This window comes from Solanum pennellii, chromosome 1 (genome assembly GCF_001406875.1).
Source record: "Solanum pennellii chromosome 1, SPENNV200".
In the NCBI taxonomy this organism is placed as follows: domain Eukaryota; kingdom Viridiplantae; phylum Streptophyta; class Magnoliopsida; order Solanales; family Solanaceae; genus Solanum; species Solanum pennellii.
Window position 1 is genome coordinate 108123991 of NC_028637.1, and position 230906 is coordinate 108354896.

General features: G+C 33.8%; 35 protein-coding genes, 3 long non-coding RNA genes, 1 other non-coding gene and 2 pseudogenes across 68 annotated transcripts in view; 22 read left to right on the plus strand and 19 right to left on the minus strand.

The window, feature by feature from the left end:
* Positions 1–48259, minus strand: part of LOC107026400 — a 51802-nt gene extending 3543 nt beyond the window's left edge. Inside the window, exons 1-30 of one of the 11 annotated variants that reach the window (XR_003580329.1) lie at positions 47664–48259; positions 47536–47590; positions 47129–47454; positions 46900–46982; positions 46096–46147; positions 45940–45987; positions 45406–45649; positions 45188–45316; positions 44994–45088; positions 42614–42808; positions 42221–42524; positions 41893–41964; positions 41587–41809; positions 41431–41493; positions 38868–38951; positions 38481–38621; positions 38191–38397; positions 37972–38089; positions 37776–37870; positions 37440–37510; positions 37153–37350; positions 25997–26045; positions 25770–25850; positions 24969–25020; positions 24812–24859; positions 24280–24525; positions 24063–24191; positions 23869–23924; positions 23096–23307; positions 21940–22502 (exon numbers count right to left, since the gene is read on the minus strand). Coding sequence is in view for 1 of the 11 variants with exons in the window: in XM_027919599.1 (XP_027775400.1) it covers positions 9183–9236; positions 9330–9488; positions 9640–9711; positions 9969–10033; positions 10184–10264; positions 10354–10360 (438 nt within the window). In the remaining 10 variants the exon portion in view is untranslated. Of the gene's footprint in view, positions 1–6447; positions 6691–7532; positions 7988–9173; positions 9237–9329; positions 9489–9639; positions 9712–9968; positions 10034–10183; positions 10265–10353; positions 10549–21476; positions 21548–21939; positions 23308–23868; positions 23925–24062; positions 24192–24279; positions 24526–24811; positions 24860–24968; positions 25021–25769; positions 25851–25996; positions 26046–32509; positions 36006–36389; positions 37351–37439; positions 37511–37775; positions 37871–37971; positions 38090–38190; positions 38398–38480; positions 38622–38867; positions 38952–41430; positions 41494–41586; positions 41810–41892; positions 41965–42220; positions 42525–42613; positions 42809–44993; positions 45089–45187; positions 45317–45405; positions 45650–45939; positions 45988–46095; positions 46148–46899; positions 46983–47128; positions 47455–47535; positions 47591–47663 lie in introns of those variants that run through there. The other 10 variants (XR_003580328.1, XR_003580327.1, XR_003580334.1 and 7 more) reach the window with 10 other exon arrangements.
* Positions 19228–19799, minus strand: LOC107026789 (auxin-induced protein 15A-like). Its single transcript, XM_015227876.2, has one exon. It carries the CDS (start codon positions 19704–19706, stop codon positions 19455–19457), a length of 252 nt encoding a protein of 83 aa, XP_015083362.1. The 5' UTR covers positions 19707–19799; the 3' UTR covers positions 19228–19454.
* Positions 48260–53037: 4778 nt separating the features above from the next.
* Positions 53038–53601, minus strand: LOC107026815 (auxin-responsive protein SAUR20-like). Its single transcript, XM_015227907.2, has one exon. The coding sequence runs from the start codon at positions 53499–53501 to the stop codon at positions 53250–53252; it is 252 nt and encodes an 83-aa protein (XP_015083393.1). The 5' UTR covers positions 53502–53601; the 3' UTR covers positions 53038–53249.
* Positions 53602–57110: 3509 nt separating this feature from the next.
* LOC107026769 (auxin-induced protein 15A-like) lies at positions 57111–57985 on the minus strand. Its single transcript, XM_015227854.2, has one exon. The coding sequence runs from the start codon at positions 57745–57747 to the stop codon at positions 57487–57489; it is 261 nt and encodes an 86-aa protein (XP_015083340.1). The 5' UTR covers positions 57748–57985; the 3' UTR covers positions 57111–57486.
* Positions 57986–58981: 996 nt separating this feature from the next.
* Positions 58982–59575, minus strand: LOC107026760 (auxin-induced protein 15A-like). Its single transcript, XM_015227843.2, has one exon. It carries the CDS (start codon positions 59413–59415, stop codon positions 59155–59157), a length of 261 nt encoding a protein of 86 aa, XP_015083329.1. The 5' UTR covers positions 59416–59575; the 3' UTR covers positions 58982–59154.
* Positions 59576–60701: 1126 nt separating this feature from the next.
* On the minus strand, positions 60702–66677 carry LOC107026671 (U11/U12 small nuclear ribonucleoprotein 65 kDa protein). 10 transcript variants are annotated; one of them, XM_027919584.1, is made up of 12 exons: positions 66395–66677; positions 66045–66212; positions 65694–65906; positions 65195–65276; positions 64866–65048; positions 64432–64596; positions 64180–64347; positions 62647–62734; positions 62386–62444; positions 61980–62045; positions 61477–61616; positions 60702–61255 (listed from the first exon to the last, which is right to left on the minus strand). In XM_027919584.1, the coding sequence occupies exons 1-11, from the start codon at positions 66559–66561 to the stop codon at positions 61533–61535; spliced, it is 1443 nt and encodes a 480-aa protein (XP_027775385.1). In that variant the 5' UTR covers positions 66562–66677; the 3' UTR covers positions 60702–61255; positions 61477–61532. The 10 variants fall into 10 exon arrangements, with proteins under 10 accessions (XP_027775385.1, XP_027775380.1, XP_027775376.1 ...); XM_027919579.1 differs by having other exon boundaries at positions 60702–61321; XM_027919575.1 differs by having other exon boundaries at positions 60702–61326.
* A 9078-nt stretch (positions 66678–75755) lies between these two features.
* LOC107026739 (auxin-responsive protein SAUR21-like) lies at positions 75756–76260 on the minus strand. Its single transcript, XM_015227821.2, has one exon. The coding sequence runs from the start codon at positions 76208–76210 to the stop codon at positions 75911–75913; it is 300 nt and encodes a 99-aa protein (XP_015083307.1). The 5' UTR covers positions 76211–76260; the 3' UTR covers positions 75756–75910.
* Positions 76261–76891: 631 nt separating this feature from the next.
* Positions 76892–76963, plus strand: TRNAC-GCA. The gene has a single exon. It is a non-coding gene; the product is annotated as a tRNA-Cys (tRNA).
* Positions 76964–79446: 2483 nt separating this feature from the next.
* LOC107026710 (auxin-responsive protein SAUR21-like) lies at positions 79447–80388 on the minus strand. The gene has a single exon (XM_015227787.2). The coding sequence runs from the start codon at positions 79890–79892 to the stop codon at positions 79587–79589; it is 306 nt and encodes a 101-aa protein (XP_015083273.1). The 5' UTR covers positions 79893–80388; the 3' UTR covers positions 79447–79586.
* A 1200-nt stretch (positions 80389–81588) lies between these two features.
* Positions 81589–82492, minus strand: LOC107026701 (auxin-responsive protein SAUR15-like). The gene has a single exon (XM_015227775.2). It carries the CDS (start codon positions 82360–82362, stop codon positions 82051–82053), a length of 312 nt encoding a protein of 103 aa, XP_015083261.1. The 5' UTR covers positions 82363–82492; the 3' UTR covers positions 81589–82050.
* A 3167-nt stretch (positions 82493–85659) lies between these two features.
* Positions 85660–86344, plus strand: LOC114078664. Its single transcript, XR_003580357.1, has 2 exons — positions 85660–85782; positions 85884–86344. It is a non-coding gene; the product is annotated as an uncharacterized LOC114078664 (long non-coding RNA).
* A 4033-nt stretch (positions 86345–90377) lies between these two features.
* On the plus strand, positions 90378–92065 carry LOC114078665. Its single transcript, XR_003580358.1, has 2 exons — positions 90378–90463; positions 90667–92065. It is a non-coding gene; the product is annotated as an uncharacterized LOC114078665 (long non-coding RNA).
* Positions 92066–100737: 8672 nt separating this feature from the next.
* LOC107026720 (auxin-induced protein 15A-like) lies at positions 100738–102702 on the minus strand. The gene has a single exon (XM_015227798.2). The coding sequence runs from the start codon at positions 101324–101326 to the stop codon at positions 101024–101026; it is 303 nt and encodes a 100-aa protein (XP_015083284.1). The 5' UTR covers positions 101327–102702; the 3' UTR covers positions 100738–101023.
* A 1379-nt stretch (positions 102703–104081) lies between these two features.
* On the plus strand, positions 104082–105752 carry LOC114078654 (auxin-induced protein 15A-like). The gene has a single exon (XM_027919649.1). The coding sequence runs from the start codon at positions 105301–105303 to the stop codon at positions 105556–105558; it is 258 nt and encodes an 85-aa protein (XP_027775450.1). The 5' UTR covers positions 104082–105300; the 3' UTR covers positions 105559–105752.
* Positions 105753–105868: 116 nt separating this feature from the next.
* LOC107026778 (auxin-responsive protein SAUR21-like) lies at positions 105869–107531 on the plus strand. The gene has a single exon (XM_015227865.2). The coding sequence runs from the start codon at positions 107253–107255 to the stop codon at positions 107508–107510; it is 258 nt and encodes an 85-aa protein (XP_015083351.1). The 5' UTR covers positions 105869–107252; the 3' UTR covers positions 107511–107531.
* Positions 107532–109085: 1554 nt separating this feature from the next.
* LOC107026894 lies at positions 109086–110341 on the minus strand. The gene is made up of 2 exons (XR_001457687.2): positions 110085–110341; positions 109086–109534 (listed from the first exon to the last, which is right to left on the minus strand). It is a non-coding gene; the product is annotated as an uncharacterized LOC107026894 (long non-coding RNA).
* A 2924-nt stretch (positions 110342–113265) lies between these two features.
* LOC107004967 (auxin-induced protein 15A-like) lies at positions 113266–113940 on the plus strand. Its single transcript, XM_015203445.2, has one exon. It carries the CDS (start codon positions 113460–113462, stop codon positions 113718–113720), a length of 261 nt encoding a protein of 86 aa, XP_015058931.1. The 5' UTR covers positions 113266–113459; the 3' UTR covers positions 113721–113940.
* Positions 113941–114403: 463 nt separating this feature from the next.
* LOC107026416 (auxin-responsive protein SAUR21-like) lies at positions 114404–116483 on the plus strand. The gene is made up of 4 exons (XM_015227382.1): positions 114404–114407; positions 114501–114579; positions 114650–114737; positions 116229–116483. Exons 1-4 carry the CDS (start codon positions 114404–114406, stop codon positions 116481–116483), a joined length of 426 nt encoding a protein of 141 aa, XP_015082868.1.
* Positions 116484–118535: 2052 nt separating this feature from the next.
* LOC107026427 (E3 ubiquitin ligase PQT3-like) lies at positions 118536–119663 on the minus strand. The gene has a single exon (XM_015227393.1). The coding sequence runs from the start codon at positions 119661–119663 to the stop codon at positions 118536–118538; it is 1128 nt and encodes a 375-aa protein (XP_015082879.1).
* A 2052-nt stretch (positions 119664–121715) lies between these two features.
* Positions 121716–124423, plus strand: LOC107005554 (cingulin-like protein 1). The gene has a single exon (XM_015204182.2). It carries the CDS (start codon positions 121840–121842, stop codon positions 123808–123810), a length of 1971 nt encoding a protein of 656 aa, XP_015059668.1. The 5' UTR covers positions 121716–121839; the 3' UTR covers positions 123811–124423.
* A 3094-nt stretch (positions 124424–127517) lies between these two features.
* LOC114078667 (auxin-induced protein 15A-like) lies at positions 127518–127930 on the plus strand. Its single transcript, XM_027919672.1, has one exon. It carries the CDS (start codon positions 127600–127602, stop codon positions 127849–127851), a length of 252 nt encoding a protein of 83 aa, XP_027775473.1. The 5' UTR covers positions 127518–127599; the 3' UTR covers positions 127852–127930.
* Positions 127931–128453: 523 nt separating this feature from the next.
* LOC107005125 (probable pre-mRNA-splicing factor ATP-dependent RNA helicase DEAH5) lies at positions 128454–132310 on the plus strand. Its single transcript, XM_015203626.2, has one exon. The coding sequence runs from the start codon at positions 128631–128633 to the stop codon at positions 132156–132158; it is 3528 nt and encodes a 1175-aa protein (XP_015059112.1). The 5' UTR covers positions 128454–128630; the 3' UTR covers positions 132159–132310.
* A 291-nt stretch (positions 132311–132601) lies between these two features.
* LOC107026438 (auxin-induced protein 15A-like) lies at positions 132602–135589 on the plus strand. Its single transcript, XM_027919675.1, has one exon. The coding sequence runs from the start codon at positions 135103–135105 to the stop codon at positions 135349–135351; it is 249 nt and encodes an 82-aa protein (XP_027775476.1). The 5' UTR covers positions 132602–135102; the 3' UTR covers positions 135352–135589.
* A 1440-nt stretch (positions 135590–137029) lies between these two features.
* On the plus strand, positions 137030–138811 carry LOC107005135 (auxin-responsive protein SAUR21-like). The gene has a single exon (XM_015203638.2). It carries the CDS (start codon positions 138377–138379, stop codon positions 138632–138634), a length of 258 nt encoding a protein of 85 aa, XP_015059124.1. The 5' UTR covers positions 137030–138376; the 3' UTR covers positions 138635–138811.
* A 511-nt stretch (positions 138812–139322) lies between these two features.
* On the plus strand, positions 139323–140673 carry LOC107001379 (aquaporin-like). The gene is made up of 2 exons (XM_027919683.1): positions 139323–139717; positions 139876–140673. Exons 1-2 carry the CDS (start codon positions 139544–139546, stop codon positions 140671–140673), a joined length of 972 nt encoding a protein of 323 aa, XP_027775484.1. The 5' UTR covers positions 139323–139543.
* On the minus strand, positions 140656–154783 carry LOC107001367 (pentatricopeptide repeat-containing protein MRL1, chloroplastic). Of its 2 annotated transcripts, none has more exons than XM_015199445.2 (19): positions 154394–154783; positions 152414–153302; positions 151991–152219; positions 151560–151623; positions 151326–151470; positions 150733–150848; positions 149223–149351; positions 148894–149067; positions 148626–148790; positions 147500–147640; positions 145563–145662; positions 145139–145247; positions 144925–145016; positions 144139–144229; positions 143318–143549; positions 143130–143222; positions 142734–142782; positions 141787–141880; positions 140656–141302 (listed from the first exon to the last, which is right to left on the minus strand). In XM_015199445.2, the coding sequence occupies exons 1-19, from the start codon at positions 154697–154699 to the stop codon at positions 141068–141070; spliced, it is 3453 nt and encodes a 1150-aa protein (XP_015054931.1). In that variant the 5' UTR covers positions 154700–154783; the 3' UTR covers positions 140656–141067. The 2 variants fall into 2 exon arrangements, with proteins under 2 accessions (XP_015054931.1, XP_015054928.1); XM_015199442.2 differs by having other exon boundaries at positions 152414–153395.
* Positions 154784–156284: 1501 nt separating this feature from the next.
* Positions 156285–156732, plus strand: LOC107026446 (annotated as a pseudogene).
* A 930-nt stretch (positions 156733–157662) lies between these two features.
* On the minus strand, positions 157663–158131 carry LOC107026454 (annotated as a pseudogene).
* A 398-nt stretch (positions 158132–158529) lies between these two features.
* On the plus strand, positions 158530–163986 carry LOC107012676 (ribosome biogenesis protein WDR12 homolog). Of its 2 annotated transcripts, XM_015212587.2 has the most exons (14): positions 158533–158799; positions 159333–159433; positions 159549–159655; positions 160140–160175; positions 160287–160372; positions 160780–160847; positions 160930–161040; positions 161140–161262; positions 162194–162337; positions 162744–162852; positions 163021–163157; positions 163254–163289; positions 163372–163471; positions 163718–163986. In XM_015212587.2, the coding sequence occupies exons 1-13, from the start codon at positions 158628–158630 to the stop codon at positions 163462–163464; spliced, it is 1323 nt and encodes a 440-aa protein (XP_015068073.1). In that variant the 5' UTR covers positions 158533–158627; the 3' UTR covers positions 163465–163471; positions 163718–163986. The 2 variants fall into 2 exon arrangements, 1 of the variants encoding a protein (XP_015068073.1); XR_001456073.2 differs by lacking the exons at positions 163254–163289; positions 163372–163471; positions 163718–163986 and having other exon boundaries at positions 158530–158799; positions 162194–162643; positions 163021–163040.
* Positions 163987–164760: 774 nt separating this feature from the next.
* On the plus strand, positions 164761–167872 carry LOC107008568. Of its 2 annotated transcripts, none has more exons than XM_015207661.2 (5): positions 164761–165187; positions 166241–166537; positions 166799–167017; positions 167199–167327; positions 167492–167872. In XM_015207661.2, the coding sequence occupies exons 1-5, from the start codon at positions 164936–164938 to the stop codon at positions 167708–167710; spliced, it is 1116 nt and encodes a 371-aa protein (XP_015063147.1). In that variant the 5' UTR covers positions 164761–164935; the 3' UTR covers positions 167711–167872. The 2 variants fall into 2 exon arrangements, with proteins under 2 accessions (XP_015063147.1, XP_015063148.1); XM_015207662.2 differs by lacking the exon at positions 164761–165187 and adding an exon at positions 165958–166128.
* Positions 167873–168011: 139 nt separating this feature from the next.
* On the plus strand, positions 168012–171141 carry LOC107026464 (COBRA-like protein 1). 2 transcript variants are annotated; one of them, XM_027919690.1, is made up of 6 exons: positions 168012–168829; positions 168934–169013; positions 169262–169715; positions 169836–169995; positions 170103–170350; positions 170441–171141. In XM_027919690.1, exons 1-6 carry the CDS (start codon positions 168757–168759, stop codon positions 170740–170742), a joined length of 1317 nt encoding a protein of 438 aa, XP_027775491.1. In that variant the 5' UTR covers positions 168012–168756; the 3' UTR covers positions 170743–171141. The 2 variants fall into 2 exon arrangements, with proteins under 2 accessions (XP_027775491.1, XP_027775490.1); XM_027919689.1 differs by having other exon boundaries at positions 168012–169013; positions 169254–169715.
* Positions 171142–171732: 591 nt separating this feature from the next.
* On the plus strand, positions 171733–179113 carry LOC107008065 (5'-methylthioadenosine/S-adenosylhomocysteine nucleosidase 2). Of its 2 annotated transcripts, none has more exons than XM_027919708.1 (8): positions 171733–171917; positions 172018–172081; positions 173165–173199; positions 176149–176255; positions 176495–176569; positions 176992–177066; positions 177948–178040; positions 178562–179099. In XM_027919708.1, exons 1-8 carry the CDS (start codon positions 171812–171814, stop codon positions 178757–178759), a joined length of 753 nt encoding a protein of 250 aa, XP_027775509.1. In that variant the 5' UTR covers positions 171733–171811; the 3' UTR covers positions 178760–179099. The 2 variants fall into 2 exon arrangements, with proteins under 2 accessions (XP_027775509.1, XP_015062454.1); XM_015206968.2 differs by having other exon boundaries at positions 171734–171917; positions 173165–173256; positions 178562–179113.
* A 308-nt stretch (positions 179114–179421) lies between these two features.
* On the plus strand, positions 179422–182038 carry LOC107012786 (type III polyketide synthase B). The gene is made up of 3 exons (XM_015212714.2): positions 179422–179969; positions 180477–181068; positions 181477–182038. The coding sequence occupies exons 1-3, from the start codon at positions 179792–179794 to the stop codon at positions 181856–181858; spliced, it is 1152 nt and encodes a 383-aa protein (XP_015068200.1). The 5' UTR covers positions 179422–179791; the 3' UTR covers positions 181859–182038.
* A 219-nt stretch (positions 182039–182257) lies between these two features.
* LOC107009144 (snakin-2) lies at positions 182258–183417 on the minus strand. The gene is made up of 3 exons (XM_015208423.2): positions 183157–183417; positions 182898–182943; positions 182258–182693 (listed from the first exon to the last, which is right to left on the minus strand). Exons 1-3 carry the CDS (start codon positions 183241–183243, stop codon positions 182512–182514), a joined length of 315 nt encoding a protein of 104 aa, XP_015063909.1. The 5' UTR covers positions 183244–183417; the 3' UTR covers positions 182258–182511.
* Positions 183418–188135: 4718 nt separating this feature from the next.
* On the minus strand, positions 188136–194505 carry LOC107008458 (putative ER lumen protein-retaining receptor C28H8.4). Its single transcript, XM_015207504.2, has 6 exons — positions 194128–194505; positions 191787–191986; positions 189314–189454; positions 189107–189187; positions 188561–188685; positions 188136–188468 (listed from the first exon to the last, which is right to left on the minus strand). Exons 1-6 carry the CDS (start codon positions 194348–194350, stop codon positions 188420–188422), a joined length of 819 nt encoding a protein of 272 aa, XP_015062990.1. The 5' UTR covers positions 194351–194505; the 3' UTR covers positions 188136–188419.
* A 468-nt stretch (positions 194506–194973) lies between these two features.
* LOC107009789 (probable alkaline/neutral invertase B) lies at positions 194974–201687 on the minus strand. 4 transcript variants are annotated; one of them, XM_015209132.2, is made up of 7 exons: positions 201416–201687; positions 200113–200187; positions 199993–200010; positions 198443–198915; positions 197056–197487; positions 195966–196524; positions 194974–195579 (listed from the first exon to the last, which is right to left on the minus strand). In XM_015209132.2, the coding sequence occupies exons 4-7, from the start codon at positions 198866–198868 to the stop codon at positions 195290–195292; spliced, it is 1707 nt and encodes a 568-aa protein (XP_015064618.1). In that variant the 5' UTR covers positions 198869–198915; positions 199993–200010; positions 200113–200187; positions 201416–201687; the 3' UTR covers positions 194974–195289. The 4 variants fall into 4 exon arrangements, with proteins under 4 accessions (XP_015064618.1, XP_027775516.1, XP_015064612.1 ...); XM_027919715.1 differs by lacking the exon at positions 199993–200010; XM_015209126.2 differs by lacking the exon at positions 201416–201687 and having other exon boundaries at positions 200113–200509.
* A 3488-nt stretch (positions 201688–205175) lies between these two features.
* Positions 205176–205770, plus strand: LOC107027136. The gene has a single exon (XM_015228312.2). It carries the CDS (start codon positions 205266–205268, stop codon positions 205656–205658), a length of 393 nt encoding a protein of 130 aa, XP_015083798.1. The 5' UTR covers positions 205176–205265; the 3' UTR covers positions 205659–205770.
* Positions 205771–207830: 2060 nt separating this feature from the next.
* LOC107007743 (triosephosphate isomerase, chloroplastic) lies at positions 207831–214017 on the minus strand. Its single transcript, XM_015206496.1, has 9 exons — positions 213610–214017; positions 212045–212071; positions 211849–211918; positions 211184–211307; positions 210022–210106; positions 209743–209875; positions 209206–209379; positions 208717–208799; positions 207831–208164 (listed from the first exon to the last, which is right to left on the minus strand). The coding sequence occupies exons 1-9, from the start codon at positions 213835–213837 to the stop codon at positions 208108–208110; spliced, it is 981 nt and encodes a 326-aa protein (XP_015061982.1). The 5' UTR covers positions 213838–214017; the 3' UTR covers positions 207831–208107.
* A 1800-nt stretch (positions 214018–215817) lies between these two features.
* On the minus strand, positions 215818–219914 carry LOC107004675 (transcription factor bHLH121). 2 transcript variants are annotated; one of them, XM_015203012.1, is made up of 5 exons: positions 219536–219914; positions 218180–218307; positions 217332–217459; positions 216770–217240; positions 215818–216371 (listed from the first exon to the last, which is right to left on the minus strand). In XM_015203012.1, the coding sequence occupies exons 1-5, from the start codon at positions 219658–219660 to the stop codon at positions 216219–216221; spliced, it is 1005 nt and encodes a 334-aa protein (XP_015058498.1). In that variant the 5' UTR covers positions 219661–219914; the 3' UTR covers positions 215818–216218. The 2 variants fall into 2 exon arrangements, with proteins under 2 accessions (XP_015058498.1, XP_015058581.1); XM_015203095.2 differs by having other exon boundaries at positions 216070–216371; positions 218180–218304; positions 219536–219866.
* A 2815-nt stretch (positions 219915–222729) lies between these two features.
* LOC107008643 (protein XAP5 CIRCADIAN TIMEKEEPER) lies at positions 222730–228202 on the plus strand. Of its 2 annotated transcripts, none has more exons than XR_003574401.1 (12): positions 222730–223121; positions 223944–224009; positions 224106–224170; positions 224283–224395; positions 225268–225346; positions 225467–225543; positions 225669–225730; positions 225806–225937; positions 226017–226195; positions 226704–226769; positions 227556–227630; positions 227912–228202. XR_003574401.1 is itself a non-coding variant. In XM_015207766.2 (12 exons), exons 1-12 carry the CDS (start codon positions 222951–222953, stop codon positions 227960–227962), a joined length of 1011 nt encoding a protein of 336 aa, XP_015063252.1. In that variant the 5' UTR covers positions 222730–222950; the 3' UTR covers positions 227963–228202. The 2 variants fall into 2 exon arrangements, 1 of the variants encoding a protein (XP_015063252.1); XM_015207766.2 differs by having other exon boundaries at positions 226017–226070.
* Positions 228203–229130: 928 nt separating this feature from the next.
* LOC107026634 (translocon-associated protein subunit alpha-like) overlaps positions 229131–230906 on the plus strand; it is a 5103-nt gene continuing 3327 nt past the window's right edge. Inside the window, exons 1-4 of the mRNA XM_015227680.2 lie at positions 229131–229293; positions 229987–230151; positions 230272–230322; positions 230448–230536. Coding sequence (XP_015083166.1) covers positions 229233–229293; positions 229987–230151; positions 230272–230322; positions 230448–230536 — 366 coding nt within the window. The 5' untranslated portion in view covers positions 229131–229232. The remainder of the gene's footprint in view (positions 229294–229986; positions 230152–230271; positions 230323–230447; positions 230537–230906) is intronic.

Genomic DNA, 230906 nt, shown 5'->3' on the forward strand with positions numbered 1-230906 from the left:
GGGGGGGGGGGGGGGGGGGGGGGGCTACAAAATTAAGTATTTCCTACTTAAAATAGGAATAGGAATAAGAATAGGATTCCTAGTCGGAAAAGGACTCTAATGTAGTGTCTATAAAAAGGGTTTCAATGTAAAATTTAGATACACAATTCAATAATATTTTTTCCCCATATATTTCTCACAAGGGTGACAACAACACCAAGTTTTTCCACAGATCAGCAAATGGTCATAGAAGATATAACAATATTGATGAATTAATGGTGGATGGGGAAGCAACCCAAAAACCAGAAGTTATAAAGAAGGAGATTGAGGAGTTCTATTAAAGAATATATACTGAAACTGAGACATGGAGGCCAGCTGGAGGATGCAGGGCAGACCACAGAGCACAGAGTTTCTATTGAAGACAATAATTCTATGTAAGCCAGATATACAAAAAGCTTATGACCACCTCAATAGGATTTGGAGGTAGATGGATAAGATGGATGAAGTTCTGCATAAGCACAGTCAAATTCTCTGTCCTTATCAATCAATGGCTCCCCTACAGGTGAGCCTTCTCCTCACAGAGAGGCCTAAGGCAAGGAGACCCATTATCTCCTTTTCTCTTCATCATTGCCATGGGAAGTCTTAATGATATGTTGAGAATTGCTCAAGAAAATAGCTGGTTGAAGGGATTCAAAGCTGCACAGAGGGAAGGCTCAAACTTGGAGATTACTCATTTGCTTTGCAGTATGCTGATGATACATTGATCTTTTGTGAGGCTATTAAGAACCAACTCATGATTCTCAAGGTCATTTTTGTTCTTTTTGAAGCAATCCTATGATTACACATCAACTGGAATAAGAGCTTCATATATCCAGTTAATGAGGTTTCTAACCTAACCTAATTGGCTGGGGTCCTTGGTGGAAGTATTGGGAAGCTACCAACTGTCTACTTGGGCATGTCTCTGGGTGATCAGAATATGTCTATAGATATATGGAATGGGGTGGTAAAGAATTGCGAGAAGAGGTTGGTAAACTGGAAAAGTCAATATCTCTCCTTAGGAGGAAGACTAGCACTAATCAATAGTATTTTGGACTCTATGCCTACCTATATGATGTCCCTCTTCCCTATCCCTGATGGGGTCATTGAGAGATTGGATGTTCTAAGAAGAAATTCAGTAAAACCAAGAAGTTCCACTTGGTGAAATGGGATGCACTGATTGGAAGTGAACAAAAAGGGGGTATGGGGGTGAGGAACTTAAAAACTCAGAACCAATGTCTTATGATGAAATGGCTCTGGATATTTGCTTCTAGGGAGTCAGCTCTCTGGAAAGAAGTTATCCAGCTGAAGTATGAAATGGCAGATCATTGGACCACCAGAATGGTCACCGATACTTATGGGATCAACCTTTGGAGATCCATCAGAAACCTGTGGCCAAAGCTTAGAGAAAATTGCAGCATAAGAACAGAAGATGGCAGGAAGGAACTTTTCTAGGAATACAAGTGGTTACATCAAGCCCCCCTAAGGGACACCTTCAATGATATTTACACCCTAATTAACAACAAAGGGCCACTGTGGATGAAGTCTGGTCAAATCAGGGATGGAATTTGAGCTTTAGAAGACATGACTAGGAGATTTTGAGGTTAGTTGAGTTCTACAGCAAATTGGAGCAATTCAAAGGAACCTTCACTGACCAAGATAGATTGGAGTGGAAGGGCCACAGTCAAGGTAGTTTCAGTATGAAAGGGGCCTATAAAAAATTTAACCCTAATAATTATCAGATTGAGGACTGGCCTTGGAAGCTTATATGGAAAGTCAAAATTCCTTATAAAGTTTCCTGCTTCACTTGGCTTGTGGCCAAACAAACTGTTTTAACCCAAGAAAACCTCATGAAAAGGGGATACATCTAAGTCCAAGGTGTTTTTTTGGGGAAGAAAAGGCTGAGACTGTAACCCACCTTTTTAACCTTTTTATACACTACAGGATTACCCGTCAACTATGGGAAATATTCCTAAAGTAAGAAGGGCCTGAATTGGGTAATGCCAAGGAAAATAGATCAGACTTTGAAGATCTGGAGCAGTTATGCTAGCATGTCAGACCATAAGGATAGGTGGAAAATTGAACCAGCTTGAATTTGGTGGGCTGCTTGGCGATGAAGATGAAGTGTTTAGTTTTGTTTCACTTTTGGTGTCAACAGGAGTATAGGGAAGATCTAGAATCAATTAAAGATGTCTTAGGATTATTGTAATTTTTTGTTAAAAGGGTTGAAGTTCTTCTAGATACTCCCCTCCTCAATTGTAATTAGTAAACCTGTAACTTGTCGTGGCAGGTTTCTGTTTTTGTGGAAATAGAATACAAGTCGTTACCTTCTCAAAAAAAAAAGTACAAACATGGAATACATATTATTAAGAGTTAATCAATTTAAATCCAGTTCTATTGGATTGAGTTTAACTCAGTACTTTCACATTGCTGCAGAATGGCAGATCTAGTACATCTTGAGTTACACTTCATTGTATGATGGACACTACCATGTGTATTTTAACTTCATTTTGACCATAAAGTATAATTCTTACCAACGGAATGAGTTGTGGCACTTTAGAAGACTAGATTCTGACTAAAAAACGACGAGAGTTGAGCAAAAAGTTTCTATTGCGATGAATTGTTACATCGATGTATGGCATAGAATGAAACCATGCAAGTAAAAAGTTTCATTACTTCAATTTCTTTTGAAGTAGAAAAATGTGTCCTTAGTCTAACTAGTGTTTCTTCTAACTCTGAACTGTACAGTGTCTATCCTGGTTTACTACAACTATACAAAATTATGTAACTAAAAAAATGGGGACTGGTTTCCTTCTCACTTCCGCAATCGAGAAGTGAGATCGATGAACAAATCCTCGCTGCAGGGAATAGTCACACCACCCATTGGATGGTCGAAGCCAAATTCTTCCTCAGATTGACTAAGCAAGTCTTGAAATAAAGGTTCGCTCAAGAATGATATCGGGATCACAAATCTCTTCTTCTGCATCTCCCCAACATACACAGCAAAATGACCCTTGGGAATATCTCTAGTTGCATAAGACTTCTTGATCATACGAAGAATAGCCATGATCTCTTAGTTTTAGTATAGGTGAGAAAAAAGGAAGGATTGTAAGGTTACCAAAAAGCAGAGAAAGCTTTGATGTTTGCTGAGTGTTGTGGTGGTAGATACCTCATTAGATATGTTTATATAGGAATGACAACTCATATTGATGTGTGTTGAATAAGAATGTGTGGGTACCAGCAGAAGACAATGGCACTGTAGTATCACATGCTCTTGCCTTCCAAGTATTGAAAACTATGTGGTGTTAGTTAAAGAACAATAGGCCCTACCTTATTTTGAATCATGGAAAGAGCCATTTGGATTGGACATCAGTACAAGACAATGATATATTAGCAATCACATGGTCCTGCCCTCCAGCTAGTTGACATGATTAATTACTTTGGCATATATAAGCTCAAGTTCAATAGGTCCTACATATATTTTCCTATAGGGAACAAAGGATCTCTAAGAATCAAATCCATAAATATTGCTGGTAGCTTATGAGGATATCTAGGAATTAACCATACCCCAGATGCAAACTTTGTGTCCACTTATATAAAAAGGATAAGAGATAAAAAGTTGGCTTATTAAAATTCCAAGCCAGTTGGTCAAAATCAGATGATCAAATAGAAACAGGGTGAATATATATGCAAGAACAATCCATTGATTAATAGTTGGCTCCCTAAGTACATTTGGTAACTTATGTGAATATTACCATAACCAACAAACACAAAGTAACAAATACACCTAAAAAAAGCTTCTAATCACATAACCACCTTCTAGGAAGGGTGCAATGAGAAAAAAAAACCTCCAAAATAAAGCTAATTACAAAACAGCATCTGAAACAAACTGCTACAACTACGACCTTTTCTCCCTATTTTTAATAGATCTAATCTTTCCACAATATCCTTCTTAATCTGTAACACAACTGTTTCAGTTTGAATGTGCATGAATGTAGTCCAGTTCCTAGCCTTCCAAGTAAATAATCTTGTTTGTTATCTTTTACAAGTACATTGGTTTCTTCATAAACAAAGATAAATAAGTTGGGATCTTCCTCCATAAATAGCATCCCATCTCTATATCCCTAACACAACTATTAGTACTTTTTTAGTAGCATTAAGCTCTCAAATTTCTTCAAGAAAACATACAAAAATGGCCATCAGAAAATCAAACAACTTAATCACAAGCTGCAGTTTTAAAGCAAATTATGAATAGGTATTCAAATTTGGGTATGCTGAGATTTATATTTGCTAATGAGTCCAACCAACGACCCGACCCCTAAGAGAAACAATCATTTAAAGTAAATGAATTATAAGGAAAATTCATGAGAAACCAAAAATGGATGATAATGCAAAGGACAAAATAGACCTGATCAGTTATATCAGGTGTTGTGCTCGCCACAATCGGAATAAACTTCTTGTCAGCCTGTCGGAGAAATTTGGCACCCTCCGGGCAGTTTTTATCAATGGTATCAGGAACCAATGAATCCCCAAAAAAATGCAAGAAGCCAGAAGTGACACTGAGTACAATATACTGGTTATTAAAATTCTCAGTTCCAGCACTGTTCTGTATCTCAATAGGAAAAGGTAAAGTTCATCATCTTAACAAAATAGAGAAGAAGCAAAAACATCCAAGATATAGCTAAGGTACTCAACTGTAATCTTTGGAAGTCCCTCCATCCATTTTATCCCAAAATCTAAGAAACTTTGAATTTTTGTTGGTGCAAATTCTGAAAAATTGATTAAAGAAAAGGAGAAGCACGTAGGCAAAACAGGTCATCCTCACTGCATGCAAATAAAAAAAATTTCTAAGAAACCATACAGGAAATATCCTTAAGTTAACTGGTTTATCAAAAATGGACCTTTCGATAACAACAATTTTGAAGGAGACACTGGGATGCACAAGGGTGATTCTCAGCAGAGACTCTTTGAGAGAATGCAAGACCCTCTCTGTGCCTCGGACAGAGTACAACTTAAGAAGTTATGTAAATCAAATGCTTTACTTGTTTGAGTTTGAGGAAAACAAGAAGTACCTGGAGAGCATTTGTTTCCTTAAAACTGGTTGGTTGTAAAAGCACTGGAAATAGTACCCATGAAACTCCTCTTGCATATTAGCACTAGAATTAGGCATAGGCATTGCCAAAGAAGAAAATAACCATTAAAGTGGAAGATTCACATGACATTGTAAACTCTTGAACATAATAAACCACTAAAGCAAAAGAATATCAATTACATTGTTGAATGTCAATCAAGAAACATCAAGAAGTCAAATTCTTTAACATAGAGCCCTAAAGAACACCTAAGACAATTAAAATACTGTAGGCATCTTAAGAAAATCTTGAAATAGCATTACGAAAATCCATCAAAAAAAGAAGAGACGAAGCTTACTTTAAGATGAAGGCAACACACACAAACTGATCATTAAAAATAAATAATACCATCCAATCTTATAGCAACAGGCATTCAACTCATAATATTTTTCAAATTTTATTTATCCTTTCTAGATTGCAACTTGATAACGTATCTAAAATTAATAAAAGGAAAAATGTACACAAATCTAAACTAATCCAGTCAAAAATTGTATCACTAACCTGATTTCTTTCGAACATATAAAGTTTTTACTTTTAAAATAATAACAGCAGAACTTGAAAAATATATATTTAAACTATTACGATAACATACTTATAATCAGAAGTGGAATCTAGAAAAGATCTCATAATCAATATTAGTTTCGTAAATAAAATCTACAATGGTTGGATATACGCAGATCTTATCCCAAAAAAATTCAATATTAGTGATTTAAATACGCAATCGAATGGCATTGGCATATTTGTGAAACTTGACAATGACATTGAGTTTAGTAAACTGGAGTCAACAATGACAAAGAAAATAACTAGAGCAAAATATACAAGCATGTAGTGAACATAAGATGGTTACTAAAAATGTTAGGCACATGACAAAGCAATTGGAGAATACTAATGCACTATGCGTGTATATGTAGCTTTGTATAGGCTACATATTAAATAATTTTGAAATTGTGGATATGATTATAGGCTAAGTTGACATCTGTAAAGGACAATTTGCACAAAATGTAGTGTCAAAACATTATAAGTTAGAACACACTGAAATTTAATATTTTTCTAAGTGCATGGAGTAAAAAATTACAAGGACTAAGGAATCTTTGTATTGTAACTCTAATAAAAAGGATTAAACATAATGGGTAGAATCTGTAAAGAGTCGGATGATATCAAAGCAAAACTCACCCTACCATTACAAGATAGAATCTGTAGTTCACAGTACAAATCCTGTACCTTCAAATAGAACCTCTAATAAGAATGAAAACAGAACTGTATGAAGAATGATCCTGGAAGTCAATATGGATTGGATCGGGTATTCAGAGGAAGACTTTAGAACTTGTATAAAAACTCAACTTGGAATTTAAAATTCTGGGTTTACAAAAGCCTTCCTTTAAGAACAAGGAATCCCAACTAGCTTTGCACATTTGATAATAATACTTCATATACAAGAACTCACACACAAAAAAAAATAATTGAAAGAAGCAGACCGCTGAGATCACAAGCTCAAGGCTCTTGCGGGAGCCTCGTCCAATTCTTCTTTTGTTACTTCCTTCTTTTCCTGAAATAAATAGCCAACTTACTCAAGAAATTTACACTTTGCAATCCTTCTAGAGAGCATGGAAAATATAGAGCAAATAGTTCTTTGATTCACACATTTCTTGGCCAAGATTTGGTATGTTCATACAAATACAACTGACGATCATAATAATGTTCCTGATAGGAAATAAAATCCTTGTATACAAAAAGAAAGATCATATGTGTGATGGAGGAGATAGATGACACAGTAATGATTTAGGTAATTACCCATCTCATTATTTTGGTCCAGAAAAAAATCATATTTAATTTTCAAGTGTCTTTAGATCTTCTATTTTGATTATAGACAAAACATATAATATCAATGCAAATCATTCACCTCTCAAATCCACACTCAATTGTTGAAGCATCAAGGTGAAAGAGAAATTTGGTTATAATGGGCAAAACAAGCTTCTTAACAGTTTACACTTCTACAATGATACAACAGTGAGTTTCTGGAGGTTCAAATACCAGAGTTGGGTACTGGTGTGGGTAATATAATGATCAATACTCAAACAATTCTCTCTCACTGAAGTGAAGAGAGAAACAAGTTCTCCTTTGGATGATAAAAAAAGAGAGAGCAAACTGTTCGTATCACTAAGCCATCAAACATAACCTAAAGGTGACTACACATCGAAGGCAAATTGTAATAAAACTTGCCAAATGGAACATCTAAACAGCTTGAATTATATTTCTTAGATTATTAAGGTCAATCCTAGACAAGGATTTCTATAATTGATAAGGACTACTTCTGCAGAAACTCAAATATATACTATGACGGGTTGATGGCAAGTTGTCTAAAATGCTTATCTATGAAAGGAGACATACCATTGTCATTGTTGATCCAGTAAGAGGGGAAATATTCTCCAGCCCACTGCTACCACAAAGAACCTTTGCTCCACATCCAACTGTATCAGCTGTTCTAACTTCCGACAGCCTCTTCATCAAACAAGATCTATAATATAAAAAAAACTACAACCATTTTAGTAGGGCCAATAAGAAGCTCCTAGTCCCAATACAGGAATAGCAAGAGTATAAGAAACAACAAATCAGAAAAAGTCGAAACATTTCACAGCCAATCCAGAAATATAACCGGCTGCATCATCAAGCTGCAGCAATACTGAGCTGGATAACTTCCCTTCAAGTTTCAATATCAAGTTAAAACCCTTCTTTGTTTAACTTATTTAGCAAATAAGAAGATGCCATGTATCTGTAGTCGTTCCCTCTTTGTTTAACTTATTTACCAAATAAGAAGATGCCATATCTGTAGTCGTTGTCCTTGCCTGTCATCAGCAAAATGGAGTCAAGTCAAGTCAAATTGCACAAATGGATGGCGCAACAGAGGAGAGATGGCTTGCAGCATCAAATAATAATTAAGATTTTCTTCACTATGAAAATGTATATGTGACAAATCATCACCATTATAATAGAATCCAGAAGGACCTGAACTATTAAGTTCACCCGATCAAGTCCCCCACGCTATAAATATCCTCCTTAGAACAGGCATTAAAATTGGGATCAAATTTTGCCGGATTTGGGAACAAGCAGTCCTCTTTTCAATATTATATATGGCAGGAATTCCAAAATTATATGTGAGAACAACTTCATGTTTAACAGAAGTTTCTATACCATTTTCAGACTTTAGCAATGTTAAGGATTAACATCTTGAAACTTGGTCCCGAGCAAAGTATCTGGTGAAAGAGGAGATGGTTCTGGACCACAAAACGGCAGTCCAGAACCATAATTTTCAGTCTGTTTAAAGAGGTCCATAAGATGATCGTCTTCATCTAACATGACCTTGGTTAATGAAGATTTTTCTGAATCTCCTGAAAAATTTTGACCTTATCAGTCATACTAACGCCCAAAATACACTCAACATTAGACTAAAGGCCAAATACAAAGAATCTGTATAATCAAGAAAACAATCATTTTCTTTGGAAATAGATGCAAAAGAATCTGGTTAGCTACTGAAGTATTTCCTTAAACATGAATGATGTGATAAATAGTTTTCCAAATTAACTTGGAAGCTATTTGAGTTTCAAGTCCTCATAATTCGAAAAGAGAGAACCTCTACCATTGACTTGTTACTGATGGTATTAGAACAAGAAAAATTCATTCCTAAGAAGTAACAATTCATAATTCACTTGCTATAACCAACCCAATTAAAACATAAAATAAACATTAAGAGACAATGCACACAAACGAAACTTGAAATCCTTAGACCCTCAAAAATCCTTCTTGCTGTCAACAAGATGGAGCACAAAACTGATAAAAACGGTGCTATTGATACCTCAGAATGAACTAACTACCCTGAGAAAAAGTGCTTGTCATGCTTTGTTTTCCATATCTAGGCAGGCATATAATCCTTCAGAGGAAGGAATATGAATGTTGAAGAGAATAAGATATAAGTATTGTAAAAGGTCTGAGAAAGTAGGTGAGCAACCAATCCTGTATTAACAACTAAAGTACCTTTCTCTTTCAAAGACTGATTTGCAAATGGTTCGCATGTACTTGCACTTTTTGAATGTATCCCTAAAAGAATCAATCGTTAAAAAAATGCATTTATAAGGAATTCACGAGAAACCAAAAATGGCCATCATGGACTATGCAGAGACCAGAACAGACCTGATTAATTATAGGAAGTGTGGTGCCCGCCACAATTGAAATAAACTTCTTATCAACCTGTTGGAGAACTTTGGCAGTTTTTATCAATGGTATCAGGAACCAATGAATCACCAACAAAATGCAAGACGCCAGAAGTGACATTGAGCAAAGTATCTCATACTGAAAAGGGTAAAAAAGTCCAGTTAGTTCTTAAGATTCTCTGTTCAAGTTCTGCTCTGCATCACATACTGAAAGGGGTAAAAGTCCATCATCTTAGCAGGATAGAGAAGAAGTCGCAAAAACATCTGAGATATAGCTAAGGTAACTCAACTGTAATCTCTGGACGGAAGTCTCTCCATTCTGTCCCACAATTAGGAAACTTCGAGCTTTTGTGGTTCAAATTCTGAAATTTTGAATAAAGTGTCAGTCATGACTCATGACAATTCTATAATAAGATCAGAACATAAGCAAGATGGTTGAAAGAGACTATGGGTCCTAGGGAACTTAAAAAGTCACATGGTAATCTCTAATGCTTTTATGATTGAATGCAGTCTGGGATAATCTTGAAAAAATGGGTGAAAGAAATGACTCTAATTAACTGCAACATGCACTAGAAAAATTTAGCTCTTATCCAAGTCAGGAACAAATGGCAGGAATTACCTTTCGACTCCCAATCATGTGAAGTTGTACACTCCCCTCAAGTTTGTACTTTATTATTCCAAATGCTAACTAGTTTCATTAGAAACACCAGGTCGTGTGAGTTACTAAAATATCTGATTGATCTCAGAAAGAGATCTAACCCTTCCAAGAACGTTGATAACATGACCTTTCATCAGAGAATACACCGTCACCAAAACTTGGGGTGGAGGATTTACCACATTGATGGTATGACTGCTGTGGAAACTCCAAGCAGATAGCTTCTGCAGAATGATGCAGTCTCCTTACAGCTCTAGTTTCTGCACGATGGAAACGAACATTAATTAGTTGCCCACATTTCCTGTCATCATTGATCATTAATACAAACAAGCACTCAAGGACAAATTACCTGGCATGAGTGGCACATAACGAACAGTCTTGATACTTTTATTTGCTGCTGCTGTTCTTGAAGACTAGCTTGTGGCAAAGAATTTCTTGCCCGAGGAGCTGAAATGACTTCTTCCACTCTTCTCCATCATTATAATCTCATCTGTTTTACCTTGATTTCCAGCATGAATCCATTTATGTGAGTCCCCATCCCATCCTAGAGGAGAGGATAACTTGTGGTATCAAATAATAATTAAGATTTTCTTCACTATGAGAATGTATATGTGACAAATCATCACCATTATAATAGAATTCAGAAGGATCTGAACAATTAACGTCACCCGATCAGGTCCCTACACTGTACATATCATCTGTAGAACTAGCACTAAAATTGAGATCAAACTTTGCAAGTTTTAGGAACAAGCAGTCCTCTTTTCCATATTATTTATGGCAGGAATTCCAAAATTATACATGATAACAACTTCATATTTAACAAAAGTTTCTATACCATTTTCAGCAATGTTAAGGATTAACACCTTAAACTTGGTCCCGACCCAAGCAAAGCATCTGGTGACGGAGGAGATGGTTCTGGACTAAAAAACGGCAGGCCAGATTCATATTTTTCAGTCTGTTTAAAAGGTCCATAAGATGACCGTCTTCAACTAAAATGACCTTGATTAATGAAGATTTTATCTCCTAACAAAGTTTGACCACATTAGTTAGACTAACGCCCGCCCAAAATACACAGAACCTGTATTATCAAGAAAACAACCATTTTCTTATGAAACACATGCAAAAGAATCTTGTTAGCTACTGGGGTATTTCCTTAAACATGAATGATGTTATAAATAGTTTTCCAAATTCCGTTGGAAGCTATTTGAGTTTCAAGTACTCATAATTCAAAAAAGAGAGAACCTCTACCATTGACTTGTATGGTATTAGAACAAAAAAAGCTCCTTCCTTGGAAGTCACATTTCATAACTCACTTGCTATAAATCAACCCAATTAAAACATAAAATGGACCTTAGGAGACGATGCACACAACGAAACTTGAAAGCCTTAAACCATCAAAAATCCTTCTTGCTGTCAACAAGATGGAGCACAGAACTGATAAAAACTGTGCTATTGATACCTCATAATGGACTAACTACCCTGAGAAAAAGTGCTGTCATGCTTTGTTTTCCACATTTAGACAGACATATATCCTTCAGAGGAACATGAATGTAGAAGGAATAAGATATAAAGTATTGTAAAAGGTCTGAGAATGTAGGTGAGCAACTAATCCTATATTAACAAGTACAATACCTTTCTCTTTTAAAGACTGATATGCAAATGGTTTACATGTACTTAGAGAATGTTACCGAAAGAAGAGTAACAGATGTTGGCTGCTTGTGAATCAGATTTAAGGTAATTGCTTTAACCAAAACATACAACTTCATGCTCAGAGTTAGGTTTAAATTTAATGAAATGTTGCAAAATTTAGTGCAATGGAATTTCTGGTAAATGACAATTTTATCAAGTTCCATAGAAACCCACATAAGTCATGAGGAGATTAATAATGAACAGTTAAATACTGCCAACCAAATGATGCATTAGTTTTGTTGCGCTTATTTTTTCTTATGTGGCTAACTGACTGCTACATATTTATGCAGATGTTACTTTTTCTTACGCGGCCAAAAAATGTTATATTATTTATGCAGAAGTCTATGCTGAGATTAATATTTGCTAACCAGTCCAACCAAACGATCCCTAAGAGGAACAATTGCTTAAAGTAAGTGCATTTTAAAGAAATTTATGAAAAACCAAGACTGATCATATGGACTATGCAAAGGCCATATAGACATTATCAATCATAAGTGGTGTGTTCCCACAATCAGAATAAACTTCTTATCAACCTGTTGGGGGAACTTTGGCACCCTCCAGACAGTTTTTATCAATTGTATCAGCAACCAATGAATCGCCAACAAAATGCAAGACATCAGAAGTGACATTGAGTATAGTATCCAGATTCTTAGGATTCTCTGTTCCAGAAACAGTTCAAATCTCATACTAGAGGAGCGGCCCGTTGGTTCACCAAAGCCCGACCCAGCGTCGCACATTCTCCAAAAGGTAAAGGTTCTATCATCTTGTCCATATAGTCAAGGTACTCAACTGTAGTCTTTGGACGGAAGTCCCTCCATTTTGTCCCAGAATCTAAGGAACTTTGAATAAACATAAGCAAGATATAATTTGAAAGAGACTGTGTGGCCTAAGAGACTTAGAAAGAGACATAATCTAAAATGCTTTCATGATTAATAAGAATGCAATCTAAGATAATCTTGAAAAGTGGATGAAAGAAATGGAGCTAATTAACTAAAACATGCACAAGAAAATTCAGCTCTTATCAACAATTTACTTTCTTTTAACTCCCCAACGCGTGTACTTGTGCAATCCACTTGAATTTGTAATTTTCTATTCCAGATGTTAACAAATTTCAATTTAACACTTGGCCTGAAGAGAAAAATATCCGTGTGAGTTACTAAAATATTTGATTGAGATAATATCAGAAAAAGATCCCACCCTCTCAAGAAATTTGATAGCATTACCTTTCATTAGAGAACACACCCTTACCACATTTCGGGTGGAAGATTGAGCACATTGATGGGATGAGTGAGTGGAAGCTCCCATCAGATAGCTTCTGTAGAATGATGTAGTCCCCTTGCAGCACTAGATTCTGCACGATGGAAAGAACATTAATTAGTTGCTCATATTTTCTGTCATAGTTGATTATTAACACAAAAAAAAGCACTCGAGGAGAAATTACCCGGCATAAGCACATCATGAACAATTTAAATGTTGTTATTCCCTGCTGCCTTTTTTGAAGACTCACTTGTGGCAAAGAACTTCTTCTTGTCTTGGTAAAATGGAGGAGCTGAATGACTTCTTCTACTCTTTCTTCTTCCTTATAAGCTCATCTATTTTACCTCGATTTCCAGCATCAATCCATTTGTGCGAGTCCCCATCCACCCGAGAAGAGAGCATAGCTCGTGGTGGCAAATAATTTTAAGATTCTCTTCATCATGAGAAAGCATATGAGTCAAATCATATCTATCATAATAGAATTCAGAAGGACCTGAACTATAAACATCCCATGGATCCAGTCCCCTATACCGGCCATGCCAGTTTGCCCAATTACAAGTAAAACTGCAAAACAAAAAAATAGAAGAACATCTGTAAGAAGATACTAACAAACACAAACCGTCAAACAACCTATCAGTTGAGGAACGCATGCAGCCCTATAGACTACGACAGCCATTCCAAGTTATGAACATAACTGTTGTCAGTCCACTATTTTGCAAAATGATAAACATATCATTCTCTCCTCTGAGCATCAGTCCATCTTGTGAGACACCAGATCCTTCCAAAGAAAGTACCAACTTCAGGTGATGAAGTAAAATAATAAATTGAGCAGAATTTACATCAAAATGCATTTAGATCGATGTCAAAGAAACTTATACTTACCATTGTCATCCACCTTAACAATTCAGGTCCCAATGTCTACCGCAAGAGATCCCTGGTGGAAAATAGAAACTGGGTTAAAGTTCAACCTAGGAGCACACAACTTAAAAGAATAACGAACATAAAAAGAACAATCCTACAAGGGAGTAAAAATCTCATGGAAAAAAGGAAGTGTTGTTATATAAGAATATTCATTTGGAAAAAGATACTTTGATTCTAGAATTGAGCATCATACAAAGAGGAGAAAATGTATAATCAATTTTCCTATAAAGCATATGCCCTCGTAATAAGAGGTAGCAAAAATAGAAACATAAGAATTCAATGAAGAGCCTCACTGATCAGTATATTTCGTGCAAACAGTCCAAGAGATTAAAATTGCATTAAAGCACAAGTTGCAGCAGCAGCCCACATCTACTGATCCTCAAAACATTAACAAAATCAGAAAACATAAAATCCTCCATTCTCTTACATGACACAATTTAAACTTTAAAAAAAACAATCAAAATCAAAAAGTCTAGACCATGTTCATTTCAAAGAAGAAAATAAATCTAGACCATGTTAAAGAAAATGACCACTGAGGGTGTATACGAAAGTCTGTCCGGTCGAGTATCTTAATTCAAAATACTACAAATCACAACTTCTTATAATTAAACTACTTATTTTTTTAAGAGTTGTGCCAGTGCGGCCTTCAACAAGAAAAACTCCACATCTTTCCATTCAATGGCTTCATAGTTCAGTTATAATTAAACCAAAAACAACACCACAAGTATTTATCATGATTCAGGACTTCATAATTCAATTTTATAAAAAGGTTCGCCTACATGTGGCGACCACTTTCATCTTTACCAGTGAAAGAAAGGCTAGCATCTTCAAATTGCTGCACCATATCAGGATCCACCTACGTAGCACAGGATAATTTTTTAGCATACATCCCTTACTAAAGATATCACATCATATGGTCTACATATAATTATTAAACCAGACCACCTAGATCTGCAATAGTTACACCACAGTTCCAAATTTGAAGGAAAAAAAGTGGTGAACCTCGTATATATAACGCTGCCTCTCATCTGCAAAGCTGCGGTTGCCAAATCTGAGAATAGATATTGTTAAGCCAGTTGGTAATATCAATGGGAGAATCCTCCAGAATGACTTCACAAACTTATCAACAAGCATGCCCAATGTATGCAAAAAAATTCTATTAGGAATTTCAAAAAAAAAAAATCAGAGAGAAAACCCAAAGAACCATATCATTTAAAAAGTACTTGGTCAGCAATAAAAAAATCAATAAACAAAGTGTAGAAAAGATGGCTTATCACATCTCTTTATCCATCAAATTGGGGCTGCATAGGTTACTGTGTAAACATCAGGACCTGAGAGTATCCTGAAAGTTTGAATGCACCAACACTTGCATTCAATTTGTTAAGGGAACTCAGATGAATCCCAAACCCACTGGACAACAGCGGCAAGGAGAAGGAGAAGCACATGTGCAAAGCAGGTCATCCTCACTGCATGCAAATGAATAAAATCTAAGGAACCAAAGGGGAAATCCTTAAGTTAGGTGGTGTATCAAAGGCGGACCTTTCAATATCAAAAATTTTGAAGGAAACACAGCGATGCGCAAGGGAGATTCTTAGCAGAGACTCTTCCGGAGAATGCAAGACCCTACTTGGACTTCAAGACTATATATGCAAACCTAAAGATCAATCAAATTGGAGTACAGCTTTAGAAGTAAAGTATGTAAACCAATAATTTTTTACTAGTTTGATTTTGAGAAAACTAGAACTTGGAGTGCATTTGCTTCCTCCGAACTAGTTAGTTGTAAAATACGTCACGAACAATTACTGCAAAAAGAAAGAACCCAAGAAATTTCCATATTAGCTTATACAAAATCACCTGTTGTACCAACAACTTGTCATCATCAATTCCAAGGTACAAAACAATTGTCGTCTAGTAAATGATGGCTAGATCAAACTTCAAAGACGATGTTAGTAGTTTTATACCTATCCTAATGGAGACTACTTATTATAACTCAAAAAAAATTTACCTTCAAAACCTTACAATGTCTATTTGGCCTCCCATGATATTTGGTAACATTCCGACTAAGAAATATCAGAAATAGAGCTTAGAACCCAACCAGTCACCACAAGAGATTCTTGAAAAACACATAAAATAACTCCATCAGATTAACACAAACATGGAACAAAAATAAATAAATGACATGATTTTTTTTTTGTGGCGATAAGTCCGTCCAATCCTCTGTTAACCTACGTATGGTACAACAAATTAGGGGCAGGTGATGACCAGCCCTTTTAACATATAGCATGTCGGTGAAGTCAATAGGTTCCTATCCAGTTCATAGCAGAATGTCTACAGAATCAGACAATGTAATCAGTTGAAACAAAATCCAATAATCCTAAAAAGTGCAACAGTTCTCAAGTTTGATATAGTCCATGGTCTGCAGTCAAAAACTAACAGAAACCAGATGCAGTCCTCTGGTTACATGTGCTCCCACTTCATCCACTCATCAAAGAAATATAAGAATTTTGTCACTTCCTCAGAGCCTATTCTAGCTTTTCCCTAATCCTCTCGTTCTAATTAATGATTTAAAGTATTTATTGAAACTGTTGGAACATTAGTGTAGGTGTTATATGTTCAAATGAAGTTACTTCCATCCAAGTAAGTTGATACTTTCGACAGAAAGGATACATAAAAAAGTATTACTCATTCATAATACTACAAATCAAAGTTAGGCTACAATTTTCCATTTTTTAGAAATAATCAAACGTTAAAAAGTCTAGACCTTGTAAAGAACAGGGCCAGTGAGGAGGTTTTAATTCTACAATTGATCGTTCAAACTACTTCCACTTCTTTTTTCAGGGGGAAAGCAGACATAACTTGATTTTTAAAGAAAAAGATTCTTGAATTTTCTTGAAAAAACTACAAGTTCTTGAAATTTTCTTAAAAGTTCAACATGCAAAATCGATTTCTTGAATTCCAACATCCAAAAAAATCGAGTTCTTTGGAAAAATGTCAAGATAATGAGAAGAGTACCAACAGATAGATCAATTGATTTAGGTTTTAGGGTTTTGATAGGAAATCGTCACTTGAACACCAACAAAATTAAACGCAAAATTGACTTTCTGAATTACAGCATGCGAAAGAGTTAGTTGAATTCGAATATGAAGATTTACCGATGGCCGTCGGTAGCGTAAAACTTCGACTCTTTTTGAATAGGCGGTCGGAATAGTAGTAATGAGGTGAGTTCTCTATTTATAGCTTTAGGACCAGTTAATCCACGCGGCTGGAAAATAGAACGCGGAAAAATAACTACTTAATACAAAAATCATAGTACTTTTTTTTTAATAGGAATAAATTTTTATTGAATGTGAAATTTGTTATAATCATATAAAACTTATATTATTTAATTTTTTATATTTTTAATGAAATTTATGTTTCAAAATTCTAACGGTAGGTTGCAATGCAACATATAACTTATAAGATTTATAAATTGATATTTTGTACGTATGAAATAAATTTTTTAAATAAAATAAAAAAAATTATATATAAAATTCATAATCGAAAGACATATTTATCTAATGAATATTATCACTTTTAAAATATTTCATATTGTTATATTTAACTTAAACTGATAAAATAGTTAAATATTTTTTGTATAGTTAAGTATTATAATTACAACATGTTTTAAGTTTTTTTCTTATTTTCTTATCTTTCACTTACAATATGTTTGGTATTGCTACAAAAAAGTGTTTTACTTTTATAATCAATTTATTAGAATTTATTTTTTGAGAAAAAAAATATGTTTGACTGATTTATTTGAAACATATTTTTGATAAGCATAGACTATTTTTATAAATAAAAATATTTTAAGTCAAATTCAAAAAATCAAATCAAAAGAAAATAATATGTAAATTAAATATCTTTCTTGGGGAGCTGAAAACTTTAATTGTTATTTTTAAAAAAATTGCAAAAGTATTATTGAAACCTACTGAAATTTTTCTTTGTTATTTGTGTCCTTTTTTTAATTTAATATTACCTATTATATTCTTCTTTCTTTTTTTATAATCCTCTAAAGTTTAAAAAAAGTTCAAATTAAAATAAAACAATATGTATTAAAAAAAGAAAAATTTGTTATCTTTATTTTTTGGTAGGGCTGATATAATTTATTTATATTTTTTCCTTTTTTTTTGTGATTCTGCAAAAATATTGTTTTCGCCTTTCAAATAATATGTAAATATAAAATAAAATACAAATCTATCATTAAAAATAAAATAAATTCTTGAATGAATTTTAAATAAACTTATGAAAATAAGATATATATATATATATATATATATATATATATATAAGGCAGAAATATTTTAGTTTTAAGAAAAATTAACTTTATATACCGTTATACTTCTCCTTTTTCTTAAGAAGAGAAATGTTAAGCTTCTTTCTAACAGCAAAAAAATTGATTGTGCTTCAATTTAAAGATAGTTTTAAGAATTTGTCAAAGATTTTATTTTTCAAATAAAAATATATTTTTTCTAAAAAAAAAGACTTTTATCCTCCCAACAATAATGTTAAAGAGGCTCTTAGCCCAACCCAATTTATTTTGTTTTCATTTTTCTGCAAATAAACTTCAAAAAAATAAATAAAAATCTTGTCTAATCAGTGTGTGTAGTATTTTGTTTATTTTCCTAAATAAGTGATGTTTTTAGATAATCAAGAAGGAGATTAACTTGTGTCCACCGTCGGTGGAATTTTTTTTACACTCACTTAACTGTAAGTTGCACAAAAATTAAGTTTTTAAATTTATTTATTTTTTATTTTATAGAATATAAATATTAGTACAAGTTAAACTCATCAAGAAAATAGTAATAATGGTTATTTTAAGTTTCTTAAAGTTTGTCAAAAATCAATAGTGAAATACTATACTTGGACAAAAAAAAATTTAAGAAAATGACACACATACCAAATATTAGCCTCAAGTCAATTAAAGATAATCACAAAATTTAAATGTTGAATAATACAGCTTGAACACGAAAGTCTTATTTCATATACAATTTCAAAGAATACTTTGCAAATGAACTAAAACATTCATATTTTTATGTATTTCTGCAGCAGTATAATGTTATGTTTTTTTTTTTGTTGTATTGAGGTCTTGAGGATAACGTAGACTTTAGCTCTTGAGAAGCTCCAATTCCCCTGTTATAAATAAATGAAATCATACAAAGAAATTTCTGAATTCTGAAAAATCAGTTGGCGGTCTGAAGACAGTAGCACCTGAAGTATCACATGGTTTTGCCTTCCAACTCATTGCCATAATACTATTAATGCAAACTCTCATGTGTCCACTTATATCAAAACTATAACAAAAAACAAATCAATCATATAAAAGATTCAACTGGTAGAGAGGCAAAAAGTTTCTATTGCAATGAATCGATTACATTCAATGTATGGAAGTAAAAAGTTTCATTACTTCAATCTCTTTTGAAGTAAAAAAACATATACTAGTCTAGCTAGTGTTTCTTCTAACTCTCAACTGTACACAGTGGAGTTCCTGGCTTACTACAGCTATACAAAATTGTGTGACAAAAAAAATGGGGACTAGTTTCCTTCTCACTTCCTCAATCGAGATGTGAGATCCATGAACAAATCCTCACTGCAGGGAATAGTAACACCGCCCATTGGATGTTCGAAGCCGAATTCATCCTCGGCTTGACTAAGCAAGTCTTGAAACAAAGGTTCGCTCAAGAATGATATTGGAATTACAAATCTCTTTTTCTGCATCTCTCCAACATACACAGCAAAATGGCCCTTGGGAATATCTCTAGTTGCAGAAGACTTCTTGATCATACGGAGAATAGCCATGATCTCTTAGTTTTAGTATTGATGAGAAAAAAAGGACTGTAAGGGAACTCAAAAGCAGAGAAAGCTTTGATGTTTGCTGAGTGTTGTGGTGGTAGATACCTCTTTGGATATGTTTATATAGGAAATGGCAACTCATATTAATGTGAATTGAATAGGAATTTGTGGGCACCAGCAGAAGACAATGGCACTCAAGTATCACATGCTCTTGCCTTCCAAGTATTGAAAACATTGTGGTATTAGTTGAAGAACAATAGGCCCTACCTTTTCTGAAAACTCGGAAAGAAGCATTATTCATTACATTATTTCTAAGAAGTGATGAGAAGTCATAAACCTCTTGATATGTGATGAAGAGCCATTTGGATTGGGCTGCACATGGTCATGCCTTTCAACTAGTTGACATGATTGATTGTTTTAGCATATATAAGTTCAAGTAAAATAGGTCCTACACATTTATTTCCTATAGGAAACAAAGGATCTCTAAGAATCAAATTCATAAATATTACTGGTAGCTTATGATGATTTCTAGGAATAAAACATACCCCAGATGCAAATTTTGTATCCACTTATATAAAAGCTATACGAGATAAGAAGTCAAAAATATGAAAGATTTCACTGGTTGACACTGTTTAGTTGACAATAGCACATGAAGTATCACATTGTCTTGTTCCCCAACTCATTGTCTAATATACATGATCTTAGCGATCAAATTGGTAAATTTACTGCTCTGAATAGCAGCAGACCCCAGTGTTTTGACAAGATAGCGAACAGACCATCTGTAGAGATCAAATTGATAAATTTACTGCAATAGCTGACAACTTGTAGGATCAACATTCCCGATTAGACTAACCTGTGTTATTTCAATAGATTTTGAAAAGTGTTCTCAAATAGTAGATAACAGAAATATTTATGGGCTTTCAACATGTCTGTGTTTGCAAATCTCCATAAATTTATGAGTCGGTCAAAACCTTACTATATATTGGCAGAAATTTGAGTCCATCCATATTCGAGAAAAGTATAAATATGGAATACACATTTTTAAGAGTTAATTAATTTACATCCAGTTCTATTGGATTCAGTCGAACTCAGTACTTACACATTGCTGCAGAATGGCAGATCTAGTACATGTTGAGTTATACTTCATTGTATGATGGACACTTCCATGTGTATTTTAACTTCATTTTGAACCACAAAGTATAATTCTTACCAATGGAATGAGTTGTGGCACTTCAGAAGAAAAGATTCTGACTAAAAAACGAGGAGAGTAGAGCAAAAAAATTCTATTGCAATGAATTGTTTACAATCAATGTATGTACAGAATGAAACCATGTAAGTAAAAAGTTCCATTACTTCAATTTCTTTTGAAGTAGAAAAATGTGTCCTTAGTCTAACTAGTGTTTCTTCTAACTCTCAACTGTACACATTTTCTATCATGGCTTACTACAACTATACAAAATTGTGTAAGTAAAAAAATGGGGACTGGTTTCCTTCTCACTTCCGCAATATAGATGTGAGATTGATGAACAAATCTTCGCTGCAGGGAATAGTCACACCACCCATTGGATGGTCGAAGCCAAATTCTTCCTCAGATTGACTAAGCAAGTCTTGAAATAAAGGTTCGCTCAAGAATGATATCGGGATCACAAATCTCTTTTTCTGCATCTCCCCAACATACACAGCAAAATGGCCCTTGGGAATATCTCTGGTTGCGGAAGACTTCTTGATCATACGAAGAATAGCCATGATCTCTAGTTTTAGTATAGGTGAGAAAAAAAGAAGGATTGTAAGGTTACCAAAAAACAGAGAAAGCTTTGATGTTTGCTGAGTGTTGTGGTGGTAGATACCTTTTTAACAATAGGCCCTACCTTATTTTGGAACTTGGAAAGAGCCATTTGGATTGGACATCAGTAGAAGACAATGATATATTAGTAATCACATGGTCCTGCCTTCCAGCTAGTTGACATGATTAATTGCTTTAGCATATATGGGTTCAAGTTCAATAGGTCCTACATATATTTTCCTATAGGGAACAAAGGATCTCTAAGAATCAAATCCATAAATATTGCTGGTAGCTTATGAGGATATCTAGGAATTAACCATGCCCCAGATGCAAACTTTGTGTCCACTTGTATAAAAAGGATAAGAGATAAAAGTTGGCTTATTAAAATTCAGAGCCAGTTAGTCAAAATCAGAGAATCAAATAGAAACAGAGGGTTCTATATGCAAGCACAATCCATTGGTTAAATAGTTGGCTCCCTAAGTACATAATCTTGTTTGCTATCTTTTACAAGTACATTGGTTTCTTCATAAACAAAGATAAATAAGTTGGGATCTTCCTCCATAAATAGCTTCCCATCTCTATATCCCAAACACAACCATTAGTACTTTTTTAGTAGCATTAAGCTCTCAAATTTCTTCAAGAGAACATACAAAAATGGCCCTCAGAAAATCAGAAGTTATCACAAGATTTATATTTGCTAATGAGTGCAACCAAATGATCCCTAAGAGAAACACTCATTTAAGTAAATGTATTATAAGGAAATTCACGAGAAACAAAAAATGGTTGATAATGCGAAGGACAAAATAGATCTTATCAGTTATATCAGGTGCTGTGCTTGCCACAATCGGAATAAACTTCTTGTCAACCTGTTGGAGAACTTTGGCACCCTCCGGGAAGTTTTTATTAATGGTATCAGGAACCAATGAATCACCAACAAAATGCAAGATGCCAGAAGTGACATTGAGTATAGTATCCAGATTCTTATGATTCTCTGTTCCAGAACCGCTCTGCATCTCATACTGGAAAAGGTAAAAGTCCATCTTGTCAATATAGCTAAGGTACTCAACTGTAATCTATGTCCATTTTGTCCCAGAATCCAAGAAATTTAAGCAAGATCCTTACAAAGATAATGAAGGCTGTGGAAGCTTACAGTAGGAGCTATATATGGTCTGGGATTTATGTGATAACCAAGAAGGCCTAGGTGTCCTGGGAGAGAGTTTGTACCCCTAAATCCATAGGTGGACTAAATTTCATCAATCTCAACTTATGGAATAGATCGGCAACTGCAAAAAATCACTGGGACCTTGCTCACAAGTTGGATAAGCTATGTATAAGATGGATCCAACTCTTATTATATAAAATATCAGGATATCAATACTATGCCTATTCCACAACAAGCCTCTTGGTTGGTAAGGAAGATGGTTTAAGCAAGGACAGTGATAGACCAGAGTCAAATAGTTCTTAAACGAACTAGCAAGCATCATCAGGCAAATGTATATCCAGCTTATTGGCCAACAACCAAGAATCGAATGGAAATGTTTATGTTAAAAAATGACGCAAGTGGCAAAGCCATATTCACTATGTGGCTGCAGTTTCAGAATAGATTACTCACAGGCGATAGACTGTCGAGTTGTGGAATGGATGTGGGGAACACTTGTGTATTTTTCCAGGGACATGGTGAAAGTAGAGATCATTTGTTTGCTGAATGTTCCTTCAGTAGAAATGTATGGAGCAGGCTATTGATGTGACTAAACAGTCGACCATACAAAGCAATGACGTGGCAGCAACACTTCACTTGGGCAATGAGGAATGCAAAAGGTAGGACTGTAAGAAGCAAGGATATTCAGAATGGTTTATGCTGAGACAACGGGGAAAAGAAACATGCGCATATTTCAGAAAATAACTAAAAGACCTGAAGATATTGCTAGGCACATAGCTTACACCAGTAATGTTCGAGCCAAGATAGGGGCCAAAGCCTTTCTACAAAATTGTAGGTTTTGAGACTTGATGATACATCAATGCTATAAAGAAGAGTGTTCGAAGATCGTAGGGGAACTAGGTTCCTAGAGGAATAGAGCTAGAAGTTTTTTTTTTCTTCCCTGAGACAGCAAGCTGAGTTGCAATGGTGTGGTTTTGTAAAGTTTTACTTGGTGATTAATAAAGTCCCTTAATTACCCCAAAATAAAAAAAAAAGATGTAATCTAAAAGAAACTGTGTGGCCTAGGAGACTTAGAAATAGACATTGTAATCTAAAATGCTTTCATGATTAATAAGAATACAATCTAAGATAATCTTGAAAAGTGGATGAAAGAAATGAAGCTAATTAACTAAAACATGCACTAGAAAAGTCAGCTCTTATTCAGGTCAGGAACAAAAACTGTTTACCTTCTTTTGACTCCCCATCGCGTGTAGTTGTGCAATCCCCTTGAGTTTGTAATTTTCTATTCCAGATGTTAACAAATTTCATTATAACCCTTGGTCTAAATAGAGAAATATCAGGTCGTGTGAATTACTAAAATATTTTATTGAGATAATATCAGAAAGAGACCCAACCCTCCCAAGAAATTTTATAACATTACCTTTCAACAGAGAACACACCCTTTACCACATTATGGGTGGAAGATTGAGCACATTGATGGGAAGACTGAGTGGAAGCTCCGCGCAGATAGCTTCTGCAGAATGATGCAGTCTCCTTACAACTCTAGATTCTGCACGATAGAAAAGAACATTGATAAGTTGCCATATTTTCTTTCATAGTTGATTATTAACAGAAAAAAGCACGCGAGGAGAAATTACCTGGCATGAGCACATCATGAACAGTTTAAAAGATGTTATTTCCTGCTACCTTTCTTGAAGACTCACTTGTGGCAAAGAACTCCTTCTTGTCTTGGTAAAATGGAGGAGCTGAATGACTTCTTCTACTCTTCTTCTTCCTTACAAGCTCATCTGTTTTACCTCGATTTCCAGCGTCAATCCATTTATGCGAGTCCCCATCCACCCTAGAGGAGCATAGCTCGTGGTAGCAACTAATTTCAAGATTCTCTTCACCAAGAGAAAGCATGTGTCAAATCATCTCAATCATAATAGAATTAAGAAGGACCTGAACTATAAACATCCCATGGATCAAGTCCCCTATACTGGCCATACCAGTTTGCCCAATTACAAGTAAAACCGCAAATCAAAAAATAAAAACACCCGTAAAAAGATACTAACAAAAACCGTCAAACAACCTATCAGTTGAGGAATGCATGCAACCCTATAGACTACGACAACTATTCCAACTTACGAACATAATTGTTGTCAGTCCAATATTTTGCAAAATGATTACCATATCATTCTCTCCTCAGCATCTGTCCATCTCGTGAGATACCAGATCCTTCAAAAGAAAGTACCAACTTCAGGTGATGAAGCAAAATAATAAATTGAGCAGAATTTTATACATATCAAAATGCATTTAGATCGACGTCAAAGAAACTAATAGATACCATTGTCATCCACCTTAACAATTCAGGTCCCAATGTCTATAGCAACAGATACCTGGTTGAAAATGGAAACTGGGTTAAAGTTCAACTTAGGAGTACACAAATTATAAGACAACGAACATAAAAAGAGCAGTCCTACAAGGGAGTAAATCTCATGGAGAAAACAAAGTGCTGTTATAAGAATATTCATTTGTTTAAAAATGCTTTGATACTAGAATTGAGCATCATACTAAGAGGAGAAAAAGTATATCAATTTTCATATAAAGCATATCCCCTTGTAATCAGAGGTAGCAAAAATAGAAACATACGAATCCATTGAAGAGCCTCACTGATCAGTGCATTTTGTGCAAATAGTCCAAGCTATTAAAACTGCATTAAAGCATGACTTGCCATATTCTCAGCAGCCCACATCTATTGATCCTCTAAACATTAACAAATTCAGAAAACATAAAAATCGCCCACTCTCTTACATGACACAATTTACAACTTATAAGAAACAATAGAAATCAGACAGTCTAGAGCATGTTCATTTCAAAGATGAAAATAAGTCTAGACTATGTAAAAGAAAATGACCACTGAGGGTGTTCTGTCCAATCGAGTATCTTCATTCAAAATACTACAAATCATTTTTTATAATTAAACTACTTATTTTTTAAGAATTGTGCCAGTGGGGCCTTCAACAAGAAAAACTCCACATTTTCCCATTCAATGGCTTCTAATTCAGTTATAATTAAACCAAAAACAACACCACGAGTATCTATCATGATTCATGACTTCATAATTCAATTATATAAAAAGGTTCACCTCTATGTGACTATCACTTTTATCTTTGCCAGTGAAAGAAAGGCCAGCATCTTCAAATTGCTGCACCATATCAGGATCCACCTACGTAGCACAGGATAAGTTTTTAGCATACATCCCTTACTAAAGAAATCACATCCTATGGTCTACATATAATTATTAAACCAGTCCACCTAGATGTGCAATAGTTACACCACAGTTCCAAATTTAAAGGAAAAAAAGTGGTGAACCTCATATATATGACGCTGCCTCTCATCCGCAAAGCTCCGATTGCCAAATCTGAGAAAAGATATAATTAAGCCAGTTGGTAATATCAATGGGAAAAATCCTCCAGAATGGCTTCACAAACTTATCAACAAGCATGCCCAATGTATGCAAAAGCAATCTATTAAGAATTTCAAGAAATCAGAGAGAAAAGGCAAACTCATTTTAAAAAATACTTGGTCAGAAATTAAAAAGTCAATAAACGAAGTGTAGAAAAGACGACTTATCACATCTCTTTATCCATCAATTTGAGGCTGCATAGGTTCATTCTGTAAACACCAAGACCTGACAGTTATCCTGAAAGTTAGAATGCACCAACACTTACATTCAATTTGTTAAGGAAACTCAGATGAATTCCAAACACACTAGACAACAGCGGCAAGGAGAAGGAGAAGCACATGTGCAAAACAGGTCATCCTCACTGCATGCAAATGAACAAAATCTAAGGAACTAGACAGGAAATCCTTAATTTAGATGGTGTATTTAAAATGAACCTTTCAATATCAACAATTTTGAAGGAGACACTGCAATGCGCAAGGGAGATTCTTAGCAGAGACTCTTTCGGAGAATGCAAGACCCTACTTGGACTTCAAGATTATATATGCAGACCAAAAGATCAATCAGATCAGAGTACAGTTTAGAAGTAAAGTATGTAAAGCAATATTTTTTACTTGTTTGATTTTGAGAAAACTAGAAGAACTTGGAATGCATTTGCTTCCTTTGAACTTCTAAGTTGTAAAATACATCACGGACAATTACTGCAAAAAGAGAAACCGTAGAAATTTCCTTATTAGCAGGCAGCAATTAACTCAATTATCAAGTAGGCTTATACAAAATCACCTGTTATACCAACATCTTGTCTATAATCATCAATTCCAAGTTTACAAAACACTTGCCATCCGGTTAACAATGGCCAGATAAGACTTCAAAGACCAGGTTAGTAGTTCTATACCTATCCTAGTGTCAACTACTTACTATAACTCAAAAGAATTTTACCTTCAAAACCTTACACTATCTATTAGGCCTCCCATGAGATTTGGTAACAATTCCAGAAAAGAAATATCAGAAATAGAGCTCAGAACCAACTAGTCACCACAAGATATTCTTGAGAAACACATCAAAATAGCTTCATCAGATTAACACAATCAGTATCAGTGGTGCCAACAATGAGAGTTAAATACTGCACATAATCTCTGCCGAATTGATTGCATATCTACCATGGAACAAAATGAATAAGTAACATGTTTTTCTTTTTTTGTGGCGATTAGTCAAACCAATCCTAATGTCGACTACTTACTATAACTCAAAAGAATTTTACCTTCAAAACCTTACAATATCTATTAGGCCTCCGATGAGATTTGGTAACAATTCCAGCAAAGAAATATGTAGATATGGTACAACAAACTAGCGGCAGGTGATGACCAGCACTTTTAACAAATAGCATGTCATTGGAGTAAATAGCTTCCTATCCAGATCTAGCAGAATGTCTACAGAATCACACAATGTAATCAATTGAAACAAATTCAGTAATCCTAAAAGTGCAACAGTTCTCAAGTTTGATCTAGTTCACGGTCTGCAGTCGAAAACTAAGAGAAACCAGATGCAGTCCTCTGGTTACATGTGCTCCCACTTCCTCCATTCATCAAAGTGATATAAGAATTTTGTCACTTCCTCAGAGCCTATTCTAGCTTTTCCTTTATCCCTCATTCTAATTAATGGTATTTCGTAAAACTGTTGAAACATTAGTGTGTGTTAAATGTTCAAATGAATTTTATTACACCAAAGAATAGAAAAGATACTAACTCAGTAACTCCAAGATACTAACTCAGTAACTCCAACCTGAAGGAGGTAAGTTGATTCAACCTTCTGACAGAAAGGATACATAAAAAAGTACTCATTCAAAATACTACAAATCAAAGTTAGGCTTCAATTTTCCATTTTTTAGAAATAATCAAAAGTCAAAAAGTCTAGACCATGTAAAGGAAAGGGGCGGTGAGGGGGTCTTAAGTCTACAATTGAGTGTCTTCATTCAAAATACTACAAATCACAAAATTACTTATAATCAAACCACTTTTTTTTTATATAGTTGCGCAGTGGGCATTCAAGAACAACTTCACGTCTTTTTTCAATTCCAATTTTCCAAGAGGAAGCAGGGGAAATTAGGGCAAAACAAATTCTTGAACATCCTTAACATGCATTGACAGGATGACAACATAACTTGCTTTTAAAAAAAGATTCTTGAATTTTCTTGAAAAAGCCAACAAATTCTTAAAATTTTCTTATAAGTTTCTTGAATTCCAACATGCAAAATCGAGTTCTTTGGAAGAATATCAGGATTATGAGTAGAGTACCAATAGATAGATAGATCAATTGATTTAGGGTTAGGGTTTTGATCGGACATCATCACTTGAACCATCAAGAACACCAACAAGTTCAATGAACTTCTCTTAAAAATTAAACGCAAAATGGAGTTGTTGAATTCAAATATGCAGAATGCCCATGAATCATGATAGATTTCCCGATAGCCGCCGGTAGCGTAAAAGTTCCGGCGGTCGAAGTATTGAGTTCTAAAATGGACACTAGGTTCTCCGTTTTATAGTTTTAGAACCAGATAATACACGCGGCAGAAAAACAGAACGCGGAAAAATAACTACTTAATAAAAAATATATTATTTTTTTGTAAACTATTTTATCCTAGTAATTATTTTTTATATTTTTTTGTAATAGGAAGAAATTATTGATTGAATGTGAAATTTGTTCTCTCCCTTTCATATTAAGTTAATATTTTTATTTTTTTCAAGACTATTTTAGATAGTTATTTCAATTTTACTCTTCAATAATAATATTGAAATTAGTAATTAATTAATATTTAGTTATTTAAAATCATTAATTGACAATAATTTACTTCTCCTTTTTCTTAAGAAGAGAAATTTAAGCTTCTTTCTAATCGAAAAAAAAAAAACAATTTTACTTTCATTTAAAGTAATTTTAAAAATTTGTCAAATATTTAATTTTTCAAACAAAAATATTTTTTTCTATAAAGTCAAACTCTTAGCCCAACCCAATTTTTTTTGTTTTCATTTTTTTTGCAAATAAACTTCAAAAATAAATAAAAATCTTGTCCAATTAAAGTGTGTAGTAATTAGTTTATTGCCCTAAGTGTTTAGATAATCAAAAAGATATTAATGATGTTATTTTAAATTTTTTAAAGTGTGTGAAGTAAGAAATAATAGTCGAAAAAAGAAAGTTAAAAAAAATGATACACATACCAAATATTAGCCTAAGTCAAGTAGAATCCACAATGTTGAGTGTGTGAAACACGGCCAAAGATAATCTGTAATACTTTGCAAATGAACTAAAACATTCATATTTTTTATATATATTTCTGCAGCAGTATAATGTTATGTTTTTTTTTATTTGTTTAGAAAACGCGGACAAGCATAAAAATATATATAATAAAAATAATGAAAATAAAATGAGAAAATAATGCCACTAAGAATTTTACGTGGAAATCCTTTTAAATAAGGGAAAAATCACGGGCCAAAAGGAGCAACTGATATTACTATAGTAAGAAATTTTAAATTGTGTAATCACGAATACAATAATCAAAGTGACTACTATACACTCAAAAGGAACAACACTCTTTTGATTTCCACCTTACTAAAATATCGTTCTCACTATATTTTTCTTCACATACTATTTTTCTTGTATAGTCTATGGAATACTTCACTTTGCTCTCAAAATGGTTTTTTCTTAATAATTTGGTGTGTTCTACAAATGAGCAAGAACACTCTATTTATAGAAGGAGAAATCATGTCTATTTTATTAATGACATAGGTAAAATATAGCAAAGTCAAAAAAAAATTGCAAATCTTATCAATTTATCAACCATCAAATCATTTATTTTCAATTCTAATTACTATTCCTTTTTAACAATTACTTGTAGCAACTGAATAGCAAAAATTGACCAAAAAATGGGATGTCTGAGGATAACGTAGACTTTAGCTCTTGAGAAGCTCCAATTCCACTTTTATAAATAAATGAAATCATGCAAAGAAATTTCTCAAACAAAGAATTCTGAAAAATCAGTTGGCGGTCTGAACAGATAAAAAAGTGTGGTGTATGTCTTTTTGATATCAGCTACAGAAAAATTACATTCAACAATTGGGAGTAGGACAAATAGCCCCCCCCCCCCTATCTAAGTTTCAGTAATGTGTATTGAATAATGAGTCTCTCCCAACTATACAAACTACAAAGGTTAGTTCTTTACAAGATTGTGTTAAGGAAAAGCATCAGAAGCTACTCAAGCGAGAAGTAAGATTAATGAACACATCCTCACTACAAGGAATTGTTACACCGCCCATTGGATGATCAAAGCCAAACTCTTCCTCAGCTTGACTAAGCAAATCTTGAAATAAAGGTTGGCTCAAGAATGAAATGGGGATCACAAATCTCTTCTTTTGCTTCTCCCCAACATAAACAGCAAAATGGCCCTTCAGAACGTCTCCAGATGTACAAGTCTTCTTGATTATACGGATTGCCATGGTTGTTTAGTTCAATATAGATGAAGAAATAAGGATTGGAAGAATTAGTAAGGAAATCTGAAAGCAGAGAAAGGTTTGTATCATTTCAAGTTTTGGTGAGAGCTGTTATGTGTTTATATAGACTAATATCAAGTTGTAGAATTCTACTGTTGTGCATTGAATAAGACATTATGTGGGCACCAGCTAAAGACAGTAGCACCTGAAGTATCACATGGTTTTGCCTTCCAACTCATGGCCATAATACTATTCATGCAAACTCTCATGTGTCCACTTATATCAAAACTATAACAAAAAAACAAATCAATCATATAGAAGATTCAACTGGTAGAGAGGCATTTGTTGTACTGTTGATTGACTATAGCACATGGTTTTGATAACTTTGAGTCATTGTCAACACAGGTTCTTTTGAGATAATAACAGGTAATTCCCATTAGTAACAAAATCTGACCATTATGTAGGATCAACTTTAATAGATTAGAATAATCCAAGCTATTTCAAAGATTTTGGGAAATGTTTCCAAATAGTAGAGAATATATATTTTTTTAACTGGCTATCAACATATATGTGTGACTATGTTTTGCAAATCTCCATTAAATTATGAGTCAGTCAAAACCTATTGCCAGAAATATGAGTTCATATTCAAGAAGAGTATAGATGTTATTTCTTATAAAGAGTTAATTAATTTGCATCTGTATTCTGTCACATTTAATTGCACTCAGTACTGACACTATACATCTTGAGTTATACCTCACTGCCGCTACCAAGTTCAACAAGCTTCATTTGAAACCATTAAGTGTAATTATCATTTTTACCAATTGAATGAGTTATGCCACTTTAGGGGACCAGATTGTAGTTCATTCTGATTAACAAACGTTAAGAGTTGAGCAAAAAATTTCTATTGCAATGAATTGATTACATTAATGTATGGAAGTAAAAAGTTTCATTACTTCAATTTCTTTTGAAGTAGAAAAATGTGTCCTTAGTCTACCTAGTGTTTCTTATAACTCTCAACTGTACACAGTTTCTATCCTGGCTTACTACAACTATATAAAATTGTGTAGTTAAAAAAATGGGGACTGGTTTCCTTCTCACTTCCGCAATATAGATGTGAGATTGATGAACAAATCTTCGCTGCAGGGAATAGTCACACCACCCATTGGATGGTCGAAGCCAAATTCTTCCTCAGATTGACTAAGCAAGTCTTGAAATAAAGGTTCGCTCAAGAATGATATCGGGATCACAAATCTCTTTTTCTGCATCTCCCCAACATACACAGCAAAATGGCCCTTGGGAATATCTCTGGTTGCGGAAGACTTCTTGATCATACGAAGAATAGCCATGATCTCTAGTTTTAGTATAGGTGAGAAAAAAAGAAGGATTGTAAGGTTACCAAAAAGCAGAGAAAGCTTTGATGTTTGCTGAGTATTGTGGTGGTAGATACCTCTTTAGATATGTTTATATAGGAAATGGCAACTCATATTGATGTGTGTTGAATAGGAATGTGTGGATACCAGCAGAAGACAATGGCACTGTCGTATCACATGCTCTTGCGTTCCAAGTATTGAAAACTTGTGGTGTTAGCTAAATAACAATAGGCCCTACCTTATTTTGAAACTTGGAAAGAGCCATTTGGATTGGACATCAGTAGAAGACAATGATATATTAGTAATCACTTGGTCCTGCCTTCCAGCTAGTTGACATGATTAATTGCTTTAGCATATATAAGTTCAAGTTCAATAGGTCCTACATATATTTTCCTATAGGGAACAAAGGATCTCTAAGAATCAAATCCATAAATATTGCTGGTAGCTTATGAGGATATCTAGGAATTAACCATACCCCAGATGCAAACTTTGTGTCCACTTGTATAAAAAGGATAAGAGATAAAAGTTGGCTTATTAAAATTCAGAGCCAGTTAGTCAAAATCAGAGAATTAAATAGAAACAGAGGGTTATATATGCAAGAACAATCCATTGGTTAAATAGTTGGCTCCCTAAGTACATAATCTTGTTTGCTATCTTTTACAAGTACATTGGTTTCTTCATAAACAAAGATAAATAAGTTGGGATCTTCCTCCATAAATAGCTTCCCATCTCTATATCCCAAACACAACCATTAGTACTTTTTTCGTAGCATTAAGCTCTCAAATTTGTATTCACCAGCTTGAGGGGGAGTGTTAGAATAGAATAAGTATTTCCTACTTAAAATAGGAATAGGAATAGGAATAGGAATAAGAATAAGAATAGGATTCCTAGTCAGAAAAGGACTCTAATGTAGTGTATATAAATAGGGTCTCAATGTAAAATTTAGATACACAATTCAATAATATTTTTTCACCATATATTTCTCACAAGGGTGACAACAAGACCAAGTTTTTCCACAGATCAGCAAATGCTCATAGAAGATATAACAATATTGATGAATTTATGGTGGTTGGGGAAGCAACCCAAAAACCAGATGTTATAAAGAAGGAGATTGAGGAGTTCTATTAAAGAATATATACTGAAACTGAGACATGGAGGCCAGCTGGAGGATGCAGGGCAGACCACAGAGCACAGAGTTTCTAATGAAGACAATCATTCTATGAAAGCTAGATATACAAAAGCTTATGACCACCTCAATAGGATTTGGAGGTAGATGGGTAAGATGGATGAAGTTCTGCATAAGCACAGTCAAATTCTCTGTCCTTATCAATCAATGGCTCCCCTACAGGTGAGCCTTCTACTCACAGAGAGGCCTAAGGCAAGGAGACCCATTATCTCCCTTTCATCATTGCCACGAGAAGTCTTAATGATATGTTGAGAGTTGCTCAAGAAAATAGCTGGTTGAAGGGATTCAAAGCTGCACACAGGGAAGGCTCAAACTTGGAGATTACTCATTTGCTTTGCAGTACGCTGATGATACATTGATCTTTTGTGAGGCTAATAAGGACCAACTCATGATTCTCAAGGTCATTTTTGTTCTTTTTGAAGCAGTCCCACGATTACATTCAACTGGAATAAGAGCTTCATATAACCAGTTAATGAGGTTCCTAACCTAACCTAATTGGCTGGGGTCCTTGGTGGAAGTATTGGGAAGCTACCAACTGTCTACTTGGGCATGCCTCTGGGTGATCAGAACAGGTCTATAGATATATGGAATGGCGTGGTAAAGAAGTGCAAGAAGAGGTTGGTAAACTGGAAAAGTCAATATCTCTCCTTAGGAGGAAGACTAGCACTAATCAATAGTGTTTTGGACTCTATGCCTACCTATATGATGTCCCTCTTCCCTATCCCTGATGGGGTCATTGAGAGATTGGATGTTCTAAGAAGAAATTCAGTGAAACCAAGAAGTTCCACTTGGTGAAATGGGATGCACTGATTGGAAGTAAACAAAAAGGGGTATGGGGGTAAGGAACTTAAAAACTCAGAACCAATGTCTTATGATGAAATGGCTCTGGATATTTGCTTCTAGGGAGTCAGCTCTCTGGAAATAAGTTATCCAGCTGAAGTATGAAATGGCAGATCATTGGACCACCAGAATGGTCACCGATACTTATGGGATCAACCTTTGGAGATCCATCAGAAACCTGTGGCCAAAGCTTAGAGAAAATTGCAGCATAAGAACAGAAGATGGCAGGAAGGTACTTTTCTAGGAATACAAGTGGTTAGATCAAGCCCCCCTAAGGGACACCTTCAATGATATTTACACCCTAAACCAACAACAAAGGGCCACTGTTGATGAAGTCTGGTCAAATCAGGGATGGAATTTGAGCTTTAGAAGACCTTTTAATGACTAGGAGATTTTGAGGTTAGTTGAGTTCTACAGCAATTGGAGCAATTCAAAGAAACCTCCACTGACCAAGATAGATTGGAGTGGGAGGGCCACAGTCAAGGTAGTTTCAGTATGAAAGGGGCCTATAAAAAATTTAACCCTAATAATTATCAGATTGAGGACTGGCCTTGGAAGCTTATATGGAAAGTCAAAATTCCTTATAAAGTTTCCTGCTTCACTTGTCTTGTGGCCAAACAAGCTGTTTTAACCCAAGAAAACCTCATGAAAAGGGGGATACATCTAAGTCCAAGGTGTTTTTTTGGGAAGAGAAGGCTGAGACTGTAACCCACCTTTTTATACACTACAGAATTACCCGTCAACTGTGGGAAATATTCCTAAGTAAGAAGGGCCTGAATTGGGTAATGCCAAGGAAAATAGATCAGACTTTGAAGATCTGGAGAAGTTATGCTAACATGTCAGACCATAAGGATAGGTGGAAAATTGTACCAGCTTGAATTTGGTGGGCTGCTTGGCGATGAAATTGAAGTGATTAAACAGGAGTATAGGGAAGATCTAGAATCAACTAAAGATGTCTTAGCATTATTGTAATTTTTTGTTAAAAGGGTTGAAGTTCTTCTAGATACTCCCCTCCTCAACTGTAATTAGGAAACCTGTAACTTGTCGTGGCAGGTTTCTGTTTTTGTGGAAATAGAATACAAGTCGTTACCTTCTCAAAAAAAAAGTATAAACATGGAGTACATATTATTAAGAATTAATCAATTTACATCCAGTTCTATTGGACTGAGTTTAACTCAGTACTTTCACATTGCTGCAGAATGGCAGATCTAGTATATCTTGAGTTACATTTCATTGTATGATGGACACTACCATGTGTGTTTTAACTTCATTTTGACCACAAAGTATAATTCTTACCAACGGAATGAGTTGTGGCACTTTAGAAGACTAGATTCTGACTAAAAATCGACGAGAGTTGAGCAAAAAGTTTCTATTGCAATGAATTGTATACATCAATGTATGGCATAGAATGAAACCATGTAAGTAAAAAGTTCCATTACTTCAATTTCTTTTGAAGTAGAAAAATGTGTCCTTAGTCTAACTAGTGTTTCTTGTAACTCTGAACTGTACAGTCTCTATCCTGGCTTACTACAACTATACAAAATTGTGTAATTAAAAAATATGGGGACTGGTTTCCTTCTCATTTCCGCAATCGAGATGTGAGATCGATGAACAAATCCTCACAGCAGGGAATAGTCACACCACCCATTGGATGGTCGAAGCCAAATTCTTCCTCAGATTGACTAAGCAAGTCTTGAAATAAAGGTTCGCTCAAGAATGATATCGGGATCACAAATCTCTTTTTCTGCATCTCCCCAACATACACAGCAAAATGACCCTTGGGAATATCTCTAGTTGCAGAAGACTTCTTGATCATACGAAGAATAGCCATGATCACTTAGTTTTAGTATAGGTGAAAAAAAAAAGGATTGTAAGGTTACCAAAAAGCAGAGAAAGCTTTGATGTTTGCTGAGCGTTGTGGTGGTAGATACCTCATTAGATATGTTTATATAGGAAATGGCAACTCATATTGATGTGTGTTGAATAGAAATGTGTTGGTACCAGCAGAAGACAATGGCACTGTAGTATCACATGCTCTTGCCTTCCAAGTATTGAAAACTATGTGGTGTTAGTTAAAGAACAATAGGCCCTACCTTATTTTGAAACTTGGAAAGAGCCATTTGGATTGGATATCAGTACAAGACAATGATATATTAGTAATCACATGGTCCTGCCCTCTAGCTAGTTGCAATGATTAATTACTTCGGCATATATAAGTTCAAGTTCAATAGATCCTACATATATTTTCCTATAGGGAACAAATGATCTCTAAGAATCAAATCCATAAATATTGCTGGTAGCTTATGAGGATATCTAGGAATTAACCATACCCCAGATGCAAACTTTGTGGCCACTTATATAAAAAGGATAAGAGATAAAAAATTGGCTTATTAAAATTCCAAGCCAGTTGGTCAAAATCAGACGATTAAATAGAAACAGGAGGAATATTATATATGCAAGAACAATCCATTGATTAATAGTTGGCTCCCTAAGTACATAATCTTTTTTTTTGGCAACTAATGTGAGTATTACCATAACCAACAAACCCAAAGTAACAAATACACCTAAAAAAAGCACCTAATCACATAACCACCTTCTAGGAAGGGTGCGATGAGAAAATAGGCCTCCAAAATAAAGCTAATTACAAATAAGCCTCTGAATCAAACTGCTACAGCTACGACCTTTTCTCCCTATTTTTAATAGATCTAATCTTTCCACAATATCCTTCTTAATCTTCTGTAACACAACTGTTCCAGTTTGAACACTCATGTGCTTGAATGTAGTCCAGTTCCTAGCCTTCCAAGTAAATAATCTTGTTTGTTATCTTTTACAAGTACATTGGTTTCTTCATAAACGAAGATAAATAAGTTGGGATCTTCCTCCATAAATAGCATCCCATCTCTATATCCCAAACACAACTATTAGTACTTTTTTAGTAGCATTAAGCTCTCAAATTTCTTCAAGAAAACATACAAAAGTGGCCATCAGGAAATCAAACAACTTAATCACAAGCTGCAGTTTTGAAGCAAATTATGAATAGGTATTCAAATTTGGGTATGCTGAGATTTATATTTGCTAATGAGTCCAACCAACGACCCCTAAGAGAAACAATCATTTAAAGTAAATGAATTATAAGGAAAATTCATGAGAAACCAAAAATGGATGATAATGCAAAGGACAAAATAGACCTGATCAGTTATATCAAGTGCTGTGCTTGCCACAATCGGAATAAACTTCTTGTCAACCTGTTGGAGAACTTTGGCACCCTCCGGGAAGTTTTTATTAATGGTATCAGGAACCAATGAATCGCCAAAAAAATGCAAGATGCCAGAAGTGACACTGAGTACAATATACTGATTATTAAAATTCTCAGTTCCAGCACTGTTCTGCATCTCAATAGGAAAAGGTAAAGTTCATCATCTTAACAAAATAGAGAAGAAGCAAAAACATCCAAGATATAGCTAAGGTACTCAACTGTAATCTTTGGAAGTCCCTCCATTTTATCCCAAAAATCTAAGGAACTTTGAATTTTTGTTGGTGCAAATTCTGAAAAATTGATTAAAGAAAAGGTCAGCCATGACAATATTATTACAAGATCAGAACACAAGCAAGATGGAATTTGAAAGAGACTATGTGGCATAGGAGTCTTAGAAAGAGACATTGTAATCTCTAATGCTTCCATGATTAATAAGAATGCATCCTAAGATAATCTTGAAAAGTGGGTGAAAGAAATGAAGCTAATTAACTGAAACATGCACTAGGAAAATTCAGCTCTTATTCAGATCACGAACAAGTGGCAGGAATGGTTTACCTTCTTTTAACTCCCCATCGCGTGTACATGTGCACTCCCCTTGAGCTTGCAATTTGCTATTCCAGATGTTAATAAGTTCCCTTTTCACACTTGGCCTGAACAGAGAAACATCAGGTCGTGTTCATTACTGGCATATTTAATTAAGATATATCAGAAAGAGACCTAACAACCCTCCCAAGAAATTGGATAACGCTACCTTTCATCAGAGAAGAAACCGTCACCACAACTTGGGGTTGAAGATTGATCACATTGATGGGATGACTGCTGTGGAAGCTCTCAGCAGATAGCTTCTGCAGAATGATGCAGTCTACTAACTGCTATAGTTTCAGCACGAAGGAAAAGAACATTAATTAGTTGCACCCGTTTTCTGTCATCAATGATTAATAACACAAACAAGCACTCAAGAACAAATTACCAGGCATGAGTGGCACATCATGAACAGTCTTAATACTGTGATTTCCTGCTGCCTTTCTTGTAGACTCACTCATTGCAAAGAACTTAATTCTTACCTTGGTAAAATGGAGGAACTGAATGAATTCTTCTACCCTCTTTCTTCCTTATAAGCTCATCCGTTTTACCTCAATTTCCAGCATCGATCCATTTATGTCAGTCCCTATCCACCCTAGAGAAGAGCACAGGTCATGGTATCAACTAATTCTTAAGATTCTCTTCACATCTCTTATCCATCAATTTGGGCCTGCATACCTTCACCGTGTATACATCGTGAGCGCTTGAATGAACTATCACTTGCATTCAATTTTTAAGGGAACTCAGATGAATCCCTAACCCACTGAACAATAGTGGCAACAGAGAAAGAGAAGCACGTAGGCAAACAGGTCATCCTCACTGCATGCAAATAAAAAAAATCTAAGAAACCATACAGGAAATATCCTTAAGTTAACTGGTTTATCAAATATGGACCTTTCAATAACAACAATTTTGAAGGAGACACTGGGATGCACAAGGGTGGTTCTCAGTCGAGACTCTTTGAGAGAATGCAAGACCCTCTTTGTGCTTCGGACAGAGTACAGCTTAAGAAGTTATGTAAATCAAATGTTTTACTTGTTTGAGTTTGAGGAAAACAAGAAGTACCTGTAGAGCATTTGTTTCCTTAAAACTGGTTGGTTGTAAAAGCACTGGAAATAGTACCCGTGAAACTCCTCTTGCATATTAGCACTAGAATTAGGCATAGGCATTGCCAAAGAAGAAAATAACCATTAAAGTGGAACATTCACATGACATTGTAAACTCTTGAACATAATAAACCACTAAAGCAAAAGAATATCAATCACATTGTTGAATGTCAATCAAGAAACATCAAGAAGTCAAATTCTTTAACATAAAGCCCTAAAGAACACCCAAGACAATTAAAATACTGTAGGCATCTTAAGAAAATCTTGAAATAGCAATACGAAAATCCATCAAAAAAAGAAGAAGAGAGGGGAAGCTTACTTTAAGATGAAGGCAACACACACACTGATCATTAAAAATAAATAATACCATCCAATCCAGTGTAGGAATAGCATTCAACTCATAATATTTTTCAAATTTTATTTATCCTTTCTAGATTGCAACTTGATAACGACAACATACTTAGTATAGTCTCAGAAGTGGAATCTAGAAAAAGATCTCATAATCAATATTAGTTTCATAAATAAAATCTACAATGGTTGGATACACGCAGATCTTATCCCAAAAAAATTCAATATTAGTGATTTAAATACGCAATCGAATGGCATTGGCATATTTGTGAAACTTGACAATGACATTGAGTTTAGTGAACTGGAGTCAACAATGACAAAGAAAATAACTAGAGCAAAATATACAAGCATGTAGTGAACATAAGATGGTTACTAAAAATGTTAGGCACATGACAAAGCAATTGGAGAATGTTAATGCACTATGTGTGTATATGTAGCTTTGTATAGGCTACATATTAAATAATTTTGAAATTGTGGATATGATTTTAGGCTAAGTTGACATTTGTAAAGGACAATTTGCAAAAAATTTAGTGTCAAAACATTATAAGTTAGAATGTACTGAAATTTAGTATTTTTGTAAGTGCATGGAGTAAAAAATTACAAGGACTAAGGAATCTTTGTGTTGTAACTCCATTTCTTCTTTGTTACTTCCTTCTTTTCCTGAAATAAATAGCCAACTTACTCAAGAAATTCACACTTTGCAATCCTTCTAGAGAGCATGGAAAATCTAGAGCAAATAGTTCTTTGATTCACACATTTCTTGGCCAAGATTTGGTGTGTAAATCATACAAATACAACTGACTATCATAATAATGTTCTTGTTTACAAAAAGAAAGATCATATGTGTGATGGAGGAGATAGATGACACAGTAATGATTTAGGTAATTACACATCTCATTATTTTGGTCCAGAAAAAAATCATATCTAATTTTCAAGTGTCTTTGGATCTTCTATTTTGATTATAGACATAACATATAATATCAACGAAAATCATTCACCTCTCAAATCCACACTCAATCGTTGAAGCATCAAGGTGAAAGAGAAATTTGGTTACAATGGGCAAAACAAGCTTCTTAACAGTTTACACTTCTATAATGATACAACAGTGAGTTTCTGGAGGTTCAAATACCAGAGTTGGGTACTGGTGTGGGTAATATAATGATCAATGTATATGTGACAAATCATCACCATTATAATAGAATCCAGAAGGACCTGAATTATTAGGTTCACCCAATCAAGTCCCCCACAATATAAATATCCTCCTTAGAACAAGCATTAAAATTGGGATCAAACTATGCCGGATCTGGGAACAAGCAGTCTTCTTTTCAATATTATATATGGCAGGAGTTCCAAAATCATATGTGAGAACAACTTCATGTTTAACAGAAGTTTCTATACCATTTTCAGGCTTTAGCAATGTTAAGGATTAACATCTTGAAACTTGGTCCCGAGCAAAGTATCTGGTGAAAGAGGAGATGGTTCTGGACTACAAAACGGCAGTCCAGAACCAGAATTTTCAGTCTGTTTAAAGAGGTCCATAAGATGATCGTCTTCATCTAACATGACCTTGGTTAATGAAGATTTTTCTGAAATCTCCTGAAAAATTTTGACCTCATTAGTCATACTAACGCCCAAATGACTAACGCCTAAAATACACTCAACATTAGACTAAAGGCCAAATACAAAGAACCTGTATAATCAAGAAAACAATCATTTTCTTTGGAAATAGATGCAAAAGAATCTAGTTAGCTACTGAAGTATTTCCTTAAACATGAATGATGTGATAAATAATTTTCCAAATTAAGTTGGAAGCTATTTGAGTTTCAAGTCCTCATAATTCGAAAAGAGAGAACCTCTACGATTGACTTGTTACTGATGGTATTAGAACAAGAAAAGCTCATTCCTAAGAATTAACAATTCATAATTCACTTGCTGTAATCAAGCCAATTATAATATAAATGAACCTTAAGAGACAATGCACACAAACGAAACTTGAAATCCTTAGACCCTCAAAAATCCTTCTTGCTGTCAACATGGAGCACAGAACTGATAAAAACTGTGCTATTGATACCTCAGAATGAACTAACTGAGAAAAAGTGCTTGTCATGCTTTGTTTTACATATCTAGGCAGGCATATAACCCTTCAGAGGAAGGAATATGAACAACTACAGTACCTTTCTCTTTCAAAGACTGATTTGCAAATGGTTCGCATGTACTTGCACTTTTTGAATGTATCCCTAAAAGAATTAATCGTTACAAAAATGCATTTATAAGGAATTCACGAGAAACCAAAAATGGCCATCATGGACTATGCAGAGACCAGAACAGACCTGATTAATTATAGGAAGTGTGGTGCCCGCCACAATTGAAATAAACTTCTTATCAACCTGTTGAAGAACTTTGGCAGTTTTTATCAATGGTATCAGGAACCAATGAATCACCAACAAAATGCAAGACGCCAGAAGTGACATTGAGCACAGTATCTCATACTGAAAAGGGTAAAAAAGTCCAGTTCTTAAGATTCTCTGTTCAAATTCTGCTCTGCATCACATACTGAAAGGGGTAAAAGTCCATCATCTTAGCAAGATAGAGAAGAAGTCGCAAAAACATCTGGAATATAGCTAAGGTAACTCAACTGTAATCTCTGGACGGAAGTCTCTCCATTCTGTCACACAATTAAGAAACTTCGAGCTTTTGTGGTTCAAATTCTGAATTTTGAATAAAAAATGTCAGTCATGACTCGTGACAATTCTATAATAAGATCAGAACATAGCAAGATGGTTGAAAGAGACTATGGGTCCTAGGGAACTTAAAGAGACACATGGTAATCTCTAATGCTTTTATGATTTAATGCATTCTGGGATAATCTTGAAAAATGGGTGAAAGAAATGACTCTAATTAACTGGAACATGCACTAGAAAAATTTAGCTCTTATTCAGGTCAGGAACAAATGGCAGGAATTACCTTCTTTCGACTCCCCATTGTGTGAAGTTGTGCACTCCCCTCAAGCTTGTACTTTATTATTCCAAATGCTAACTAGTTTCATTAGAAACACCAGGTCGTGTGAGTTACTAAAATATCTGATTGAGATAATATCAGAAATAGAACTAACTCTTCCAAGAACGTTGATAACATGACCTTTCATCAGAGAATACACCGTCACCACAACTTGGGGTGGAGGATTGACCACATTGATGGTATGACTGCTGTGGAAACTCCAAGCAGATAGCTTCTGCAGAATGATGCAGTCTCCTTACAGCTCTGGTTTCTGCACGATGGAAACGAACATTGATTAGTTGCCCACATTTCCTGTCATCATTGATCATTAATACAAACAAGCACTCAAGGACAAATTACCTGGCATGAGTGGCACATAACGAACAGTCTTGATACTTTTATTTGCTGCTGCTGTTCTTGAAGACTAGCTTGTGGCAAAAAATTTCTTGCCCGAGGAGCTGAAATGACTTCTTCTACTCTTCTCCATCATTATAATCTCATCTGTTTTACCTTGATTTCCAGCATGAATCCATTTATGCGAGTCCCCATCCCATCCTAGAGGAGAGCATAGCTTGTGGTATCAAATAATAATTAAGATTTTCTTCACTATGAGAATGTATATGTGACAAATCATCACCATTATAATAGAATTCAGAAGGATCTGAACTATTAACGTCACCCTATCAAGTCCCCTACACTGTACATATCATCTGTAGAACTAGCACTAAAATTGAGATCAAACTTTGCAAGTTTTAGGAACAAGCAGTCCTCTTTTCCATATTATTTATGGCAGGAATTCCAAAATTATATGTGATAACAACTTCATATTTAACAGAAGTTTCTATACCATTTTCAGCAATGTTAAGGATTAACACCTTAAACTTGGTCCCGACCCAAGCAAAGCATCTGGTCACGGAGGAGATGGTTCTGGACTAAAAAACGGCAGGCCAGATTCATATTTTTCAGTCTGTTTAAAAAGGTCCATAAGATGACCGTCTTCAACTAAAATGACCTTGATTGATGAAGATTTTATCTCCTAACAAAGTCTGACCACATTAGTTAGACTAACGCCCGCCCAAAATACACAGAACCTGTATTATCAATAAAACAACCATTTTCTTATGAAGCACATGCAAAAGAATCTTGTTAGCTACTGGGGTATTTCCTTAAACATGAATGATGTTATAAATAGTTTTCCAAATTCCGTTGGAAGCTATTTGAGTTTCAAGTACTCATAATTCAAAAAAGAGAGAACCTCTACCATTGACTTGTATGGTATTACAACAAAAAAAGTTCCTTCCTTGGAAGTCACAATTCATAATTCACTTGCTATAAATCAACCCAATTAAAACATAAAATGGACCTTAGGAGACGATGCACACAACGAAACTTGAAAGCCTTAAACCATCAAAAATCCTTCTTGCTGTCAACAAGATGGAGCACAGAACTGATAAAACCTGTGCTATTGATACCTCAGAATGGACTAACTACCCTGAGAAAAAGTGCTGTCATGTTTTGTCTTCCACATTTAGACAGGCATTTATCCTTCAGTGGAACATGAATGTAGAAGGAATAAGATATAAAGTATTGTAAAAGGTCTAAGAATGTAGGTGAACAACTAATCCTATATTAACAACTACAATACCTTTCTCTTTTAAAGACTGATATGCAAATGGTTTACATGTACTTAGAGAATGTTACCGAAAGAAGAGTAACAGATGTTGGCTGCTTGTGACTCAGATTTAAGGTAACTGCTTTAACCAAAACATACAACTGCATGCTCAGAGTTAGGTTTAAATTTAATGAATGTTGCAAAATTCAGTGCAATGGAATTTCTGGTAAATGACAATTTTATCATGTTCCATAGACACCCACATAAGTCATGAGGATATTAATGATGAACAGTTAAATACCGCCAACCAAATGATGAATTAGTTTTGTTACGCTTATTTTTTCTTATGTGGCTAACTGACTGCTACATATTTATGCAGATGTTACTTTTTCTTACGCGGCCAAATAATGTTATATTATTTATGCAGAAGTCTATGCTGAGATTTATATTTGCTAATGAGTCCAACCAAACAATCACTAAGAGGAACAATTGCTTAAAGTAAGTGCATTTATAAAGAAATTTATGAAAAACCAAGACTGATCATATGGACTATGCAAAGTCCATATAGACATTATCAATCATAAGTATTGTGTTCCCACAATCAGAATAAACTTCTTATCAACCTGTTGGGGGAACTTTGGCACCCTCCAGACAGTTTTTATCAATTGTATCAGCAACCAATGCATCGCCAACAAAATGCAAGACACCAGAAGTGACATTGAGTATAGTATCCAGAATCTTAGGATTCTCTGTTCCAGAACCGCTCTGCATCTCATACTAGAGGAGCGGCCCGTTGGTTCACCAAAGCCCGACCCAGCGTCGCACATTCTCCAAAAGGTAAAGGTTCTATCATCTTGTACATATAGTCAAGGTACTCAACTGTAGTCTTTGGACGGAAGTCCCTCCATTTTGTCCCAGAATCTAAGGAACTTTGAATAAACATAAGCAAGATATAATTTGAAAGAGACTGTGAGGCCTCAGAGACTTAGAAAGAGACATAATCCAAGGATTAATAAGAATGCAATCTAAGATAATCTTGAAAAGTGGATGAAAGAAATGAAGCTAATTAACTAAAACATGCACAAGAAAATTCAGCTCTTATTCAGGTCAGGAACAAAAACTGTTTACCTTCTTTTGAGTCCCTATCGCCTGTACTTGTGCAATCCCCTTGAGTTTGTAATTTTCTATTCCAGATGTTAACAAATTTCATTATAACCCTTGGCCTAAATAGAGAAATATTAGGTCGTGTGAATTACTAAAATATTTTATTGAGATAATATCAGAAAGAGACCCAACCCTCCCAAGAAATTTTATAACATTACCTTTCAACATAGAACACACCCTTTACCACATTATGGGTGGAAGATTGAGCACATTGATGAGAAGACTGAGTGGAATCTCCGCGCAGATAGCTTCTGCAGAATGATGCAGTCTCCTTACAACTCTAGATTCTGCACGATAGAAAAGAATATTGATAAGTTGCACATATTTTCTTTCATAGTTGATTATTAACACAAAAAAGCACGCGAGGAGAAATTACCTGGCATGAGCACATCATGAACAGTTTAAAAGATGTTATTTCCTGCTACCTTTCTTGAAAGACTCACTTGTGGCAAAGAACTTCTTGTCTTGGTAAAATGGAGGAGCTGAATGACTTCTTCTACTCTTCTTCTTCCTTACAAGCTCATCTGTTTTACCTCGATTTCCAGCGTCAATCCATTTATGCGAGTCCCCATCCACACTAGAGGAGCATAGCTTGTGGTAGCAACTAATTTCAAGATTCTCTTCACCAAGAGAAAGCATGTGTCAAATCATCTCAATCATAATAGAATCAAGAAGGACCTGAACTATAAACATCCCATGGATCAAGTCCCCTATACTGGCCATACCAGTTTGCCCAATTACAAGTAAAACCGCAAATCAAAAAATAAAAACACCCGTAGAAAGATACTAACAAACACAAACCGTCAAACAACCTATCAGTTGAGGAATGCATGCAACCCTATAGACTACGACAACCATTCCAAGTTACGACCATAATCGTTGTCAGTCCAACATTTTGCAAAATGATTACCATATCATTCTCTCCTCAGCATCTATCCATCTCGTGAGACACCAGATCCTTCAAAAAAAGTACCAACTTCAGGTAATGAAGCAAAATAATAAATTGAGCAGAATTTTACACATATCAAAATGCATTTAGATCGACGTCAAAGAAACTAATAGATACCATTGTCATCCACCTTAACAATTCAGGTCCCAATGTCTATAGCAACAGATACCTGGTTGAAAATAGAAACTGGGTTAAAGTTCAACTTAGGAGTACACAAATTATAAGAATAACAAACATAAAAAGAGCAGTCCAACAAGGGAGTAAATCTCATGGAGAAAACAAAGTGCTGTTATAAGAATATTCATTTGTTAATAAAATGCCTTGATACTAGAATTAAGCATCATACTAAGAGGAGAAAAAGTATAACAATTTTCATATAAAGCATATCCCTTGTAAATCAGAGGTAGCAAAAATAGAAACACAAGAATCCATTGAAGAGCCTCACTGATCAGTGCCTTTGGTGCAAATAGTCCAAGATATCAAAACTGCATTAAAGCATGACTTGCCATATTCTCAGCAGCCCACATCTATTGATCCTCTAAACATTAACAAAATCAGAAAACATAAAAATCGCCCACTCTCTTACATGACACAATTTACAACTTATAAGAAACAATTGAAATCAGAAAGTATAGAGCATGTTCGTTTAAAAGATGAAAATAAGTCTAGACCATGTAAAAGAAAATGACCACTGAAGGTGTTCTGTCCAATTGAGTGTCTTCATTCAAAATACTACAAATCATTTCTTATAATTAAACTACTTATTTTTTAAGAATTGTGCCAGTGGGGCCTTCAACAAGAAAAACTCCACATTTTCCCATTCAATGGCTTCATAATTCAGTTATAATTAAACCAAAAATAACACCGCAAGTATCTATCATGATTCATGACTTCATAATTCAATTATATAAAAAGGTTCACCTCCATGTGACTATCACTTTTATCTTTGCCAGTGAAAGAAAGGCCAGCATCTTTTCAAATTGCTGCACCATATCAGGATCCACCTACGTAGCACAGGATAAGTTTTTAGCATACATCCCTTACTAAAGAAATCACATCCTATGGTCTACATATAATTATTAAACCAGTCCACCTAGATGTGCAATAGTTACACCACATTTCCAAATTTAAAGGAAAAAAAGTGGTGAACCTCATATATATGACGGTGCCTCTCATCTGCAAAGCTCCGATTGCCAAATCTGAGAAAAGATATAATTAAGCCCGTTGGTAATATCAATGGAAAAAATTCTCCAGAATGGCTTCACAAACTTATCAACAAGCATGCCCAATGTATGCAAAAGCAATCTATTAAGAATTTCAAGAAACCAGAGAGAAAAGGCAAAGAACCATATCATTTTAAAAAATACTTGGTCAGAAATCAAAAAGTCAATAAACAAAGTGTAGAAAAGACGACTTATCACATCTCTTTATCCATCAATTTGGGGCTGCATAGGTTCACTGCGTAAACACCAAGACCTGACAGTTATCCTGAAAGTTAGAATGCACCAACACTTACATTCAATTTGTTAAGTTAACTCAGATGAATTCCAAACCCACTAGACAACAGCGGCAAGCCAAAGGAGAAGCACATGTGCAAAGCAGGTCATCCTCACTGCATGCAAAGGAACAAAATCTAAGGAACTAGACAGGAAATCCTTAAGTTAGATGGTGTATTGAAAACGAACCTTTCAATATCAACAATTTTGAAGGAGACACTGCGATGCGTAAGGGAGATTCTTAGCAGAGACTCTTTCGGAGAATGCAAGACCCTACTTGGACTTCAAGATTATATATGCAGACCAAAAGATCAATCAGATCAGAATACAGTTTAGAAGTAAAGTATGTAAAGCAATATCTTTTACTTGTTTGATTTTGAGAAAACTAGAAGAACTTGGAATGCATTTGCTTCCTTTGAACTTCTAAGTTGTAAAATACATCACGAACAATTACTGCAAAAAGAGAAACCCTAGAAATTTCCTTTATTAGCAGGCAGCAGTTAACTCAATTATCAAGTAGGCTTATACAAAATCACCTGCTATACCAACATCTTGTCTATAATCATCAATTCCAAGGTACAAAACACTTGCCATCCGGTTAACAATTGCCAGATAAGACTTCAAGGACCAGGTTAGTAGTTCTATACCTATCCTAGTGTCAACTACTTACTATAACTCAAAAGAATTTTACCTTTAAAACCTTACAATATCTATTAGGCCTCCCATGAAATTTGGTAACAATTCCAGAAAAGAAATATCAGAAATAGAGCTCAGAACCAACTATTAACCACAAGATATTCTTGAAAAACACATCAAAATAGCTTCATCAGATTAACACAATCAGTATCAGTGGTGCCAACAATGAGAGTTAAATACTGCACATAATCTCTGCCGATTATGTTGATTGCATATCTACCATCGAACAAAAATGAACAAGTGACATGTTTTTCTTTTTTTGTGGCGATTAGTCAAACCAATCCTAATGTCAACTACTTACTATAACTCAAAAGAATTTTACCTTCAAAACCTTACAATATCTATTAGGCCTCCGATGAGATTTGGTAACAATTCCAGCAAAGAAATATGTAGATATGGTACAACAAACTAGCGGCAGGTGATGACCAGCACTTTTAACAAATAGCATGTCATTGGAGTAAATAGCTTCCTATCCAGATCTAGCTGAATATCTACAGAATTACACAATGTAATCAATTGAAACAAAATTCAGTAATCCTAAAAGTGCAACAGTTCTCAAGTTTGATCTAGTCCACTGTCTGCAGTCGAAAACTAAGAGAAACCAGATGCAGTCCTCTGGTTACATGTGCTCCCACTTACTCCACTCATCAAAGTGATATAAGAATTTTGTCACTTCCTCAGAGCCTATTCTAGCTTTTCCTTTATCCCCTCATTCTAATTAATGGTATTTCGTAAAACTTTTGAAACATTAGCATACGTGTTAAATGTTCAAATGAATTTTATTACACCAAAGAATAGAAAAGATACTAACTCAGTAACTCCAAGATACTAACTCAGTAACTCCAACCTGAAGGAGGTAAGTTGATTCAACCTTCTGACAGAAAGGATACATAAAAAAGTACTCATTCAAAATACTACAAATCAAAGTTAGGCTTCAATTTTCCATTTTTTAGAAATAATCAAAAGTCAAAAAGTCTAGACCATGTAAAGGAAAGGGGCGGTGAGGGGGTCTTAAGTCTACAATTGAGTGTCTTCATTCAAAATACTACAAATCACAAAATTACTTATAATCAAACCACTTTTTTTTTATATAGTTGCGCAGTGGGCATTCAAGAACAACTTCACGTCTTTTTTCAATTCCAATTTTCCAAGAGGAAGCAGGGGAAATTAGGGCAAAACAAATTCTTGAACATCCTTAACATGCATTGACAGGATGACAACATAACTTGCTTTTAAAAAAAGATTCTTGAATTTTCTTGAAAAAGCCAACAAATTCTTAAAATTTTCTTATAAGTTTCTTGAATTCCAACATGCAAAATCGAGTTCTTTGGAAGAATATCAGGATTATGAGTAGAGTACCAATAGATAGATAGATCAATTGATTTAGGGTTAGGGTTTTGATCGGACATCATCACTTGAACCATCAAGAACACCAACAAGTTCAATGAACTTCTCTTAAAAATTAAACGCAAAATGGAGTTGTTGAATTCAAATATGCAGAATGCCCATGAATCATGATAGATTTCCCGATAGCCGCCGGTAGCGTAAAAGTTCCGGCGGTCGAAGTATTGAGTTCTAAAATGGACACTAGGTTCTCCGTTTTATAGTTTTAGAACCAGATAATACACGCGGCAGAAAAATAGAACGCGGAAAAATAACTACTTAATAAAAAATATATTACATTTTTGTAAACTATTTTATTCTCGAAATTATTTTTTATATTTTTTTGTAATAGGAAGAAATTATTCAATGTGAAATCTATTCTCTCCCTTTCATATTAAGTTAATATTTTTATTTTTTAAATTAATTTAATTATTTAATTTTTAAGATTATTTTAGATAGTTGTTTCAATTTTACTATTCAATAATTAATATTGAAATTAGTGATTAATTAATATTTAGTTATTTTAATCATAAATTTGAATAATTGATACAATTTACTTCTCCTTTTTCTTAAGAAGAGAAATTTAAGCTTCTTTCTAACCGGAAAAAAAAATAATTTTACTTTTATTTTAAAGCAATTTTAAAATTTTTATGAAATATTTAATTTTTCAAACAAAAATATTTTTTTCTATAAAAAAAAAACACATTAAATCTCCCAACAACAATGTCAAAGGCAAAGAGGCTCTTGGCCCAACCCAATTTTATTTTTGTTTTCATTTTTCTGCAAATAAACTTCAAAAAATAAATAAAAATCTTGTCCAATCAAAGTGTGTAGTAATTTGTTTATTGTCCTAAGTGTTTAGATAATCAAAAAGATATTAATGATGTTATTTCAAATTTCTATAAGTGTGTGAAGTCGATTATAAGAAACAATAGTCAAAAAAAGAAAGTAAAAAAATATACACATACCAAATATTAGCCTAAGTCAAGTAGAATCCATAATGATGAGTGTGAAAAACACGGCCAAAGATAATCACAAAATTACATGCAATACTTTGCAAATGAACTAAAACGTTCATATTTTTTTTAAGCATTTCTGCATCAGTATAATGTTATGATTTTTTTTTATTTGTTGGAAAAATGCGGATAATACAAAAATATATATGGTAAAAGTAATGGAAATAAAATGGAAAAAAAATGACACCAAAAATTTTACGTGGAAACTCTTTTAAATAAGGGAAAAACCACGGGCCAAAGGAGCAACTGATTACTATAATAAGGAATTTTACACGGTGTAGTAATTAATACAATAATCAAACTAATTATTATACACTCAAAAGGAACAATACTCTTTTGGTTTCCACCTTGCTAAAATATCGCTCATCACTCTATTTTTCTTCACAGACTATTTTTCTAGTATAGTCTATGGAATACCTCACTTTGCTCTCAAAATGGTTTTTTTTCTCTAACTTGGTGTGTTCTACAAATGAGCAAGAATGCTCTATTTATAGAAGGAGAAATCATGTCTATGTCACTAATGACATAGGCAAATATAGCAAAGTCAAAAAAAGGGTTGTAAATCTTATCAATTTGTCAACCATCAAATCATTTATTTTCAACTCGAATTAGTATTTCTTTTTAACAATTACTTGTAGTAACTGAATAGCAAAAATTGACAAAAAAATGGAATGGACTCAACAATATTGAGGTGTGAGGATAACGTAGACTTTAGCTCTTGAGAAGCTCCAATTCCCCTGTTATAAATAAATGAAATCATGCAAAGAAATTTCTCAGACAAAGAATTCTGAAAAATCGGTCTGAACAGATTTCATTAGCTAAAAAAGTGTGGTGTATGTCTTTTTGATATCAGCTACTGAAAAACTACATTCAACAATTGGGAGTAGGACAAATAGCCGCCCCTCTATCTAAGTTTCAGTAATGTGTATTGAATAATGAGTCTCTCCCAACTATACAAACTACAAAGGTTAGTTAGTTCTTTACAAAATTGTGTTAAGGAAAAGCATCAGAAGCTACTCAAGCGAGAAGTAAGATTAATGAACACATCCTCACTACAAGGAATTGTTACACCGCCCATTGGATGATCAAAGCCAAACTCTTCCTCAGCTTGACTAAGCAAATCTTGAAATAAAGGTTGGCTCAAGAATGAAATGGGGATCACAAATCTCTTCTTTTGCTTCTCCCCAACATAAACAGCAAAATGGCCTTTGGGAATATCTCTGGTTGCGGAAGGCTTCTTGATCATACGAAGAATAGCCATGATCTTTTAGTTTTAGTATAGATAATAAAGGAAAAAGAATTACAAAGGAACTCAAAAGCAGAGAAGCTTTGATGTTTGCTGAGCGCTGTGGTGGTAGATACCTCTTTGGATATGTTTATATAGGCAATGGAAACTCATACTGATGTATTTTGAGTAGGAATTTGTGGGCACCAGCAGAAGACAATGGCACTCAAGTATCACATGCTCTTGCCTTCCAATTGAAAACTTTGTGGTATTAGGCCCTACATTTTTTTGAAACTTGCAAAGAAGCATTATTCATTATAGAATTTTTGAAAAGTCATAAAGATCATGATTCTGGTGAAGAGTCATTTGGATTGGACATCAGTTAAAGACGATGATATATCAGTAATCACATGGCCCTACCTTCCAGCTAGTTGACATGAGTAATTGCTTTAGCTCATCAGATCAAGTTCAATAGGTCCTGCATATATTTTCCTATAGGGAACCAAGGATCTCTAAGAATCAAATCCATAAAAATTGCTGGTAGCTTATGATGCAAATTGTGTCCACTTATATCAAAACTATAAGAGAAAAAAAGTCAAAAATATGAAAGATTTCACTGGTGGAGAGGTATTTGTTGCACTGTTTATTTGACAATAGCACATGAAGCATCACATGGTCTTGTTGCCCAACTCATTGTCTAATATATATGATCTTAGAAAATTGCTCTTGAATATCATCAGACCCCAGTGTTTTTCATGACAAGATAGAGAACAGACTATCTTTAGAGATCAAATTGATAAATTTACTGCAATAGTTGACAACTTGTAGGATCAACATTCCGGATGAGAATAACCCGTGGTATTTCAATAGTTTTTGACAAGTGTTTTCAAATAGTAGATAACAGAAATTTTTATTGACTATCAATATGTCTATGTTTTGAATATCCATCAAATTATGAGTCAGTCAGAACCTTACTATTGCCAGAAATTTGAATCCAAATTCAAGAAAAGTATAGATATTGTATCTTATTAAGAGTTAAAGAATTTACATCCATTTTCTATCTCATTCAGTTAAACTCAGTAATTTCACATTACTGCAGAATATCAGATCTAGTACATATCGAGTTATTTGTACATTGTACGATGGATGCTGCCAAGTGCATCTAATTTATTTGGAACCCCAAAGTGTAATTATTACCAATAGAATGAATTGTGCCACTAAAGAATGAATTGAGAAAACCATGAGAGTTGAGCAAAAAATTTCTATTGCAATGAATTGATTACATCAATGTATGGAAGTAAAAAGTTTCATTACTTCAATTTCTTTTGAAGTAGAAAAATGTGTCCTTAGTCTAACTAGTGTTTCTTCTAACTCTCAACTGTACACAGTTTCTATCCTGGCTTACTACAACTATACAAAATTGTGTAATTAAAAAAATGGGGACTGGTTTCCTTCTCACTTCCTCAATCGAGATGTGACATCGATGAACAAATCTTCACTGCAGGGAATAGTCACACCACCCATTGGATGGTCGAAGCCAAATTCTTCCTCAGATTGACTAAGCAAGTCTTGAAATAAAGGTTCCCTCAAGAATGATATCGGGATCACAAATCTCTTTTTCTGCATCTCCCCAACATACACAGCAAAATGGCCCTTGGGAATATCTCTGGTTGCGGAAGACTTCTTGATCATACGAAGAATAGCCATGATCTCTGGTTTTAGTATAGACAATAAAGGTAAAAGAATTACAAAGGAACTCAAAAGCAGAGAAGCTTTGATGTTTGCTGAGAGCTGTGGTGGTAGATATCTCTTTGGATATGTTTATATAGGCAATGGAAACTCAAACTCTTGCCTTCCAACTATTGAAAACTTTGTGGGCACCAGCAGAAGACAATGTCACTGAAGTATCACATGCTCTTGCCTTCCAACTATTGAAAACTTTGTGGTATTAGTTAAAGAACAATAGGCCCTACCTTATTTTGAAACTAGGATAGAAGCATAATTCATTATAGAATTTTTGAGAAGCTATGACCTGGAACATGGACCACTAACATGAAAAACATAACCATATTGGGAAACATAAAATGTCATCAATTAATATCCCAAAACAACAAGTAACATGAGAAACTCTTCCCATCTTTGTTCAGACTTGAAAGGCTTTAGTTATCAAGGATAACAGGCCCTACCTTTTCTTTGAACTTAGAGCAAAGTATCCCTCACAATCAAATAGCTAAACAAGTATTGTCTAGGTACACATCAAATTTTATATGTTGACGTGTTTTTGTTGTAAGCATTATTCCTGAGAAAACAAAAATAGTTTATATGGCCATAAGCTTCCAATTCCAAGTGCTTCCTAGCATAGGTTTATAACTTTTCATTAATCATAATGGCCCTAATTGGTTGAAAAGAATTTGTATATGGAGGCTTAGGAAGTGGTTCTAAGATCTTAAAATTGTTGTTGTGATATCTCAACATCACATTGTCACTTACCATACTACTTGTCATTAAATAAATATACAAAGCAAAAGACCATCAATAGGCACCTGATGGATATCATATGGTTTTACCTTCTATGTCCTTTTGGGCACTGCTTATGATTTGTGATATAGTCCTACTTTCATGACCATACATAAAAAAAAGTGAAAAACCAAGTTGAGAAGAGGAAAGAGGATAAAGGTGATTTTTTGCGCTCCTGAATGGAAAAGACAGCAAAAAAGACCACAAAAAGAGGCCAACCTGATTGCTTGGCGTAGTTGATCTACATTGTAGACTCTACAACTATTTGAAGTAAGTAAAACACATAAAGCTACAGTTTGGATTCAATAACTTGCAAACAAACATTATTAGTTATTTGTACACAGGCACTCTCTTAGAGAACCATAGAGTAAATACAGTTGTGCTAATCGATGCTTTTAGAAATAAGTTGGCATAGATATATGCAATGTTTTCTTATCATATCATAAGTCATTTGATCAAATGGTTGGACCAATTTTGCAGATCAGAATTGTCCTGAGTTTTTCAGCTGATCGAGCGAAATTCTAATAAATCATCAAACCAGTATTGATTTTTCAAAAGAGAAGAAATAGAAAATGTCTAATGAAGTGTGAAGTTGTGAACTATGAATGTGACTTCTTCGATATTTTGAAATTTCTTCTGCTGATATAAAGTTCATTTTTTCTGTCTGCGCCAAATATATTTCAGTGCTTAGGATAAGGTCACAGATGAATTTTCTTTAGAGTTAATTAACATAGACTTCAGCACTTTAGAAGCTCCAATTCCTATGTTATGGAAAGAACAGTCGTGTAAAGAAATCTGTTGAACAGAAATACTAATACCAAATTGGATAATGAATGAGTCTGAACTGATTTCATTTGCTAAACTACTGAAAATTGTATTCAAAATTAGGATCTATAGATCCAGCTGACAGTAGTGAGAAGCAACAATGTGTGTTCCTAATTCCTCTTATGTACAAACTAAAAATCCTATTCTTTACAAAACTGTGAAATAAAAGCCTCAGGTCATATTCAAGCGAGAAGTAAGATCAACGAACACATCTTCACTGCAGGGTATTGTTACACCACCCATTGGATGATCGAAGCCAAATTCTTCCTCAGCTTGACTAAGCAAGTCTTGAAATAAAGGTTGGCTCAAGAATGAAATGGGGATTTCAAATCTCTTCTTTTGTTTCTCCCCAACATAAACAGCAAAGTGGCCTTTAGGAACATCTGCGACTGTAGAGGACTTCTTGATTATACGAGGCATACGGATAGCCATGGTCTTTTAGTTCAATACAGATGAGGAAATAAGGAAGGGAAGAATTTGTAAGGACTCTGAAAGCACAGATAAGCTTTGTATGATTTGAAGTTTTGGTCAGAGCTGTTATGGTAAACCCTTTTTATATGTGTTTATATAGGCCAATGACAAGTTGTCAAACCCCAGTGATGTCTGAATAGCCATTTTGTGGACACCAGCTAAAGACAGTAGCACCTGAAGTATCACATGGTTTTGCCTTCCAACTCAGTGTCTGAGTATTAATACATTGAAAGTAGTCTAAAAGCATAAGGTCCAACTGATGTTCACAACAAATAACAGATAGAAATTTCACCTCCAGCCACAGGCCACTAGCTTCTTGACGTTAAATCAACAAGTAGTAGTCAGATTCCAATGATTGATCATCATATGCGAATCTATGAGGGCATATCTGAAGATTTTTTTATAAAACTTGATCATCCATAATGCTAAAGCAAAGGGATCAGTGAGAATAACTTTAAGGATACTTTTGAGAAAGAAACTGATTATGTAACAAAAATATACTCAAGGTTGAGGACCGAACCATAAACCTCTCGGTAACAGTAAACCATGATTTATTAATATAGTTAGATAATCTAAATATCTCAATTCAGATTAGCAAGTCATAGAGTTGAGAAAAAAATTTATATTGCAATAAATTTATTACATTCAATATATTGAATAGAATGGTTGAACCATAGAAGTAAAAAGCTTTATTACTTCAATTTCTTTTGAAGTAGAAAAATGTGTCCTCAGTCTACCTAGAGTTTCTTCTAACTCTGAACTGTACATAGTGGAGATCCTGTTTTACAACTACACAAAATTGTGCAAGCGAAAATTGGGAACTGGTTTCTTTCTCATTTCCGCAAGCAAGATGTGAGATCAATGACCATATCCTCACTGCAGGGAATGGTCACACCACCCATAGGATGGTTGAAGCCGAATTCTTCCTCAGCTTGACTGAGCAGTTCTTGAAATGAAGGCTGACTCAAGAATGATACTGGGATTACGTATCTCATCTTCTGTTTCTCCCGACATACACAACAAATGGCTCTATGGGACATCTCCAGTTGTAGAAAATTTCTTGATTATACGAGGCATACGAAAAACCATGATCTTTTAGTTTTGATACAGGTGAGCAAAAAAAAGAAAGAGAAGAGCTAATAAAGACCTCAAAAGCAGAACATTCTTTGTATACTTGCTGATAGTGATGAGTTATTTCATGAGGCACCCTCCGCAAGACTATAGCACCTTAAGTAACATGGTTATGCCTTCCAACTTATCGTCGAAGTGTTGATATCTTAAGGACAAATTGGTTCAAGATAAAGGCCCTACCTTTCTCTGAACTTGGAAGATAGAATGCTCACAAATCACAATGAAATTGCTAAAGAAAGCTGACTATTATGACTATTCATGTCAAATATGAACTCCTGGACATTTCTTGTCATTAACATGGTTTTCTAGTAAGAATTTATTAAAAGAAAAATGGAGTGTCAACCACCAGACACCAATAGAACAAAGGAAAAACAGGATAAAATAGAAACTCTTTGCCAAAATTGTAAAAACAGAACACCTGACCTTAGGATGCTTAAAAGAACCAACATCTGATGTACTGACTAACAACTTTGACTAATTATGGCAAGTTGCTTGTGTTAGGCTTTGAACAACAAACTTAACAAAGAAAAAGAGAACCAAAAAACTAAATAGGCTAAATAATGAATCTGAACAATTCATTTGTTAAAGATTGTATTGTCTATCTTATAGACATCAGCTACTGAAAATTACATTCAAAATTGGGATCTTCTGCTGCAGCTGACTGTACATGGTCCTCTCTATCTAATTATCAGTAATATGGTACTAACTAGAAAGGTTAGCTCTTTGCAAAACTGTGAAAATAAAAGCCTCAGTTCCTATTCAAGCGAGAAGTAAGATCAATGAACACATCTTCACTGCAGGGTATTGTTACACCGCCCATTGGATGAACGAAGCCAAATTCTTCCTCCGCTTGACTAAGCAAGCATTGAAATAAAGGTTGGCTCAAGAATGAAATGGGGATTACAAATCTCTTCTTCTGCTTTTCCCCAACATAAACAGCAAAGTGGCCTTTAGGAACATCTCCGGTTGTGGAAGACTTCTTGATTATACGAGGCATATGGATAGCCATGGTCTTTTAGTTCAATATAAGATGAGAAAATAAGGATGCGAAGAATTAGTAAAGACTCTGAAACCAGAGAAAGCTTTGTATGGTTTCAAATTTTGCTGAGTGTTGTTGCAGTAACCCCTTTTTTCTATGTGTTTATATAGGCTAATATCAAGTTGTAGAATTCTACTGATGTGCATTGAATAGACATTATGTGGTCACCAGCTAAAGGCAGTAGCACCTGAAGTATCACATGGTTTTGCCTTACAACTCATTCTCATAATATAAATACAATGAAAGTAGTCTAAAATCAGAAGGTCCTACTGATGTTCACAACAAATAACAGATGGAAATTTTATACTTCTTGAAAAATGGTTTAGCTTCTTGATGTTAAATCAACAAGTAATAGTCAGATTCCAATGATTGATCAACCACCAGACACCAATGGAACAAAGAAAAGTGGGATGTTCCAGCCTTCCAGATGCTGAATTCAATCCTAAATATCAAGAATATCACAATCCTTAAAGGATAAAATATAATTTATGTATGGAGGTTTATGAACTCTTTCCTAAGACTTTATACAAAGCAAAACACCTGATCTTAGGATGCTTAAAAGAACCAATATCCGATGTACTGACTTATAATTTTTGACTAATTATGGAAAGTTGGTTGTGTTAGGCTTTGTATAACAAACTTACATAGTAAAGAGAGAGAGAACAAAAAAAAGGTGCTCTCATTGCTTGTTATAGATTATAACTTACAAACAACTCTATCAGGCAACATGGAATTGAGGTATTTAGAATTTTTTACTTCAAAGTATGTAAAACACACACAAAAAAACTGTGGGTTTGGTTTCAATAACCTGCAAACATTTGTTACTTTACATAATTTACGATTTTTAGTAAAACTTCCAGAAAATATTTACACAAGTTGACTAGAATAAGGTACATTTTTTTTATCCTCATATCATAAGTTGTTTTCTGATGGTTTAATCAACTTTGCGGATCAGAATTATCTCAAGAAATTCTTATAAAGAAAGCCAGTGATTTGTTTCAAAAAAAAGAGCAGAAAACAATAACATCTATTAAGTCACTTATTTGATATTTTGAAATTTCTGCTGCAGATATATATAAATTTTTCTTTGTTGTCATAGCCAAAAGTATTTCAGTGTTCAGGTTAAGTAAGGTCACAGATAAGTTGTCTTTCTTTAGAGGTTATTAACATAGAGGAGGTCTTGTAAAGAAAACTGAAAACACAATTGGCTAAAGAATGAATCTGAACAAATTTCATTTTCTACTGAAAATTACATTCAAAATTAGGATGTACGGTTACAGCTGAGAGTACATAGTCAGTCCCCTCTATCTAATTATCAGTAACATGGTGCTAACTAGAAAGGTTAGTTGTTTACAAAATTGTGTAAGGTGAAAAGCCTCAGATCCTACTCAAGCGAGAAGTGAGATCAATGAACACATCCTGGCTGCAGGGAATTGTGACACCACCCATTGGATGATTAAAGCCAAATTCTTCCTCTGCTTGGTTAAGTAAATCTTGAAATAAAGGTTGGCTCAAGAATGATATAGGGATCACAAATCTCTTCTTCTGCTTTTCCCCAACATAAACAGCAAAGTGGCCTTTAGGAACATCTCCAGCAGTAGAAGACTTCTTGATTATACGAGGCATACGTATAGCCATGGTTTTTTAGTTCAGTATAGATAAGCAAATAATGATAGTAAGGTACTAAGGACCCTGAAAGTGGAGAAAAGCTTTGTATGTTTTCAAGTTTTGGTGAGAGCTGTTATGGTAAACACTTGTTTTTATAGGTCAAGAAACAGGCATTATGTGGGTACCAGCTAAATATAGTCAAGTCACATGGTTTTGCCTTCCAACTAGTTGTTTAGAATATGGAATTAGTCCAAAAGCAGAAGGTCCCACTGATGGTTTCAACAAAGAACAGATCAATGAAACCTCATTTTCTTGAAATGGTAAGAGTTAGGGGCCACCTCTTCATGTTGAATCAACAACTTGTTTTCAACATTCCAATGATTGATCAGATATGCGAATATATCCTGAGAACTATAGCAGCCATAGTGCTAAGCTATCTAATACAAGTTATGGTTCCAATCGAAGACTTGTAAACTACTTATAAAATTGTCAGATTAGGATGAATGTTATTGCAAGTTTTTTTTAGAATTGGATAATGTAAAATATTTTTCCAGTCTCATTTTGAAATAAGCTGGTAGGACCTGCAATGTTTTTTCTGGTCAAAGACGAACGCCACCAACCATGGATGCTCTCTCTGTGTGTGACCCTCAGAACTCATTTTGTAGGAAACAATCAAGAGAAGAAATATCTGAACAATATAGAAGCTTATCTCTCATGAGTTGACTTATAAATAGAATCCAAATTCTAGTTGGTGCTGCAGCTGAGGACTTACACAGTAACTATAGAATGGTCAAATTAAGCTTATTTGAATAATACAGATTTGGATAAGTTGAATATTTCTCTAACTTTCATTAATTATCAATAAGAAGGTCACATAAGTCCAAGAAGAACGAACCGAACCAACCAGTGAATTTCTACTTGTGTTGAACATGTTTGGACCGTCGTACTGGAAGAGAACGAGATTATAAACATTTCCGGAAAATATTTTCTACTCACCAACCAAATATGAGAAAATAAGTCAAAAATCTACTTGTTTTTCAGGAAAACATTTTCTAGGAAAACATTTTCCATGGAAAACATTTTCCTTCGTACCAAACACACCCATAGACTTTAAACAGCGCCCTTTTCAGTCGAAACAGCTTCCACCTTGGAAGAATATATACATATTACTCGATCTGATTAAGAAATACAATAGTATTTAATTCTTTGAAACAGTTTCTACTTTCCATCCAAATTGGCTTATTTATGAATTTATCAGTGATGCAGATAATGAGCATTAAAAAGTGATCACAAAAACGATAAAAGAAAATCGCCTACAGGGTCGCCATTTTTGGCCATTGCTGTCATACCAAACCTAGTGAACAAGTGTTTCTCATACTAACTGAATTGGCGCTCTGATACATAAAATTCTCCTGGTCTTGAAGGCTAAAACGTATACAATGACAATTAAGCAGACATCTAGGCTACTTTACATGGCAAAAATGATTCTGCATAGTGAAATACAAGTTCATAGTCAACATGCCACTGTATACTCCCGGAGTCTAAATTTGCAATGAACCGGAAGTCACTACTAATGAAACAGCAAAGACTCCTCTCACCTATTTCAGTGAATTGCCAATGAAACAACACTGTCCAGAGATACACTATAAACAATGAGCTAACAATCATCGGGTTCCAGCTGACCAATTGTGCTTCACTGAAGAAATGATGATGACTTCTGCGATTTTAGCTCCAGACATCTGGTGAACCATTGCAAAGGTAAAACCTGACAGCCCACCCAATTTTGACCTTCTCTCGTCCAGAATACAAGCCCTTCTTTCCTTCCTTTCCCCCAGCAGCATCTTTGTTGGCTTGACTCCTTTAATTTTACCTGGGCACCATCAATCTCATAACTCAAATGATCTTTACCAACATCATCTCCCAAAACATGGGCTCACTGTACTACAGTCATTACAAACAAAAGGTGAGTTGCCTATAGATAGTATGGCTCAAGGAATAACTACTTTTGGTACCACATTAAGGTTACTTAAGATACTCATAAAAAAGATAAAACAAATGTAGCAAACTAAGCAACTGATCATACTTATATACCTGACTTAGAATGTTGAGCTGAGGGCTTAAACTACCCTTGTTGCAAAAAACCCTCTCTAGCTTGTTTTTGCTTTAGCAGGATCACGACCAAACTGAATGACGATAGGCTTGCCTTTAAACACATACCCGTTCACCAGATTCTGCATTCATTCACTTGTATAAAATGCTTTTACAAGTATAGTAAGCACAATAATATTAGCTACTTTCTAGAAGTTGTGTGTTCATATAAAATTATAAGTAAATGATTTCCTTTCATCCATATATTACATAATCCAACTTGATGAACCAAACCATATACATGAATACACTCACGTTATACAACCCACTGGAAGTTTAAAACAAGTTCACGATTACATGTAGAAGGTTTATCACCTCTCAGACTTCATTTATTTTTGAAAGAGGTCAACAATAAAGCTTACTATCACTTTCATGGTGTTAATTTTACAATCCCACTGCGCAAAAGGAAAATGAAATACCAATTTAAGTAATTATAAATAACATACCAGGGCATTTTGAGCAAGTTCAATGGAGGGAAATGTAACAAAAGCTTGTCCACGCATTCTCCCTTCCTGAAAAATGGAAGTCGTTTAAGCTTCAGCATTAAATCTTTAATAAATACCAATTTACCAATGGAAAGGAAGTACAGATTACTTATTTTATGTCACATGATTAACAGTCTCTTGTCAACATTTCTAATGCAGCAAGTGCACTTTGCAGTTTGGATCAGGTAAGAAATAGATCAACAAAATGCCACTAAAAAAAGAAAGTGAAACTTGTAGTTAAATATATAAGTTGATTACCGATTGATTTTCTCAGGTTGATGAACTATATCCCAAATTAGCTTATTCCATCAACCAAAAAAAAACTATATCCCAAATTAGCAGAACTAGAGAAATAGATGAACCTCACCTGCATTAACTTCACCGCAAGACTAGATTTAGCTTCATCAATGCTCACAAATAAGGATCCTAAAGAACATAACAGATGAGAAGAAATACAATGGTTCCAGTGCCAAAACATGAGGTTATGTATAAGTAAAAACTTCTGTTGAAGTAACATCATGCCATCTATCATTTTTTCTTAAAGCAGGTGAGGGATTGAAAACTACAAGTCTCAGAAAAAATCAGAAAGGAGTTTTACTTTGCAATGGATCTGTAAGTTAATGCTTACCAAATATGAAGTAAATGTCATCAACAATGACTTCTTTTGCTAAGTTCTTCAAGTATAAGATCTGAGAAGGATTTCCGGCACAATAATTCTGCAATGAACGAAACTTATGAGTTAATTATTCAGTCCTGTGCTTTCACTAATACGCAATAGCTCAACATAAAAGGAAACCCCTTTCGTGCTTGTACAAGGAATGTCCTCCTTAGTGATGTAGACTTGCTGCTTAGCTTTATCCCCATTAATCTAACTTTTAATTTACTGATAAAGAAATGAACTAGAATAGCATAATTTATAGACTGGAAAGATGCAATCTTAATGAACTTCTATAGCAAATACTTGTCAGCTTAAGTACACTAAGCTAACACCTTTCTTATCAATAAACCAGTGACTATATCTCAGAATGGAAGGCTAAGAAGCAAAAAACTATTAGAAAAAGTAAGCTGTCAGCATGAACCTATCTCATAATCTCATAAACCAACTCTGAAGCAATTCTGAAACAAATTTTCTGAAATAAATAAGCAATTCTGGAATAATTAGCAATAAGTTGGTGACTTGAATTTTCTGAAATAAATAAGAACTGAAAGAATTCTTTTCCTAGTTGTTAGTTCATGAATTTTTCAGGGCAAAAACAGAATCCTTCATGGGGTAGGATCAAATAGATCTTATAGTCAATATTAAATAATGCCACCAATTCATTATAGTCCAGACAACAAGGAATGTCTGAGCTAGTATTGTTGTTAGAGTTGTTTATCAGGGCACAATTGTTACACTATAAGATGCCCAAAATAACGTAAAAATGTATCTTATCCATATTCATCATTGTTCAACACCCTCAAGAACAGCATTTTAATTTAATCCTTAACTTCTGTACAGTTAAAAGATTAGCTAACCCTGGTGCATCAACCATATTCAAACTCAATCATAGGTTAAAGATCCGGAGCCCAGGTATGAAATTGATTTAGATGCAAACTTTCTGCAATTTAATAAAACTATGTGTTAATAAATAATAATTACCTATAGGCTATATTGTACCCATAGCATACAAGGTATGTCTCTGTCCTGAACTGTTTGGAAATTTTAATGCACTCATGTCCACATCCAACTTTTGATGACAGCACAGCATGATTGAAACATGTATGTGTAAGTTATTAAAGATAAAAAGTTATACACCACTGTATCCACATTTATGACCAGCACCAGCCCATGCTTCAACACAATTCACTAACCTACCAAGGCTGGCACCTGAAAGAACTTTGGCATGCTCAACGCTACCATCTGAGAATACCTGCTTAAAGAAATCACCTCTTCTATCTTGTTCCAAGGACTGCAAACCTAATAAACCTAACTCATTCTGCTAAAAGACCTTGCCCTAGATACCTCCACCTCCTTTAGTTCTTACAAATCAACAACATCACCCGAAACATGAATAGCCAAGTGACAGGATTCCAAGCCTAATACTCAAAAGAGCAACTGCAAATTTAATGTGAAAGCAAGTGTATCATGGGCAAAAGTAAAGACGCGCAAAGTTCCAAAAACCTTAAACATAGGAAGCGACAGAATCTCTTCTGGGGGCAATCTTCCACTTTTTAATTCTTCAAGGGTTGTAAAAGGTTTATGATCATTCTCTTTTTCTTCCACTGTCAATGACAGTGCACTTGCATCACCCTTCTCTTCATTCTGTACCTGTTTAGGTGCTACTTTAATCTGCAAGCACGCAAGCGAAAACCTAGTATCATCAACTCAATAAAGAAAAACACAGAGGGAGGAGCCTTTTGGAGATGAGATAACCTGAATTATTGGGTTCTTCTTCTTTACTACTGGCATCTCTTTAGGAACCAAGGTAGCAGCTCTTAATCCAACAGCCTCATGGGCAACATCCTTGTCAACTGCAGGGCCCAAGATAGCTTCATGTCTAATACGCTTCTTTTTAGGCCCACCAACAATTGTAGCTTCCTGAACCATTAAATATTATAAAAAAAACACTAGAATCAGCCAAAAGTTTACTCTAATAGCAAAACATAACAAATCAGGTGAAAAATGACAGAAAACACGAGGAACATGAAGATAAGAAAGAATTAAACCAGAGAAATAGAACATTAAAATTTGAGTCAGCTACCCAATATGCTTGAGGCTTATAACGTATATTTGAAGTGCCAGATAACTGCATTCGTCAAACTCAATTTAAAAAGCAAAAGGATCTCTAACAGCATAAGAACTACTACCTCATCTGAAGACTCCATTTCTGATTCACTGCTTGATAGATCTTCCATTCTACTCTTAGACACTATTGAAGGAGGGGGTGGAGGGGGTGGAGGAGGAACAGACAGAGAGGATGGTAGAGGTGGAGTTGGCAAAGCCATACGAAATGGTGCCGGAATATTCATCTTGTTCATCAAGTGCAAGACCTAAACCATGTAAAAACATGGGTATAAAAATATGTAAATTAGACTATCTAAAAAAAGATGTAAAATAGAATAATACACATGAATAGCAAAGGAAATGAGAAAATTAATTCAAGAAGAAAGGGGATGGTATATTGTGAAAAGAAAACCTGAGTGTAGAACCGAGGAACAGCAATAAGAGCATTTACAATATTTGTAAGTATATGTCCATCAGGTGGGGGGTAAACATATCTGAATCACAAGCAGGATAGTCAGCTTTATGAAGAATAAATAGAAGCTGCTTCTGTTTATGATTACTAAGAAAACAATAAAGAGACCTATAAAGAATTAGATCAAGCAGATAGAATGTCTAAATCCTCTAAGTTCTTTGTTCTTTCTCCTTTTCTAGTTTTCTCTGCATACAGGCCAGAAGGACCAGTAATAGCGCCTATAATTTACAGGTCAAACAGACCTGGCATGCCTACAGGCGCAAGAAATATTTGCATACACCAGAAAGATTCATGCCATTTATGACTTAAAGGAAAATCACGAGAAATGTTATCAGTTTTAGGTTAGGACAGAGAATGAGGAACTACTTCTAGCCATTATCCATCAAATTAAGATAGAAAATTGAAAAAATATTTTAAAACTAAGCAGCTGAAATCATACTCGAGGTGAGGAGGAAATGGATAATCTACCCCCAGTCTTTCAGCAATGGGGTCGCTGCCAGGATAAGGACCTTCCCTAGATACTCCACCAAATTCTTTGGCAGCAGCATCTTTGATCGAAGAGACCGAGCCATCTCCAATCCGATGTTCGCTTTTTCTATCTGTGCTTCTACTAGCTCGTTCGACCACTAGGGTTTTACCAAGAAACCGTACCCTAACAACCACATAATTTGGCTATCAGACTTTCTTACTCTCATAAGATAAACAAAAATAAGAGGAAGGCATTTAAATATGTCTACCTAAAATGATGTAGAACTGAAAACACTTAGAAAAGAATCAAAGGAGAAAATACCCATTCAAATGTTGCTGTGCTTGGTGTGCCAGACCTTCATCCTTGAAATCTACGAAAGCACAATTCCTCATTCTGTCCAGGACAAATAAGATACAAATAACTGATACAAGTGCCAGTTGAGACATGAAAAAACATTGGAACCAACACTTGATGGATGGTATCAAATATCTGTTATCCAAGGAAAGAATACCATATATAAAATGAATAGGAGTATCAACATTGGAACCAATTTGAGTATAACAGAACTACTATAAAGTTTGGCAATGACGAAGACAGAGGGATCAGAAACACATTATTACTTCAAAACACAAGATTGTAAGCGAGGGAGAAAATATGGAATGCTACGATACCTTGCAGTAGTACAAGGACGGATAGAAGTTGCCCCATAATTGGAAAGCAATCTTGAAAGGGTTTCATGAGGAATTGCTTCAGGAAGATGCCGAATCAAGAGGGTACACTCTTTAACTTCCTCCATCGCCCAATGCTGACGAACAGGATTTCCGGTCATGCAATCCATTATAGTTCCTTCTACTGTAGAATTTTGCTCCAAATTGAGAATCTGACCTACCAAAGTGAGTGAACCCTCCTGGAGAGCGCTTACAAAACACGCCGAAATATTAAAAAGAAAAAAGCGTTGATACCTAAAACCCCTTAATTAGTTTTCCAAATTCGTATTTATTGATCCATAGATAATTATATAAAATGACAAATTAATAATGTAAAATAATTATAATAATTATCGTTTGATTTATTTGTGTTTCATAGCAAACTGTTTGTCAGTCGCCTCTCTCCCTCATATTCTCACTCGCCACTCTTCCTCTCTCGCTCCTTGTCGCTCGCCTCTCTCGCTTTATACAATAGAGCGAAAATTGTATAAACCGAGAGAAAATTGTATATACACATATAAACACATATATTTTCGTCCTATACACTTATAGTTATACAATGCAAATATTTCACTGTCCAATTTTTTATTGTCTTGCTCTCTTTCTCGTTTTATCAATACATAAATTATACAATTGATTTGTATAAGTTTTTGTATTTGTATAAGGATATTTTTGTATAATATTCATTTAGACATATATAATTGCACAAACTTACACACATAATTAAAATCTGTTTGTATAATGTATATATACAGAATTATACATCCAAACTAAGGACGAATATTCACTATATAAATATACAAACAGACGTTTTCTCTTTTCTCTTTACTTTATACAATCTCTTCTGCACTATATAAATATATTAATTATACAATTCACCAAACAGCGATTCTTCCGTAGTTTACAAACAGATGTTTTCTCTTTTCTCTTTACTTTATACAATTTCTTCTACACTTGTAATTATACTAATTATACAATTCACCAAACAGCGATACATCCGTGGTTTACTAACAGATGTTTTTTTTTTCTCTTTACTTTATACAATTTCTTCTGCACTTGTGTAAATATACTAATTATACAATTCATCAAACAACGATTCATCCGTAGCAAACTAAAATTTTACCACGGAATACAATTTTGAAAAGTTTGTCATCGCATAAGATTAAGAATTTTATATTTGCTATATGTGAAAGTTGGATCACAATATTAGCCTAACTCTACTTCGAAATATATTTTTATTTTTACTTATTATTTTTTTATTTATAAACATATTTATTTATTTATTTTATACTTTGCTTTTAAGCTAATTCCTTACTTCTCAAATTATTATTTTTTCATTACCTAATACTAAACAACAATTGATAAAGATAATATGATTAAATGGTCATGTTAATTACTTATGTTTATTTGTCATTGACTTGGCACACCCATTAAAAAAATAATTATTAAAATAAATATTTTACAAAATTATCCCTACTAAATGACGTTTAGTTTAGGTTTTGGAAAATGATTTTGAGAACAAATATTTAATATTGAGGTAAAACATGGAAAAAAATATTTTTTCTTGATATGTCAAAAGTGACAAATAAAGATGAAAATTTATTTTAGGAATAAATAAGTGACAAGTAAAAGTGAACGGAAGAAATATTATTTTCTTAATGTATGTATCGAATCTAAATATGACAAATAACTATGAAAAAAAAAGTAATTATTTGAATTAAGGCTCCATCATAATTTACTTAAGTTTGATATATTATCAACAATCGATATAGATAATGAACATAAAAAGTTGATGTCAACTAATCCGAGCATCCCCAAACTAATACATCTACCTATTTTACTTGAAAATTAAGAAATAAAAGACTAAATTTTTCAAAACATCAATTTAATTTATGTTTTGAAGAAAAATTGATAAATTTTTCAAAAGATTCAAACAGGCAAAAATCAATTGTAAATAAGAAAATAAGTTCGGGGTTCAATTTACATTTCGAGAAGATTGACCAACGATTTAACTAAAAGACTTTTCAACTAATTTTAACTAAGTTTAAAAAGAGAGACAATTTTAATTTGGGTATACTATAGGGTAAACTACATAAATCCTATTAGTTTAGGTTCTCATTACCTAGATTCCCAAGAGTTTTAAATATTACTTCCTCTACCATATTTCATACTTGGGATACATGAGTTTGAATCCGTGAGTTACATGTATCTGTCGAATTTTAAAATTGAGATCCGTATTTATTTGTTTGAATTAATTGGTTATAACCAAATTTCTTAAAATTGAGATCCTCTCAAAATTCTGTCCCAATTACAAATATCGAAATATCTTTAGTCTTGACTTGTTGAGGAAAATCTTATTCTTGAGAAATTTTGAGTCTCTCTCAAAAATTCTGTCCTAATTTCTATTGTAAAGAGAAATAGAAATCTTACGAGAGATATGACCGAACCCTTATGGCACCTACATATCCTGTTGAGGTAGGAATCAGGTCAAACATAGTTTCCCTCAAAGGTTGACAACAATAAGAAGTTTACGAAGAAAACCGATCGAGGCCGACATAGGCCGTCTATGTATCTCATTCTTGAGAGTTCAGGTCGAACGTTGTTCAAATACAGAGAAATATAAAAAGGGACAAATGGGGTGACCGAGGCTGACATAGGCCGCCTATATATCTCATTCTTGAGAATTCATGTCAGACGTTGTTCATTACAAGAGGGATAGAATTTTGTTGACACCCAATTTTGACCGACTTTTAACCATTTTTAGGATCATATTCGATTAAATACGTATTTTAAAATTTACTTAAAGTTTTGAAGTTTTAGTCGATTTTTCTCAAAAAAATTATATATTTTAGTATCGTTTACTTTATAAAATTATTGTAAATATTGTTATATTTTAAAATTATTAATGAATTTCAAATGTTTTAAAATTTAGATGATTTTCAATTATACAAAAAATATTTAACATATGTAGTATTTTATTTAAATAGTAATTCCTACACTTTCCTTAAAATTATTTAAATTCTAGCCTATTCTATTCCAATTTCTTTCAATTCTAGCCACTTGAATTAAGTTTTATTACAATCATAGCCACTATTTCATTTCAATTCTAGTTGCAATTTTAGCCATTCTATATCTTTGTCAATCTAATTCCAAAACATCATCTTTTAATCTCATCCGTCCATCTTAAAAAATAAATCCTAGATCGAATCCTAACCCTTCATCTCTATCTAAACCAACGGTTGTGATTAAACCTCCCACTCTCTTTCTTCAACACCAAAAGACCCTAAAACCTAAAAATTTTAACTCATTTTCTTCTCCCTCCCTCTCCAAGCCGCCAGCCTTTCTCTTTTCCTCCCTCTCCCGTGGCTCCTCCTCCCTTTTCCGACCAGCCGCCACCCCTCTCTTCTCCCTCTCTTTCCAAGCCGCCATTCTCCTCCCTCCTCTTCCTCTCCATCCGCCTCCCTTCTCTCTTCCTCTCCTCCATTTTTTCCGGCGAAAGCCATCATCGCCGGTGAGCTCTCCCTCTCGTTCCTTCTTCGTTTTTTCTTTTCTCCCTTCTTCCCTCTCCTCTCCTCCCCTCTTCTTCTCCTTTTCTCCTCATCTGACCAGCAGCCTGCGAGCCCCGCCAGCAGCAGCCGGCAACGCCAGCCAGCAGCCCCAGCGCCGCCGCCTCTCCTCTCTTCTCTCTTTCATTCTCTCTTCTCCGGCCAACAACGAGAAACCAGCCCCGCCAGTAGCAGCAGCGGCCAGCAGACGACGGCAACCAGCAGCTGGATAGCAGTCAGGCGAGGCCACAACCACCAATCAGACGAGTATCGTTCACAAGTAATGAGCATCGTTCGAATAATGTGCGAGTTTCCAGTTCTAAAGACGGATCTTTACAGATCCGTCCAGGTTTCTTCCTTTATTTCATCCATTATTTAATTTATCTTAGTTTGATATGTGACCATGTTATTTTCTGCAAACATGTTCTTATGAAAATCAATGACATATGTATTTCATGCTAAGCATGTGTTACTATTTTATGATTCTCTAAATCTGTTGTTGTAATTCTTGTGTTAAAGTCATTTTGAATCGAATGATAGTTGAGTGCTTTAGGTTGATAATATTGAAAAAACTTTTATTCCATACTAATGTGATCCTCTTTTGTTTAAGACTAATTCACACCCCTCAATCTCTGCCAATTATGATTTGTTTGATAATCTATCTCTTAATTTGGACAAATTTTGAATTTGATCTAGCCAATTTTTGATGATTAGGTGCCCTGGGATGATATCTGTTTATTTTATTATATTCTAGTAAAACTTGCCAAAGAAATTATTAGATGTAGTAATCTTCTGATTGAGTTCTTTATTAATTTTTTGGATTGAGATAAGAATTGTCGAAATTTGGCTTGTGAACGGTTTGTCTTTATTCGACTTTCTTTTCCCTAAAATAATCTTTTCTATGTGGTTGATTGAGTATAATTTCAACCAGTAACTAAACTTTAATCTGCCATTAGCTTTTGCTTAATTATGGAAAATAGATTTTTTTTTCTTACTTGTTTGACTTATGGTAAATAATTAAAAAGCTTTTTTTGGCCCTTTGCAATAAGAAAAATAATTTTAATTAATTTCTCCTTCCATTAATATTTGGTTTGATTAATTCTTACTTATTTGTTTATGACAATCTTATTATTTCCTTGTCATATTTAATTGTTCATATATTTGGTTAAATATTTTAAAACTTTCTGATTTTGGCTCCTCTTTATTTAAGGAGAAAATATTTTGCTCTATTAATTTATTCTTACTTGTTTATATTTGGTAATGAAATATTCCTATAATTTTCTGATTTTAGCTCCCCTCTAAATTAAGGAAATAGTATTATAATTGATTCCTTTATTTATTTATTTCCCTTATTAAGTGCACCCCTTTTTGCTATATAAATAAGACCCCCTCCCTTCAATAAAATCATCAACTCATTCACACATTTACATCTTGAGAAGAACACATTCTCCAACTCACACTACTCTTGCTACAATTTTCCTCATTCTCTCGTTGCTCATACACATTCATTCTCTCAACTCATCATTCAAGTTGATAATTTTTTCTGCATAATTGGTTAGTCCTCTTCATTAGTTTCAATTTGATTTTTGCATATTTATAATATTCGTGTGTTGAACGAAACAACAAGGAAGCATCCAAGTTAGTTTCATTATCCTTTTATGTTTGAAATATAACTATGGTCATTCTTTATCTCTTTTTGTGTGTTATTTACATATATATGAGAGTAATTTGCTACTATGAGCATTCTATATTACAATTATTTTCTCATCGTATTTGTGTTACAGTATCTCTTCTTCCAGGTTTTGAACTTAAAGTTCAAGATGTTGAAGATTTGCCTAGAAGAAATTGTGGACTAAGCCTCGTTCATTCTATTGTTATATATGTATTTATTCGCTCTTTATTTTTACTTGTAATATTTGTACAACTCTTTAACACTCTCTATAAAAAAATAAAATATTTTGGGGGGATCACCTAAGGGAGGGGATTATATGCTAATTTGTTGTTTATTTACAACTCATTAGAAATCATGCCTATAGGATTTAAATAATAAGGTTAAATATCATGCTTATAGGATTCAACTAACAAAATCAAGGTTAATTAATTTTTAATTATTCTCGCATGTTTTAACAACTTGAGTTTGGTAGTTCATTAATCAAGTTTACCTAATCTCAAATTGCTAATAAAATTATTATGCCAAATTGTTGAGAAACCTGCTATAACTTGATCATGTTAATTAACTTGTCATGAATATGTGTTAAATCTTGTTTTCTTTCGTAAATTTTGTCAATTGATTAATAATAAGCTAGTCATTATTTTGTTAGCTCTGAATAATATTAATCATCACCATGCTTAGTTATTTTACAAAAAAAACTTTAAGTTTGTTAAAGAGTTTTAAAATAAATTCTAATAACTTTTGCATGTTAAAATTAGATTCTAATAATCTTGGTAGGTTAAATCGATTAGATTTTTATAACGTTTAGTACTAATAATTTTTCAACATGCTCATACAAAAATCATGTCCCTAGGATTTAAAGTAACAAGACAAATGTCAATTAGCCCGTTAAAATCAATTTTCAGCATGTTAAATAATTCAAATAATTTTGTTGCATATTTTATGCTCACTATCAAATAATTTCTCAAAGCATTTTTGTCACTTTGAACCAATACATCTCTGCATGTATTTCCTGAAATCCATATCCATGTCATATTTTTGCCATCATAATTAATCTTTGTTTTGTTATCGTAACTTTGTATGCTCACACACTTAGCATGAAACTTTTCACAATTATGTGTTGTTTGCAAGCATGTCTATTTAAATTCAGAGGCCAAATTGAAACCTACCGTGCTAAAATGACCGTGTTATTTGTCTTGCCTGTTTGACTTGGTGTCTAGGAGGGCCTTATATTCTATTTTGTCTAAATCCACCCTTTAAGAGTCCAATGCCTCTTGGACAATAAAGTTGGGACGATTAGGAACCTTTTAGGTACGAAATGCATGCGGTGGTTGGGTAGGGGTAGTTGGCCCTATGGAGATGATGACATCGACTCAGGCTTGAAAGACAAACTTTGGTTTTGTCTGTCCCTATACGGCAGCCTATCGAAAAATAAAAGAAAAGTCGAGTCCTGATCCAAAAGTCTCTTTTGAGTCTCCTTTCCCACTTTACCTTTTACTTGTTTAATAATTATGTTTGTTTGGGGTAGTTTAAAAAAATATAAAATTGTTTGCTTATTTATTCGTCTCTTTTCTATTCTCTCGCTTATCTCTTTATTAATTGTTTAGTATATCTATTTTATTTTTATTGCTTAGCTCACATATTAAAATTAATAAAATAGTCTTAATTGTTTTATATTATGTCATCACTTAGCAAGCATGCTACTTAAATAAATCAATAAATGAAGTGACTTTATTTGCTACTTGTAACCCCCATATATTGCATGAAACACGGCCGGGACCCACACTTGTGGACCTCGAGGGATGCCTAACACCTTCCCCTCGAGGTAATTTGAACCCTTACCCTAATCTCTGGCTCGTTGACCTTAGTTAGACTTAGTTAGGTTATATAGGTGCCCTAACGCGCCTTAATTCGTTAGGTGGCGACTCCAAACTCGAAATCCCAAAAGAGTTGTTAGGTCGCGCACAAAACCCGTTTTCTGCGAAAATGGGGCGCGACAAATTTAAACAAAGCAATTACTAGCAAATAGAACGAATACAGAGAAATGATAGAAATACAAACTGAAGCTTCACACATAATATCTCTTGACAGCATCTGAATTGATCGGTTTCGGCCATGCGGTGCCATCCATCTCCGACAGGATCAAAGCACCCCCAGATAACACTTTGCGAACCATGTAAGGTCCTTGCCAATTTAGTGAAAACTTCCCTTTATACTCATCCTGATGAGGAAAAATGCGTTTAAGGACCAATTGACCGATTTAGAAGATTCTTGCTCTGACTCTCTTGTGAAAAGCACGAATTTCTCTGTCGATATAGTTGACCATGATAAAAAGCAACTATTCTCTTCTATCAATCAAGGTTAACTGATTAATCCACTTGCTAACCTATTCAACATTACTCAAATCAATCTCTTGGATGATTCTTAAAAAAGGTATCTCAACTTTAGTAGGTATGACTGCTTCTGTTCCATATACTAGCAAGTATGGGGTAGCTCCAACGACGTTCTGACAGTAGTTCGATATCCCAACAAAGCATATGACAACATCTCGTGCCAACCTCGGTGATTGTCAATCATTTTCCTCAAAATCTTTTTGATGTTCTTGTTGGCAGCCTTTATAGCTCTATTCAATTGAGGACGATAAGCGGTGGAGTTTCGTCAGTAATCTTAAACTGCTCACATATATCTCTCATCAAATAACGATTGAGATTTGCACCATTATCAGTGATGATGGATTCTGGTACTCCAAACCTGGATATTATATTATTGCGGACAAAATGAGCTACAACTTTCTTGGTTATCAACTTGTACGAAGCTGCTTCCACCCACTTGGTGAAGTAGTCAATAACAATCAAAATAAATATGTGTCCATTAGAAGCGGTTGATACTATTGGACCAATGACATCCATGCCTTAAGCTACGAAAGGCCAAGGTGAACTTATAACATTGAGTTCGTAAGGCGACACTCAAATCAGATCACCATGCACTTGACAATTATTACATTTCTGCACAAACTTGCAGCAATCATGCTCCATAGTCATCCAAAAGTAACCGGCTTGAAGGATTTTCCTTGCTAGAGTGAGTCCATTCATGTGAGTACTACAAACTCCAGCATGTATTTGTTCAAGAAGCTTTGCAACTTCCATAGCATCAATACATCTGTGAAGACCTAAATTTGGAGTCCTCCTATAAAGGATTTCCCCCGCTTGGAAAGAAATTAAGAGTCATATGGCGTATCGACTTCTTCTGGTTAAATGTCGCATTCTCAGGATAAATCTCGATTTATAAACACTTCTTGATATCAAAATACCATGGCAAACCGTCTAGTTCTGCTTCAACATGTGAACAATGGAATGAGTGTTCTTTTAATTATATGTCCAAAGGATCAATATAATTAGTATATGGATGTTTAATCATTGAGGTGATAGTGGCAAGAGCATCAGCTAACTCGTTCTGCGTTCTGGAAGTGTGTCTGAATTCAATCTTACGAAAACTCTTGCACAACTTCTGTATATATTGCACGTACGGTGTGACCATTGGGTACTTCACAACCCATTCTCCTTGAACCTAATGAATCAACAAATCTGAAACTCCAATAACCAGCAACTCGTGGACATTCATGTCAATGGCCATTTTCAAACCAAGGATACAAGCTTCATATTAAGACATGTTGTTCGTGCAATTAAATTGGAGTTTAGCCGTAGGATAGTGCTGACCAGATTCCGACACTAAAACGCTCCGATACCTTTTCCTTTGTGGTTTGCCGCTCCATCAAAAAATACCTTCCAACCAAGGTATGCTTCAAAAATATCTTCACCCACAAACGATATCTCTTCATCTGGGAAATAGGTCTTGAGCGGTTCATATTCTTAGTCGCCAAGATTTTTTGCAAGATGATCGGCCAAGGCTTGCGCTTTTATTGCCTTCTGGATCACATACACAACGGATAGTTGAGTAACCATCTAAGTTATTAACTCTTTCCTAATTACTTAAAACAATACTGGAAGTACACTAATCAATTATCAAATAGGATCTGTGAAAATGCAAATTCTACTCCAAAAATTTAAAATGACTAGCATTACATAATCAGATGATTAAGCACCAAAAATTTAGAAGATGTCTGTCTATTATAATCTCCAAGACAAAAATTGATTCCAATGCTTTGTTTATATATAATTAAATTTACATCTCTTGTGTGGCAAGAGGAAAAAAAAATCAACAAAATTCAAAATCTTATAATCTCTAACTAATCTAGTGTATAGATCATAAACAAGTCTCCAATCGAGAAGTGACATGAAAAAATGCATCTTCGTTGCAAGGTATTGTGAGACCGCCCATTGGATGTTGAAACCCGAATTCTTCCTCTGCTTTCTGAAGCAATTCCTGGAACGAAATGTGATTTAAGTATTCAATTGGAACTACGTATCGTTTTATCTCTGTCTCTCCAACGTAAACTGCAAAATGTCCTTTCGGTACATCTGATATTTGATTTCGAGTAACAACAGATTGCAATTTGTGGAATTGCTTCACACCAGAAATCATAGATAGCAAACGAATAGCCATATTTTTGATATTGAAACTAGAATAACGTTGGTGTTTTTTGAGATTGAGTAATTAACTTGTTTTGTAGTTTGGAGTTTTGGAAAAGTATTTATGTGTTTATATAAGCAAGGTTACATGTTTTGCCACCGAAAATCAGCTGTTATTATGGACTATGGGTCCCTATCTCACATGGCTATACTAATATTATAAGCTCATTTAAGAAAATATTAATTATAAAATATTTCCTAATTTCTTTTTTATTTACTTATTTTTATTTACTTGTTTATTTTAACAAATCAAAAAAAAAAAATTTCTTTTTACTTATTATACCATCACGTATTTACTTTGAAAAAAAATAAACTTTTTAAAAATATTAAATTGTTAATTCATTCATTTCATAATTAATAAATAAAATAAAAAATTTACTATATTAAATTATATATTTTTTAGTAGATATATTAATTTAAAAATAACAAATAATGTAGGCAACTACTCTGACGGAATATGTCATTTAGTCAGAGGTGGCTAATTATTAAATAGCCGGCTTATTTGTAAAGTGTATGATGCCTTGGAAATAGAGTAACAACACATTCATGTGAATTTTAGCTTCTTCTATGCATAAACTCTGGAAAAGGTGATTAGTAAAATTTAAACATTAATTACAAGATTGATTTATCTTAATTACTTATGAACTGACATCAAGGGTCCATAGCTCAGTGGTAGAGCATTTGACTGCAGATCAAGAGGTCACCGGTTCGAACCCGGTTGGGCCCTTCAATATTTTTTACTCTTTAAAGGATTTAAAAATTATTGTGTCTAGGTGAGACTTAGTGTCTTGACTATGTAACTTTATAAACGAAGTAATGGTTAGCATTATGTTATGCTATGAAAAGTGTAAAATTTTCTGCTAATTTTATGACAATGCTATGAATGAATGCTAAGAAGCTTATCCACGACCTCCGAGAGGTCGATGCCGCCGGTTACTTATAGTGCTGCTCATGACAAACTTGTGGACAGTTTTTGCCAAAACATAGACCAAATAGAAACAACATCTTGGTCGCTAAAGTATTAATGTTGCCTTCTGTATAAATCGTTAACAATTTTTTTTATATCAACTTGCAACTCCCAGTAGTACAACAATTTGTATAACAGAATCACGAGTTAACGTTAAACTCCAGTTAACTAGCTAGTCGAAAATATATATTTTCTTGCGTAACAAATTATATTAAAGTAGTCAACAGGATTCCGATCCTAAATGTGAACGAACGCACATGAATTCTGTATTGAAGAGATTAGACTAAACCAAACCAATGATTATTTCTTAAAATATTGATGAACTAATTAATGGAGTACCAGATCCAACTAGTATCTCTATGTATGCATACATTTGAATATATTATTTATTCAAGCACTAAGTTTCTAAGAATGAATGCATAAATATTCTTAACAGCTATAGTATGCAGACTTTATAATTGAAGGATGAATTAATGCATAAATCTTGTTACTTATCAAAATCCCCAGAGAATCTGTGGCACAGATCTCATAAATTAAAAAAAAATTAACAAAATCAGAGTTGACTTGGTAGATTTAAGTAATATTCAGTTCATTTAAGTGAAATTAATTTGTGTATGTGGAGAAACTCAACTTGCAGCAACCGTACTATTAAATTAGGTGAACATTAATATATACATTTCACTGTAAATATTCCTCGCACACATTAATTACTACTTACATTGTTTTATTTTTCTCTTTTTCTTTGTTTGTGTTAACTTAATTCAAAATGAAATTTAAAGTGCCTTTTTGAATTTTTTTATTTTAATTATGTAGGTATAATATTAGGAGTCAATACTAATTATAGAATGTAATATTTTATTTTTAAAAATGGAAAAGAAAGAATGTCAATTAACTATATTATATGTAACTATTATATATATATATATACATATTTATACTTTAGTTTATTCATTGAGCTTTAAACTCTTTATAATTAACTTGATATGATTTTTTCTGATAAAATATGTTTTAAGCAAAACATAAAGTAAATTCTACTAAAAGGGCAACACCCTTAGCCATTTATTTGGAGTCATTTTAATAAGATGTGTATTCTATTAAACTAATTTTATTAATAATATTTTAAAATTGTAATGATAGTATGAAAAGAAGAAATAGAACACATGAAGAAGGGACTATTTATTTCTTCTCATTCCGGGGGTTACGCAAAGAGCACATGTCCTTAATTAGAAGTACATGCATTTGAAATTTGAAGTCTTTTGTTTATTTCATTTGTTTAAAAAATTGATTAAATTGTACACTTTCTATGTTTCTTTTTATTTATTTATTTTTGAATTGACATATTTATTAGAAGAACAATAAATAATGTTGTAGATTTATTATTTTACCTCTATTAATTATGAAGTGGATGAAAAGTTTCATATTTTTAAAAGAATTAGTCATTTCTTGATTTGTCAAAATAGACAACTAATTAGAGAAAACTATCAAAGAAAAATTAGACAAGTAAAAAATAACGAAAAAAATACAGTATAAAATTTATTTTTAAAGCCTACATTTTTAACTAGATTAATTTTTATTTAAACTCAAAAATCTCTCGACTAAATAAAAGAATCGCAACCACCTGCTCATATTGGTCATTCTTTTTCATTTCCTCTCTTTTTGTGTGTGACTTCTCATCACATGGACGTGATGCGGCAATGTAAAATCATTTTATTTTATAGGTTCCCATTAAAATAAATGATTAAATTAATTAATTTTTAATATAATTTTTTTTAAAATTATTTAATATTGCGATTAAAATTTTTCTTTTGGTTCTTAAAATGGTAAGTATATCACATAGTCAAAGAATAATTTGATTTATTGATTGTTTGAATTGTAAGCGATAATTAATTGTCCTAACAAAATTATGTATCTTTCTTTTGTCTTTATTAAAAAGTCATATTCCTTAATGATTAGTTTACCTAATTCATCTTAATGATTATCTGATTCCAAACCTAGATGACAGCCTAATTACTCTTGGATCTTCATATTAATAAGGGCTCCTTTTGTATCAAATTATTTATAATATTCCAATCATGCATCACTTGAAAGTATAATAATAATTATAGGACTTCTTTAAAATTATTCTTCGTACATTTATCTATGGAAGTAATTTATATTTTTATTTTTTAGCATAATAAATAATTTAACATACTTATTTATTTATTTTTTAGCTATAACAAACAAAAGTGATTTTAAAACAAGTATTTCGAGAATTGGAATTCCATTTGATTGTAGTGGTAAGCTTTGTACATACAGTTAACATTCTCAGAGTGAGAAAAAAAGAATGAAAGAGGAAAACACTAATTAATCTCTACTATAATCTATCACTAATATAATTGTTTCATCATAAGGAATTGTTCAATCGAGAAGTAACATGGAAAAATGCATCCTCGTTGCAGGGTATTGTGAGACCGCCCATTGAATGTTGAAATCCAAATTCTTCCTCAGCTTTCTGAAGCAATTCCTGGAACGAACTGTGATTCAGGTATGCAATTGGAACTACGTATCGCTGCTTTTTCTCTGTTTCTCCAACGTAAACTGCTAAATGTCCTTTTGGTACATCTGTTATTTGACTCCGAGCAACAGCAGAGTGTAGTTTGTGAAATTGCTTCAAACTGGAAATAATTGATGGTAAACGAATAATGCCCATCACTAGATCTTTGATTTTGAAGATAAGTTTTGGTATTTGATGTGAGAGGAATAATGCACTGAAGGTGTTTGATGATTTGACTGAGTTGTTCTAGTCTATATATTTATAGAGTCTGCTAGCAAATTGCAATATGTTGCGTGCCACGGCAGGTCAATTGGTTCCATGTGGGAGAGTCCCTACTTCACATGCTTCATATTCTTACTTGATATAAGTAGTGCGGTATGGGTTGTTATAGTTCCAATGCGTGTTGCATCGTAAATAGGTCTTCTTTTATAATGGAAAAAATAAAAGATACGTATAAAATTTTATTGTACGGAGCGCGTGTAAGGTTCTGGAACTTGCCGAAAAGACTAGTAGAGGTATCTAATGAGTTGGATCAATGAATGAGTTACTATAATTCAACATGACCAAAACCTTTGTATAGTGATAGCCAATGTAATTAAACTAAAAAAAAATACTAGTTTTAAACTTAGATGGATGGAGCGGATTAGATTTTGCCACCTCTTTTAAGTTTTGGCCAAACTAATTAGTTAGGACTTTGAACTAATTAGTTGCCAATTATAGGGAGAACAGTGGTCCTTTTGGAGCATAAATACAATTACTTGGAGAGTTTGTTCTACTCTACCATCCACTCATTTTTATCTATTCCTGAATTTTGGTGATGACGGATGGCCATAAGATGGTTATATCTATACCACTATTCTCCCATTGTTTCCACTTTAGGCATGTATATGTTTATCCATATATATATATATAATCTTTGTCCAATAATAATTGTACACTATACTATTTTGAAATGTCTAATAATATTTGTGCATTTTTAGTTTTACATTTAATTCTTAATTTACCCTTATTATTAGTTATACTCATTTTTCTATTATATTTTTCAAAACCTTGCATTTATTCTATTTAGGATTTCTTAAGAAGCTAGTAAGTTAATACTCCCTCTGTTCCTTTTTATTTGTTCACTTTTGAATTGACACACCTATTAAGAAAATAATTAATGATGTAGTGAGTTTATCATTTTATTCCTATGAATTATGAAGTGGATGAAAAATTCTATATTTTTCAAAGTAATTAGTTATTTAATTGTGAGTATAAAAGGTAAAAAAAATTGTTCTTTCTTGATTTGTCAAAATGGACAAGTAATTAGGGATAACTATAAAAGAAAAAGTGGACGAGTAATTAGGGACGGAGATATTAGTTAGACTAGTATTATTGAAAAGAGAGAGTATTATTTGTGCCAAAAATAAAAAATAAATTTGTTATCACTATATGTGCACTTTGACCATGCTGCCTTCTTGTGATCTTGTCGTTGGTGATTGGTGAATTAAGTTTAAAGAGTCCTTAGAGGTACATGTCTAAAGATAATGTTTAGTGCAAATTCCAACGTCTAAATTCATTGGCTTACAACCCTTTTTTTTTTTCATGGAAGTAACTGCCCACATTCATGTGATTTGGTAAGCCATTATTTCCACTTGTGCTAATAATTATCGGTGTTGAATTCTTTAATTTGGTAGTCAACTAGTTGCAAGTGGCAACTTGCATGAAGATAGTATTTCTACGAGTAGTAATTTTTACTTCGTTATTTTAAATGATAAAATGTATCAAGTATTTAAATTTTTACTCAAGTAGGATACGTGAAAAAATATATTTTGATAATGTTGTGAGATTCCAATTCAAAATTTCTATATACTTTTATATCATGTTAAATCGTCTAATAATATTTACAAGTATATGAAATAGTGTTTGAATCCAATGCACTACATGAAATCCCAAACAAGGTTCATTGGCGCTACAAACAATGTCTTTTTCATACTCGAAGCTTGAACCTGAAATCTCTGGTTAATTAAAACAATCTTATCATTACACCACAATCCAAGTTGTACTAAGTATTCCTTCTTGACAATGATAATGAAACGGGAGTGGTTGCTAGTTGAACTCACTGGCTGCTCTAAGATTTCAATTTATTGAGGTTTAAGGTTCGAGGACAATGAAGAATGTTAAAAAAAATAAAAAATTGATTGTATATTTGCTTTTCCAATCCTCTGAACAATATTCACCAGAGGAAAACTTTGAAGATATTCAATTTACAGCTCTTGCATGACAAGAGGAAAAACAAATCAAATCAAAATAAAAGAAAGAACACTTGTTCGTATCATGAACAAGTGTTCAATCGAGAAGTGACATGAAAAAATGCGTCCTCATTGCAAGGTATTGTGAGACCGCCCATTGAATGTTGATATCCAAACTCTTCCTCTGCTTTCTGAAGCAATTCCTGGAACGAAGTTTGATTTAAGTATGCTATTGGAACAACGTATCGTTTCTTCTTCTTCTCTGTTTCTCCTACGTAAACCGCAAAATGTCCTTTCGGTACATCATTTGAAATTTGATTCCTCATAAGAACAGAGTGTAGTTTGTGAAATTGCTTCACACTTGAAATAATTGATGGCAAACGAATAATACCCATCACTAGATCTTCTAATTATGACTGAAAACTGGTACTTGTGAAGAATAACTTAAGGTGTTTAATGATTTGACTGACTTGTTATGGTTCTCTGAAGTTTGTAAACTTAAGGTTAATATTTATAGTGATGTGCTTCCAGGTCAGTTGTCCTTGTGGACTATATAATTTATGGCATGTGAAAAAGGGCCTACTTCACATGGTGAGTATTTTATTTAACATTCACAATTTCCAATTGATGAGCAATATAGTATTCTTTCCAAGTATAGCATAGTGATGAGGGTGGCCATAAAGTGGTAATATATATACCACTATTCTCCCATTGTTTCCACTTTGGACTAATACAAAATGCATATTTATCAACATTATTTTTTTCTACCAAATTGTAACTCCCATGCTGCCTTATTGTTGTTGAGGTTCTCCACGAAAGTGCAAGTCCTTACAAGTACAAGTAGTTCCTGAAGTCACTACGTATATATTTCTGTTTTCCATAGTTGTGAAGCCATTATTTAATTGTCTAATATCTTCACAATTTGTGTCAGCTTATGGCACAATAAAGAATTCTACTCTTCTGCTCAATTATTGTTGTTGTTGAAGTTTCTAATTAAGTTTCCAACCGGTGGCAACTTGCATGGAAATAACCACCAAAAAATTGTAGCGTTAAGTACTCCTTCATCCTTAACCAAGAGGTCTCGGGTTCGAATCCTCCTGAGTACAGAGTCACCTTTATTAGGGAGCGCTTTACCTAATGTGGGTCTTTCTGGTGCGAATCGAAATTTAATCGAACTCTAATATGAATACCGAACACCAAGGTGAAAAACCCAAAAAAGAAAACTTGATAGCTTTACTCCACATTACAAATGATGAAGCGCGTAATAATCAAATTTCAAAAGTATAAATTGTCAGAGAGAGCAAAAACTATCCTTCATGTGTTGGGTTGATCTTCCTTTTACTTTAATGTTATTTTATTTTTTATCATGGTGTAATACAATAAATCATGACATGTATCCGTACTTTATATCTTTTCTGAAATTTCAATTGATAAAGAACATGTTTTTAAAATTATTCTTTGTTCAGTGGTGTAAATAAAATTTTTTTATAACGATGTTATTATTTAAAGGTATCACCATTTAAAGTACAAGGACAACAGGAGAACCAATAAAACTTTTGCTTTTAAGCCTCCAAAAATTTGAGGCCTCATAAATATGGATAAATATTTTAGAATAGGTAATCTCTCCGTTGATATTGGGAGAGAGAAGACCTACATAATAGATCTTATTAATGTAGCTTGCAACAAAAGGAAATGAAAAGGACGAAAAGATAATTTCTATGTGAACAAAAACAAATTTCAGTATTATTAAGTTTGAACAAACCACCAAATGATTTAATTTATTAAGTAAGGACTAAACACTTAATAAAATAAATTGCTTAGATTGACCAATATCCACTACCTGTCTGTATATTCATTTTGTACATTCCGCGTATATTGGATTTTTAAATTTACAAACACACATTAGTTACTACGAAGAAGTTGCCAAAAGGAAAAGAAATCATTAGGCACATTTATGATTTTATGATAAGCCATTATTGTGTGTGTCTGCAGATTGACGATGGCTCATAAATTTGTTAGACTCTATCCGCGTTTTTAAAGATTCTTAGATGGATTTTTGGTATAATCAAAAAGAGATATAATAGTATAAGATTAGAAACACATAAAGGTAAAATTGAATTTTGTGGCAAATAAGATGAGTAATGCCAAAATAAGATTACGCATGTGAACTAAAGGTGCATTGATGCATATAAAAAAGAAGCAGAAGCGGAGGGAATATTTGTGTCCGTTTGGATCGACTTATTTTAGATATTTTTAAGCTAAAATAGATTTTAAACAGATTTGTAATGTTTGAATAAAGTTAAAAAATGCTTATAAGTACTTATTTTAAAGTCATAATAACAAAAATAAGCCAAAAATTATAAGCCATAAGTCAAAAATTACTCCAAATAGACCCTTATACTAAATGATACTTTCTTTGTTTTATGATAAAGAGGTATTTTTAGCTTGAACACATTTCTTAAGTAAATTACTTCTCCACATTACTAAGATAAGTGTTTCAAATTTTGTTGTTAATTCACAAAACAAAGATAAAGAGTTTAAAAAAATTTCATTTTACCTCTACAATTAATTCTTTGAAAGTATAATTAAGAGGGTGTTTGGATTGTCCTAAAAGTTAATCAAATCTAATTTTAAGTCAATTTTTAACTTTTAAAAGAATTTAACAAATATGAAAATAAATTATTACAAATAAAAAATAACTTAAAAATAAATTTAAAACTAAAAATAGGTCTCTCCTATTTTATTTTTTTTGCTTAAAAGTTTATTTTAATTTGTTTATTTATTTTTACTTTAAAAGCTAATACTGTTTTTTTTAAGTTAATCCAAACAAGCTCCAGTAAATTTCAAAGAAAACTCATCTGCCATTAATATTGGTAGTGGTGTATAAGGCACACAACTAGAGTGCAGTGCTAAAAAGTTTAAAGGGTACATTAATAATAAATATTCTTCTCTGATTTTGATTAGTAATATGAGATGGATTTTTTTACTCTTCTCTGATTTTGATTAGTAATATGAGATGGATTAGTAATATGAGATGGATCTTTTTACTAATTCATTCTTAGTCAACTAACTACAGTAAAAAAACGTAACTCCTCGATGATTCTTGATTACATAAAATTTCATTTACTTAAACAAGAGATTAATCAAAACAAAAAAATTTAATGCCTTTTTAATTATATGAAACTCTACTTATTTAAAACACAATAAATAAATGAAAATTCACTTATTTTAAAATAGGGTGGAGAAACTAAAAGTATTATTTATTACCTTATTTGTTTTTTGTTTATGTTAAAATTTCAAAATTTAAACTTTTATATTTTAACGGTGACCTCAAACACAAAAACATAAAATTTATATATTTGAAACATATAAAGAACTAAGTCCTAGAAATCACAATAATTAACATTTTATAAAGAAATTCACATAGAAAATTTGGTACCCTCGAAAATTCAACTGTATAGGCAAATTGAGTTGTTAGTAAAAAACAAAGTTACATTTTTTTTCGAAGAGAATGAAAAATTGTAAAAAAAATAATAAAATGATTGTATTCCAATCCAGTGAACATTAATTGCACAAAAATTTACAGCTCTTGCATTGCAAGAGGAAAAAATGAAATGAAAGAGAAAATCAGTAATTAAGTTCTAATATATAGTCGGTTAATTAATACTGATTCTTCATAAGGAATTGTTCAATCGAGAAGTGACATGGAAAAATGCGTCTTCATTGCAGGGTATCGTGAGACCACCCATTGAATGTTGAAATCCAAATTCTTCCTCTGATATCTGAAGCAATTCCTGGAACAAACTGTGATTCAGGTATGCAATTGGAACTATGTATCTCTTCTTCTCTGTTTCTCCTACGTAAACTGCAAAGTGTCCTTTTGGTACATCTGATATTTGCTTCTTACTTAAAACAGAGTGCAGTTTGTGGTACTGCTTCACACTTGAAATAATTGGTGGTAAACGAATAATACCCATCACTAGATCTTGTTATTAAAGGCTTGTTAATGAATTGAGAAAGATAATGCAGTTAAACTGTTTGATGATTTGTCTGACTATATATTTATAATAGCTACTGGAAGATGATGTTGCGTTCCACCGCAGCTCAGCCTGTCCTTGTGTACAATTGGTATCATGTGAAATGGGTCCAACTTCACATGTTTGCTTCATCATCAACAAATAAAATACTCCTACCCAATTCCCAGACAATTATTGAATTCCTTCCAAAATCTGATGAAACAGCCAAATTGTGAATTTAAGTTCCTTCCCCACACGACTTTGACCTGACTACGACTACTTGAGGTCTCAGGTTCAAAACTTATGTTTTATATTTGATGGACAAAGTTACTTGATATTATTATTGGTGGGAAATGACATATATGTCATGGAGTTATTTTTAAAGCTGACTCGAACACCACGATCATATAAAAAAATAAAATGTATATTGTTTGGCTCAAAAAGATAAAAGTAATGAGAGCTAATTAATCAAATTGAGTCTGCCATTTATATCCACTTGATTATCTTTTCCTTGAATCTTGGTGGTATCTATCTACTATGTATACCACCATTCACCCATTGTTTCTACTATGCAATCTTATTCTTTTCGGGTATCAAATTGCAACTCCCATACTGTATTGAAGTACGTTACAAGTTAAAACTATATATAAGTATCTTCTACTTCTGCAAAAAGTTATGAAGTCATTACTCATTAATGATGTAAAGATAACTTTAGCCTTCCTATCTTCTGCGGAAATAAAGGCATGCCCACATATATGTGTTTTGGTCTATAATTTTCATAAATACACAACAAATTTTGTATTTTTGGGGTTGAATATTCAAACTTAATTATGCATATGTATATGTTCCAACTAGTGGCTATTGCCTACTTGCATGAAAATAGCATTTTTTCTATGAGTAGTAGTTTTTACTAACTCTGAACTCTATGTGTTTGGACCTTCAACAAACAACCCAATCCCATCCTAAAAGTGAATCGGGAATACAATGACTCTATCCTTCGGAAAAAGTCCTCATCTTCTGAAAGCGAAGAAGCCATCAATGATTTAACAAATTAAATAGAATAAATTGCTTAAAATGACCAAACCTGCTACCTCTACGTATATTCTTTTGTACGTAATTTAATTCTCCGCGGATGTATGATATTGAATTTATGGAAGACATTATTAATTCATTAACGAGCTTCTAAGATGAAGTTACCGGATCAAGAAAATGAATTAATTCTTGTTGCGCATTTACAAAAGATCTTTATTTCTATAATAAGAGATATGAAAACGTCATTTCTTTTTATCAAACTGGTAAAGAGATTTAATGGGATAATCCACAAGTAACCCTTAGCCTATGCCGGAAATCTCAAAGACGAACTTATATTATACTAAGGTCCTATTATCCCTCAACTTATTTTATTAATAATTTTCTACCCCTTTTCGTCCTACGTGACACTATCTTGTAGGCCCGACGCTGATTGATTTTTTTTTCAAGCTAGTGCCACGTCGATCGAAAATGGATAGAAAATTACTTGTAAAATAAGTTCAAGGATAATAGGATCTATATATAGTATAAGTGTGTCTCTAAAATTTCGGACATAAGTTGAGAAAGTACTTGTGCATTTTCCCAGATTTCATTTACTACTATTCCTCTCTTGATTATATGAAATTAAAGTAAAAAATCGAGAACATTTTGATTAAGAAAGACAAGGATTTTGTCTTAACTAACTACTCCTAATAATTATATGGCAGGATTTATATATAGATTCAGATGATAAAAGATGAAATGACTAGAACTATATTTCGATAAAAGATCAAATGATTAGATTTCCTTATTATTAATTCTGCTAAAACAGAAGAAGGAATAATTAAAGAAATTTCTTTGACATACTATTCCAAGTAGTCGACCCAGATATCAGATGATTAAAAAAAATGAAATTCCATGTCAACATAATTAATTAGCTTGACTAACTAAACTCATAGTAATAAATTAAAAATTCTGACAGGAAGTTGTTGAAGGAGGCGTAGTTATATTAACCAAACACACCCAAAAAAAAAGTATTTATTTGTATCAAATGTCACGTAAATTGAGACGGAATTATATGATTAATTCGTAAAAAATTAAGCAACACTACACTTAAAACTGTTTGCATAGGCAAGTAAAATATATTTTGAAGACAATGAGAAAGTGTAAAAAGATTGATTGTGTATTTTTCTTTTGCATTTCTCTCAATTATTAATATACGAATGTAACTTTCGTAGAACTAGTACATGAAGTTCTTTTTTGTTGCTTGAATATTAGATATTTAAATAAAAGGAGATTTTACAACTATAACATACATCTAAATTTCAAAATATTATAACGGTGACTTACAACTAATGAAAATGAAAAGAAAAGGAAAAAACACTGAGTGTGAACAAAAACATTTCTGTACTATAAGTTTGATCTAACAACCCAATGATTTGATTAAGGAACGACTAATAAATTGCTTATATTGACCAAAATTACACTACCTGTACGTATATTCTTTTGTACATAAATTTAATTCTCCGCGTATATACCACTTAGAAATTTATGAAACACATTAATTATTCTGTATTGAGCTATAAGCCTACAACTACGAAGTTGCCTGATCAAGGAAATGAAAAAGAAAAAGCAATTAAGATTTTATCATAAGAATTCAAAATAAATTGGAAGTACATCACATGATACCAATATCACAGAATTTGTGATCCAGATAATAAAAGATCAAATGATTGGGGAACCATTTTCTATTTAACTACAATCAGAGCGACTTTTTCTTAGTATAGTTATTAAAGAATTTCTTAATATTGTGGACCGGAGACAGGCGTTTTGACATTTAATTAATTCAGATATATGCGGGCAGGTTTCACTTTAGAGGTAAAAGTAACACTTTCTATCAAAGACGAGTTTAATATTTCGAGTTCAAATTCAAAACCTCTTATTTGAGTGTAGACGACTTTACATATGCGAACAAATGTGGAGGAATAATAAAATTTGTTGAGAGTTGGCATTACTTACTATTGGAATTAATTATACTTATGGGATATGTAGGTTTGCTTAATCTAATTAACATTGTTACAAGTTTAAATTTACAAGTCTTCGACTCTACACCAATCACTGTTGATGCTGTTCAATAATTAGATTTAATTTCCTTAATATTAATTCTGCGAGAAGAAAAGAAGGATTCTAAGAATTTTCTTGATAACTAATACAACATTTATACATAAATGCTTTGACATCATTTTCATTTTTTTTTAAAAAATAATACGTGTACCCTTTAATTTGACTTCATTTCATATTTATGCCCTTTAATTTTGGATATGCATAAGTAGACATTTAAACTTTATAAACTTGAACAAATAATGAGTCCTACGTGACACAATACACATAGAACAAACAATGACATGTAAGACATGTGTGTCTATTTGTTCAACTTTATACAAGTTTAAGTGTCTACTTATGCACACCCAAAATTGAAGGACGTAAATGTGATTTGAAGCCAACTTAAAATGTATATTTAAAATGCCTATAAAAATGATTGAAATTCCATGTAAACATAATCAACATCAATAATTATACTTTTGAATAAATTAGAAGAATTTCCTAATTTCACATGTTGGAAGAAAAATAAATAAATTTCTTCACAAGTAGTTTAAGTATTTTGATTCTGAAAGCATATAATAAAAAGAATTACACTATCAACTAAGAGTACAATATTACTTCCACTTTTCTTTTTAATCTTGTCGGTTCCATAATTAAAATGATTTCTATAGAAATGTTTAAAATTTATTGTATATCATAAATTTTAAAAATCTTCTCTTTTTCTTAAAACTTGTATCAATCAAATGCAATAATAACAGAAAAGAAAAAAAATCAAATGCAATAATAACAGAAAAGAAAAAAACTTGTATCAATCAAATGCAATAATAAGAAAACTAACATATTATCCGTAGAATTTCACAAAATTTAACCTGTATAATTAATTAGTGTTGCATGAATTGAGACGAAAGAGCGGAAGGAATGACTGATTGTTAAATTCTACTGATTTAAGAAAATTAGCAACATTATTCTTAAACAGTTTAGTCACTCCTGACTCAACAGTATTAAAAAAATGTATGCCCTCAAATTTAAGGAGTCTCATTTATTATAATAATAGGTTATAAGTTATTGTTTTTAATAAATATTGAATATTATTTGTAGAAAAAATAAATATTTTATTAAAATAATAGATTATTAAAAAATATTTGATATATTTAAAATATTATATTTCATAAAAAATAATTAAAAATAAAATAATTATATTATCAGATGAAAACTAAATGAAAATTGTATAAAAAGTATTAACCATTTAAATTCAAAGCTCGTTTAATTTTTTCTTTAGGCCACTAATACATTGAGTCGCCCTACTAAGACAATGAAAAATTGTAACTAAGAATGAGTGTATGCTTTGCAATTCTGTTATCATTTATGAGTGAGTGATGAAAAGGCAATTCACATAAATTTACAGCTCTTGCAAAAGTAGCATTGCAAGATGAAAAAATAATGAAAGAAAAACACTAAGATCTAATATGATCTGTTCCTAATTACTAATATAATGCTGCTGTATCTTAATTGCTTCTTCATGAGGAATTGTTCAATCGAGAAGTGACATGGAAAAATGCCTCCTCATTGCAGGGAATTGTGAGACCACCCATTGAATGTTGAAACCCAAATTCTTCCTCTGCTTTCTGAAGCAATTCCTGGAAAGAACTGTGATTCAGGTATGCAATTGGAACTACGTATCTTTTCTTCTCTGTTTCTCCAACGTAAACTGCTAAATGTCCTTTTGGTACATCTGATATTTGATTCCGAGTTACAACAGAGTGTAGTTTGTGAAATTGCCTCAAACTAGAAATAATTGATGGTAAACGAATAATACCCATCACTAGATCTTGATTTTGAAGATAAGTTTTGGTATTAGAACTTGTTGAGAGGAATAATGCACTGAAGGTGTTTGATGATTTGACTGAATTGTTCTAGTCTATATTTATAGGGTTTGCCCACCTGTCTCATGTGATAATGGCCCTACTTCACATGCCTCATCAACAAATTAAAATGTTTCCCTTTGAATAACTAAGTCTACAAGTTGTTACATTGTGGTTTGCTTGCACAATTACCATTTATATCCATCCAATCATTTGATGGACAATCTCACCAAAAGTAAGTCACTAGTTTTTACTAAGAAAACAAGTTAGATTTTGCTAGACGTCGTCGCACCGGGCTTGTCTAGAGTCGATTATTGCATAGGAATAGAGGTTTTTACGCTGTGCGCATCCAATGAATAGTAACTGCGAATTTCCCTTGTTATTAAAAAAAAAAAAAGTGGAAACAATTACTTTGAAAGTTTCTAATCTTCTATGAATCCACTTGACTTGATTATTATCTAGTCCTGAATTTTGGATGGCCATAAACTGTCTGGTTTCCACTTTTCTCCCATTGTTTCCACTTTGGACATGTATATATTAAAAAATATATTGTTTGTGTCAAAATATGAAACGAACCAACAAACAAATAATTATATATGTTGCTCTATAATTCTTTACTAGTATCCAATTGCAACTCCCATACTGCCTTCTTGTCCTTGGGGTTGTGCAAAAAGTTGTGAAGTCATTTATCATCTAAGCATATTTTTTGGTGCAAATTCCTTTGCGGAAATAACTGCATGCCCACCTCTATCTGTCTTGCTCTTGATTTTTCAAAAATATGACAGCACAACAAATTCTGCGTTTTTTCAACTTAATTACATATATGTTCCCAAACTAATGGCTACTTGCATGGAAGTAAACGAGTGGTAGCTTTACCATTTGGTGATCACCATGCATTTCAATATTGTGAATTGTATGATACTCTTCTTACTTAAAAACTTTAAGTCGTTAGAGAGATGTTTACCTTATAACAAAATCCTTATTGTGTGGGTTCGATTCTTTTTCTTAATGAGCCAACCACGTTTCTTTTTTATAATGATTTTGATGTCACGTGTCCAAAATATCTACGTATTTGAATTTATTGAAGTGTGAGATCATCTCATTTGAAAGATTGACGTACTAGAGATTTAATGATAGGTTCCACATTATAGTCATATTACGAGCTTTTGTACTCTCTAGAAAGAATCACATGTTTATCACTAAACTATAACCGCTACAATCCAACTGTTACATACAAATGTAACTTTTGTAGAACTAGGACGTGATTTTTTATTAGCTATTCAATTAAAAGGAGATATTACAACTATAACATACATCTAAATTTCAAAATATTAGAACGGTGACTTACAACTAATGAAAATGGAAAAAAGAAAGAAGGGAAAAAGCACTAAGTGTGAACAAAAACATTTTGGTACTATAAGTTTGATCTAACAACCCAATGATTTTACCAAGTAACGACTAACAAATATACATTATAAATTATAATACCTGTACTTATGTACTTAATTTAACTCTCCGCGTATATATATCATTTTGAAATTTATGGAACAAATTAATTATTCTGTATTGAGCTACAAGCCTATAACTACGAAGTTGCCGGGTCAAGGAAATGAAAAAGAATTTGCGCATTTATGATTTTATCATAAGATTTTAAAATAAATTGGAAGTACATCACATGTTACCAATATCACAGAATTTGTGATCAAGATCCAGATAATAAAAGATCAAATGATTGGAACTAATTTTTTATATTACTACAATCAGCTTGACTTTTTCTTAATAGAATCATTAATAAAGAATCATTAGATGTATTATTTTCTGTCAAAGTCGAATCCAAGACCTCTGATTTGTTGATAGATGACTAATGACTTTAACATTTGCGAACAAATGTGAAGGAATCTAAAATTAGTTAAGAGTTGGCATTACTTACGAATTATATTAATTATTATATATACTTAGAGATATGTAGGTTTGCTTAATCAAATTAATATTGTCACAAGTTCAAATTTAATTATTAGTCTTCCACTCTACACCAATCACCGCTGACGCTGTTCAATAATTAGATCTTATTATTAATTCTGAATAAGGAAAATAGGTTTTAAAGAAATTTCTTGACAACTACTACAACAGTTATACAGAAGTGCTTTGACATCATTTTCATTAAAAATAATAATATGAAAATGATTGAAATTCCATCTAAACATAATCAACGTCAATTATTATAATTATACTCAGAATAGATTAAAATAATTTCTACTACCAAAGAATTAGTGAAAATAACCTTCGATTTCATAAATTATTGCTAGTATGTTACTCACAAGTCCTAGCTAGTAGGCAATTTACCAACATTGTTAAGTAAAATTTAAAAAAAGTAGCTTGGTGTACTAAGCATCCTACTAAAGGGACACGACACTCTAATTAAGTATTTACCATTTATAGCAATAATATTTTTTTTCACTTGACCACTTCTAATTCATTTATAATACAAGTTTAATACGTATACATATATAAATTTATCATTCAAATATAATACAAGTTTTAATGATGATAATACATTTATCACACATTTTAATACACTTATAATATAATGTGAAATTTTTTTACCAAACAAGCATGATATATTTCAAAAACAATTATGATTCAAATATTTTGCATACATAATTCACTTTTAATACATATCACAATATCACTATAAATGATAATAAACAAAAAATATCGCGAAAATCAGTAATTATTTTTAAAAATGTATTTATCGATGTAATCTTTCCTTCTTATATTCCATATGTAAAACAAATTAAATGTTGGTCGAAAACTCCTCTCCACCGCAAAATATTCCTTGTGGATAACGAAACAGAACATCCAATGGCCTCTAGTTACAAAATCTCTCTTGCTCTTGATTTTTTAACTAGAAAAATCTTGATATTTTATCTTTAAACAGGAAAAAGAAAAATCTTGACAGTTTTAAGATTAAATTATTTAAACAATTAGATAGGCTACTTTATAAGGCAAAAACGATACGTAATAACAATGAAGAATGATAAATATTTGATTGAATTTTTTCCTTTCCAGTATTTTTCTCAACAGTATGAGTCAGTACTGTAAAGGCTTTAATTTGCACATAAATTTACAGCTCTTGCATGGCAAGAGGAAAAAAAGAAAACGTATAATGAACATTATATTATACGTATTGAAAAATAAAAAGAAGAAATCAAACATGCACTAGTATATTTAAGCTTTGTTCAATCGAGAAGTGACATGAAAAAAAGCTTCCTCGTTGCAAGGTATTGTGAGACCGCCCATTGGATGTTGAAACCCAAACTCTTCCTCTGATTTTCGTAACAATTCTTGGAACGAAGCGTGATTTAAGTATGTAATTGGAACCACGAATCGTTTCTTCTCTGTTTCTCCAACGTAAACTGCTAAATGTCCTTTTGGTACATCTGATATTTGCTTCTTAGTAACAACAGAATGTAATTTGTTGCATTGCTTGACACTTGAAATCATAGATAACAAACGAATACCCATGATCACTTTTTTTTTTGATATTGACTTGATTGTACTAAAATTGGTGTTTGATATAATTGGAAGAACTTGTTCTGAATTGTTTGAAAGTGAAAAAATTAAAGGTGTTATATTTATATTAGTTGCATATGTTGTTGCCACCAGAGTGGACTGTGTAAGTGAGGCCCTACATCACATGGTATTTGCTCATTTTTGTCCAATTGGATGAAAATGAAATGAAATATTCAATTCCCTATGAAGTCATCACTTCATTTAGGAGCCCACTTGTTTAATTCATATTCTGGGCTGCTGCTATTTCTATCAAGTTTGATTAATTGAGAAACTTCCATAAAGACTATACTTTTGGAGTTTGATTATCTAATTACCAATGTTCGTTTTTATCCTATTATTATAGTATCAATTCATACGGTCATGCTGGATACAATTATGTATGCGTTCACACAATAGCATACTACACAGAGTAAAGGATGGTCAGTTGAACTCCTTTCATTGAAAAATTATACTACGTATATAAAATATTATAATGTGTTTAAATAGAGTATACAAGTTAGTTAACCATGCAACTAATTTTATTTATATCAACTTACATTTGAATTTGGCTTGTTTTAATTTGTTGGTGGTCATAATACACAACACCGTCACTTGGCAATTGTTTCCAATTTGGACATAGTTTTCATCCATATTAATGTTTGTGTCTCAAACACGACCAAACATGAAACAACATCTCCGGCCCCCTATACAAATTTTGTGTATAATACACTCATATTGAAAAATTCTTCATATTTAATTATCCAGTCGTTATCTAAATGTTACTCTTTCTTTTATTATATACATATATTGTAACTCTTTCGTGCCTCCAGCCAATTAAAATATTTTTGAAAATATATTATAACTTATATATATATATATATATATATGTCAACAATTAACATAATTTTTTAAATATATATTATTAGTCAAAATTTGTCCGCTTGGTTAATAAGTAACATGAATATACATATTATATAAAATTAACTTGAGCTATATAGACTTACATGAAAAATAATAATGTATATAGTAGATTGCTCACAAAGTTTGTCCTATATAAATTAAAATTATTAAATGGATACTATATATGGTCAAGAGAGGTGATTGAATAATGTTTTATTATATTGAACATAAAAAAATAATAATTGTGATTGTATATCCAAACCTAATCAAGTTGATGACTTGCAACAGAAAGGAGTAAAAGGAAAGAAAAAAGATTTCCCAAATGTCAACAAAACTAAATTTCGTACTTAATTATAATAAATTAGAGCAAACAACCCAATGATTATTTCGTAAAGAATTAAATTAACAAACTAACTAAATGGATTATTAGATGGCCACTAATAATGCCAGGATATATATACATATGTATTGTTTGTGCATCTAATTCTCCGCGTTCATATTTACAATTTTAAATTATTATTCCGAATTGATATTTTAAAATTACTTATGAATTGCTAATTATTTTGGAATAAGATTAATTTGAATTATTCATAAAATTTTATTTAATGATAAAGACGTTCTCTTACAAAGATAGTAGTTAGTACTCTATTGACTAGTTCCAACAAAATAATTTCTTATTCCCCTTTCAACTTAATATAAAAGAAATATTAAAAGAGCTTTATGATTGTATGAAAGAGAGAAGTAATTAATTAATTATATTAACAACTCTTATAAAATTATTTTATTTAAAAGTAGAGTTATCAATCAGAATCAACGTGACATAGAGCTCTGAGAGTTTTATAATTAACAATAATCAGATTTAGATAATTAGATAAAACAAGAATTGGAAGAATTTCTAGATGTCCACTAATTTTAAAAATTTAGCATAAATAACCCCACCGACATGTCATAATTAATTAATTAATTTATTAATTATTCCCAGTGTGTTGATTAATGATGCTGTAAAGTAGTAGGTTAATTTTTAAATAAAATTAATTAGTACGGCTTTCTCAACACTACTTTTCCACCGAGAATTAATATTCCCTTTTAAATAAACATGAAAAGAAAATCCAGCCATGCAAAGCAGCGTAGAATATTAGTAGCCCCAAAGTAGTGGAAGCTATTTAAATTTTTTTTTTATCATAAATGAGACTATGAGGTGTAAAAAAAATGGATTTAACGTATGTTTACGAGTCATAGGTATTTATTGATAATTTAGAATAACAAGTTAAATTACATTATGTTTGTAAAAAATTAAGTTCATCGCATATATTATTGATGTATATAACTTTAATTGTTCGAAAGTAATATAAATTTTTCATTTTCGAAAAAATATAAATTTACCTTTTTAACTTTTTTTTTAATGTACATTCTTGAAATTACACTCGTTAAATATTGAGATGAAATTGGAGTATTATGATGTAGTAATTTCAAACAATGTTAGTATATGTATGTTGTGATTTATTAAACAATTAGTGCATGCAAGTGTAAAATATGGAGTAATTCAGAATAATCACTACTAGAGAAGTAGAAATAAAAGCCTTTCCTTAATTAAAAATTTTTCTTATAAATATCATTTTTCACTAAATCAGTTCACTAGAAAAATGCATGATAGTGAACGAATTTTCAATCAAATAGCGAAAAAATTCTTAGTTTTTTTTTTTTTGGAAAAGACTATTGTCTTTTCTTTTCTCATTAGTTCAATTAAAATTTATGTGGAAATAATCAGTGAACTCAAAAATTTTAATGGGAAAATAATAATTTTTCAGTAATTGAACATGTATATTATTTCATATGGGACTTGGAAGTGAAAAATATATTTCCTTACACCCGTAATTGATTACATTGAACTTAAATGTATATGATCAGTAGTGTTAAAAAAATCAATATAATAAATTACAGTAACAAATAGGAGTATCAAATTTTGAACTCATAAGTTTAAAAATACAATGAGTTCAAAAACAACAACATTAATCTTGAATCCGCCTCTGAATATTATTGACATCTAGAGATGAGATCCAAATGAGAAATGATAGCGATGAATGTAGTTTCACTGCATGGAATAGTAAGACCACCCATTGGATGATCAAATCCATATTCATCTTCTGCTTTCCTCAACAATTCTTGAAATAATGGATGTTCCAAATATGATATTGGAACCACAAACTTCTTATGTTTCTTGTAATACTTCTCTCCCACGTACACTACTATATGCCCTTTTGGTACCTCCAACTTTGTTCGTAAAAGAACATTATACTTAGCTTGTCGAATCATCGCCCTGAGTCCTATAATCCCCATTCTCTACTAATCAAACTTCTTTAGCTAAAAATTTCTTTTTTCTCGCTTTGACTTGCCTTCCTTGTATTTCAATCTGGATGAGAAGAAGAAGTTTAAAATGTTCAATGTTTAGATATGATTGATGAAAAATATAAGTTGTATATATATAGGATTTGAATTCTATTGGTTGTTTATGAATTGATAGAATAATATTATATTAATTACTATATGGAAAGAAGTGTGGACCCAAAGAAAGCTCGACGGTGGATGTTCCTAATTTTTTCTTTTTTTTGTTGCATGCATTATTACTATGATAGTAGCAGTGATCTCATACATTTATCAATTGGATCCCCCAACTTGTTGCAGTGTGAATACTTTTGAATGAAATTAGAATTTCGATATCTATATATTTATGGTGATAGCCCATAGTTTTTGTTTTAGCTCATACCGCGTACCGCTTTGTAGAATTCGAGCTATTTTTTTTTAAAAAAAAAATTCTTTTTTGATCTTCAAATTTTATTTTGAAATACTTTTAAAAATTATATTTGAATTCACAATAAATTTGACACTAGTTGGATTTCAAATCAAATCACATAAATCGGAAAAAATAAAGTGTAATATTTTCTCCTATTGTATTAACGATCCAATACAATGATGTTTCATAAATTAAGAAGGTATTTAAGAATTATTATTTTTTCGAATTTTTACTTGATATATTCTTAATTCAATGTTCAAATTTAAATAATAACAATTTATGTCAAAAAGGAAAAAAAAATACAATTGAGGATATTTTAGTCAAAAAATTTATTAATTTAATTTTTAAAAGTAAATGAATACCTTAATCCATGTAACAACCCTAAAATATCTTTTGAAACTGAAAGAAAGAATAACATACTATATACTATAGATTAAGTTGTAAGAACAACATAGAATTTTACAATATCAATAATTATAATGTAAGTTTTGAGTCATGAAATCAGTTGTATAATTAGATGATGACTATGCATTTTCTTGAGTTACAGTACTTGAAATATAATTTTTTTTAAAAAAAAGAAATTTAAATTCTGTTGCACCCAAAGTTCGTGGTATATTCTGCGTCTTGCTAGCTGTTATATATAATTAATTAATAACATCAAGTGTCATTAAATAAACACAATTACGTCGCCATTTCGTGATAAATTTCTAAGTGCTATTGTTGATTTGTTTGCTAAATTTTTAATATGTTCCCACCTTGGTCTCTAAGTTTTGCCACTTCAACAAAAGTTATATAGTCAACATAACATAATATATTATACTTTTTTCTTTTTATTGACTTGATACTTGATCAACTTAAGAAATTATTTATTAGAAATTTATTTTACTATATTAAACTTTCTAATTTTCAAGATAAATATGGGTGGTAAATGGTAATGATCCTCTTAAAAAATTAACTAGTGACATTAATAAAACGGGCAATTTGTTAATTATAACATTTTTGCTTCTTCACTAATTTTAAAAAAATTACTGATTACTTAAAAAATTATTGCAGAAAGGATAATTTTACAAATATATAATTTAATATATTTTTGGATTTTTAAACATTCATTTATTTTGAACCATAAGGGAGTGGTAGAGATATATTTATTTTGGACCGAGGAATATAATCCTTGTTAATTGTAGAGAAAATGCATAACGATTCCCTCAATCTATACCCAAAATTTCAGAGGCACACTTATACTATACTAAAGTCCTATTATCCACCTGAACTTATTTTATTAATAATTTTCTACCCCTTCGGCCTACGTGGCACTAGATTAAAAAAAATCAATCAGCGTTGGGTCCACAAGATAGTGTCACGTAGGTCGAAAAGGGGTAGAAAATTATTAATAAAATAAGTTCAGGAGGTAATAGGACCTTAGTATAGTATACGTGTGTCTCTTTCTCAGGCATAGGTTGAGGGGGTACTTGTGCATTATTCCTTTATTGTATATTAACAATGTCTTTTTTTACTTGTTCAATTTTGACTTTTTTCTTCTTTTTTACTTGTTACTTTTGATAAATCAAGATTTTTTTTACCTATTATACCTTCAATTTATTTAGAAGATTAATGTTTTTGAAAAGGGTAAAACCTCTTTATAAGAAAATTAATTTTGAAATTATATCAATTAATATAAATAAAATGATAAACTCACTATTTCAATTATTATTTTCTCAATAAATATCCCAAGTCGAAAATAGAAAAATAAACAAGGACAAGACATTAATACTTTATGTGGTTAAGGATACAATTGGAACAAAATAACTATAAAAATAATTAATTTATTAAAAAATAAACAAAGTAAATTTTTTTAAATAAATGTTAATTTGTTAAGAATAAACAAGTAAAAGAACATTTTTACCAAGGACGAGTAAAAATAATATCTTTTGTGCCTAGTTATTTAGTAGAGTAGAGCCCAACTTCTATATGTCAATATCTTCAATATTTACCCATTTATAGTAAATATCTACCTTTTGGTAATACAATAGCTAATTATTTTTATAGAAATAGAATCGTTAACATTACCAATAATTGATAGATATTTTGACCAACATTTTCATAAACTTAAAAAAAAAAGGTTTTTTTCTTATGCATTCGACTAGGATAATTTAGCTCATTAATTTGCCTATCCGTAATTAGTCGAAACCGTTTTTACTATTTATTTGTGTTTCCAAGCAAAAAATAATACCTTATGATATCCCACTGTGCGACAAATCATTATTTTCAATCTAAATATAATAATAATCCAACTGATCTTCCCTTCCAAAATAAATAAATAAATTATCAAATCTTTTGTCAGTAATCATTTGGAGGTGCCATTACCATTTAGTAGTTAATTCAACTGGAAATGATGCATTTATATATATTTAATTACTGTATCTATTATTTTGGTTGTCAGTGCACCTAACCTGGCTAGCTGGTTTTTTATTATGGTCCATATAATTTTCCAGTTAATAAGATCAAGATCAGGGTAATAATAAAAAACAGGAAAAAGGATTTAAAAAAAAACATTATTTGAATATTGAATATACATATTACATTGGGAATAGTCCATGTTACAAAATTGAAGAGATCGAGGCTTGACTTTAGTCAAGCTCTCTTAATCACATGTTTTGAATTTGAGCCATAGAAGTAAAGTAACTCTTCGTGGAAAAATGAGAGTTGCATAAATTCGGACGAGTCGGACCAATGAATTTCAGATACCAAATGGTAGAGGAAAAAAAAAGAAGAAAAATCACTAAGACTATGAGATGAAATAAGTTTACAATTCTTTAAAGTCTATCTATGATGACTTTAGTAAAGAAATGAGACTAATAAAGTAATCTTCACTACATGGAATTGTAATACCTCCCATAGGATGATTATACCCAAATTCTTCTTCAGCCCAATGTAACAAATCTTGAAATAAAGGATGATTCAAGTAAGAAATTGGAACAACAAATCTTCTATATGTTTCACCAACATAAACCGCAAAATGTCCCTTTGGTACATCATTTGTAGTAGATGAAATACTTCCATTTCTTGGTGAAATTGTTCTTCTAAGCTTTTCTTTAGCATTTGATATTCCAACTAAACCTCTTCCCATTTTTAAAAAACAAAAAATTTGAGGCTAAATTGATGTTATAATTTGAAATGAATTTGACTTGTGTTTGAAATGGAAGATAGGTGGAGTAGAGTATATATATAGAGAGAGAGAGACATTTCAATCCTCAAATTGGCAATAAATTAATGAAGATTAATGTGTGAAGTTGGCAAACATATCAGGTGAAGAAATTGGCAAAAGACCACATGGTTTTGCCTAATCTATTTCAGGACATCATGTCCTACCACTTTAGGGTACAGCATTAATAAAAATCTTGAATTATTTGAAAAATGTGACATGCTGATTTTTGTTGAACATATCATTAGGTAAATAATTTTTTTTCGTTTAAACTTTTAGATGAGATAAATAATTATTCAATTTCGTAGTGGTGCCGGGCGGATGCAGTCTCGAACAAAGGGTTCATTACTTTCCATGCATAGTGTAAATGTATGTGTAAACTCCACTAATATTGCACACAATAGTAGATATAGACCCACAATGTTAAAATATAGCAAAATCAAGGCTAAGAATTTTAGAAGTTTGAACCTATAAGTTTAAAATCTTAGATCTTTCATCAACATGGTGCTAGAGCGAAAAAAAGACAAAGGATTTCAACTCATAATATATGGATACAATTTTTTTTTACTTTCTATACATAATATAATTTTCAAGCCCTCTACGCACTCTTAGATAGCAACGCTTACCACCCATAGTTATTATTGCATGTTTGTCTCACTAAAAAAATTCAATCTCGCACGTTAGAGGATATGTTCGACGCATAGATAAGCAAATATTGTTATATTTAAATTTATGAATGAAATGATCACATATCTCAAACAATATCCATAATTGACTTTTGACAAACACCTGCTAACTGCACTTCTTGTACCGTTGTTTATTAACAACAAAAAATGTTTCTAGATAATGTGAGGATAACAAAAGTAGCTCATTTTCCTATATTATTGAGGCATTGAACCTGGACTTGGCATTGTTTAAAAAATCAACCTTTTGCCAATTTACCAGAAAAAGTTAGTGGGCTCATTTCTTGAAAATAGTGCTCTTTTATTTCTTCTCTATGTTTGGGTTCGCTTATCAAGAATAATATTTTTGTTACTCTGTTGCTGGTGTCGAAGTAAATGCCTTAATGGATATAGGAAAAAAAAAACTTTTTTTTGGGGTAAAAATTGAAGTAAAATCCAAAGAAAATTTGTTTCCAAAATGAGTTTTATCATATTTTAGTTACTAAACAGAATTTAAGTTTGATTTTGAGAAGGTGTTTGAAGTTCTGTATATAATATGTACGTAATCTTATTTTTAAGGTATAACAAATAAATATGCCTTTTAACTTTGAGAATGCACAAATAGACACTTAAACTTGTATAAAGTTGAACAAATAGATTCACATGTCCTACATGTCATCCTACATGTCATTTTTTGTCCTACATGTATTTTGCCATGTAGAACTCATGTGTTTATTTATTTAAAAGTTGAATAGTTAAAGTACTTGTTTGTGCATTATGAAAGTTGGAAGTCAAAATTAAAATTTAAACGAAGTTTAGAATCTAATATATATATATTATGCCTATTTCTAACTTGTTAAGGTATATAGGTCGTTTCCCAATGCTGAAACGTTTGGTGTAAACTAAAAGGTACAAAATTTGTATCCAATAAATGCTCAAAATTTGTTGTACTTAGCTGCATTCGTCTTAATTTCCATTTTCTATGAGTATTGTTATATCACTATCATCACCCATTTATGGCAAAACGTGTTATGAAAAGTCAGATCATTATCAGTATTGTTAAGTCAATGCAATTTATGTCAACACATTGTTAGTCATAAGAACCGATTATTGAAGAAATTGAGGAAGTCAAACCCATCATAAATTAACAATTCATACTAGTTGTTGCCTAATTTTCTTCTATTTTTTGTGTCTGGAGACTGCAAGCCGATAGTTCACATTTAGCAATCGCACATGATTCTTAATTTTCACGGCCACTATTTACTTAATTATATTTTCAACAAGTCCTGTACACGTGGACATGATTCTTTTTCATAGGCCAATCACGCAGACAGAAACTTTTTTAATCAATTTTAGATGTAAGATATTTCTTCGCAAGTACGAGGTTAGTTGACTAATTAGACTTACTTAACATAGCTAATTATCATGTTCAGATGTCTACAATCACATCTTTGATAATGAATAAGGGGCCAAGTGATAGTAATATAGTATTACTTATCCAATCCAAGTTGTCATTTGATCATTAGACAAGAGACTTGATCCATTCATAGTGGTATTAGTCAAATTAAAGAGGGTCCTCTTGCTTTTGGTTATGAGAAAAGTAGTAGGACATGATGTTTTTCTCTTCAACAAGTATTATATGGTCTAAGTACTTTGTCAATCAATGGATTGGAAAAGCAAACCATGTTATATTTCATGTGTCGTTGTCTTTTCAACATCACTAAACATTTGGATATGCATTAGAAATTACTACTTGCCTATACTATATATACTTATGTACAGTGTTATTAGCCAAAAAAAAGAAGAAGTTACTTTCTTGTGAACAATCAAGATAGTGATAGATTTTAGATGAAATACATGAAACTGAATTAATTTGGCGTAAAGATTTGGTGTTTGGATTTTAGGCCACACAGGCCATAGTGAAAACTGTCCATAAAAACCTTGAGGATCGGTGTTAGCATTGAGGTGAATCACCGCACTACCTTTATCGTGGGACATTACATGAAGTAAGAGTGCATAGTCAAGACGCACCAAAAGTGCCTATGTTTGAACTTTGAGTGTTTAGCAGATTAGATTCCTACTAAAGAAGTGCTGCTCAATGTCAACTCATTATTCAATTTATGAAATTCAATGGGATCCAGAAGTATTGCTCAATGTCAACTCATTATTCAATTCATATAAATTTAATGGAATCCAGAAGTGCTGCTCAATGTCAACTCATTATACGATTTGTGAAATCTAATGGGATCCAGGATACCATGTCTTCATCCATGGGATCCCAAGTACTCGGATCGATCAAAAGTACAATTCTATCCAAACTGCTCATTTTCAAATGATATCCATATTGTACAAGAATATTCATTTTTTATTTAAAAATTTTCATATAGTTTGATCCATAACATTTCTCGCATTGTACCCACAAATGCCTGTATTTTTGAGTTATCTCGAGGTCTTTCTTCTTTTGCTAATATCATTGCCCTTTGTGCAAGTTCGTCTACTGGAATATGTAATTTGTGCCAATGAATTATCATAACTGATAGTATAAGTTTCTAGTTTCTACTTTCTTCTCTTGCTTGTCTATATTGAACTTCTTATTGACTAATGAAACTGGAGGAATATTCTAGCTTAATCAATTTCTCTGTTATTTCGAATAATAATCATCGCAATTTGACCATTTTATAAGAGTACACTGCAGCACTACTTGAACCAACATGCCTTCTGAGCCGTCCCCTTTAGCACTATGGATGATCAGATTTTGTCTAAAATCTTCAGGAGATGGCCGTATAGATTCGCATTTTATGATCCATCAATCGATGGGATGCTGACTACACTTTGTTGATTCAACATCAAGAAATGGCTTCAGGAGGTCCCTAACTAAACTATTTCAAGAAAATGAGATTTCATGAATCTGTTCTTTATTTAGAAAAGCAATGGGGCCTTATGCTTTTAGACAGTTTCAAAAGTCTAAATAGTTTGACATTTAGTTGGAAGGCATATTCGTGTTCTATACTCATGTGCTATTGTCTCTAAATAGTTCAAGCCAAAACTCAACTACACAAGTGATCTTTAACTGGTGCCTACTGAAAATGCCCATTCAATGAACATCACTAGGATTCCACAACTTGTCATAGGCCTATATAAACACAAAAAGAAAAGCCTCTACCACCACAACTCTCATCAAAACTTAAAACTATTTAAAGCTTCATTATTTGCTTATCTACATTGAGCTAAACAACCATGGCTATCCGTATGCCTCGTATAATCAAGAAGTCTTCTACAGCTAAAGATGTTCCTAAAGGCCACTGTGCTGTGTATGTTGGGGAGGAGCAGAAGAAGAGATTTGTGATTCCTATATCATTCTTGAGCCAACCTTTATTTCAAGACTTGCTTAGTCAAGCTGAGGAAGAATTTGGTTTCGATCATCCAATGGGTGGTCTTACAATGCCTTGCAGAGAGGATGTCTTCATTAACCTTACTTCTCATTTGAGGAACTGAAATGGAAACTTGCTTTCATAATTTTATACTAAAGCAAGATTCAGACACTGTAAAGTTTAGGAGTATTTAGAGAAAACAGTAATTAATGTTAGAATGAGGATTTTGCCTCTGACTAGGTGGAATAGTGAACTTATATTTACAAAGCCTGATTGTTAAATTATGGGATGATAATGAAGTATTGAACCTTCTTCATTGATGATTTCATTCATTTAGCATTAGTGTTTTTTCAAGTTTTCATGGTTTTCTAACACTCTTGAGCCAGAATCAAGTTATCATTTCCAAACTAAGTGCAATAGAAGAACTACATAATGTTGTTAAGTCAAGCTGAGGAACAGTTTTGTTTTGATTGCCCCATTTGCAAACCAATCTTACTCTTACAAAATTAGTACATTTTCATATGTAAGGCAACACTAACTAAGTAACTAGTGGAAACAGTTTGTTGTTTGCTCCGACAGCAGGCAATTCAGAACTCCTTGAGACAAATTTAAACTCTTTTAACTTAGAAAACTGAACTTCAATACTCTGTGCTTGTAAAATTCAACAAGAAAAGTTTCACTACCCCTACGTTTTCTTCACTAGCTTTGTCTAGTTAGTTGTAGCTGCATAATTGATTGAGGGACACTATAAAACACGTCCAACTGAAATGCTATATATGACCTGAGATCTAAGTTTAGCATATGACTAGGTCCTTACAAGTTACAGCTTCATTTATGGAAAAATCAACATAGTGATGAAACTGAATCAATTTGGCGTAAGTATGTGGTCTTTGGTTTCTAGGCCATAATGCTGACTGTCCATAGATACATAGAATGTTAATTTTGGTATAGTAATTTAGCTTCCAATTAAAGAAGTGCTGTTCAAAGTCTACTCATCATTTGACTTATATATTCTCTCTTGACAAATTTAAGTCAGCATATTATTCTTCCGGAATTGTACCAGTGAATTATCAAAATGATCACCAGATTAGAAATAAGTTTCTACACTCTTCTAGTTCTTGTCTTTAACCTTCTTATTGACTAATGAAACTGGAGGAATATTCTTGATTTATCGATTTCTTTGTTATTTCCAATAATAATCATCGCAGTTTGACCAATTTATGTGTACTGAACTGCAGCACTTCTTGAACAAACATGTATCCTGAGCCATCCCTTTAGCACTATGAATGATCAGATTTTGTCGAAAATCTTCAGGAGATGCCCATATAGATTCGCATTTTATGATCAATCGATCGATGGGATGCTGACTACACTTTTTTGATTCAATATCAAGAAATGGCTTCAGGTGGTCCCTAATTAAACTATTTCATGAAAATGAGATTTCATGAATCTGTTCTTTATTTAGAAAAGCAATGGGGTCTTATGCTTTTAGACATAGTTTCACAGTCTAAATATTTTGATCATTAGTTGGAAGGCATATTCATGTGTAATACTCATGTGCTATTGTCTCTAAATAGTTCAAGCCAAAACTCAACTACACAAGTAATCTTTAACTGGTGGTGCCTACTGAAAATGCCAATTCAATGCACTTCACCAGGATTCCACAACTTTCCATTGGCCTATATAAACACATAAAGAGAAGCCTCAACCATCACAACTCTCAGCAAGACTTGAAACATTCAAAGCTTTACTCTGCTTTCAAAGTCCTTACAAGTTCTTTCCTTCATTATTTGCTCATCTACATTGAACTAAACAACCATGGCTATCCGTATGCCTCGTATAATCAAGAAATCCTCTACAGCTAAAAATGTTCCTAAAGGCCACTGTGCTGTGTATGTTGGGGAGGAGCAGAAGAAGAGATTTGTAATTCCTATATCATTTTTGAGTCAACCTTTATTTCAAAACTTGCTTGGTCAAGCCGAGGAAGAATTTGGTTTCGATCATCCAATGGGTGGTCTTACAATACCTTGTAGAGAGGATGTCTTTGTTAACCTTACTTCTCGTTTGAAGAACTGAAATGGAAACTTGCTTTCACAATTTTATACTAAAGCAAGATTCGGACAATGTAAAATCTAGGAGTTAGAGAAAACAGTAATTGATGTTAGAATGAAGATATTGCCTCTGAGTAGGTAGATTAGTGAACTTATATTTACAAAGCCTGATTGTTATATTATAGGAAGATAATGAATTATTGAACCTTCTTCAATTGATGATTCCATTCATTTAGCACGGTGTTTTTTCAAATTTTCATGGTTTTCTAACAGTAAGTGATCATTCCCAAACTAAGTGCAATAGAAGAACTACACAATGTGATAAAATCTACAGTTCTTTGCCTCTCCGCTTCCTATTAAAATGGGACATACAAAGGCCTAGAACCTTTGCTTTGGCCTTTGAGTATTTGTTTCAAGACTTGTTAAGTCAAGATCAGTAGCAGTTTTGTTTTTGATTACCCCATTTGTGAACCAATCTTACTCTTGCGAAATTAGTACTATTTCAGCAATTTTGCAACCTCTTGTTACTCTGAGTAATTGGTTAACACAGAACTGTGCTGCATTTTCATATGTAAGGCAACACTAACCAACTAATTAGTGGAAACAGTTTGTTGCTTGCTCTGACAGCAGGCATTTTAGAACTCCTTGAGACAAATTTAAACTTTTTTAACTAAGAAAATTGAAATTCAGTACTCTGTGCTTGTAAAATTCAACAAAAAAAGAGTCACTACTCCCACTTTTCTTTGCTAGCTTTCTCTCATTACTTGTAGCTGCACAATTGATTGAGGGACATTATAAAACGCGTCCAAGTGAATAAAGGGAAGACCTGAGATCTGAGTTTAGCATTATGACTAGGTCCTTGCAATGCATAGGAACTGACCAGGATCATCATCATAAGATTTTGAACTTTTTCCAACTTGCTAGGTGTAACTTACCAATAGCAATATTTATGGGAAAATCAAGAATATTCGTATTTGGTTTCTAGACCATACAGGCCTTAATGCTGACTGTCCATTAATTCATGAATGTTTAGTTTGTTATAGAAATTTAGACTCCAATTAAAGCAGTATTGTTCAAAGTCAACTCATTATTCGATTAATATAATCTCTTGACAAATTTAAGTCAGTATTATTTTTGTGGATTTGTACCAGTGAATTATCATAAATGATTACCAGATTAGAGATAAGTTTCTACATTCTTCTCTTGCTTGTCTATAATCTTCTTATTGACTAATGCAACTTGAGAAATATTGTAGCTTACTAGCTTTATTGAGTTCTCTACAATAATCATCCTAAATTGACCATGTTATAAATATTCAACAGCAGCACTATATGACAAGAATCAACATGCATCCTGAGCCATCCCTTCAGCACTATGGATGATCACCTTTTGTCTAAAATATTCAGGAAATCACATAGATCGTGTTTTATGATCAATCAGTGGAATGCCGACTATACTTTGGTGATTCAACATCAAGAAAATGATATATCATGAATCTGTTCTTCTTTTGTTTAAATCAGTAGGGCCTTCTGCTTTTAGACATTTTTTGGAAGTCTAAAATAGTTTGTTAATTAGTTGAAAGGCATATTCATGGGTCATCTCATGTGCAATTGTCTCTAAACAGTGCCTCACCAAAACTCAACTACACAACAATCTTTAAGTGGTGCCTACATAAAATGCATATCACTAAGACTTATCTACTGGCCATTAGCCTATATAAACACATAAAAAAGAACCCTTACCACCCAGCTCTCAGCAAAACCTGAAACTATTCAAATCTTTGCTCTGCTTTCAAAGTCCTTACTTACAATATTTGCTCATCTATATTGAACTAAACAATCATGGCTATCCATATGCCTCGTATAATCAAGAAGTCTTCTACAACTAAAGATGTTCCGAAAGGCCACTGTGCTGTGTATGTTGGGGAGGAACAGAAGAAGAGATTTGTGATCCCTATATCATTCTTGAGCCAACCTTTATTTCAAGACTTGCTTATCCAAGTTGAGGAAGAATTTGGTTTCGATCATCCAATGGGCGGTCTCACTATACCTTGCAAAGAGGGTGTCTTCATTAACCTTACTTCTCGTTTGAGAAACTGATATGGAAACTTGCTTTCACAAATTTACAGAAAGTAAAGCAGGATTTGCACAGTCTGTAAATTTTAGGAGTTGGAAGAAAACAATAGTTGACATTACAACGAGGGTTAGTGCCTCTGACTAGGTAGATTAGTACTTATATTTACTATGCTGGATTTTTATTCATGTCAAAGAGATGAATGACCCTTTGACAATTGATCAAAGATACTGAAATTTTGGTAATTTTCTCCTAATCTTTTAATTAATGGATATATTCAATTAGCATTTGGTAATCCAGCAACGTCAAATTGAATCCATTGAAAGTTTACCTATAAACTAGAGAACTCGTTACAATAATCAAAACATTACGTTGATATCATTAGCTAAGTAAATTGAAAGAATTTAATAATTGGGGATTAGGGCTAAAACTGCCACTTTGTCCATTGATTTCTATTACTTATTCCTTCGGTTAAAATATATGAAAATCATAGTATAATCATTAGAATGGTATTAGGAATGCATACCTAGATTTATAGGATGCAGTTCCAACTGACTGTTGCTTAATTCCGGCCGGTCTACTCAGTCTCCGGCTCCGACGATCCAGAAACTTTTCTATCTTTTTTTTGCGGGCTTCGACCATCAAATCGAACACGCTAGTAAAAAAACCGCCCTATCAGTCCAATCACAAAATTTAATCATCGTTTCAATGATTTAATTCCAAAAAAGACTCTTTATGTCGCTATTTACTTGTTCATATTTTTTTTATATCTGTCCCTATTTATTTTTATTTACTTGTCCATTTTAACAAATTAAAATCAGATAATAACTTTTTTTCTAATATGTCACTTATTTAATTTTAGAAAATTTGTAGTACTACTAAATNATATGAAAGTAATATAGTTCCGGCGGGAATTTCTCTAACCGACAACCACCACTATCGCAAATCTCCTTCAACTTTTCTCCGTTAATTTTTTGTTCATCGATCAGTGCACTTTCAATCTCCATAGTCTACATTCTTCGTCCTTGTGACCTTGATTTTTACATGTTGTGCAGTACGTGTGCAATTTTTCATAGACAAAATTTTTGCAACACCTCCTCAACGACACATGTCTTCTCATCTTTAAAAGCCATTCTAAATCTATCCGGAAGAGATGATAATAGATTAACCTCCACCATTACCGTAGCTGCACTAGGCCTTTACTTACTAGTTGTTGCTTATCAACTTGTAGGGGTGTACCAGCGGCTGATGCTAGTGAAAACAGGGCTTGACGAGCAAAGCAATTGGGGTCTCCTCTTTTGGATTAAACCATGGTGTCCAATATTGAGTTCGACATTGTTATTGATTACTCACACCTTTTTCTTTTGATGTGATGAATGATACTACCCTAGAATACACCTCCATAAAGTTTTCCTTGTTCGATAATCTCACCAAAACATGACGATGATCCAGTAATCCCAAATTGCAATCTTATTTGATTTCGAAGTGTCGTGTAAAAACCTTTCTGAGATCAATCATATCAGGTCTCCCATAAGAGAACTTAGGAACAAGAGCATATTGCAAGTTCTCTTCTTGGATATAAAATTCCATATCTGAAAAGCTTAAACTCACTGTTGGTTCCCCGTGAACATATGTCACAGGTTTTAATTTTATTGGAAGTTTTCCATCAGATTTTTGAATGCAAGTTGATGGATTAGAAATAGATGCATAACTATTATGAAATTCACATCACAATTAAAGAAGATGATCAAATATGTCAATCAATTCATCCCTAAACCTAAACCGCACATGTATATTTACCCGTAAACCTTAAATTACATTGGGGCTCAAAAACCTAGAAAAGTTATCCGTACATTCGTCCATTAAAAATAGCAACCAATATAACCTATCTAATAATATATGTACTACTACATAATTGATAGATTAACTTAGAAAATTCTAAAGCAGTTAAAAATAAACCCTAACACACATAAAGAAAAATCAAAATTTAGCTTTTAGGGTGTGTTTGGTATGGGGGAAAATGTTTTCCATGGAAAATGTTTTCTTAGAAAATGTTTTTCTGGAAAACAAGTAGATTTTGGACTTATTTTCTCATGTTTGGTTGGTGAGTAGAAAATATTTTCCGGAAATGATTTTTAGTATTTGATTTCTTAATGAAATTTGTTTTTGAGAGACATCTTTTATTTTTACTTAAGTAAAAAAAAANTTTTTTAAATTGATGTTTTTCCAAAAAAAATGTAATTTAAAATTGGAGGAGTGCTATGGAAATGTTTTCCTTAATTTTTGAAGAGAAGTCATTTTCCTTAATTTTGAGGAAAATGAGTTGATTTGGAAAACATTTTCCTAAACTTTTGTCCCAACCAAACATGGGAAAATTGGAAAACATTTTCCAGAAAATGTTTTCCTTCATACCAAACACACTCATAATGTATGTATTTTGGAACCAGAAAATACATTTATTATACTTGGTGAGTTGCATAATGTTTTAAGTTAAGTGTAAAATTGTAACTAACTTATGATAATAATTGGTGTAATATGTGTGTCACTTCTAAAGTGGACAACTAAATACGGACAGAATTCTGGTAATTTCAAGAAATTAGTTCTTGCCATATGTTTTTTATTAGTGTATGTCAATTATCACACTATTTTGAAGTTGTTCTTGTTTTTCTAATTTTACCTTGCTTTTCTTATTAACTGCTATGCTTTCTTCCATATTCTTCTTCTTTTATTAGGGTTTGATGCACTTGAGTTGAAGGTCTTTCGAGAACAACCTATCTACCTCCACGAGATAGTGATAAAATTTGCGTATATTCTATCCTCACGTGACCCCATTTTATGGATTTCACTGAATATGTTGTTGTTGGATTCACGTGAACTCATAACTTTTAAGGCTAGATGATCTATCTACAAGTCCAGCATACAAACGAAAATATCCTGTTTTAGTAACTAGGCGACACAGGACCATAATGCTGGCCAAATTGGAATGAAGGTAGATAGCCATTATAAAAAGGTGCTATCTAAAGTCAACTCATTATCCTCCTTATAAAAACTAAACAAGGAGCACTGAGTCAATTGATTTTTCTGAAAAATTTAAGTCAGCACAGCATGTTATTCTTATGGAGTAGAGATAATCTTCAGGCTACGTTCTCTTGGTTGTTTCCTACAAAATAGTGGTGAGAGTCCACACATGCTTAGCAGTGGAATAACAGGAGTAGACACTGGTTGGTTTTGCTCTTCATTGACCAGAAACATTGAACAATTATGACCTTCTTATCGATAAATGGAACTCTAGAAATAATCCAACTTATCCAAATCTCTATTATTCAAATAATAATGATCCTAATTTGACCGTTTTATAGTTACTGTATAAGTCTTCAATAGCAGCACCAACTTGTATCCTGGGCCATGACTTAAGTATTATAATTGATCATTGGAATGCTGACTACAACTTGTTGATTCAACACCAAGAAATGTCACCAGGTGGTCCCTAAATCAACCATTTTCAAGAAGATGAGGTTTCCATTTGTTGTTTGTTGTGAATATCAGTGGGACCTTCTGCTTTTAGGCATAGTTTCAAAGTCTAAATAGTTTGATGATTAGCCTTCTAAATAGTCTGATGATTAGTTGGAAGGCATAATCATGTGCTATTGTCTCTAAACAGTGCTGCACCAAAACTCAACCATACAAGTATTCTTTAGCTAGTGCCCACATAATGCCTATCCAATGCATATCACTAGGATTCTACTACTTGTCATTGGCCTATATAATCACATACAAAGAAAGGTTTATCATAACAGCTCTCACCAAAACTTGAAATCATACAAAGCTTTCCTCTGCTTTCAAAGTCATTTTACAAGTTCTTTCCTTCCTTATTTGCTCATCTATATTGAACTAAACGACCATGGCTATCCGTATGCCTCGTATAATCAAGAAGTCTTCTACAAATGGAGACGTTCCGAAAGGCCACTTTGCTGTTTATGTCGGGGAGAAGCAAAAGAAGAGGTTTGTGATCCCCATATCATTCTTGAGCCAACCTTTATTTCAAGACTTGCTTAGTCAAGCTGAGGAAGAATTTGGCTTTGATCATCCAATGGGCGGTGTCACAATTCCCTGTAGTGAGGATGTGTTCATTGATCTTACTTCTCGCTTGAATAGGATCTGAGGCCTTTCCTTTCACAATTTTGTAAAGAACTAACCTGGATTTCCAGTTTGTACATCAGAAGAGTTAGAAAAGACATCATATATATACCGCGTCTTAGAAAATTAGATAGAGGGGATTACTGTCAGATACAACAGTAGATCCCAATCGAATTGTAATATTCAGTAGTTTATGAAATGAAATCTTTTCATACACATTTTTATCCAATTTGGTTTGATAGTAATCTTGTTGAACAAAGTTCCTTAAATAACTCCATTTTCTTCATAACATGGGAACTGGAGCTTCTGAAGTACAAATCTCAGATTATCCAAGACATCATATTAGTATATGGCATTCCATTGGACATTTTCATTCTTTGCTCATTTAAAAACAAATCTCTGACTTGATTTATCAGAACTTCTCTCTATCGGCTGAATAAGGGATACTTATGGTCTGCTAAGTTGATTAAATAATCAGATTAGAGGATTTATGATATGAGGAACAAAAATTGTCTGTTATCGATGAAACCAAAAGGAAGATATAAAACCAGTGCGTCTTGATAAATATTACAATCCAACACCTTACCGTAAAGGTAATTCTATTTGTTTGCAAATTATGCTTCTGATTCTCTAAACTTCACATCTAATCATCCACGCAGCCATAACTTGCTTTGCTTTTAAAATCCATTTTCTCCCATATTTGCGAAAATGGGTTCCACTCTCTTGCCCTCAATATCGTCTCGTTCATGTATATTTACACTGAAATCAGGATAGCTTTTAAGTGTGTGTCCTTTACATAATGCAGCTATGATGTTCGATGAAATTATTGAGAAGAGCATTTCCTGTCAGGCTGCTCTGAAGCTAAAGATGTGGATAGAGGCCTTGTACACGGGTAATTTTTTTCTTCTCTTTCAGATTCTTTAAGCTCTTTATTGGTCTCTTTGAATTGGGTAGGCAGTTTCATGGATATGTTATTCGGAAAGTTCATGACATGAAACCTGATTTTTCTGTTTACAAATTGTTATTAGAAATGTATGACAAGGTTAGGCCTGTATACACTAAATTTACAGCAGTGATTAGTTTGTATTACCACAAGTGGAATCTGGGGAGGGTAGAGTGAAATTTGACCTTACCCTACCTCATGGAACTAGAGAGACCGCTTGGCTCAAGAAAAGGGCACAGGGATAGAAGGAGCCATCAGTTGGTGTGGCGTTCTGTGTGCCATGTGGCCCATGTCAGCTTGTAGTCACGCTTGCCAAGTAAATAAAGTACTTTGATCCTTGTGTGTTGCGATTGCAGTTCCGTACCCAGTCCCGAGCACTATAGTTGTTCAATTGACCTATTTTATCAAGCCGGTGTATGGAAATTTGTTATCTCAAATTATAAGTACACCACAAAAAGGACACCGAAGGAAAAGTGATATGATCCTTCATGTGCTAGTGTCTTTCATAGACATCAATCAAATCATTTTTACCACATGTTATAGGAAGTTTCAAGGTACCATGATCAGGTACCATTCTCTTTCTTCACCTATATGTTCTGGAATGAAGTGCTTCTCAATCACAATACTGATTAGGTAGCCGACCAATTCTTGCCATCACGCTCTGGCTTTAGCCTTTGAGTGGCCTTCTGTATATACACACAAATAATTAATAAGTCGAACAGTATATGTCTATGTGATGATGGATGGAACAGAAGAACAATTTACAATCTTAGTACCAATTCCCAAATTTCTTCATATAAATTCTTTTCAACCATTTAGGGCACTTATGATTAATGATAATCCTCCCATATATTTCGGATCAAGTTATAGACCTCAGGTAAGAAACACTTGGAATTGGAAATTATGGTCATTTTAAAAAAATATTTACAACAAAACTGCATTACCATTTACAAATTTTCAGGGATGTCTATCTAGACATAAATAATAACATGGCACAACTCTTGTTTAGCAATTGATTTTGAGAGATACCTTGTCCCAAGCTCAAAAAGAAGGTAGATCCTGTTGTCCTTGATCTAAGGCCTAATGTTAACTTATGTTTCAAGTCTGAACAAAGCTAGGAAGCACTTAGCTTCTCTCACATTACTGCTGTTTTAGGATAGTAACTGATAAATTTTCATGTCTCCCAGTATGGTGCTCACTATAAATCAAACAGCAATATATGTCCAGAGTTACCTTTTATCCGAGTGGTCCACTCCAGGCATAACTAAGCTCCAGGTCATATCTTATTAAAAATTCTACAATTAGTCATGCCTTGTTCCAAGTTTCAAGTAAGGTAAGGCCTATTGCACTTGAATAATATTAAAATCTAATACTTGGAGGGAAAAAGCATGTGATACTTCAGTGACATTGTCTTCTGCTGGTGCCCACAGATACCTATTCAACACATATTGTATGAGTTGCCATTGTCTATATAAACATATTCAAAGAGGTATCTACCACCACAGCTCTCAGCAAACTTGAAAGTATTCAAAGTATTCTCTGCTTTTTAGTTTTTTAGTAATTCTTTCTTTTCTCATCTATAACTAAAAGATTATGGCTATTCTTGGAATGATCAAGAAGTCTTCCACAACTAAAGATGTTCGCAAGGGTCACTTTGTTGTATATGTCGGGGAGACGCAAAAGAAGAGATTTGTAGTCCCCATATCATTCCTGAGTGAACCGTTATTTCAACACTTGCTTAGTCAAGTTGAGGAAGAATTTGGCTTCAACCATCCAATGGGTGGTGTGACTATTCCCTGCAGTGAGGATTTTTTCATTGATCTCACATCACGCTTGAGGAAGTAAGAAGGAAACCAGTCCCCGTTTTTGCTCAATTTTGTATAGTTGCAAAGCAGGATTATCTCCACCCTGTACAGTTTCAGAGATAGAAAATACACTAGGTAGAACATAGCGAATGGATGTCATTTGACTAAAGAAATTTTTCTACTTCAAAAAGAATTGAAGTACTGAACCGTTTCACTTCTATGGTTCCATTCTAGTCCATATATTGATGTAATGAATTCATTGCAATAGAAAATTTTTGGTCAACTCTCATGGTTTGCTAATCTGAATGAGCTAGAATCTGATCTTCGAAAGTGGCATAACCCATAATTGATGATATTATGGTCATGCCATCTTTAGTAAAATGATAGTCGGTAAACTTTAGTACATTACTATTCTCTACCATTTGGAAACGTTTCTCAGATATGCTGAAATAACATGGATAATCCTAATCTGGAAAGTTGATCCAAATGGCTTAAGTATGAGGGACCAAACAAATAATTAGTCGGATAATTCAGTAAATTTATCTTCAACCGTACTGTTGTAGAAGTCCAACTCTCAAATAATCCATTTATGAATTAGATATACCAGTTGGAACTACCATTGTTATAAACAACAAGACATCTTTTATCAAGTGGTCCAGACCTGAGTCATTACAAGACAATCAGCAATTGTTTTCAATTTGATTTCTAAAGATCCTGTTCTCTATCTTGTAATGAAAAATAGTGGTGCCTGTTGATCTTCAGGCACAATGGCCTAAAACCATAAATGCTTGAGGATGAGTTGGACAACAGAGCCATGTGATACTGCTTGACTTCTTGTGCTATTGTCAATCCATAGTGCTACAAATGCCTCTTCACCAGTGAACTCCTATAAGGTTGGCATGTCTTCTCTTATTCTTCTTAAATATATGGACACACAGTTTGCATATATTTTAGTCCTTGAAATCATCATATGGCACTGTTCCATATTTATGGATTTGATTCCGAGAGATCCTTTGTTCAATGTATGAGAAAAAAGTAGGACCTACTGTTCTTGAACTTAAATGAGCTAAAACAATTAACCATGTCAATAAGCTGGAAGACAGGACCATGTGGTAATTGATATGTCATTGTCCTTCACTGTGCCCAACCCAAATGGCTCTTCACCACAAATCGAGGAGATTTTTTGACTTGCCCTTCTCTTATATAAACATGTTTTGAGGAGTAGCCACAACCACTACAACTCTCCCATAAAACTAGAGAACTACTCAAAAGATTTCCCTTTCCTTTCAGAATTTTTAGTAATTCTTCTCTTCATCATTTGCTCATCTTAATTAAAAGATCATGGCTATCCGTGTTCCTCGTATAATCAAGAAGTCCTCAACATCTTTGGATGTTCCCAAGGGCCATTTTGTTGTTTATGTCGGGGAGCAGCAGAAGAAGAGATTTGTGATACCGATATCATACTTGAGCCAGCCTTCATTTCAAGACTTGCTAAGTCAAGCAGAGGAAGAATTTGGCTTCAATCATCCAATGGGTGGTATCACAATTCCCTGCCGAGAGGACATCTTCATTGACATCACTTCTCAATTTAGGATTTAAGTAAATATTTGAGATCAATTTTCCTTTTTAGATCTGCCAATTTTGTATACGAAAGTAGGAGATTCATTTTGTATAGTTCGTTAAATAGAAGCTTACCACCACAAAGATTGATGCTTTTTGATTCACAAAGACTAATTCAAAGAACACAGATTCAACATTATCAATGTGCAAACTCTAACCCATTGTTTTAGTTCATTTGCAAAGTATTCTTTGAAATTGTATCTGAAATAAGACTTTAATGTTCAGGCACTTGTGTAGAGTACCAGACATTTTTGAATTAATGTAGTTTGCTTCGTGCGAATTAATAACATTGAGATTATCTTATTTAAATAGCGCATTACATGCTGAGTTCTAATGTCACTAATATAGAGGATCAAATTATGTGTGATCAAACAGATAAAATTACTAATCTAACTTGAAAAGGAAAAATATTGGAGACAACAAAAAATAAAAACTCAATTATATTACAAAATGTAGTATATATTTTGACCCCTCAATAAGAAATTACACTTGAAAACTCGCTGCTCATCTCAAACTTATTCCTTTTAAAACCTAAATTTCTAGTTTCAACACCCCATTGCATGTTAGCAGCATCATTTGAATTCTTCCTTTTCTTCATGTTTACTTCTTCAACAGCTCGTGGAAACTCTTCTATCGTCCTACAAGACTCTGAAGAAGTAGTGCTATTAGACTGTAGGAATCTGTTCACTGTGGCTCTTAGAGTCAAATTAGGCAAGAGAGCATCAACAAGTATATTTGTAGCCCCACATACGCAAACAGAGTTAGACATAATATGATTCCTTATGCATTTGTCGCAGAAACTACTAAAACAACATTTGCTTGCTATAACTGCATCTTTCATTAATCCTTTACACAATGAGCAGTGAAGCTCTGGTGGTATAGCTGTATAGGAATGCTTTGAAGAAGATCCTTGAACCACCTTAGTATCAGCTGCCACATAAGGCCTCAAAACAGCAACACTTGCACTGGGTGGCTGCAGTTTCTTGATGTCGTAATTGGGGTCACCATTTGTACGGCAATGCTGAATGAAATGGCCAGGCACCTTGCATCGATGACACACATACCCTGGTCCTGGTGGTGGGTTTTTCCATTCCATTCCACCTTGTCCAACACTAAAGCCAGCTGATCTTGTGTTATTATACGATATGTTTCCTACTGAATTCTTGATTATACTACTAGTACTAGTGGGCACTGGATTGCCTAATTGAATTGCCACTGCTACTTTTGGAATTGCATACACATCATCGCCAAAATCATCGTAATCAATATCTTGAGGATATTTGGACTCTTTTTTAACTGAATGAACCTCCTCCTGTTTACACTGCACTTGCTTGGGCTCCTCTTTGATTACAATGGGGAAGCAACGTAATCCAGCAACGCGACGAATCAAAACACTTGTACTTCTTGGAATCAAGGTGGCATGATCAACATAATCTTCGTTAGTTTGTAGGTTGGTGACAAGAAGGTCGAAATCTTTACCCCAACCATAACGCTTGGATTCAAATATCTTTGATTTCAGATTGCCAACAGAAATAAAATGATCAAGAATTGGTATCGAATCATAATCCTTACAACTTTTATACTTGATATACACTGACATAACTGAAATATTTTTGCTAGAAAAAACAATAAGAAACAAAGTTAAGAATTTGGTTTCACAGAAACAGAGTTAGGAATTGCGTTTATATACACTTTTTTTTTAACTTCCGAAACACAGTTAGAATCTGAAAGGAAAAAAAAGTTTCCTAAAACTGTAAATCCCATTTCCATACTTTCCTAAGCCAACTCGGAATCTGAAAAAAAAAATGAAAAAAAGTTTCTAAAAATTGTAATCTCATTCCCATACAAACTCAGGTTTCCTTATTTTACACTTACAAAAATAATTTGATTTTATAAATTTATAATTGTAATTATTCTAATATATTTTAGAATAATTTTATCTTTTGAATATTTTTGAATTTATAAAAAACACATTATATTCAATTATTTATAAGTCTAATTATTAAATTTGGAAACCTGATTGGGTTATTATATTTTCAGGTATGGAATGTATTTTTTTTACCGCATTTTTGTTTGACCGTAATAATTTCGTGATTTTGTGCCCCTTTTTAAACCATTGTTTTTTTTGCTTGACTGTATTTTATGAGCGTTTTCTTGTTGAATCATATTTTTGTGGTGGTGTATAAATACAATGTATTCAATGAATAACTAAATTATTTGAGATAATAATTATAAATTGAGTATACATTAATTATATATTTTTATTGTACAAGAATTATACAGAAATATAAGTGTGAAAGATTATAATGGCTATGACACATGTATGCATAAAAAGTGTATCTACATTGTATTTAATGCATATACATTATCTATAACACATTCAGTGCTCATATATACTATGTATATAAATTGTATAATGCATACATATAGTGCATATACAACTTATAACATTTAGATAATTATAAAGTGATTGAAATATAATATCCACATGCCAAGTATAATTTTTCTGTCACAAACAATTCTAGTTTTCTTTCTGTTGTATCTTTTTTTCATCTCTTCCTCCGGGGGTACCCACTTTTATTCTTTAATTAAAAGATGCTTATTATCAGAGCAATTTTCTCTTTTTAAAAAAGTTGTAGATAGAGTTTGGGAGTGCTAGGCTAGAGGTGGTTAAGTCTACTTTTTGTTAATATAATTTCTAAAGTGTGTGATTTAGGTATTTTTTTTATCAAGCACAAAATTAATTATAGATGACCGAACAAAAAATTGTTAATTCTTTAAAATAATATGAAAACCTCACAATGCTTGTTGAGTTGATAGTATTTTCAATTCTTTAATTTTGCTTGAAAATCAAATGGAACTCAAAGCCAGCAAAACACACAAGAGATCAGCTCCATATAAAATAATTTGGCCTAGAAGCCAATTGTTTACTTGTACCATAAATTATTTCTATTAACTTTAGTACTTCCTCAATTTCAATTGATTGAATTATTGAGATATTTTTTATTTTTTAAATTAATTTAACTATTTAATTGGCAAGATTATTTTTTTAAATTTTAATTTTATTCTTCATTAGTTAGTACTTATTGAAATTAGTTATTAATTAATGTTTTAGTTATTTTAGTCATAAATTTAATAATAATTAATAAAAATTAAAGATGAAAATTATGTCTAATTTGTTCTTAATTTTGTTTTCTTAAACATCTGAAACGCCTCAATAAATTCAATTAATTTGAAATGTGAAAATATTAAATAACTATATAAAGCAGTAGTGTAATAGTCAAATTTTAAATTTCAAGCATCATCAAGAAAAAGTATGCCACATTAATATAGGCCAAATAATATAAAATAAAAAAAATATTTTTTTGTATATGCATCAAACACACCAAACAAAAATCTATTTATTTCCTAAATTTTTTTCTTCTAAAAAGGCAGTTTTTTATCGTGCCAAAAGCACATTTACATAAACTCATTTGCCATATTTTGAAATTAAAGATATGATTATTTAAATTTTAGATTAATATTGTAGTAGAAGTAGTAAAAATTAAATATGGATATATAAATATTTTTAAAAATAAGTGGCTGCCTCGAAGTTGACAAAATAGTCTGCGTCGAAATTTTCAAAAAAATTAAAGGCGCCGTGTTAATAGGGCGCTTTGTGCAGATTTTGAAATAAACCCTAGACTGCTCTTCGCCGCTCAATCTTCTTATCTCATCTCCATTTTACCCAAAAGCAAAACTCACCACAAAAATCGTTTAGCCAAACACCATACACAATGGCCAAAAAGAAGATGACCCCGCAAGATAATCAACCTCAAAACCCAACTGAAGTGGTTAAGGAAAATCAGGTGAAAGAAAACAATCATTCCATTGCCATGGAAGAAGCTTCTGAGAAACTTGAGAATCTCAAGAACCTCAACAGTATGCTTCTCAAGGAGACTATTGAGAAACGGCAACAGGTGGATTCACTAGTGCAGGCAAAAGGATGTCTGGAATCGGAACTTAAAAGGTCTAACTCGGAGAAAAATGAGTTGCAGAATGAGTTGACTCAGTTGAGTGAACAGGTTATTCAGCTGGAGATTGAGAAGAAATTGGTGTCTGTGTTTGTTGCTGTGCAGGTTGGTTACCACGCTGAGGTGATTGAGAGTGAGAGGAATGGGTTTCGTGAACAGAATGACGTGGTTGAGAAGAAGCTGAAGAGTGTAGAGATAGAAATGCGTGATGTTTTGAGAGAGAAGGGTGAGATTGAGAAGCTGTTGACTGAAAAGGAGAGTGAGATTGAAAACCTAAGGAAGCAATTGAATGCTGTTGCTGATGAGGTTGCCCACGAGAGGAATGTTTTGGAGGGGATTCGTAAGGAGAAGGATGAAATGAAAATTAAACTTGACGCCCAAATAGAGGAAGCAGATGGATTGAGGGTGAGGTTGGTTGAAACTGAGAAGCGAGAGAAGGAGATTGAAGGAGAAGTTGGGAAATTAAGGGTTGAATACGATGCTCTCACTGAGAAAATCAAGGACAGAGAAAGCAAGATCCAATCCATGGTGAGAGAGAAGGAATTGGTCGCAAATAGCCTTTTGGGTTCAAATAAAGTGATTGAAGAATTAAGGGCGCAGATTGATGGGATTGTTAGGGAAAAAGAAGGGATTGAAGTGGAGAGAAATGCAGAAATAAAAAAGAATGGTGAATTGCAAAACACAGTTGCTGGTCTTAACGATATGGTGCTGAGTTTGCAAAAGGAAGAGGCAAAATTGCGTGAAAATTTGGCTGGGTTAGAGAAGAAGTGTTTGGAAGGCTTAAGAAAGGAAGAGGAGATGGAGAAGTGGATAAATGAACTTGTGAAGGGAAACAATGAGAAGGACATCAGAGTTGAGAACTTGATTGAAGAAAAGGCCTTGGTTGAGAAGGAACTAGACAAGGCATTGAAGCAATTAGATGTAGAGAAGAAGAAGGTTGAGCAAACAGTTACAGCAAAGAATGAGATGGAAGAGGCTAAAGTTGGAAGGGAGACTGAAATTGTTGAACTGCAGAAACAATTAGCTGAATTCAAGAATTCTATTTCTGAATTAGAGGTGTCTTGCAATGGTCAAAACGAGAAGGTGAAGAATTTGGAATCTGAAGTTGGTAAGTATAAGGCTGCCTTCGGGCGAGTTACCCTTGAGAAGGATGAGATGCAAAAGCGATTTGTCGATGAGGAACAGAATGGCATAAACATGAAGAAACAGATTGAAGAAATGGAGGATCACATTCAAAAAATTGTGAAGGAGGTTGAGCAAACCAAGGCTGATTACCTCAATGCTGTTAGAGAAAAGAAAGAGTTGGAAACTCAATGTCAAGTGTTGAACAAGGAAATTGCTTTTGCGCAAACCTCACTTGGCGAAGCACAGAAGAAAATTAGTGATATGCAGTGCAAGGTTGAGTTGGCAAACAGCAATTCTGAGGAAATCTTGAATGCTTTGAGGACTGCTGCAGGTTCAATCCGCTCGGATGGTGAAGGTGAAAGTGGCAGTGTGGTTGGTGAAAAACAAATGAATGGGGAAGATGTCAAGCCTTATGAAGCAGAGTTGGAGGCCATCACAAATGCAATCAAGAGTAAAGAGAACAAAGTTGAGGAGATGCAGAGGCAGGTTGAGTTTTTGCAGTTTTCAGTAGCTCAAGCACAAAAGAAGAAGAATTTCTGGACCATGTTATCTTCAGCAACAACACTTTTTGCTGCAATTTCTCTTGCTTATGTTGCTCGTGGCCATTGAGTAAGGGAGTCCTTAGTATTATCCAAACTGGTAATGACAAGTCCGAAGAAATGACTTGAGTTTTGTTCTTATAGTTAACCTTTAAGAAAGGCACATGATGCTACTGGTATCATGGCCTAGGCTTGACAATCTGACTGTTGTTAGCTTGTTTCAACATCATATGTAACCATCTATGACCCTTTTTTTCATCATTCTGCATGAAATAATATCAAGTCCCTTTAGTTTCCAGAAAAGATACTAGAAATTCTCTATGATTTCAATAGGCATAACTCATAAACATGATCCTTGTATAAAATTGAGCAAATGAACTGGTCCTACGTGGCACCCTACATGACAATTTTGTATTCTACATGGCATCCTACGTATAATATGCCATGTAGGACACTTCTGCCTACTTGTTCAATTTTATAATAGTTTAAGTGTCCGTCTGTGCACATTCAAAGTTGAAGGACATACTTGTTTATTGACGCCAAAGTAAGGGTCATGTTTGTATATTATGCTTCTTCAATAACAACTAAGAAGAAGTATGCCTCAGTTGAAAGATTGTAATCCATGTCAACAGCATTTTTTTGCTGCAGTTGTCAAAGAGATGAATGAATTTAAATTTTTCTAATTCAAAAGATATTGAAGTATTGACCTTTTTTCACTTTATAGTTCCATTCAGTTAGCATTAGTATTTTTCCTACTTGTGATTCCATATGCTCAAGTACTGTGCTTTTCTAGTTTTCTCCGTACGAAGGTCGAAAGATCTTTGCTTTCTCAACTCCCAAACACTAGTTAACATCGTGCTCGAATGAAATTCAGATTTTTATGTCAGAGGTGGATATATGTAGTTAATCCAACTAATAAAGGGAGAAGAAACCATCTTCATCTGGAGTAGCTAATGTACTATATCATTGTTAAACCCACCAGAAGACCAAGTTCCAGTAATTCACAACCTTTTCAGTCTAATCACTTACAGCTGATGTGCACCTGAGACTGTTCTCTTTTTTTGGTTCTTATTTAATTAGTACTTGGTAATTTTTTCAGGATATGAGATCTCATTTCATATGCCTTGTGATTTTCCCCTGGTTCATATTCTGATGTTTTTTGTGATCAGGTCGCATTTCTAGAGAGCTATTTTAAAGTTATTCTGCACTTACTGCTTGGAAATATATGGCTTTAAGGTTAGTTATCTTTAGAATAAATGTAGGTTAGTCTGAGCCGTCAGTTTACAAGGCCTTGCATCTCACTTCTATAATGCTGGCTAGAATATGATTTTACATAAACATTTACTAAACAATTTTTGCGAGGTTCTTGATATTCTTAATGCTTCTATTCCTAGCTTCTCTTATGCTTTTTAAAATAAGAATCAATAGGTTCCTGCCTCTGAAGAGAAGTTTTGAGTTATATATAGATTCGCTACTGTCTCTCAGCACTTCCAAGCGGACATTCACCCATGAAATTTTGTCTAGCTTCTATTTTTCTTTAATGATGATTGTGTACTCCCCATTTTCCGGAGGTGCTTTCTTATGATTAGTATTCATCAACTGTTACAGTGGTAATTTCAAGGTATGTCCCAGGATTCATACAACTGTTACAGTGCTAATTTCGAGATCTGTCTCAGGTTATGTTTTATCCAAGAGGTCAATAACTTGGTCTTTCTCCTCACCTTAATTGAGAGTCTTTTCCTCTATATGCAGTCATGAAAGTCATAGGATGCTTCATATGCAACCAAAATGGTCTTAAATTATAAGTACTGACATAGAAGGCAAGGTCATATGATGCTTCATGTGCTACTGTCTTTAATATTGTTATTAATCAAATGCCTTTTCACCAGCTATTATTAGGATGCTTTTGAGTACAATAATCAGGTACTGTTTATGAAACAGAATGCTTCTCAAAATCACCAAATAAATAGTGCTAAGGTCCACCCATGTTCAGCAGGGAAACAACAGAAGTAGACACTGGTTATTTTTTTTCTTCATTAACTAGAAACATTGCAGGACCAATGACCTTTGAACAACAACTGTGCCTTTGTTGTGAAAATCAGTGGGGCCTTTTGCTACTAGCTCAATGTATGAATCGTGTGTATGACAATGAGTTCGAAGGCAAATCCATGCGATACTTTAGGTGCTATTGTCTTTAGCTGGTGGCCCACAGACCTATCCAGTACACATCAGTTGGATTCTACATCTTGTTGTTCGCCTATATTTACACTTACAGAGAAGGATTTACCGTAACAACTCTTAGCAAAACTTGAAACATATACAGCTTTTCTCTGCTTTCAAGGTCCATACTAATTCTTCCCTTATTTTCTATCTAGATTGAACGTAACAACCATGGCTATCTGTATGCCTCGTATAATTAAGAAGTCTTCTACAGGTGGAGATGTTCCCAAGGGCCATTTTGTTGTGTATATTGGGGAGAAGCAGAAGAAGAGATTTGTAATCCCTATATCATTTTTGAGCCAACCTTTATTTCAAGACTTGCTTAGTCAAGCTGAGGAAGAATTTGGCTTTGATCATCCAATGGGCGGTGTCACAATTCCCTGCAGTGAGGATTTTTTTGTTGATCTCACATCTCGCTTGAGGAAATGACTAGGAAACCAGTCCTTTGTTTTTTCTTACACAATTTTGTAAAGCTGTAAAGCAGGATCACAGTGTACAGTTCAATATTTAGAAGAAACACTAGTTAGGCTAATGAGTTTAGAACATAAAGAATGAGTGTCACTCTTGTCTCTTGACTAGGGACACATCAAAAGAAATTGCAGTAATATACCTCTTTACTTCTATGGTTTTATTCTATTCCATGTACTGATGTACCCAATTCATTGCAATACAAGTGTTTTGGTCAACTCTCATTGTTTGCTAATCAAATGAGCTGGAATCTGGTCTTCTAAAGTGGGCATAACCCATTCAATTGGTGACACTATGGTCAATAGGCTCTGCCAAATTAGCAATATAATAATTACTCCTTGTGGTTTCAAATGAACTTAACATGTACTAGAGCTCTCCTGGATTGTGGAAACACTCGGTGCAATAGAAAATGGATACAAATTAATTAGTTCTTAATAAGATATGATATCTACACTTACCTTGAATATTAACTCAAATTTCTGGCAATAATAAGGTTGTGACTGACTCATAATTCAACGGATATTCGGAGAACATAGACACATATATGTTAGCCATTAAACATTTGTATCAGTTGGTACTACCATTGTTCAAAACATCTCTGAGCAAAAGGTCAAGGACCTGAAAATTACCCATTGTTATCAATTTTGATTTCTGTCTAGTAATTTGAAGCAGTTGGGCCTGCTGTTCTTCAGGCACAATGGCCTAAAATCATAAATACTTGACAATGAGTTGGACAACAAAAACCATGTGATACTTCATCTGCTATTATCTATCAACAGTGCAAAAAATGCCTCTTTACCAGTGAATTTTTTATCTGAGGTATGTTATAGTCCTATGGATTTGATTCTGAGAGATCCTTTGTTCCATGTATGAGAACAAGGTAGGACCTAATATTCTTGAACTTATATGAGCTTAAGTAATTAATCTTATCAATTAGTTGAAAGACAGAACCTTGTGGTAATTGATATGTCATTGTCTTAACAAATGCCTTACTCAAATGGCTCTTGTCATGAGATTTTATGACTTGCCAAAGGCTTATATAAACATGTTTTGAGAAGTCTGTAGTCAGCACACACAGCTCTCTGCAATACAAGTTTAACTACTCAAAGCTTTTCATGTGCTTTTTCAGAATATTTAGTACTTCTTCTCTTCATCATTTGCTTAAAAGATCATGGCTATCCGTATGCCTCGTATTATCAACAAGTCTTCTACAACTAGAGATGTTCCAAAAGGCCACTTTGCTGTTTATGTAGGGGAAAAGCAGAAAAATAGATTTGTTATCCCCGTATCATTCTTGAGTGAACCTCTATTTCAAGACTTGCTTAGTCAAGCTGAGGAAGAATTTGGCTTTGATCACCCAATGGGTGGTGTCACAATTCCCTGTACCGAGGATGTGTTCATTGATCGCTTGAATAGGATCTGAGGCTTTTCCTTTCACAGTTTTGTAAAGAACAAGATTTACAGTTTGTACATTAGAGAATTAGGAAATACACATTATTTACTGAAAATTAGATACAGGGGGCAACTCTGAACTGCAACAGTATATCCCAATTTTGAATGTAATTTTCAGTAGCTGATGTCTAAAAGATATACAACACAATCTTTAACAAATGAAATTTGTTCTTTAGCCAATTTAGTTTTCAGTTTTCTTGTTGAAATTTTTTGTCTACGTGGTGTGTCCTACATAACTATTTTGTGTCTTATTAATTGTATTACGTGTACTATGTCATGTAAAATATGTGTGTATTTGTTCAATTTTAAATAAATTTTAATGTCTATTTGTGTGCATTTAAAAATAGAGGATATAAATGCTAGCTTAAATCAAGTTAAATGAAATATTTATATATTTTGTCTTATTTAAACTTATATTAGGAGTAAATTACAAAAATTTAAAGTTCAATAAAATGGAGGTAATTGTAATTAACTCAAATTTCAATTGCTATATAACACATTATTTTGAATAAGGAAACAGGAAGGAAGATAGGATTCAAAACGTATTTTTTTTGTTTGTGAAAATAAAATAATGTCGACACTCTAATAATACCTTTTATTCTTGTGGAGTAGGAAAAGTAATTTGTAACTCTACAAAGTCAAGTTTTAATAGTCAAATTGAGTTCTCTGTCATCTCTCTTTGTAAATTAACTCCGTCGGCGACGCCGCAAGTCTACCGGAAGATTTCTTCAGGAGCTATTCGTCTGAAGGATGGGAGCCGACATCGCAGAAAACGAGTTGAAGAAATTGGAATACCTCTCGCTAATTTCTAAGGTATGTTCCGAGTTGGAGGCACATTTAGGGTTTGGTGATAAGGTTTTAGCTGAGTTTATAACTGAACTTGGTAGAAATTGCTTAACAGTAGATGAATTTGATGACAAATTGAAAGAAAGTGGTGCTGAAATGCCCGACTATTTCGTAAGAACGTTGCTCACTATAATCCATGCTATTTTGCCTCCTAGTGCCAAGTCCAAGTCGGAGAAGGAGTCGAACAAGGATGGCAATGATTCCGAGTTTTCAGCTCTGAAGATCAGAGATAATAGGGATAGGGTTAAGGAGTTGGAGAAGGAGATTGAGTTGGAGGCTAGGAGTAAGAGGAGAGATGAAAAGGGAGAAGAACGGGATAGGAGGCGAGAGGGGGATAGAGATTATAGAAGAGAAAGGGGTAGAGACAGGAGGGATAGGGATAGGGGTAGGGATCGAGATAGAGATGATGGTAGAGTTGAACGCAGGGCTTCAGAAAGGCGCAGAGACAGGGATGGAGATGGAGATGTATATGCAAAGGGTAGTAGAGATGATTATGAGCAAGACGGGGATGATGATCGGAGGGATAGGAGAAAATCGAGGCATCATGTGGATGAGCCAGAGTTGTATGCAGTTTATAAGGGGAGGGTATCAAGGGTGATGGATTCTGGTTGTTTTGTTCAGCTGAATGAATTTAGAGGGAAAGAAGGCTTGGTGCATGTTTCACAACTTGCTACTAGAAGGGTTAGTAATGCCAAAGATTTGGTAAAACGTGACCAGGACGTTTTTGTGAAGGTTATCTCTATTAGTGGGCAGAAGCTGAGTTTGTCAATGAGAGATGTTGATCAGAATACAGGAAAGGATCTGCTTCCATTGAAGAAGAGCTCTGACGGTGGTGGATTGACAACAAATCCTTCAGGCATGAATAATGAGGGCTCTAAGACCAGGATTGGCCTGTCAGGAATTAGGATTACGGAGCAAGAGGATGTAGTTCCATCACGTAGACCGGTGAAGAGGATGAGTTCACCTGAAAAGTGGGAAGCGAAACAACTTATTGCTGCAGGTGTCCTGGGGGTCCAGGAACATCCCATGTTTGATGAAGAAGGGGATGGAATGCTATATCAGGAAGAAGATGGTGTTGATGAAGAGCTTGAGGTTGAATTGAATGAAGATGAACCCCCTTTCTTGCAAGGGCAGAGTCGTTATTCAGTTGATATGTCTCCTGTCAAAATTTTTAAAAATCCTGAAGGATCATTGAGTCGTGCTGCTGCACTACAATCAGCTTTGATAAAGGAGAGAAGGGAAGTAAGGGAGCAGCAACAGAGAACGATGCTTGATTCTATCCCAAAGGATCTCAACAGACCATGGGAAGACCCAATGCCGGAGACAGGTGAGAGGCATTTGGCTCAGGAACTGAGGGGTGTTGGTTTGTCTGCCTATGACATGCCAGAATGGAAAAAAGATGCTTATGGTAAAGCCGTGACCTTTGGCCAGAGGTCTAAGCTATCCCTCCAGGAGCAGAGGCAGAGTCTTCCTATTTACAAATTGAAGAAAGAACTGGTTCAGGCTGTCCATGATAATCAGGTCCTGGTCGTCATTGGTGAAACAGGTTCTGGCAAGACAACACAGGTGACACAGTATCTAGCCGAGGCAGGGTATACAACGAGGGGAAAAATTGGCTGTACTCAACCTCGTCGAGTGGCTGCGACATCTGTCGCTAAGAGAGTTGCTGAGGAGTTTGGTTGTCGATTAGGTGAGGAGGTCGGTTATGCTATTCGTTTTGAAGATTGTACTGGGCCAGAAACTGTTATCAAATATATGACTGATGGTATGCTTTGGAGGGAGATCCTGATTGATGATAATTTGTCCCAGTACTCAGTCATAATGCTTGATGAAGCACATGAAAGAACGATTAACACTGATGTTCTCTTTGGTTTGCTTAAGCAGCTTATGAAGAGAAGACCTGACCTTCGTCTAATTGTCACGTCTGCAACTTTGGATGCAGAGAAATTTTCTGGTTATTTCTTTGACTGCAACATCTTTACAATCCCAGGAAGAACTTTTCCAGTTGAGATACTCTACACAAAGCAGCCAGAAAGTGATTACCTTGATGCGTCTTTAATTACTGTTATGCAGATCCACTTGACAGAACCTGAAGGTGATATCCTCCTCTTCTTGACTGGTCAAGAGGAGATTGATTATGCTTGCCAGTGTCTCTATGAGAGGATGAAAGGACTAGGTAAAAATGTTCCTGAACTGATCATACTACCTGTCTATAGTGCCTTGCCCAGTGAAATGCAGTCCAGAATTTTTGATCCTGCCCCTCCTGGGAAAAGAAAAGTTGTTGTTGCTACAAATATTGCTGAAGCATCTTTGACAATTGACGGTATATTCTATGTTATTGATCCTGGATTTGCAAAGCAAAATGTCTACAATCCAAAACAGGGTCTTGATTCACTTGTTATTACCCCAATTTCACAAGCATCGGCAAAGCAACGAGCAGGGCGTGCTGGACGTACTGGACCTGGGAAGTGCTACCGTCTGTATACTGAGAGTGCATTCCATAGTGAAATGTCTCCTACTGCAGTTCCAGAAATCCAGAGGATAAATCTTGGGAACACCGTTATTATGATGAAAGCAATGGGTATTAATGATCTTTTGTCATTTGATTTCATGGACCCACCTACCCCTCAGGCTCTCATATCTGCCATGGAGCAACTTTACACTCTTGGAGCACTGGATGAAGAGGGGCTTCTGACGAAACTGGGAAGAAAAATGGCAGAATTCCCATTAGATCCTCCTTTGTCCAAGATGCTTCTTGCTAGTGTGGACTTCGGTTGTAGTGATGAGATCTTGACCATCATTGCTATGATTCAAACTGGAAACGTCTTTTACCGACCAAGGGAAAAACAAGCTCAGGCCGATCAGAAAAAGGCCAAATTTTTTCAGCCTGAGGGTGATCATCTTACCTTGCTTGCTGTTTACGAGGCTTGGAAAGCGAAAAACTTTTCAGGTCCATGGTGTTTTGAAAATTTTGTTCAGTCACGATCACTTAGGAGGGCACAGGATGTCAGAAAACAGTTGCTCTCCATCATGGACAAGTATAAATTGGATGTTGTGAGTGCCGGAAGGAACTTCACAAAGATCCAGAAGGCTATTGGAGCAGGTTTCTTTTTTCATGCTGCTAGAAAGGATCCTCAAGAGGGCTATAGAACTTTAGTTGAGAACCAGCCAGTTTACATCCATCCTAGCAGTGCTCTTTTCCAAAGACAGCCGGACTGGGTTATTTATCACGAGCTTGTTATGACAACAAAGGAGTACATGCGTGAGGTGACCGTGGTAGATCCTAAATGGCTTGTTGAGTTGGCACCAAGATTCTTCAAGACGGCTGACCCAACAAAATTAACGAAGCGCAAGAGACAGGAACGTATTGAACCTCTTTATGATAGATATAATGAGCCAAATTCATGGCGATTGAGTAAACGCCGAGCGTGATATCCTTTTTTTTTAGAATGTTTTGTGTTTGTTTAATGAAATACCCACTGTTTGTTTATGTAAAAGTGACACATGTATGGTCTATCTAAAACATAACTTTTGACACTTGAAGCACTTCTTTCAGATAAGGCTTTTCCCCATTTGACCTATTACAGTTTTCTCTGAAGTGGACTCAAAATTGTTTTAACCTCTCTGTTGTATGCTTTTTGCTAGGGAAGTAATCTCTGGTATTGAACTTCAATTTTTTTTTTCATGTTCGAAGTGTTGAATGGTTAAGCTTGACTACTTAAGTGCCTTTTGAGTAGAATCAAGTTTAAAGTGGTCCAAACTGGTGTCAATTTCAGGTCAGTCAAAGGATGAGTAGAATTAATATTTTTTATATGGAACTGTACTGCTGTTAGCATTCTATGGTTACTCTAGCTCAAATGTACAAGAGCTGCAGCTTTTTGGGAAGCAAAAAGTCTGACTGACTGTAATAGTAAAACTAAATGTTGTGATATACTAATATATATGTTACGTAGATCCTTCTACCGTTTTGATTTGCCTAAATGAAAAGCTCCATGTTCCCATACCAGATAGGTACACACACCTGTCTTGAAATTTTCCTGCAAACAAGTCCTTGTGAGTTCTAACATAATATAAATGCTACATATTCGGCCTCTAAAGGTGAAACAACTCTTTGTTTACTAAAAAATCCCAAATCACGAATAAAAAATGTGCACAAATGCATTCCTGATTGGTAGGTTGTGATTTCCATCTTTTTCAAGGAAATGCATACCGGAAAACCATGTAATTGACAAGAAATGTCTGGGAGTATATGTAGACATGAATAGTCACAACTAGGCTATATTTCATCTTTAGCATTTAGATTGTGATGCATGCTATGTTCCAACTAAAGATAAAACGAAGGGCCTTATGTGTTGATCTGATATGTTCTAAAGATATCAATACTTTGACAATTTGGTGGAAGACAAAACCATGTTACTTCAGATGCTATTGTCTTTTGTGGGTGCCCATGAAATAACTCTTCACTATCAACGGGATTCTCTGAGTTTCCATTTGGCCTATATAAACACATCCAAAGAGGTGTCTACCACCACAGCTCTCAACAAAACTTGAACGTATTCAAAGCTTTTTCTGATTTTGAGGTCTTACTTGCTAATTGTTTTTTCCCTTCTTTTGCTCATCTATACTAAAACTAAAAGATCATGTCTATTCACATGCCTCGTTTAATCAAGAAATCATAAGAAGAGATATGTGATCCCGATGTCATTCTTGAGCCAACTTTTATTCCAAGAGTTGCTCAGTCAAGCTGAGGAGAATTTGGCTTTGATCATCCAATGGGTGGTCTCTCAATTCCCTGCAGAGAGGACGCGTTCATCAACCTTACTTCTCGTTTAAGGAACTGAAAAAGAAAACTTTCTTAACAGTCTGTAGAGTAGTAAAGCAGGATACACAATCTGTATAGAGAATACAATTTTGATGTTAGACTAGGTAGACTTAGTGAAACTTTAGCTCCACAAAGACTGATTGTTAGTACATGTCAAAAGGACAAATGACATATTTTTTTCTACTACAAGTTCTTTGAAATTTTGAATGAATGATGGTTCTATTCAGTTAATATTTAATTTTTTTGTCCTTGTGATTCTCTAATCCTCTCATTGAATATTGGTGTGAAGTTTCGCGTTGCTAATCATAATGAGCCAGAATCAACTTTAAAATGGCCCAAACTGGTCACATTTTCAGGTTAGTTAAAGATGTGCAGAATTTAAATTTTATATGGAACTATGCTGCTGTTAGCATGCTATGGACTATGGTTACTCTAGCTCAAATATACAAGAGCTGAAGCTTTTGGGAAGCCAAAAGTCCAACTGAGTGTAATAGAGAAAACAAATGATGTGATAAAGTGTATGGTACAGAGATCCTTCATCCGAGTTGATGTACCTAGATCAACAGGCGTGCCATAGAAAGGTATTGTTACTTAATGAGGATTCTTCAAAATTCTTTTGAAATTAACAAAGAACTGCATGCTGCCATGCTGGTTAATTACACTCACTTGTATTGGAATGCTCCTGCAAACAAGTCTTTGTAACTTAATTTAAAAGCTACATGTTCAGCCTTGAATTAAAAATCTGCACGAATGCATTTCTGATGGTCTTCATCTAGAGTACTTCCTTAATGTGAAAGCTTTTGTGTCCTATGACCTAACAGAAGACTCACATCTAGCTCGAACATTGGTCTTCGTTGTTCTTATTGACCGAAATTTCAGAATTTTCTGTCAGAATGTAAGATAATGATACTATTTTCATATGCAGGACACATGATTCCTATGGTTCATGTTATTATGTTTAGAGTTTATCAAATACTCATATCTACATAGCTACTTACAGAATCAGTTTTCACTTAAGGAGTCCCTGTTGGCTGCAACACAAATTAACAGTATCCACAGGCCAAGCTGTCATCATTGACTTGTCTGGTATTTCTGAAACCTCCACTAATTTTTTTTTATCCAAGTTGTAAGATTAGACACATATTTTGGATTAAATTCAGGATCAGGTTAAGAAGCATCTGGACATCCCATTTCCATTGTTCTGTTGGTATGTAGTGATGGATAATCCATATATTTTTTTCGAATAAATAATTCCTGGAACGCAACCTTAAAGGTAGGCCTGTTGTCTTGAGTTGATGTGACCTAAGTCACAAATACTTTGGCAATGAGTTGAAAGTCAAAACCATGTTACTTCAGGTGCTGTTGTCTTCCATGGTACCCACAGAATAGTGATTAACAGGACTCTCTTAGTTGCCATTGATCTATATAGACACTTTCAAGAAGGTGTGTACCACCACAACACTCAGCAAACTTGAAAGTATCCAAAGCTTTCTCTGCTTTTGAGGTCTTCAGTATTTTATTCTTTCTTTCTCACCTATACTAAAGCTAAATATAATGGCTATTCGTATGCCTCGTATAATCAAGAAATCTGGAGATGTTCCCAAGGGATATCTTGCTGTGTGTGTTGGGGAGGAGCAGAAGAAGAGATTTGTTATCCCCATATCATTCTTGAGCCAACCTTTATTTCAAGACTTGCTCAGTCAAGCTGAGGACGAATTTGGTTTTGATCATCCAATGGGCGGTCTCTCCATACCCTGCAGAGAGGACATCTTCATTGACCTTACTTCTCATTTGAGAAACTGATGAAAAGACTTTCTTTCACATTTTTGTAGAGCAGCAAAGCAGGATTTGCAGTCTGTACACTTCGGATTTAGAGAAAACAGTAGTTGATTTTAGAATGACAGTTGTTACTAAAGTCTGACTAGGTAGATTAGTGAACTTATCTCTGTAAAGGCTGACTGTTATTCATGTCATGTCAAAGGGATGAATAACACTTCATTTTTTTCTACTTCAAAGATATCGAAGTATTGAATCTTTATCACTTTATTGTTCCATTCAGTTTGCGTTGATACTTTTCCTTAAGATTCCATATGCTCATGTCCTGTGGTTTGCTAATGATTACGGACCAGAATCAAACTTGACCACAATCAGTCACACTGTTGTGTTGGTCAAATAATAAATTCACCTGGAATTGTACATAGAAACTAAGCTAGAGTTGGAAAAAAATAAAATAATAACGCAATCATGGTTGCTCTATGACGTCTTATTTAAATGGGAAGCTAGGATCTTTGCTTACAAAAGGATGATTCTATTTATTCAAGTTAATTACCCTTCATATGGAGTAGTAATGTACTTTATCAATGTTTTAACCCACCAAACTAGAGGAAGTTCCACCAATAGCTAGTGTTTGAGTCTAATATCCTTACAGCAGATGCACATCTGAGCTCTTCTTTTCTTTCTTTTTCTTTGTTCTTATTTAACCAAAAGTTGTGAATTTCCTGTCAGGATATAAAATTTTGTGTCATATGTCTCATATCTAGAGAGCTATTTTAACGTCATTTTTTACTTGACCTAGTGGCAGGCTGTTATACAAGCTAACTTAGCAGTGTCCACATGCCAAGCTGTCAGCATTATTTGATATGCTTGGAATCATAAGGCTTCAGAATTTGCTATGTTCAGATATATTGAGCATTTTATTGTAAGTGATAGGGCCTGTAGTCCTTGAACTAAGGCCTAATGTTAATTTGGTGTTTTAAGTATCGACAAAGGTAGGCCTCTCCCATGTTACGTTTTGTTTGTGATAATAAGAGATGACATTTTGTGTTTCCAGAGTTCGTTTTTTATCCTAGTGATTCAGGCAAAATAAGCTCTAGGATAGGTATCTTATTTAAAAATTCCAAAATGAAGGATGCTTGCTCAAGTTGTTTGCAGTGGTAGGGACTGTTGTTCTTGAACTAACAGTGTCTTAATTTAATTCATCTGGAAGGCAAAAGCATGTGATACTTAAGTGACATTGTCTTCCTCTGGTGCCCACAAATTTATTTTCAACACATATCAGGATTCTATGAGTTGTCGTTGCCTATTTAAACACATTCAAAGAGGTATCTACCACCACAACTCTCAGCAAAACTTGATAGTATTCAAAGCTTTCTTTGCTCTTGAGGTCTTTGATACATATTCTTTCTTTGTTTTCTCATCTATATTAAAACTAAAAGATCATGGCTATCCGTATGCCTCGAATAATCAAGAAGTCTTCAGATATTCCCAAGGGTCACTTTGTTGTGTATGTTGGAGTGAAACAGAAGAAGAGATTTGTGATTCCGATATCATTTTTGAATGAACCTTTATTTCAAGATTTGCTTAATCAAGCTGAGGAGGAATTCGGCTTTGATCATCCAATGGGTGGTGTCACAATTCCCTGCACTGAGGATTTGTTTGTCAATCTTACATCTCGCTTGAGGAAGTGAGATGAAAATCAATCCCCATTCTTTTGCTTACACAATTTTGTAACTATGTAAAGCAGGATTTTCAGAGTGTACAGTTCAGGAGTTAGAAGAAATTGTAACTTGACGTTAGAATTAGGGGAGTCTAAGTAGGTAGACTAATGAATTTAGCTCCATAAAAGAATGTAGATGTAATACTGTCTCTTGAATAAGTTGACACGTTTCTACTTCAAAAGAAATTAAAGCAATTATATTTTTTTACTTCTATGGTTCCATTCAATTCCTTATATTGATTGAATAACTCATTGCAATATAAAAATTCTGTGTACAAATACAATGAGCTTGTTGATCGGTTTTCTTTGTTCTTATCTGATCCAAGATCTTAAGCATTTCCACTCCTGATTAAAATGTGTGAGTTAATTTACTTATAATAAGATATGCATCTGTACTTCTCTTGAATATTGAACACAGATATCTGGCAATAACAAGATTATGACTTATAATAAAGGAAATTTGGAAATTGTAGCCTTCTGTATTCTCTGTTATTTGGGAACATTTACTCTGCTGAGATAATTCGAGTAATTACTATCTAGATAGTTGATCCTGCATAATGACTTAGCATGAGGGACCAAACAACTTTGTCAGATATTGCTGTACATTTGTTTCTAATTGTAGAGTTTATTGAATTACAAGACAATTACACATGGTTATAATTTGATCAAAGATCATGGGTTAGACAATTGCATTTTATAAAATTTGATTTCTAAAGATTCTTTGTTCTCTATCCTGTCAGGAAAAACATTGTGTCCTGCTGTTCTACAGGCACAATGGCCTAAAATCATATATACTGGGCAAAGAGTTGAATAGCAAAACCATGTGATACTTCATGTGCTATTGCCAATCAACAGTTCAACAAAATGCCTCTCTACCAGCTAAAAATCTTACATATGATTGATTTGTTTTCTCTAATAGTTTGTTTATAAATGGACACATGACAGTTTGCATCTGGGGTATGTTACAGTCCTAGTGGACAGTGTTGCAGACACAAATCGTCACAAGGCACATATGGATTTGATTCTGAGAGATCCTTTGTTCCAGGTATGAGAAAAAAGGTAGGACCTATTGTTGTTGAACTTATATGAGCTAAAGTAATTAATTTTGTCAATTAGTTGGAAGACAGAACCATGTGGTAATTGATATGTCATTGTCTTCACCACAAATAATGAGATTTTATGACTTGCCATTTGCTTATATAAACTTGTTTTGAGAAGTTGTCACTACCACAACTCTACACAAAACAAAGAATACTACTTAAAGCTTTTCTGTTCTTTTGGGATCTTAAGTACTCTTTCTCTTCATACTTTGCGCATCTTAAATTAAAGATCATGGCTATTCGTGTACCTCGTATAATCAAGAAGTCCTCGACATCTCTACAAGTTCCCAAGGGACATTTTGCTGTTTATGTTGGGGAGAAGCAGAAGAAGAGATTTGTGATACCAATATCATACTTGAGCCAACCTTTATTTCAAGACTTGCTAAGTCAAGCAGAGGAAGAATTTGGCTTCGATCATCCAATGGGTGGTGTCACAATTCCATGTCCAGAAGACATTTTTATTGCCATCACTTCTCAGCTTAGGATTTGAGAACATAGTTGAGATCATTTTTTCTTTTTATAGGTCTAACAATTTTGTATACAAATTAAAGCAGGAGATCCATATTGTACAGTTGATTAGTTACAAGTTAAATGAGACTTAGCACCACAAAGATTGGTGCTTTTTAGCTAAATTCAGAATACAATACCTCATTTTCTCTCACTAAAATTGTGTTTCCTGGTTTATGTTTAAACAGTTTTACTTCAATCAGTTATCAATTGGCCTGCAATATGACCTTGACTAACTGGTATAGCTCCGAGCATATAATAGCAACAACATACCTAGTGTAGTTCCATGATGTGGAGTCCTGAGAAGTAGAGTGTAGGCATATCTACCTCTACTTCGTAGGTGGAGCTCCGAGTATCTACAACTTTATTTATTTATTTATTGCTATTAAAAAAATAATATTAGATTGGATTATCTACAAGGGGACATGCCAAAATATGTCTGTTTTTTAACCTTATTTCTTGGTAGGATATAACATATATATGTCGTGAAGTGTTGAATAAAAAGGATTATCCGTTATATTTAGGGTATATGTGTGAAAAGGGATCTTAGACTATGTGTATTTTGACACTAACAATGAATAGAAATGTTATAAACTAGTCCAGCTCGATGTACAAACATACAAATATATATCTTTAAAAAGAAAAGAAAAAAAGTAGTTAATTTAGGAAGCTTTATACATATATAACCCACCGATGAACATTCTTTTTCATGAAAAAAAAAAACATAACTTGTTGAACGTTTATCCTTATGGATTCTTCTAATGGAAATGTTCTAGGGGATGAAGAAAGTCAGCTTTCTTTTGGAAGCAGTAATAAAATTCAACCTACTATCTCTATTACACAAAAGCAAGTATCCAGGTTTTCTTTTTAAACTCTTCCTTCATCACTATTTATGATAAGCTTCAGATATTTTATCTTTTTTTGGTTTGATATCTTTTCAATTTGTTCTTACATATATGTATGCTGTTTGGCTTCTTTTTTTAACAGCTTAGATGATGAAAAGAAGAAGTATACTTGTCTCACAATTGCTGAAAGGCTGGGCTTACCTGACTTCTTCTCTTTGGACGTTAGTATATTTCATCTCTTACTCATCTTTTATGTTGGACACCATAGTGATTTCCACCCTAGAAAGTGATATCAAAATGTCAAATTTGATTATGTAAACTCTCATAGCAATTCTAGGGTGTATTGACTAAGCATAAAATTCGACTATTTTTTATGTAGGTGTGGCGAGCATCGGTTGGAGAGCTTTTAGGCTCTGCGGTTCTTGTTTTTATGTTGGACACCATAGTGATTTCCACCCTAGAAAGTGATGTCAAAATACCAAATTTGATTATGTCAATTCTCATAGCAATTACACTCACCATTCTAATCCTTGCTGTTTTTCCTGTGTCTGGTGGCCACATTAGCCCTGTAATTACCTTCTCCTCAGCACTAGTGGGACTAATATCAATGTCACGAGCCATAATTTACATAGTGGCACAATGTGTTGGTGCTATTTTAGGTGCACTAGCACTCAAAGCTGTGTTGAGTAGTACCATTGAACAAAGATTCTCTCTTGGTGGTTGTACCGTTACGGTAGTTACGCCTGGGCTCAATGGGCCTGAAATTGTGGGCTTGGAGATAGCCCAAGCATTTTGGCTTGAGTTTATGTGTACATTTGCTTTGCTTTTTGGTTCACTTTGGATGGCCTATGATCATCGCCAGTCCAAGGCACTTGGGCTTATTACTGTCATGTCTATTGTTGGGCTTCTAGCAGGGATTCTTGTGTTTATTTCAACTTCAGTTACTGCTAAAAAGGGCTATGCTGGAGCTGGAATGAATCCAGCTAGGTGCTTTGGAGCTGCTTTTGTTAGAGGCGGCCACCTTTGGAATGGGCATTGGATCTTTTGGGTTGGGCCTGGACTTGCTTGTTTTGCTTTCTACTTCTATACAAAGATCATTCCTTCGAATCATTTCCAAACTGATGGATACAAGCATGATTTCTTAGCGATAATCGAGACATTGTTCAATCAGAGATAGTGTAGTAGTTTTTGCAAATCATGTACTTATTGCAAACAAAATCCCTATCAGTGGTAAACATATAACTTGTATCCTTGTCAATTGTTTAGCTAGCATTTAATCATTCGCTCAAAAATAGCCACTCATCACAGCCCGACTCAATATCACAAACTGCACATAGAACAACCAGTGGCACTTGGACTGCTCCATGGGTAGTCCAATTGATAAGCACAGATTCTGCAGTATCGGTTTCTATGTGCTTATTTCTCCTCTGGCATCAAAAATTCACCTAGCCAGTTTTCCAATTTTCATTACAAAGTCAACTGGCTGCTACAGCACTCTGTTGTATCATCATGGTGATTAACTAAACCAGACCATCAATTCATTAATTAATTGAGCTCTCCTTGAACTTCTCCTAATCCAAGGACAAATCACCAGTTCGAATAGTACGTTGTTGATGGCTTATTCCTTTTCGTAGCCGTGTCTGGGAGAAGCTGAAACCTGTCTGTTCCCAACTAAAAGGTGATTCGAGCTTTGGCTGGAACCACCTTTTCACAATAACACCATTGATTCGAATCTTCCCAAACGATTCATTCCCTTGGTACGGCAGGCCAAGCCTCCTCAAAAGTGCTGCAACTGCCCTGTTGATCCTGTTGACCAAATAAGAGAATTTTGAATGTTATGTGAATCGTACAGCTCTTAGAATGAAATAAACATACTGGAGCATATGAAGGATGAATTCCATAATAGGCTTCACTTCGAATGAAATGTTATTCACTTTTCCAAATGGGTACCCTTGGGCTTCTTTTTTTGCCAGTTAGTGATATCTTGGTTTACATGGTAGTGCTCGCTGGGCATGGGAAATATTAAACTAAAAATAGTAGCTTAATATGCATCAGCCATGCCAGAAATGCAAGACTTGTATACTGCCAAATTAACATTATTTTCTGAGTCTTACATTTGTCCTTTCTGTGTCCTGCTATTAATGTTATTTCAGAAAGAAAAAAAGAAATACTGTATATGTTTGAAGTAGATGATTTACTTTTTCTCATGTCATATTACTTACTGGTATATATCTTAAAATAAGAAGTTGTACACAGAAAGAAATTTCATCAAGAAAAGAGCTCTCATTACCTTCCAGCAATCTTAATTGTTTTCTGGCCAGTGGGTGTCTGAATATGTGACTGCTCTACAGGGAGTACAATGGATATGTTCGGTATTTTTGCACCTGCAAGATTTTCCATCATTTCATAAACATAAAAGCAACACATTATCATAGTAAAGATATTTCAAGTCTTGTGATCTTTCTTAATTCTCTCTTTTTTATGATTATTGATAAGGAAATAAAGAAGCTTTTACTCTCTTCATCTTTTATAATGATAAAGTTTTGCCCTTAGCATTAACTTCATTCCTATTCTCTTAATTTGAAAATGAACCTAAACTTGGTATTATCTTAGTTGACGAGGGCACAACTATGGAAGTGGGAGCTAAAAAGAATCAAGGCATCATTTATTATTTTTGCATAAAGAATTCAAAACTGGTATGATAAAATTCCACAAATTGCTAATACAACTTTAGATAACAAATACAATGCAAGGTTTAAGATATAAAACTTCGCACAACTAGTACTCCCTTTATTTCAATTTGTTTTTTTGACTGTTTCTATTTAGCACAGAGTTGAAGAAAGTAAACTGACTGTTTTTATTTAGCAGAGTTAAAGAAAGTAAACAAGACTTTTGAATCTTGTGGTCTTAGACTAAGAATATGTAGGATGTACCAAAATATTCTTTAATCTTGTGGTTTTAAACATGGCACGTGAAAAGTTAGAATTTAAGAAACATTATTTTTCAAATGGACTAAGTACTACAAATAAATTGAAAAAGAGGGAGTACAGTATTTGATCTCTAGTATAAAAATTTGCATTACTACTACAAGCAAACCTTATGTGATGCGTTATTATATGCAGGATAGAATGAGGGATGTGGAATTGTACTATAAAACTTTGCAATACTAATATTAGCAGACCCCTTAAGTGATGTATCAAGGAAAATACTCTTTCAAGTAGGCAAAATAGTCTTTACCTGCAGCCAAACGATGCTTGAGACTCTTTAGGACAGTCAAAAGATATACCTGGTTAATTTTCAGAAAGAAAAAAAAAACTGTCAAACAAAGTATTAGCAACAGAATTGTTGTGAAAATGGATCGGGAACCTATACAATGTATAAGATTAGCAAAAGTAATACAGATGCATGAACAGTATTTTTTAACTTCCTAATCTTAAAAACTATTAGGAATCCTGCAAAAGAGGGAAACATAAAAACAGAAAAAGAGAGAAACCTTTGCAGCCAAGTAGGATAAACTCCTATTCTTAGTAACTGAGACCAATAAAGCTCGTCAAGCATAAGAATACTCTCGTGTGGTTACAATTGAAAAAAATAAAGTAAATACTTAGTTACTGCCCACTAAGACAAGCTTACCTGAGCTGCATGAATATGCAAATTCCTCACATCGACAACAATAGGGCTTCCCTTAAAGGAAGTCAATGGGACGATCCCAAGTGAAGCTGCCTCCTAAGAAACAAGAAAACATGTGAGATAATCCACCATAATAACCAATAAGATGAAGTTGTAAACCTGATAAAAGACAATTAAGATAAACCACGGACCTCAAGCAATGAACAGGCACGGGGATCATATTCACCAAATCCATCAATCAAAGAGCAAAGATTTGAGCCTTTTGATGTTTCCACGGTTAATCCTAGATTTTCAATAAGTCTTTCTTTTATGGATGCATCACGAGGAAGCTGTAGGCAACCCAGAACTAGTGATAGCTCCTCAATTGTGGGTACCACACCAGCTCCAATTGTTTCCCTGTAGACCATTAAGGCCAACGATGTCCTGCAAACCAATTAAGAATTTCATAACTGTGTACCACGTCTTTTAACAAAGCCAGCATTCATATAATTAACTTTAGTGACATCTTTTATATTTGGACTAGGCACAAGCAGTCCAGTCCCCCTTAAGCCTGAAGGGAACATCCACTCAAGAAAAGAAAATTCTTAAGATAATTCCTCACCGTATACCAAATTTCCCTGAAATAGGCTAGACAAATCAAAATGGCAATCAGGCTATCTCAATACATGATTGCAACAATATGTTCAGCACGGCCTCTTATATCAACTACTTTTACAAAAGAAATTGAGTGCATTCACTATGAGATAATTTTACATCCATCTTAATACACCATGCAGTTCAGCCTAAGCATTTCAAAGCTTTTAGAATCTGTATCTGATAAAAATAAAACAAAATAACGACAGAAAGGTAGTAAACTGTCACCAGAGGCATTTAAGATGGAAATGTTGATCTTAAAAATCATGTTCAAACTGGCAAAGCCAACAACACGTCACTATAACAGTATATATTAATCCTCTGCAATCCCTTCTTAACAGATATGTCAGAATCAGCAGCAGATTAAATAGAACCTTACCATTTATTGTCAAGCTGCAGGCGACCAGAGTTATTAGACAAGACAGGCTCACCAAGTGTACAAGCTTTCTGGAATCTCCTTGAGCACATAGCTACAAAAAAAATTCATATAATCAAATAAGTATGATGCCCAAAACAAATGACACAACAGAAAAATTCATTGCTACTGGATAGATACAATGGCAAGACTGGTGAACATTCTTGTTATGAAGGACAACAAAAAACAAAAACTGCAAAAGGTAGTGAGCCTCTCCTTTATAATGACCAGGTAAGGGGCATGATTACTAATACTGGCTTATCTACTAAACATGCCACTCTTGTAGAAACTTAGATGATATCCTAAAAACATTCCTTACATTGGCATTATAGGGAGAAAACAAGGGACTTACATATGATGTTCAATCACCTAGAAAAAACTTAATGTTCAATCACCTAGAAAAAACTTACAATAAAGTCCCCAGCCATTCATCTCTGAAGGAGATTAATGGAGCAGTATAGGGAGATATACCGCGTATGTTATTGTTGTGGTTGTTACAATATTAGGTCTAAGAATTGCTGGAAGGGATCAATTAGTGCATAAATGCTCCAGCACTAAAATCCACGATGGAAGGATCGATTCAAATTAATTTGTTAGATGGGCATAAAACATACATCTTTTTTCACCACCATGAACATATCCAAATAAAAAAAGAACATGCAATCCCACTTGGTGACGGTTTAGCACCGTATATCAAGTCAAGATTCAATAATAGCAAACGCAATGCAATAACAAGCTTTTAATTCTTACCAAGAAGACATCTGCACATAACAAGGTTTGGGGCAACACCATCTTTTTTAGCATGAGAAAGAAGCATGAGGCCAACATCCAGGTCATCCTTTCTGTCATGAGATAGGAAAAATAAATGATAAAACTCAAAAACTCAGACATACAGAATTGATATATTGACAGGAGAAAATGGTCATAATACATAAACGTCAATGTAAAGGAATCAAGGTATTACTTTTCACTTGCCACTAAAAGAGTGGAGTATGTAATGGTGTTAGGGCATAGGTCCACTCTCTTCATTTCAGAAAAAATTTCCATAGCCTTCTGATATTGATCGGCATAACCTATTACAAACACATCTCATTGAGGAAAATAAGCAAATGCTTATGAAATGGGAAACAACTTCCGCACATAGCAAAAACTAAATGAAGATCATGAAAGTCCATAAAGCAGCTATTGAAGCTAATTATGAATCATGAAAGAATCTTCCAAGTTAGCTCTACCAATGGACTGAGACCACTTAAAGGTATGAATTATGAGCCTTTTGAAAAAAAAAACTTAACAGGAGAAAGAAAAAAAGGAGTGTAGATATTATGGAGTAATAAAAGAGGGCATCAGTGAGATGCTTATGTTGAGAAAACGTTTAAGATGTGACTTACACAATGCAGTTATCAATGCATTCATCATTGAAACAGTTGGTTTTAAGTTGATGCCTTTAATATCCTCATACAATTCTAGTGCCTTCTGCCAGTTCTTTGCCTGCAAATGGATTGGAGAAGTGTTTTATGACCAAGTCACATGACTTTGAAAGAAATCTTAAAACCAACTTCACATTCTTGCCTCAGATGCAGAAAAAAAAAACTAGCAGCATCTAAAAGTGTATTTGGGGCTAATACTTGCTAATTGATCGAAAGAAAGTTCATGCTGGTTGAAATGACTGAGAGTAACAGCATAAAACAAGTTCTTTATGGCAGCAGTGGAAGACAATTTCACCTAACTAATGCTAGTAAGATAGTTCTGTATTATAGACAGAAAAGTGGAACATAACATGATCCACTTTTCTAGCTTGTCTAAATATATGATCTTCCAAGGCACACTTAACCTCAATCTAATATTGATTTCGCTTGACATTTGTTTCTTCAGATTGGTATTCTCTCTTTTTAAGTGTCTACTCTGTGGCATCCACATGTGCACCGAATTTATCAAATAGAATTCATAAAGGTGCTCTTCAAGCTGTTCAACTGGGTAGTCCCAAAGGTATGAGAATAATGAGACAACAATATCATCAATTCTTTACTACTGACAAAATGTAATTTTACTGCACACAATCTTTTAAGCAACTATGTCATCTGCACATTCTGTTACTTTCAGGAGATCCATTTATTCATTTCATTCTTATTTTTCTAAAATTAGAAAGAGACCTTGAACAAGTCAGGTTTCAAAAAATACGTATACTTAGGGTCCTCTTTATCCCATTCATATAAGAAGAAGAGAGTTAATAAACATCATGGTAGGATGGAAGCATGTGACCAGAATACAAGCAGTGACCTGAAATGAAATTGGTGAGCAAGTTCAAAAAGTACCAAAAATTCAGACAAAACAGAACATAAGTCAGAGACTAAATTCCAGGAGGAGCATTAAGTTTAGAATTTCCAATATTGTCTTCTGCTGTTCTACGAAATATAATAAAAGGAGCTAGAGTTTATTTGCACGTTGGTTAACTATGAATCTCTATCAATTATTTCCCATCTACAGTGTCTGCATGTGACATTGTGTTTCCTCTTTGATGTTTTTTCACTGTTTTGTATTTTCCTAAAAGCTATTTCAGAATTGGCTAAAGAAAGACAGGTAGAACACAGCTTGACTACTTCTAGGTATTATTTAGTAGAATAGTGACCCGTAAGACATCCCTCCATACATAACTCCCTCTTAATTACGCGTCAGATGATCACTTCTTAGAGGCATGCGCAAATCAAATGTTCAGTAAACTACAAAAGTGGATTAAATACAACTACTACTCACTATCATAAATGAAGGTACCACAAGGTGAAGAAGACAAATTCGTAGGAAATCTAGCAGTCCAACGTCAAGTCCCAAGAATAGCCAACTTAATGCCCACAAAGCTGGCACAAAAACTACATGATCAAGACATATGAAAAAACAAGAGTGTCGTGTTAACATAATGTGTGCGTTTTGAACTTTCGCATTGTTCCATATTATATGGACCATATAAACTAAATTTTCCCATAATGAAGCTTCATTGATCACAAGATATGGAAAAACGGATGTCGGTATTGCATCTAATTTTGAACATCTAAGTTGTATGACATTATCATCCCATTATAGCGTATCCAATTACACTGAAATCAGATACACTATCAATTTTGAGACTTAGAGTAGGTAACACTCATTGATATCAGTTTCTGACATCAAATTTGAACTTAACCCACAAAATTGGTATTAGATCTCAATCAAAGAGGATGATAAATTTACACAGACAAGTCCTATCACTTTATTTCAGAGACGAGAGGGGACAGAAAGCAGAGGTTGTACAGTCGTCTATATGAGGAAACACAAAAAGGATCAGTGTTCATACATTACAGCAGGCTCCCATCAATGAGCTATATGATATCGATCCCAAATTTATGCCTTTAGCCCTTGCTTCTTCTAGAACTTCAAATGCAGCTTCCAACTTACCTGTGTGCCCTGCCACATCTATCAGCGCACTGATAAACATCTGCACGAATAAAGGAAACTTAAGTTTTTTTTTCTAATTTAATTATTTATCAAAAAATATGACGGAAGTAAGAAATATCAGTGGCGAAGTTTTAACTTAATGCTGACAATTGATGAAAAGATGGAGACAGATACTGATGCATTTAAGCTCCGATTTCAGAAACAAGGTTGAGAGGCATGATTTTGGAGATAGAGGCCGACAAAATCTGTATTTCAGGAAACCTGACTCAGCTAATCAATCAAAACAAAAAATACTCAGCTATGCCGCGCTAGACCGACTACTCAAGAGCACTCATCCATAAACCAATTACTGGTACAAACAACAAATAAGAGAAAGAAATGTAACCAAACGTTTATTTGGGCACTCAGACCTAAAATAAAAGCCACAATATCTCTTGGATTAAATTGCCCCAAGGAAGTGCATAATACTTTATGAGGAAACGCAAAAGCTGCTGAAATTTCATTGCAGTGTCATAGTCAGGTTTTTCTGCATTCCAGTTTCGGTATTGAAGATTCCAAACTTGTTTTGTGGATGAAAGATATCCTAAGCTTCTAAATGCTGTCAACTCGCAAAATTATTGTGGTTGTAGCTTTGAAGGCTGTTTTGGTGGTTGAGAATTCGGTTTGATGTCATCATCATCAAAAAACCCATTTTCTTTTCCCAGTCAGGAGTACTAAGCCTCATAATATATTGAAGAGAAAAAAAAGAGTTGCAAGCCATCAACATGTATAAAAATCTCCAGACATGCAACCACAACAGTTAAAAAATTAGTACCTCCTCATGCAACCACAACAGTTAAAAAATTAGTACCTCCACATGCAACCACAACAGTTTAAAAATCAGTACCTTCACATGCAACCACAACAGTTTAAAAATTAGTACCTCCACATGCAAACACAACAGTTTAAAAATTAGTACCTCCACATGCAACCAGAGAAGTTCAAAATTAGTACCACATGAACCACAGCAGTTTAAAAATTAGTACCTCATCTGGATTAACACCTTTTTTGGACATGTCATCATAAATGCTGCGTGCAAATTCCCAATTACCATTTTGACTGCAACAATTTACAGCAATTGTGTAAACCTCTGGTGTTCCCTTGATATCACATTTATCAATCATACGATAAACCTCTAGAGCTCGATCAACCTAAAGCAATTCATGTCAATGGTTTATTATAATAGAGGAGTAGCTGAATATGGGAACACCAATCTCATTCAACTGAGATTTAACATGTAAAAACAGAATATACCTGACCAGAATTCGCACATGCCTTCATCAAAGCCCCAATAGTAATCTGATCAGGTTCTATTGGTCGTGCTTCTGCTTTCATTTCTGATAAGACATCAAAAGCACGATCGACTGCTCCCGATTGACCACAAGCTGTGATAAGAGCATTGAATACAACACGATCTGGCTTCACATTCTACTGAATACAACAGGAATCTAATGTGAGATATTCGACCGTCGAAGTACACGTCACTTTTCAGTACAATTTGGTAAATGGTAAGGTGATACAAAATGAAAAGTTAAAGCAATACCCTCTATAATTTTGTACACCCTGAGTAGATAAATTCATACCTTAGATCTCATTATACCATAGGCACCAAAGGCCTTGGCAACTTGTCCAGCTTTAGCACAACCATCAATGAGGGCACCATATGTATTAGCATTTGGCTCGACTCCAGCATTGACCATTTCATGAAAAACCTACAACTTCAGAAAATATCAACTCGAAAATGGTATATAACTTTATAAGGGTGCAAGTACAGGCAGTAAGAATCTAAAAAATCATGTAGGTCTAGCTATAATAAAAAACAAATTACCCTAAATGCAACTAGTGGGAGTAGCAAGCAACTATATTCATTCTAAAACACAATTATGAGAAAGGTCGTGAATTTGTTTCTGCCGTTTGAAGTACACTCTTTGACACAATTGTCATGTTGTGATGATAATTGAAAATTGCGAACGACAGTCATGCCTTAATCCCCAAGCTAGATAAGATCGGCTATTTCCATCCCTCATTATCCATCTCGCTCCATTAAGATCTATCCTGATCTAATCTTCAATAATTTTAAATTATCTAATACTACTTCTTTACATTTTCTACTGCATACAAATCTCTAACAGTAATCAAACTCCTAGTTTTTTTCTTTTTTGATCCAGTAAACAAATTCATTTGCATAAAGCAAAAGTCCAAAATCGGCCATAGAAGAAATATACCAAACAGTAAAGAACCTACAAAAGATACCCAATCCTCTATATATACCAGGACTACATGATACACAAAAAATAAATAAGGCATGAAGATTACTCTTTTACTTCCCAAAACTCATTCTGCTCTCTTATTTCTACCTCTCCAAATGATCCACATCAAAGCCTGAGGAACAACATTCCATGCCGTCCTTTTTCTCCTGCTTCTTCCCGCTTAGCTTACCAACCCAACTGAACATATACTACCATAATCTCCTTGACAGTCTGCACTGTAGTAGAAGACGATCAACATCTTTGCCCGCCTCCTTGCATATGTAACACCAGCTGTACAGACAGCCTTTCTTTTCCTAAGGGTTTTCACCGTCAAAATCACTCCTCTAGCAGCTAACCGTGTGAAAAAGCACACCTTCCTTGGTAGCTTAGGAATCCAAATCAACTTTACAGGAAAAGACTGCTAGTGAGTGCTGGATCTAAAGTAAGTGTACTAATATGATCAAGCATTAATCACAAGCTAATTGGTATGCATACATGTATCTTTTTCATCTATTCTATGCTTAAGTCTACAGGGTTCAAAAAAATTGTAGGTATTTCTAGAGTATTTCACTGTTTAACACCTTCTATCAATATGGTTTCACACCTATGGACAATGCGACTGGAGATCAACATAAGACATAAACAACTCATATTAAGCGACATTTTCTCATTTTATCCTCAGTGCTACTTGTAACTTTTGTAGAATATTTCAAGCGCCCAACACGCCCTCATTAAAGAGGATATTCAAAGATTAAACAAGAATAGAAGACCCTTGGATGCAAATCACCTATAAGCTATAAATAAAACATTTTTTCATGAGAAATCAAAAAATGGCGGTACTTACCTCAAACATGGTATCAACTTTTCCAGCCTTTGCACAAGTTGATATAAGAGTAGTGTAGAGCTTGCAATCGGGTTTCAGTCCAGTCTCACGAACAAGTTGAAGCACTTGAAAAGCACCTAAGTAAACAAAATAAATTGACCAAAATTACAATGGGATAATGTCAGTCCAATAGATAAAGTTTCATTTGCTAAAGTTAACATATTATTTTGTTGTTGCCATTGCTCTCTTCTTCATTGTTTTCGGCTGTTTTCGGCATGACTTCCTCGCTACTGTATTTGTTTTACATGCTTCTTTTTTATATGTTTTACTTGAACCAATGGTCAATTGAAAAGAGTCATTCTACCTTCACAATGGAGGTAAGGCTACATACACACCATCCTCCCCAGACCCCACTTGTGAAATTACACCGGATATGTTGTTGTGTGTTACAATGTCATAAAGACAAACTGGAATTTTCCAAAGAAATATTGGAAGTTGATTTCCAAAGTCTATTGAAAACAGTAACATCCCCTTGCACTTTTTCCTCTTTATCCGTGTCACAGAACCTTACCAAAAAAGAAACAGGAATAAGCATCAAGAAAAAGAAAACTTACGCTCCAAATCCCGGGAGCTTGCACATACAGACAAAAGCATATTGAACGTGCTTAGAGTTGGATTCTGGATAAGCTTGGTGAAACGGAAAGCTTCCTTCACTGCCTTTTGACTTTTACAGACTTGGAAAAAACCGGCATGGTACACCTGTAAATGGGACCTTTAACAAACTACGAACAAGCCAAATTTCATAAATAGAATATGAAGTAAATATAAGCAGAAATCTCCCAGTTTACTTTATCCATATTCAGTGAACCGTGCCTTTCCATATCTTCAAGGATTTTTATGCAGTCCATCAACCTGCACCAGTAATTCCTGTGCATGAGCTTGAATGGTATAAACAAGAGCAACAGACCAAGGATGTCCATAGTCAGTGGTTACACAATTTTATTTCAATCAATTACATCATTTTGTTATTCAGCCACCATTTCCATAGTTTTGCTAGTTCAATCCCCTAAGTCTGGATGTTTTCATCAAGTGCAAACACTTTGTTAAGAAAGAAGCAGAACAACATCCAACAGGAGAACATGTTGACGTCCCAAGTATCATCTTTTAACTATATCAGAAATATCATTTTCTACGTGCTAAACCTTTCAAACAAATATTATTGATGACAAGCATAAGGACCGGTCCAAGAATGAAGTCAACATGTTAAAACATAGGTTACCTGCCCTCTCTAAGGAAATGGCGGTAAGCCCTGAACTGGTCGGATGGATTAGGTCGATCACACACTTGGATCGCCTTTGGATTAGAAATCTGTAATTGTTTCGAGGCACCATTGTCCGATAGGATACTCTTTTCCTTATTAGTGAATTGCTGCATTCTTTTCACAGAGTCCTTTTTGTTGAATGGTCCTTCTTTATAACATCCATGAGACCTTTTCTCCTCAAAATCCTCTGAAAAATAATTGAATCTCATAAAAAAAATCAATACTGAAGAACACCAAGGAAAGAACAAACAAACCCCCCCCCCCCAAAAAAAAAAAAAACTAAAGGGAGATGTATAAAAATATGATAAATTGGAATGAAGAGGTTGCAGCATTTCCATAGAACACCCTGCTGGATAATGCAGATCTGAGGAGATGCTTTACCTGCTCGTACTGAAAATACTTTTGAGGGGGGTGAAAAGGTGCCAATGCCTTGACGGGAAGCATGAGAAGTCAATGCGTCTTGCATTAGACTTTTGCTAGATGCCCCAAAGAACGAGTAAAGATCTTCGCGTGTAGAGTCCCTGAAAATAAGATTGTGGATAATGACTTCATCCTCTGCAACAAATCTATGGGCTGTCTTAAGTCCGTCCTTCGTCATCAGTTCCTGGTCCATTTTCTTGGTTTTCTCAGTTCTATTATCTATGTTGATTGTAGGAAACAAAGCAACACTACGCTCTGAACTGACTTCCTCTGTAGTCAGTATGTTACTCATTTTAGTTTCATGCAGATGTTCCTGCAGATTAATGTTTTTCGACTCTTCCATAAAGGAAGATGGTACTGCATCTGATTCGGTGTGTGCAATAGGTTCAGGTTCTCTGACTTCCTCTGTAGTCAATATGTTACTCATTTTAGTCGTCCGTAGATTTTCCTGCAGATAAATGTTATTCGACTCTGCCACAAAAGAAGATGGTACTACATCTGATTCAGTGTGTGCAATAGGTTCAGGTTCTTTGACTTCCTCTGTAGTCAATATGTTACTCATTTTAGTCGTCCGTAGATTTTCCTGCAGATAAATGTTATTCGAATCTGCCACAAAAGAAGATGGTACTGCATCTGATTCAGCGTGTGCATTAGGTACAGATGCTCCCAAGGTCAAAGAGCCATTGGAACTAGGAGCCAACTGATTAGTATCTAGAGACTCAATATTGTTGGTAACAAACGTTTGTATCAAATAGGTTCCATCATGTTGCAGCACATCTGCCTCCCCATCCTCACGCTCATTGCTGACTTTGGTTACTTCCTTCATTTGAGTTTTGACAGATTTCTCCTCCTGTATGTTTATAAGAGCAAATACATGACGTGGAAACCAGTTCATCACATGTCTTATTTGTCGCCGCAAAGCAAGAGTTAACTCAGCTGAAATCTATGAAAAATTGTGGACATCAGAAATATGGACCTCCTGAAGTAACTCTGGTAAAACTGTAACACCTCTTGCTAATGTGTTTAGAAAAAAATATTCCTACTTTTAAGTACCAATGACTAAAAAATTTGACTTACTACAGATGCCAATGACCAGAAAACTTCAGACATAATATTTTCAGTTTCTATAAATGTATCCAACAACTAAGAGTTGAGATGGTAGAGGACTCAATGTTTCCAAGATGACTTCTAAGACCAAGAACTTATCTGAAGAGAAACATGTTCTGACATATTAACAACTAGGATAATATTTCACTTTCATATTACTGAGATATACAACTCCAAATACTAATTGAAGATTGGAAAATTAAGAGTTAGCCTTGTTGCAATCAAACAGCATGTGTACTGAACCAATGATGATCTATGTTAAATGATGAGGATAGAAATTAGCCATCAACATTGACATTCTTGATTCTACACAACACAATAGAATCACTAAGACGTATACAGACTCAAGACACATCCTCTTTCTGTATTTGGCAACAATAGTTAACTAGTAAAGTTATACACCGAGAAATTGCTAGGCTTTCAAAAAATTGGTGTCTCTTTCAAGAAATAACAGTAAAAAGTGAACCGGTAATGTTATTCACAAAGTAGAGTTTACCTCTTTGAACTTGGCGTTGGCATTGGTATTTATTTTGGAAAATTCAAGAAAGATGATTATAAGAGCAAAGATAGTGACAACGGATGCAAAAACTACCTTTAGCGAGTCAAGAGAAGCATAGTTCTGAGATATTAACAATTAGTATATTATTTCCCTTCCATATAAACAACTCCAAATCACTATTAACAAATGAAGAGTTAGCCTTATTGCAATCAAATAGCATGTACTGAACCAACTACGTTCTTGATTTTACAATACAAAATTTTTTTAGAATCAAGAAATTGGCGTCTATTTCAAGAAAAGAAAAGTGTTAATGTTATTCACAGAGTATAGCTTACCTCCTTGAACTTGGCGTTGCCATTGGTATTTCTTTTGGAAAATTCAAGAAAGACGACTGTAAGAGCGGAGATAGTGACAACTGATGCAAAAACTACGGTTTGCGAGTCAAGAGAAGCTCTGAGAACAAATCTTGAAGTGTTGCCGCCGAATTGAAAGCCGATATTTCGACATCTTCTCCGCGAGTGAAGGCCAGGAGGCCGTAAAGAATGGGTAGAACCGGAGAGAAATTGGCGGCGAGGAACGAGAGAAGAGGAGATTGGAGAACAAGAAAGGAGAGAAAGTTTTGGAGAGAAGATTGAGTCCATGAAATTGGAGAGGAAGAAGAAGAGGAAGAGAAAGTGGAGAAGAGGAGTATTATTTATTCATCTTGAAGATAGCGTGATGACTGGATAGGAAGTTATAAGCCATGAGCCATTTGACGGAAGAAACCAAGTTGCTTACGTGGCCTTTTATATATCAAAATCCGAGCCGTCACAGATATTTTTATTCTTTTTCTTTTTTTATTTATTTTCTTTTGTCATAAAAAGAGAAAAAGAAAATAAATTTACTCCTTCCGTCCATAATTGTTTGATCAAGATTAATTGTCAATTTAAACAAATTAGTCATTTTTTTCAATTCTATCATTAATAATTACTCCATTTCATTCAATAGAAAAGTTATGTAGACTACTCTTGGTATAATAGGATTATATTAATTAATTTATATCTTGTATTAAATTTCATTGAGAAGAGTTCATGACATTACCCTGAAAAACAATTGTGGACACTATTCCCTCCAAAACATATCATGTTTTTCTTCTTTCTTAGAAAAAAATAAAATATTAACTTATTGTAAAATTTTATTTAATATTACTTTTTAATATCTTCATATTTTATTGAACAAAGATTAAAATAGAAATTTATTATTAATTATGTCGTAATTCTCTAAATGATAATTATTTTAAATCATTTATTTTTAGTAAGTTCGAATTCAGAAAAAATAAATTAGATCAAATCGAAAAGTATATAACTTTAAAAAGTAAAAGTATTTCATGTGAAATAAGTAATTGAAAATAAGAAAATATGTATTACACTATCACAATCTTTGACGATTGTGCAGTTCTACTACGTATAATAGGAGTAAGATCAAATAACAAGATTTGCACCGTAATTAATATCTTAGAACATGTATGAAAAAAATAATGAAAAAAAGAACAACATTACTCATGTCTAAAAATGATTTTTAAAAAATAATCAAAAGAATAATCTCAATATTATTTCACATACTAATGTTATTATTTAGAGAGTCTATTTATTATATTGGTTGCTACCACATAAAGTAAAATAAATATTTCAAGAATTAAGATAATATTATTGTGCCTAAAACATTATTGTAATTATTATGGAGCAACTTTCATATATAGTAAACATAAGAATTAAATTTGTATAGTATAATTATAGTTTGTATAATTTGTTTGCTCCTCATCAAATTTGTATAATTTCGCCAGGAGTTCTATGAAATATATTTTTGGAAAAATTTCATAAACAAAGACTTTTTATTTTATAATTACCAATTTTAAGTATATTTTTTATTTATTACCATTTTTGTCAACTTTTAGCTATATTAACTTAAAGGAAAAATTACATAAACAAAGACCTTTTATTTTATAATTACCAATTTTAGGTATACTTTTTATTTATTACCATTTTTGTCAACTTTTAGCTATATTAACTTAAAACAATTTTAGAACCCATTTATTCCTTTTTTGTACAATTTTTAAACAAAGTAAAACGTATTCGCTCAAGTCATATCCTCTCTCGCTCTTTTCTTTTTCTTTCTCCTTCTCCTCGTCTCGTCTGTTCAAAAAATTAGGGTTTTTGTTTTTTTTTCCATTTTTCTGCACGAATTTTAATGGAAGAAGGTCTTAGAAGAAGTCCGCGTCTAGTGAGGGATATTGATACTTCGAATCCGAAAGTTTATCGAAGAAATCGAAAGAAGCTTCAAGTTTCGTCTTCTACTTCTATGGATGAAGTTCCAAGTTTTAGTTTGGGAATCTCACAAATATCGGGGGAGAAGAACAATGAGGAACAAAACAAGAAGCAAAGGAAAGGTAAAAAACGAGTTAAAAAGGTTAAAACAATGAAGAAATCGAAAAGTATGTGTTACTTTGGCATCTACATCGAAGAAACTCGTTGACAGTGATGAGAATTTACCTCCTCAATTTCAGTCAAAAAGTTTGAAAAATAAAGATGGATTGGAGAAGAAAAGGCCGGTGAATGATGGAAAAATACGAAATCGTTTACCCAAAAGTGTCATTCTACCGGAGAGTAGATATCCGGTATGTGCTAGTACTTCTTAGTTATTTGTTGTTTAGCAATGGTTGTATGTTGATTGCTGCTTGTTTTTTAGATGTAGTATGTGAAATTCATCTTTAATTCAACTTTAATTCAATTTTAATTCGACTTTAATTCAACTTTAATTCATCTTTAATTCAACTGATTACTACCTTTCTTCGACACATAGTATGTGAAATTCATCTTCATTCATCTTTAGTATGTAGTAACACATTTTTAATTCATGTTTAATGCATATGCAGGATCGTAAATTCTGGAAACATCCTGATGTTGTGTATATTTCGAGTAGGTGGTCATGTTACACTAATCATAGTGTCATTGAACAAATCAAACTATCTTTATCTGATAAACAACTTGAGTTGTTTAGGAATACATGTTTTGGGTACTTTCTTGACCTTCCAAAATCGAGCACACAACTATAACTTATTCATTGTTTTATAAATAGAGAGTTAAAACACACACCGGATGATGTGTTTTCTCAATTCTATGACTTCATCCGGTGTGTGTTTTAACTCTCTATTTATAAGACAATGAATAAGTTATAGTTGTGTGCTCGATTTTGGAAGGTCAAGAAAGTACCCAAAACATGTATTCCTAAACAACTCAAGTTGTTTATCAGATAAAGATAGTTTGATTTGTTCAATGACACTATGATTAGTGTAACATGACCACCTACTCGAAATATACACAACATCAGGATGTTTCCAGAATTTACGATCCTGCATATGCATTAAACATGAATTAAAAATGTGTTACTACATACTAAAGATGAATGAAGATGAATTTCACATACTATGTGTCGAAGAAAGGTAGTAATCAGTTGAATTAAAGATGAATTAAAGTTGAATTAAAGTCGAATTAAAATTGAATTAAAGTTGAATTAAAGATGAATTTCACATACTACATCTAAAAAACAAGCAGCAATCAACATACAACCATTGCTAAACAACAAATAACTAAGAAGTACTAGCACATACCGGATATCTACTCTCCGGTAGAATGACACTTTTGGGTAAACGATTTCGTATTTTTCCATCATTCACCGGCCTTTTCTTCTCCAATCCATCTTTATTTTTCAAACTTTTTGACTGAAATTGAGGAGGTAAATTCTCATCACTGTCAACGAGTTTCTTCGATGTAGATGCCAAAGTAACACATACTTTTCGATTTCTTCATTGTTTTAACCTTTTTAACTCGTTTTTTACCTTTCCTTTGCTTCTTGTTTTGTTCCTCATTGTTCTTCTCCCCCGATATTTGTGAGATTCCCAAACTAAAACTTGGAACTTCATTCATAGAAGTAGAAGACGAAACTTGAAGCTTCTTTCGATTTCTTCGATAAACTTTCGGATTCGAAGTATCAATATCCCTCACTAGACGCGGACTTCTTCTAAGACCTTCTTCCATTAAAATTCGTGCAGAAAAATGGAAAAAAAAACAAAAACCCTAATTTTTTGAACAGACGAGACGAGGAGAAGGAGAAAGAAAAAGAAAAGAGCGAGAGAGGATATGACTTGAGCGAATACGTTTTACTTTGTTTTAAAATTGTATAAAAAAGGAATAAATGGGTTCTAAAATTGTTTTAAGTTAATATAGCTAAAAGTTGACAAAAATGGTAATAAATAAAAAGTATACTTAAAATTGGTAATTATAAAATAAAAGGTCTTTGTTTATGTAATTTTTCCTATTTTTTTTGTAAATTAGATGGCCTAAAGAAATTGGGCTGTTGTCCATAATTGGAGTGGATAACGCGTTACATGAAGCCCAAACCCAAAAAGGCCCAACTCTGTTGTCAAAGTGTTCCGCACCCGCCAACTTCCACAAACAAACAACGCCTTAAACCCTGCGAATTTGGCTGTGAACGTCTTCCTCATACTCTCAGAAACAGTATTAGTATTATTTTATGGCGGAAATGGATATTAATGGGCAAGTCGAAGGGGCTGCAAGGCGTGTACAGGTCCGGTTCGTAACGAAATTGAAACCCCCGTTTAAGGCCCCGCCTACTTCCATTGCTATTCCCTCCAACCTCACCCGATTGGGCCTCTCTTCCATAGTCAACAACCTCCTTAAAGCTGGTAATTTTTAGTTCTAACAGATTCTGCCCATTATTAGTTTTCTTATTTTTTTTTAAGTGGAATGTAGATCATGTAGCTAAGCTGAACTAGTTTGTACCTTAGGCGTAGTTTATTGATTAGTTGTGTTTGTTTACCTGTGTTATAACTATGAATTGGTGTGAAAATGGTTTGCCTTTTGTCGTAGGTGAATAATTATAATTATAGAGGATATGGTCGTTCACACTGAAGTCGATTTTTGTGGGAAATGATGAACTCATGCTAATTGTCATTTATCCTAATTGACTAGCTCATCTCACTTGACTAGTAGAATTGCTAGTTGTGGTCCGAGAGCTTTGTTATTATGGGTTAATGTTGCCATAAATGAGTTATTTTATCCTTGTAAATGACTATCAAAATGTTATTTTGTCTAAATTTGAGTCAGGGATAAAGGAGTCAGGTTTTATATTTAACTAAATAAAAGGAACTGTTCTCACCAATACTGCTATATGTGTTTTTACTAGTATGCTTACCTGTTTTCATTTGACTGTTATTAGGAAAGGATGATTGGAATCCTGAGCCTTTCGATTTTCTCATTGATGGAGAACTGGTCCGCATGTCACTTGAAGAGTTTCTCCTCGCCAAGGGCATTTCAGCTGTAAGTCTCTTTCCTGACATCACTACTTGACTGCTAAAAATAACAGTTATGTCTCTTCAGACCAACTCAAAAATAAAAGGTACTCATGGAGAACTGTTTTGCATTTCTTATACAGGAGAAAATATTAGAGATTGAGTACATTAGAGCTGTGGCTCCAAGAAAACAAGAAGAACCATCTTTGCATGACGACTGGGTCAGTGCAGTTGATGGTTCTAATTCTAAGTAAGCATGAGTGTGAAATTTGTTTTTCAAGAACCTTCAGTGTGATCCTTGTAATCTTTTCCGCCTTGTGTATCTTTCTGTGTTTGATATATTTAAGACTTGGTCTGTGTATGCTTCGCTTCTAAAGGAACTTCTGTACTGAAAGAGAATATTGGCTTATCCCGAAAAAAAATAGAGAGCCCTCATAATATAACTTAATGGACAGTTTTATGTCTTTGGCTATTGCATCTCTGTACCTTATACATTGTGCATTCACTTCACTCATAGATATCTGTTACACACTAGATTACCGAGGGCAATGTTGATGATATTATTACATTATGCTGCTTTTGTTCCAAGTGTTTTTGAGTTAAATTTCATCCTCCGTGTGCTTTTACCCCCTAAAATATGGGATGGTGATAGTTAAGAATGTAATAATGGTCTTCTTTCCATACAATGAATTATTGCCTTAACTGACAATATGTGCATATTTGTGATCTGTCAGGTTTGTTTTGACTGGAAGTTATGATGGCTTAGGAAGGTAATCCGCTGATTGTATCTTCTTTTGCTAGTTGCATTTTTTGGTTCAGAACTCGGCTTTGTTTGTTCTTTTTGTTATTACATCAGCCTAACATTTGATAGTGCTAATCAGAATATGGAAGGCTGCCGGATCTTGTACACATCTATTGGAGGGCCATACCGGGGCAGTTACTTCTGTTTGTGTTGTCAACCCAAGAGGTATCAGAGGGAGATAGTTTCTCCTCAGTTGCTCATTTTCTTGCATTATGCTTTATCGTCTGCTGCCATTATCATTTATCTGTGACACCAAAAGTTCATAGGTATCAGAGGGAGATAGTTTCTCCCCAGTTGCTTGTTTTCTAGCATTATGCTTTACAGTCTGCTGCCATTATCATTTATCTGTTCATACTCTTACATCACCTGCTTTTGGTATTTGTTTTTTCGAATAATATTTCTTGTTGATATTGCAATGCTGAAAACACGCTGGATACCAAAAACTATTACCAGCATGAGAATCATGCGGACATATAATTTGAATTTCTCCTGGATGTTTACTTCTTTGTGTTTCATTTCTTCCGCAATTCTGTCTTTGTGTTTATCATATTTATACCTTTTATTTTCTTAAGTGGCTCAAGATGGCGCTGATCAAATAGTCGTTACGGCTTCCAAGGATAGGACACTGCGGCTCTGGAAGGTAACATGATGTGCCTTTACTACGAATAACTCTCTGCCTAATTTGTGATCTTCCTCTAATTAGTATTTGTTTGGCTTAAAAGTTTGATTCAGATGAGCCTTCAGATCAGATAAAGAGGATTAGAGCATATAAAATTTTACATGGACATAATGCTTCTGTTCAAAGTGTTGCAGCAAATCCTGCTGGAGATATGGTCATGCATCTCTTCACTTAATTGATCATTTGAAGCTTTTTAATTACGTATTTGATTATAAGAAGTTTACTGACTCCCTGTTTTTGTTGTGTTGGACAGGTTTGTTCAGGGTCCTGGGATTGCCAAATAGCTATGTGGCAAGCAAGTGGCTCAGATACAGGTGATGTAATTTCAGTCAAGAGAAGGAAGAAGGATGCCAAAGAGGAGGATCCTCAAGTAGAAGTATGGCCATATTTCTTCTAACTTGTCTAGAAAGATAGAAAAATACATCTATTTCATGCCACATAGTGTTAGAAATCCATGACCTGTTTAATACGGATAATGTGTTTGTTCTAACATATACCTTATCCCAAAAAAAGGGTAATGTGTCTGTTCACAAAACCAGTGAAAAAGAAGGAAAGAACAGTTTATGGCTGTTGTTACTATTTGATTTCGAAAACTTTCCAGTGCAAGGCATACACTTAACAAAACAATCTACTTTTACTCTTTGGCAAAACCTCTTCTTCCCTGAACCCTATTTTGAATCCTTCTTCATCCTACCTCTCATATGCCACGCCCATCCAATTGTCCCACCTTTCTTCCTGCAGTTCCTCCAACTTTGTGTTGCTACTCCCTCAATTTTAAATTATGTGACATAGTTTGAACCAGCACGGAGTTTAAGAATAAAATGAAGATTTTGGGTATGTGTGGTCTAAAATATGCCATAACATTTGTGTGGCTGTAAAGATTTTGAAACTGGCTATCTGTCCGGTAGATTCCTCCCTTGTTCCTTATCTACCACCTTTGTTGTCATTATATTCTTCTTTCCAAAGTTGTTTCAACAACAAATTTGTGCCAGTCCAACGTGTCTCTGACTTTCTATGTTGTATCTCATAGAAAATTGATATTGATTAGCAAAATCTTTTGTCCCTTTTGATGAAAGACAAACAACCTTCTGATTTCCTTATATGACGATGTTCATCAATGCAACTGAAGGACCAAACTAAAGTTGAAATTGGTGTTCGAAATATGTCGGTCTTTGGCTCACTCTGAGTTGCTTGATCTTTGTTCTGTCTCTTCCTTTTTTATTTTTTTTCTTTTCTTTTTAAAAGATTTTTTAATGATTGTTATCCTAATCTTGTAAATAATTTTCTCTCACATCTTATGCTCACAGGAGGAGGCTAAATCTACACTTGTAGGACATACACAATGTGTGTCTACTGTGGTGTGGCCACAAGATGAAGCAATCTATTCAGCATCATGGGATCACTCTATTAGAAGATGGGATGTTGAGTTGGGCAAGGATTCGTTGAACCTGGTGACATGCCATCTCTTTTCTTCTGTTCTTCCAGTCACATCTTTACTGTCATGTGCATGCTTTCCTAAAACTTACGTACATATGGATTGGAGGGGGAGAAGTAAATATCAACTTGCAGAATATGAAATTATGAAAAAAATGTGGAAGGTGTAGCACTCAGATATGCCAATCCTAGTGATATTGCTTTCCTTTTTTGTCAGAGATAACATTTCTCTTCAGCAGTTAACAATCATATTTTTAAAAATTACACCGTCTTGAAGAAAAAGATACCTCCCCATCATGACAAGTAGCTGGGTTTGAACTTTGGTAATACCAAAATGTATTTCTTTTTTAAGTCTGTTCTGTTGAGAGCTTGAAACTATATTTTCCTGAAAGTATGGATGATGATCACCTTCCTCTTCAACAGTATTGCGACAAAGTCATTAATTGCCTTGATGTTGGAGGTGAAGGTTCTGCCCTCATTGCTGGTGGTGGTTCTGACCCCATTCTTAGGATATGGGATCCTCGCAAACCAGGTTTCTTTCTTTTTCTGTACAACTTGCAGAAGCACTTTTAAACATCCACTTGAACTTAAATTCCTCGTCTCTATGTGCTTAAATACCTTTTCTCTGTATTTATTGTCCAAGTAACTGATGACCATACATCACATATTGATATATACTCTTTCATTTACCATTTAACAGGTACTTCGGCTCCTGTCTATCAGTTCTCATCGCACAGTTCTTGGATATCCACCTGCAAGTGGCATGAAAAGTCACGGTTTCACTTGCTTTCTGCATCATATGATGGAAAAGTAATGTTATGGGACTTGAGAACTGCGGTTAGTACTACACTTTTTACGTCTCTATTATTAGTAGTACGACTCTTTATAAGCACTTACATTTTCTGTTCCTGGGTAAAACAATTTGTGTTGCAGTGGCCCCTTGCTGTCATTGACACTCACAATGACAAGGTACTATTTTTGCCTTCTAAGATTTGGTTTAAGAGTATTTGTTCTACTATAGCATTTCCTAAACATCAGGTTGTCAATACAGGTACTATGTGCGGATTGGTGGAAAGGTGAAAGTGTTGTCAGTGGTGGGGCTGACTCGAAACTTTGCATCTCTTCTGATGTTTGTGTGTTGTGATATAGAGGTAAATTACTCTATTTTTGGTGTAGAGCTTTGAAACCTATTATCTTTCATCACTTTGTTCACTGGAGTAGAATAGGTTATTTGAAAAAGGATTAGAACTCATCATGATACATTTGATTTTTATCTGTATCAGGGTTCTGATAGTCGTCAATATGTGTTTTAGTAACCACCCTATTTGAATCACTCGATCCCTTAATTGAAATGATGGTAGCTGTGACAATTGTTCACTTGGCTAATTTTCTTTCAGGATTGATCTCCCCTCCCCTATTGCAGAGGCGACTGTGCTCCATATTGATGCGATTTTGGTAATAGAATTCGTTGAGTCAAGGTGAAGTTGTGATAATTTACTTCATAAAACAATTTTGTCTGGCTAAAGTATAGTCTATAAATGGTTTGTATCATATATTCCTGTGAGTTAGAGTGAATTGAAGCTGTATCTCGCGGATGTACTTTTTTATTTTATTACAAGATATTTACTCTCAAGCAAATTGGTCAAAGAGTTACTATTTTCAACCATTGAACTATCCAAACACTGATTTCATGTGTTATTGAGTTACTGCAAGTTATCATCAAGGAATATGACGAGTTGATCGATATTCCTCGATTCTTAGTTAAAGATTTCGTGTTCGAACAAAAACATTTTTAGTAATAAGCTGTATGCTCATAAAGCACGTGTCATGGTACAAACACGCGAAGCATCGATCCATTATTCTTGGCCAGTCCAAGTATCCAACTCGAACGCGTTGAAAGCCACAAAAACAAAGCCCATGGAATCCACATCCGGCCCACTAAATTCTAAGCTCTGGCCCATGAGAACCAAATTACGTGTATACCAGGGTATACGTGCCCCATAAAAAGCGGACACGCGTCACATATTAAAGGGCCCAACCATTGACAACCCACAGTAAGCAAGAAAAAAAAGTTTCAAATTCCATGAGGTCACAAAGACTTCGTACAATTGCCCACCCTAACCGCCCCATCTGTCCCAACCACACAAAATATATATATTTGAAATTGCTCTGTATTACTTATTCATATTTTTTTTTAGTAACAAACTTTCGTACTTAAGAACACAAGATAAAAGATAATTTTATATATTTAATATAATTTTAATTTTTTAAATTTTATATTAGTTCAAACTAAATCATTTTTTTTAAAACGGTGAAAGTATTAATTTCATCCCAAACAATTATCAGGCTTAAAATACTTTTTGATTGACTCTGCTTAAATACACAACCTATCTCAAACTCTCCTAAAAGTGCTTATTTAAACCAACAGTGAACATAAGATGTCCTTATTGTCACATCGTTTTCTCTAGAACTCTCTCTCAAAAGAAGTAGTACACATAAGTCATACTAATATACATTGATTTGAGACGCACCTTTTCTTTTTTTTAGAAGAGAAGAGAAAAGAAAGTTGGTCACGAGGAGAAAGTGAGTTGTGTTGACAAGGAATTAAATTAAAAATGGAGAAAAATGAAGCGATGAAGTTGAAAAGTAGTGAGAGTCAGGTGATGGACGGTTCAGATATAATGAAGTTAGTTGGAAATGAGGCTGTGTTTAGTAACTTTGTAGATCATAAGTTTCAACAACTTGACATAGACAAAGACGGTAAACTTTCAGTGAAGGAGTTACAACCTGCTGTTGCTGATATTGGTGTTGCCCTTGGTTTACCTCCTCAAGGTTCTTCCCCTGAATCTGATCATATCTACTCTGAGGTACTTCCATTTCTCACTTCAAAAATACCATAAAAACTTGTCATGTTTGTTAGTATTAAATAAATTCATAACTTAATTAGGAGTAACATTTTTTTTTGTTTCTGTTGAATTTTGAACCATAATCTCTCGTAATTTTCACCCACTTTATTGATGTTGTTACATATTCTTAAACAAATAAATCTACACATGTATTTTGGTTAATTATGGGTTGAATATAGTAAATGCATATCGCAAATGGTACTGGTATGGGGCCGTAAGAAGCCAGATGTTTAATGATTACAGAGTGCTTGAGATGAGACAGCAACTCAACTGGACTCTTGTGTTTGGACTATTTATTTATTTTCTTCATTTTTTTAATTCAAGGGTTCAAGTTATCAAGTTTCAAAGTCATGATATGGATGCGGTTCCATTTGCACGCACTCAAGTATTTTTAAGGGATACTCCAAAGATAGATATTTTAATATCGCCAAAACTCCCAAATAAACACTTTAACTTTTGAAAATGTGTATCTAGGCACTTTAACTTTTAAGTTGGCCTATAAATACCACACAACTTTGAGAATGCAGCCCGTTGAAGGTGTCTAGATGTGTATAAACAAAGTTAAAAAGGTGTTCAGGAAAAAAATTACACCATATATAGATAGCTTAAAATCCTAGTTGAAAATATTATTTCTTCAAAAATTATGTATGTCTTTTGATGAACTTTTGGAGGTCTTGGCATTTAAGTTGTTCTGTCTGTACTTTTTTTTTGTTTTTTGTCCCCCTCCTTTTTCCTTATCCATTTGGAATCACTATTGAAGAAGTGATGAAGATTGCCTAAAAATGTTCTTTTTTTTAACTTTAAATTTTTGAATCTGCCGACAATGATGATATGGACAGAAAAAATTTGGTTGAATCTAATTTTTAAAGATTGATCTCTGAGGCAGCATTCATACTTTTTATGTACGGTTACCTGAAAAGTTCTTTACATTGTCAGTGTTTAGAAGTTAAATTCTTCTCTATATCAAGAAATATTTTGTCAACCCTTTTAATTAGTGAACTTGTTGCGACTTAGGTTCTTCAAGAATTCACACATGGAAAGCAAGAGAAAGTAAGCAAGACTGAGTTTAAAGAAGTTCTTTCAGATATTTTACTAGGCATGGCTGCTGGTCTAAAGCGAGATCCTATTGTACTCCTTCGTATGGATGGTGAAGATCTTCTTGAGTTCGTTAAAAGTCCTGCATTCGAACCAGAGATGCTTTCCCTGTACTCTGAGTTAGAATTGCCTGATGGATCCCTCAAAGATTACATCATCAAGGCTTTTGAGAAGCTCACGGTTGATCAAGGGATGCCTCCTGCATCAGACTCATGGGTAGTTCATTTATTCTCTTTGATGTCTTAACATTCATGTCTAGCTAGAAATTTTACACTTGCAGATTACATAAATTTGGTTACTTGCAAGACATGACAAATTAACGGTTACAAGTATAGTCTTTTAAAATGTGATTGCTCACTGATTCGTAAATTTTGTTGCTTACTATCCTGTGTAACTTCTTTGTTACACATTTATTTTTATGATGAGTTCTTTTCTAATTAGTAGAGCATATTACTTTGTTATTATCTTGATCTGTAGGTAATGAGTAATGTTGTGGAGCCAGTAGTTGAATCCTGCATTGGAGCAACTAACGAGCAACCTGTTACACAAGAAACATTTTTGGCTGAATTTAAGAAAGTTGCAGAGAGTGCTGCTCAACGTCTCAAGGAGCAGCCAGTCATTGTTGCTCACAGCGAGAATACATTTGATGGAAGTGGAATTAAAAGACTATTGTCTAACAAGTTTGAATTGGATAAGGTATGTACACATCACCCATGGTGTTGTCTTCAGGACCTAATAATATATAGTAAAATATCATGCTACAAGGAATGAAACTTTTTTAGGGACTAATGTCATACAAGAAGTGGAAAAGTCGCGACAAGAGACTTTTCCTTGTGGCCTGAGGGTCTTTTTATTTAGTTGTTTATCTATGGTGCAGACGCTGGATTCTGCCTTAAAGACTATACCCAGAGATCGCAATGGGAAAATTTCAAAGGAATACCTACGAGTTGCACTTGATGTTCTTGCACCATCAGCTGGTTTACCTCCCATTGGTGCTGTTGATCAGGTATTTGTCAACTAAGGATTGAACTTATATGCACTAACAATATCAGTGTCTTAAACATATTGTAGCCAGTAATCTACCTTAATTTTCAAATTACTAATCTTATCAGTGTGTAGAAGCTATACTTGTCAACTTGCGTATGATATAGTTGTATCCCGTGTTTGCAGATGGATAAGGTCATACAAGAAGTCTGTAAGATGTTGGATGCCAATGATGGGAAGATGGTTAAAGAGGAAGAGTTCAAGAAGTTGTTGACTGAAATACTGGGCAGCATGATGCTGCAATTAGAAGGGAAGCCAGTTTCGGTGTCCACAAACTCTGTTGTGCACGAGCCTCTTGCTTCTTCCTCTATGCTCTTGCAGCCTCCATCTATTTCTGAGATGTAACTGATCTTATTAAATTAGACAAAAAAAGAATAACAGGGGATGTGTGATGTAAATTTCTGTTAAAATTTAAAGGCTGAGAGATACTGCCTTACTAATACAGCATCCATTTCAGCAATTAGTAGTGTCATATTACATGAATTAAATCAGTGCCTGTTTAAATAACTTAATGATCAACTACGGCAAGTGCAATTTAGAAATAAAATCATGAGCATAGACTATCATCATCTCATGAGATGGTGAAGATTTAAATACTCAGCTAATCTGTGACTGTTCAGAATGTTGTGTGATGTTGCACTTTTGATTTTGACAGGATGGTTTGCATCCTCCACCTTTAGTCAGAGGATTTATGTGGTGTGAATTCAGACGAGTCAACGAGGGGTTTCCGATACCGAATGTATAAAGACAAAAATAAGAACGTGGAATTTTGAAAATCATGATCATAAGTATTTTAGGTTCCAAGATCAAGATTCTAGTTTTGTCTGCAAGTGTGAGGTCATTCTGTGACTCATACATGAATGATAAAAATCTTTGTAAGTCAACTATGTGATTAGAGTTGACATTTGGAGGATAAGTAATGAACTTTGAATTTTTCAATCCATCAAAGATGTAAGCTTTTCATGTTTAGTCATAAAAAACTTGTTTTCCTCAAAATCTCAACTAAGAAAAGTTTAGTTTATTAATTTTCCCTAACAGAAAGTAGATAATATTGGAACTTCTGGAATGATTACTCATGCTTTATTTACCTTTCTTGCATATTGCATGTTTGCCTCCATAACTAAAGGATGTTGGAAAGGACAAAAATTCCTACTGAAGATTTCTTTTTATTGGTTAAATATACAAAAAACATGACTTAGCAGTTAGTTGAGTATCTGAGAAAAAGTTCTTTTTGTCCCTATTTGATTCTGTGTTGATATTTCCAATGGTCTTTTGCTTTGTTACAACCAAACATTGTGGATTTTGTTCCAAGATGGAATGAATAAAAGTTTATCTCATTCTACTTCTGAAGAACTATATCTCTGTTCCAAATTGTACTTTCAGAAAGGATCATGGACTTGATCAGTGGACCAGCGTGTTTTCCGTTGATGTTGGTATTGATAATTACTATGTTCAATCTTTCAGGCAAACACCCTTTTCCTATTTTCATCTTTTTTTGCTTCTGTTTTGGAAATAGTAAATACCTTAGCCACTTGTTCTTCTGTTATGTTGGGTGCTTTTAATTTCAGATTGCTATGATCCTCTGGATCCTACTGGAAATATATCGGTTACGTATGACATTGTTAGATGGACAGAAGCTGGTTACCAGGTAAGGAAAAACGAATTACTTCCATATTGAGTAGGACCCAACATCTATTCTCTTAACACGATATCAGAGTCATTACCCACGCTCCAGTTACCAGGCCTGGTCGTGCATTTGGGAGGGGAGGGTGAAGTTTTTGAGGTTAAGTCTGAAGTTCATTGTTTTAGTAGTTTCATTGCGGCCAAAAGTTTATATATATCCATCAGTTTAATATTAGTAGTTCTTTGCTCTCTAACTTGAATACAGTGCTTCAGGCAAGGATAACCATTCAAAACTACTACAAGTATAGACACATCGAGAAACCGGGCTGGCAACTAGGGTGGACATGGGCAGCTAATGAGGTTATTTGGTCAATGTCTGGTGCTTTCGCCACTCAACAAGGGAATTGTTCAGCCTTCAGATCTGAAATTCCACATTGTTGCAAGAGAAGTCCTATTATAGTCGACTTTGCGCCAGAAGCTCCACCAGAGAACAAATTAGATGGTTGCTGTCATGGTGGACTGCTTGCTGCCTCAGCTATCAATCCTTCCAGTTCTTTTGCGTCCTTTGAGATGAAAGTTGGAAACTTAAGGGGAAATTTTACAGTTCACAAGCCTCTAAATCTTACTCTAATGACTCCAGGACCTGGTTATACTTGTGATGAATTTATGGACACAGATCCAACAACATCTTTGGTTATAGAAGGACAAAGACACGAGCAAGTAATCAGTAAGTATTCTGTTTTGAACTTGTACTACTAATTTGAGTTGATATCCTTATGTGTTCTGCCTCATTTTTTAAGTGTTCACTGTAAAACATTAGATTGGACATTAAATCCCTTTTCTTCAGGGACATGGAAATCAACATGCACCTACTCAACTTTCTTGGCCAACAACTTGCCAACCTGTTGTATTTCTCTTTCAACATTTTACAATCCTGAGGTGACACCATGCAATTTGTGTAGCTGTGGATGTAAATTAGCTGACAATGAGGCAAAATTATGCATTGGGTTGGTAACTAAGCAAAACAGCCTTTTAATAGGATGAAATACTTCAATTTTGCCCATTTTGCAAGGAACGCTGATTTTGTTGTGGTTTATATATATGTGTGGAACAGGCAAAGATCATCAGGACCGTATGTTCGCGAGCTAATTCAGTGTACTGATCATATGTGTCCCCTTCGGGTTCACTGGCATATTAAGAAGAACTACATGAATTATTGGAGAGTGAAACTCACTGTTTCCAATTACAACTTAGGCAAAAACTATTCCAATTGGAATTTGGTAGTCCAACATCCTGGTTTTAGCCAGCAGACAACTGTCTTCAGCTTCAACAGTACAATGCTCTCTACCGTTGGTGTCCCAGGTATTTGCTCTACATTAAAGTCGCGCTACAGTAATAGTACTTTACCAAGTATGATAGTATAATAAAAAATAATTATCGATGTTGATGCAGATGAAGTTGCACTGTTTTGGGGTCTAGACTTCTACAACGATGCTTTGTTGCAAGCTGAAGAGAAGCAAGTGGGATCTGTGACTACAGAAATACTTTTACTCAAGGACATGAACTCATTTACACTTAGAAATGGATGGGCATTTCCAAGGAGAATATATTTCAATGGTGAGAACTGCAGAATGCCTCTTCCACAGAGTTTCCCTATGCTTCCAAATGGTTGCTCAAGGGAAAAACCTTGTAATAGCTATCTTTCTATGCTACTACTGTCGATATATTTGACTTACAAGACACTTAATTTCTGATCCTAAATCAAGATTATTCATCTTCCACCTCATGAGAATCAACTTTATTGATCCTATTCGATATGCTGAAGGTGAGAAATCATCAATAATGCAGCTTCCTGGGCTTAAAAGACGAAACTCTAGTGAAGAGTCATTTCATTTTTTGGCGATGAGTACATTCCAAAAATATGGACCATGGTAACGTTATTGGTTTGAGTCCTTTGGCATATGATTAACTTGTACATGCTTTCTCACAATTGCATGCAAGCATACAAATGAGAATAACATTACTTTGTAATTATTAACTTTCGCAAGTTGTGAAAAATATAGTATAAGGTAGAGTGATTTCAAGCATTTTATAATATTCAAGAGTTAAACAAAAATGTTGCATGAATCAAGACAAATGATGTATTATTCTTATTTTATCTGAAATTTTTATATATATAATATTAATTATTGGAAAAATGTACAAGTACCTTTAAATTATTATCAAAATTTCAGAAACACACTTTAACTAAACTAAGGTCCTATTACCACCTGAACTTGTTTTTTTTAATAATTTTATAAACTTTTTGTCTTACGTGGCACATTACTGACTCCACGCAATTGAGGCATGTGAGAGATATTTGGATGCCACGAAAATAAAAAAAGTGCACAAAAAAAGAATAAGTTTGGGATAATAAGACCTTAGATTAGTTAAGATATATACTTGTATATTTTCCTTAGATTATAAGTAATAAACCTTTTAATTATTTTCATTTCTTTCAAAAGATTCTTTCACATTTATCGAAGGTTATAAATAAGTATTGAAGAGAAGTCTAACATACCCTTTGTTATAAAAGTAATTCATACGCCAACTTTTAAAAGTTACTACCGCATGTGTACTGTGTGAGCCACAAAGTTGGGGGTATATTGGGAATAGTCAATTGCCTAATTTATTGGATTTTGGGTCGGGTCGGGTCGGTGCGACATATGGGCCGGTTGAACAACATTATCAATCAAGAGCTCTCCAATAATAGACCGTACAAGTTACCACTTCGATTCTCAATTTCTCAATCGAAAAAAGTTTTCAAAGGAATTACCTGTAAAAATGGCTCCTCCTCACGGCGATAAGTCAGCAGAAGTCAAGGAGGAGGCCGCCGCCGCCGTTTCCTCAGTCGATAACCGCCCTATTTCCACCATCCTCTTCATCGTTGGTACTTCTTTTTTCTGTTTGTTTGATTTTTACTTGTGATTGCTCCGTTTATTATGAAATCGTGTTGACGGTAAAAAAATTTTTTATCTGTGAATCTTCAGCTATGCAAACAGAGGCGTTACCTCTTGTTAAGAAGTTCCAGCTTACCGAGGACCTCAATTCCGTGTAAGCTCCATCTGTTCTTATTTTGAGGCTTTTACTACTCAGAATTGAAGAGATTATGTACAAAATCACAACTGAAAAAGTTGTAACTTCTCTCCTTTTTTGCTTTCCCGTTTACTTTTCGGAAATTAGTTCTCTTGTACCAAAAGATCAAGAATTAGAGGCTAAATACATCTAAGTTTAGTCGTGAGTCTGGAAATATCTTTTTCATTTTTGAAATATAAGCTACATATATAAGTAAATCACAATTTCATAGCTAAAATATTCATTAAAAATGTTGAAATATGTAAGCCAAGGTAAAAAGAATTTGACTTTTTCTTTCGAAATAGAGTGATTAGTGTCTTCGAGATGACCAAAATAGACATGTGAAGATAACCAGAAACTAGTGGTAGAAGAAATGAAAGAATACTTATTAGACAAGTTTTGAGGCGGTAAATATTTTAGATGCTAGAGCTCTATGTATATTATTGATGACAACAAATGTTGCAGTGTTTACCTGTTGAATCATATGGATGTGGTATGAGGTTGCTTGTTAAACAAACTAGCAAGTTATGATGTGTTGCATATGTATTGCTTCCCCCGGCCTATTTTATGAGACACCCTTTCCTTTTTAGTCCGTTCAAAAAAGAATGTCACCTTATTATACTTATAAACAATGTAACTTTTGAATTCCCCTTATAACACTAATGAAATGATTTACACACACACAAATATCTAAGGATTGTTTGAGATTACAAGTTTCAAAAGTCTTCCTTTTCTTCTTAAACACCGTGTCTAGTCAAACGGCACCATAAAATGGGATGGAGGGGGTAATACTTATTCAAACTGAAAATATTTTGAGGATGATTCACATGATTTAGGAAAAAAAATGATATCCTATTCGAAAATGAATTGTGTAAGAGTTGTTGCCTGTTGGATTCTTTCAAAAGACCTGGGAATTTCATTATAATGATGACCAGGAACCTCTAAATTTTCCACATGCTCAATATAGTTTGTAATTATTTATGCAGTAGATTTTTATGATGCTTGGTGATTTGTTCTGTTATCTCTTCTTGGATCTAATTTCTGATGATGTACCCAATGCAGGTTTCCAAAGGGAGTCCCTTGGGTGCGGTTCTACGGTAAATACAAGGGTCTCACCGTTAATATTGTTTGTCCTGGGAAAGACCCATCATTGGGTAGGGTATTTTGATCGTGACAATTTTTATTTTGCTGATTACATCTTATGAACGTGGCTGCTTATATAACCAATGCACGAGCATATTGTTTACATATTTGAGATAGAAAATTATATTATAGTAACAATCCTTCTTTTCCTTCGAGGTATTAGGCTATTAGCAGATTGTGTATTGCCTCATTTAGTGGTAGGATAAAGTTTCACCAACCAGTTCTTCAAATGGGAAGTTTTATGGGGACCCTCTCATTTTCTTCATGGGGATGTCTTTAATTAGTTCAATCATTAAGTACATGAAGTATATAGAAAATGTCCATCTCTATAGATACATATTTTTTCTATAAAAAAATGGGGGGGTTGATGTAAGGAAAGTTGTATTATTCACAAACTCAGCACTGTGGGATTGTTGTGAACTACAGAACAGGCTAGGTTATCCCTATTCCCTGTTAGGCTGGTACTAATGTAGGGTGCCTATGAAATCCAAAAACTCACATAACTTCACAAACTGAAAATATACCCTCAGCATTTAAGCAAATTATAAAAAGCCCTCAATCTATGAAGAGGATTATATTTTGCTTCAATGAAACTAGTTATTCTCTCCTTCAAATAGTCCAAACAGTAAACAGTGATACTGAACCTGTAGACCTTTTTTTCCTGCATCACTTAGTAGGCCTATCATACACGGGTTGGTGTCTGAGCTAGCTTACGGTTTGTGCCCATACCAATTCAACTGAGGACCTGGTAGCTCTCACAAGCACATGGACTAGATCACTCTGCCATTGGAAAAAATTACACAAACATATTTTTGATCTCAAGTGGGATTTGAGCCCTAGTTTTCCATTATCTTTGTCCGCTTCACTGACTGCTAGGCCACACCTTGGATGATGCCACAACTCAAAAGTATCCAAAATCATTAATTATCTTCCTTGCTATTCCATGATGCAAAAATTGATTTGTTAAAAATCTTCACTATCCATCAGACTTGAATGGTATCTACACTGATGAAGCCCCAGAAAGGTGTGGTTAGCAACTTAGCTTCTTCACTATCCAAACACCGCAGTTATGAAAAAAAGACATGATTCATGCATAGTAATCCATCCAAAACAGGTTACTTTTGTAAGGGCCCTATTCTTCCAAAATTCTTCCACGGTCATACCTTATCAGCTCTGCTAGAGGGGATCATATTTGGTACATGCTGTAACTGTAAAATACCTTTTTTACCCAACCTGCTTCACAGCACCCTTCCTCCAGTGTTTTCAGTAATGAAATCTGTCTTTTAAACTTCTAACAATTTCTCTAAAGGTGATATTCGAATTCCATTGCCTTCGTTGGGTTATGGTGGCTTCTACATGTGCGGTGAAGATCTGGAAATTCATCCTTGAGAGGCATGTGGCTTAGCTAGTTATCCTGGGTCAAAGGATGAGATTGCATTTCCAAGATCAAGGCTGTAATTTAGAGTTAATGAGTACATATTATGGGTGTGCCCATTTGCAGAGGGACGTAGCTAGTAGTCTTAGAGCCTGGTGTGGACTCAACATCAGAGATCTGAGTACGCAGAATAAGAGCTTGATGATGAAATGGTTGTGGAAATTTGCCTCACCAGAAGCATCTCTATGGAAGGAAGTAATAACAGCAAAATATGGCATGGAGGACAAGTGGATGACAGAAGGGTGACCAGGCCTTATGATTTTAGTGTGTGGAGATCAATCAGGAACTTATGGCTACTGGTCAAAGATAGAACAAAATGTAAGGTTGGTAATGGAGAAAAAGTGGCATTCTGGAATGACATCTGGTGTGGACAGGAGACACTCAAACAAGCATTCCCTGAGCTACATAGTCTAAGTCAAGCACAGGAAGCATCAGTGGCAGACTTATGGACTGGACAAGGGTGGAATTTACATCTGAGAAGAAACTTAAATGACTGGGAAATAACATCCATAGCAAGATTTCATGACACAATGGATAGAGCTACTAATCTAACAGAAGAGCAAGATAGACTGATATGGGAAGGAGAGAGGAAGGGAGTGTTCACTGTAAAATCTGCAGATCGAGAATTGAGACCCATTGAAGAGCAACAAGCAGGATGGCCTTGGAGGATGATCTGGAGAACAAAAATCCCATACAAGGTGAATTATTTCACATGGCTTTTGGCAAAGGAGGACGTCTTGACACATGAAAACTTGAACAAGAGGAAACCTAACCTTTGCTCTAGATGTTATTTATGCTAAGAACAGGTGGAGACAATCAACCATCTCTTTTTACACTGCAAATGGACAGATCAATTATGGCAGATGTTCATTCACAAAAGGAAGATCAAGTGGACAAAACCGGGGAGAATCACACAAGTCCTAAAATGCTGGAATAGTGATGGAAATGCAGGAAAAGAGGAGGAGAGATGGAGGATTGTCCCAGCATGCATCTGGTGGACAATTTGGAATGAAAGGAATCAAAGATGTTTTGAAGGAAAGAACAACAATATTCAGAAGATAAAGATAAACTGCCTAGGTCTTTATTATTTTTGGTGTAAGCAAGTAGTAATAGAAAATTCTGAAGATGTTTTTAATGTTATTGACTGGCTATAACTAGAAGATATTAGGGCTGATGTAAGTATAAATTTTTGGTGGGGAACTACACTTTGATGTAGTATACCTGTGAATGTATAGAAGTAAATGTTACCTTTCTCAAAAAAAAAGTCTTAGAGCATGGTCATCTACTCTTGAAACCTTCCTCTTGCTTGAAGGAAAATAACTTTGCCAAAGCACTAAAGTATCTGATGCTCTAAATAGTTTGATGTTTTCTCTTGCAGTGTGTGTCCTCGTATATCTCAAATATCTTATATGCATCAAATCTAGTGGTCTAAAGTTTGTCAAACTAACTTATGAATGGTCTAACACAGGGGTTGATGGTGTGGGCACGGTTTCTGCATCTCTTGTGACATATGCTTCTGTCCAAGCATTAAAGCCAGACCTCATCATAAATGCTGGCACAGCAGGTGGATTTGGGGTATGATTTGTGTTTTTAGATTCTGATATAATCTTCCTTTTCCTCTTTCCCTTTTATTTCTCTCATCTCTCTTATTGAGCGCCAGTAAGATAAATTGTTAGAGGAAAAGGGACAACCTTGTTGGAACAGGAAGATTTTGGGACAGATTAATTGAAATTTTTGTTCCTGTATTCCTCCATGTTGAGCAAACATAAATTTTTCTTTGGTTATGTTATTTTTGACACGTTAACTTATTTCAGGCCAAAGGTGCTTCAATAGGAGATGTTTTTATTTCATCAGAAGTTGCTTTCCATGACAGAAGAATACCAATCCCGGTAATATTCATTTTCCATCCACGCATCATGTCTTTTGAATTCTATTGTTGTTAAGTACCACATTGAATGTGGGAAACTGGATCAAAGCTGACACTAGGTTGACAAACCATTTGCTTCTATACCTCTAACCAGAGATCACAATTCCTATTATTGTTGTGACTAAACTTCTATAGTTTACATCATTTCCAGTTTATTTACTGGACTTGGTGCTTCAACTATTTTAAGGACATTGTGATCAATAATCTAGTGAAAGAAGTCCCTGGTTATAAAGTTATCATTCTCAAAAAAAAGGAAAGAAGTCCCTGGTTATTTACTGCAAACCTCAATTTTTTTGATTCACCTACTTTATGATTTGGATAGTTTTTTGCTAATTTTATGGGCAGCTAAGCTGAAGGTCTTTGGGTGCACTCATATATGTGTAGGTATTTGATATATATGGAGTTGGTTCGCGGAAGGCTTTTGCTACACCCAATCTTCTGAAGGAGCTTAACTTGAAGGTAAATATTGTTCACCTGTGCATATAAAAGAACCAAATTTAATTAGCTCATGGCTCACCTGCTTTGATATCTATTCTTGTCTATGGCTGCTGAATGTACTTCTCTAGATTGTGGTTTTAGCTTCTTCGTCATTGTCATTTTGTGTGTTCAGATTGTCCTTTCATTATCATTTTGTCAAGTTGGATTTGGGCATCTGTGTCATTTTCCAAACTAATTTTGGTTGGTTATATGAAATCCTAACATCCATTCCTCTCCAATTTGATTTATATGAAATCTTCTTTTCTCGGATTGGTGAGTGATTATCTTAATGTGAATAATGGTGCTGATGTTATATCAGATACGGTCTTCGACTATATCAGTACGTGTTTCTATAGTCCACTTTGTGCCAGTACCTGTACACTATCTGCTATTTTCTTTCTGAAAAATGATACTCGAGTATAGACAATCTTAATAGGTCCTACCAACTTAAGATGTGGTCTTTTTGAGAATGAGAAGTAACATAGACGTGGTAACTTTTAACATAGTGATGTCTACCAGTTTAACATGTACCTAAAGGATATATTTAGCAATATCTGTAATTAGGTGATCTTGGATGCTCATGAGTTGGCATGTGAAAATGGGATTCTCTCGAAAGAGTGTAGTAATGATCTAGATGTTACCTTATGTGCTTGAGAACCATGTAAGACTTACATGCCTTTTTTGTCAAACTTGTTAATGTTCATGTGTATACTTTCTTCCACAATAACATCTGATTGTTTCCTGCCTAGCTTATAGTGCCCATGTACTTGGAAAGTCATTAGGTATATTTAATAGCAAAAAGCTTTTCCTGATTAAAAAAGACATTGAATTAATTTGTCATGTAATTTCTCTCCTCATTACAGGTTGGCAAGCTGTCTACTGGTGACTCTCTAGATATGTCTCCAATGGATGAAGCATCTATCATTGCAAATGACGCAACAATCAAAGACATGGAGGTAACATCTAAATGTCTAAGTTTAGTATGATTGCTTTTGTGAAGACTTGGAGAAATTAGTTCCCTGCTCATTCCGTAGTCCCCTGTAGAGCTTGGTCAAATAGTGTTATTCTGGCCATCAACATGTTTTTCCAGGTTGTCCTTAAGCTCCACATACTTCGTCGATTAGATAAACTCTTGTCGTCTAAGATATATTTTTTTTTTTAAAAAAGATTGTCGTCTAAGATATTTAATATCTCAAAGTTCGCCTTTTCAATAATAAAAAATAAATTGTTCCCTCCCAGGCATAATTGATGGTAGTGCTAGGCATGATATTTGGAAACCTAATTCAAGACTGAAATTGTGCCAAGTGTTCAATGTAGCTTCTGTTTTTCCCCTCTAATTCAAGACTGGAATTGTGTCAAGTGTTCAATGTACTTCCGTTTTGTTTCCTAATCACTGTGCTCATTTAGCCTTGCTCTTACTTGTTAGGATATGCATTTTCACTCCTTTTTCTGGTCCAATTTGTTTTTTGAGTTTTAGGGAGCAGCCGTAGCTTATGTGGCAGATCTGTTGAAAGTTCCTGCCATTTTTCTGAAAGCTGTGACAGACGTTGTGGATGGTGATAAACCAACACCGGAAGAATTTTTGGAAAATCTGGTGGCAGTAACCGCTGCACTTGATCAAACTGCCACCCAAGTTGTTGATTACATCAGTGGGAAGTGCTTAGTGGAGCTGTGATCTAATCTTATTTCATCTCGTGCATGCTTCAGTGGAAAGAACATATGACATTTGTGTCTAGGCAATTATTAGACTTCTGGGCAGTGAGAATGTTACTTCCTTCAAACTGCATACTAAGTCACCAGTGACTCTTATTTTTATTATTATGGTAAATTAGTGTATCAAGATGTCAATCTGAAATTTAATTTTGGTTCGATATGTCCACCTACTAGACTCGCCTTCAGCTTTCGTCCAGGTGTACAATTCATCGGCCCACATTGTTCCAGCTAGTTTCTCTAAACATAGCTGATATTCTGTAACCGTTGTAAAACCAATGAATGAGTTATAAGATTTATGGAAATATTAGTCAGGGAAGAAAGTGGTGTTCTTATATACTAGTTGGGAAATTATCTGCAAAGCACTTGAACAACGTTTAAGCTCCTGAGGTTCAAAGTTGGAAACCTCCATTTGCTCTTTCCTATTGATCATGAGATTGTTTAATTTTTCTAGTTAAATACATTGATTTTGATTCTCGACTTTAGTATCACAATTAATGATGTTGTATCATTATTAGTGACTAAGTAATTGTTTCAAGAGCGGGTGAGCTATGAGTAGGGCAAAAGTTCCAACTCATAAAAGAGCCTAGACTGCACATTACGTAAGGGAATTATTTATGTCTATTTGTTCTTGCAGTAACAGATTCATTCTGCTCAAGGTTGTATCTTGAACTTCTTCTAACCAGAATGCCACCAACCACATATCAAGATTTAACATTACTAAATTGAGATAGAACTTTTGGACTTGTCAAAATCATGAACATCTTGTTCCTCAACTAATCCCCAAAAACTCAATAGTCAACAATATTTGAGCCCCTCTACAGTTTGATGATACATCTAAAACCGGTTTAATTATCTAAAATAAACTATTCAATACCTGTTATAAATAGAAAGTTGTGCAACTTCAAAGTGGCAAGTATTGAGTAACATAAAACTATTTAGTACGTGTTGTAAACACAAAGTTATATCCACCTTCAAAGGATCAAGTAGTGAGTAAATGGGGATATTAGAGAAAATGGAAGGAAGGAATGAAATCAATTTTGGAAACGCCACCATTCTTGCTCTGGGCAAAGCTTTCCCTCATCAGCTTGTTATGCAAGAGTTTTTGGTTGATGGCTATTTCAAAAACACCAACTGTGATGATCCAGAACTCAAGCAGAGGCTCACTCGACTCTGTAATCTTTTCCTTTCTTTCACTCTTTTAACCGTAAACATCTATTTAGCAGCTGTAAGGTGCTGATAGCATGATTGTTTTCTCGTTATATTATCTTGGGTAATCCTCTTCTCGTGAGCTAGCTTTTGAGGTTAGGTAGGTACAATGTTCATTTTCTTAACAATGACATCAAGAGTCAGACTCATGAGTAATTCATGCTTCTTGTTGAGATTAAGTTACAAGTCCAATGCGCATTGATTGAGAGAATGTGTTGATGTCTCGTATCAAACATTTTTATCTCATGATTAAACTTTTGATATTAAGTTACAAGTCTAATGCCCATTTTTTGCGTCTTCCCGCTACCTGCCTAAACATATTTTATAGATACTTTATGTTCATGAATTTTGTTGCAAGTTGAAACGATGAACTAGTTAGTGCAATATTTTTTTGCACAAACTCATTTTGGATCCTGAATTTGCCTCTTGAGCGAATTTAATTATCTTGTTCTTCGTTTCCTTTAACTTTGCAGGCAAGACGACTACAGTGAAAACGCGGTACGTGGTAATGTCAGAGGAGATCCTAAAGAAATATCCTGAACTAGCAGTTGAAGGGCTTCCAACAGTAAAACAAAGATTAGACATATGCAATGCAGCAGTTACAGAAATGGCAATTGAAGCCTCACAATCTTGTATTAAGAAATGGGGAAGGCCAATTTCAGACATTACACATGTAGTCTATGTTTCTTCAAGTGAAGCTAGATTACCAGGAGGAGATCTTTACTTAGCCAAAGGACTTGGTTTAAACCCGGAAACTAAACGTGTTATGCTGTATTTTGCTGGTTGTTCTGGTGGTGTCGCGGGCCTTCGTGTTGCTAAGGACATTGCTGAGAATAATCCAGGAAGCAGAGTCTTGTTAGCTACTTCTGAGACTACTATAATTGGGTTCAAACCACCTAGTGTTGATAGGCCATATGATTTAGTTGGTGTAGCTCTTTTTGGTGATGGTGCTGGAGCTATGATAATTGGGTCTAACCCGATTCGAGATATCGAAAGACCTCTTTTTGAATTGCATACTGCTATTCAGCATTTCTTGCCTGATACAGAAAAGATCATTGATGGCAGGTATAGCGAGTATATTTTTACTTCTGAGAAACCAATGTTATAATCTGTTAAATTAAGTCTTAGGCTTAACTCATATCCCAAAAGTTAACTCATAGAGAGGAGGATTGCTCAAGCCTTACACCCATCTCATTAACCACTAATGTGAGATTTTTGTCATTCATTAACACCCCACCTCACGCCCAGTGCTCAGCATCTAGTGCGTGGACAATTTTGATTTTGGGGATCTAATATCGGGTGAGACGAGCTCAGCTCTGATAAATATGTTAAATTAGGTCTCAGGCCTAACTTACGGCCCCAAAAACTAGCTAGCTTATAGGGAGGAGAATTTTTCAAGCCTTATAAGTCAAACATGTTTAAACTTGGACAAATTACTTTAATAGATTGATTTAGCCACCTCTAAATTTGCAGGCTTACTGAAGAGGGAATTAGCTTCAAGCTAGAAAGGGAACTACCTCAGATAATTGAAGATAATATTGAGGATTTCTGTGACAAGTTAATAAATATGTCTGGAATCAAAGATAGAGAATACAACAAATTGTTTTGGGCAGTTCATCCAGGTGGTCCTGCTATTTTAAACAGGCTAGAGAAAAAGCTAGATTTGTCTCCTGATAAATTGAGTGCTAGTAGAAGAGCTTTGGCAGATTATGGTAATGCAAGTAGCAATACAATTGTGTATGTGCTGGAATACATGTTGGAGGAGAAAAAAGACATCACTGATTGGGGATTGATTCTCGCATTTGGCCCTGGGATTACCTTTGAGGGTATTCTTACAAAGAATCTCACTATTTGAATCGTGCAATTTTTCGATAAAATAAACGAAAAAGAGTCTCATCATTTGAATATTTTAAAAGAGTACTCGATGCAAGTTGAACCTTTTTTTTTGTTGTCTACTTTATAACATATTTAATTAAGAGCAATGAAGTTTGTCATAATAATCTAAATTAAATTATTTTATCGAATATTTAATTAATATTCCTTCTGATTCAATTTGTTTTATAACGTTTTATTTTTCATTTACTGATGTATTCAATACCACAGGTAACATGATGTTATAAAAGTTCTTTTAAACCATTCGTGTCTAGAAGTATATTAGAAGCAATGCAATAGTATGAAAAATGAGCTGCGAATAAGACAAATAATCTTTATTTAATTCCGTACTATAAAACTTAACATCCAAGAACAAAACATATATAAAATAATATACTCAAACTTCATTTATTCCTCATCTTATTATACAATACAATGCAAACCAGAATAAATATTACACCAAATGTATTAATCAACACACAAATAAAATTTTCCTCAAAATTACAAAGACAACCCAAAAAAATAAATTACACGCTAAAGATATTTTGATTATTGACACAATATATGACAAAATAATACACTACAATAATAACATATTCATGGTAATCACACGATATACGATCTTTTAGAAGAAAATCAAGGGCATTTACGTTTGTTGCCATGAGTAGTCAAACTGGCATAGCAAGGGCAAGTCTCAGTGTTGCCAGAAGTACCAGGAGGAACACAGTTGCATCTAGCACAACAAGTTCCACATGCCCTATGACACAATCTTGGCCTTGATGATAATCGGCACCTTGCTGCACAAGCTCCCCCACAGTCTGTACGTAAACAACGTATACATGAGAAATTAATAATTAGTTATATATGTCGAATTCCGCTTAAGGATGTTCGAGGTTTAATATATAAGAAGTGTGTTATTTATAATTGATACATGACATAGGGGAATAAATATTTATAATTGAAAAAGGTGACAAAATGTTGTATGGCGTCTAACAGGAGAGTAATAAGAATTTAGAACATACCAATTTTCTTGTAGGAATTAGCGGCTTCAGAAATAGCATTGCTGCTCTGCAAAAGTCAAACATATATCACCAGTGAATAAAATAATCTTGAAATTAAGGAATATGATTAAATTTTTATATATACTTAGGTAGTCGACTAATTTTTTTTCATGCAGTAAAAAACGTTGAAACATAAATTTATGATGAATTAGAATCGAAAAAATATACGTAGGATAAATAGAATTTTTATGTAAGCTAAGGAATAAATAAAATAACTCACCACTTGATCAGTCTGAATAGAATGGACTTGCTCGAGAAGGAGCAAGGAGAGAAGTAATGAAGCAAAGAGAGCTTTAGAAATGGCCATCGGAATTTGAAATATTTTTGAAATTTTTTCTCCAAAATGATAAGCTTCAATCTTTTGGTGTGACTTGTGAAAATTGATTAGTAAATGGGGTATTTATAGGGGGGGGGAAATAGTGGTAGTGTATAGAATCATGTATATGAAGACAAATAGAATAGAAAAACACACATAGCAAAAAGAATATTTATTTTATAAAAGAAAAAAGAATATATATATATATATATATGTACAACTATACAAGTAGGTTTCATGCATGCGATTTTTTTTCGTACGTGATGCTTAATTATACTGTAGTAGGTTAATGCGGTATATGTTAGGTTGTGGAGCCTGATTAATATTTGATATACTGATATATATTTATGTTCACGCGGTTTAAATTTTAGATTGTACTGTTTATTCTCTATTTATTCTCCGTAACTGTTCATACTCTGAATTATTAATATATATATCTTACCGCCGTGGAAGTTTATTCGCGAAGTGTTACCACGAACTATTGGTTTCTCTCTAGATCTTTCATCTCTCTCGAAAGTTCTTGTATTCTTCATTTATTAAGTGTGTGTGGATTTAATCTTAACAGTATACTATTAAATAGAGAAAAGGAATTTAATTAAGTAATAAAATATCTAACAGCTTAATCATAGAGTCTGGAATGATTAGTACATTTTTCAAAGTGTATATAAGTGCTGTGGTAGGTGTACATAGCTAACACAAAGTCTACAAAGCTACATTAATTAAAACAAGTTGGTTCCTAATTATATTATCCTTGGCCAAAAGAGAGCTTAAGATTCTATCTAACAAATAATTCAAGTACCCATTCATGTATATCTCTTTAAAAACACTCTTTTTCGTCTTAATTACTCTCCCTCTCTCTGTCAATTTACCTAATATTATTTAAAATTTTAAGAGCCAGATTATTAAATTTTGTTTAATCATGGATTTGAATAGGATTATTTTAGAAATAAAATTTATATATTTAAAAATTATTTTACAAAATATTATAAATTATAATACTCTAACACACAAGAAAAAACTTTTGAATCACATAAATCGAGATAAAAAATACAACTTTGTGATAAATAATGTTCTCCCTTGATACAACTTGATGACACTCTTCGTTGGAAAAAAATTAGCATATATACAAGTAAAATGACATACGAAATGATTAAATAACATATTTTGGACACTCTTTAACATAACAAGTTGCTATTATTGAACACTCTTAACATAACAAGTTGCTATTATTGGACACTCTTTCAGAAATTTCTGAAGTTAAAGATAATAAGAAGCTCATTTCTTACTCGACCCCATTTGATTTCATGATTTACCTTTCATAAATGTTGATTTTTCCAAGATTTTTTATGCTTGGAAATTGAATTTTCCACTGAAGCATACCTTTTTAAAAAATACTAGAAATAACTTGTGAGACAATATAATATAACACATAAATACGTATCCAAAAAAAATAAAATTATTTGACTTTATACCAACCTAGATACTATTTAAACTTGAGAAAATTTCAAAAACATCCAACTTTAAAAAGAAAATCAATCTCTTTTAACTAAAGTTTTTCTATTTCAATAGTTATAGTTTAATGTGCTATTTGATTCATTAAATATATTTCACTTCTAAAATTTGTTAGATATACAAATAAGTTTAGGTGATATACATGCATGATCGACACAATTTTTTAAAATTAAAGGATTTTTGACGAATCATGCACATTATCTTTTGTCCTAATCATCTTTAATCGATAGGACTCTTCAAGCTTTAAACTTCATTTTTAAACCACAATATGTAAAATTTATGATTCAAAATTCACAAATCAGTTCCAATATAAGTTAAGGTACAGTGCGCAATTTTTTTTAAAAAAATAAACAATAAATCCCAATCAATATCTTCACGAGGAGTCAATTAATACTTCTGAATCAGAAATTATCCAGTATGAATAAGTTAAAAACAATAAAATATTACTAGTATATTATGCATTGAATCTCGTTGACTATTTTGTGTATTTACTTTTTAAAAAAATATATAATTTAATTTATATCTTAACTGACTCCACTATTTATACTACGAAAAAAAAAGGGTATCTATCTTAATCTTTAGCACACAGCTAATAAAGCTATAATATGACCACAAAAGAGTTCCATTTTTATAAGAAAACGCGTATGGACCAGTAGTTGAAGTTTATCAAGTTAAAAGGCATTAATGTGTATATGTGACAATTTTTAGGATTTTTGGGAATTGTGCCATCACAAAAACTTGCAAAGTTGCATATGAGAAAAAAAGATAAGATCATGATTTTTCAAGTCAAAAGCAAACAGCATTCAACAACCATGGTACGATATTAAAAAATTTGAACTTTAATTTTATCCAATTCAAATTTTACTAGTGCGATTGTATTAAATATTTTGTTATTCAAAAAATATACATATATCATTATCATATTAAATAGATTCAATACTTGAACGAGTGACAAGATAAATAAGTAAACATTTTAATCATATCATAATACTCCTTCGGTTTCTAGTTACTTGTTCATATTTCTATTTATATCTGTCTCTATTTACTTGTTTATTTTAATAAATCTAAAAAGGATAATAACTTTTTTTCTAATATATCCTTATTTAATTCTAGAAAGTTTCTAGTTATACTAAGTTGTAATGCATGCTTTTTGGAACCACAAAATATATTTATTATACTTGGGGAGTTACATCATCTTTTAAGTTAAGGATAAAACTGTAACTAACCTATGATTATAATTGGTGCCTTTGACATGTATGTTACTTCTAAAATGAACAACTAAATAAGAACAGAGGGAGTATCAGTTAAGTATGTAGAAATATTTTTATACAAAAAAAGTACAAACAATTATTTTCATTAAGAAATTATACAAATATTTCAATCAGATAAAATAATCAAAACATTAACGTTTAAGTAATTGTTTTCGTATTAATACTAATAATAATATGTAGTATATAAATGATATATACTTTATTAGAGTACTATATTTGTAGCATAAGAACAAGAATAATGAATGCTACTTCCTTTTTTTTGTGGTGTAATGTGATTACTGTGAATGAGTTAAGCCAACAGCTAGCATCTTGTGTGCATTACAGCTGTTTGTATTCTGGAGCTCTCCTTTTCCTTTCTGTACAAATATTTTATATTCCATTTTAATTTGAAACTTCTGGACGCACTAATAACAAAAAATCATAGCAACCCAACAAAATGAAATAAAAAGGAAAAAGGACAACAATGAAAATGAAATATTTATTTTTTACTTCAATAATACTCTGCTGTCACTTTCATCTTCACATCCCACATTTTAAACCATATACGATGATCAGGCAACTTTTTAATGATGTTACCGCACAATGGTAATTAAATAGTACTGCTAGTACAAGATATGGATCCGACTTGTGTATGTTGTTAGTTATTACGATGATAATAATAATAATAATAATAATAACTTACATAAATATATTATAATATATAAATATTTACCATTTATAGCAATAATATTTCTTTTTTTACTTGATCAATTTTAATTCATTTATAATACAAGTTTAATTCATATTACAAAGAATAATTTTTTATTCACATATTATACAAATTTTAATGATAGATAATTCATTTGTCACACATTTTAATACACTTTTAATACAATGTGTCAAATTTTACCAAACAAACATAATATATTTTTAAAAACAATTATAATTCATATATAAGTCAAATATATTGCATGTATAATTCACTTTTAATACATATTGCAGATTTAACATAGTATTGCTATAAATAATAATAAATAAAAAGTATTGCTAAAATCAGTAATTATTTTTTTTAAAATATATCAATTTATGTTTAACATAGTATTGCTATAAATAAAAAGTATTGCTAAAATCAGTAATTATTTTTTTTAAAATATATCAATTTATGAAATAATAATAATAATAATAATAATAATAATAATAACATATTCAATTCATTCCCACAAATAGAGTTCGAAAATGGCAGTGGGTATGTTTGTTGTTCAAGAAAAAAAACTTGGCAAATCAACTTTCTCATCGATACAATATATTTAAAAATGATTTCTTCTGTTTTAAAAGCACTGCGGTATCATTTTTTAAAATGTCATAAAACAATAATGTGTTCACTTGGCAGCTATGTAACTTTTGATTATCCACCCTTTTTTTCAGCTTTAGAAGGAAATGACAAAGATAAAGCAAAAGCTGCTTGCCTAATCAAATGACTCTGTATTAGTGGAAATATATCTGAAAATAGGTTATATACTCAAGGGTAGAGCCAAAGTCCAAAGACACATTTGGTTAAAAAGAAGTTTGGTCAGGAAACAGGCAATGTGCGAAGGTAGGAATACCAAAGTCTAAACAGTCGAGAAGCTAGGGGTGCAAAGGGTTCATCCTCTTAACGTGCTTCTTTCTGTTTTTTGAATCTATTAATTTAGTATATGAATTATCTTTTTTTATACTTTGTTTATTGTTAATTGCCTGCTTCATTGGTTGTATATTGCCTCTTTGCTACCAATATCTCTTTTGTTATATTTTTCTCGTAATTAGATTTCATTAGTTGTACTTTTATGCAAAAAGACGGTCTCTACACCTAAAAAAAGGTAGGGGTAAGCAAGATGTACATAAACCCTACCCTCCCTGTAAAATTACATTGTTGAAAATTCCTCACCAGTGCACACTATATTCAACAAATGTAGATCAAAAGAAATGGACGTTCTGTGGTAGATGTGAAATGATGATCTGTTGTTGCAGATTTCACTCAGAAAACTTGTGTTACGAGTTCATCCCACTATGACAGAAACGAGTAAGTGTATGTCCCTTGTTACATGACCATCCTGAAAGGGAAAGGGCGAGTGGAGGGGTACATTCAGGGAAACTTATGTCAGAATCATTTATCATTCATTGTACATTAGTACATAAGTACAAAAATGAGTACATATCCAAAAGCCATATGTTAGTGCTAACTGCTAAACAAAGTAAAATAGTCTATCATAGCTTATATAATTAAGATAGTGCTAACTTCACAAAAGGCGCATTGCGCCTCAAGGGTCCTAGACAAGAGCTGGGACCTTCTACAGAAACCCAAGATAACCAAAAGAAAAGTGACAAACGAATGTGAAATTTCTGTCCATAACTATCACAATCGTAAGTTACACGACCCCAGAAGGAAGGCGCATTACCAGCTGTCCACCGAAAACACTGCCAATAAATAAGAAAAATGTAAAAGGTCATCGTCAATATGGAATGGCAGAGGATAAGAAACAGATGGACAAGAGAGAAGCTTATTTTACCTTTTAACATAGTAGTAACAGAAGTCTGCTAGGATAAAGGTTTGAACTATTTCAGATATCAAAACCATAGAAGGCCATAGACCATGACCCAATGCTACCAGCAGATGGCCGCGACTATCCAAAACCTGTCACAAAGCAACGAAAAAATCATAAGGTTGTTAGAGCTAAAACAACATGCTAACAAAATCCAAATATGTGGAAATTTGCCCAACCAATGCATTAAACATCTTCATCAACCAATTAAAGAAATAATTGAACATCCCTAATGAATTCCACATAACATAGTGAGTACTTGGTATGTGATCACAATGCAACTCCTTGCCTGCCCAACTAATGGTATTCCATACAGTACAACTTGGCCAGCCAACAAGGAACATGAAATCATAGCATCATATCAGCTCGTTAATTGTTCGTCAAAGAAAACCATGTTGGGTAAAATCATAAAATGAGGCATCCATACAGGAACTATGAATGATATTCAAATAAAGTTATTTAAAGAGTTTTAAAATCCAATTACTACAAGAACTGCGAATTTGCAAATCAAACCTGGAGAACCCAGTGAGCGCAGCTTAAGAACCTTGCAACACCCAATGCAAATACATAATGAGCTGTGAATGGTTCAACTATCTGTGTACAAACCAGCAAAGAAGTGGTCAAAGGCAAGCAAAGGCAGTTCCTACAACACACAAAAATAATGAGGGAGAGGGGGGGTTGAGAAATCTGCATTACATAACCGATGGCATGCAATTATACCTTAGTGTTTTGCATGACACGAAGTTGAGGTAGCACAGAAACTGCCTCCAAGTAAACACAGAACGCCCAGAAGACTCTATTGACGAAGAGATGTGATGTAGATGGATGAATTAGTAAAGCTAAGGCAGCACAAGGGATCACCTGCAGAAGACGGAAAAAAGAACAGATGCTTTCTTCTCAAAATGAAAAGAGAAAATATTGTGCAGAGGGTAGCATCACAAGAGTCATGCAAACAAAATCACAACAAAAACAAAGAGAATAATGACACCAGCTGCTTGAAAGAACCAAAGACATTTCACATTCTCAGATAAAACTGAAACCCACTCTGACTCCATTTAGAGTCCAGAGAGAATTCTATGAAAATGAAAGATTCTAGCCATGGAAAAATAAGAAGCCTCTCTGGTCACTTCACTAACATGCTTTTGCTAAACTGCAAAAAATAATACATGAACAGAGTACTACTTCAAAATGCTTACAAGCAAATAAAACAGAAACCAATAACAACGCCTCAGTCCAAATGATGATAAAAAATTGTATTCCCTCGGTCACATTCTTTTTTACATAATTTGATTATTAATGAGTTTAAGTTTTCAAATTTGACTTATGAACTACACAAGTAACAGTCATCACCTCTAATAAAACTAATTGAACCATTTCCATTATCTTAAATCCCCTAAATAACACAGATCTCAATAATTTAACACAACCAAGAAACATATATTCATGCTGGTGAGGATTTTGCCTAAGAATACACCTAATTTCCTAATGTGTGCTATATATCGTAAGTGACTACACATTATGTTCAAAACACTAAAACACATGATACGAAAACATTTTTGGACCTGTTATCTATGAAATTATGAAGATGTTAAAATGCAAAAAATCATTTTACACATCCTGAACATTGTTATGACAATATATTATAGCTTTGTTAATACAAGAATAGAAGGTTCCCTATATATCATGTGGCAAAGTTCAATGTAGACTGGAGATTTGAAGACAAACCCTAGAGTTGAAAGGCTTCAGATTGAGCAGTACTAAAACAGACCACATGGAGTGCAAGTTTAGTATTGCACTGAAGGAGGAGGAGGGGAAGTGAGCGTTGATATACAAGTCATCCTTAAGCGAGGGAACTTCAATTATCTTGGGTCTATCATTAAAGGAAATGAGGAGATCAACGGAGACGCTGCACATCGTATTGGAGCAGGGTGGATGAAATGGAGGCTCGCAGGTCTATGAGATAAAAATGTGCCACTTAGACTTAAAGATAAAGCAGAGTGGTTGTTAGATCAACTATGGTGTACATGGTGAAGTGTTAGCCAGTCAAAAACTCAAACGTCCAAAAGATGAAGGTAGCAAAGATGAGGATGCTTAAATGATGTGTTGACATAGACGGGATTAGGAACAAAGACATACGGGTCAAGGTGGGAGTGGCCTCCATGTTGGACAATTTGAGGGAAGCGAGGTTAAAATGATTCGGGCATGCGAAGAAGAGGAGCGCAAATGTCCGGTGAGTGACATAGGGCATGCGAGTTTGTTTCTTTTTTCAAAATTTTCATTGAAGTGTTTTACTCTTGCATTTCTATAAAATGTTCTATCACCAAACAACCTCTCTACCCCAACAAAGGTAGGGGTAAGGTCTGCATACGCCTCACCCTCTCCAGCCCCCACGTGTGGAACTATACTAGGTATGTTTTAGAAATAGTGACAAATGTTACAAAAGTGAAAACATGCAAAAGTTAATACCTGCACGATTTTCTGATATAAATTGCGTAGTAGGTCAAACAACCCTTAATATTTAAACCTTTTATGCGCCAGAAAATGTTATTCTACATTACTTGAGAGTTGGCCAAGTACATCTAGCATTGCATAAGAAAAAGAGTGCCTGGTGGCGGCAATCCTTTTAGACTCTGGCATTCTACAGCTTCCAATAACTATCCTACTGTTTCCTGGCAACCAGTTCATATTATAAAACAATGCAGAGATTTATAAATGGAAAAAATTATTCAGAGCAAAATAACCTCGCATCTGATAACTTAATATCATTTTCGTAAAATGAATAGAATTAACAATTATGAAAAAGTCGTGCAAAAACCACTAGCAACATATTTTATGCAAAAAAACAAATAAGTCAATAAGTGAAACAACAGACATCAAATCCATATTTGGAAATAGCATTGCAAGGGACGAGACCAGAGCATGATACCGTTAGTTGTGCATAATACACTTATACTTTTGAATTGCTTAAACCAATCAATAGACCTTTATATCAATAAAATGACTTCTGAAGTCCAAATAACTCAAATTAGCCTCATTACTTGCATGTAATATCCATGAGCAGACATACATAGAACACTATAAACATAACAAGATATTCTTGGAGATGAAAATACCAAATGAGAAACTAGCCTCAACTAAGTCCAACTCAAGAAGAAAACTGGAAAAAGGTATACATAAGTTGTTTGTGACTTACCACGTAATAGATTAAAAAATTGTCTTTGTCCTCCATGTAACTTGATCTAAGATTAAACCGGATCATATAAATAACCCACAAGGTTGTAGCTAACGTAGCTAAATCAAGTAAGGTATGTATATCATATTCCATGACAAAACTGCAATACAGCCTAACAGCCAAAAACATAGCAGTGAGCTCCTGGGATTTGAGTGAAAGACCTGCAATGATATACATCAGAGTCAATCAGAACAAACTGAGGCATAGGATTGAAACAGAAATACAAGATCAAGGTCCCTAATACACGTTCCAGTTTCCACATTGAAATCAAGAAACAGATCCCTAATGGAAGAAAAATTTGTACCTTCTAAGAAATAAAGAGGATATATGAGAAGAAAAAAAACTCAACCAAAATTTAATAGGATTCCTTAAAAACGTATAATTTGGCGAGTTAGTCTGAGCTTATCCACGCAGTTGCGCACTCTTTGAATAGGAAACCATTTTCTGAAAGATCCTGGCTTTCGAACTTCGTGGGTCTCTGAGATCCTGTCGATGACCTATGTTGAAGGGATATCTGTCACTTTTTATTTTTTGGATTAGTTTCTTCACTTAAATTCTCTCTAAAATTATACAACAGACGGCGGCCCTACCTACCCGTTAATTAGCTTCTGATGTATTCACTAGCATTGCTTTTATTAAAGGAATGGTACAACGATCAAATCAATTGAAGATTAAAGTCTTCCTTTCTTCCTGAAAATGTAAAAGAAACCACCCATACTCTTATAACTCAAATTGGATGACTTTTAAAGAGCTCAAGGAAAAATCTTTTGTCAATTTCAACGATGACCTTTAACTAGCAGAGAAGTCATGAAAGAAAGTTTGACTGCTTTACTCAATCTCAAGAAGGTTGTTTTACTCCTTTTTTTTGGTCCAACTCAAAATATTATCACTTTCCTTAATGAGAAATCTTTGTGCTGTTAATAACTATGATGGTTCAAAATCCCACACACAGTTTCTAGCTTTACTTTGTTGGTCATTAGAAAAGCCTGCTTACTGAACCTTTACAGAGCAGAGGTTTACATTTGCAGATTTTCTCAAGATGCCAGTTTGTTGACAGGATGCAGAAAAAAATAAGCATCTATTCCTACATAGCAAGACAACAGCAAATCTGTATTAAATGTTCTTTGGTATTCTTGGAGCGAGCTGGTTAATACCAAAACTAATTTTCAAATGCTTAACAGTTGGAAGGGAGTGGGGTAGACAAAACACAGAGTTGGTGGCAATGCATCCCAGCATGCATATGGTGGACAGTGTAGAAGGAAATTAGAAAAGAAATTTTAAAGATAGAAGCAGTCACATGCAGAAAATCAAGATGAAGTCCCTCAGTTGCTTCTATTTTTGGTGTAGACAAGACCAAATGGGGGATATAGATGATTTAGTAGAATTCAAAGGACAAGAGTAAAGCCAGTTGGCTTTTACTTCCACCATCTCATATTTTACTTCTTTCCAAAGGATGTGTTAAATTTTTTTAAAAAAAAAAACTAAGAGACTGCACATATGCTAGTGTAACTCATGTTTACTATGTTAAGAGACATCATCTCTAGCAAGAACTTCAAATCTGAAGCAAGTGCTCTAGCACTTCTTCACAGTCACCTCACATATCTAAAATTGCTACCTACGAGAAGACATACTGCTTTATACAGCTGAGTGTACTCCTTTTGATTAATGTTGACAATGAAAAAGAAAAAAAAGAACCAAAGCAAGTTTTGCAGCTACTACATTTTAACCTACAACAATGATTGCACTCATTAAGAACAAGGCACCAAAAGGAAAAGATTATCTAATTTACTGGTGGATCATACAATTCACTGGTCACATTCAAAATACTACAAAATCAACACCACTCAATAAAATTTAAAATATATATATTAACCGATAAAGAGCATAGCATATGACTACAGCAGACAAGATTCCCCAACCCCTTTACAACACCCATCCTACGAACTCTTCAGACCTAAGAAAAAAGTCATTTTAAAAAAGAATGCAAGCAAACATGAAAAAAATCTTGCTCTAGAAGTCCATAACAACACAACATTTAGTAATAACCCTTCTATTTATTCAGTTCAAATTTCGAATCCAACAACAAAACCCTAGAATTCATCAGCAGCTGAACCAAAAAACCTCTAATCTACGAAGTTCGCATTTTTTTTCCGTAAAACATGTTGTTTCTAACCTAAATGACTAATCAATAAAACTTCTGCTGATTAGATCTTCAGAAATTCAGGCCAAAGAAGCAATCTTTTCTAATCCATCTGTTCAATAAACAATAATAAGAAGGCTTTTTTTGAAGAAATTGAATTACCGGCACAAGTTTTTTCTTTCATGAGCTTGTAGATGAGAACGGAGATTCCAATTGAATGAACAGCTTCAGCGGCGACGAAGAGGTTATCGTGATCGTGGACGATGGCGCGTAGCAAGACCAACGCCGCCATACCGGTAATGACGGCCAGAAAAGCCTTGACCTTAGGCGGTTGCCGGCGGACCCATGTCGACACGACTTGGATCGGCCTCCGTGTCGTCCTCATACTGATTTTTCTCGATTAGTTGATTTACCCAAAATTCGATGATGAAATCTACAGATTGAAATATTGGAACTTCAAAATGAAATGGCAGTAGTAATTTAGGAATCCTCTTTGGAGTTGGACTGGGACACCACTAACTATGCACCTACCTTGTGGCCTGTGGGTCGATATATTTATTTATTTAATTAAAATATTATATTGCCTTGATTTAGCAATTGTAATTATAAAATTACTATTATCCATCTCTAATTAAATGTCTCAATAATAATAATAATAATAATAATAATAATAGATCTGCCAAAAATAAAATCTTATTTTTCAAAAATATGGCAAATCTTTTTGAAGGATATTGATAGTTTCATAAACATGTGATAAGGCCATATCTGGCTTAAATTTTATTAGGATTTTTCAAATATTAAATTAAACTTTTTGTTTCTTTTTCACCACTAACTTTAACCTCTTTGTGAACATATAATTCTACCATTTGAATCAAGTTCTATTCACCACTTTTGGGAACATACTCTTCAACATGAATATGATCGTACGTATCAACAGGTGGTCACAGCAACTCATAAGGTTGCAAATGCAGCTACACTGTTCTAGTCACCACTTTTGGGAACATACTCTTCAACATGAATATGATCGTACGTATCAACAGGTGGTCACAGCAACTCATAAGGTTGCAAATGCAGCTACACTGAGTACAAGAAACAAGATAGCAAGTTTTGGGTAAACAGAAACTAATAGCAATTCCAGTTAAAACAAGAAAGAATCAGACTAACCATATCTGACTACACATTCTATACTATTTCTTACAAGACCACTGAATTGCCTTGCTGGACCTGGGGACTTCAATTGTATTTCCCCCACATTCTAGGATATATGACAACATGTTATAAGCTAGAAACAACTTCTGAATGTCAGGTAAGATGGATGTAGTAATCAAAACGAAGCTGATCGTTTCAACACAGGTTTCAGCTGCTTGTCCTCCTCAAGTGAAATCATTCCCAAATGGGATGGGTCTTCAAGCATCATCTTTGCCACCAAATAACCAGCAATTGACCATGTTTGGTGTTTACGAGCTTGCTTGCCAATGAATCGGCCAAGTTTTCCATCATAATATTCAGGCCACCCATCCTTGGACAAACGCTGTTCAGCAAGTTCAATGGCACGCCTTGCAATCTGAGGCCTCCCGGTCTTGATACATGCAGCTGTGAGGAGCCATAGAAGCACTGTAGCCACATACAATCAAATATGAGAGGGATCTACTACACACTTCTTTTTATCAAAATAGGGCATACAAGGAAAATCACTATAGTAAAATATTATGTATGAGCTGAGCGGCGCACAGCCATGATAAAAACTCTGTCAATGATGTTTCTAAAGAATTGAATACCCAGTTTTACACAGTTTCGGAAGTCCTTGGCTTGTTTTATGAGGAACTAAAAGAGTGATTCGATATCCCAACCAAATTATGCAGATCTTCAAATATAACTAAAATCAACCTTCAAACAACAATTGAAAAAACATTTTTTTTCCCTGAGATAATCATCAGCTCATCCCTATTATATTCCAAAATTCAGTTTATACCATAGAACAAAACAAGTTAAATAGGTACCTGGCCATGATCCCCCATTGTGATAGCTCCATCTAGTGTTTTTTGGGTCGCATCCTGTTACAATCCGCCACTCATGACCCTCTATAGCCGGATAACAAACCTTCAAGGGCATCTCTCCTACCAATTCGTGCCAGCGTGAGTCAATAAGATCCATGATCTTGGTTGCCTGTTCGGGGGTTGCTAAGCTTGACAAAATTGCAATACAGTTGCCTAAGCAAAACCAACGGAAATCCATGTTTGAAGGACCAACATTTCCAAGGAAATAACCACCAGAAACTGGCATGAAATCAAAAACCCATTCTGGAAGAGAATCAGGCATGACATTGAACTTGTTGACTGCTGTGTGGGAATATTCTTCAGTTTTATATCGGTAAATGTCATTAAGTTGCTTTAAATCAAGCCAAAAATAATTTCTCATGTGGTAGCTCAACGCATGCAGTCTCTTCACAATCCGTTCTACGAACTCCTTCCCTTCAGCATCATGCTTGAGTAAAAGAAGCGCACACCTTAAAGCCATGAAGAATAGTGCCTGTATTTCTATTGGGTACCCATACACACCCTGATATGTTTGTTTACCACAAAAAGTAGTCAGTGAAACTGCAGGATATAAGTGCATACTTAAAGCACAGAAGATACAGAAAGGCAAGTTTCTTTTAGTTGCAGCAAACACTTGCACATTATGTATTTGAATGTAAAGGTTGATATGAAAAAAGAAGAGAGATAAAGAGAGACATGTATGCAAGAAATGTTTAGGAACTACAAAAAGAGATGCCACTTGAAAAAAAAATCCACCTAATCTCAACATTTCATGCTAAATGAAGAGATGTACTACAGTTATGAGAGACCTATCTTTCTAGTAAAATAAGAGTACAATATTCAGCCTATCTCAAGTTGGTGAAAACAATTTTGTCATGGCAAAAGAGCATATGTATTATTTGGACTCCACAATGACAACCCTATCCGGAGGGAAATTAGAGTAATTCAAATTTACAACCTCCATAAATTTTCAATATATCAAACATATGGAGACATACTGAGTATGCATATCATTTCAGAACATTTAGAACAAGCTTGAAAAGAAGAAACTCACCATTCTACGATCTATCATAGAGCACCCATCGGCACAAAGAAGAGTTGGAAATGTGTCAAACCCCTCTGAAAGGCATAAACTGAGAATCAAGCGCATACCCTTCTGGCATTCAGGCAGCTCAGACAAGGAGGTGTCCCCTGTAGACTTTGTGTATGCACGAAGTAATATAATCCACCAAAATCCAGAATCAATAGGAGCCACTCTTCCTATTGCACTCTCGCCAAAATCTGCTATTAAAGTCTCGGTATTTCTAACCGGATCATGGAGTACCTTGAAACTAGCTGGCATTACACCCTCTCCCAGTTGGAACCGGTCTATCTTTTTCTCCCACGATTGAAGACGAAGAGTTTTCAAGAGGAAATTCTTTACTATTTCGGGTTCCCTGTTCATCAGAAAAGCCAGTGCACTTGGAACAAAATCTCTGACAAACACCTGAAATTAAAGATGGCTATTAATAAACATCTTGATCATGAATAACAACCACTACCTTTTGTACAACGACCTCCTCCATGTACAACAAAAAGAATCCTTTTCCAATGTCTTTAGAAACATTTATCAACTACAAGAAAGAGATATTCCAACAAGTGTATTGACCGATGAACTTTGCAAGAATACAACTCAATTGCTCACTGACCTGACTTCCTTTCGAGTCCTCTAATAGCAAAGGAAATTATCCTGTCCAGATATTAGTGTATCTAGAAGATAGCTAAAGTGGAGATCCCAGTAAATCATGAGTTTGGAGTTGGGGAATACAGTGCCCACAACACAAATTGGCATTCAATTATATCCAAATATTAACCCTTTCAATTGAACAAGGAACTATCATTATTACGGAAGGATAAAAGAAACTATAACTTATTAAGTAGAAGACTACAAAAATATCTCAGAGGAATAAGATGGCATCTCTACTCCCCTCTGAATAGTGATCTTCTGGCAATTAGCACAATTTATCAAGAGCCAAACATTGTTGACCAACAAATTTGTTAACTTGCAGTAGATGTTTATAAAAGGCCACTTCGTATTTGGACCAATAGCATAACAGAGTGATAGCACTCGGTTCCCAATGGTAACACTAAACTGACCCGATTACTATACTACAGAATACAATTATCCCAAGCACAAGTAATCAAGTACAAGCTGTGTTCTACTGTACTGTTTCATACGCAAAAATTATTCAGTCAAGTCAACTATAGATAACTTTACATGAAGTGATGGTAATTCGAATTCCTATAGCAACTGCAGAGTATGTAAATGCCAAATTATGAAATCAATGATTCACACTAAGCAAATATAAAATTCTTTCCATTGACAGAGACAAAGTTAACTACTCAATACAACAATGCACACACCATTGACCTTGTAACAATTACAACATAACAGGCTTTACCTGATCATAGTTAAGCTTTTCATCTGAATTATCTAGAGCAGCAATTGTCCCAACAGGCTGTCCACGGAAGTGCACCAAAGTACGTCTCAAAGAGTCCCAAGCCTCAGCAACCATAGGATGTGGCCCTTGCCCAAAAGGTGACCTGGGAGTAGTGAACTCGGATCTTTTTGATGGAGAAAATATACAATCAAAATGCTCCAAAGCACGGAAAAAATTTTCAGCTCTAGAAGGGGGATGAGGAGAGAACCCCAGTTGAGTTTCAGTAAGGGACTTCTCATCATATGAACCTTGCCTCTCAATGTTCAAGTTTCTTGGCCTAGGTAACCTCGAGAAATCAATGTCATCCAATTCAGTTACAGTACTACATGAATCAATATTTCTTATACTAGCATCATTGTTAGATACATCCCCCGAATGCGTTGACATTCTTGAAGCCTCTATGGATTTACAAACTAATTCAGAGGCTCAACAATCTGCATCAAAATCACAACTCAGTAACCATGCATACTGATAAAAGTTTGAAATAAGGGCCATTGCTTGAAGAGACTAAACAAGCCAAGAAAATCAATCATAACCCTTTTTTACTTTGGCCCTTTTATTAGTCACTAATGAAACAGTAGAGGCATTAGCCCAATTAACAAAACAAGAAATCATCATACAGATGTATGATGTATCAAGATATATCATTAATCAAACAGTGGAGTGCACCTTAGATTCAACTATCAAGATTCTCTTTCTTTAATTTTTCTTTCTTCTTTCGAATCAAACAGGGGAATCATCTAACAGATACAAAAATCGATAACCCATATCAAAACTTCCAACGGAGCCCAACCAATGCATGCATGTACTACTAACGATCTCCCAGAAAGCCACACAATGAAGAAGACAGACGGTTCAATAAATTTATCTCTATTAACGACTATACTGTTACGCTCTATTTGGACTTATTTCACATATAATCAAGAAATCACACACACGATAAAGAAACCATGTCCTTGAATGGGCATTTGCAACTTACACATACGACGAACAAAATCGGATGAAAAGGCAAGAACGAGAATGCATCTACCATCAATGACAGACAAAAAAAAAGAACGAAGAAAGAGAATCTAAGATGCACTCTACTGATAAAAGTTTGAAATCAGGGGCATAGCTTGAAGAGACTAAACGAACCAAGAAAATCAATCATAACCCCTTTTCTACTTTGGCACTTTGATATCTCATTAATAACAGTAGAAGCATTAGCCCAAATTAACAGACCAAGAACCTTAGATTGAACTATCAAGATTCTCTTTCTTTCTTTCTTTCGAATAAAACAGGGGAATCATTATAACAGATGTATAAAAATCGATGACCCATATCAAAATTTTAAACGGAACCCAATCCAATGCATGCACATACTACTAACAATTGGCAGAAAGCTACATAACGAAGAAGACAAAACTATCGATATTATCGACTATTCCATTAAACTCTGTTTGAACCTATTTCACCAAAAATATAAAATAAGAAATCACAACCATGTTGTTGAATTGGCATTTGCAACTTACACATTCGACGACCGAAATCTGATGAAAGAGAAGAAGAGCAATGGCATCAATCATCAATGGCGGAACAAAAAAAGATATAGAAAGAAAGAGAGAGTAATGGGAAAGTGACAGGTTACTCACAGATGAATGGCGGAATGAATTTTGGATCGTTGCTTGTGCTACTGCGAGTCTGCATTATTTGTGTACGTACCATAGCTGTGTCACGGAGAGAATGTGAACTGATTACTCGTTTTCTTGCATTTGGATTTTTTCACCAATATATAAAGGGGTTTGGGATACACGAGACCTATATAACACTTAAATTTTTATTAGAATTTTGTCCATAAATTCTTTAAAAGATTTTGAATTCTAAACTACATTTGTACTTGCAAGTTAACATAATTAATTATTCAAAATTTGTTAGAAATTAAATGTCTATTGGTTTTTGTCTTTATTAAAGATTTTGATCTTGATCTAACGATATTAATTGTGACATTCTTGGAATCTATTTTATGCAAATTCATTAAAAATACTGTCACATCTATCTTGGATTATTCAAACATAAATATAACTTTTCAAAGATACAACGCAAATTTATTACTTTCTCTGCTTCATATTAATTATATTTGTGAGGTAATATCCATTTATTAAAGAACACATTCAATGATATAATTTTAACCATAGTATTTTTTATTATTATTCTTTGTGAAATCATAAATATAATTTTGCAAGTAATACAATTTATCTCTTAGAAAATAGAATATCAAACTTCAAGGAAAAATGCAAATATAAAAGAAAAAAAATCAAATATTTATCTTAAATTTTAAAAAATTAAATTATGAAAAAATTTAAAAGATACCGTTAATATGAAATAGCGGAAGTTAAAGTCTAAGCAATCTAGCTTGGAATAACATTGCTCTTCAAATCCAAATATGCTACCACTCAATTTAACTAACTAGAGGTCTAAAGATGTAGCTACACTACAATTTGGCTGGTTCAAAACTTTACTAGTAATTAAAAAAAAATTCAATGTACAATATTGATTATTGTTACTTTCGTTCATATCTTACTTATAAATTTATATGAAACATAGTATTATTGTTCTAATTAGGCATAATATATATATATATATATGACTTTTAATCTGATTTTAGCGGATAAATATGTCTATTAATTTTGAGTGTATACAAATAGACACTTAAATTTGTATAAAATTGTTCAACTAAACACGCATGCCCTATATGACATAATACACGTAAGATGTCACATAGAACAAAAAACTGCCATGTAAGGTATCATATAGATTGAATGTGCTCACTTGCTCAATTTTATACAAGTTTAATGTTTACTTGTACACACCCAAAATTAAATATCATTGTTATCAACTGACATCAAATTAAGAGTTATACGAATTAATCTTTGCATATTGTGTTGGGTCATGTACATGGAGAAAACAACAGAAATAGTCACTTCGTTGTAACTTTGAAGATTCACGATCAGTATCCCTTTAAATCTTGTGTTCCCCAGTACTCCAGCAGTGCATGATGACAATGACATGTATAACACATATAGCTACTATATACATACATATATACTTTCATAATATTTATATAATTTTAGAACATTATTACTAATTAGCATGAGATATACATTCAACGCATGTGTTCGAGATTTAGTTTTCAAAAAACATCAAATAAATAAGAATGCAATATACACTAAAATATATTTGAGATTTTTTTCATTGTTCAAAGTTTAAATTAGACGTTTAAATTCATTTTCATATTTGAATTTCTATTTATTAAAGTTTTGTAATTTTTAGAAGATAAATTACACTATTTACAAAATTAGTATATTTATTTCACAAAGACGATAGTGGAAATATGTCCTTGATTTTTTTTTAAAATGTATGTACATTGTTTCACAAATTCAATCAATACGAAAAACAATTATAAATTGTGTATTTATTAATTTTTTTCTTAATAGGTGTAAAATAGTTATTCACAATTGACTTCACTCACCCCTTAAGAAATTATAAATAGAATAATAATTTTACTATATCATTTTTTGAATATAATAAATACAATATCTTAAAAAATGCAATAGAAAAATAATTATAATTAATGCTAAAAAATGCAATAAAAAAATAATTATAATTAATGCTAAGAATAAATATGAAATTAAGCGTCAAAATTTTTCAATAATTTTATAAAACAAACAAATATTATTAGAATTTTAAAATAATACAGTGAATCAAAGGCTGAAGTACTATCTGTTGGGAATAAATCCGTAACAGAAATAATATTTGCGGTAATAAAGGCAACAAATGCGGAACACAACAATACGGTTAATCAACGAGAATAAAAGAGAAATAATGACACCAAGATTTTACGTGGAAACCCTCCTAAATAAGGGAAAAACCACGACCCGAGAGGAGCAACGAATATCACTATAGTAAGGATTTTACACTTGTATTTCTGAGTAAAACTCCAAAGACCACTACACATTCAAAAGAAATAACACTCTTTTGATTTTTCCACCTCACTACAATACCGCTCACACTCTCTATTTTTCCTCACAGATTATTTTCTTCTGTGATGCCTCACTCTTCTTTTCTCTCCTTTGTAGTTCTTTTTTTTTTTTTGTGTGTTTTGAAATGAGCAAGAGCTCTCTATTTATAGGAAAAACTACTCCTAATGATGTCACCAATGACATCACAAGAAACACAAGATTTCAACATTTTCACCTATGTAGAAATCTTGCTAAGATTTTAGTTGAAAAAAGAAATGGTGAGCTTTGAATTTTGTTGCAATATTTGTTGACTTTAACAATAATCAACAAACAAAATTCAACCATTTTTGCTATGTTTATCTACAATGGGTATGGACTCCACACTATCGTGCTTTTGATTCTTGCAGGATGGGGGACTTTAAGTTGGTTAATCCACTGATTTGTAGTAGTACAATAAATACCGAAAATTGCAGTTTGAGTCAAAAAGTAAAAAAATTAAAGTGTTGTGAAAATTGAACCTTGAGTTGGAATAAGAAAAGACTCTTTAATTTTTGTAATACATAAATTATCTTAGTTTTTGAATTTAATTTGTTAGGTGAGATTGTTTGGTTTGAGGATAAGTTAAAGTTGATATTAATTACTTTTTGGATCAATTATCGAAATTTCATCTTCCTGTTTATTTATTACTAATATTCTCTATAATTTTTATAAATTTCAAAATCTCTAATTTTCGCGCATCACATTAATGTATCTCGCGCATAAAATGTACCTCGGACATCAAATAGTGCACCTCGCGAACATATTAGTGTATCTTGCGCATCAAATTAATGTATCTCGCGCATTAGATTAGTAAATCATGTATAAAATGTACCTTGCGCATCAGATTAGTGTATCTCGCGCATTAAATTAATGTATCTCGCGCATTAGATTAATATATCAGCGTTTATATTATTGTATACGTATTGAGGAATTTTTGAAATTATAAACTTTTAAGGGATAGATTGTAATTTTACCTTAAAAATATGTGATTTCTCTAATATAACCTTTTTATTTAGAACGATTAAAAATAATATATATCCCATTAAATTATTAATAAGAATGTAATGATAAATTTATGGGAAATCTTAAAGTATTTAATAAAGACATGGTATAAATAGAAACGGAAGGCTTACTGAAAAAAAATTTGAGAGTATTTTATCGTTTTTATAATTTTATCAATAAATAATTAATCTCATAATAATAATAATAATAATAATAATAATAATAATAATTATTATTATTGTTATTATTATCCTGACTTTGGTTTTTGGGTGCCTCAATTTGGGCCCTCAATCTTTGTGTTAGTATTGGGTTCTGGTATCACTTTCACGTTTGAGTGAGCCCATATTCTAGAAACAAATTGGGCTAAACGGCTTACCTGGAGTTGATCATCTCTTGTAAAATTATTTCTCGCTTACGCCTACGCAAATATCGAATAATTTTGTTGCCTCATAAAAAATTTGAATGAAATTTTATAATTTTAATTTATTTTATCGATCATTAGTTTACACCCTTGTATGCACCGTATTCTTTTACCGGAGCTTTTACATTCAAAAGCCTGTATATAAACTTGGGTTAATTATCAATATAACTCTCTCTCACACACTATCTCTGATTTCTTAAATTGCTTCTCAAGTCACAATCTGCTTTACCTAATTTTGAAGAAAAAGTAGCTCAAAGTTCACAATTATTGTCTCCTTTGATGATTAGGATATTATTCTCATTAACTTTATGTATATCATATTAGCGTCACTTATAATTTGTGCTCACTGAAATTAGAACCTTCTAGAAAGTACTATATAATTTGCTCTTTGGTTCAAAATAGGACTAGTTGTGGCTTTAATTTCTCATTCAATTACTTATAACTTATTAGGATGGCTTGAGAAATTCTTGATTATTATTCTCAAAATTGAAGATCGCGCTTAAATATTTATTAAATGTTCTTACGTAGAAAACAAAATAAATTGTTTTTATCTCCAGCAATTGGATCGATCGGAGATATGTAGATATCAAAGTATGTGACAAATTAAAAGAGAAAGCCACTGTAAAATTTCTACTTTGGCATCTCTTAAAGTAGAAATTCCAGGAAGTAAAGTTAACAAAGTTTACACTTTTCACATGTAACTAAAGATAATACCATTTCTTTGAATAAAGGTTAAGCTGGTTATACATATACTTTCATTCTTTTTAATAGCGAGTTACGAGTTGAAATTATTAAAATAAAGTTAAATATTTTGTATTTTGAAGTGAGATTTTTTTTATACAAACTTAAACTGGTTGAATTTAGAGGTATAATTTAAAATACAATATATAAAAATTCACGAAGATTTTATATTTTTTGCCCAAAAATATAAGGTATCTTTAAATACTCCCTCAACCACATTTATTTTTATCATTTTAGCTCTTCTGTTGAAAAATTATAACTACATAAAGTACAATTTATTAAGTTATTCTTGTTTAATAAAAATAGATATGATTGTTTTATTTCATCTTAAATTATTTAGATTTTTATTAATCGTTCGAGCTCGGATGAAAATTAATCCAACGGCTAAAAAACATCCTTAATAGAAACAAGTTCAAATCAGTGAATGACAACTGTCACACACAACACATAGCTTTTAGCTTTAGCCTTTGCTATATAAATTGGTTGAGTCTAGCACCCCACTTGAACTTGTCCAAATTCTAATTTTCAAGAAGAAAATAAACTTTATACTATTCCATTTTTATTTTTATTTTAAAGAAAATTCATGTATCCACATAGAAAAAATACAGCGTCCTCAATCTTGGAGGGTTTTTCACTAAATCCTTTACCATATCCAGTTTTATTATTTTTAGGTGTTATATTTATATTTCTTGGTATTCAATGGTTTGTTTCGTATGAAGAAGTGATGGAAGCTACTGAAGAAAGTTTTGGTTGGATACTTATGATTGTGCCACTTGTTTTGTTATTCGCCGTCAAGTGGTTATCCACGGTGGACCCGCCAGATTGGTTTTTTGGCGGGTCACCGTGGGACCGACGGCGAAGAACGTATCAACTGCCGTCCGAAGGAAGCTCACCGTGGGGGGTGGCTGCTTTAATTGTGTTGTTACTAATATTGTTGCAATATCAGTCTACTTTTCTTGATATGTGGTTTTTATAATTAATTATTTAGGATGTGTTAATTAATTAAGTGTGTAACTATTGTTTGTAATTTATCGAATTATTATTTTCGTTTGGATAAGATCACTATTCAGTAAAGTGAATTTCATATAGATGAAGGATTCAGTACTTTGAGTTCTTTTTATTTTACTATTTTAATCAAGAACTCAGAGTACTGATTTTTTTTTTTATAATTATCTCTAAATCATACCTTTATTTTACTACTTTATACTTCCTCCCCGTGTTACTTTGAATTGTCATAATTCTTATTTTTAGAGTAAAATAATAAGAATTTCAACTAATTTTTATTTTTATATTATATTGATATGTAAATAATTGCAATCTATAGTAATTTATATAGATTTGAAATGTCTATTTTTTTTATACAATATTAAATCAATGTAATTTTAATTAACTTTAAAAATTAATTAAATTTAACTTTCGAAAAGCACAATATGATAAATAATAGTGAATGAAAAAAGTTATCTGTTTTCAAGTCTATCGTTCTGATAGATCTTTTTTTTTTTAAAAGAAGTTATCAAAAACAATTTTAATTTTACTAATTTTAAATAAAGTAATAATAATCAAAATTTTACGGGCAACCGCCTACTTAATTTAGGGGAATGTAATAGAACTAAAGATAAAGTTGATTGGCCTAGTTTGTCATTTATATTACTCTATCTATATATCTATGTGTTTAAAATGGGTGATTAATCATGATGGTAGGGTAGATATAAAACCCCACAATCTTGAGATAATTACTTGTGGTTGTTAGCTCTCCTTTATATTTGTTGTGGTCTTTTTAAGCTTTACATTCATTGAGGATAGATGAACTACTAACCCAAAAGAGTAAATTGTTCAATCAATTCAAATTCTAAGCAAAGTTTTATGAGTTGTTGAGTCACTGCATTCTCTTCTAATGACAAATAAATTTCTCATTTATTTTTTTTGTTCGGTACATAAATAAAAAATATGATCTTTTAGTAGTAATTTGTATTAATCTAGGCAAATATTATAAAAGAATGAAGATGAGTGATGAGGGGTGATTATTGCGGGTAGGAGAGAAGATGAGACGTATTGGAGGGTGGAGAGAACACAATCAATGTGACTTGTTAGTTGTGATATTTGTTTTCCTTCTTCCACAACGGACGACATTTTGATTTTCATTTTTAAGGTACGTGTTCTTCGTGAAAAAAAAAATCAAATTTTTAACCAACCAAATTGAAAAAAAATAATCAAAATCCATCCCGAACACATCCATCTTAAGGTCTACTTAAACAAATAGGAGGTACGTTTCACATGTTTTAAGCCTTTAGTAGCGAGTAACTAAAGTGGAAAATGGATTTACTTTTAGTGTTGTCATTTCTTAAGTTTTAAGCTTTAATCATGTTTTTTTTTTAAAAAAAAAAAACTCCTATTTAACCAATTTGGGGACTAGAATTATCGATTGAAATCATGAAGGATATGAAATTTTGCAAGGGCAATTATTGGTGCCAAAGACCCTATTTGGCCTGAAAATGACATTTGAGGTTTGATATCTGTCCTATAATTGATTATTCAATATCGTTCCACTACCCACTTTGTTATCAAAAGGCAAAAACAGACAAATTATAGTGCATAGACTATTTGGTGTAGTAGTAACAAAGATTATTAGACAGAAACCCAGGAAGCTCGCAATTACGAATCCTAATTATGAGATTATCAATTACTAATACTCCATAATTATTTGCAGTGTGGTGGTGGTCCCCTGAAATTAAACAGGAGTAGTGGGAGTTGGCCAAAAGTTATGGCACAGTACTGCACTCCATGCTACTTTAAGCTACTTCCGTCTGCTTTTGGTTTTGACTCCTTCAATGGAAGTACATCAACAAATATTATATAGCGTGTGCCAGAAGACTATAATATATAATTGTACCAAAAAGAAGACTATTATATACTATATCTTACGTAGCAGTCTGAAATACTTGACTTTGCTTGCCTGCACAATCCCTGGTTATATCAATTGAAGGGGAAAAGAATAAAAATATTTTACATCCTCATCCCCCACACACTGGTCCTCTTTCAGTAGTGAATTTGCAAAAAAGAAGTTGGAATTTAAGTGGAGAAGGATATGTTTAACAAAACAACAGTATATGTGCTAATTAATTTTCTGAAGTTAGTTGAGATCTCAAGATTGGGGAAGTAATCTGTAAACCTTGTAAACTCGAATCAAACATATCTCAACTATGGGTTATATAATTTATAGTAGCAAACAGTACAAACCCAGCAATACAAGCAGCCTAAAATAATAAACCTCATTGTGTTGCTTGTATTAGAGGGAGATGGATGGAAAAACATGGTACAAAGGCTGGAAGAGTTGGAATGTCATCAGATTTTCAATTCACAAAATTGAACCAGTAGTTTATTGTCTAGAGTTTCTCTATGCTGTTTATTCTCTCCATGACAAATGATCAAGCAGCTACCTTCTTGGCAGTTACAGAATTAACAATGGTTGCAAACTCGGGACCCTGCAATGTAGAATATCAAGCATCATTCTCGGTACCAACCAGCTGCATTTTACACACACAAAAAAACATATATTGATGTACGTATCCATTCTCTTCTTCCATCTCCACCTAAGAACTCCCTTGCTAACGTACCTCACAGGTCCATCAACAATCAAATTCTTGATTTCGGGAAGCAAACACAACTACAAGGGAAGGATCTTCAAACATGACTCATATACTACTCCTGTTCAGAACCAGCTCAGCATCTCCATACAGCTATTTTGCGCTAAACATTACCCCACCTAAACAAGACTGTCTATCTAGGTTCCAGATCTTCTCACTCTTGTTAACCATGATCATAAAAAGCATCAAACTTCTAACTATGGCTTATTCCCCTAAAAAAACTTATTCACACATGGACTGGTATAGTGCATCAATATACTAGAACGTCTTGGTCCAAGAAAAACTCCTCAAGGCATGTGGACAAAAACTGATGATGTTCAGTAGAGGCCAAGGATTTGAAGACTGTAGCTTAGACTGATAAGACAGGCATATTACCAATAACTAGATTACCTTTAAGGAAGCACCTCCTACTAGAAAACCATCAATGTCTTCTTTCTTTGCAAGGTCAGAAGAGTTGCTTCCATTCACGGAGCCTGCAAACAACATTTCAGCTTTTTAGGCAACAGAGAATTACAATAACACTGAAACATGTATTTCCACATTTCACATGACGAAAAGAGTAACAAGTACAACCAAAGCACTTCCAATATAAAAGACAGGTTCTTCATATTTAATAAGGCATTTGCTGATTTGAAAACTCAAAAAGACAAACTAAAATAAAAAGAACAAGGGAAATCCGTTGGCTGTAGTATATTTGCCATTGTTTTAGCAAGGTACATCGTTTTCTTTTGAACTTCTAACAAAGAGGTTCCATGTTGCTCAACCGAACAAGGGAACTTTACTACGTCTATATGACATATAAATGCAATTCAACCCAAACAACTCATGCTATCTTGGAATAAAAGATGGAAGAGGAGTACTATGTATGAACAAAAATACCTCCATATATAATGCGTGTTTTAGAAGCAACTTCAGCTGAAACATTCTTAGTAAGCCAATCACGGACAGCTACATGTACCTCCTGAGCCTGCTCAGGCGAGGCAACTTTACCGGTTCCAATAGCCCAAACAGGCTCATACGCAATGACAACATTATCCCAACTTGGTATAGCATCTGTGCAGTAAAAAACAAAAATTAAAAAGATCTGAAGGAGTAAAGCTTTTCAGTGCAATGTGTTTATCATATCAGATAAACTCATTCAAGCAAGTTACCTAAGCGAATACCCCATCTCTGCCCTCAGCAAGTACTTTTTATTTTTAAAAAATTATTATATCTAGAGAGGAGTGGCAGGGGAAACAGGAGGGGATTACAAGTGGGAATCGAACCCTCACCAACGGGGTGAAATAGTAACCAACGAAGTGGCTACTAAGATTTTCCACATTTTGTCTTTATGAAGCATCAATCATATTGAATCTTGTTTTTCCATAGAAAAATGTTCCAGAGAGAAAGGAGACAATATTAATCAGAAAAACCTGCCTGCAAAAGCCTTCAATTGCTGGAAACAGACATCAAAAGTCTTTCCTGCTTCTCTTTCTTCTAACAGCTCTCCAATACAGGCTATAACGCCAACGCCTTGGCTCAAAGCATAAGCAGCCTTCTTGCCAATAAACTGCATAAGAATGGTTTGGTTAAGTCCTTAGAAGGCAGCTCTAACTCACAATCAGCGGATTTTGCATATTTTTCTTTCTTTGACTTGTGATCAAAATTATTGCTGTTATATACATCAACAAATCAAAAATTCCAGATAACTCTTACTTCATCATTTTCTCCAATTACATGTCTCCTTTCCGAATGACCAAGAATGACCCACTTGCAGCCAAGATCTTTCACTTGTTCTACACTGCATATGGAAGGATAAACATCATGGAGTGGAGAACAACACAACAAGGATAATAGTTGCGAACTCAAAGTTGATCCGTTACAATTGTTTTGCAGGCAAACACAGTAAACAACAAAGAAATAATGGCTTTTATAACCTTCATTGTTTTTTAATGTAGGTGAACTTGCACACCTCAACTATTTCACCAGGTACCTGCTTCATCTGACCAGCACATATACCGGGTATGACTCTACATATCAAATCTTAGGCATATGAAAAGAAATTGCCTAGTGTTTTTTGCCTCTGTTGGGATTTGAACATGACACCTCACGGTTCTCTTCCCACTTCATTGACAACTAGGTCACACCCTTGGATGCCATCAGTGACCCTTCACTTCAGCGATGACAGGAATTTTATTGCGGCAAAATACAAAGTCATAATATATCGATTTTACAATATACAACAAGGAATCTAAAAAATAAAAAGTTGTATCAACTAAGGATGCTATACAGGCAAAAAATTCCATAACCTGTCGCAAAAAATAACAATCAAGTATGCGACAGAAATCACATACAAAGACCCCTACCTAATACTCTGCAATTTATTAACCAATACAGCCATGCAGTGACTATGTTAACCAAAGTCCTGGTAACACTCTCGGATATAAATAGACAAGAACAGAGGGATGGTGCAACAAGGAAAGAAGCAAACCAATTAAAATCCTGGAGTCAGGTTAAGCAAAAGATTGTGGACGCACTTCTGTTAGACTGTTACCGTGGTAGAATCACTTAACCAACTGCCTGTAATAAGTTACTGAGCTCGTATATTATCATTGTATAGCAATGAGCCCTTTTAACAAGAGACACTGGGTGCAATGTAAACTATTTATCCAAGATCTTCTCATCTGAACTTTCAGAAGTTGAGAAGACTGCAACTTTACTGATTTAAGAGTCTATTGAAACCAAGCCTTCTAAATTTTATATCATTTTTATGAGTTTCTCAAATATCATTATAAAGTCTCAGTACCAAGAGTGTTAAGCAATCCAGCCATTAGATAAGAATAAATTTAGTCTTAAGCTTGGGGAAATGGAATTGCACCTGATTTCACCAGTGAAAGCTCCACCTTTTCCAGTCCAACAATTCTGAGCAGAAACTTCAATCTTGTCGGTGAGTGAATTCTTTACTTGATCAATGTACAGAAAGGGAGGTGCTACAACCACATCTGAAAATTTTGCAAAAGCAGATTCTTGCATCAACATCTGAGGTAAGAGATATAAGATGTTCTTATTCTTTTTTAACTGAACTAAAAAGGAAATGTTGTCACAAAAATTGCAACACACGCGCACGCACACACACATATATACATGCAAATATATAAAGAGCAATGCCATCTGAGTAGTCTGGAGAACAAAACAAATATCATCTTGTAAAGGACAACAGAATGAGAATGGCAAAAACTATTGCCAATCTAAGAGCCTAAGACTGAGAAGACTAAGGTCAAGTGTTGACAACTATTGTATGATCACGGAGATCATTTGAGCTGTTCCAAAAAGAACATGGCAACTATTGCCTAATGAAGATTGAGAAGCATTCATGAGTAACCAAGGTCAATGCCCAGGAAACTATTATATGATCACAAAGATCATTTAAGCCATTCACTAATTAAAATCTAGATTGGCCATTGGGCCAGTTGCCATCTTCCTAGAAATGTTGTATACAGATATATTTCATACGTGATATGATAGCAATGTAGAAGAACTCACCAACATCAGACTCGAGCTGAGCACTGTTTAAATCAGAGACAAGCTTGCTTATGGAGTCCTTTGTTCCATTCTGGAAACATTGATGGAAGTAGAGAACATGGAAGATATATTAAAGTAATTCCGACCATACATACATAAATATCACGATATATATCCCCTATATAAATTTACGGGGAAACAAAGAAGTGATACTTACACATTTCCAATTTCCTCCAACAAAGAACTGCAAGCAAGTACGAAGAAGAGATCAGATACACAATTGGAAAAGAAGAATAATTTAAACATGTAAAAAAGTACAAATAAAAGCCTTAAAGGGAACAGGCCATTAGGCTGATCCGTTGCAGCTAATTTTATCTCTCCCTTCTTCTAATTTAGCACTTTCAATACTTCTCTTTTAAGACACCAATTCTCGTAATCAAATGAGGCCACAATATATCCGCTATTGTCTTCAACTTCTTTCAACATTTTTTTCTGCCTGGTTAATGAGATGGATTTCCTTTTATGGAGTAATACTCTAAATATTTCAGACCAACGAGCAACAAGTTATCTTTGATATTCCATACTTAGATGTGTTTATTAGTTTTGTAGTATTCAATCTTCCTTGGGTTTAGCAACTGAGCAATTATCACCAACTTCTAGAAAATGTAAAGGCTAGCCTATTTGGGACCATCGGTTAAAATGAATGGTCAAGACTGAAATCACAAATTTATTATAAATGCTATCGACAGAAATATGAATAGGACAAGCACTTTGACTTTTTCACACTAAAACTCTTAGTCTCATAAATAATCCATTTATCAATGATTCAAGAACACTATAGTAGCAATATCTCTAATAATTATTAACATTTATAATAGTTATTGGTTAGAGGATGTAAAATTAAAGTGTCATGTGTCTAGTGACCCAAAAAAGGACTTTCCAGTTACGGAAAAGGATGAATCAGCTTAAGCGACTATTTCAGAACTCTCATTGAGAAAGAAGGTGAAAGCATATGATCATGCATGTTGTGGGAAAATTCTAGTGCCTGATGGAAAACTTAGTGCAGACATTGTACCGGATGCTCATTGATTACTGAAGATGATACTAGCCTCAATCCAGTCAGTGCAGGCCAATGTCATGCTGGTGATCCATCCCAGGGTACTAGAGCTATATTTTCACTTCTGCAGCTTACGTTCAGGAAAAAAGATGGGGCCAGGGGAAAACAATGGGGTGTTTTCTGCTTTTGATACGTACAAAGATTTCTTTTTTGTTAAACAGTTTTATGCTTAAACAGGTAAACAGTTCTATTTCCAACTAAGTTCAGCTGATTAATTCTTGCTCCAAGTATCCAATTAGTTCACCAAGAGACTGTCAGTTGACTCATTCACAAGGCGTACTATGATGCTCCTTGTAGTTAATTTATTACATAATAGTCTTAAAAAAACAATACTCTAAACCGTTCGAACTCTTCAACTAGCATTAGAAATTCAGAACAAAAACCAGAAAGGCATTGTTTTCCTTCCTTCTACTTGAGAGAGAGAGCGAGTAAAATCCAAAAAAGTTAACAAACCAACAACAGATCTTAAAATGTACATCCTGGATCCTGAAAAGCACAATACTACTACGAGAACAATATTTCCATTAGATTACTATTTCTCGAGTAAATTCAAATTAACAGATGATGGCTTATTACAACATGTATATTCATTCACTAAAGATAAGATAAAATAGACCATTTAACTCTACAGACGGTATGCATAAAGAAGGGTAAAAAAAAGTTACCTTGCCGGAGCCGGCCATGGAGACGACGGCCCTACAACCTTTCCGGTCAGAAGAAAGTCGGAGGTGAGAATCGACGTTTTGGAAGAAAGCTTGAGAAGTGGAGAAGGAAACGGAGTTATCAAGCTTGGAGAGAGATTTCCGGAGGCCAGAGAACTGCGGGCATGAAATGGAAGTGGCGGATTTAGGGCCAGACATTTGAGAAGCTAGAGATGTTGATGCCACCGCCATTTTTGGAATTCAACAGCAACTGATAGAATGATGATATCCCCTGTTTCTTCTACTAGTGCTTCTGCTTGTGCGCCTGAATAAAGTGCCGGTGTTACCAATATCTATTTATGTTCAGTCTATTCACTCTCGTGTTTCGGAGCGTCGAACACACGAACTGGCTAAACCTAATTAAGGGTTGGTCAGCTTTTTGTAATATTATTTTTAAAATAAGGTTGGTGAGGAATACAGCATCCAACGGCTGCTTTCTTTGTTACTCTATTATCTAATTACAAATCGAACACATTAGTTAGGTAATAATTATAAATAAAAAATTTATATCCATATTTAATTAATTATAAATGAGTCAAATTACATTAGTACAACAATAAAGATATGTGCGGATGTTACTGCATTACTTTGAAAAACTGATTTACAAATATATCTTAAAATATGTTTTTTCTTTTACAAATTTATAATTGCTATTCGTTTGCCCAAACCTTATATTTTTTGTTGATAGAATATTCACATGTCAATTATCCTAATGTTCACGTATTAGTTACATTTTCTTTTACTAGAATCAAGCATTCTCTTGTGTTAATCGACACTTAATAATTTAAATGAAATTGGTGAATTATGAAAGCGAACATGTTAGTTGAAACTTGGAAGGAATCAAACAACAACCAGCTTGTATTTCTCTTTTCATAATGTCAAAGATTAAAAATTGATCTCTTTTTTTTTTTACTTAATTACATGGTGATCTCTTTCTTCGTAGCTAATTTACATTATATTTTAAAAAAAGTTTATGATATTTATTTTATTATTGATCACCTAAAATATTTAATCTAATAAGATGTTCCACTAAATTTCACAAACTCCATATTAAACAAGTTCAAATATTTAATTAGCGATGTTTTACGCTTCTAGACTTTCAATATCCAAAGTAACACTTCAATTGTTTGATTTATGGATCAACACAATGTTGAACAACTTGAAAAGATAATCAAATTTTTTATTATAAATCTCTTCATGCTTGTTTCAAATTCAAAGTATAATTTGTACCATAAAAAGTTCTCTTTATTACATGATTTCTTGTTCGCATATATAGAAATAGGATGAAATATTATTTACTTAGAAGTACATTTTGTCCTCTAGTTCTTTTTATTTCAAGAAAATTACCGTACATTCTTATCTAAAAGAAAACATTAACTTTACTCTCACTAACATATTTAATAAATAATTTATAATAACAAAATTTAATGTAACTTTTAAAATCATCACAAAAGTTAGAATAGAATACTCTCTTCACTTTAATTTGTTTTTCTTACCGAATAGCAGGTGATGTCGAGAAAGCAAGACGTCATTTTCTCTATGTCCATCCACCAACTGAAAGACCGGATTCTCCGTGACAAGTCATTAATTTCTTCTCTTTTTTTTTAAATAATTTATTATTTATTTCTCAAGGATATTTTTTCCAAGGTGCTGATAATCACACGTTTGCTACCATAGAAAAGACCTCTTATCTATCCCCTCAGTGGTTCGTTAGCAGCCCATACGCTGTAGCAAATTAACTAGTAGGAGTAACTAGAATTTTTGTAAAAAAATAAACTTTTGCCAAACATGAGTTGTTTGGCCTGATTAAATTGAAAGTTCAAATTATCCTAACTAAATTGTTCGGGATTCAGAGGGGGGAGAATTCGTTTTATCTACTAATACCGATCAAATTAGCATATTACACCAAATCACGTTCCCCTGTTTGGACGTAAAATTAGACTTGAAAACTTGCATAAAAGAAGTTAGTTTCCCATGTCAACAAAGAGCTGCCTGAAACAGTAAACATAAACTCCAATGATGAATCCTTCACATTTACAGGCAACTATGGATCCTCCCTGCTGATCAAAATGGAAAACCTATTTTATACTTGTATCATGCATTGGGGCCTTCAAGTGTGAGATTCACTGAAAGTACCACTACAACTAGGCGGGTCTTTGTGAGAGTCCAAGATTCAAATAGTATAACAACAAAACTAACCCTTCTTAATTCATCAAAACATTCACACCCCCAAAGGGATACAATTTTGTAGATATGCTTAAGGATTAGGTATGTGAGGTGATGAATAATAATGGGTGTTATGGCAACTAGACCATTAGTTCATGGAGGGGAGCTAGCTTCCTCTTTCATTCACTATTACTCTTATATGAACACGCTTTCTAGTCTCCCATGTGACGACCCCTTAGAACTGTTAGTGATACATGAGAAATATCCAAATTTGAAACCCATTGCATTAGCAACAGCTCCCCGACTCTCTATCTGTAACCCTTTTTATACAACAGATGGAGCAGAAGAAGCTAGAAAGGAAAAGTAATTAAAATGGTTATAACCTGGTTCCTATACGGTTTCAAACGTCAATCACCAGTCTTTGTTCCCCTAACTACACTATTTGAAGAAACAGCATGTACACTATGGGATGATGAACATTTACTTGAGGAACTTCCATCCGTGAAGCTGTTATCCTTCCTTGGCAACTTTCTGGATTTCTTTTGTCCAGATGAAAGGTCCTGCAGAATTTGCAAGCATGTCATGATGGTATATTTAAATTGCCAAAATAGGCCATAGAAGATACTCTGCTCTCCAATTTTATTTAACGCTCTTTCACCGACAATACATTAAGAAAAGAAAGCTTGAAGGGTCATGGGAATCGTTATAACAGAATAAGTAAGTATATGATAGTTGAAATACATAAAAGTGAAGTAGCTTGTAGAAGTGAAAATTAGGCAATGCTAGAGTAAAATAAGAGTAGTTGAATAGCTTGATCATTTCCTTATTCAAAAAGGTGGAATCAATATTAATTTGAATGGTTGGAGATCAGAGATTCGGCCATTTAAGAAACAGGTCAAATAAGTTGGGATATCCTAAAAGGGGAAGTAGGCCAAGTAAATCAGCAGTACTAACTAACCTGCTCGTATGTAGATCCAGGTGTCTTAAGCTCTAAATCTGTTGCCACTTCATTGGAATCTTCACTTTTCTCAATTCTGCTCTCTCCTTGATCTGATGACTTGTTCCTGGATTCTTGTCTGGTCATACTACCTGGTTGTATAATTGGAGACATATACTGAGTCGGTTGCTGATCAATCAATGTATTGGGAGTCATGTATTGAACAAAAGATGAAGGGTTTGGAACGACTGCAGGATTATGATTGCCGAAGAAAGGATAGGGCTGCAGAGGTGGATGCATAGGAACTGGTCCAGTTGGAATCGGAACGGGCATTGGATACGGATATGAAGGCGGATGCATGACCATAGAATGATCCATCCCGGCCCATGGATACATAGTCCTCATTCTTTGTTGATATTGGGCATTAAGGCTCTCAATATCAGATTTAAGAGATGCCTTCTCTTCTCTGAGATCATTTTTCTCCTGGGTCAACTGCTTGAGAACAAAAACAAAATAATAAGAACTTCTATGGCTATGAAATGAGAAAGTAGAACATTACTTTCAGAATGTATTAGGAGATGACCTCACGGCTTTCATCAGTAAGTGCAGCATACTCAGATTTTAATCTGCTGACCTGAGCAGTCAAATCCTTCAGTATTTGAACAGTATCACTTAGGATGGATGCTTTGTCATTTTTAGGCCTATCAGGATCTGCATATTAAATTTCTGACTGCATAAGAATTCATGCTTGAACCTATGTTTTCCTTCAAGCCTGTTTGTTTTATTCTAAAAAAATGTATACATAGAGTGTGCACAAAAACTAACTACATATGAGATCATTTGGTCCTCCATTCCAAATTTGTGTTTGGACACTATATAAGATATTCGGGTGTTTGGTAAGCCATTTGATACTCTGTATTAACAATTGACAAATTAACAAACATCATACCAATAAACATATGGTGTTGTCACTATGCCATGTGAGGCCTTCAAATGACTTTAAACCCCCTTAAAATGTGAAAGATAGAAATTTAGCTAAATTTGAAAAAAGAAGAAGGTATTCAAATTGCAAACCAAACATATTACTAGAACCATATTTTGTTATCAGTGTATAAAATGAGCCCTACAATACAACTAATGAAAACATTTGCAGTGATAAACCTATTTGCGGAATCAAACACCATGGACCTACAAAATCAAATATGATCCCCACTCAAAAAGATGAGTGTCATAGTGAGTTGATTTAAAACTAAAATATAACAAAATAGTGCAATACAAAAACAAGACCTCTAAAGGTCAATGTGCAGCTTCAAATTGAAAGTACAACATCTCTCAATGAGGTAAAACAACATGCAGCAGTCAAATGTGCCAACAGGGTCAGAGAAAACAAAACATATCTCTACTATATCAAACAAAGATGTGCTAATTTACCAAGGGTCTTTCCTAATTCCATGAACTGCTCGTTCAAGCGGTCCCTCCTTAATTTTTCTCGATCTGCCTTCTGCACTTTTCTTGCAGCAATAGAGTCTTTGAGTTCTGCCTCAGGTTTTTGTTTGCTGCTATGCATGAAATTAGTTCAATTAGTTCAGGAGAGTTTCAATGAACTCATATTGAAACAACATTTATATTTCTTTGTAATAGTGACAAGGAAAAGGACATGTAAGGAAAAAAAATACTCCATTGCACGTACAGCTAACCTAGATACTTGTCAGAATTCGGTTGATATTTTGCCTTACATGTAGCTAACTAGATGTTTGCCTGATTGCAGCAGGGCTGGAGCTACAAGCATGTCTACGGGTTTGGTGGAACGTAGTAGGTTTGGCCCAGAATCTACTTAACATGTATAAATAATTTATTCAGAATGCAGTAAATTGTTTGTTCTAGAATCCACAACCCCATAAACTTAAAATCCTAGCTCCGCCTCTGGATTGCAACATCATTTTGTGGATATTTATTCTGTCATGCTTGTAAAACAGTTAAGTTTGACAATGAAACAATGTAGCTGTACTTGCTGTGCCTGAGAATTTCCTCACATAGTTGGAAGAGAATCAAATTCTGAGCTGCCCACTTCCACATTACATCTCAGAATGATAATAGACAAAAATTTCACAAAAGTAAACAGCAAATGTGGAGGAATGAAGTGAAGGAGTCACAACTCTGTTTACAAGTCTTCTTGCTTTTTCTATGTTCTCAGATCACCCCAAAAGAAACTCCAGAGCAAGTATCTTCTTAACTCAAAGTCCTACCATATCCTGAAATGGAAAATCCCACTACATACTGACCAAAGACAAGAACACCCTTATAATACTACACAACCATATAGAATTCACCATTTTAGCAACATACCGATTGCTGCAGCTTTCTCTACCAGCAAATGTGGAAAAAAACACCTCAAATGAGATACAGATCTTTGCAATCAATTAGAATCTAAATTAATTAAACTTGGTTCTGTATTCAACTTTCTCCATTGATTATACTGTTACTTTTTTCTTTTATGACTATGGTGTTTGCGCCAGCTTTCGCACCCCTTCACAAATTTCACGGGATACCTATCACCTCCCACGATCAACAGGTACTAGGTAACTCTGTCCATTAAAGCTGTGACAAATGGGAAAATCACCTATCTCTGAGATTTCACTAGTACTTTGAAAAATGGAAACTTCTAAAAAATACTAATTGAAGTAGCATAACTAAAATCCAATCGCGTAAAATACGTGCACAAACTCAGATACATCAATTAAACATGCTAGATTCAGAACCTAAGCTGAAAATACATAAAAAATTTACCTTGATTCAGAATGCAAGCCATTGGGAGGCATGGAAACATCAGAAGGAAGCTGATTTAACTCTGTTAAACAATGATTTGGAAGCTGATTCGATTGATAAAGGCCGCCATGGTTTAATTGATCCATTTTCTGCAGTATATCGCCGCGAATTGAATCGAGAAACTAGGGTTTTGAAGTCGAAGAACAACAATTTATGCACTGTTTTGTTTTTCTCTTTTTTTCGCAGTGCTTTCCGATGCAAGATTCCACCTTCACGTTATCCGTTATCTTTTTTCTTTAGTAAAATTTTGTTTTCCCTTTCGTTATCAACTTCCTACTTGAAAATATCACTCAAAGTTTTCTTTCAATCGGATAGTTACACATAAAGCCTGTGGAGTGTATTTGCATTTTCTTTTGTTTTTTAACCTTGTTGAACCTTTCGTAATTTGAATGTAGTGTCCAAATTGGATTTAGATCTTATTTGTTGCATTATAATCTCAGTATGTATATATTAAAATATATTTTACGTAAAAATAATTAAATGTTTAAAAATCTAAATTTAATTAAATAAAATAATTGTTTTCTAAAAGATAAAATATTTATATTCAATAATGATATAAAAATAATTTGTAAAGGTAATGGTTGTTATTAGTGACTAATAACGATAATTATAGTGATAGACTTGATTAATATTGCAGTAATTGACTTGAGGACGACTGATAGTATGGAATGATGCAATGTTTGTAATAGTTCATGATTGTAATAGAGATGGCGATGATAATGATGGAGGTGAATATAATTATGATGATGGCGTTAATATATAAGTGGTAGGCTAGTGGCGACAGAGAATAATAGTTGACATTGGTAGTGATTTGTAATAACATAGATGGATGGTAATTGGCGAAAGTAAGATTGACAGTGTTTTGAACTTGTGATAGCAAAGATGGTTAGTGATTGTGTGTAAAGTAGTAGTGAAAATTATTCTCACGGAAATCTCTTAATTATATTAAGATGTGTACTATCCTAAGTTTTATATAAATAATAGATATATTTAGGATTAAGTTTGGAATAAAATTTTATACCATTCAATGTTTAAAGTAAAACATTATAAATGTTTTATCATAGATTAATGTAGTTGTAAACAATAGAAACTTTGAACGTTGATAATTTTTGCTTTAGATGTTAGTTTTGGGTATAGACTAACTCTATTTCACAGTCCATATCTCATTTGAATTTATAAATATCTATAATTATCCGTTCAATTTAAAACACATAATATATTAAATTATAAAAAACAATCACATAAAAATTTTGGTAAAAAAACTACATTCAATCAATGTGTGTCTCTCTTGAAGGCAAACAAAATGTGTACTACTATAAATTTTACTACGTAATGAATTATGTGAACCATAACATATGAAAATGTACATTCATGAGTTTTCTTTCAAATGACACTATTTGAAAATCGATTTTGTATGCTTTTATGTTTGAAGTAAAGTATTATGACCATTTTAACAGAAACAAGTGTAGTTGTAAAGAAGAGAAAGTTTGGACATTCATAATTTTGACTTTAAATGTTAGTTTCGGGTATAGAAAAATTTTATTTTACGTTCCATACCTCATTTGAACTTACAAATACTTATAATTACCCATTGAACTAACACACATAATTTTTTAAATCATCATAAAAATCCACAAAAAAATTTAATAAAAAAACTAAATACAATCAATGTGTGCCTCTTTTGAAAGCAAACAATGTAGACTAACATATATTTTAGTACGTAATGAATTAGGTGAGCTATGACATATGTAATTGTAGGTCATTCTTTCCAATGTCACCAATTTTCATCATTTGATGTTTAAAGTAAAATATTATGACTATTTTATCAGACACTAGTGTAGTTATAAATAAGAGAAACTTCGAATGTTCATAATTTTTACTTTAGATGTTAATTTCGCGTATTGAAAACTTTATTTCACGGTCAATATCTCATTTGAACTTATAAATACCTATGATTATCAATTTAAATTAACACATAATTTATAAATCATCACAAACACCAACAAAATATTTTGGTCAAAAAACTTCATACAATTAAAGTGTGCCTCTATTGAAGGCAAACAATGTATACTTATATATCTTTAGTACGTAATGAATTAGGTGAGTTATGACATATGAAATTGTAGGTCAAAGAGTTTTCTTTCAAATACCATCGATTTTGTATCATTTAATGTTTGATGTAAATTATTATGACTATTTCGTCAAAGATTAGTGTAGTTATAAATAAGATAAACTTCGACGTTCATAATTTTTGCTTTAGATGATAGTTTCAAATACAAAAGAACTCTATTTCACGGTCCATACCTCATTTGATTTCATAAATACTTACAATATCCATTCGAACTATCACACATATTTTATTAAATCATCACAATTAACCACAAAAAATTTGGCAAAAAAATTACATGCAGTCAATATGTTCCTTTTCTTGAAGGCAAACAATGTATACTAGTATATCTTTTAGTACATAATGAATTTGGTAAACCATGACATATGAAATTGTACGTCAATGAATTTTCTTTCAAATACCATCGATTTTGTATCATTTAATGTTTGTAGTAAAACATTATGACTATTTCACAAGAGACTAATGTAGTTGTAAATAAGAAAAATTTTGAATGTTCATAATTTTGACTTTAGATATTAGTTTCGGACATAGAAAAAATCTATTTCACGGTCCATACCTCAAGTGAATTCAGAAATACTTATGATTATCCATTTGAACTAATACACATACTTTATTAAATCATCACAAACAACCACGTAAAAATTTGACCAAAAAACGACATGCAATTAATATGTGCCTTTTTTTGAAAGCAAACAATGTATACTATTACATCTTTTAGTACCTAATGAATTAGATAAATCATGCATACAAAATTGTAGGTCAACAATTTTTTTTCAAATGTTACTGATTTTGTATCATTTAATATTTGTAGTAAAACATTATGACTATTTATCAGAGGCTAGTATAATTGCTATAGTTATAATTAATAAGATAAATTTCAAAAAATTATAATTTTAACTTTAGATATTAATTTTGAATACCAAAAAACTCTATTTTAACAATCCATACCTCATTTAAAATTATAAATACTTATAATTAATTATCTATTCAAACTAACACACTAAAAAAAAAAAGAAAAAAAAAAGAGCAATTAAGAAAAACCTCCAGGTAGGTAAGTCTTTGTAATTAATCAGTACTTGCGTTTTTTTTTTCTTTCTTACTTTGTTTTGTTGCCGTGGGTTTAAAATTGTGAACCGACTCACGCCCCCAATTTCCCTCGCTCACCCATTAACATTAATCATCTTCCTGAGAAAATCGATTGTTCAAATTCAAATCTTTGTGCCCTTAGAATAAGAAATTCAAGGAATAATGTCGGGCATGGGAGATGGTTATGTGGGCACGGCCCAAGACGCCGTCAGAATCCGACGGCTTGAAAAGCAGCGAGAAGCAGAGAGGCGAAAAATTCAGGAGCTCAAGAACAAGACTGCTTCATCTAAAGGTCAACCTGGTCTTCTTCAATTTGGGTCCAGTACATCTGAGGTTTGCATTACACTTGCATACGAAGCTCGTTCTTTTATTTAATTTTTCTTTTTACTGATATGCTGGCGTAACTAGTTTGCGATAAAGGTGTAGTTGATCAATTGTTATATATTGAAATTAACTTGCCTAGTGGCCAACAATGAGAACCATGAGGTCTCAAGTTCAAATCCCAGCAGAGACTATAACACTAGGTGATTTCTTCATAGCCTTGCTGGACAGAGTCCCTTGGTAACCATGGGAGGTGGTAGGCATCCCGATTTATTAGTAGAGGTGCGCAAAACTGGTCCGGCCGGACCTCATGGTTATAAAAACATAAATAAATCACTTACAAGATTTCTGGGGCTTTGTCACACCATAACTTATTTCAGCAAGTTTCAAACTTTCAATTAAATTTGCATCCAAAGCTTGTTCTTTTAATTTATTTATTTTTAACTGATTTGCAAAGTATCTAGTTTTGCATATAATGCTTCCAAATAGAGTGGAGAGTTACTAATTTGGTATGAAATTGAGCCAATGGAGCAGAATAGATATAAGTGTTCATATAGTCTGACCTCAACTAGTTTGTGGATTAAGGTTAAGGCCTAGTTGATTAATTGTTATCTATTGAAATGTAAGTCACAGGATTTGACTTTTATAACGCCTGAGCTAATTCAGCCTTTTGCTCATAGAGAATTAGACATGCTCCTTCTCTTGTTGTAAGGAAGAGTGGTAATTATGTTTTTTTTTTTTTTTAACTTGTTGACTCACTGGATAGACAAGTTGATGTATTTTTTAGATATTGTTGCTTAGGTTAGTTCTTATTGTCGAAATATGTTGTTTCAGATTCTTGAAACTGCCTTCAAAAAGGAAACAGTGGGTCTTGTTACAAGGGAACAATATGTTGAAAAGGTGAGCCAATTCATTTGCTTATAAGCATTGCTTTATTTTTCAGTTTCATCTTTGGTTAAATTGACTGCTCCTTCTATTTCGGTTCACGTGTGGTAGAGGGTCACTATCAAAACCAAGCTTGAAGAGGAAGAAAAGGAGAAGCTTCAGAAGTTGCAACAAGAGTGAGTTTATTTCCTACTTACTACGGCATTTTTGCAAAGCTGAAATATTGTAATATGTATGAATTTTATTGTGATGTATGTTAAAATTTGTCGACTGATTCTTCTGTCATAGGGAAGAAGAGCTACAGTTACAAAAGCTTAAAAAGAGGAAGATTAAGGCTGACCCTCGGCTCTCCTTTTGTGATGATTTGGATAATGGCAATGAAGATGAAGATGAGGAAAATAGTAAGAAATAATTTTCTTTTCTAGTCTTGAAATTTGAAGTCTTCCAGAGCAATTGGGACTATTTCATTCACATGCTTCTTTTTGAAGTGAAAATTTATGGAACTCGTGATTAAGATATTTAATTCAAGAATGTGATCTTCTTTCTGAGACTGGGTAATTTTCTTGAGGTTGCATAGTCCCTAAACAAGCTGAATAATCAGCAGTCTTCTCAGTTCTTTACATGTTTCAGAACACATTATTCAGTATCACTTGGGTATCTACCTTAGAGTGAGATGTTTCTTTCCCTCCTTTACTATTAGGCGAGAAGGGGAGAGGATGGTTGTTGTATTCTTTTGTCGGAATAAGGATTTTGGGGATATTGCTAGTAGGTAGATCATAGACGGTACATGGCTTGTGACATCTCATTTTTTGGAACTCTGACATGCACATGGCACAATTGTCTCAGTATTAACTGTGAGAGAACTTTCTGCTTGTTCTGTTCGATCACATGAATCTGCAGTTTGACATGATTTCAGCTTTGGAGGTAAATGCACTTGAGATTCAGGAGTTTCTGAAAGTAGATATCCTACCGTTCATAACTTCTTTAATGAAAATCCTGTTTCATCTATCATCTCTTCCTCGCTCTAATTTTTCTGTTCTTCCTCATCAAGATTTAGTCTCTTAAGTATGTTTGCTATGTTGCGGGCGACTATGACACTATCAAGTATCAAGTGTCACCAGATATGCATATGTACATGCAGGGCCATCCACAACATGAGCATGTTTAAACAATTATTTTAGCTATTATTTCCGACATAGTTGAAGATATAAATTGGGTTCAGATTGCGATGGCATGGTACTTATAGTTCCATTCACTTTCATCTCCTATATAGAGAATGAAGAATCTGACAAGCGCGTGTGGAGAAAGTTTGGGAAAGATCCTACAGTAGAGACAAGCTTCTTGCCGGACAGGTTGGGCATTCCTACAATCTGCCTCCCCCAAAATAAATCCTTTCTACTTCTGTTTTACTTATCGTGTTCTCTTCTGGCCTTTTTACTATGTAATTTGGAATTCAAAGTGCACCTTTTCAGTGAGAGGGAGGCAGAGGAACAAGCAGAACGTGAAAGGCTCCGGAAACAGTGGTTGCGCGAGCAGGAGCTAATCAAAAGTAAGCATATTATTCTTGTTTAAACATTTCCCAGTATTCCCTTACCCCGTCTTTTGGAACAGCTTCCTAGAAATCTGAAGTTTGAAGAAGCTTAGGTCTGATTGTTTTTCTTGCAATATTTCCAGATGAGCCTCTACAGATAACTTACAGCTATTGGGATGGAACAGGCCATAGGCGGGTGATCCAGGTCAGTAACTACTAGGCATGAAGATCCAAAGGTTTTCCAAACTTTTGGATTCACTTATACTTCTAACATTTCCAGGTGCGGAAGGGTGATAGCATAGGAGAGTTTCTTCGGGCTGTTCAGCAGCAACTTGCACCTGAGTTTCGGGAGGTTCGAACTACTTCAGTGGAGAATCTTCTTTATGTGAAGGAAGATCTAATCATTCCTCATGTAAGATCCTTTTCACTCGTCTTACCTTCTAATTTGCTGAATATTGGCTAACTTACTACTAATTTTATTAAATGTTCAGCAACACAGTTTCTATGAGTTGATTATAAACAAAGCCAGAGGAAAGAGTGGACCGGTAATGTTCAACCCCGACCTATATTCTGGTGAAGTTGATGCATCACGTTGCTTGTTGCTTATGTCTAAGAAAAGAAGAATACCAAGATACCGTTTCCAATTTTTTCACATTAATCAGTCAAAGAAGTAAAATCTCTCTTCTGTACTGAGTGCATTTTTCTTAGATAGAGCTTTATTGTTTATCAAAAATAGCATTTGAAAGAAAATGATGAAGTTCCAGGGGTGTTAGAGGTGGCAGTGTAATAGAGCCATCTCATGAAATGATCTTTGCCTTTTGGTTATCTTTTATTCCCGACAACTGCGCTTTGGTTGACACAATTATTGAAATTTAAAGGATACCTACAGTTTCCATTTTTACATCTATTGTACGTTACTGTCTTCAGTTAAAGCTTATTTAACAAGTAAAGGAGCACACACACGTCCTTTCACGTGTGTAATTACTAAAGAATGTCCAACGATAGTAATTACTAAAAAGTTGTATAATTATATATCTGTAAGTCTGCGTCTTGGTCTTTGTATAATGCCTTACAAATTACGTCTTTGTGTGATGTCAAGTACCTGATTTCTAGTTTTGTTTCCACGTTTATTAGATCCTGTGGCAGTCACTCAGAAATATCTTTACTTCTCTTGACAGCTTTTTCACTTTGATGTCCATGAAGATGTGCGGACCATTGCTGATGCTACTATCGAGAAAGATGAGGTATGATTTCCTATGCAGATTCATTTTCTCCATGTTAAGTGATTTTTAATTGTGCTGGTTACAAAACCTTTTCACCATGATATATCATATTGAGTGCCTAGTATGATACATTTTTTAATTTTGGGATGCCATTGATTGATTAAAAGAACTTTGGGATGCTGGTGTAGCATTACATATGCTTCTTTAATTAATAGAAATGGAAGGTTATTCTCCTTCAGGGTGATCCAGTGGTTTGGGTTGTAACTTATTATGTTGGAGGTCTCAAGTTCGGAACCCCTTGACAGCGAAAGCAAGGGGTTTGCCTCATGGGTCAAGCTCGTCGCACCGGGCCTGCCTAGTGCGGGTTATCTCTCCTGTGTGGTTTGCGAGCTATTGCATAGGAGCGGGGATTTTGCCCATGCGCACCCAAAGGGTAGCAGCTGCGGGTTTCCTTTGTCATCAGAAATAGAATCTTTTTAGTTTTTTCTTCCTCTTTCCATCTGTTCCTCTGAAATTGACCTCATTAGCAAACATCTAGTATGATGTCCTGGAACCGATGTTAATCACAAAGCACATAAAAGCCCTGAGTGTGTGTGTGAGAGAGAGAGGAAAAAGGGGGGGCGGGATCCCGTAAATTTTAGTTTCTGCTTGTGGTTGCTGATGATCTTTCAAATCCATCTTTTCTCTCCTTAGGTAAAGAAGACGACTATAAATCAGTTGATACTTTACATAATCGTTCAAGTCACTTGTCCATTCCAACTGAGCATTGATTTTTCTTAATTTAATTATGTTACAACTGATTTACAGTCGCATGCTGGAAAAGTTGTAGAGAGGCATTGGTATGAAAAGAACAAGCATATCTTTCCAGCTTCACGGTGGGAGGTAACATTTCTATTTCTATCTTCCCTTTCCCTTGTGTTTTTTTCCTTTAGTGTCTGGCAATGGACTTGATTGACAATTATCAAGTCATGTCTTTTAAGTGCTCAGTTGACACCAGTTTCTTGAGTATATTAATGCTGCTATTGATACCATACTCCAACTAACCAAACAAAATACTGTAGTTGCTCTCAGAACCACCCTTCCACCTCCTACCATTCAAATCCGCAATGTAGTATAACTATTTTCTTCTGTGTAATATGCTTTTGGTTGTCTTTCCGTTGCAGATATATGACCCAACAAAGAAGTGGGAGCGATATACAATTCACGGGGATTAAGTGTCATCGCCAATGAGATTGCCATTTTTCATCATCATTTGACATGTTAAAGACAGAAAGGGCTTAAACTATAGTTTTTACTTGTACGATGTTTGTGTAAGATCAAAGGAGGTGCTGATGTATTTCGTCTACTCCCAATATATTATACTTTTTGGATTAAGAACTCCTACTCTAGATTATTAATGTATTGAAATTTGTTTTACTATTTGTATTACTTATTCTACTTTGTTTTCCAGTTTCCATAGAATAGCCCTATTGAACTATTTTATTTAATTATTAGCAGGTTGGCAACGTGAGCACCACAATTTCACTATCAGTTGTACATATTCACTAAATTTTATGTTTGTTGACACCACTTGCTAGGCATAGTAGATCACGATCTCAGCATGATGAACATGCAAATTGTCAGTATGAGTTTGTTAAGCAAAGTAATATAACAAATATGTGTCACTATTAAAATCTTACCTTTAAGCTTGTATGGCTAATGATTATATTTAATACTTAACTGTGATTTTAATCCTAGACTTTTAACATATTCACAAGTTTTAGCATCTCATTTTACAAATTCCACTACTGTGTTGTATATCAGTCAAGTTCGAAATCAAGTTCAGATTTCCGAAGAAATTAGCTTTTAATATGGTAAATTGAAAAATAGATCAACTACTACCTATTATAGCAAGATAATTACTCATGATTACATTACAAGTATGGTAACTTCAAAAATAAGTCAATTATCAACTGTAACAACTTAACTTATATTAATGCTGCAAAATTATATATACTTTACATAAAAAAATTATGAAAAATCATTAGCCATTTTTTTAAGAATACAAAATTTGTGAGAGGTAGGTTTTCCTAATCAATTATTACTTCCTCTAATACAATTTCTTAAAGCACTTTTAAATTGTTCAAATAAATATATTATTGGAAGTTGAAAGATACATATTTTTTTCCTTTTAAAAATTACTCTTAACAGAAAAAATGATATTAACAAATAATCTTTTAATCAATATTATTAATGAACGTTTTAAAGAAAAAATGAATAATAATAGCTTTTTTTAAAAAAAATTAGGTTGGTAACTCTTTCTTCTTTCGAGCCCAAAATGACAATATTTCAGATTTGGGCCGAATAATTCTCTGGTTTACCCAAAAGAAAAAGAAAAAGAAAAAACAAAAATTTAGACCGTGTGTTCTTCTCCGATTTCTGTTTAACTTTCGTCTTAAAGTCTTCCTTCGTGTATACCGTCTTCTTCTCTCTAACGCTTCAAAAATGGAAATTAGGGTTTTTTGTGTGTTGGCTCTTCTCCTCTTTTCTTCATCGTTCCTTCAAGGTTTGCTTCACAGATCGCAGATCCCCTTAGTTTGTTCATTTCCGTAATCAAATCCCGCATCTTTGCATGCTAATTTGATTGTTTGCATTTGCATTTACATGCACGATTTCATGAATACTTATTATGTTATGATCTTTGCTTAATATACTCTGTTTCGTTTATCTTGGGAATTGAGATTCTCTTCGATGTAATCGATGTTTGACTATTTAATTTTAGTTAAGGCTTCCACTCTAGAATAATTTTGTATTTTCTTTTCGATTTAATTTCACAATATGATATGGATTACTCGAGTAAATCTCGGATATTATTAAATATTATGCTTGAATCTTCTCCATTTGGAAATAGTAAGCACTAGAATTGAAAGTTGACTTTTAATTATGAATTAATTTTGCTAGTTTTGGCAAGTCAAACTAATTGTTTTTAACTTGTCATAACTGGTGTTGCATGCATTGCCCGTTCCCTGATCAAATTGTTGACTCTTTTTGTTTAGTTTGATCTTTGTTGTTATACTGAGAGTTGGCTTTCACTCTTTAACCTGTTATGTTGTAAAGGTCATTTTCAGTAAAATGTATGTTGCTGATTGGTGTAGATGACATTAACTGGTTTAGGATTGAGGTGTAGTAGTTATTACTCTGTGTTATTATTGTTGTATTTGTAATGTTCATTATGGTTTCCTTTGATCTCTTCTTTTAGTTGCTAGAAGTCAGTCTGACCCTGCAGTAGAAGTGGTTGAGGGTACTGAGGAAGCAGGGGATCTTGGAATTGTTGGCGATGATGTTCAAGACTTTAGCAGTGATAGTTATACTCCTGCAGCTGGGGTTGAAACAGTTTGTGTTTTCCCTAAAAACCCTTCGAAAGGTAAGAACTTTAAATTGGGTGTTCTACTCTTGTCTTTATTATAATTACGTAACTTAGTTTTGGAAAAGGTAGATATTAATGGTTTGCTCTCTTAAATCATGTTTTTTGTTGTCTATGCAGTAGTGGCAGCTGGCGAGGAGAGTGAACTGTTAGTTGGCATGAAAAATGATGGTAGTTCTGTATTTTCCTACTCGTTTGCTTATTTGGTGTTTGACTTTCAGTAGTAATGTTCTGATAACATCTCTTTGTTCATCTGCTCTGATGGATTTATTTACTACTTTGGGTTCTGAAAACAGGGGAATCACATCTGAATATCATTGCTATCCAAGCCAGTGTTCACCTTCCTTTTGATCACCGCTATTTGGTTCAAAATCTTTCTGTACAGGTGATTGTTGGCTTACCTGAACAATTTTCTTATTTCTTCATTCTTAATATTTCACATCCTGCATTTCATAGGCTGTAAGGACACTCTTACTGGTAAAATTCTTTGTAAGATCTGTGTTATGTTGCATGTTTTCTCAAGGTACGCCGAGATGAGTCGTTATTCATTAGTGTTCCGGCTTTTCTTCTCTTCTCAATAGAGAGTTGGAGTCAATAGTTTCTAAGAATGTGAGCCCTGTTGTTAAGTCTGTGTATTTATCAGTTTTATTTGTATCATTCACTCAAGGACTATTAATTTTATGGTGAACCGGTTGTGAAAATGGGGAAGAAACTGAGCTCAGGCGGACAATTTTGCTGAGTAGCTATAATCCCCC

Coding starts and splice junctions, on each gene's coding strand:
- LOC107026789 (XM_015227876.2), bottom strand. CDS start 19,706: ATGGCTATTCTCCGTATGATCAAGAAGTCTTCTGCAACTAGAGATATT.
- LOC107026815 (XM_015227907.2), bottom strand. CDS start 53,501: ATGGCTATTCTTCGTATGATCAAGAAGTCTTCCGCAACCAGAGATATT.
- LOC107026769 (XM_015227854.2), bottom strand. CDS start 57,747: ATGGCTATCCATATGCCTCGTATAATCAAGAAGTCTTCCACAACCGGA.
- LOC107026760 (XM_015227843.2), bottom strand. CDS start 59,415: ATGGCTATACGTATGCCTCGTATAATCAAGAAGTCTTCTACTGCTGGA.
- LOC107026671 (XM_027919584.1), bottom strand. CDS start 66,561: ATGGATTGCATGACCGGAAATCCTGTTCGTCAGCATTGGGCGATGGAG. Junction 64,597..64,865: donor AAATGGAGTCTTCAGATGAG/GTAGTAGTTCTT, acceptor TTAATGGTTCAG/GAAGCTACAATTGTTGGTGG. Junction 62,735..64,179: donor TGTCGCTTCCTATGTTTAAG/GTTTTTGGAACT, acceptor CGTTCATTGCAG/AATTATTGTGCCGGAAATCC.
- LOC107026739 (XM_015227821.2), bottom strand. CDS start 76,210: ATGGCTATTCGTTTGCTATCTATGATTTCTGGTGTGAAGCAATTCCAC.
- LOC107026710 (XM_015227787.2), bottom strand. CDS start 79,892: ATGGGCATTATTCGTTTACCATCAATTATTTCCAGTTTGAAGCAATTT.
- LOC107026701 (XM_015227775.2), bottom strand. CDS start 82,362: ATGGGTATTATTCGTTTGCCATCAATTATTTCAAGTGTGAAGCAATTT.
- LOC107026720 (XM_015227798.2), bottom strand. CDS start 101,326: ATGGGAAGAGGTTTAGTTGGAATATCAAATGCTAAAGAAAAGCTTAGA.
- LOC114078654 (XM_027919649.1), top strand. CDS start 105,301: ATGGCTATCCGTATGCCTCGTATAATCAAGAAGTCTTCTACAGCTAAA.
- LOC107026778 (XM_015227865.2), top strand. CDS start 107,253: ATGGCTATCCGTATGCCTCGTATAATCAAGAAATCCTCTACAGCTAAA.
- LOC107004967 (XM_015203445.2), top strand. CDS start 113,460: ATGGCTATCCGTATGCCTCGTATAATCAAGAAGTCTTCTACAAATGGA.
- LOC107026416 (XM_015227382.1), top strand. Junction 114,580..114,649: donor AAGATGTGGATAGAGGCCTT/GTACACGGGTAA, acceptor TGAATTGGGTAG/GCAGTTTCATGGATATGTTA. Junction 114,738..116,228: donor TATTAGAAATGTATGACAAG/GTTAGGCCTGTA, acceptor TATAACTAAAAG/ATTATGGCTATTCTTGGAAT.
- LOC107026427 (XM_015227393.1), bottom strand. CDS start 119,663: ATGTCAGTGTATATCAAGTATAAAAGTTGTAAGGATTATGATTCGATA.
- LOC107005554 (XM_015204182.2), top strand. CDS start 121,840: ATGGCCAAAAAGAAGATGACCCCGCAAGATAATCAACCTCAAAACCCA.
- LOC114078667 (XM_027919672.1), top strand. CDS start 127,600: ATGGCTATCCGTATGCCTCGTATTATCAACAAGTCTTCTACAACTAGA.
- LOC107005125 (XM_015203626.2), top strand. CDS start 128,631: ATGGGAGCCGACATCGCAGAAAACGAGTTGAAGAAATTGGAATACCTC.
- LOC107026438 (XM_027919675.1), top strand. CDS start 135,103: ATGGCTATTCGTATGCCTCGTATAATCAAGAAATCTGGAGATGTTCCC.
- LOC107005135 (XM_015203638.2), top strand. CDS start 138,377: ATGGCTATTCGTGTACCTCGTATAATCAAGAAGTCCTCGACATCTCTA.
- LOC107001379 (XM_027919683.1), top strand. CDS start 139,544: ATGATAAGCTTCAGATATTTTATCTTTTTTTGGTTTGATATCTTTTCA. Junction 139,718..139,875: donor CTGACTTCTTCTCTTTGGAC/GTTAGTATATTT, acceptor TTTTTTATGTAG/GTGTGGCGAGCATCGGTTGG.
- LOC107001367 (XM_015199442.2), bottom strand. CDS start 154,699: ATGGACTCAATCTTCTCTCCAAAACTTTCTCTCCTTTCTTGTTCTCCA. Junction 145,017..145,138: donor CTTTTAGTGGCAAGTGAAAA/GTAATACCTTGA, acceptor ATCTCATGACAG/AAAGGATGACCTGGATGTTG. Junction 143,223..143,317: donor GTGCCTGTTCATTGCTTGAG/GTCCGTGGTTTA, acceptor CTTGTTTCTTAG/GAGGCAGCTTCACTTGGGAT.
- LOC107012676 (XM_015212587.2), top strand. CDS start 158,628: ATGGCGGAAATGGATATTAATGGGCAAGTCGAAGGGGCTGCAAGGCGT. Junction 160,848..160,929: donor GGACACTGCGGCTCTGGAAG/GTAACATGATGT, acceptor TTGGCTTAAAAG/TTTGATTCAGATGAGCCTTC. Junction 161,263..162,193: donor AGGAGGATCCTCAAGTAGAA/GTATGGCCATAT, acceptor TTATGCTCACAG/GAGGAGGCTAAATCTACACT.
- LOC107008568 (XM_015207661.2), top strand. CDS start 164,936: ATGGAGAAAAATGAAGCGATGAAGTTGAAAAGTAGTGAGAGTCAGGTG. Junction 165,188..166,240: donor CTGATCATATCTACTCTGAG/GTACTTCCATTT, acceptor GTTGCGACTTAG/GTTCTTCAAGAATTCACACA. Junction 167,328..167,491: donor CCATTGGTGCTGTTGATCAG/GTATTTGTCAAC, acceptor CCGTGTTTGCAG/ATGGATAAGGTCATACAAGA.
- LOC107026464 (XM_027919690.1), top strand. CDS start 168,757: ATGGACTTGATCAGTGGACCAGCGTGTTTTCCGTTGATGTTGGTATTG. Junction 168,830..168,933: donor TACTATGTTCAATCTTTCAG/GCAAACACCCTT, acceptor TTTTAATTTCAG/ATTGCTATGATCCTCTGGAT. Junction 169,014..169,261: donor GGACAGAAGCTGGTTACCAG/GTAAGGAAAAAC, acceptor ACAGTGCTTCAG/GCAAGGATAACCATTCAAAA.
- LOC107008065 (XM_015206968.2), top strand. CDS start 171,812: ATGGCTCCTCCTCACGGCGATAAGTCAGCAGAAGTCAAGGAGGAGGCC. Junction 171,918..172,017: donor CACCATCCTCTTCATCGTTG/GTACTTCTTTTT, acceptor GTGAATCTTCAG/CTATGCAAACAGAGGCGTTA. Junction 176,570..176,991: donor ACAGAAGAATACCAATCCCG/GTAATATTCATT, acceptor ATATATGTGTAG/GTATTTGATATATATGGAGT.
- LOC107012786 (XM_015212714.2), top strand. CDS start 179,792: ATGGGGATATTAGAGAAAATGGAAGGAAGGAATGAAATCAATTTTGGA. Junction 179,970..180,476: donor GCAGAGGCTCACTCGACTCT/GTAATCTTTTCC, acceptor TTAACTTTGCAG/GCAAGACGACTACAGTGAAA. Junction 181,069..181,476: donor GAAAAGATCATTGATGGCAG/GTATAGCGAGTA, acceptor CTAAATTTGCAG/GCTTACTGAAGAGGGAATTA.
- LOC107009144 (XM_015208423.2), bottom strand. CDS start 183,243: ATGGCCATTTCTAAAGCTCTCTTTGCTTCATTACTTCTCTCCTTGCTC. Junction 182,944..183,156: donor CTATTCAGACTGATCAAGTG/GTGAGTTATTTT, acceptor TGACTTTTGCAG/AGCAGCAATGCTATTTCTGA. Junction 182,694..182,897: donor TAATTCCTACAAGAAAATTG/GTATGTTCTAAA, acceptor GTTTACGTACAG/ACTGTGGGGGAGCTTGTGCA.
- LOC107008458 (XM_015207504.2), bottom strand. CDS start 194,350: ATGAGGACGACACGGAGGCCGATCCAAGTCGTGTCGACATGGGTCCGC. Junction 191,987..194,127: donor GAAAGAAAAAACTTGTGCCG/GTAATTCAATTT, acceptor ATATCATTGCAG/GTCTTTCACTCAAATCCCAG. Junction 189,188..189,313: donor GTGTCATGCAAAACACTAAG/GTATAATTGCAT, acceptor GTTTGTACACAG/ATAGTTGAACCATTCACAGC.
- LOC107009789 (XM_027919715.1), bottom strand. CDS start 198,868: ATGTCAACGCATTCGGGGGATGTATCTAACAATGATGCTAGTATAAGA. Junction 197,488..198,442: donor AAAAGCTTAACTATGATCAG/GTAAAGCCTGTT, acceptor CTTTAATTTCAG/GTGTTTGTCAGAGATTTTGT. Junction 195,580..195,965: donor CAATGGGGGATCATGGCCAG/GTACCTATTTAA, acceptor ATGTGGCTACAG/TGCTTCTATGGCTCCTCACA.
- LOC107027136 (XM_015228312.2), top strand. CDS start 205,266: ATGTATCCACATAGAAAAAATACAGCGTCCTCAATCTTGGAGGGTTTT.
- LOC107007743 (XM_015206496.1), bottom strand. CDS start 213,837: ATGGCGGTGGCATCAACATCTCTAGCTTCTCAAATGTCTGGCCCTAAA. Junction 210,107..211,183: donor GCTTTCACTGGTGAAATCAG/GTGCAATTCCAT, acceptor TTCCATATGCAG/TGTAGAACAAGTGAAAGATC. Junction 209,876..210,021: donor TAATTGGAGAAAATGATGAA/GTAAGAGTTATC, acceptor ATTCTTATGCAG/TTTATTGGCAAGAAGGCTGC.
- LOC107004675 (XM_015203012.1), bottom strand. CDS start 219,660: ATGGATCAATTAAACCATGGCGGCCTTTATCAATCGAATCAGCTTCCA. Junction 218,308..219,535: donor GGCTTGCATTCTGAATCAAG/GTAAATTTTTTA, acceptor TTTCATGCATAG/CAGCAAACAAAAACCTGAGG. Junction 216,372..216,769: donor CTGGATCTACATACGAGCAG/GTTAGTTAGTAC, acceptor CAAATTCTGCAG/GACCTTTCATCTGGACAAAA.
- LOC107008643 (XM_015207766.2), top strand. CDS start 222,951: ATGTCGGGCATGGGAGATGGTTATGTGGGCACGGCCCAAGACGCCGTC. Junction 224,396..225,267: donor AGATGAAGATGAGGAAAATA/GTAAGAAATAAT, acceptor TCTCCTATATAG/AGAATGAAGAATCTGACAAG. Junction 225,731..225,805: donor GCCATAGGCGGGTGATCCAG/GTCAGTAACTAC, acceptor TAACATTTCCAG/GTGCGGAAGGGTGATAGCAT.